We start from the raw sequence: 232,324 nt of genomic DNA, 5'->3' as shown, positions 1-232,324 counted from the left end.
TGTATCTAGACAATAATATAGTCTATATACATTCAGGACCGGAAGGAGTATAATATACGGGGAACAAGTTGTTCTTGATGAAAAAATTATTAACTATTATATACAAAGAACAAGTTATATTCTTGATGAAATTTTTTAATTAACCACTATATACGCGGAACAAGTTATTATTGGTAATATATGAGTATTTTTCATTTTAAATGTAGTAGCACTGTATGATTCAATTAAATTTTTATTTAAACTACAAAGAACATGTCCTTTATACTATAGTAAAATGGAAGGGACGTGCATTGGGCAGTGCAATGGCTGAAAAATTCGTGGATACACTCCACATCCACATGTTCATGCATGGGCTAAGGCTAGCTATCTATACTAAAGTATGGATATTGTATTATTTTATTTCTAATATATTGCAAAGACAGAAACAATATACAATGGGTATTTGGACAAAATATTCTAACACATGGGAAAAATTATAATAATGTATTATTGTTTTTTATAAAATTTTTAAAAAATTCAAAATATCATATATACCGATAACAATCTCAAAATAATTATCATATATACTAAATAAATCATACATATGAGACAAATTATGTCACTGATTCATGAAACTCATTTGTACTAAAATCTTTGTATTAACCATGATTTGTGTCTATGTTGTAATTGGTATTGAATGTTAAATTACTATTAATGTTAATCATTTTTGTAATAATCATACTACTTAATATATTAATGAATATATAATTTGATTATTTTTGGAATGTGAACTTAGCAAAGTGTAACTTAAAAAAAAAATACACGTAATGTTACGACGCGTGCGATAGCACGGGTATATTGCTAGTTAAACAAAAAAAATAAATAATACTACATTGAAAAAGTAAGAAAATAACAAACGTTGAAACTTTAGAACCAAGCTAAAACTATAAAGATAATATAAGACACCAAAAATATATTTTATCCCAAATATATTATCATACTACCTTCATTTCAGTAGACGTTTTAAAGATGAACAAACTTTTGTATTAAGTAATTATCATGCTTTTTTTTTTACTTTTTTCTTCTTCTAATTTTACCTTAAAAAGTAGTATTGTGCATTGTTCTTAAGATGACATACAAATTTTGATCTTACCTGATTAGAAAGTATTGGTTGGACTTAGACTCGGTTCATAATAGATTAAATTTTATAATTGACGTTTGATCTTACATGACTAGTACAGTTGTGGCCGGTGGAACGTCTCTTCAATACAGTTGTGGTGAAAGGGGTTGTACCTGCAGATATATGTGATCCGACGCTTAAGTCAGTATTTGCATGAAGTTGAAGGTTTAGAGAGTAAAATATAGATTACTTTACTTGCCTTTTCTACATGAGAAATATATATATAGTCCCCAACAGAAAGTCAATATCATCAATGTGATGGCCAATATTGCATTCTCACATTGATGTCAATCATTCTGAAATAACGACTGAAAATCCGTAATTAATAATAAATGTCAATCATTCTGATGTTAACCGCTACATAAGTGTCAATTTTCTATGGTCGTTAAGTAGAGATGCAGTGGCGGAGCTAGCCCAAAAAGTTGGGGCGGGCCGCTACGAATATAAATCGAATATGCAAAAAAAAATTACTAAAAAAAAATATATCATATTGAGGGCGTGTCTAATATAAATATCTCAAAAAGAGTCAATAGGTGAACCATTACCATTTTCAATAAATAAATTTAAAATTTTTTAACAAAAGATTGATAAAACATGAATTTTTATACACAAACTCTATTTTAAATAAAAATTTGAGTCATTTTTTCTCCAAAAAAATATACTTGAATACTTTCACAAAATAAATTACACATTCTAAAATTTTTATAAATATTAAACAATAAAACATTAGAAGGGATGCTTAAAAAAAATAAATTAAGAAGGATATTTGAATTAATAATTTATAAGGGAGAATTCTGGATCGTCCAAATAGAGGGGGTTTGAAACCCCCACAAATTGGAAACCTGTGAAAGAATTCTGGTGGTCCAAATTGGTGATTTAAACCCCCGCAAACTGAGAATTAACAAACTAAACAGACTATTTAGTGGGGGTTTAAAACCGCCGCTAAATAATATACCTATAAAAAAAAAATGAAAATCTTGGGGCGGGCCATGGCCCTGTCCAGCCCATGAGGGGCTCCGCCCCTGTAGAGATGTGTGGCCTTGAGTCAGCACACTAATATCGAGCCAAATTCGACATCTAAGCAGACTGAGCTCGACGCTTAGTTGGGTTGACAAAAAGTTCAAAAGGTTGTTAAAATTTGGAAAATAAGAGAATAAACATTCATCATAAAACAAGTAGATTTGAGTCATAAAATCCAGTAAATTTTGTTGTGGAACGAGTTATTATTACTCTTTCGCGCATGCAATAGAGGCGAGGGTAATTTGGTAAACTTGAGAGACATTCATTTCTGAATCAAGTGTGAGATGAGATGGGTACTACTACTACGTAAACGCGCTACATGTATGTGGTATGATATACTATGTGATGTGATATGATGTGTGGTCCCCACTGTCCCTCCCGTAACGGTTCACATGTTAATCCAAAACACAATCTTAACACACACAGTCACACACACTCTGCCGTCAGTTTAGGGTGGTGCTGTTTCAATTCTTGTTCATCTTTATGCCTCTGCGCAACAACTTCTTCATGCATTGTCAGATTTGATTTTGGATACGGAATTCATATTATATAACCATGATATTTGTATAAATAAAAGGCTTGATTGAAATTTTAATCATAAGTATGGTGGTTGTATAATTTTCTCTCCACAAATTTTTGAGTGATTTTGGTCTTTTATCTTTTCTGCATTTGTGAATCTCTCCAAGTTTTTCTAAATTTAGGCTGAGGTGCTATTTTTTTTTTAGGTTTTAAAGAGATCTCGGCAAAATTCGTATACACTAATAAGAGAATTAATTGTAAGTTCGAACTTGTATGTTAACAGGTCAAACAACTATGCGCAACCTTTTTTTGATAGTTTAATTACTATAAATTTCACTATTAAAATGGACAAGTCGTGTCTGAGATTTAAACTCCAACCTCTATACATATAAAATGAGGTGTCCTTACCAATTATTCAAACTTCTTTCATATATAAAGTGTATTCATGGATAATGGATGTGATAGTAATATGTATTGCTAACGAGGCCCGGGGCATTCTTTAAGTATTTCATTTAAAAATATATATATTATTCAAAAAATTAAACATTATAATTTTCAATGAGTTGACTTTATTCATTTCCATAAAAATTCTATAAATAACTTACTACTAACTCTCATCCTTAATATAAGCAAAAATAAACTTTTTAGATTCTGGAACGATTGATGTATTTGGACTAAAAAATAGACCAAATACATTCAACATTCTATGAATCTAGAAACCAAACTCTCTCTTATATTAAGGACTATATGGAGTACTTGTTAGCAATTGCCTTATTTTTATATATTAATTAAAAATTACGAACAAAGTAAATTATATGAATAGTACGCATGATTCTCAAACGACGCTTAAAAATGAACGGATACACTATATTATTTTTTAATATTCTTACTCCAATATGTAGACAAAAATGGAATTGTGATTATGTGGTTTCTTCATTTAAATCAGTTTTTTTTATACATGAAAAAATCATTTTTTTTTTAGAAATCATTTAAGTCAGAATTCAAAGAATATTTATTGCAACATGTTTCTAAACATTTTTTTTAATAATCAAAACTTGTTAATTAACAAAACTAAAATTAAAATTCTTAATTTTTGTTTTCTTAAAAAAATCTCGATTTTACAAATATTTACTATTCCCTCATCACCTGTTTATTCATAGGAGCTTTGACACTCTTTTTACATATGTTAATTAATGTCTATACTTTGTGTATAATTAAATATCATTTCATTATTTCACATATCTTATTCGTTGTGTAGGTAAGACATATGACTTCGTTTTGGTGAAATTTTGTCCCTTGTATCTCAGATTTATTTAACCAAAATAGTTAAAGATTATTGACTATTGTTTTTGTTGACTTTTTTAAGAATTTTTATCCCATTGAATTTTTTTGATAAATTTTTTACCAAAATAATTGTTGTTTATGACATTGATTGTCAATCTTCAATTTTTGCTAGGCATGACAACAGGACGGGGACGTGTTGTACCACCCACGCACCCGTCCACGCCCCCAAATGCTGTTGGGGGTAATAATTGACCATGGGCGGAGCCACTTGAGGGCTGGGTAGGGACATGCTCTCGCCCCAAATTTTAAATTTTTTACTTTTTATAGGTGTATATACATATTTTCAGTTTGAACTTATATTATATATATTAGTAATTGCAATTTGTTAAATATAATTTGATGTGCTGCAATGGTTAATTAGCGCGCCCACATGCATAGGTGTGCTAGTTTGAATCCAAAAACTCTGTTTTTAACAAACACAAACGACATATGATTTTAACAAATTTTTATAGAATCGAAAAAGGAGGTATGGTTTGAATTATGGATAGAAAAAGTTTTGGTTTGTGAAGTTGATTTGGGAATTTTGGATAATATAATTTTTTGTTGATAATATAATTTTAATTTATTGATAAAATTATTAATGTTATTTGGAATATTTTGTCTACGTGATATCTAATATGTTACAATTAACCTCGTCATGTTATTAAAATTGACCCTAAAATGGGGTAGTAATTAAAAGTTAAAAAATTATATATATTTTATTTTATCAAACATGGCCCTCCCAAAAAAATATGTTAGCTCCACCATTGTAATTGACCACTGCCCCTAGTGGTGAACGGGTCCCCATCCCGCCCTCACCCGTAGAAACTATCATCTGAAAAAAAGAGTTTTTTTATTTTGAAAAAATCCCGTTTCAAAAGCTTTTTTTTTAAAAAAAAATGTGAAAAAAATCATGTTTCAAAGCTCACTTCATTTTATGTATATTTAACTATAAGAATGATGAGTAGGGAAAATGTTGTTAAATACAAGGCCAATATGATAATTTTAAGTAGGACAGGGCGAGGGTGGGGGCGGAGCGGGTGTAAGAACACCCCGTCCCCACACACGCCTCCTTATTTAAAATTCGGGTTTTTTCCGCACTCATCCCACACCCAGTTAGATCAGCTTTTCCCTGCTAAATTCGAGGCGAGTTCGGGTGGGTATGGATCCATTTTCCATGCCTAATTTTGGCCTAGTCCTCCGTTATTCGTAATTTTTTTTCTTTTCACTTTTGATTCAGTAAAAGAAGAGGCATCACTTTTTTTTTCTTTTTTGAAACAGATAAAAAGAAGCATCACTTTCGTCCGGAATGCCTTGAAAAAGGCATCATTACCTTTTATTTTAAAAATGAAAACGTCTATTTGGTTGCGCCGTGGTTTTCACGCTCATATTAAAATCACGACAAATTCTCACGTCAGCACAAAATCGGATTTATAACTTTAGCATTTATTACGTAAAAAAGAAAAAACTCTATAATATTCACGATAATCTTGCATTAAAACGTGGTTTTACAATTGTCGTGATTTTGAAACGCATATTCAAACACGTGCTTATCGAGCCCATTGATATATATATATAAGCAACATGCTTCATCTAAAATGAACATAGTCCATATCCATACCAACATACAGATAGGTACAACTTTCTCTATTTGCGCGTCATGCCTAATTTTGGCTTAGTAATTTCTTTCCTTTTTCTCTTTAAGGTGATTAATATGTAAGATAATTACACTTGAATGAAATGTAAACAAACAATAAGTTGTGCCGCTAACCCTTTTTTTATGACAGAACCAATCCTCTTAAATACTACATCTAGAGACGTTGGAGACACTACATTGTACGACTCTTTGAATTATTTTCAAAATATTCACAACATGCTGTGCTAGAAAATCAAAAGTGTCAAATGCAAATGTTATCAACACATGTTGATTTTCGGAACCAGGGGCGGATCCAGACATGGATTACCGGTGTGGCTAAATTTTTTAGGCATTACTGGAAAAAATTCATCATTATCTTAATAATTCAGTTAAACAACGAACAACATATGAAATTATTATTAATACACATGTGTATGTAATAAAAAAACACCAACAATTCCGAAAATTTCTATTTCAAAAAAAGAAATTAACAAACTAACGAACTATATTCAGAAAACTACAAAATTTCTATTTGAAAAAAAAAAGACTATAACTTATTGAACATATGTGAAATCATACATATTACTATTGTTTGATACATCACAAGATTCTATCTTGGACCAAAATACATAGAACCCAAAATTTTATTAGCTTATAGTTTATTTTGATAAACTAATTCAATTAACTTATAACTTATTAATTTTTATTCCAAATTTACCCGTATCTTCTTCCTTGAAAAAAAATTAAACCTATTGTTTTATGTCATTTCATATTTATATGTCACAATCGTTAAAGTTGATTATTATACAATTAAATTATATAACTTAAAATAATACACTTTGTATAACCAAAGAGTTGAATACTATAAACTAATTTGCACTAATATTTAAACTAATATGTATCAAGAGACTTACGGTCATTAATAATAAACTATAAACTAATATTTACATTAATATTTGTACAAATATGTATACAGAATAATTTAAAATTATTTATAAAATTATTATTATTATTTTTAAAAAATATTTTGGCTGGGCTGGTGTGGTTATATAGCCACACCAAGCCTCACACAGGTCCGCCCCTGGTCGGAATACACTCTCTCATGTTTGACCATTTTACTTGAAACAGCTTTGAGGGTCACCAATCCTACCGTAAAATCTTCAATCTCACAAATGGAAAAACTTCAATCAAGTCCATACACACATGTTTTCACTTTTGATTAAATAAAAGAAGTGGCATCACATTTTTTTCCGAATCGGATAAAAAGAGGTATCACTACCTTTTATTTTTAAAAACAAAACGTCTATTTGGTGGCGCCGTGGTTTTCACGCTCACATTAAAATAACGACAAATTCTTACGTCAACACAAAAAAGAAAAAAACTTTATAATTTTAACGATAAACACGCATTAAAATATTGCTTTACAATTGTCGTGATTTTGAAACGCAGGTTCAAACACGCGCTTATTGAGCCAATTGATATATAAGCAACCAACTTCTTGTAAAATGAACATAACCCATATCCATATCCATATCCATATCCATATCCATATCCATATCAATATATAGATAGGCAAAACTTTCAAAACCAAATCGGAATTATAACTTTAACATTTATTGAGTAAAAAAGAAAAAAAACTTTATAATTTTAACGATAAGCATGCATTAAAACATTACTTTACAATTGTCGTGATTTTGAAACGCAGATTCGAACACACGCTTATTGAGCCCATTGATATATAAATAAGCAACCAAGTTCATGTAAAATCACCACATCCCATATCCACATCCATATCCATATCCATATCAACAAATAGATATGCAAACCTTTCAAAACCAAAAACGTGATTTGTGTGAGCAAGTGCTTGAAATGGCAAATCTAGATTTGTAGATCAAACCCTCAAAAAACTTATCTAATGGCTGAAAATCTCTGAAACTCAAACATAACAATAACATGAATCAATTCACGCAGTAGGATCTCCTCGTCCCCTCTCTCTCTCTCTCTCTCTCCCACACTCTCCTCCCTTCACTTTAGTATGATTGGAATCTTCATCGCCACGTGTCACTCCATATTTTCACGCGCCATACGCGCGTGGTATTATTATACCTTATGAATCGTAAACCCTCTCTTTAATTTTCTCTCTTCAAATAATAAATACATAAAATAAAAAATAATTTTTTATTATTTTTTCTTTCTCTATATATGAACAAGAGGCAAGATAAAAGAGAACGACTTGGGTATTGTTTTTAGTTTTCATTTTTCATTTTTTTTTTCTCTCGTAAATTTGTTTTTGTTCTTTCTCATTCTCTTTGCCTCCGTCGACCCTTCACCAACAACACAGTGTTCTGTTCTTCAATTCAACCATGAAACTTCTTTCTTCTTAACGCAACAAGGTAACTCTCTCTTTATATATATTCATTCACAACAACTCACTCTGTGTGCGCGTGTGCGCGTGTATATATATTATATACTTGTATCTGTTTTCATATATATATAAGTGCTTTCTTCACGTTTTCTTTATTTTCAATCCGCAACTTGCGAATCGGTGTATAACTAACACGACCCATTTTTGCAGCTTCATCTGGGTCTCTCTCGCTTCTTCTTCTGCTTCTGCTTCCGCTTCCATGGAGGTAACTAACTAATATAACACTATAAAATATAAATCTTTTTTTTTTTGTTATTTTTATTTTCGTGCTTTACTTGTCGTACAATTTTAATGTACTTAAATATATGATATCGTAGTAAATAACACGAATTTTCGTGGATCATATTATTCAAGTTCTTACTCTCAAAACCCGTTCTTTGTGTTTCGGTGTTTTTATTATTTATTATATTATGTTTGTTGTCTCATGTTATTTTTTTTTCGTTGTTTTGAGCTTTGACAAAATTGCGCCGCTTTTTGTAAATGAGAGTAATGTGCTTGGTGGGTTTTCATGCATTTGTGTAAAGTTTTCATCTTTGAATTCTGGGTTGCTCTTGTTTCGAGAGAAAATGGATCTGGTTTATTCATTTCTTCTTAGTTTGTATATGCTGCTCTGCTTCCATTTTCCTTGGTTGCTTTGTTCCACAGATAAATATATATATATATATATATTTTATCTCTTATGATTCTGAGTATTATGATTTTTCATTGTTGTTTTTGATGATGCTCTTGTTAGTTGATTTTGTTGCTTGAGTTTGGCTTTTTTTATTTTTATTCCGAAATGTTGTTGTTTAATTTGGGATTTTTGTACATATGCCAGTATAGTTTATTTATTTAGTTTTTTAAGTGATAATTAAATAATATTTATTTATATCCATCATATATATACAAGTGGTTAATGAGTTTCAATTGAGGAGAACCCGATATCAAATTCTGGTTAGAATAATTTTTTACCATACTTTACTTATCTCTGGGTCGTATTGCTGGTTACGTCCTTCTCCTAAGAATCGGAGGGTTAGGACCGAATAAAAACTATCCCTCATAAAAAAAAATTCTTTTTTTAAATAAAAAAAAAACCTAATTTTTTTAAAATTTTTTCTCATTTGTTTTATCCTTTTTTGCTGATTGGAACCATTTATTATTAGAATTGGGAATATTTATAATATATAAATCTTATCACAATGTTATTTGATGTAGGGTTCTGAAACTTTTTGGTTAATCACACACCACTAAAAACGCTGGCAAATCTCAGTTGTGAATTTGTAGAATATGTTTGACCATAGGTTAATTTATGCAAATGTGATTGGTTCTAGCTGACTCCTAGATGAAGGTTGAGTGAAAAAAATAAATCAATACAATTAAAGCACTGTGGTTATGGACTTATGGTTTAATTAATTGATTAGCATTTACTTGAAAATAATCAAAGAAATGATCATTGATGTCTCCTTGCCATATGCTGTATCTGTTCCTGCTTGTTTGTTCCTGTTGTCACTTCATTACAAAAACATCATCAAGTTGAAAATCTTAAATCTGCATAATATAGAGTGAGTGAAGTTAAAAGAGAAAAGCAAACTTAATTAGCCTTAAAACACAACTTAGTGTATATGTTATTTCTTTTTTATGTTATCTTTAAATATGTTTAAATTTTTTAACAGGTGAATGCGCCTCAAGTTAATAATGAGCTAGTGAATGGTATCGATGAGCGAGGAGATGAAAAACCAGAATGGTGCATTGCTTATGATGTTTTTGGTGATTCGGAAATATCTCCTCGGGAGGGTGAGGAGTACCAGGTTGAACTTCCTCCTTTAATTTCAAAATCTGAGTATTGTTTGTCAAGGAACACCGACGAGGAAGAAAGTACACTCCATAACTTTCAAGTAGGATTACCTATTCCAATCATTTGGATAAAGGACGGAGCAGAAAAAAACAACGACGATCCACTGAAAGACGAATGGAAGTCAACACCAGAAGTAGAACGCATTCAGAAATGTTTGGACCGTGAGAAGTTGAATCCTAAACTTGAGGCTATGGACAGTACATTGTTCAATAGAAAGAATTCTGATATGAAGCAAGAAACAAAGATTGTGATGCAAGAGGAACATAGACATAAAGGCCAGATTCCGGTTCCAGGTTCTCCAAGTGACACTTGGACTGAAGCTGAAGAGGACGGTTTCGTCCTTGGCTTGTATATATTTGGGAAGAACCTCGTTCAAGTGAAAAGATTTATTGGCAATAAGAAGATGGAGGATATACTGTCATTCTATTATGGGAAATTTTATAAGTCTGACAAGTATCTCAGATGGGCTGGTTGTAGGAAAATGAAAACCAGGAAATGCATTTTCGGGCAAAGAATTTTCACTGGAGCACGGCAACATGAGCTTTTGTCTCGTCTACTGCAGAATGTATCGGTGAAATGTGAAAATAAACTACGCGAGGTACTGAATTTAACAATTTCAAAGTTTTTGTCATTTTAATATCATTGTTTCTCTACTGTCATGGTATTTACTATGAACTTATTATAACTTTATTGAATTCAATTGTTTGGCAGGTGTCGAAGACATTTTTAGACGGGAAAATGCTTTTAGAAGATTATGTTTTAACTCTAAAAGCTTCAGTTGGGATCAAAGCACTTGTCGAGGCAGTAGCAGTTGGTAAAGGGAAACAAGATCTTACAGGTCTATCTGTTGACTCTGTAAAGTCCACTCAGACCATTCCAGTTCGCCCAGAAATACCAGTTGGTAAAGCCTGTTCAAAGCTTACAGCTTCGGAAATAATAAGCTTTCTAACAGGTGATTTCAGATTAAGTAAAGCTCGAGCTAGTGATCTCTTTTGGGAAGCTGTTTGGCCTCGTCTACTTGAGAGAGGTTGGCACTCGGAGCAGCCGAGAAGTTATAATTATGCTGCTGCTTCTAAGGCTACTTTGGTATTCCTTGTCCCTGGAGTTAAAAAGTTTTCCAGGAAGCTAGTTAAGGGGAATCATTATTTTGATTCTTTATCTGATGTACTTGGTAAAGTTGCGTCCGATCCTGAGCTAATTGATCTCGAGACAAATGCAGATAATGATTGCACAAACAATGAAGGAAATGGATGGACAAAAGATACAAAACTGGACCGTGAAAATTCCCCTGCTGATGAGCCGCGTCATTGCTATCTCAAGATGAAAACTCCAAACCGCAGTACAGATGTAATAAAATTTACTGTTGTAGATACAAGTCTTGCGAGTGAAAAGACGAATAATGTGAGAGAACTGAGAAGCTTACCATTTGGAGTTTTAACAGCTTCTACCTTGGACACTGATTCTGATGACGAAAGCACTTCAGAGGAAGAGGAAACAAATGAATCTGAGTCTGCAAATGGCACATGCTTTGATAGTGGGAAGGATCATATTAGTAAAGCCGGTAAACTTAACATTGTTAAGGGTGAATCTTCAGATATGAATGGTTTAGAAATTAAGCCTTCAAAAGAGGAGCTTCCAATAAGCAGCATGGTCTCGACTAGTTTATCAGCTGCCTTGATAGACCAGAAGACATACGTCTTGGAAAACAAACGGAGAAGAGACAGTGTGAAGTGTCAATCACTCCAGAAAATAGTATCTGATAACCTAATTGATCATGTCCCTATTACAAAAAAAAGAAGGAGATTATCTGCATGTAGCCGTGCAAAGAAAAATGGAAACATAACTAATTTCTTTGTGGTTCCTCCGAGAGTTAAACAAGAGGAGGTCAGTTTCAGTTTGGATCAAGCCAACTCAAATTACAGCGAGAATGTAACTGCTGATTCTGTAGCTCCCAGCGTAAAACAAGAGAAGGCCAGTTACTTTGCTTACAATGCAAAATCTAGTGACAGTGTTCTTTCATCTGCAGAGAAGGTAACTCCACCTCAGGAGAATAACTCTTTAGTAGGTTTTCCAACTCAGGAGATAAAAAAATCAGCAGAGCCTCTGTCAGATCCCAGCTCACTCATCTGCAGAGAAGGTGTCTCTGATGCTAGTTCTTCCGGAACAAAGGAACAACATCAGGAACCTCGGCCAAGGACTATGATTGACCTTAACTTACCTGTTTCACCAGAAGCTGATGTTGATGAACCTTTTGTGAATGAAATGACTGAGATACAGAAAAGTGAAACAGGCAAGGAATCAGGTGAGGTCAGCGTCGAGAAAAACTTTGAACCGGTTGATCACTCAGACTTGCAGCACGACGTACAAGCTCGGAGGACAAGCACAAGAAACCGACCACCAACAACGAAAGTGCTGGAAGCTTTTGCCTTTGGATTTCTAGACAAAAAGGAGAAGCGCGGTAGAAGTAGAGACAGTTCGGTATCAAAACCTTCGCGGCGTGTGCGTCGTAAAGTGGAAGAATCTAGTAGTGCTGTTGCAGATTCTGAAAAGGAGGAAAGAGCAGATGTTTTTGGTAGCGCTGGCAGTAACAGTGATGTGTTATATACAGGTTTCAAACAATGATGTCTTATAATGAGAGATTGAATTTCATTGTATGTCTCAATACTTTGAGATAACAGCATTTGATCTTTCATTCATTGAACTAGTACAGTACATTATACATAATTTGATGTTAGATACAAACTTCGAACTCGAAGTTTTATTATAGCTTAAGGCCTTATAGTTTTTCCCAGAGAATGTACTGATCCATCTGGCCTCTGGTTGTTTTGTCAGCTGTGCACTCAACAGAATATGAAGTTGAAGTGATTTTCCCCTGTTTGGGTTTTGTAAGCATGCACATATGAATGTTTTTCATTCATAATTAATTGGTGGTTGCTTTGTAGTAAACTTTTCTTTGTCTTATTACTCTTTATAGTCTTATTTGTAAGAGATAAGTAGGCTATTTTTATTTTCTAAATTTAAGAAACATATTTTTCAAGTGTATATTATTGAAATTTCTTTTATTCCCCTATATTTTAAATTGAAATTCATTTTTCCTATTCAAGTAAATTTTATTAAATGTGTGCTAACTGCTAAGGGTTCTTCTGAAATTTAAAAAAAAAAAAGAAGTTAGCATTAACTTCTTTGAATGTTTATATTGAGGAAGGAAAAAAAAATTAGTAATCAAAGTGACACTAATGATCATTTTACAACTGGTCTCTGAGAGAATTTGATCTTAGAATTGGGTCTAACTCCACCATACAAAACCAGTTTGTAAAATTGAGGATTGTCTCCTACTTATAAATTCATGTTTAGGCCAACTCACTTCCGAATATAGGGGTCAAAAACCCCCTTTAAATGGATGATCTGATGTGAGACTTCTTAACACATTCTGTCACGCTCAATACTATTGGGCTTGGTGTGTGGATATAAATGGTGGGTGTCCCAACGGATCTTGGAGAGACTCTGATACTATTTTAGAATTGAGAGTTGAACTTAACTCAACCCTACAAAACTGACTAGTAAAGTGATTGCCTCTTATAAACTCATATTCAAGTTAACTGAAATCCGATTAGACTTTATAACATTTGAACTCGGTCGGCATCTTAAAGTTACATTACAAGACTAAAATTTTAACATTGAGACATCACCTCAAGTGTATTAACATCTTTGAGTATACTATACTATACTTGCTTAGTCTTTTGTTGTTTATAAATAGGACTAGAGGGATTAACTTATTTCCCAGACAAGTAGTGAGTTAGTCTAGGGCCATTCAAATTTAATGCTTAAGCTGACTACTTTATTTGATTAGAACCACAACAAAACCAACTTGTTCAAAACAACTCTCTTAACACTCATTGCAAATCTGTAAGTAACATGGCAACTGTACTATTTGTTTAAAATGTTTTGAAAATTTAGTTTTTTTGTTTGGAATTTCAACTTGTTGACTTTTACCTCTGCAATTGGTATTTGACAACGACCAGGTGTTCTATTTTGTGACACAAAAACTTCTGCCTAATTATGCTTTTTTACAATGTGTTGAGCTTTCTAACTTAAGATTCTAAGAAAATTTACAGAGTAACTTATATACGATCTTTACTAATGAAGTCTTCACATTGGCAATAAGATTATGGCTCTTATTTTTCCTGTAATATGAACTAAATTCTTGCCAATTGGACTAATAGTTATTGGGACATGAACTCTCTCTCTCTCTCTTTCTCTCTCTCAGAGATTTAAACTCAACACTTCTAACATAGACGATCCCAATAACCAAGCTACTACGTTGGCAACTAACTTTCGGTTTTGGGTGAAGTGACATAAATTGTATCGCAGCCAAATTAAGTTGTCTATACTTTCTTAATTAAATGACATGCTCCCACAGTCCCACCAATTATTATGCCATACGTGCTCAAACTAGCGACGTGGCATCCTATATTACTACTACTGTTTGAGCATACCAACCAAACACACATAAGTGGGTGTGCGCATCATACTTCCTCCGTGATAATATATAAACAAAAATTATATTTTTAGGTTTATTATATAATTAATATATATGACCTATAAATTATAATATAGACCAGATAGATTGAATATGCAATGAACCTAAAAAAATTAATTTTTACTTATATATTGTCATGGAGGGAGTATATTTAAGAGCATGAATCTGTATCTTATTTTTCATTTTTATTACAGATTTTGACATGACAATATGGTTTTCAAAGAATTGGGCGAGGAACTTTAAATAAGCTACTGAAACAAGTCATTTATTTTCTTTTAATACATATAAAAAGGAGAACTACAATATTTCATACCATAAATAGTGTAGATTATTTAAGAGTGTGGTATTATGCCATACGTCTCTTTTTACTATTAGGTCACAATATGCATAGTTGCATAAGTATAACATGATGTGTGGACACCAACTAATGATAGTGTTATGAAGATGTCGTTTTGCATCTCTTTTTCTCTCATCTCTTAAGTTCTAACCCTAGCCGTCACCTTTTTTCTTCTTCTTGGTTTATCAAAGAGGGGTGATTTCAGGTCAAATCTTGACCTAAAATCACCCCTCCAAATTATTTTTTCTTTCTCGTTATTAAATAAGTGTGATTTTTCACATATTTGTTTGGTTTTGTGTTATTTGTTATCTCGTCCTTGTGCGGTGTATTCTGTCGTGCCGTCTCTGTGCGGTGTATTTTGTTTTCCCGTCTTTGTGCGGTGTTCATTTGTTTCAGGTTGAAGGATTAGATCCGATCAAGTACAAATCTATCCAATGTTGACTTTTGTGTCATCAACGCTGCAGATCTGGGGACATGGACATTCCAGACACTTCAATATAGTCATATATGTAGGCTTATGTAATTTGCCGTTTTATGCTATTAACATGGATGTTGTGAGTTTGTTTGCAGATTCATCCTTTTTGTTTTTAGCAAATTTGAATTTGTATTACATCGATGTATTCTATCAGTTTGAATGAATGAATATCCTTTATTTTTAGTCAAAAAAAAAAAACTAATGATAGTGTTAAATCCAAAATGAGTTTCTTAAAGAATTTTCTATTAAAAATGAATCTCTGAATTCCCTTTAGACAAAATAAATAGTTGGCTTCCTGTGAGCTTTGGTCGTTGAAAATTAAAATTTTGATAAGGTGTTTCACACGATTCTAAATAAAAACTAAAATTTCCCACTATCCTATATACAGTAAAATTTTAAAATTGTTTATTGCTTTGTTAAATATCTATGACCCACGGTCTATAAAATCAAGTTTAATTTAATTGATGAAAGTCAATATTGTTAGGTTAAACATCTTTATTTAAATTTAAAGTTAAAATCTTTAAGTAAATAAAATTTGAATTAATAACTAACATCTACTATATAAGAAAAGAACGTACATATGAAGTTCCTAATTTGCCCCTTTTTCATTTTTTGACACATAAGCAATTCAGGGTTATTTTGTGTCTTTATTAAAAAAAGTTAGTAGAAAAATGCTAAAAAATTTCTTAGTAGGAATCGAACCCTTAACCTTTTAATTACACTTCTTATTAGATTTACCACTAAGCCATATGAATTAATTTGTTATATTTTTGGAACCAACATATAATCAACATGAGTTAAGTTAAAAGAAGAAAGGAGAAGTGTTTATTTATTTATTCTTTTTTATAATAAGAGAGTAAAATTCATGTACAAATAAAAGGAGAGATTCAATGAAATTCTTTATTTCAACGTCATAAATGCATTATACCAAATAAGACAACAAATATATGGTTTTTTTTTACAATATAGAGGTACATGGTGTTGTTTCCATTTATTTATGATATTTTATTTGAGTTCAACCCTTTCTTTAGTGTAATTTTATCATTTATTGTTTATGTTTCGTTATTTTAGATTCACTCAACTTGATTTATGGACTTCGATCCAATATTTAATTAAGTTAATTTTCAATTTGTAGTTCAACTCAATAAATTTAATTAATTTAATACAAGAATATGGTGGGAGAAAAACTGAAAAACTCCCGTAAAAAAATGGTGAGACAAAAACAATAAAAATTGTTAGTTACCTCAAGAGGATTATTCTCTACAGTTGCGCGTGAATGATACATTTAGTTTAAAAAAAAAACAGTAAAAATTAAATACAAAGTTTAAAATAGTTGAAAAATAAATGACATTTTTTAGAAGTTTTTTTTTTTAAAGATTTTTTGTTTTTGATATAAGGACTAATATTTTTTTTAACAAACCAAAATGAGATATATTAACATAGAAAACCTCCCCAACACAAGACGTACCGAGGTAGACTACAAAAGTTTACAAAGAGTCAGAGAAACAAAACTATAAACAAATCACACAAGAAAGATATAATAAGAAAGATATGACTTTCGTTCTTATGAGATTTTTCTATGCGGAAGAAAATTATTGGAGAAAAAAAAGGACTAAAATATTATGTTGCCTATTTTTTTTAATAATTTTACGGGTTATATTCAAATTAATACGGGAACCTATTTTTTTGGATATATCTACAGGTCTTATATTTTTACTCATATATTAGTAAAGTTGTTTTTTTTTTTATAATTTTACGAGTTATAGTCATATATTAATATGGGGACATAATCTTTCGTGTGAATTCTACGGACCTATGTTTTTCTTTTTTTTTTAGACTAACAACAAACAATATTCATTTATTCAAGTAAGTAGAGTACGTGTGAATCTGCACTGAATCTGAATCGGAGCAAATCTGCAAATCTGAACAAAACAAACATTGTACTACAACGGAATTAAACCGGACACCGTACCAAGACGCAAACTCAAGACAAAAAAACTCTGCACTAAGACGGGATTAAAACAACATCAGACAAGAACAACAAAAGAAAACTCAAATGAAACATAAGAATGTGTGAAAAATCACTTATTTAAATAAAAAAAAAATATAAAACAATCAAAAAGGGGTGATTTTAGATCAAAATTGATCCAAAATCACCCCTCTTTGAAAGATGAACAAGAATAAAAAACAAAAAGTAGAGTTTACTATGTTGTTGTTGTGGGGCGGCTATGAAAAAGCAAAAAGTGGTATATGTTTTTCCTCTTATTAATAAGATTTCATGTTCTTTAATAATTTATGTAGGACTATATATATTTATACTCATCAATTAATATGATAACTTTTTTTTTTATTTGTACGAGACTTATAATTTTAATCATATATTAATAAAGTTGTTTATTTTTTTATAATTTTACGGGTTATACTAGATCAAATATTAATACAAGGACCTAATTTTTTTGTACATTTTTACGAGCCATATATTTTTTTTATTAATATATTAACAAGGTTGCTCATTCTTGACATATATTTATACTCATGCATTAACAGAAGGATATAATCTTTTGTGTGATTTCTGCGGTGCCTGTGTTGTTTTTTAACAAACTAAAATGAATTTTATTATTTAATAATGAGTCCTGATTGGCACAAGGTGTGCCAAACAAAACAACAACAGTTTATATCATACACGTACGCAGGGCCTATGTTTTTACTCTTATTAATAAAATTTACAATTTTTAACTATTTTTTGTGAACTTGTATTTATACTCATATATTAATATACGATAACCTGATCTTCTGTGTGGTTTATACGGGACCTATGTTTTTTACTCATATTAATACGATTAATACGTTTGTCCGTTCTTTTATAACAAGTATGGAACCTATAAAATACTCATATATTAATATGGAAACTTTTTTTTTTTTTGTGATTTCTACGGGGCTTATACTTTTATTTATATATTAATCAAGTTGCCTATTTTGTTTTACAACTTTACGGGTTATACTCATATTTAATACGGTGACCTAATTATTTTGATAATTTTTGTGAGACCTATATTTTCACTAACATATTAACAAGGTTACCTATTTTTTAATAATTTTAAAATGATATATTTATACTCATATATTTAATACATGAACCTAATTTTTTGGTGGTTTTTACAAGGCCTATGTTTTTACTAATATATTAATAAGGTAACCTATTTTTCCATAATTTCTACATTATCATTTATATTCAAATATTAATACGGAGACATAAGGTTTTTTTGTGATAGTTTTACCATTGTTCTTTTTCTATTTTTTTACCAAATATTATATCTTTCTATTTTTTTAATCTTTTAATCTACTTCCCAATAAATTACTATTTTATGTTATCAAGTGAAGTTTTCAATTTTTTACTATTTTTTTTAGACCTATATTTATAATTATATATTAATACGAGATCCTAATCTTTTGTGTGATTTCTGGGGACCTATGTGTTTTTTTTTGGTACATGGGGACCTATGTGTTTTTTTTGGGTACATGGGGACCTATGTGTTTTACTCATATTAATAAGTTTGTCCATTCTTTTATAACATCTGCGGGACCTATATTTAAACTCATATATTAATATGGAAACTTTTTTGTTTGTGTGGTTTCTATGGGACTTATACTTTTAATTATATATTAATTAAGTTGTTTCAAACAAAAATAAAATAAAAATTAAGTTGACTATTTTTTTTTTTTACAATTTTTCTGGTTATACTCATATTTAATACGATGACCTAATTATTTTGATGACTGTTGCGAGACCTATCCTATATTTTCACTAACATTTTAATATGATTGCCTATTTTTTAATAATTTTTACGGGACTATATTTATACTCATATATTAATACATGGACATAAGTTTTTTTTGTGATTTTTCAACACCTATGTTTTTACTAATATATTAATAAGGTAGCCTATTTTTTTTCTTCATAATTTCTACATTATCTATATTTATATTCCTAAATTAATACGGAGACCTAAAGTTTTTTTGTGATGGTTTTACCATTGTTCTTTTTCTATTTTTTTTTATCAAATATTATATCATTTTATCTTACCAAGTGAGGAGCGGCAACGCCGCGACTCCCGTGCGGACGCACGGGTGTCCTGCTAGTTTTTATATTAAAAACAAATTAGTAGTCCGTCAACTTTACAACAAAGAGAAGGTCAACCATCATCCTATTCAAAATTTGTCCAAGGTCAGACAGAGTTCATAAGCTTGGTCAAATAAAGAACCAAGAGATTCAAAGTTCAAAGGTATAATTAGTCCATGTTTAAGACCCTTGCAACTAAAACAAAGTATCAAGGATATATCACTATTAGAAAATGTTATTTGTTGGTGACCTCAATACAACTGGTAAGGTAAAAACATCATATAAATTGGAAGAGATTAGTTATTTCATGTGCATTTAAATAAATAACTTAATTAATTAATTATTGTTTGTAAATAAAATAAAATTGATTGACCATCTCTCGATCTGACTATTGATTGGGTCTAGGTTGCTTTCAACACGACAAGATTCGTCTATTTTAATATCCGTATCATTCATTGATTTCAGACTATTCAACTTGAAAAAGCTATATCACTTGCTGCTTGTTGCAGGTACATGGACCGTTTTCTTGTTGACGGTCAGTTCATTCGCCTCAAATTTTAGGACTTCTATTTTGTCTTTTAGACTAGAAGTTGGTATATCTTTGTCCTACGCGCTTGCGTGGACTCACTAGGTTAGGTTTATGTCCCCCAATTTATGTGTTTATTTATTTTATTTTTTTAACAATAATATGAGCTATAGGTGGAGGACGGGGAAGAATAGGTATGCCAATATAGGATAGTCTATCCATACCTTGATATCTAGATGCTCTTCATTTATAAAAATAAATAAAATTGAACAACTATTTATCATATAAACATTTGTGTATAGCTATTTTTATTTTATAATTAAAAAGAAAATGTAGTTAAATTATCTGTATACAAACTTGTAAGGATGCAAAAAGAATCTGAACTTCAGAGACCCTAAAGCTCAATTAAAAATCTACCATGTGTTAGAATCAACACACAGATTGTTCCACAAAGTAGAAATACATGGGCTTTACAATATACATTTTTGGAAATTCAATATCACACTAAATGTAAAAATAAAAAATGAAAATAAAAAAACCCAAAAACAAGCAAAGTTACCATTCAAAATCCAGTAAGAAAAAGGTAAAACATGTTAATGTTAAATCTCAGCTTTCCTTTTGACCTTCTTCCATCTTAAGGAAGTACAGCCTTATGAATTACCATTAATCAAAAATAAAATTAGCATATTCCTCATGCTTTCTTCCTATCCTATGAAGGGATCAATTTCTATTTTAAAAAAGAATATGTAAAAAAATCATTAAAATGTGGGGGAGAAAATTAAGTCAAGGACTCTAGCCAATCTGATACCATTTCATATGCAACAAATGTCACAGCACCAGCAGGTGCAGCTTTAACAGTTGATGGAATTATCCCCTTGTATAGTCCAGCCCAACCTTCCGACCTAAATATCCGTTGCACGGCATCATACATATTACTATATGCTCGATGCTCAACTCGAGCTCCGTATCTGGGATGCCTTTGAAGACCTTCAATCTATATAGTAAAATAACAATGAACATACAATTTAATATTGATATGGACACAGTAGCTTTCTTTAATATCCTTGTTTTCGAGGACATAATAAATTCAAGTCTAAACATCGCCATTGTTTTACCTGAAATCTTTTCTTGACAACATCAAGAGGATGACAGACAAGTTTTGCACATGTTCCAGCCGCCAACCCACAAATGAAAAGCTGAAAGCTAGATAGACTATCGTCTCCAGTGATGTGGGAATATCTATTATGGTTCCAAGTCTACAATTTGAAACAATGCAAATTATATAAAAAGATCTCAAAGAATTGTACATTGCTAAGTCTAACTGAAACAAACATTCATCGTTTGTATGATGTGATCCAATTTCATCTTTCACATAAGGTAGAAACAGATTTCTGGTTCCAAAACAATTTTAATTTAAATTTTAATCAGAATGAAAAACTAACAATAGGTATGAGGCATGAGCATGAATAACTTTATTGAATTCAAAAAATTAACAAAGACTATTGTTTGGTTACATTGTTAATGCAAACTGAATAGCTAGTGCAAGCTTATCAATTGCCGTGTAAAGCCAAAATCTCATTATGTAGGAGTTGCATGATGCATTTTGAGAAAGTCAAATTCTTCTAGCATATTCCAAGATTTAAAATGATGACACATACAAAACAAAAGAAGCTAGAATATCTGATGGTGCAAAATCTTAAGACAATCTACAATACCAATTTACTAGAGCTGTAAAATGACCAAAGCACAACATCCATTGCATGCAGGACATAATTATGTCCACTCACAAAAACGAGATATTAAATATGGAGGCTGAAATTTTACCGAGGTCCAACGCTTAAATGTATCATAGGTTCCAAATTGTAGTCCTGCATAAGGTATAATCTCAACTAGAGTTGGAGACAATCCAGCATACATGCCTTGAAATCCACGAGTGTGAATGATATCCATGAATGCCGCTCTCATGTTTGGATATACCTAAATGATGGCAAAATATTTTGCAAAGCCTTGTTAGTTGATACAAACAAATTAGTTTGAAAAAGACAATTTCAGATATCAGTATTTCCACACAAGGCAAAACAGAAGGGTATAAATTATTAATAACAGCCTCATATTCTCCTATCAAACTCAAAAGACCACCATGATGTTTCTGCTCGGTAGTAGCAATCCTTACAGAGGCAACACAGGCTTGCCAGTAGCAAAAGACCAATTATTCAACAATACAAACCCACAAAGCACTAGTAATCGATTCTCCACCCAAACTTCAGTAGATCATAATTGTAATTAACCAAGATATTTAAGAATACCTGTCTATGAGCTGTGGTCTATTGTCATCACTGAATCTGTTAACCAGTGGTGGATATAAGTTATAGTTTGTGAGGGCAACTGCCACTACTCCTCTAGTGGATTTTTAATAGAAATGTATATAAATTGTTCTATTCCCTCATCAATAATCAACTGTTTCAAGTTTCCCGCGGTTACTCGTTAATTAACAATTTGTGCAAAAAAATTACGAAGGCAAAATTACTAGTTAACTACCAGTGATAACCCAAGGAACCAGAGGGGAGCACCCCCCGGAGAAAAGAATGACGTCGACATAAAACCTTGAAGCACAAAGATTGTGATGAATATGACCATAATAATGGCAAGAAAAAACCAAAAGCTGTATGAAAAACAAGCCATGAATTTGTTTCACTGACCTTCAGAACACTAATAAACATCGCAAATTCCCTTTGAAACTATATTACAGCGCTAAATTTATTAATGTGTATACCTTTGGCTCGCCTTGAGAAGCTAATATGGTTCGGAGAAGATCAAAAGGATATGAACCAACAGTAGCTGCACACCCAGCTGCCGCGCCGCTGACATAGGATAGATATGGGCTCAAATTAGTGTGATTCTCTGCAGAAACAAAAAGCAACCCCTGAACCAACATAAATCTAGAATAACAGAAGATAAAGCTAATTTCCTGGTATGTAATTATATTTCTAGAGCATGTTGTGTGCATGTACAAAGATTTTGGCTTGCAAATAGTGTATGTAAACCAATCCAATAAACTTCAGAGAACACCCTCACCCTCAGTCACAAAATGCCGTATACAAACTAAATTGGTATCAGGGTATGTTTGGATTGACTTACGTGGGCCTATTACTGGCATAAAAACTTGTGATACTCTTTGGGAGAGCTTATGAATGAAAACAGCTTATAACATGTCCATGAGTTGTTTTCAGCTTATTTCTATAAGTTGTCCCTGATAAACTTACAAAAACATCTTATGCAACCTAAATCTGATATGCACTTATGCTATAAGCGCATAATTAAGTTGACTACCCAAACATGACCACAGAGTGAATTTAAAGAGCTTATGGACCTAGCTTCTACAACTTAGGATTAATACCTAGCTAATAAAGCAGATACATTGGAATGGAACAGTGAATAACAAAACAGAATACCTGTCTTGGAAGATCCGGATGCAATAGTCTTTAACTTGTGTAAAACTGTAAATTGAATGGCTGTATATGGCATAACCATGAGCAACGCCGGTACATTCCCCCGCCAAAATCCCTATAAAGTATGCCATAAATAATCCGTCTTTAATCGACTTAAAAAATCATGATAAGTAAACATGAAAGATAGAAAAACAATAATGGCTTTATTAGCACTACCTTTAAGCCTTCTTCTCTAAGAATATCTCTGCTGGCCTGAAACATACCAGTATATTTTGACGGGGCAGTTACAACTAAATCTTTGCGTAGTAAAGCCCATGAAGTTGTTGGTTCAAGTTGAACCTATAATTATGAATGTTAACAACATTAACATATGAAAAAAACAACAATGAACAATAATGATACTAAAAAAAATAAAAAATAAAAAACCTGAAATCTAATCTTAATAACATCAAGAGGTGATGTTACAGTACGAGAAATTCCACCAGAAATTGCTCCAGCAGAAGAATCAATGATGGCACGTTTCAGTTGGCTAGGTTCCTCCATTGCCACAAACACCCTCTTATTCCCTTTTCAGACTATAATTATATATAACCTGTAACATGAAATCAAACTTTTATTATTAATTAATTAATAATCCTATGATTAATATATAAATAATATAAAAGAAAGAAAGAATAAAGATGGAGTGTGTGATTAATATTAGGGTTTGCAAATTAATGAAAAAGGTATAAAGAAGGAGATGAAAAGATGAAATCTTTTGGGTGGCAACGTACCTGTAAAGGAAGATGTAAGAGGCAATGGAGAAGAGAAAGAAGAGAAGAGAGGTAATTGAAGAAGAAGAAGAAGAAGAAGAAGAAAACAAAAGGACCAAATTATGAAAGAAAGAAAGGGTCTTTTGTTTGGTCTTATGTCGTAAACAAAAGGACCAAAATTGTTTGTTCAGATTTGCTAGGATATTTTTCCTTTTTTTTTTGACAATTTTGCTAGGAATTTAAACTTAGCGTAAACAGATTTTTTTTCTATATTCCTTTATTTATTTATTTATTAAATACAGATTTTCCTTTTTGTTTTTATGGCAGACTGAAGTGGTAAGTTAGATTCAGACTCAAGTACAAAATTCACAATTTTTGTACGAAGAGTTTCACAAGCATCAATTTTATGTACGAAATCTTTGAGCCGGTATTCCAAAGAAGATTAACACAACAAGCACAATTTTTATTTTCTTTGCAAACTTCAATACAATTCAGTTTAAGAGACCGGAATAGATTTTATCCATTTTCGGAAAGTGATCAAAGAACCGGCACTACCGGACTTTGGTCGTCTCCGCTAAGCAAGGCTCACACAAGAGGTTTTGTAGGGAATTCTCGTCCGTGCAGGTACGAGGATTGTCGAGGGCCCTAACACCCCGTCCTAACCAATTATCAGGGTGAAGACCTGTCATGACCTAACAGATATCCACCTTGACTTCAAATATGTCTCACCAGAACGCTTCCAACTAATGAAAATTGTTTCAGTGTATTGAGAATCAGTTTGAAAATGATTGTGAGTAAATCTTCGATAATTCTAATAAACTTTTTGATGACACAAGTGGAGTTAACCGGTCTTTCAAACTGCATCTTAAAGATTGTTTTGTTCAGCCAATCTATATATATAAATCCTAAATAGTTCTCCTACCACTAATCCTAACCCTAATTGTATCAATCAATCATAACCTTTAGATCATTTCTTTTTGTGGATAAATCAAGAGTTAGATAATAAGTGAAACAATCTCTTTTAATGTATTTTTAGTGCCAAACCTTTTGATTGACATTCCCACTATAATAAAAACGGTTTTGTGAATTAATTATTTTATAATATATATGTCTTATATTCCTCCTCATACATATATGGAGATGTGAAATTTCTATTTGGAAATGTTATTAGTGTTGTAGAAGAATGATATGTTTATGAAATTTTATGATTTTATTGTATTTTTCTTTTTCTTTGTATTTAACGAGTGAGACTATATTGTTGATTTTGCAAGTATATATAAATTTTGATGCTCTTTATTCTATTTTAACACTTTATCATAGTCATTGTATAACCCTTCTACCCAACCCTCTTTCTCATCCTTATTTCTTCATTTCTTTCCCTTTTAATATTCAATATTTATTTTTTTTCTTAGCATTCTTATTGTCTAATTTGTGATATTTCTGTAGTGGGACTTTGCATGATATTTACGAAACACTACAAATAAATTGTTTGAAATGCAATTACAAATATAATTCATATTGTTAATATTTTTAATTAAGTTTTATTGCTAATATTATTTTGATAACATCTATTGTTTCAATTATTAATTTACTATTTATACAAATAATTTTTTGATGCTTTCATTATAAAACAACGCATAATGTCCGTGCATCGCACACTACTACATTTACCAAGATCGATGTTCCACACATTCCATTGAACCATTTTTACTTTATGCCATTCCAAGATATTTTGAATTCAACTGAAGAAGAAAAAATAGTTGCTAATGGATATTAGCTTTCGTTTTAATTTAAATCTCATATATTGATTGATATTTTAATCTAAATAATATGTCTATATTTTAATTGTTTTAAATGTTTTTGCATATGTAATTGAAAGAAGTGAATTCAATATTATTATAATATAAAATACCGCATAACACCCGTGCATCGCACGGGTGTGGGACTAGTTATAAAAATCAGCGGATAGCCATGAAAGTTGTATTCCACGTAGAGTTGGGATATTCTTTCGATTGCCTATTGAGGTTAATAAAAGCCTACTATTTTGCAATGAAAGAAAATCTATTACTATCTTTGGTCCTTAATATAAGAGACACTTTGCTTTTTAAATTCATTGCAAATCTAATGTATCTAGTCAATAATATGAACTAGATACATTAAATTCTCAATGAATCTAAAAAATAAAATTTCTTTCATATTAAGGACCGGGGAGAGTATTCAGTCTTTGAATTTGAACACATGAAGATTAGTCGCATTGCATCCCATCCTCCATCCCACAACAAGGGCCAGTAGGATCTATGCCCACACCTCCACCCGCAACATGAATAATTAGTTTAAATACAAATATTCGAGAGCAGATCCTCTTCAGTTTGTTTTTCACTGAAGGGAGTAAATTTTTAATGTTGGCCATTGATTCATATTTTAATTAAATAGTTATTTTTCAATAGTACAAAACATGTGGTTGAGATTAAACATGAGTAAATTTATAACGGAAAGAATCAGCTCTCCAAATATACAATGTCAGTGTTTTGAATAAAAGGACTTGGTAAGAAAGGAATAAAAATGGCGGGAACGAGATAAAGTGACGGTTAGCAAAGATAACGGAGGCTGTAATTAACTTTCGAGATCTTGAAGGCTTCAATTTAGCCATATTGAGTAAGCAAAGATGGAAGTTCATTACAAACTTTTTCTCTCTTTTTACTAGAATTCTCAAAGCTAACTATTTCCCCATAAGCGATTTTTTGGAAACCAATATTGGGCACAATCCAAGTTATACATGGAGATTGGAGGGGTATACATAGCACTCTCTTTTTTCTTTCACTTGGCTATAGATGGAAGATAGGTGACAGATCGATCCTTGGATTCGTTCTCGAACTAATATGCGCCCTACAACTACCCCCATGGGAACTATGTTGGTTTGCGTGTCTCTCACCTCTTTGATTATGTCCATACTACTCCCTTCGGTCATTTTCATAAGAAACAGTCAATTTTTTTTGGTTAATTGAATAACTAGGGCCCGTTTGGATTGAATTATTTTTGAGTTTATACGAAACAACTTATGCAAATAATTAAACTTTTATGTATTAATATAAGTTTTTCAAGGTAGTTTATGAGAAAACATCGTATAAAGATACAATTTTTGTTAGTGAAACTTATAAATTAACATCAAAGTTTATTTTGTTGCATAAGCTATTTTCGTAAGCTTAAAAATAAGTCAAATCAAAACGGACCCCTAATATATTTGATCCATAATATAAATCAAACACATTAATTATTCAACGAATATGAAAAGTCAAAAGTTTCTTATAAATTTATGATTTATCATATTTCGATCTTAAGCAATTTAATTTTTAAACAAATAAATAGTAAAATGGTTTATATTATTTCTTTTTCCTAAAATTTTAAAGTATTGGTTTATCAGTTATTTGTGTTATGAATATTAAGTTAGTGGATGTACATTTTGGTCTTTCATGTACCTTAACTATATTAAGTTAGTTGACCTTAATTATCTTTGACCATTCATAGGATTCATATATTTTAGTGTAAAGACACACATTTGAAGTGAATAATAATATACATAGTTTCATTCTCCCTATCTCTATATTCTCTAACTCTTGAAATTTATTTCAAACAATCTGTATATTTGGGGATGGAGGAAGGATTTAAGATCAAAATTTCAATTTTTTATTACAAACAAAAAACAACGATATTTATTCACTCAAATTGGTAGATATTACTGTTGGTGTTTTGATTGGCTACATTTTGCAAAAGCCAACCAGCCAGATGCTGGACTGAGATGCTGTAGCATTATAGTACAGCATACTGAAGCTCTGTTTTCGTGCAGAATTTTTATTTCAAATCTGAGTCAAGATTTGCTTCAATTATATATTCAGGCACGTACGTCTAGGCAAAACGAGCCTTACTCAGCAAGTTTTATTGAAGTCGGTCAAAGGAAAGTTATTTAAAACAAAAATATAATTATATTATATTTTTGGCGTTTTTTTTTGTTTGGTACAACATGAATTATATTTCTGGAAATAATTTAGGGTTGGCCACAATTCCTACAGCTGTACATGTCTGAAGACCTAACTTGGACATCAAGACAATTGAAGACTATAAATATGTGAAGCCTCAAACTTTTACAACTCATGTATTATAAACCGTGTTTTTTACAAAGTGTGAGTTTTTAAGGTTTAGAGTTTGTGTCTTTTGTCAGCCTTTCTTGTGTCACTTTGATGCAAGTTTAGGACTGTGTTTTATTGTTAATTGTAAGCTACTCCTAAGCTTTTAAGCACGGAGTTAGTGTGTGTGATTCACTCATAAGCTTTTAAGCAAGAGTGTGGTCTAGTTTCTAGGAGAGTGTCTCCATCCTGATTATTATTATTGACAGCAACATAGTACGTGTTGTTAGAAGGAATTTGGGACGGGGTCTCATTATCTAAGAGGTTCTTAGGTAGGATTGCACGGGTAGTGTCTAGGTGATAAGTCAAGTATCGGGTGTTGGTCGAGGGCTTTGAACTAGAGCTATTATAGTGGATTCATTCCTGGATTGGTATCCCCCAGAGTAGGTGACGTTGCACTGAACTGGGTTAACAATTACCTGTCTTATTTATTGTTCTGCAATTTATTTATTTATTTACTGTGTTCTGCGACTGTCTTGCTGCAACGTGTGCTATAGCATCTTGTGCAGCATTGTGTTCACTGCGTGCCAGATTTCAATTACATTAATCAAAATCATTACACATTCAAAATCGCTAAAAACTAAAAAGGACAAATCTGCGAACAAGCTCACAACATCCGAGTTAATAGCATGAAATGACTTTATCTTTAAGCCTACAATTGATATGACGAAATACAAGTGTCCGGAATAGTCATGCCTCCGGATCTGCAACGTTGAAGACGCTAGAGTCATTGAATCTGTATTGGATCTGGATTGAAGCAAATATGCAAATCTGAACAAAACAAACACCGCAGAAAAATGAGACTCAAAACAAACACCGTACAAAGACGGGACATCAAACACCACCGGACAAATAAATCACAAAGATGAAAAACACAAACGAACTCAAGAATATGTGAAAATCACTTATTTAAATAAAAATGTAATTGAAAAAGGATCAAGAGGGATGATTTTAGATCAAAATTGATCGTAAATCACCCCTCTCTAATGGATGAACAAGAAGAAGAAACAAGAAAATTAGTTTTTTTTTTCTCTCTTTGGTACTCATTAACATTTTCTTTAAAATATTAAGTTTATCTTAACATTTAAAAATTCCAAAATTTCATCTCTTTAAACCATGATAATAACATAATCTACAAAAACATATAAGTTTTATTTAAAAATCTAAACTTTTAAAATGAAACTTTGATCCTAAAAGTTTAGATTTTTAAATAAAACTTATATGTTTTTGTAGATTATGTTATTATCATGGTTTAAAGAGATGAAATTTTGGAATTTTTAAATGTTAAGATAAACTTAATATTTTAAAGAAAATGTTAATGAATAACCTGATGTGTTCTTTAAGCATTTTAAATAATAATTTTTTGTGAAATTTTATGAAAATTTTAAGTAGAAACGTTTAAAAAATTAGTAGAATGTGAAATTTTCAGAGTTTTAAAAAAAAAAATTATGAAATGAATTAATTAAAATTGGAAATCAAATTATATTAATTGAAAAATAAAACTAAATTGTTTGAGAGAATTGAGTTATAAAATGCGTAAAAAGATTTCTTAAAACCTATGACCTTATGCATACTACTCAAATTACTCACCATTAGACCAAACCTAATGGTTTAAATAAAATGATTTAGGGTCTGTTTGGTTCAACATAGGGGGAGGGGAGGGGAGGTATTTTAATGAAGGGGAAGGGAGGTGAGGGGAGGGGAGGTGAAATTTATACTTATACATATGTTTGGTTCAAAAGAAGGAAGGGGAGGGGAGGTGAGAGATTTTAATTAGATATATGTTTGGTTCAAGAGGGGGAGGAGGGAGATTTTAAAACTAATTTACTTTTTTATCCTTATAATTTTCATGTAGTCCGACAATTTTATAGCTACTTGGTGCGAATTAACTTATATATTCACAATATTTTCTCAATTTTTATGATTGATCTAACCCAAAAATAATATTTATAAGTTTAAATTACCTATAAATATATTTAAAAGAATTTTTTGATAATTATTAACAAAAAAAAACCTTGTACTGATACTAATATTGTACAAGAAAAGTAATATTTATTTATAAGTATAAAGATCTTGTACTAATACTAATATTGTAAAAAAAAAAAAAAAAACTCTTGTATTATAAGTTATAACATAACAAACTTAATGATATTTTAAAAAATATAATAGTGCATTTAAATACTAATATGATGCGGGTACAAAGTAAGTAACAACGTTGATTTTCTATAAAAAAAAAAAAATAACAACGTTGATTCAAAAAATTATATGAACTTTACAAGATAACAATGTAATATAAAAAAAATTAGCACAACAGTTTATGAATATAAAAAGACATGTCTAACAATCAAAAAAAGTTTGAAAAAAAAAATATTAGAATTAAAAAATGGATAATTTTGGCATTTTAAAATAATTATGAGGACAATTATGTCAAAATAATTAAAATGGTAATGATATATTTCTCCTTCCCTCCCCTCCCCTCCAAATCCCCCCAATTTGGGGGGAAGCAAAAATTGAGATTTGGAGGTATTTTGCTCACCTCCTCTCACCTCCCCTCCCCTCCTAAAAATTGAACCAAACACAATTAATTTAAAATATCCCCTCACCTCCCCTCCCCTCCCCTCCAAAACCCCCGAACCAAACAGAGATTTCATTAAAAATGTACACGAGTATAGTGCTTCAAAAAAAAAAATGTACACTAGTCTAATATAAAGTTTCAATCAGGAGATTTTGCAAAATTTGTATTCACTAAAATGTTACTACTCCGACCTTTTTTGTAAGTAAAATTTCCTTTTTGCACACTTATTAAAGAGTATCCTTTTTATCTTAATTTTATGTGATATTTCTATTGAAATTCCTAAAATGACCTTCCAATATATTAAATATGTATCGAGACTCTACAACCATGTTAAAAAGTAGAACAATTATTAATGGTACTTTTGGAAGAACAACATTAAAAGAAGTTGATTTTGGTAACTTTTGTTTATATTTAAGATCAAAATATTTTGTTGACTTTTGCTTATAAATAAGGTCGGAGGGAGTATGAATTGGTGTACTATTATTCAAATATTAAAAATATCATTTAATTTCTACAAAAAATTAATAAAATCATGATCGGTTGGACTAATTAATCAATTGACTAATTTTATTTTAATTAACAGATTCTACTAAACAATTGGTGTAGGTTTTTTTTTTTTTTTTTTTGGTCGAAAACAATTGGTGTAGATAAATGTAAGAAAAAACAGTAGCATTGACCCAACAAATATTTCCAATTTCTTACAGCTAGTGAAGTCACTCCAAAACTCATCTTGCTTCTACTATTGAATCTGTGATAACATTCACAGAAAATTTTTCTTCTATGCTTTTAGGTAGTCTTGTATTTTCAACAATACCTCTCACATTTTGAAATGCTGGTGGCTTTGGACTTGGAAGGGATGTAGTGTCATTACCAATCATTGATACAACATCAGACATAGTTGGCCTATCTTGTGGACTTTGTTGAACACATAGAAGTCCTATATTCACATATCTTGCTACTAAATGCTTGTTAGAGATATCATTCAATTCTGAATCAATCAGCTCCATTCCGGAATCATTGGCCCATAGATCCCAAGCCTAATAAAATATTCAACAAGAACCCAAAATTATCACATAGAAAGATAGTATTTTTATTTGACTTTATAATATACTTTAGATTGGGTCTTGGTTAATGCATAATCAATATCTTGAAAACTTAATGACAATGAGTCAATGACATTAACTTTAGGAACTTACATATCCAAGAAGATTGAAAGAGTTTGTTTGATAAAAACCAGTATTCTTCTTGCCACTTATAATCTCTAACAGAAGGACCCCAAAGCTAAACACATCAGATTTAACTGAGAAAAGACCTTCCATAGCATATTCAGGGGACATGTAGCCACTAAAAATCAACAATGAAGAGTTATTAGTTGTTGATTGATCACTTATAAAATTTTGAAGTACATTTTCACTGCATAAGACAATAATATTAATTTATTGTACTTACTAAGTTCCAACTATCCGATTTGTATTTGCTTGAAGTTCATTGTCACTAAATATCCTAGCCATTCCAAAATCTGATATTTTAGGATTCATGTTGGTGTCTAACAATATGTTGCTAGCTTTTAAATCTCGGTGAATGATCCGGAACCTGGAATGTTGATGAAGATAAAGGAGTCCTTGGGCGATCCCTTCAATTATTCGAACACGTGTTTCCCAATCTAACGTCCTTCTTTTCGCTGTATCTGTTTTGAAACAAAAGATGTCACCACTAGAGTTTGGGTTAAAAAGATTGGAAGACATTTAAGAGTATTTTGTTTGTGTCTGAAAAGTACAAACCGAAGAGAAAACAATCCAAGCTTTTATTCGGCATGAATTCATAAATAAGCATCTTTTCATCTTGCTCAATGCAACAGCCGAGAAGTCTAACAAGATTATTATGTTGGAGTTTTGCAATCAACAATGCTTCATTTCTTAACTCCTCCCATCCTTGACCCGATCTTCGGGATAGCCTTTTTACAGCAACCTCACCGCCATTCGATAATATACCCTGAAAATGAAAATTTGTAGGTAAGTAATTATAATAGAATAAAGTGCAAATAGTTTGTTAAATTTTAAAAAAAAAAAAAAAAAAAAAAAAGAACTTTAGAACATGCCTTATAAACAGGTCCAAAACCACCTTCGCCAAGTTTATTTGTATCAGAGAAGTTATTAGTTGCCGTTGATACGCTTACCAAACTGAATAATGGCAACTTGACTTCTTTCTTCTTAATTTTAACACCCTTGTCAGCTATGTTAGAGTCTTTATTAACTTTCATGCTCATGCCTACTTCAAAGTTTAGCAAATCCTCCCCTAAGAAGAGTTGGGTTGATGTGATAAGTTAGCTAATATTGATTCTTAATAGCACACATTAATGACTTATTATGACCCTTCAGTTAATTAGTTGCAATATTGTGAAATAGTTTGCTTCTTACCTTTACTCCTTTGCTTTCTAGTTCTGTAAACAAACATGCCAAGTAGTAAAAGAAATAGTAGAAATGAGATCAAAATAAGAATTGGAATTAGATTCCTCTTCCTGTTTCCATATTGTCTTCCAATTGCATTCTTTACATTAGAATCTGAAGAGGAGAATTATATATATATTCGTTCAAATGATGTCATTGATCATGTAGGAAAAAAAATAAAGGAAAGATAACTTGATAAAGGGGAAAGTAGATTCCTTCAACCTGATTGAGCAAGTCTGAGAAAAAAGTTTAGTTTATTTTTATCATCTTGAATATCAAATGAGGTATTCCTTAGAGTTGGTACTTGATCATTCCAGAACATGCATGAACCGTTTAGATAATAAGCATAAGCAACACAAGAACAGTCAGTGAAGCAATCAGACTCACATTGTGGTACTGCATACACCTCCCGATACACATAATATGATGGAGGATATTCCACCGCCGAAATATTCGAGAATCTATCTTTACTGTTATTGCTGCTGCAGGACAAGGCTTTTATCCTGACACATCCAGCTGATCTGTAACCTTGGTTCCAAGAATCAGCATCTAACGGTGTAAAACCATCGAGACATTTACACGGGTCAATAGCTTCCCTATTACAAATGGAGAAAATTCCACACGAGTTGTCTATGGAACACTTGGATGAAGATTGAAAAACCCAACGGTTAGATTCCTCGGACAAGGCTTCGTATTTAAGATCCCCAGACACTTCCAATACCAACCGATAATTGCTATCAATTGTAAAGTAGTTGTTGTAACTTTGTGTCACATTGGGATTCAAAACATTCGGTCCATCTCTTGGTCCTTGTTGTACACGATAAAAAACATTCTGAATCGAAATATTTGAATTACCATCAATCAGCAAACCCTTAGAACCTTTATTCACCGATAGACTCAATAAGCCAAAATTATATAGGAGTGTATATGGTCCTGGAGAAGGGTCAACTGTACTCTTCCATGATCTCAATGACCAAGTGTATCCTTTGTTAATATCGTGTCCTAGGTTCATTCCTGGCAAAAGGGTATCCGTGGGGTAATTAAAACTCTGCCATAAAACTGCTTTGTTAAAGGTGTTCACCAGTACCAAGTTTCCTTTGTCCAAGAGGGTTACGTAGGTACTAATACTTTCGTTGATATTTAAAACATCGGTCACCCCATATGTCATCCGTCCATCTCTGATCACAATGTTACCATCAGGCTGAATGGTAAGAAATGCTGACGATGTTTCAAATGCGTAATCTCTGTTGGCAACCCAAACAATCCTGTCATTTGGTACCTTTTTAAACCGTATACCTACGTAGTACTTGGTCGAGTTCTCTCTGTTTCTAGTGAAAAATGCCAGTTCGTAGTTCCCACCTTTTGAAACAAGTGTGTCTGAATTTCTTATTTTCTGCCCCATTGGTAGCACTTCTCGGTAGGATGTTGCATTTACGCAAAACAAACTGAGGCAATAAAAAAATACTAATAATTTTAGCAAGGAAACAATTGTAGAATCCAGTGCCATGATAGTTCACAATTGCAATTCAAAACTCTTGGAATGATATATTTTGGTATTGATTCGTTAATTAATTTGTTTGAGGAGACTTTGAATAGTAAGTCTCCCATTTCAGCATCAGGGTGGTCCATGCAGATTACATCATTATACTAAAATTCAACATAGCAACATTTTGAATGGAAAATTATTAGTACTTGACAAGTCCATGTTAGAATTAAATCACTAAATTAGGATTAAACACATATACATGCTTAGACATATACTTTAGTGCGGAAAAATAATAGTCATAGAAGCATGTATAAAATTATAGGATCGACAAGATGATCTTTAGGAATACCTAGATCTATGATGAAAAGTTCTTTTGCAGTGATCCTGAACCACAAAGAGATGGTGGCTAGATTGGTTCTTCCTCAACCGGTAGTCTGATGTCTTGATTCTCTTCAGATTGGGAGAAGAGAGTGTTTGCTTTCGTACGGTGTATTGGGGACCATAGCCTTATATAGGGTGATGACCCATTAGGGTTCCTATTATCCCGAAATGGGTCATCCTGACATCCACCCATTTGAGCTCATATCTAACTAATTAAATAATTACATCATTATACTAAAATTCAATATAGCAACATTTTGAATGGAAAATTATTAGTACTTGACAAGTCCATTCCCCTCACATTTCTCTTAAACAATCTGAACCTCAAATACTTTCCACATTTTAGAAAATCATAAATTTCCAATTTATCAATCAGAATAGAAGTTTGATCATTTACTGTTGCGAAGGAATGTCGTGTGTGGTGAAGAGTGTGTTGGTGAATTTTACCGATGCAAAAGAGACTAATATATAATCTTTGTTTGTGTTGTGAATTCGAATAAATAGATAGATTATAAAATATCATATCGTTTTAATATAATTAATTTTTTTAAAAGATTTTAATGTTGACTCATGAAAATTATAAACAAAAAATTTACCAATCTCATGTTAAAGTTCATTTTTTTATTGACATATTCACATTGTGTTTGTATTATATTATAAATAAACATTTTTATTAAAAATGTGTAATAGTTTAATATGTGTTGTATTTTTCTAAAATTCATATACATATGTTATTATATAAAAAAATATAAAATAAATATATGTATATTATGTGGGTATGGGGTGGGGTGGGTACTAAGGTACCCGTACCCACACCCATACTAGTTCATTTTTTCGGGTAATTACATATATCCGTGTCCGTACCCAAAATGCAGATTTTTACCCTACCCGTTATGTGTATTTTTTGCGGGTGTCCACTAGGTATGAGTCAAATTGCCATCCATATTTCAGTACAAAGAAATTGCAAAAGGAATTACAAAAATTAGCAATCGATCCTAAATATATCATTTTCCACAATCTCTACATGTGACTAGAGTTGGGGGTATGCAGACTGACCCATCCCATTTAACCCGTATGAACTCGCACGTTAAATGGGACGGACAAGTCCGTCCGCAAATAAAAATAAGTTATGTAATGTTGGCCCGGGTCCAGTCTGCATTATAGTTCATGGGTTAAATGGCTAGCTCACGGATTATCAAAAAAAAAAAAAAAGGCTAACTCACGCACTATTACAAAACAAAATAAACAATCACTTGTTTAAAAAAAGAAACTAAGAAAAATTGGAATTATAAAAAATATTCATTTATTAAAAGCTAAAAAAATGATTACTTTTAATAATTTTATGCTATAAATTTTTTTTTTGGTTTACTAGGTTATAACAAATAAGTTGTAGGTAACAATAAAATAATAACTTGTGGCATTTTCATGAATTTATCTATCTTCTCTATGCAATCAACACTGTGAGTTAATTTTTAAAAAGAAAAACAAAAGATACTTAATTAAACAAAAAAAAACACAAATAATACTTTTATCGTCATTCGTCCTTCACACACCTCAAATTCATAAAAATAAAAAACACAAATAAGAGGGTGGAGTTACAAGGTGATGTGATGCGCTTTATCTCGGAGTTTCACCGAAATGGCAAGTTGATTAAAGGCCTATATTCTACTTTCATCGCCTTGATCCCGAAGGACCTTAGTAAGGTGGATACCCCCCAACGACTGAATGATTTTCGATCATATTATCACCAGTAATCTTACCATACTCTATACCAATCATTCACCAAACAAGGATCATTGTAATGACGAATAATTTTATAACCGAACTAATTTCGTATTATGCAATACTCATACTACAATAAAAGATATTGCGACAACGCCGCGACCCGTGCATATGCACAAGTATTATGCTAGTAGAAAAGTGAAACCATACACCCAGGGGTGGATCCAGTGTTATGCGAGGGTGTGCACCACCTGCACTCACTGAACTTTTAAAAATTCCACATAGTATCTTATTTATTTAAATTTTGCACCCTCTGAAATTTTATTTTTGCACCAAGCACGCCAATTTCTTCTTATCTGATGGTGCATCATGGGGACGCGTAGTAGTGCATCATGGGGACGTGCACTATTTAATTTGTCATTACGACTCCAACTTGTTGGAAAGACTGCCATAGTTTTTCATTTCGTTTTATTTCATTATTTATTTATTATTTAATTTGTTTATTATCTCTTCAACTTTTTCCATTAATTCATAGATAAACTGCAAAAATGTGGCCAGCGGGAATCGATCACAGCTTATGGAGTCCCCAAATTTGAAATTTGCCACTGACAGGGGTGGATCCAGTCATAAATTTCTAGTGGGGCTAGAAAATTTAGGAATTACAATTTTTTTCATCTCGATAATATTTCAGTTAAACAACAAACAATATGTAAAATTACTACCAATACAACATGTATATCCAAAAAAAAAGAACAACAAACCGAAAAATATTTATTCAAAAAAATAAACCAACAAACTATATCTGAAAAACCACAAAATTTCTATTCGGAAAAAAAAAACTACAAATTTATTGAATATATGTTAAATCATGTATATCACTTGTTTAATTCAATCAGCTTATATCTTATTAATTTTTATTCCAATTTTACTCGTATTTAATTTTTATTCCAATTTTACTGTATTATCTTACTTGAAAAAATTAAATATTAATTAAATTTTTTTTTATGTCCTGACATATTTAAATGCTAGTTCAATTGCTAATTTTACTCAATTCTATAAATTCAATTAGTGGTCCACTATATTTTGACAAAAAAATCAAAGTTGATGATTATAAAATTAAACTATATAACTTAAAATAATAATTCATGTATAACCAAAAACTTGAAATTAACTATGAACTAATATTTGCACTAATACTTAAACTAATATGTATACGAGAGACTTACAGTTATCAATAATAATCTCTAAATTAATATTTACATTAATATTTGTATGAATATGTATAAAAAAAGACTTAAAATTTATTATAAAATTTTTATTTTTTATTTTTAGAAAAATTTGGACTGGGCTGGTGTCTTGAACAGGTCATTTGCATATTAAATACATATTATGTAATAATTCAATAAATATAATTATTAATTTAATAGAATAAATATTATAGTAATAATATTTAAATGAAGAAAAAAAAAATCGCACCTCCTGACCTAGGGTCCTGGATCCGCCACTGCATACACCTCTAGAAGATTAAACAAGATTGGTTCATTCAATCTCTTAGAAAAAGATTAAACCAATAAAAAAGATTAAACAACGAACTTGTAAAAAGAATGTAAAAATAGTGAAATTATTCAATCTTTTACTCCTATCTAGAATCTAGAATTGGTCAACTCGATTGGTTCATTTATAGTGCGCTTGTAACCTGTCCCACTTCACTTGTGCATGTAAATGCATGATAACGCTTTTATCTATTTTGTATTTTGGTAACGCTTTTAATCAGTCCTCAGTCCTTTTTTTAAGTTTATAGTATTTTGTAATTTTAGCTCTTAAATAAATTTATGATTTTAGCTCTTTTTCTTTTTTAAATAGATAATTTCTTGTATATCCTTATTAAATTGTATAAAATGCAATTTATTCCAATGTTATGCATTAATTACACAGATATTTTCCCAAAGTTAATTTTAGAATAACACATGCATTTTAAAATTTTTAATAAAAAAATAAGTCTATTTGATATGTGTGTTTTTCTCAACAGCGGTGCTATATGCACCGAAATTCTTTTACCGAATTTCTACCGAAAGCATGCGTGGTGATGCGATAACTCTGCAAGTGCACAGGTATATCGTGTAGTTATAAAAGATTATCGATCCCACAGGGACTAATATTTCGCTTATGTTTTTAATATATCGTAAGGTTAAGGCTAGATATTAATTAAAGAAGGCGTTTTAGATAATTAATTAAACTGTATTGAATAAAATATTATTAAACTAACCGGAATGTAAATTAAGTTGCTTCAATGGATTCGGTAATTAAACTGTGTTTTGAAATAATGTTACCTTTTTAATAAACTGAAATTGATTAAAAAATACGCGTCTCACACTCTCGCGCTATTGAGTAATATCGTATAGATATAAAATAAATGTTTCACTTTCGCTCTCGCACTTACTTATAAAAATACTTTTTGAAAATCAATTCGATTTAATTAAAAAGATCTAGTTTTCTCAAAACAACATTAGTTTAAAAATATAGTCTCACGCCGTCGCGCTATTGAACTAATACTATATTATATAAATGAATGCTTCACTCTCGCTCTCACATTTATTTATAAAATACTTTTTGAAAACTAATATAGTTTAATTAATTTTAAAGAGCTGTCGCGGTGTTTAAAATTAATGTTCAGTTTTTACTATCCGGTACAAATCTCACACTGTCGCGCTATTAATTTATACCTTAGTTAATTTTCACTCTCGTGCAAAATCTTTAATTTAATTATTAAAAACTGAACAGAAAACTAGATTAAAAACGTAAGTCACAGATTAATTACCAAATCCAGATTAGCTTCCTAATTCACATTCCAGTTAAATAGATTTAGCTACGCATGATTTTATTTGACAAGATACTGATTAAATAATTCTTAGTTAAACGAAACATTTAAACAGAGTAATCCATAAATCAAACAGAGCATATGAATAAGACGACACGAATATCAAACTGGAATATAATAAAATTAAACTTGAATTGGCAATTATATTAAAGCAAAAATCTAAATATTGGAACTGAATAAAATAAAAGTACTGTTATTAAAACTTACAAATACTAGTGAAACTAGTACAGGTACACAGGAACGAAGGAAATCAAAGACAAACTGAAACTGGAACTGGAAGTGTAAGCAGCAACACCACACCTTTTTGCTCGTAAACTAAAACTACTTAACAACTGAATTTTAAACTGAATTTTTCTCTTAAGTCTGCGTAGAATAATGTGTGAAAAACACTGACTAGTGTTCTCTATTTATAGTCTTTATGAGATACAAATATCTCCTTTGAATCCGTTGTTCCGTTATAAGAAACGTGCATATCGTAGCTACTTCCACCGAAATCTGAGGAGCGCCGAAATCTGAGGAGCAGTTGAGGATAAAGCCGTGTGAAACGTGCCCGTGAAAGTAGGAAGGAAACACTACGTGGCGGGTGCCATAAAGCACATGGCGGGCGCCATGTGTGCAAAGCCTGTGGCGGGTGCCACAAGGCACATGGCCGGCGCCATGGCTTATAGGTGTGGCGAGTGCCACAAGCATGGCCAACGCCATGTGTTGTTGTGTGGACCACATGTGCCTGGCACATGCCAAGTGCATGTGGGCTTGGCTTGTTCGTCCAACTTCTTTTGGGTTTCTCTTTCATCTGATCCAATGTCTTTTTTATCCACTTTGACATTAATTTTGTGACCTTTTTTATTTCGAGAAGTTCCGGAAATACCTGTAATACACAATAAAAAATGATAATAATACTACTAAAATGCAAATAAAATAATAAAATATTAAACTAATATTATAAAATAAATACTATATTTTTCAGTGTTATCAAATTCCCCTAAACTTGAACAATTGCTTGTCCTCAAGCAAAAAGATATATCATTAGTGATAGAGGAAACAAAACATAAAACGTCCCTTGGGTCCCCTATTTAATCTTGACCAAATAAAACAAGTCAGTTCATTTTATCACACTAAAGATATCATAGAAACACAAATCACACGTGATCATGAATTTCTTCCTTATATAGACCGTTTCGAATTATTTTGCCATTCCCGAACTTAACTTTCATCTCATCTTTCTTCATCCTTTTTAAACCTCTGGTAATCACATTAAGCCCGTTATCTATTCACACACACATGGCAGTGAGTCTGTTAGTGATTATGACCCGATTTTGTTTCTCATTATTTATTTCGCTTATTAACATAAGACAGATTTATATCTTAGAGGTGTTTCGCAGTTGGGCTAAATGACCGGATGAGGGTCACCTGACTTAGAATGCGTAGTCCCTTTTCAGATTTATACTACCTTTGTTATTATTTATCATCATTTTTCGAAGTCATTCACTTATATTTGTTGACTCTACCGCTTAGATAGTGATCGTAGATGGTGCCGACTACCTATAGGTTTACTCAAGGATTAGTAAAGTTCAAGAAATTTAAGCTCGGGTGAAGGCACATATCCAAATTGATCTACATAATTAAGAAATTTATGGTGTTAAAATGATATAGCTAGTATGAAAACGTACTTACAAGTAAATTCGGTCATAATTACGTCAGTGACTTTTTGGAACATCGAAATTGTATTGTTTCTCAAAAAGAAAAAAAAAAAAAAATTTTGTTATGGCTCAAGATTTTGGAAAAATTGAAAATAACCTGAAAAATTTATTTGCATAATAAATAAGCTAAAAAATAAAAAGATAAGTAAAAGCAGTAAAGTCCTCCCCTAAACTTAAATTCAACATTGTCCCCAATGTTGTGACTTAAATAAAGGAAAGGAACGTGTAACCTGAAAAATGGTGAATCATGGAGGAGGCTGCGGGTATCTCTGAAAGTTGTCAAATTGCAATCTCAAATCGTTTATGTCATAAATGACGCGATCGAGTTGCTGCTGTTGTCGTGTATGGGCAGCCTCCAACTGGTGTTGATTGTGGAGAATAAGAGTTTGTTGTGTTTGCATTGAGTTCATTTGTTCCATCATCCCCTCTTGTTGTTGGTGAATTGCATAAAAGAGGCCATCGCGCTCTTCATTCAAAGCATTTTGGGCGCGCAACTCATTAAGCACATCATCGATGGTGCTCTGGCGAGATGAGGAAGAAGGACCTGCAAAAGGGTTAGAAAGAGGCGTGTCGTGTGCAGGTGGAACAAAAGTGTGGCCCATATCAGCAGCAACATTATCAGAATTGTTCGTGGGGGTTTCATCTTCAGGTGGAAAATACAAAAAATTATTGAAACCACGAACGTCAGTTCTTTCCAGGTTAGGAAAAACAAATTCACAGAAAACACTATTATTAATCATTAAATATAAATGTCCATCCTTTGCTTCCTTTACTAATTTCATGCTCTTCACCATATCAAAGTCAATTGAGCTTATAGGCAGTGAAGGAAGATTTCTGAGTCGGTGTTCTAATCCTATGGCTTTAGCAATTGTGGTGATCAATCCACCAAAAGTGATAGTTCCGCGTTGAGAAGTAACGATTGAGCGCATATGATTAAACATAAAGGGAACAAAATTAATTTTTATTTTCTTAACAAAAGCAAACAAATAATAAAGCTCTTTTGAATTTACTTTGTTAGAATTTGCCCGACCAAAAATAGTGCCAGCTAGTAACTGGCGAAAATATTGTACGGCCGGATTATGGATTGCCGAAGCGCGGTTACCTTCAAAGCTAGTAGTATTCTTACCGGTGAGAGCTTTCCACATATAAACAAAAGTTTTTGACCATAACTCATCATCAGTGACTTCACATACCACATGTGTATGAGGAAAATGTAAAAGATCAGCCATATCGTGGAAACTAAAAGCATAATCGTGATTAAACATTCTAAAATTGATAGTCCCACTAGTACTGTTTGAATCAGGGACAGTGGAAATTTTAAGTGAACTTAGGAATTCAAGTGTCAATTGAACATAAACTGGGTTAGCTTGTGATAGGAAATAATTGAGATGGAGAGAATCAAGCATAAAATTGACACTATCATACAAACCTAACAATTTTAAACAAGATTCATCACAATATCTGGTTGATACAATTTCTCTAGTGCTTAACTCTTGATAAAGACTAGCTTGCTTCTCATTTATGCCTTTCCTAAAGATGACTTCATAGTCTGGTTGAGCCATTATAATTGTATTTTTCTTTGTAAGCTTCGTGCAAGTGTGTACTTGTGAGGACTATATTTGAACAAAAGTGTTGCAAAAGAGATGATACTAGAAGGCCGAGTGAATTAATTAGGAGAAGTATTGAATGAAATTTAAGGAAAGCTTGGTATGTTGTATGGCGCACGCCACATGCTTATTGGCATGTGTGTGTGGCGCCGGCCACATGTTGTGTTGCCTGACACAATTTTTGCTTTTGTCTTTATATTGGGTGGTTTATAGTGTTATTGGGTATGTGACTCAAATGGTATTAAATTATATAGGGGAATGCATGGCGTGTAGCAGTGAAACAATGAAGGAATCTCTATATAGCCTTGCAGGTCACATGAGTTTGCATGTTCATAATAATTATAAAAAGAGATGATACTTGTGCATGTGACTTGCAGAAAATTAAGTGTAGCTTGTTGCATATAGGGTCATGTGAGCTGATAAATTTTCTTGTTGTGCAGTGTGTAAGAAATGCTTTTGACTAGACTAAACAATTATGTGGATACTATAATTGGATATTGACCATAGTAGCAAAGGAGTACGAAAAATTTAACTAAGTTGAATAGTATATATATATATATATATATATATATATATATATATATATATATATATATATATATAGGGGAGGGATCAAATTACACCGGTGTAACATTTGAGTAATGTTACACCGCTCAATAACGCTTCAACGAATACAAATTTTACAAAATCCACCGTTGGATTGAAAGTTTATATCATATAGATCATTCATGTTTAATTCTATAAAAATCTAAAATCATTTGATATGTTATTGAGATTGATAAAGCTTAACGGTATTCAATAAAAACATATAAAGCGTTAATCTTGATCGGTCTCAATAACATATCAAACGATTTTAGATTTTTGTAAAATTGAACACGGATGATCTAAATGATATAAACTTTCAATCCAACGGTGGATTTTGTAAAATTTGAATTCGTTGAAGCGTTATTGAGCGGTGTAACATTACTCAAATGTTACATCGGTGTAACTTGATCTCTCCCCATATATATATATATATATATTTAGATACAATTATTTTATTTTGGTATTAATAAATTATGCACGTATTTTCATGTTAGATTTCCTTTTTCTGCATGTTTCATCTATATATATATATATATATATATATATATATAGATGAAACATGCAGAAAAAGGAAATCTAACATGAAAATACGTGCATAATTTATTAATACCAAAATAAAATAATTGTATCTAATTGAGAAATTTATGCAGGAAAATTAAATAGTTTGGATGCATAAAAAATAAAATACTGAAAGCGGGAAATAAATGTTTTCTTTCGCGCAAATTTATTCAAAGAGGTGTTTCGGCGCGAAAGAGGAAAAATGACAGATGTTTGTCGTCAGCCACTAGGTGGAGTATCTTCAGCCGCATCAGGAATAGGCTGGGCTTTACGAATGCTACGAATGTCTTTTGTATAGTGATCAAACTGGTCATTAACAATGTTCATGAATTTATGGAAATCGCAGCTGAGTGTAGAAAGATCTGTACGCAGCGTGACAATCTCATCTTGCAGGCTCGCGATTGCAGCTTCATATTTGTTCTGAAATGGAGTAACAGTGGAGGAGTTAGCCTAAGGGATGGGAGATGGAGGTCCCGGAGTGTAGTGGTAGAGGGGGGGGGGGGTTTCGGGGTCAGTCTCACCGTGTCCTTCTAAGTCATACAGCCAATTTTGTTTATTGTGCACGCTTGTTTTCTCAGTATTGGGTAAGGTAAATTGGTGCACAGACTCAAAATTAATCAATAATAGATACTCAACAGGTCCCAGGTTTCCTATTAGGTGTTGGTTAAAGCAGAAGATTATATCCATGGGTTGGATACTTGCAGAAGGAGTGATACAGGAGAGTTGGGCGTGTAGACCTAATGCCCTAGCAAAAAAAGTTACGAAGCCACCGATACTAATGCGGCTGGTTGGTTCCTTAATTATTTTAGCAATATTGTTTAGGAGAAAGACAGCAGCATTAACAGGTCTGTTTTGGGAAACACAAAACATTAGAAAAAGTTCTTCTTTGGTGACGGTCTGGATGTTTGTAGGTTTCCCGAAAAATGTATGAGCGATGATTTTGTGGAAGTATCTAATGGCTGGGTTGTGAATTTCGGTGTTATACCTAGCAGAAAGAGCGGTGTTAGGGTTTCCGGATATGCTTCCCCAATAATAATCGAGTTTGCTATCCATAAAGGAATCATCTTGGACTTTCGTAAAGGCATTGAGGCCACTAGGGACTCCTAAGATTTCAGCTATCTCATGGGTTGTCAGGTGATAAGTATGTCCAAGCATCCTAAAGGTTACTAGTCCTCCATGAAGATAAGTCCCTCGGTTGGGTTCATATTTGAACGAACTCAAGAATTTCAAAGTCAAGTTGCGAAAAGTGGATAGGTCGGAGAAAATAAAGTTATCCCACCCCAGCTGGTGGACAAGATACCTCACACTCTCAGATATTCCCAGGGCTATCATAGTGTTTCCATCAGGGCAAACATGGGGGGACATTTCTTTTTAGAAAAGAGATTCGTAGCGCTTTCGTTGTGTGTTACTTCTGAAGGATGTAGTCTGATTATCAGCCATTTTTTTAATCTAAATCTGTTATTTCACAAGTAATCACAAGGGTTAGTGCTGATCAAAAAATTTATCATATTTCCCACTTCCACATAATTCAAACATAATAAGAACAAAAGACTAAAATGAAAATAAAGAAATGAAAAACATAATAAGAACAAAAGACAAATCATGGGTTACCTCCCATGCAGTGCTTCATTTAACGTCGGTAGCTCGACTAGGTAAAAGTTGAAAAACTAAGTTGTCGGAGGGAGATCATCTAGCTTAAAGCTAGAGGAGTATTCTCCATCGCTTGGGATATAGTAATGCTTTAGACGCTGCCCATTAACAATAAATGTTTGTTTTGACTGACTTTTAATTTCTATAGCGCCGCTTTGGAAAACTCTATTGATTTCAAAAGGTCCCGACCATCGCGATCGGAGTTTTCCAGGGAACAATCGTAACCTAGAGTTAAAAAGGAGTACAAGTTCTCCCACTCTGAATTCTCTCTTATGTATATGCCTATCATGCCATTTTTTAGTTCGTTCTTTGTATATTTTGGCATTTTCATAGGCGTCTAACCTTAATTCCTCTAGTTCATGCAAATCTAATATCCTTTTTCTACCTGAAGCTTGATAATCCATGTTAAGGGTTTTAACTGCCCAATAGGCTTTATGTTCAAATTCTACCGGCAAGTGGCATGACTTTCCATATACGAGTTTGAATGGAGTGGTTCCTATGGGTGTTTTGTAAGCTGTTCTATAAGCCCATAAAGCATCGTCAAGCTTTGCGGCCCAATCCTTTCTAGAAGTGGAAACAGTTTTCTCTAGGATTGATTTGATTTCTCTATTAGAGACTTCAACTTGGCCGCTCGTTTGTGGATGGTAAGGTGTTGCAACTCGATGTTTCACTCCACATTTCTTTAGTAAACTTTCGAATTGCTTTGATATGAAGTGAGATCCGCCATCACTTATAACTATCCTAGGGATTCCAAACCTAGGGAAAATGGTTTTCTTGAACAACTTAATTACTACTCGCGTATCATTTGTAGGTGAAGTTATGGCTTCTATCCATTTGGACACATAGTCTAAGGCTACGAGTATGAATTTATTACCCATGGAGGATGGAAAAGGTCCCATGAAATCTACTCCCCAAACATCGAAGATTTCGACCTCTAAAATATTATTAAGCGGCATTTCATTTCTTTTGGAAATATTTCCAGTTCGCTGGCATTGGTCACACTTTGCAATGAAAGCGTGGGCATCTTTAAAAATGTTAGGCCAGTAGAGTCCTGCTTGGAGGACTTTATGGGCAGTTTTAGACGTGCTTGCATGTCCTCCATAAGGTGATGAGTGACAGTGGTTGAGAACGCTCTCTGTTTCTTCTTCAGGGATGCACTGACGAAAAATTCCATCAGCGCCTCTTTTAAATAAGAGAGGCTCATCCCAATAATATTGTTTGACGTCATGAAAGAACTTTTTCTTCTTTTGATAGGTTAGTTCAGGTGGTAAAACTTCGGCGGCTAAGTAATTGGCGAAATTAGCGTACCATGGAACAACGATTTGTGCAAATGCGGTTTCTGTGTATTCATGGCTAATTTCATTTTTGTTAGAAGGAAGGTCAGATTGGGCAATTAACCTATCACATGGGAAATCATCATTAATTGGGATTTTATCTTCTTTGATATCATCAAGTCTAGATAGATGATCCGCCACTGTATTTTCTATTCCTTTCTTATCTTTGATTTCTAGGTTGAACTCTTGTAGTAGCAGTATCCATCTCAGGAGTCTTGGTTTTGCATCCTTTTTGTTTAGGAGATAGCGGATTGCTGCGTGATCAGTATAAACGATGATTTTAGCTCCTACCAAATAAGAGCAGAATTTGTCGATGGCAAAAACTACCGCTAAGAGTTCTTTTTCTGTTGTGGCATAATTTAGTTGTGCCGCGTCTAAAGTTCTACTTGCATAATAAATAGCATGTAGCTTTTTGTCTTTTCTTTGGCCAAGAACGGCTCCTATAGCGTAATCGCTGGCATCACACATGATTTCAAAAGGTTTACCCCAATCAGGAGGTTGCATTATAGGTGCGGAAATCAAGGCTTGCTTAAGGAGCTGGAATGCTTCCATACATTTGTCATCGAAGATGAATTCAGCGTCCTTCATTAAAAGACCGGTTAAAGGCTTGGTTATTTTAGAGAAATCTTTAATGAATCGCCGATAAAAACCGGCATGTCCTAGAAAACTTCGTATTTCTCTAATTGTTTTGGGAGGTTGAAGGTTTTCAATTACTTCTATTTTAGCTTTGTCTACTTCTATCCCTCTATTGGATACTATGTGTCCTAGTACTAGTCCTTCTTGAACCATGAAATGACATTTTTCCCAATTAAGTACTAAGTTCACTTTTACACACCTTTGTAAAACCAACTCTAGATTGGTGAGACAACCTTCGAAACTTTCCCCATAAACTGAAAAGTCATCCATGAAGACTGAAGACTTCCATGATGTTGTTTATAAAGTCATCGAATATAGCCATCATACATCGTTGGAAAGTTGCAGGGGCGTTACATAATCCAAATGGCATTCGCCTATAGGCAAAGGTACCTACAGGACAGGTGAAGGTAGTTTTCTCTTGATCATCGGGGTGAATTGGGATTTGGAAAAATCCGGAATATCCATCTAAGTAACAGAAATATGAGTGTTTAGCTAGACGTTCAACCATTTGATCGATAAAAGGCAAAGGGAAATGATCTTTGCGAGTGGCTTTGTTTAACTTCCTATAGTCAATGCACATTCGCCAGCCAGATTCGATTCATTTTGAAACAGCTTCTCCCTTCTCATTTTTCACTACTGTAAGTCCTCCTTTCTTTGGCACCACATGAACAGGGCTGACCCATTTACTATCGGATATTTGGTATATGATGCCTGCATCAAGAAGTTTCAACACTTCCTTCTTCACCACTTCGCTTAAGATAGGATTTATTCTTCTTTGGTGTTCTCTAGAGGTTTTTGCGTCTTCTTCTAGTAAGATACGATGCATACACACAGAAGGGCTTATACCCTTTAGGTCGGAGATGTTGTATCCTAAGGCTGCAGGGTATTTTCTTAAGACGTCTAGTAATTTCTCGGTCTCTATAGGGTTTAGGTCAGCATTTACTATGACTGGACGATTCAGGTCATCATCTAAATATTCATATCTAAGGTTTTTAGGTAGCGGTTTGAGTTCTAGCGAAGAGTGTTTAGGTTCCGGCGTGAGATTGGGTTCGAATGGCGGTTCCTCTCTCAAGTTATCTTCTATACTAAGTTTTAGTGAAGCTTGGCCTTCCTCTATAGGAGGTTCTAGAATTTCCATTTCTTGAGGTAGTTCTTTCTCTATTTCCTTAACACACTCTTCTATTATATCGATGGCGTAACAAGTGTCTTCTATTACGGGTGTTTTCATGAATTTAGAAAGAATAAACTCAATTTTCTCTTCTCCTACTTCAAGAGTGAGTTTCCCTCGCTTCACGTCTATTATTGCGCCTGCAGTGGCTAGGAAAGGTCTTCCTAATAGAATAGGAATACAGGCATCTTCCGTGATGTCCATTACTGCGAAATCTGTAGGGATATATAGCTGGCCAATTCTTACTGGAATATTTTCTAAGATACCTACGGGGTGTTTGATCGAGCGATCAGCTAATTGAAGGGACATCCTAGTAGGTTTTAGATCATTCAAGTTTAACTTTTTGCTAATTGAGAGGGGCATAAGACTAACGCTGGCTCCTAAATCACAGAGTGCTTTATCTATTACAAAGTTGTCAATTACACAAGGAATTGAGAAACTTCCCGGATCTTTTAGCTTAGGTGGCATCTTGTTTTGAAATATGGCACTGCACTCTTCAGTAAGTGCAACGGTACTATCATCATCTAGTTTCCTCTTGTTTGATAGAATTTCCTTAAGAAACTTAGAATATGTTGGCATTTGCGCTATGGCTTCGGAAAAAGGTATAGTTATGTTAAGTTGTTTTAGAAGCTCCACAAACTTTTTAAACTGACTATCTGTTTTTGGCTTTGCGAGTCTGTGTGGAAAGGGGATAGGAGTTTTGTAGACAGGAAGTGGATCTTTTTCTTTTGTTTCTTCCTTGTCCTCTGGTTTAGCGCTATCAGACTCTCTTACGGTATCTTTCGAGGTTTCCTTTGCCTCATCGGTCTTTTCATTGTTTTCCGGTTTCTTAACAATACGAGCAACTGGGTCTTGTAATTCTTTCCCACTCCTAGTTGTTACAGCATGTAAGGCATTCGCGTGCCCTTTAGGATTTGGTTCTGGTTGGCCTGGAAAAGTGCCGGCTAGAGCGGCGAGAGCTGCTTGTTGTTGTGCCACTTGAGAAATTTGTGTTTCTAACATCTTGTTATGGGTGGCTAGTGCATCTACTTTGTTTGATAATTGTTTCACTAATTTATTCGTATGAATATTTTGGTTTAGGAATTTGTCCATCATCAGATCAAAGTTAGATTTTTTAGGTGGTTGGGTTGCAGCTTGTTGTCCCATTTGCTTTTGAAAACCTGGAGGTGTTTGACTAGGGGGAAATAAGGCATTGTTGTTTTTGTAAGAGAGATTAGGATGGTTCTTCCAACCAGGATTATAACTATTGGAGTAAGGGTTCCCTTGGGCATAGTTTACTTGGTCGAGTCCGGCAAGTAATTGACATTCGGAGGGTATGTGTCCGGGAACTCCACATAGTTCGCAGTTTGGCTGCACTGCAGCTACGGTAGCTGGTAGAGTTAAACTTTCCAATTTCTGAGAAAGGGCTTCTACTTTTGCATTGACTTGGTCTATGCCGCTTACTTCGTACATTCCACCCTTCGTTTGGGATTTCTCTATGGCAGCGCGTTCGCTTCCCCATTGATAATGGTTCTGGGCCATGTTTTCTATAAGCTGGGTGGCTTCTTGGTAAGGTTTATCCATTAGCGCGCCACCGGCGGCCGCATCTATGGTAAGTCTAGTGTTATATAACAGCCCATTATAGAAGGTATGGATTATAAGCCATTGTTCTAAACCGTGGTGTGGACAGAGTCTCATCATATCCTTGTATCTTTCCCAAGCTTCGAAGAGTGATTCTCCATCTTTTTGCCTAAATCCGTTGATTTGGGCTCTCAACATAGCTGTCTTGCTTGGCGGGAAATATCTGGCCAAGAATTGCTTCTTCAATTCGTTCCATGTAGTGATGGAGTTTGTAGGTAAAGCTTGAAGCCAAGCTCTAGCTCTATCTCTTAAAGAGAACGGGAAAAGACGAAGTCGTATTGCTTCGGGTTCGACACCATTGGCTTTTATCGTGTCTGCGTACTGCACAAACACCGAGAGGTGGAGGTTCGGATCCTCCGTGGGCGAACCAGAGAATTGGTTTTGTTGCACGATTTGCAACAACGCGGGTTTCAATTCGAAGTTTCTTGCTTCGATGTTAGGGGGCGCGATACTCGAATGAGGTTCCTCTTCGGAGGGAACGGCATAGTCCTTGAGAGGACGTTCACGTTGAGCCATCGGTATGAGGTTAAATTGTTTTTGAAGTTCGCGGATTCGGCGTTGTAAATGAATATAACGCTCTATTTCTGGGATAGGTTGTTCTAATGATTCCTCGGAGGTACGAGTACTGGGCATACAACCTAAGTAAAAGGGTTTGCCTTAATTGTTACAGATTAAAAACTAATTAGCGAAAATTGACTAAATTAGTCCCCGACAACGGCGCCAAAAACTTGATGCGATAACTCTGCAAGTGCACAGGTATATCGTGTAGTTATAAAAGATTATTGATCCCACAGGGACTAATATTTCGCTTATGTTTTTAATATATCGTAAGGTTAAGGCTAGATATTAATTAAAGAAGGCGTTTTAGATAATTAATTAAACTGTATTGAATAAAATATTATTAAACTAACCGGAATGTAAATTAAGTTGCTTCAATGGATTCGGTAATTAAACTGTGTTTTGAAATAATGTTACCTTTTTAATAAACTGAAATTGATTAAAAGATACGCGTCTCACACTCTCGCGCTATTTAGTAAAATCGTATAGATATAAAATAAATGTTTCACTTTCGCTCTCGCACTTACTTATAAAAATACTTTTTGAAAATCAATTCGATTTAATTAAAAAGATCTAGTTTTCTCAAAACAACATTAGTTTAAAAATATAGTCTCACGCCGTCGCGCTATTGAACTAATACTATATTATATAAATGAATGCTTCACTCTCGCTCTCACATTTATTTATAAAATACTTTTTGAAAACTAATATAGTTTAATTAATTTTAAAGAGCTGTCGCGGTGTTTAAAATTAATGTTCAGTTTTTACTATCCGGTACAAATCTCACACTGTCGCGCTATTAATTTATACCTTAGTTAATTTTCACTCTCGTGCAAAATCTTTAATTTAATTATTAAAAACTGAACAGAAAACTAGATTAAAAACGCAAGTCACAGATTAATTACCAAATCCAGATTAGCTTCCTAATTCACATTCCAGTTAAATAGATTTAGCTACGCATGATTTTATTTGACAAGATACTGATTAAATAATTCTTAGTTAAATGAAACATTTAAACAGAGTAATACGTAAATCAAACAGAGCATATGAATAAGACGGCACGAATATCAAACTGGAATATAATAAAATTAAACTTGAATTGGCAATTATATTAAAGCAAAAATCTAAATATTGGAACTGAATAAAATAAAAGTATTGTTATTAAAACTTACAAATACTAGTGAAACTAGTACAGGTACACAGGAACGAAGGAAATCAAAGACAAACTGAAACTGGAACTGGAAGTGTAAGCAGCAACACCACACCTTTTTGCTCCGTAAACTAAAACTACTTAACAACTGAATTTTAAACTGAATTTTTCTCTTAAGTCTGCGTAGAATAATGTGTGAAAAACACTGACTAGTGTTCTCTATTTATAGTCTTTATGAGATACAAATATCTCCTTCGAATCCGTTGTTCCGTTATAAGAAACGTGCATATCGTAGCTACTTCCACCGAAATCTGAGGAGCGCCGAAATCTGAGGAGCAGTTGAGGATAAAGCCGTGTGAAACGTGCCCGTGAAAGTATGAAGGAAACACTACGTGGCGGGTGCCATAAAGCACATGGTGGGCGCCATGTGTGCAAAGCCTGTGGCGGGTGCCACAAGGCACATGGCCGGCGCCATGGCTTATAGGTGTGGCGAGTGCCACAAGCATGGCCAACGCCATGTGTTGTTGTGTGGACCACATGTGCCTGGCACATGCCAAGTGCATGTGGGCTTGGCTTGTTCGTCCAACTTCTTTTGGGCTTCTCTTTCATCTGATCCAATGTCTTTTTTATCCACTTTGACATTAATTTTGTGACCTTTTTTATTTCGAGAAGTTCCGGAAATACCTGTAATACACAATAAAAAATGATAATAATACTACTAAAATGCAAAGAAAATAATAAAATATTAAACTAATATTATAAAATAAATACTATATTTTTCAGTGTTATCACGTGGCACACTGTTTCTCTTTTTATTTAGAACGTGGATGGAATATGTATTATGAGCATGGGCCCCAAAAGAATTGGTAAAAATAGCTGCGTCTGAAAGTGTTAAACTTACCTGTTAATATTTAACCTAAAGAAAAATCAGAGACCTGCCGACAGTTTACAAGCAGCAGTTATTCCTCTGTTTTTTTCATGCGTGTTGTTGTGATAGATAAGCAAGCAAAAACCTAACTCAAAGAGAGCTAACATTAGGTTTAGCAGAAAAATTTATCAAGTAAGTTTACTCCTCTAAATTAACCCATCACTCATGCACAATCATGGTTCATCCAACCGTCTTTAGGCAATGATTAAATCTATTTGAATACATTGATAGAAAGGATGAATGAATACCTTTTTGTGATGCAATTGAAATTAAATCAAATGTGATTTTGAACTTTTATATCAATTGGCCCAGATTTCTATTTAAAGTTTAATCCACTATTCTTCCCATATCACTTATATTTTTAGTAGACTAACATAAGTTTTTTCTCTTTTTAATTTATTGCGTTAGTGGAAGAAGTAGTTGTATCTTCCGATGGAGAGGAAATCAATGAAGAAAATAATACATGCGAGGATAGTTTAGAAGCAAATATTGTTCATGAAGGTGAAAAACCTCATGTTGGAATGATATTTAGCTCTATAGATGAACTTACAGAGTATTACAAAAGATATGGTCAGTCTATGGGTTTTGGAGTTACTAAACGTAGGATTCAAACGGGTAGAAAAGCTTGGTCTGAACTGAAGGACTAGGTTTCATCCCTCTTTCTCTGTTATCAATGTAATGACAATAAGTTTCATCCCTCTTTGAAGCATTTCATCAACAACTTCTCTGGTTAGTGGAGTAACTCCTCTATTCAATAGTAGGGGTGCTCACGGTTCGGTTTGGATCGGTTTTGAGGCAAAAACTCATCCGATCCAAAAATAAATTAATTTGCGGTTTGGTTCGGTTTTGGATGACAAATAAAAAAAATCCGATCCAATCCGATCTAATATTATGCGGTTTAATTTGGATCGGTTTTTGGATATCCAAATTATAAATTGTAATTTTTTTTAATAAATATAAATATTATAAAAAACGCTACAAAATAATAGTTTGATATTTTTGACAAAATAAATATTAAGTTTGATGTAAAATATAACATATAATATATTGAAAATTAATATTTTGGAATGACAATTACCAATTATATTCGAAACATATAAAAAATAAAAAAAAATAGATTAAATTAAACTAACATATAGTATTATCAAAATTTAAAATAGATTAAATTAAACTAACATATAGTATTAAAAAAATTTAAAATGAAAAAAAAGGTTAATGCAATATATATATTTATACTAATAAAAAGATAAATAAATATTAAAATATATGTATGCGGTTTGGTTCGGTTTGGATCGGTTTTAAGAAATCAATCCGAAATTCGATCCGATCCGGCGGTTTTCACAAAAGAACATTCAAACACATCCAAAAAACTTCGGTTTTTTTGGATCGGTTTTTATTTGGATTGGTTTGGATTTGAGCACCCCTATTCAATAGTTCCCATCATCACATGAGAGAAAGAATAATAAATAAGAAAACAGAGGAAAAAAAAACAACCATTTCTCTTCTCAATTGTTGTCTCGACAGATTACTCAGTTCTTCAACCATTTCTAAGAAAATAATCACATGAAGGGATGAAGGGAAAGAATGAAAAGGAAAAAAAATAACTTTGCGTAAGTTAGTTTGCTTTGCGGAGAGAGAGAGCGAAATTTGTGGGACACGTCATTCGGTACCTTTTCGTGAGTGAAATTTTCGGTACATATAGCATTTTCCTTTTCTCAATATGTTTCTTATATATAGAACCGGAGGGAGTATCATATTTCAATCTTAAGCAATTTAATTTTTAAACAATTAAATAGTAAAATGGATTATATTACTACTTTCGTCCCTAATTATAAGACTCCGTTTGATAAAAATGTACTATTCATTTACCTTGTTTTGACCGTATTTTTTTAATAATATATAAATGTAAATATTAGCATATAAGATTTTGTTCAATTTGTTTCGATGAGTATTTTCAAAATATTAATTTTTTATAATTTTTACTAATAAACAATTAAATATATTGGTGATAAAAATTGTGCATTGGCGTACGTGCGGTGGTCAGACATAGTCTTATAATTAGGGATGAAGGTAGTAAGTATTTCTTTTTCCTAAAATGTCGAAGTATTGGTTTATTAGTTATCTTGACATTTGGGGATGGAGGAAGGATTTAAGATCAACATTTCATTTAGATTTTTAAATAAAACTTGGGTCATGCTAAAGAAAGTTTCAAATTGAAAATAGCAATTTTTAAATTTTTGAGAAGATGATAGCACAAATTCCAATACGATATTACTATATTTAGAGCATCCACAATGGAGATACTCATTTTTGAGTACTTAATTAGACATCACGTGTACACATCACTCATTTATAATTTTTTAATAATAGTACATAATAAGTATTCAATCTCTCCAACCCAAATCTCTTAAAAAGTTCTAAATGAGTCACACCAATAACATATTCCATCAATAACTCTACATCACTATAAATGAGATTTACAAAAACAAAATAAGTATCACTTCTTATTGTTGAACAAGTACCTATTAGGTACACTTTGTCTTTTGCTCTAATGGGAGTACCTATTAGATACTAATCCTTAAAAAGATAAATACCCACCATTGAAGATGGTCTTACTTCCTTAAAACAGTACCCCTAGCATTTTCCATAAAACTTATGTGTTTTTGTAGATTATTGCTAACAAAACAGTTCGCATAGAGCATAAAGATGGAAATCGTCTTTTTCCTATGGTTCATCTTGATAGCAACGTATTTCTCAATATGTGTACACCATGGAAGGATGCTCTAGTTGTCACTCTTTTGCAGGGACGGATCCAGAAATTGATGAGACAGGGGGCCGAAAAATGTAATATTAAATAAGTAAAGTCTGAATTCAGTAGAAAGATGATTAAGTAAAGTCTGACAAAAAAAAAATTTCCTTCAAAAAATTGATAGTATAATTTTAAAAGTAGTGCATTCCATTTTCATTTCCTTAATCATTGTCCTAAAAACACTATTTAGCATGACCTTAAATATGACTAAGAAAGGAGGGAGTATAATCTTTTTATTCAACTAGAACTTTGACCCATGCGGTGCATGGGTCTAATTAGGTGTAATATGTAACAATAAAAAATAAAATACAAAAATTCTAAGAGCATTTTTAATAAGAGTAGTATAGGGAATTTCATGGACTAATTATTCTATATTTGTTTATGTGCTTATTTTATATTTTATATATTTTTTAAATAATTTTTGAACCCCATCGTTTTGTTTACTTATTAAAAAAAAATTGCTGATAACTAAAGGTTAAAAAATTGATGATAATTAAAGGTTAAAAAAAAATTAAAGACGTAATCAAGAACATAAACTTAAGTAGACATCCATAAATAAATAAAAATTGTGATTAATTCCGCCGTTCAAATTTATTGAAAACAGGATTAACATATTAGGATTCATAAATTCTTTCATAATTGAAGCACATGTTTTAGTGGTTGAAAGGTTTTATTGTAAGTAAGAGATGCAGGTTCGATGACAAATCTGTATATTTTTAATATAAAGCTGCAATAAAAAGAAAGAGAAAATGAGGGGAAAAAAATTTGGTTTAGGGTTAGCTTATGTTAGCAAGCTTATAATATAAGAGATTATTGGTTTTTAATTGTTTAAATTGTGCAATGAAAATTGATGGTGCTTAATTGTCGTATGAAATCTTTCGTATGAAAGTTGATGGAGCTTAACACTTTGTGGACATAATTTAAATCACAATTGGTCTGCTAGTGCATATTATATCAATTGATCATCGGTTAATATTAAATCTGCAATATTAAAAACAAAATAATGAATGTGATTAGTGACATGACTATGGTTGTGTTTGGTTGTATTGCAAAAAAAATTGATTTAGTGGAATTGAGTTTGATAATAACTTTCCAAATTACACGTGATAATAACTTTCCAAATCTCACATGATAATTATTCTCTAAATTTATGATCCGGTAGAAAAAAAAATATCGATCAGGAAAGTCATAAAAATATTTCGTGATGAATAATATAGTCAACAATAATTTTGATATGATATACTTTTAAAATTGATGCTGCTTATCAATTATTGCACATAATTTTAATCACAATTGATATACTTGCCATAATGGTTGGAAATATTGCCTTGCATTGAAGGGTTGTGGGTTCAAATCCGTCCCAAGCCCCTGCTTGCCCCTGCCCAAGTCCGTCCCTGCTCTTTTGGGAAAACGCATAGGCTACAAGTCTATGAAAGATCGTCTTCAAAAAATTTGGAAGCTTCAAGGCGGATTCGAAATAATGGATAACGATAATGGGTTTTACATGGTCAAATTCGACAGCTTTGCAGATAAAGAAAGAGTTATCTCTGGATGATCCTTGGATGATCCTTGACCACCTGCTGGCTGTTTCACATTGGTCTCCGGAGTTTGCGTCACCGGATACCAAAGTGGAAAGAACGGTTGTTTTGATTCGCTTCCCTGGTCTTAATTTGGTTTATTATGTTGAAAGCTTTCTACTGGCAATGGCTTCAGCCATCGGTCGTCCCATCAAAGTCGACAAAAACACTCTGAATGTCGAGAGGGGTCGATTATCACGAGTTTGAGTGGAGGTGGATCTCACCCTTCCGGTTGTGGGAAAAATTTGGCTCAATGGACATTGGTACAAAGTGCGGCTTCACATCTTATTCACCTCATGTGGTTGTTACATACATATGAGTAGAAACTGCGTGAAAAAGCCACAAACACCTTCGTCGCCGCCGTCTTCTTCATCTCAACAGAATACTAAAGCTCCAGCATCTGCCACAAGCTCCAGCAATGCAGCAACGTTAATTTCCCCCATTATTGCTCCAATAAATGTGGAAAACATTCCTAATAAAGAGCCAATAATTGAAGAAATTAATGAGGATATCAAGTTCCATGGAGAGTGGCTAACAGTCACAAGGAGGCGCAAAAATCAAGTACTAGGTGTCCTTTTTATAAAAAAACTTTGAAAAAATCACACACACTAAGGAACACATTGTTCATAGTTATTTCATTTAATACTTTTATAAATTAATTTTTTTTCATGTATACCCTTATTTAATTACTCTTAATTCAACTAATTTACTTATTTTTAGTATTCTCTTTCATAATAAATAAGGGTATAAGTGAAATTAAACATTTAAAATATTTGAAAATTGGTCAAAATTTCTTATAAAAAGACCAATTTTTTTTCCCAAAGTGTTCTTATAAAAAGGACCGGAAGGAGTACATGGAAATCAAGGTGTGAAGAATACAATTTCGAAAAATAACAAAAACATCAATAACCAGTTAGTTCTTTTAGAAATGAGTATTGGACTTAACTCATCCTTACAAAACCGGCTTGTAAGGTGAGGATTGGCTCTAGTATATAAACATTTATTCGGGTCATCTCGCAACAGATGTGAGACTTCTTAACACACCCCCTCACGCCTAGCACTATTGGGCTTGGTGCATGGATATAAACGGTAGGTGGTCTGATAGCGAAAACCTGATAACAGGTGGCCCAACGGATCGTGGAGAGGCTCTGATACCATTTTAGAAATGAGTATTTGGCCTAACTCATCCTTACAAAACTGGCTTGTAAGGTGAGAATTGCCTCTAGTATATAAACACTTGTTCAGGCCATTCGCAACCGATGCGAGACTTCTTAACACACCCTCTCACGCCTAGTACTATTGGGCTTGGTGCGTGGATATAAACGGTGGGTGCCCCGATAGCGAAAACCTGATAACAGGTGGCCCAACGGATCGCAACCGATGTGAGGCTTCTTAACAAGTTCTTCCTGTCCCTATCCTCAAACAACCGGTTAAAAAAAAACACCACCACTACTGGACCGGGCAATGAGCTAAGGGATAAATTAGTTAGGCCCAATAAGTCCAAAAGTAATAAAGCCCAATCAAAGTGATCCATGAAGACCCAGTAGGAGAGATGGCGAAACAACATGACGTGGCGAGATGAAGCAACGTGACGCCAACTGGTTTTGAACGTTGAATCACGCCCAAAATATCTTCTTCTCCCAAATGGTCAACTGCTTAACTTCACGTGGAAGAAATCATCACCCCCATAACCTCCATAGCTTGGGGACGAAGGAAAGGATAACCACCCCTATTCTTGCGCTGGTTCGCCGGAGAAGACGGTGGTGGCCGAAATTCTAGGAGATCAAACTTGGAGAAGAAGGAATTTGCAGCCTATAAATAGTTTCACATTTTCATTGTAAAAGAACAACACATATTTTTATCAGTCCATATTTGATAACTTATGTAATATTATTCTCATATATTTAATAATATAACCCCCTTTGAGTGTTCACCAGAACAACTACCGAAAATTTTGATGCACACATGACCAATTCAATGCAATTTACCCATACCCATAGCCTGCCTATTCAAAAAACCCACACCGAGTCAATTACCCAAAAAGCCAACGACTCGTCGCAGCTTGTGAAAAATCAACAAGATGATATGCTTCATATTACTACTCATTCCACCATTGATCATGACCACTATGATGCCGGAAAAGTTCCAGAGACTCTTGTTGTCAAGGAGGAACATATGGTCACTTAGTCTTTTTATTTTTAGACTTTCTCTTATCTTTCCATGTGTTTATGGAAGCTCTAGAAGATACTTCTATTTTCTCTTGGAATGTAAGAGGGGCATATGGAAGCTCTCCTGCGCCACAAAAATATGTCTTCATCCTCAGCTTGCCCGCACTGTGGCTATTTCCAGGAAAGTTTCTTGCATTGTGTTCATGATTGCCCTGCCTTCAAGAATCTTTGGTTCTCTATTGGTATTAGTGCTCCTCAATTCTATGATACCACTGACAATATCTCTTGGATAAAAGAAGAAACTTCTAGCATTTCACTCAACATTTTTGCCATTGGAGTTTGGTGGGCTTGGCGCAATAAAAACTCTATGTGTTTTACAAATGAAAACATCCCACAGTATTGTTTGATCATGGAAGCCAAATTAATGTCTCAATTATTTTCCTCTTGCTTCTCTACCAATTCTTCGGGTACATTGGTAGATCGTTTTGTCAAGTGGAATGCTTCTAAAATGACTTGTATCATTCTAAATGTTGATGGTGGCTGCCTAGGTACACCTTGTCGGGCTGATTTTGGAGGAGTTCTTCGAAATTCTAATAGAGCCTGGATCTCAGGCTTCTCTGGATTTATTGTTGGATCTACTGATATCCTTTATGCTGAGCTCTTAGCTATTTACCACGGTCTCTCTCTGGCTAAAGATTTAGGTCATGATCATGTTGGTTGCTGTTAAAGTCCAAAGAAAAAGTGGATGATGACATGGCTTGCAGCTCAAGTAACTAATTAAGTTGGTTACAACAAGCTTGTAACAACTTGTAACTAACTTGTTAGTGGTAGTTAGAACTGATTTTTCCTTTTTAGATTCTAGCTTAGCTCAACTCTTGTGTATATATAGGACCATTGTACTCAACAATAATCAATCTAATGAATCATTTCATCATTTTCAATATGAGTTTTCTTTCTCTTTTGATACTTCAACATGGTATCTAGAGCCTAACCGTTTCTTTAACCGTTTTTTCAAAGCTTCCGCAGTCATCAATGGTGACACGCAATGCTTCTTCTTCCTCTGGCCCCATGGATCCATCTCTCGATGCCTCCAGTCCTTACTTTGTTCATTCTTCTGATGGACCGAACTCTGTTTCGGTTAAACCGCTTCTCACAGGTTCAAACTACCATTCATGGGCTCGTTCAATGCGCAGAGCACTCGGCGGCAAGATGAAGTTTGAGTTCGTCGATGGAACGTTTCCAGTTGTCACTGATAAGTTTGATCCGTCGTATCGCGCATGGAATCGTTGCAATATGCTGGTACATTCATGGATCTTGAATTCGGTTTCAGATTCAATCGCTCAATCCCTTGTGTTCATGGAAAATGAAATTCTGGTATAGCAGAACCAGATGTTGTATAGAATGTCGAGACATCTGGTCTGACAAAAATAACACGGCAAGGCATATAACATTAAAACGGATACTGAGAAATAATGTTTTATCAGATGTTCCAACATTCAATTTAAAGAGAATGTCATACTTAATGTTGGAACATCTTACGAAACATAATAAAATCAACAAGTAAATAAACTGCACAGGAAATTGTTAACCCAGTTCAGCCAACCTGCCTACTCTGGGGGATACCAATCCAGGAAGGAAATCCACTAATAGCTCTAGTCACTAAGACCTCCAGCAAACCCTCGGTTTACGTCTTACACTAAGACCTCCAGCAAATCCTAGGTTTACGCCTTATGACCTCGACACTACTCATGTAACTTCTGCCTAGGAACTCCTAGACATGAGATCCCATCTCACTTCCACTCACTCAACACAACCTGTGTTGTTTATAAAATGTTGGGAAAGATGTGGCGACAACTTGCCAAGACAACACTTCACTTTTGCTTAAAAGCTTCAAGTGAATTACACATGGTAAACTCCGTACTTCAAAGCTTAGGAGTAACCTTAAACTAATAAACTTACTTCTTAGCTCGTGTTATAGAATCCACAAGCAAGAATTACAATCAAATACAAACATTATCTCCTTGCTTAAAAGCTTCAGAGATATTACAATACTCAACTCATTACCTAAAGGTTTCTGAGTGAGGACATAGTGACCATCTCACAACCCGAGTGGTTCACTTACACCAACTCTCCTAGAGAGTGGCTTAAAGACACGAAACCCTAAAGACTACATCTTTGATGAAACAATGGTTTCGGTTTATTAAAATCTTGGCCTTGAGTCTTCTTTATATAGACAGAGCTAGCACGCTCCTGATCTTCCAAGATAAGCTTCAGAACACAGCTGGTCTTTGAGTCACGTCCAGCTAAGCAAATCAGACCTTAATAAAAACTTTCCTAAAATAGTTGATCCTCTTTAGGAAATAAACAATGTGTTGAATCATTCCATTAAGTCTTGATAAGAACATATCTGCACTAATAACGTCTTGATCAGATCAAATCTTGATATACACGTTTGTAGAGTGGATTTCCATATATAGCAGATACGTGTAATAAATGCGCGAGATTTGGGCAATCTGACTGTCGTACCCAAACATGTTACAACATTTGGTCCAACATCTTTTGTACCTAACATGTTGAAACATTTGGTCCAACATCTTGCTTGTATATTTGTTTTAGCAAAATGAGGCCAACACACAAATATCCAACAATCTCCCCCTTTGGCAATTTTTGGCTAAAACAACTTCAGCCCATTAATAAGCACAGAGAGATTTAAAAAACCATACAATCCTTCAAGTCAACGTGAGCACACAAATATGAAGGAAGGTAGAACATCTTCTATGTTACTTCCAAAAGATTTCCTCAAATGAAAATAACGCACAGGGTAAAGAAATAAACTTTACCATAAACCATCAGAGGCATACACAACAGCGGAATCATAACCAACTTAGCTTCATCCTTCAGTAGAGAGAAGTAAACTCTCACAAGCACACTTGGGAAAAATAAATTCCCACATCAGCATCAAGATGTTTCAACAATTTGTAGCGCATCATAACATCCATACATTAAGCACACATAGGCAAAGAACTTGATATTGCATTACTCCCCCTTAATATCAGATCAGAGAAAAACATATTTTTGCTCCCCCTGAATACATCAGCTCATGCATCTCATCAGGCCATCAGAAAAAACTGGTTCTTACTCCCCCTGAATTCATGCATGTCACTGCACACACTACTACTTCTTCATAGACAGGCTAGACTAGCATGTCACAACATCAGATACATCATTATAAAGTAGCAGACAAACACAAACATACTACTCCCCCTTTTTAGCCACAAAATATGCCAAACAAAAAACTTCATGCATTAAGAGCAATAGTAATGAACATCACAGAAATCCATAGTGCAGAATATCAGAGCATAACAAATCCATAGTCTTGAAATAGCAGAAGCATTACATCACGTACCAACAAAAAATACAAATGTCCTCCACATTATGCTCCACATCATATAATCATCAGATACCATACATCACATACTGCTACCGCACACAAAACACATCACAGATCACAACTCCTTAAGCAAACCACAAAGTAGCAGTTGGGAAGAGTAAATTCTCACATAGCTGAGAAAAATAAGTTCTCATGCATCCAGGATGTTCCAACATATGGCAGGACATCATCCAGAGCATACAAATAGAGCTTTGCAAAACAGAATAGTATCCACTTACTGCATTATGCTACTTCCCCTCAAAATCAGAATCAGAGCAAAAATTAATTTTACTCCCTCCAAATACATTGACACATGCTTATCAGAATGATCATCAAAAAACAATTCTTACTCCCCTCAATTTTATCATCCATATCAGCACATAAGCATACAGCAGCACAGATTCAATACTACACCACTCAGGTTAGCAGATGTCTAAGCATCAGACACCACATCATATAGTAGAACACATCCAACCACTAAAAGAGCATGCATATGTTTCAACATCAGGTAGCACAACAGACATTAGCAGCAAAACCTATCATGCCTACCAACTACTAAACTACTTCCCTTTTTAGTCGGAAGTTTAGACAAAATAGGGTCTTCATGCATTAATCAAAGAGTACAATAGTATAGATATCCAGGAACATAGTGCACAAAGCTACTACAAACGAAGACAACACCATGGGATACATACCTCATCAGATATAAATCAGCAGTGGAGTCATCATCAAATAGCCTAAAACAGATCACACTTCATCAGCACAAAATTTTCAACATGATGGCCAAGATGTTTCACCATCTAGTACCACATCAGATAGCACAGGTTCCTCCGGTATGATATCAGAGCATTGATAACAAAGATGTTTCAACACATGTTAGCACAACACATAGCATATGTTAGAAAAGATGTTTCAACATATGGTAGCACAACTTCTAGCACAAGTTCTTCCAGCATGATATCAATGCACGTGGTCTCCCAATCAGGGCATGGAGCATCCATCTAGCAAAAACTCCTCCTGTACACATGATCCCATCTTTGTGCAAAGGAAGCACGATGAAAGGAAACATTGTCACAGGGAGCAACAAGCACATTCTGAGGGATCTTTTTCCCTCCAGACTTTTTCTTTGAGGCAGAGGGTGTGATGTCTGGTACATCCTCCTTAACATTATACTCAGAGTTACTTGAAGGTGCTTCCTTTCTGTTCAGACTCTATCTCTTCTTACTAGCAGGCACAATAACCTCATACATGTTCTTCAACCACTTCTTCATTAAGTGGCACAGTTTGATGCCTTTCTTTAGACTGAGAGACCCTTCTTCAACCTCAGTAGAATTCTCTTCATCAGACCCTGTCTCTTCATCAGATGAGTCAGATGGGTCAACAGATGTCCCAACATCTTTCACCACAGCAGTTTCTTGAACAGGTTTCTGGACAATAGTAACATCAGCCTTAGGTTGGTCCACAGATGTGTCAACGTCTGTCACAACATCCTTTTCAGGAACAGTTTGTTTTGATTTATCAACAACAGAACCAATAGCATCTTTTGTCTGAGATACATCAGCAACAAGAACATCTATAATTGTGTTTGTGGAATCAACAACATTCACACCAGCAGAGATAATAATGTCAGGAGCTAGTAATACTTCTCATAGCTTCTTTCTCCTTTAAAGCACAAAGGGAGAAATAAACTCCCATATACAGAGGAAAATGAATTCTCACACATCAGAGAAAAATAAATTCTCAAAAATCAGATCAGGATGTGTGGACATCATGAATGACATCATACCATAACATATTTCATGAGAACATAAAGCTAGAGGTTTCAGAAGCAGATTTGAAACTGTCACATATAATAGTAGTAATCACATTTAAGTATCACAAATCTGAGCATTATCACATCTGATCACAACACATCTGAACACATATAGTACTTCTCAACAGAGTGCACATCCACACAAACAATCATAGCATGACCAGTTCTCTTTCAGTCATACTTTGAGCAATAGCTTGGTCACGTGGAAGATCATCAAGATCAGTTTCTTCCACCACAGTCTAAACTTCAATACTCCAAACCACCATCAGGTTTAAAACTCTCAGAACTATATCAACATCAGTTTGGGAATTGTAGAACAGGTTTCAACAACACCAACAGGTTGATCCAAGATGTTTCGACATCTGATGTGACATCAGACTCAGGTGAGGTTTCTTTGGGGGACACAACCACAACTTTAGTGGGGAATAACAAAGTGACAGAATCAACAACTTTGAAAGATGACACATGAAAAAATTTCAAAAAAAAACGTCATCAACAACCACAACATTCATACTAGACTGACCTATGGTTTTAAGAGATCTTGGTTTATCTAAAATTACAATTTCAAAGACAGATCTCACAGATGTTTCAACACTACCCACAACATTTGAACTGACAAAAAAAACTTTTAACAGATGTAACAACATTTGACTCAACATAATGGGGTGACAACTGAATCAATGAGGTTATCAAAACGAGTTTGGTAGGTTTATTAACATCATCAACAAACATAGATAGGCTTTTCTAGGATCTTTTGAGAGATAAGATTAACCTGGATAATGGATTTAGAAATAGGTTTCCTAGATGATGCACATTTTGTTGACCAAGCAGAATAGAAGTAGATTCAGATGGATTCAAAGTATTCACAGACCTTTTATGCATTCCCTTCTGACACGAGGTTGATCACACTGTCCATTTCACTTCCTTGTTGATCTTACAGGAAACATGTCTCGAATAATGTTCTAACATTCAGTCAGACATTGTCGTCTTTTACTTGCATTTATCAACACATCTTCAAACATACTGTTTTCCACTTGATTCGAAGTGTTCTCCTTTCACTTAGACTTAGTGACACATACCAAGACATATGAATATCACATTTGTGACATCTCTCAATAATGAAGACTCTTGGAAAGTTCTTCCAAAAAAAATCTGTAGAGAAAAATAAATTCTCCCAGACTCAACCATTTAATCACTCGAGAGATATATAACTGATATAATTATTCAGCTTTACATGATTAGAATCAACCATGCCTTGTTAATAATTTCATAATGTCACAGCATGTTGTCTGACATCATATTCTCATATGAGGCATAAGATCTCCACAAGCTTGTTCAACACTCTAGGCAATATATATGTACCAATGCAATCCACAGATAAACACATGACTCTACCTATCATAGATAATCAGGGCTCCAGCTGAAGATGAAAACTCGAGCACTAAATGAAAACATGCGAAAGACTTCATGCTTTCATGTTGAAGGGCAACACCAACTCCCTCAGTAGAGTCGATTCTGAGTCAGATACTCTCACTTCTTGAGAATACATCCAAGCATTCTGACCTCTTCAGTTAACAAGGACACATCTGATCAATGTCATAGCAGAACCACACTATGTATCATGACCTTTTGAATAGGCAGGATGTCATGCATACAAGGTGTAAAGTCACGCACAAAGTCCAAAACATCTTAGTTTGCTTAAAAGCTTGACTAAGATCCTGATTATCAACCCTTTTCTAGAGTGACTTGCAACAGAAGAAAACCAAAGACAATTATCAAACCTCAGTATTTGACAATATTCTTCTGCCCTTACATTCACTAGTAGTTGTTGATACTAGTGGAATAAATAGTCATGCATTGCTAGAGCATACTATTAAAACAAGATCAGAACCTCCACATTCTGATTCACATAGTCAGAAACACGTCTTCTGACCACATAGCTTGAGCACTCCCATGCAAAGTCTCAGGCACCTTCCACAGAGCAACCATCAGTAAATATGATGTTACAACATCATTTGGGACATCAGCTTCTGATTTTGGAACCCAATTACATTGGTTCATAAATCATCATTCAAAAGGACTCATTGTGCATAGACATCCTTCAAGAAGCTCCCAATAGAGTACCATCAATGCAGATCATCCAGGTTTTTCAAAACACCTTCTCACACAAGGTAGGACATTAGATCTGACATCATTCTTCTGCACATATATGGCACCAACAGATAACATCCACTCATGACAATTATTCTTACAAAAAGTCATTCCAGATTAGGTCAGTTGCTTGACCTTGTACTCCACCCTGAGTAGAACCAGCTTCCTTGGCTGAAGAAGCAGATGTTGGAGAAGATGTTTCAACATTAATTCGGACATCAATCTCAATCCCATCGGTTTCATCCTGAACTATGGTCTGAAGATACCATAGTAGTCCATAACTCTTCCAAAGGGACACAGGAGAATCAACCATCAGTAGTTGATCAACCTTCAATATCAAATCATCTACACATGCAGGGACGTGCATATTTTACATCTCAAAAACTTCTTCTAATGTTCCAACCCCTTGTCTTACTTTGAGATGTTTGATGCCATTCTTCTGAACCTATAGAGGAGATTCCCTCTAACAGGTATCTGGAACACTTTGATCCAACATAATATCAGGTACTACAGATGTGACAGTACTTAGCACAACATCAGTCTTAGGTGCCAAAGATGTACCAACATTCGACGCAACATCATTTTCAGAGACAGATCAACAAACTCACTTGTGACCTTAGTGGAAGCATTAAATACATCAGATGGATTTCCCTTGATTAGTGTGCACCAGACAATGGAGAGAGGGATGCAACATATACTTCCTTTCTCTTCAACACAAACACATATCTTGAAGGGAAGTAAAAACTTCATCAATCTTAATTCAAAAGATATCTTTAACGCACAAGGTAAAGAATTAACTTCACCAAAAATACCAGAGAACCATAATCCTTTGGTCCCAAAAAAAATAAATCCTCCTTGTTTAATCATGCATTCATACAACTAGATATTATCACAAGAATATAACATGCATGGTTAAAACATCATATAGCACATCAACACTACACACAACTTCAACTACCACTTACTTGGATCAGACATGAACTAACCCAAGAGGTCAACCATATGTTGATTGTGTCCCAACAAATTTATCTAAGACATGTTTCTAGCGTAGAAACCATCTCAGACACAGATGCCTCCTCTTCCAGGTCAGGAGAAGGTTCCAAACATATGTAACCAACACACACATTTGTTTAGCACCCAAGCATCTGCCATGCCCTACTGTCATCCAACAAGATTCTGCAGAATCTGCTCGTCAGTTGTTCCGTCAGATGTTCCAACATCTGATAAGACATCAGTTCCCTTCTAACGGAACACACCAAGAAATCCTTTATCAAAGCCAATGGAGGTTAGCCTTTTAGAGTTGGAAGCAAAAATAAATTGCTCATAACTTCCTTCAAATTCCTTTTCAACAAACTCATACATGAGTGCCTTTATGAGTGGACTTAAGATCACCCCCAAGTATCTTTGGCATCTCTAACAAGTTAATCAAAAAACTCTCCTCGAGCATCACCACACCAGGGCTTACATCATAGAACGGAGTGGTGCATCCTCAACAAACAAAACCACCAGGAGTTTTCCATCAGATATGTATGCAGCGGAATTCAAACCACAAAACTCCTCAACAAACTTCAAGCACACTACAATAACACATGTTTGAAAATAAATCAAACCATACAACAACTCATCACAAGATCTACACGCCTGAACAACAAAAGATAGGTCTAATACACACCCTATCATGAATAGTCCATCCTCCACTTCTAGGGACCATTCAATCAATGTGAACTTCTCCAAGTTCAAACAAATTTTCAGTATTCCTTACTTGCCCATAACCAGAAAGTATCTTCCCTAGGATCTCATCCAGAAAACAGAACAGGATGCCTGCTCTGATACCAATTGAAATTCTGGTATAGCAGAACCAGATGTTGTATAGAATGTCGAGACATCTGGTCTGACAAAAATAACACGGCAAGGCATATAACATTAAAACGGATACTGAGAAATAATGTTTTATCAGATGTTCCAACATTCAATTTAAAGAGAATGTCATACTTAATGTTGGAACATCTTACGAAACATAATAAAATCAACAAGTAAATAAACTGCACAGGAAATTGTTAACCCAGTTCAGCCAACCTGCCTACTCTGGGGGATACCAATCCAGGAAGGAAATCCACTAATAGCTCTAGTCACTAAGACCTCCAGCAAACCCTCGGTTTACGTCTTACACTAAGACCTCCAGCAAATCCTAGGTTTACGCCTTATGACCTCGACACTACTCATGTAACTTCTGCCTAGGAACTCCTAGACATGAGATCCCATCTCACTTCCACTCACTCAACACAACCTGTGTTGTTTATAAAATGTTGGGAAAGATGTGGCGACAACTTGCCAAGACAACACTTCACTTTTGCTTAAAAGCTTCAAGTGAATTACACATGGTAAACTCCGTACTTCAAAGCTTAGGAGTAACCTTAAACTAATAAACTTACTTCTTAGCTCGTGTTATAGAATCCACAAGCAAGAATTACAATCAAATACAAACATTATCTCCTTGCTTAAAAGCTTCAGAGATATTACAATACTCAACTCATTACCTAAAGGTTTCTGAGTGAGGACATAGTGACCATCTCACAACCCGAGTGGTTCACTTACACCAACTCTCCTAGAGAGTGGCTTAAAGACACGAAACCCTAAAGACTACATCTTTGATGAAACAATGGTTTCGGTTTATTAAAATCTTGGCCTTGAGTCTTCTTTATATAGACAGAGCTAGCACGCTCCTGATCTTCCAAGATAAGCTTCAGAACACAGCTGGTCTTTGAGTCACGTCCAGCTAAGCAAATCAGACCTTAATAAAAACTTTCCTAAAATAGTTGATCCTCTTTAGGAAATAAACAATGTGTTGAATCATTCCATTAAGTCTTGATAAGAACATATCTGCACTAATAACGTCTTGATCAGATCAAATCTTGATATACACGTTTGTAGAGTGGATTTCCATATATAGCAGATACGTGTAATAAATGCGCGAGATTTGGGCAATCTGACTGTCGTACCCAAACATGTTACAACATTTGGTCCAACATCTTTTGTACCTAACATGTTGAAACATTTGGTCCAACATCTTGCTTGTATATTTGTTTTAGCAAAATGAGGCCAACACACAAATATCCAACAGAAAATGCTATAGATGTATGGAACGATCTTAAAGAACGCTTTTCACAAGGAGATTTGGTAAGAGTTTTTGAGCTTATGCAAGAAATTTATCGTCTGCAACAAGATTCAAAATCTGTAACTGATTTCTACTCTGAATTGAAGATCCTTTGGGAGGAATTAGAAATTTACATGCATGTTCCACAGTGTACATGCCGTTCTCAGTGTTCTTGCGAAGCTATGCGCAAAGCAAGACAAAATCATCACACTCTTTATGCTATCCGCTTCTTAACTGGCCTCAATGCTAATTTTGACATGGTTAGATCACAGATTTTACTCTTGGATCCTTTACCACCTATGAATCGTGTTTTCTCTATGGTTTTGCAATTTGAAAGGCAAGGCAATTTTGCTGCTATTGATGAATCCAAGGTCTTAATCAATTACTCTGATTCAAAACGTCCTCCAAACAAGAATTCTAAGGCATGTTCTTCTGCTCCAATCAAGAAGCATTGTACTTTCTGTGATAAACCTAATCACACTGTGGCTGATTGCTTCAAGAAGCATGGTTATCCACCTCATATGCAAAGAAACCATGGTGCTTACAATGCCTCCACTGAGGGAGGTGAAGCATCTAACACAGTTGAGGCTCCACCAGCTCAGCCAGCCTCCTCCCTATCCATCACTCAAGATCAATTTGATCAACTAATGCAGATACTTCAGTCTTCCAACATTAATCCATCTTCTGGTTCTACATCTTCACATCAGGTCAATTCTTCCCAATCATTTGGTCCTTCATCAAATGGTAGGCAAGGTAGTGTTTCTTTTTCTTCCTTTTGTTGTCACATTACTCAAGGTTCTTGGATTTTAGATTCAGGAGCTAGTGATCATATATGTGGCTCTCTACACTGGTTTGATTCATACAATCAAATCAATCCTATTAGTATTAGGTTACCTACAGGTCACACATCCATTGCACGTTATTCTGGAACCATTAAATTTTCAAATCATTTAGTTCTACATAATGTTTTGTTTGTTCCCAATTTTACTTTAAATTTGATTTCTGTTTCAAAGATGTGCAAAGCATTAGGCTGCACTATCTCATTTAATGGTTCACTATGTTTGATTCAGGAAAAGGAATCATTGAAGACGATTGGTTCAGCTAAACAGGTTGAAGATTTGTACTACTTACATCTTGCAAATGAAAGTGTGCAAGCTTCAAGTTTCTCTGCTACTTCCCTACCAAGCAGTGCTCTTTGGCATTTTAGATTAGGACACCTATCTAGTTCTAGCTTGTCATCTATGCACTTAGATTTCCCTTTCATTGATGTTGATAATAAGGCAACTTGTGATGTATGCCATTTAGCAAAACAAAAGAAATTGTCATTTCCTTCAAGTTTTAATAAAGCTTCTCAATGTTTTGAATTGATTCACTTTGATATTTGGGGTCCTATAAATGTTCCTTCTATTCATGGTCATTCTTATTTTTTAACTGCTGTAGATGATCATAGTAGATACACTTGGTTGATTTTGATGAAACACAAAAGTGAAGCACCATCACATGTGCAAAATCTCATCAAAATGATTGAAACTCAATTTAATGGAAAAACCAAATGCATTAGAACAGATAATGGACCAGAATTCCTTATGAAAGAATTTTTTGAAAAAACTGGAATTGTGCATCAAACTAGCTGTGTTGAAACACCTCAGCAGAATGCTAGGGTTGAACGCAAACACCAACATATTTTGAATGTGGCAAGAGCTCTACTCTTGCAGTCACATTTACCAAAACAGTTTTGGAACTATGCAGTACTTCATGCTGTTTTTCTTATAAATAGAATTTCAAGTCCTCTTTTGAACAATCATTCTCCTTATTTCATTATTCATAAGCAATTGCCTGATTTGTTAAATCTTAAAATTTTTGGTTCTTTGGCTTATGCCTCAACACTTGAAAATCATAGAACTAAACTTTCTTGCAGAGCAAGAAAATGTGCTTTTTTAGGATATAAACCTGGCATGAAAGGAGTTGTCCTTATTGACATCAGCAATAGGGAAATTCTAGACATGTCACACATCATGAACACATTTTCCCTTACAAACCTCAACATAATTCCATTTCATGGCTTTATTATCCCTCTAAACTGCCCTCATCTTCTACTGACATTGACCCTTCACCACCTGTCACCATTGATCCTCCTCCACCTCTCTCTCCAGATATATCTTCAAGTGATACTGACAATACCCCTCAACATACTCCAATATCTCCCCCACCTGCTCTTCATCATCCTTCAACTGTTTCACCTAGACCTCAGAGGCTTAAGCATGCACCTGGTTATTTGCAAGACTATGTATGCAACTCTTCCACTGTTTCTCATGAACCAATCTCTTCAGGTACTTCTTATCCTATATCACACTTTCACTCATTTCAAAATATCTCCCCTTCACATAAAGCTTTTTCTGTGTCTCTTTCTCTTACTACTGAGCCAAAGACCTATGCTGAAGCTTGTAAGTCACAAGATTGGATTAATGCCATGAAAACTGAATTGGATGCATTGGAAAGAAATCAAACTTGGTCTTTAGTTGATTTACCTCCTCACATCAAACCAATTGGGTGCAAATGGGTCTATAAGATCAAGCACAAGGCAGATGGTAGTATTGAACGATACAAAGCAAGACTTGTGGCAAAAGGTTACAATCAAATTGAAGGCATTGATTATTTTGACACTTTTTCTCCTATTGCTAAACTAACCACAGTCAGGGTTTTAATTGCTTTGGCTTCTGTCAATCATTGGCATCTCCATCAGCTTGATGTAAATAATGCCTTTCTCCATGGAGAATTGCAGGAAGATGTCTATATGCAGGTTCCAGAGGGGGTAACTTGTGACAGAAGCAATCAAGTCTGCAAGCTGAATAAAAGTCTATATGGTTTGAAACAAGCAAGCAGAAAGTGGTATGAAAAATTGTCCAATCTACTGGTAATTGAAGGCTACACTCAATCTAATTCTGATTATTCTTTGTTTACCAAAAAGATGCATAATGAGTTTATAGCTATATTAGTGTATGTGGATGATATCATTGTGGCTGGAACATCACTAACAGAAATAAATAGAATCAAACTCATTTTGGACAACAATTTCAAGATCAAGGATTTAGGCTTGCTCAAATATTTTCTAGGGTTAGAAGTAGCTCATTCAACTCAAGGTATAACTATTTCTCAAAGGAAATACTGTCTGGACTTGTTAGAAGACACAGGTTTATTGGCCTCAAAACCTGTTAGCACTCCACTTGATCCTTTTGTCAAACTCCACAAAGATAATGGGGAACCTCATATTGACATTACAGAGTACAGAAGATTAATTGGGAGATTGTTGTACTTGAACACTACAAGACCAGATATTACACTTGCTACTCAACAACTGAGCCAGTTTCTTAATGCACCCACTAAGACTCACTATAATGCTGCCTGCAGAGTATTGAGATACCTAAAATCCAACCCTGGTTTTGGTATTCTATTCCCTAGAGATTCAGAACTTCAAATACTAGGATATGCAGATGCTGATTGGGCAGGGTGTGTGGACACTAGACAATCAACTACTGGTTATTGTTTCTTTTTAGGATCATCATTAATATCATGGAAAGCTAAGAAACAACAAACTGTTGCAAGATCATCATCTGAAGCTGAATATCGAGCTTTATCATCAGCTACATGTGAACTTCAATGGCTCCTCTATTTGCTCAATGATCTCAACATCACTTGTACTAGACCACCTGTACTTTACTGTGACAGCCAGAGTGCTATCCACATTGCTTCAAACCCAGTATTCCATGAAAGAACAAAGCACCTCAAGATTGATTGCCACTTAATCAGAGAAAAACTACAAAAACGAATTCTGAAGCTTCTCCCAATATCTACAAATGAACAAGTTGCAGACTTCTTGACCAAACCATTGTCCTTGCCTAAGTTTGGTTATTTCATATCTAAGTTGAATATGATAAACATCTATCATAGTTCAACTTATGGGAGGGTGTTAAAGTCCAAAGAGAAAGTGGATGATGACATGGCTTGCAGCTCAAGTAACTAATTAAGTTGGTTACAACAAGCTTGTAACAACTTGTAACTAACTTGTTAGTGGTAGTTAGAACTGATTTTTCCTTTTTAGATTCTAGCTTAGCTCAACTCTTGTGTATATATAGGACCATTGTACTCAACAATAATCAATCTAATGAATCATTTCATCATTTTCAATATGAGTTTTCTTTCTCTTTTGATACTTCAACAGTTGCTACTCCAATTCTTTTTTTTTTTTTTTTTTCGGCTTTTCACCACCAGTTGAATCTGGTTCGGGGGTCAGTTCTGGCATCAAGTGGTTCCAGCCCCCTCCCGATCGCAGTTGTGGGGGATCGAACCGCGGTCCTCCCTACCAAGTTCAGCACCAATCACCACTGAACCAACTAACGATTGGTTGCTACTCCAATTCTTTGAATAGCTTAAGTCTCATTCAAAATTCAACTCCTAGGTTTCACATTTATTCCGTGTTGATCCAAAACATCAAAGATTTATTGCTCGATCTAATTAGGACTGTGACATTAATTCATTCTCTCCGAGAAAGTAACTCATGTGCGGATTTTATGGCCAAACTTGGATCTTCTTCTAATGTTGAGGTTCTCTTCCATTCGTCTCCTCCTTCGGGATCTTCGGGATTTTCTTTTTAGCTTTGTAAACAAAAATAAATAATATCATGGTTTAAAGAGATGAAATTTTGGAAATTTTAAATGTTAAGATAAACTTAATAATTTAAAGAAAAATGCTAATGAGTGTTTTGTGGCACTCTTTAAGCATCTTAAATAGGGAGTAGTAAGTTTTTTGTGAAATTTTATGAAAATTTTAAGTTGTGAATTTTAAATAAAAACATTTAAAATTGTAGTAGATTGTGAGAATTTAAGAGTTTTAAATAAATTTTATGAAATGGCTTAATTAAAATTGGAAATCAAAATATACTAACTGAAACATAAAACTAAAAAATTTCAGAGAATTGAGTTAAAAATGCGTAAAAATATTTCTAAGAATGTGTTTACATAAAATGATTTTAGTTTTCGTTAAAAATTTAGACGAGTATGATCTATATTATATAAACTTTTAATCTGTAGATTTTGTAAAATTTGTATTCTCTAAAATGTTATTAACTGGTATAATATTATTCAAATATTAAAAATATCATATAATTACTACAAAAAAATTAATATAAAATCGTGTCATATTTTTAGTTCAGTTGATGGATATTAACACCGGACACCCCAATTATTCTTCTTAATGATAAAATTTTTAGACACTTGACAAAAAATATTATTAGTGATCGGTTGATTTATTAAATAAATATGAATTACATCTCTATCCTTGTATTTCTAGTAGATTAACTCGTAAATTGTCAAATACCCCCTAAAATTTTAAAATTTGTCAAATACTCCATGAAATTTTAAAATAGGCAAATATCCTCTGAAATTATAAAACGTCAATCAAATTATCCTCTAACGTGGACTCTGATTGGTAGTGTCAGGGGCAATTTAATTGACTTTTTATAATTTCATAGGATATTTATCTATTTACAAATTTTGATGCGGTATTTGAAGAATTTTGAAATTTCATAGAGTATTTGATGGTTTACTATTGACAAAGATTAGGCATGACAATGGGGCGGGGCGAGGCGGGGACAGGTTTTGCCCTCCTCAAACCCATAAAGTTCGGGTTTCCCTAAACTCATCCCAAATTTGAGCGGGGATAAAAATGATAACCTCAAACCCATACCCAACGGGGATCGGGTATCCCTATCGGGTTTCGGGTATCCCCATTACGCCTCTTTTCACATGAATTTAGAATATATTTTAGTATTTTTTTAATAAAAAAATAATTAAATGTCCAAAATTATTTTCTCTCAACAATATTTCTTTAAATAAAAAAAAAAATGGTTTGTTTAATACTCAAATTAAAATAAAAAATAAATATATGAACGTAATTTAAGAGTTTGTTTAAGCGTTTCTAATTTAAAAGAGATTAAATCTAATTTTTAGTATAAGCGGGGCGGGTTCGGAGACGGGTATCAATGTACCCATTACCCGCCCCAAACTCATCTTTTGAAATCGGGAAAAACCCAAACCCGAACCTAAACCCAATCAACTCGAATTTTCTCCATCAAAACGGGTATGATTTGAGTGGGTAGTATGGGTTTTTTTGCCATGCCTAACAAAGATTCGAGAAGAAGAAGAGGAGGAGGAGTAAAAACAGAACGCGTAACGGGAAAGTTTCTGCGTGGATTATTTCTCCATCGCCTACCATCACTTCAGCTACTCTTTCCTATTAATTCACATACCGTTTACATTAACTAACTCATATTGTTTATAAAAAAAAACTAACTCATATACACTATTGCTTCTTAAACAAACACAATAACAAAAACACGCAACTCAATTCATCATATATAATATAATTATACTCTTCTCTTCTGCACCAATTATCATAACACAGTAATTAACGATTTAATTAACACCATAATGGAACACAAAACCTTACATCTCAACCTCAAATCAGCAAAAGATCTCAAAAACGTTAACCTCTTCGTCAAATCCGAAGTATACGCCGTCGTTTCAATCTCCGGTGATCCTCTCCACAACCAGAAAGCTAAAACACCTGTCGACAGAGAAGGTGGAACTAATCCTTCTTGGAATTTCTCCGTTGAACTCACTTTCAATCAATCTCTCGCTCGCCAGAATCGTTTGACTCTAGAAATTAAGCTCCGTTGTTTGCGAAACCTCGCTATCGATAAAGATATCGGAAGCGTTCAAATACCTCTCGGAGAGATTCTTAATGAAATTGGTGATGGAAAATCATTTCAACATGTTAGTTATCAAGTTAAGAAACCTTCTGGAAGACCAAAAGGTGCATTCAATTTTGCCTATAAATTCACTGCTCCGGTGAAATCAAAGGTGGAACTTGGTTATACTGCTCCGGCTGTGGGGTCTACTTCTGCGCCTAATTACCCGGCCGCGTATGTTGCTCCTCCTCAGCAAGAATATGCGGCCGGATATGGATATCCACAGGCGTACAGTGGATATCCACAAACTCAAGTGGGTTATGGATACCCGCTACAAAGTGGTTACGGGTATCCTCCACCGCAACAAAACGGATACGGTTACCCGCCACAACAGGCTATTCCGGTTCAGAAACCTGGAAAGAGTAATTTTGGAATGGGAATGGGAGCTGGATTAATTGGAGGAGCTTTGGGTGGACTTTTGATTGGAGATATGATATCTGATGATGTATTTGGGTTTTAATTTTTAATTTTATTGTCTTTTTTCCTTTGATTTTGGTGTAGTTTTCTTTTTCATTTCTGGATATATACATACACGTTTGCGTATATGTTTCTGCAAAGTTTAGAGGCTGTTACTAGTATTTTGGTTTGTGATTTATAGTTTAAAAAAACCAAAAGTTTCTTTTGTATGTATTTGTTCAAAGTTAAGTTAATTATGACAATGCAATGAAGATAAATACTTAGGTTAAATTGCACTTTTGGCCCCCTAAATTTCAGAAAGTTATGATTTTGGCCCCCTATGTTTCAAAATAACATTTTTGGCCCCTTATCTTTATCTCTTTTTGCAAAAGGTCAATTTTGACCAAGTCAACGCTGATGTGGCAAGTCACTTAAGTGACTCAGCTGCCACATCAGTTTTTTTTTGTCACTTATAATTTTAAAAACAAAAAAATATATCAAAAGGAAGAGTCACTTAAGTGACACACACATGCCAAAATCTGGACGAAGTATGTTTGAGAGGTTGGTAATTTTAGGATACAGAAGGCATATGGTTAATGTTCGGTACATAATGCATCCTTCGATTAGATTGTTCCTGTGCAAGAGTTCTATGATGAAAAGCTTTCTGATGCACTTGTCAGGAAAAAAAACTATAACAAGCTTTTCCTTGAAGGAAAAATGTATTCTTCTTATTCTTTTATTAACATAACTAAGGGTAAAGAGAAACTTGGAGATGGACAAAGTCTTAAAGAACATGGTTGAGGTTGGAGTTATTTCGGAGATAATCAAAAGCCTTAATAAAGGTCAAATTCTATTTTCTTTTAAACTTTTATGTTGTATTGCAATGAAGAAGAAATCTTCAGCCTTGGTATTAGTTATGCATTTATATGTGTAATAATGTATTTTTCGTTTTGTTCCGACAGTGTTCATGAGGAGGACAAAGAAGAAAGTTAATTAGAATAGGAATAGTATTGCCATATAATATAACACTCAAGTTTATGAAATCTAGGAGAAAGTTAAGCAGGACAATCTCAACGTGACTCTTCCTTTTGATTTTTTTTTTTAAAAAAAATAATTATAAGTGACAAAAAAAAAGCTGATGTGGCAGCTGAGTCACTTAAGTGACTTGCCATATCAGCGTTGACTTGGTCAAAATTGACCTTTTGCAAAAGGGGGTAAAGATAGGGGGCTAAAAATACTATTTTAAAATATAGGGGGCCAAAATCGCAACTTTTTAAAACTTAGGGGGCCAAAAGTGCAATTTAGCCAAATACTTAATAGTATATGCTTTATAATTCACAACTTTCCAAACATTATGTTCATCTCTGGTACAACAAAATCAAAATGAAATATATGAACTTCTAGTTCTAAAGGTAACATTTTCACCGTGTGGTTGAGCTTAAAACAAATGCAAAATGTCTCATTTATAATTTTCAATTTCCAAGCAATGAGTGCATATTTTTCACAATGCCAAAGACTTAATTTTTTATATATGCAACAAAGAAAGTAAGGAATTAGCAGGCAGAATAGCTGTGATGGCTTGCGTAATTTGGAACAATAGAAACAATTGGTTGTGGAATAATGGCGAGATTTATACTAGACAATTGGGAGTTCAAGCAACATGTGGGACAACCTAGGACTTACGCAGAAACTATTACAGCAACGCACGACTACAGCAGGTCCAGCAATGGCAGCCCGCTGCCACATAATAGGGGGTTGAAGTGCAACGTTGACACAGGTTTTTATGGTGAAGCAGGTCAGACTAGCAGTGACTGGTGTGTTCATGACTGCGACTGGTTCTATGTACAAGCAAATCAATTTTACTTGGACAATCACTTGCCTCATGATGGCAAATATTCTTCACATCCATATAACATTATTAGTGAAAGACACAATTAATGAAGTTTGTATTTGTTTCTCAATTCATGTTTCAATTGTAGACACAACTTAATTAAGTTTGTATTTGTTTCTACACTATGTCATTCTTATTTGTTTCACCTTTCTTTTATATTACCATAGTTCAATTTTTATATGTATTTAATCACCTCTTCTTTTTGTCTTTTTAAATACTTTCATCATGTGATTATATTCCGTTTTGAGATTGTGTTCTCATTGTTATTAATGTACCAATAATGAATATTATGTCTTTTTCATTAGTGAATTTTATATTTTTTCACAATTTGTCACCGTGTTACTTTTTCAAGTTTATAAACCAATCAATATTCACAATACAAAAAAAAAAATCTTTCAATTAAACTTCAACTTCATTTCTAAACATCAAATATCACACAATGACTTCAAGTAAATATGTCATTGGAGGTGAAATTGTAGGAGTTTTCTTAACTATACATATTCCAAATGAGGTTAGCAAATTTATAATTTATATTTTGTGAAATTGTAGGAGTTTTCTTAACTATACATGTTTCATTTTTAAATTTTGATATTGTTAAAACGGATGAAGTAACTAATTTTTTTTTTACTTATTTTATTGAATAGCGATATGGTGAAATCAATCCAGCTTTAAGAAACTTGACAACTCTGAATTTGAAGATATTCGAAAGTTAATAGATTAGCATGAAAAATTTCACCAACTTCTATTCTATGGAGACATTGTCATTCATTACTTACTAAGGGTTGAAATAAACTAAGAAAGTATTATTTCATGGAAGTGCCTACTGAAAGATTAATTTCCTACCATGGTAGAAATCTTTTTACAATTTAAAAATGTTCTCAAATTACATCTATCACACTTCTCATGTCAATTTTTTTTTCTTTGAAGATTTCTTTATTATTCAAAGAACTTTATTAAACACCTAAATCAGTCAAATCAAAATAGACAATATGAGAAGAGCATAACACTTAACAAAATTTTAAAAAAGATGGAAAAAAAACGGATCAAGATTGACCACAGTGGTTATTACACACATTTCTTATTGATTTTAATCTAAACCGTTAATAAAATTTGGACGCCTAAAATGTAAACTATGTCTTTTTATCTAAAACGATCTCGACCATTGGTTTATGGTCAAACGGTTAATATCGATTACTACAACGTCCTACTAAACTTTTTTTTTCTTTCTTTGAAGCAGTCCTACTAAACTTCTTATGATCAAACAACCACCAAACCAACGTAACATATAAAATTTCGTCACAATCATAAATATTAAAAGGAAAATGCTAACTAGTGCCCCGAGGCACTAGTTAAGGATACTAATTATAGTAAAATTACATTGAAACTTGTGTAGTCAATGTTTGTAAAGTATAAAAAGTGTCATTTCCAATACAAAAATTGCTTTTTTTGTATCCTTAACTAGTGTCCCGGGAGCACTAGTCAGCATGACCCATATTAAAAATGTACATTTCAAATGCATAGGAAAAAATCTAATAATCTTCTGACTAATCTCTTTCAAGTTTGAATTCACTTACCTGTAAGCAAGAATTAAATAATTTTTTTTGTCAATTAATTAATGTGGTCCATTATAATCGGCCCCACTCCTCATATTAGGCGTGTTTGTGTCGGACACGTGTCTGTTCGTGTCCGACACCGACACTTATGATTACACTAAATTATGTTATTTTTCTAAATTTTTATCGGTATCAACGTGTCAGTATCCGTGTCGTGTTCGGTGTCCGTATCTGTGTCCGTACATCATAGAAAAAAAAAAAAACCAAAAAGAAAAACCCCAATTGCAAACACAATCACTGTCATAAGATAAAACCCTAAAAAGCAAAATTTGCAGAGAGTAAACAACAAAGAAGACGAAAAAATGAGACCATTAGATGAAACAGAAACAAGCGTAGTCTTCGAAAAACTCTTCAAATTCGTAGGAAACAACCTAAAAAACCTCGTAGAAAATCCATCACACGAAGGACCCGAATCAAACCCAGGTCGCTATTGTTTCCGTCTCAACAAGAACAAAATCTACTACTGCAGTGAATCCCTCGTGAAACGAGCCACAAACATCGCAAGACCCAATCTTATATCACTCGGAACATGCATCGGAAAATATACTCACGGTGGTAAATTCCATCTCACGGTTCAAGCATTGAATCTTCTTGCTGCAAATGCAAAACATAAGGTGTGGCTTAAACCTCAATCTGAAATGTCGTTTTTGTATGGTAATCATGTTTTGAAGAGTGCGTTAGGTAGAATTACTGAAAATATTGGTGCTGGTGATGGGGTTGTTGTTTTTTCTATGTCTGATGTTCCTTTGGGTTTTGGGATAGCTGCTAAGTCTACTCAGGATTGTAGGAAGTTGGATCCTAATGGTATTGTTGTGTTGCATCAGGGTGATATAGGTGAGTATTTGAGAATGGAGGATGAACTTTGAATTTGAATTTGAAACTATATACCAATCATGATGTTTTTGGAATTTTGATTGTTGGGTTATTGTTGTATTTGTATAAGTTTGTGTAATGCAAATGTGTTTTTTGTTTGTGTTTTTAACCTGCATCACATCACTGTAATATTCTATGAAGCACAGATAGATGGACACGTGGACACTGATAATAATAATAATAATAATAATAATAATAATAATAATAATAATAATAATAATAATAATAATAATTTGAGAAAATAACATAATTCATGTAATCATAAGTGTCGGTGTTGTATCGGCCTCCGACACCAAAGCGTGCTCGACACTGGGACACGCCTAATCTGAGGAGTGTCTGTGCTTCATAGGTAATATTTGATTCTTGGTCATACTGGAATCTCATAGAATTTTGTTATGATTTGTAGTGAATAATGATTATATGGTTATGATTTGTATTGTATGTGATATTTTTGCCTTTGAGATTGCTTTGGATTATTAGCTTCTTTTTTGTGCTTGAATCTCATTTAGTGACTGTGAATTACTGTGTGATGTTATGGTTTTGTGGAGTTATTATTTCAAATGATAATTGTTTTGTGGAGGAGTCTGTTCAATCTCTCCTATTTTTTATTGTTTCGTTTCAAAATCTTGCTTAGAATACATAAAATTGGTTGTATGATATGGAGTTATGGACTATTACATTCATGATGCAAATAAGGTGTGCAGTGTTTGTTTGTGTAAGTTGTGAAGAGTTTTAGTTTCCTTCTGATTGAAGTTTTGTGAATGAAAAATAAAAAATAGGCACAAGGAGAATTTTTTCCAATGCGTCTGTGTCACTCGACTCAAGTTAGTTGGGTCCAATGTGGAATTTTGTTGTTTTTTCTTATTTTTTGGTAAAAGAATCCGAGTGATTCTGCAATACCAATAAAGGAGGTAAGTAACCTTATTCTAAGTTGTATTGTATACTGCTGGCTGTGATTTCATCCGATCACAAAATTATTGGTCTTTCAAGAGTTATATTCATTTGAGAATAAATAAATTTTGCATTTTTCTATCTGTGTGTAAACTGAATTTGCAAGGAAATGATGAGCATATAGTAAAAGGTTTGAGTGGGAAGAATGTACATTGGTAGTGACAGTCTTTTGAAGTTAAGGAAAAAGGAAGAGGGCCCCTGTCCTTTGCTGAGTTATTGCATTGTGACACTCGCAACTTCTTCTATATCAAAATAAAGGGGTTGTAAATAAAGGCGTTGGTTGCATTCTAGTATTGAATGGCAATCTGCTTCTCCCCACATTTTGTTGCTTTCCTTTTACTTCAATTACTGATTTGCTGCTAGTGACCTTCCTGTATTGATTATAACCTTCATTCTGATCCTGGCTTTGCTTCCTCTACGTTGGTGTGTTTAGCATTTTTTTTGTTGAGGGTTGCTTGATGGGTTTGGTTTCTGTACTGGTGAATCTAATATGTACAATAGAATAAGGTGTTACATAAATGCATGATTTTTCAACTAGCACTTCACAATCGAATTCATTGCATGTTTTGTCCGGTTACAAGTCAGCAAGAGTATAAGCTGGGATGTGTACTTCTTTTATTCTTGCAAAAATTTCAAGCTGGAATTTTTATATGTTTATGTTCATAAAAATCAAAACTTAATGCTTTGCAACCCATTTTTACTTTGTTGAATGTTATGATGGAATATATCTTTGCTTTATTTGTCTCTTTAAGGACTTGGTGTTTTTACTGTGCTATATTTATTTTTCATAGAATTTAGTTTGTATCCCGTGTCAACCACTTTAAACCACTAGAACCGGATTAAAACTGTAATGAGCTGTCAAAATACCTGAACCGCTGTTAACGGTTTGATTTTTAACCGTGTTCAGATTTTAAAACAACGCTTTTAAGCTCTTAGGTCCCAATCTAATTCATGTAAAATTATGTCTTCACCTATGATGTAGACTGTAGAGTAGAGTCTGTCTTTAACAGTTGAACTATGACCCTGAAAAATATCATCGAATCAACAAACTTTAGTAATTTCATGCTTTGAAGATATGTTGATGACATTTTCCACTGATACAGAAATATTGCTGCCAATACTTATGTTGCAAGTGAATCTTCTTAAACAAAGAGTATACAAATATAGCTTTTTCTAAGCCATTGTAATTTGTACCATATTATCAAGCTTAGCATCTTAAAATGATGAATCTCCTCACTGATTATAAGGATGGTTCTGTTGATGAAGCTCCTCACTGATTATATGTGACATGGATAATTATGTTTCTTGGATGCGCGGATACTAATTCTTTGAGATAATTGAGATTTATTTGAGGGACTGATATCTCTTAATAGGAATTGAACTCTGTACTAAATGGATGAAATCGAGTATTTACCATTTGTGCCACATGTTAACTATCGATTATATATTCTAATAAAAAAAGATTGATTTTTTTAAAAAAAACATGATGGTTGTAGAAGAATCTGTGAGCCTTGTTCATCAATTTTCCATGAACTTTCAAGAGAATTTATGTTCGTGCGTGCCCCCTGTATTTTCAACAATACTTTCATCACATTCTATAGTTTGAGCGCTATAAAAACCGTTCATACTGCATTGAGGAGAGACACACAATCCAACTCTTTTACTTGTCAGATAGTCTAGTGGTTAGAAATTCTACTCTTAGAGCCTGTTTGGTGCGCAGGATAGGATAGTGATAGGATAGGATATAAAACAGGATAAGGATAGAATATGATATCAGCAGGATAACAGTTATCCTCAGTTATCCTATCTTGTGTTTGGCGCACACAGGATAACAAACATGATAACTATTATATCATGTTTTTAATACATACTTGATCATAATAATATGATAAGATATATAAAATATTTAAATGACAAAATTACCCCTGTAAATCAATTGTTATTTTTTTAAAATTATTTTGTAATACTTTGAATTTTTTAAATAAAAAATATAAATAAGTAATAAAATAAATTTATATAGTTTTAAATAAAAAAATATGAGAAAATAAAAAATTTTAATTTTTTTTATGAATCATGATCAAATAAATAACTCAATGATATATACATGTTAGATAAGCTAAATAAATATATGATATATCTCATACGTAAATAATAAAAATACCATTACAAAATAATTATATTTAATTTCTTATAAAATTTAAATTAATATCCATATTTTACGATTTTTTTAATAATTAGTTTACTTTAAAATATTGTAATTTTAGTATAATTTTGATTTTTTTATATTATGTAAATTACAAAATTACCCTTGTGAGAAAATCACATGTATATTTAAAAATTAATTATTTTATTATTAATTTACTATCAAATTATTTTATTATTTATATTTTATTAATTTTCATTTTTTTTATTTTAAAATATATTTTATATAATAAATCAGTAAAAAAAATAATATTATCCTATCCTGCTGGTAACCCAGCTCAAATTCAGGATAAGAATTTTAACTAGAGAGACAGGATAGGATAAGCTACAGGATTAACTTATCATATCATGTTGTGTCACCAAATACTGGACTGAAACAGGATATGATACAGTTATCCTATCATGTCTCTTATCCTGTGCACCAAACGGGCCCTTAAGGTGGATAAGTGAGGTATCCAGAGTTTAAATTTCAGCCCCTATATATAAAATACGATGTTTCTTATCAATTGAGCTAAGTCCATAAAATCTACACACAACGTAACTTGTCTTTTATACACTCCTTAGCATAAATCACATAACATTCATTATTTTAATAAAAAGGTTTAAATTTAGAGCACATAATAAATTGCTACATTCATCACCCCGTATAAAGGACACCAGATCCTCATCTATTGCTTTTGATACTTTAATCAGAGAACATTTTCTTTTGTCCTTTTTCATTTTGTTGTTTTTATAGGTAAAAGACAACATTCTTCTTCATTTTTTACAAAATGAAAAAAACTTTTTAAAATGACATTTATGGGAGAATTGATCCAACATTCCTTATGATCAATACTTTATTCTTAAGATCAATGCATATTCCCTTATTAAATAATTTCTAATCAAAGTTAAGATAAACCCAATACTTAATAAGCAAATAAACCATTTTTCTTTTTGTTTTCAATCTTATTCCATTCTCTATCGATAAATTCTACCATGCATTTTCTTGTTGAAAAATTCTCTTTTGTATCTTAATTAAATGCATTTCAATACTATATAACTTGCAATGTAGTTTCACTTGTTTGCAGGGACGGATCCAGAAATTAATCACACGGGGGGCCGAATTTCTTTTTTTAATAATAAATAATAGAGTTAAACATATTTTTTGTCCTTATAAAATAACGAGTTTTTATGTTTAGTCCTATTAAATTTTAACTGAAAATATCCTCTAAAATCTTGTAGTTTGGTAAGAATAGTCTCTATTTTTAAATATTTTTACAAAAAATTGATACTTTTAGTCATCAAAATAATTGCGATAAAATACAAATATGGACTAAAAGTAAATTTTTTGAAGGACAAAACTTAAAAACTCTTAATTTTATAAAGACAAAAAATATATTTAACTCAAAATTATAAGATAAAATCACAATAATTTATTTAGAAGCACCTAAAACAAGAGTCGGTAAATTAAAAGGTGTCATTAACAACTAATATACATTAATAGTTATACATATTAAACATATATGCATGGGGGAGGGGGGGAGGGGGGGTTGGAGCCCCTGCTTGCCCCCCCTTGGGTCCGTCCCTGCTTGTTTGAATTAAGAGTTGGAGGAGTTAAACAAATCGGAGTTTCACATCTTCCCTTTATGTTATAACTTTAGAGTATCTAAACTTCAAATTCATAAATTGAAATCTAACGATAAATTGTCCAAATTAGTCGAGCAGATATAAAATCCCCCTTTTTATTTTTTTTGGACGCAATCCCCCTTTTTATTAGGAATGAATAATTTGCATGGGAAGAGTAGCAAATAAAACCAAAAGAAATGCTTAATTGGATTTATAGCCTCCTCCCATACATACACTTGTACATGTTATGTGTAATGTAATGCAAATCACCAATATTATTTTCACGCTTATAAAAAAAAAATCAATACTTTTTATTTTGACATAAACCTTATCATAGGTACATAATTGTGTAGAGTGTAGACTAATTTCTCGAGCCTTTTGAGACTCAAATAGGCAACATACTTTTTTTATGAGTTTTATCGCTACTGTATATTTAAATCATGGATTGTATCCAAAACCTTAGTTAAATTAAAAGAGATTCGTGCCATAAATGAAAAATCAATATTATTTCCACAATTAATTTGAAAACCATTCCTTTCATATTTAATTAATTGGTCGCCACCCCCACTATGCGCATCCATCCTCCTTTCTATTTATAAGAAAGAAATTTATAGAAAGAAATTTTTATTTTTCTTAAAACTGGCCTAAGAATCCATTGATATGAGAAATATCAAATCGACAATTCACTAGCAAAGATTCAATATTTGAAGCTAAAAGTTTTGTTCTCTATAATATACTAATTGTACAAGTTAAAAGAAAAATATAAATTTATTCCATAATAACCATTCATGTGGTAAATTTCTCCCTTCTTCTTCAATCTCCACTATTCTTATATTCCTTTATGACATAATCTAATTGAAGTTAAAAGTAATTACTCCTCCAATTAAATTCGTTTTTGGCCAATTAAATTCTTTTACGTGATACTCTTTGTAAGATGTTGTCATGCACACACAACTAGAGCTGTCAAAACAGGCGGCCCGGACAATTTCGGGCCGGCCCGACATCGGGCTTCGTCGGGCCGGGCTAAAAAGCCCGGATGAAAAAACGGGCTACCAAAATTAGTGTCCGAGCCCGGCCCGGTACGGGTAGTCGGGCTTTCGGGCCGGCCCGGTTTTATGTATTTATTTATTTTTGGGTAAATGATCATTTACCCCCCTGCAAAATAAGGAAATTTTCGTTTACCCCCGGCACAGATTTTTTTTTCTGTTTACCCCCTGCAAAAAATAGATTCTCTTATTTCGCCCCCTGGGTGTACAACAGGACAAGTGACTGTGCAAATTTGCCGACGTGGCTTGTACACATGGAAAAAAATCATTTATATTTATTTTTAAATTCCACGTCAAATAATATTTTTTTAAAAAAATTAAAATTAAAATTATTTTTCCTACAAAATTTAGAAAACGAATTTTTTTTTTCAAAATTTTAAAAAACATTTCCTAGAAATAATTTTTTTTTTCATACAAAATTATTGAGTATTTTTTTCCTAAAATAAAATAAAAAACGAATTTTCTTATTTTACTCCAAAAATAAAGATTTATTTTCAAATCTTTTTGAATTAAAAAAAACATAATCTTCGCCGTAATCGTTTGCTTCCACCGTCATGATTGTATTCGTCGTCGTCTTCTTCAGTCGCCGAAATCATCTTCTACTTCATTATTGTCTTCTGCTTCTTTATATTTTTCTAGTTTTAGGGCAAATGATTTTGATAGAAGAAGAAAACACCAATAAAACTTGTTTTTCTATTTTATATTTTTTTGCAAAATCTTTTTCTATTTTTTTTAATTCAAAGAGAATAACAAAAAATAAAGATTATGTTTTTTTTAATTCAAAAAGTTTGAAAATAAATCTTTAAAATTTTTATTTCAGAAATAAACTTTATTTCGGAGTAAATCTTTATTTTGGGAGCAAAATAAGAAAATTCTTTTTTTATTTTTTTATTTTGGGAGGAAATTTTTTTTTTTGCTGGAAAATTTTTTAAAATCATTTGTATGAAAAAAAAATTAATTTTTTTTGTAGGAATTTTTTAAAAAAATTTTGGGGAAACAAAACAGAATTTTTTTTTCTTTTGTAGGAAAAATATATTTTTTATTTTTTTAAAAAATATTATCTGACGTGGAATTTAAAAAATAAATATAAATGATTTTTTCCACATGTACAAGCCACGTCAACAGGTTTGCATAGTCACTTGTCCTGCTGTACACCCAGGGGGCGAAATGAGGGAATCTATTTTTTGCAAGGGGGTAAACAGAAAAAAAATCTGTGCAGGGGGTAAACGAAAATTTGCTTATTTTGCAGGGGGTAAATGATCATTTACCCTTTATTTTTTTTACTTCTAGTGCTCAAACTCAACCAAGTAAATACCATTAATAATTCTCGCGCGTCCTATTTTTTACTCATCCGCTATATATATATATATATATATATATATATATATATATATATATATATATATATATATATATATATATATATATATATATATATAATAATTCTCGCGCGCCGTATTTTTACTCATCCCCTATCTACGAGTTTCTCGCGCGCCCTACTTTTACTCATCCACTACCTACGAGTTTTTCGCGCGTCATATTTTTACTTATCCACTACCTACGAGTTTCTCGCACGCCCTATTTTTACTCATCCGCTACGTACGAGTTTCTCGCGCGCCCTATTTTTATTTATCCACTACGTACGAGTTTCTCGCCCGCTCTATTTTTACTCATCCACTACCTACGAGTTTCTCGCGCCCTATTTTTACGCATCCGCTACTTACGATTTTCTCGTGCGTCATATTTTTACTCATCCGCTACCTACGACTTTCTCGCACGCCCTATTTTTACTCATACGTTACGTACGAGTTTCTCGCGCGCCCTATTTTTATTCATCCACTACGTACGAGTTTCTCGCGCGTCCTATTTTTACTCATCTGCTACCTACGAGTTTCTTGGGTGCCCAATTTTTACTCATCTGCTACTTAAGTAGCGGACGGTGTTTTATAATTTATATTACAAACTAATTTCAAATCATTCAAAACAAACTATTTATATTTATATTTTATTTTATTTTTTTAATTTTAATTTTTTTGGGCTTGCGGGCCGCCCGCGGCCCATTCGGGCTAGCCCATATTTTAATCGGGCTTTATCGGGCCGGGCTAAAAGCCCGGAAATAACCCGGGCTAAGATTTTCAAAGCCCGAGCCCGGGAAAAAATCGGGCTTGGCCGGTCGGCCCATTCGGGCTAGCCCATTTTGACAGCTCTACACACAACTATATAAGTTGACAAATTTATCTCTATCATTTCCTCTACTTTTTCATCTTATTATACTTTACATATACTTCAAAAATATACATACATTTGACATCATATTATACGTACGCATAAATAACATTTGACATCATATTTTGCATCATATTTTTCTGCCAAACTAAAGAGTTTATTTGGAGTAGCAGATTCCCTCAATTAGACATGATAATTAATATTATATGGATGAACATCCCCTTCCCCAAACACACCCTGTCCGTCCGCAAAATGAATCTTAATTTAGGTTTTATTTCCTTGGTGGGTCCCGCATTAGCTGTACTCACATAAAAACATTCTAGAATATAATCTCCCATTCTTCACCTTAATTTAGCTGTAACCTTAATGCGGTATGAATCTGGATCCACTGATGTAACTGCTTCACGAAGTAAAAAGGAATTTGACCGCCAAATTTTGTTTTGGACAACTATTGTATAAACAATTAGATTCTATCTTATTTAATCATAATCATCAATTTTAATCGGGCGGTCAGAAACAATTACTGGATGATGCACTAACTATATTAAATTCAAACCCATGCAAGCATATAATGATGAGGAATAACATTTAGTATTTATAAAATATTTTCCTATATCAATATCAAAAAAAAAAAAAATATTTTCCTATATATGGGGAAAATGTGACCGTATTTTATCCGATCGATTTCTATAATATGTAGTATATTATATAAAATATTTCAATTCTTAACGATATCTCATCTTCACACCTCCATCATTATATATATTCCAAACTGGCTAGCTAGAACACAAACACACGTACACACACTTTTCTCTTCTTGATCATCATATATTGTTTTTGTGCATAAATTAAAAAACAATTATATATATATAATTGATCATGTCTGGGGTTTGGGTATTTAAGAACGGGGTGGTGAGGCTAGTAGAGAATCCTCATAGGGAGGGAGGTGAGGGATCGAATAGTGGGGGTGGAAGGAGTAGAAAGGTGCTTGTTTATACACCAACAAATGAAGTTATCACTTCTTATTCTTTGCTAGAACGCAAGCTATATTCTCTTGGTTGGGAACGGTACTATGATGATCCTGATCATCTACTTCAGTTCCATAAACGCTCTACCGTGTATCTCATTTCTCTTCCAAAGGATTTCAATAAGCTCAAACCCATGCATATGTATGACATTGTTGTCAAGAACAAGAACTTTTTCCATGTTATGGACATGTAGACGTTGATCATATATCATGTATATATGTAATAATTAATTAATAAGGTAGGGTCTTTTATTTGTGTGAATTGGTTGGTGAGTTAATGTCGTCTTTTACTTGCTGTGATGTTGTAATTTTTTTGTCACTCTTGTATAATAATCAAATTAAAATTTGTCTATCTTTATAATTTTATTCTTTCGTGTTTGTGTGTTAATATTCACATTACGCGTTTGTAATTTTCAAATTAAATTAAAACCCGGACATTTTCGTTCCTACTCCAAAGCTGAACTAGGCCAAAAGCTAGTTGGACCTTTGTCATTCGTCGATGGGCGTGGATTTAACTAGTGAAGTTCTTACTCCCTAACGTTCTTGTGTGCTCCAAAATTGAAATTTTTATCAATTTTAATGCTTTTACATTTATTTATTTTTTATAATAATGCTTTTACATTTTAAAATTTGCATGCAAAACAATTGTATATATTTGAATTTTAGAATCGAAACATACCTTATGTATAACTTGAAACTTTTTTTTTTTTTAACTGAAGAGGGCTAAAGCCAATAATTTTCTTGCAGCAAAATGCAATTTTAGGATTTTTTTAAATTGAATTTTAAAATTTTGAATGTTGTAAAATGTATAAGCATTTCATGTGTAAGTGCTTTAAAAATGCCATTTTACACATTTGAATTTTAAATTTCGATGTGTATCAAATTTATGTCTGAATTACATTTAGATTTTAAAATTTAGATGTGTAAAAATTTGGACTCTATAATTAACAAAAAAAAAAAAAAAAACTTGTTTGAATTTTAAAAGCCGGACATTTTATAAATAAGTATTTTCAGATTTTCGGGGACGCGAGAATGTTGGGATGGAAAAAAAATATAGTAATATATATTATATGCATATATGAAATATAGAATAAAAACTCTCTATTTGTCAAAAAATAAAATAATATTAACATGTATTCTTACTTTAAAGCCCTTGTTTTTTTTTTAATAAAGGAATATTTATAGCATTTCATTCATTTAAAGCACTTGTTATTGTATTATAAATATAAATTTTATACGGTGAAAACAAAACAAAGAAAGCAATTTTAGAGATATAAAAAATAAGTATAAATTTTATATTAAAAATTATAGTACATTTTATTTATTTAAAAATATAATTTTTTGTCAAGTAATTTAATGCCTATTTCACTCATAAGATAGATATAAGTTGGATGACTAGAAATGGAATCTCAATTTATATTATACCAATCGAATTAAACTCACGAATTAAAATAAAAATTATTCTATTCAACACAGAATCATTATTTAAAACATCGTTAACATCTCTGATAAGGTTTCATAACTGATTACATTATTCTTTTTACAACATCATAACTAATTACTTTTTTTTACAAAATCACAACTAATTGCTTTTTTGTTTTACATAATCATACCTAATTGTTTGATGGCAAGTAAAAACAAGTAAACAATACTAATATTAGAAAGAAAGAAAAGAAAAAAAGCAAACAATTTAACAATGGCAGTGGGAATGAGCTCACACACGACGCCGTTTTAGGAGTCAGTTACAACCGACAAATCCTGTATGGTCATAAATCGAGGCCCCTTCATTTAATAGATCTCGTAAGTAATCATTTCAGTCAATCTTCCATATTTATCGCTCCTCTTCGAGAATTAGCGTTAGTTAATTAAACTCAAACTTTCTTAATTTCCATTATGGTAACAAAACCCATCCATTAATAATTAACATAAACCAAAAAACACCAAACAAAAAAATCAACACAAAAGCTTCAAACACCATTTTCACATCTTCATCTTCCTTAATCTCCAATGGCATCATCAAAACAAAACATCTTCATCTCCATCATCATCACTCTCTTCCTCCTCTTCAATCCAACCACATCTCAAGATACCGACAATCTAGAATCATCATCATCAACAACAACAACAACAACACAAAACAACTGCGAAAAACGTTGGATCCATATAAGAAAACTCCCACCACAATTCAACCTAGATCTACTCGCAAATTGTTCTGAATACACATTTCTCGATGATTTATGTCCTTACTTAGCAAACCACGGTTTAGGCCAAAAAACCCATAACCGTTCTCATAGTTGGTACCGAACCGATCCATCCATGCTTGAACTCATTTTCCATCGGCGCATGTTAGAATATCCATGTTTAACGGAAGATCCAACTATTGCTAACGCCGTTTATCTTCCTTACTACGCTGGCTTTGACTCTCTCCGTTATCTTTACGGACCTGAATATAATTCAAGTGAAGAACACGGTGTTCAACTTTTTAATTTTCTACAAAATGAAAACCCGAGTATATGGAACCGTCATTCGGGTCATGATCATTTTCTTGTTATGGCCCGACCCGCTTGGGATTTTTCCCAGCCGTTGGATAATGATCGTCATCTTTGGGGAACTTCGTTTTTGGAATTGCCGCAATTTTTCAATGTAACTGCTTTAACAATTGAAGCTCGTGCTTGGCCTTGGCAGGAACATGCTGTTCCTTATCCGACGTCGTTTCATCCACCGAATCTCGCTTTGTTAGATTCGTGGATTCAACGCGTTCGTCGTAGCAAGCGATCCTCGCTTGCTCTTTTCGCCGGTGGTGGTGGTTTATCTTCTGCTCCGAATATTCGACGGAGTATAAGAATTGAATGTGATAATAGCAGTAGTAGTGTTGGGAATGGGAATTATGAAAAGCTTTGTGATACTGTTGATTGTTCGAATGGTGTTTGTGAGCATGATCCAATTAGGTTTATGAAACCGATGTTAGGTGCAAATTTCTGTTTGCAACCACCGGGGGATACTCCTACACGTAAATCGACTTTTGATGCGATTCTTGCTGGATGTATACCTGTTTTTTTCGAGGATTTGTCTGCGAAATCGCAGTATTCGTGGCATTTGCCGGAGAATGAATTTGAGAGTTTTTCGGTTACTATACCTAAGGAGGATGTTGTGTTTAGGGGATTGAAGATTCTTGATGTGTTGCAAAGAATACCTAGAGCTAGGGTTAGGAGAATGAGGGAGAAAGTTTTGGAGTTGATTCCTAGGGTTGTGTATAGGAAGCATAATAGTTCTCCTGGTTTGAGAACTAAGAAGGATGCATTTGATTTAACGATTGATGGTACATTGGATAAGATTCGAACAAGGCTTCAGGAACTTGATTTTGTTTTGTAATTACAGTATTTCCTCTTGTTGTTTTAGGTTTAGATTTAAGCAATAGCCAATTAGCCAATAGCATTTGTACTTTCCTTTTTTAAGTTTTGTTTTTGGCAATAATATCAATAGATCTTGACTCGAAAGGCAAGTTTCCGTGTGCTTTTAATTGTTTTCCTGAGCAATTGTATAAGGACATAGTTAGCTATATTTGGATGGTCTGATTCAATTTCAAGCTCGGTGTTTTTTATTTAAAGTAAAACCGACATTGAAATCTAGACCGTATGATTTTAATCGGACAGTTATGATGTGTTTGCACATAATCTGAATCCTTGCATTAGACTCTTTTCCCTTCTGCCAATGTTTTCTGGGACAAACCAGAATAACTGCAGGCTCATATTGTATAATACATTATCTTTAAATTTCTTTCTGATTGTCATCATATACATTAGCTACTTGTTGATTGCTCAATTGATATTCTAGGTTCAATCTACCAATCCAGTATCGCAGGTTTCGTCTTACGTGAATGCTAGAATGGAACAAAGCACCAAATTATGACAAACATTTGGTTCTGTTATTGGAGTTCAATACTTCATAACAGGTTAACTTTATACTGATAATATTCTGCAAATGCAATCCTTGTCTACATACATATATATATATATATATATATGATACTATATGGAATGAGTGTTTCTGACTCTTGGCTAGTAAGCTTGTCTGAATGAGCTGGAATGAATGAATTTTCCACAAGGCATTCATACTACATTGCTTGGTCGTTACAGGGGATTAGTAGTAACTAATTCCTGTTTATTGTCGTTCTTTAAATTCTTAACAGAAAATTCATTTTATAGGACAAAGTTGAAACGAAGATAAGGCATGTTCTTGGTGTATTTTAAATGTTGAACCTTAAGCTAGTGGACACAATCACACAAATTCAGCTTTGGGAATTTGGACTAGGCCAATTTCCTGAAGGTGGTGTGAACTCAATTTATAGGCTAGGTGCTTGTTTACTAATACTTGTATTAATATGTTCCATCTGCTAGGTTCTGTGCTATTGAAGTACAGTATTTGCTCTAGTCTTGATCTGTTGTTTTGTTTATTATCTCCAAGTCTCTCTAAACTAGTTATTACATGCAAATGCTCAAGTATCTTAATCTGTCTAGTTGCTGAATGCTGATGATATCTCTTATTCATCTCCATGTCTCTATAAACTAGTTATTACATGCAAAGTGAAAATGTAGCTTTTCATGTTCAAGGAACAAGAAAATTACAAAAGTTAGCTTTAATCTTTTATCCATTTTGTTTGTGATATGTAATATTGTAATTCACAAAATTGATCAAGTGCCACTATTCTGGCATTCTGGGGCCTTTTCACTCAATTGGTAATTTTGGATTGAAGCTGGCAAAATTACATGCGATTAAATTTCATACAACAAAATTAAGTTTGTAAGTTTGAAATGAGTTTGTCCTAATGTGGTTTATGATTGGATAATGTTTCTCAGACATGTCTAACAAAATGGCTTCTGTTTTTTTAAAATGAAATATAAACAAAAGTTGATTATTTCTCTAAAACAATACTATCATTCATGTTAGTTTGACCCGTAAATTTAATTATTTTTTCCCCAATGCCCCAACTTACTTTACACATTACGCATTTTCCTTTTTTTATTACTTAAGATTGTTTTCTAAATTAAATTTGAACAACAAATAATTATTTTGGAATGGCGGGAATATAAGACAACTATTTTAATTTTTTTTTTGGTACAAACTATTTTAAATGTTACTGGTACTACAGTACTGGAAATTAAAAATACTACTACGATATGGAAAGTAAACATTTAATATGGAATTAATGTTGATGAGTGATTTGCCTTGTGAGTGACGTCTAGGTGGTGGTAGTTCTAGTAGAGGTCATTAATAACCCATGAGATACTGCTAATTCATTTAACAAGTGAGTCATGACTCATGACCTAATAAGTTCTTTCACCATTTATTGAATATTGCTGATGCCCAAGTTTGCTTTGTCAGTAGGGTGAGCAAACTTCAATTTACAACAAGTTATTCAACTATGGCTTTGCTTTCTCATATTTCCGGTTGCACTTTAGCCACTTAGCTGGAGAAATCTTGATGGCTAGGTAGTTTATTTAGTTGACCTACAACATAGTACCACTACCATCCTATATTTTACGGTTAACACATTTAAAAAGTGCAATTCTTATCGAGGCAGAAGTAAGAACCTTTCAATCGCAATTGCAGGATCAAACTGTGCTCCTCCCTATCAAGTCTAGCGTCAATCATCACTGGATCAACTAACGATTTTTAACACAAATAAATATTAACTATTAAATTAAAAAACAATAATCATAGCAATAAACGAATAGTTAATGTTTACAAACTTAAGAGCCAAATTTGCAATTTTTTAAATTTAAAATTGCCGGATTGTGAAATTTGAGAGAGAGAAAAAAATACTATTTTTAAACTTCGGAAGTTCACTTTGTAATTGGAAACAAAATTAAGAGTCAAAAATATTATTTTCAAATTTGGGAACAAAAGTCCTCGAATTATAAAATTTGGAGATGAAAAGTGTTTTTATATTTTCCTTTTCAAGGGACTATGTTGAATTTGGTGATCTTGTATTATAGCTGAGATGAATTTCCGATTGGATATAAGATATTTTCCACACTAGATTGTCCTGCACTCACTTCCCTTTTGTAAATAGTATAAATCAATAGACCCAACTCAAGTAGATTAGTCTTTTCTTTACTGGACAGTAAATAATCTGAAGTGGGTAAAATGATGTGATTTTTTTCATCCAAACTGGAAATATTTAAGACACTCTTTTCCTCAATTTTGGCTCTTTTACCTTGTCGTATATTATTTCTTGGTTCCATTTTGCTTTATAGAAAAGAAAGAAAAAAAAGCTATGTTCATAAATTCTTATTTATCAAATTAAAAAAAAAATCAAGTAGTACTATTTCAAAGTCTATGCTCAAAATACACCACTCAAAATAACATCATTGCATTTACTCGGTAGAAATGATCACGGTTCGATCCCCGTAATTATGATCAAAAGAGGGTTGAAACCACTTGATGTCAAAACTGACTCCGAATCATATTAAGCAGTCCGGTAAAATTTGTTTATATTTGTTTGTTCATGCATAATCCTTGTACTGGTAACTTTTTGCGTGCTTTCTCAAGGTGAAGTGGGAAAACACAGCTATCTTCCCCGTGTGACATGCATATTAAGTCCATAATAAAAAATTGAAATCAAGAACCAAAAAGTTACTGTTATCAATGTGTCTGAATGAATTTAATATTTAGATTGCTACAGTACATAGTAATTAATTTTGCTTCTAATAGTAAAAAACAAAAGCTTAGAACATCTACAAGGGACAAAAAATTAAGATAGAAGATTTAATATAAAGACAAGAAATGCAAGCAAATTTTAATGTAGACCATGGTCTACTGTGGACATGATATCAAAATGTTCAAATTAATTCGGAGGTAAAATCATTTCTACACGAAAACAATTAAACATGTCAAAATAAAATGTCAAAATAAATGTATTTACGATATTATTAAGAATGAAATGAGATAATTATGGAGGCACTAAATGTGGAGCGAAATATAGACATAGATATTGTATGTTGTCTATTATAAGTAGAGGTTAACCGCTAACGATCCTTATTGTGAGTTTTTATTTTTGAAAAGTATCGTCTATCATCATTAGAATTTCTAATAAATTTCAAATATTAATCTATGGCTATGTAGCACGGATGCAAACATGAACACCAAACATAATACTGATACATTGACATTGATAAAAATTTGAGAAAGTAACATGATATTCAGTATAATTATATGTGTTGGTGTCCGACACTGACACATGTACGATACCATATCACACTTAATTTAAGAAGTGTTTGTGGTTCACATAGTGAATCATTAACCAAGGATGTACAAAACTCACAAAGAGATGCATAATATCATGATATCATGTATAATGTGTGAGCGTGTGAGTAGTAGCTACATTGTAAAGAAAAGAATAAAAAAATAAAAATTACCCGTTTTACACAAAGGAAAAGTAAAAATAAAAAAAGTGAATTGGATGAATGAATGATATCGGAGGGCAGAGGAAAGCAGAAGCAGTGTTACTTCTTCTGTCATTGTCACATTATACTTCAACCAAACCCATCCATCTTGGCCTGCTTCATTTTCTTCTTCTCACTTTCATTTTCATTTCAACTTTTCAAAACCACCACCACTTCTCTCTAATGGATGCTACTTCACAACCATTGAAGTATCAGGTAAGTGTAACTATTCAACAAACAGACCCTATTGTCAAAATCTTTTCTTTTTTTGTTTTATAAGCTCAAATTTGTTTCTTTTATATGTTTCTCAGACATGGTTCTTGAAAGTCTCTATCCACTGTGAAGGTTGTAAGAGAAAAGTAAAGAAAGTTCTTCAAAGCATTGAAGGTACTAATTAAGCTTAAACACATTCCAATTTTCATTCTTTCATGAAATTTACTTCAATTTTCAACTATTCATTTCTTTCTCTTTTCATGCATGGAAAAATTACTAGGCTAAAAGTTTACTGTGCTAAACCCAAAATCACTGTCATTTCCCTTTACTTTTTGTTACCACTAAATTAACAGCTGTATGGTTTGGTGCTCTAGTATGTACAATGTAGCATAGACACTTCAAATCAAAGTCTGGTGTCAAGTGTCCAACTCTGGCGAATGTCGGAGTTGGACATGACACTGATACATCTGATTACATTTAATTAATTTTTGTTTGCTTAAATTACTGTTGTTGTCAATTTGTCAACAACGTAAGTGTTAGTGTTGTGTCTGATGCTGGTGTTTTTGTTGGTGATTTAAATTCAAATGTAATGTTTATGTGGTGACAATGAATTTAGGGTGTTCTATAACATTTGCATTGCAGGAGTTTTTACTACAACAATAGATCCACAACAGCAAAAAGTAACGGTCACCGGAAATGTTGCTGTCGAGACTCTGATTAGGAAACTGGCTAAAGCCGGAAAACATGCCGAGGTTTTGCCGGAGAATCTTCCCGGGAAAGGAAAGGATTCAAACAAAGCTAAGAACAATAAGAAGAATGAACAAAAAAACCAAGAAGCTCAGCAAAAGCAAAACCACTCTTCTGCAAATAGTACTGAATCTAAGTCTAACCATAGCTCTGTCAAAAACAGAGGAACTGAAAATGCTGAAAAATGCAAAGGTGAAAACAATAGTAGTAGCAACACAAAAACTAAGGGGTTGCCGGAGAAGTCTCCGGCAGGCGGTAAGGGACCGGAAGCAGAAAACAAAGGTGGTCAAACTGGTGGAGGTGATTCTGGTAAGAAGAAGATGAAGAAAGTTCAGAGTGGTGGTGGAACTGGAACAGGAACAGGAAACAATGGGTTGAGTTCAGCATCTACTGGTGCACCAGCACATACAGGATCAGAATTTCAGTATCCAGGTCAGGTTGTGGGACAAGTGAATCTCAGCCCTACACGTCAGCAACCGTACATGTTTTATCCAGAAACATGTTATCCTCCTTTGGTACATTATGCAACTTACAACAGATTATGTCCCATTGGAACAATGGCTTGTCCTTCTTACTATGTTCCACCATTACCCTACATGTGTTCAGGCCTTGACCGTGACCCTTATCATCAGTTTCAATCTACACCTTTGATTCCCTTTGAGTTCTTCAGTGATGAAAATGCAAATGGGTGTTCTATTATGTAATGTTGCACTTTTTTAACTGGTTTTGTTTCTTCTATTATAGGATAGTTTTGTTATGGTACTTTTGTAATTGAGGGAAGTTTAGCTTATAGCATATGTTTTATGTCCTTGGTTTTGTAGGAGCTGATTAGAAGATCTTAGTCTCAACACTGAAAATGTTCAGCTCACAACTTTAACTTATTTTGATTCTGGACCAAACTGTAAATTATGTTCTGATAGGGAGCCTTTACTGTTAGATAATCATGTTTTATGTATTTAGTGTGTTTTTGTGGTGTATTATATTTTTAATGTGTTTTAGAAGGAAGAATGGCGGGGAACGTAAAATCTTACTCGAGGTGGACCTTGAGTGGTGGCCAGAGCGTATGGACTGTAGTGTTGGATGGCGGCAAGAGATTTCCGACATGAGTGATGCACCTGTAAGCACACTGAAGCTCAAGTAGGTTGATTGGTGTGTAACCAATGTTGGCTAGATTGTTGTAGAGGACCCCGGGAGAGTTTTTTTTTACATGAGTGATGTACTTGCAAGCATTCCGGGTCTCAAATTAGTGGTTAGCCGCACAAGGTGGATCACCGTGATAGAATCAAAATTACCGTAATTCTATTTAAACATCAGAGACTAAATGTGAATATCTCTCACAACCGAGATAGGAATTCGTCACATTGGGTAAGTTTAACATCTACCAGAAAATCTAACTCTAGTTGAAACTCTCATTCCTCTCTTATTTGGGTGTCAGGGTTTTATAATTGTCAACATAATTTATTCAAAGGGGTTATTGCATTTACTACTATACTATTACTACTCCGAGGATATGGACACTTTTACTTCTAATGTAGTAGTACTAGCTTTTGACTGTGCCGTGATCAGTGCCGTGTTTGATTGCTGCTTTTCGGGGCATATATATTTACAAGTTTTCTAACCGCCTCGTTTTGAAGAATTAAATTAAATAAATCTTTTTTTATAATCACATAATAAAATTAACATTAAAATATCATATTATTTAGTACTTTACTAGTACACAACAAAACTTTACACAACAAAACACACATTTCTTCAGAATTATAGTTGTTCTATTGGTTTATTTAGGTAAACTTAATACTATAAATGTTATGACAACAAAATTTGGTAGCCATGGTTTAGTATCTCATGCTATGAAGAACGGACAGAGTCACCGGACACTGACACAGACACCAGATGCTAACACGTTGATACCGGTAATATTTGAGAAAATGATATAATTCAGTATAACCATAAGTGTCGGTGTTGTGTTGGTGTCCGCCACCGACATGTGTCCGATACCAGAACACGTCTAATATGAAGAGTTTCGGTGTTTGATGATCTCATTCCTTAAGGATTTATCCTTTGTTGATATTTTGCATTTAGGTGAAAATAGAATGACATGTACCACAAAAATCTAATTATTTAGTTCTAATGTAACATCAGTACATTTTTTTGTTTTGTTGTTTTCTGGTTCTGATAATGATTCCTGAACTCAACTTGTTTGTTTTGAATAAAGCAACTAGCCCTTGAATCAATGTTTGTAGTTGCTGGTTGATATACGAATTCATCATTTTATAATGAAATGGTGAGACCACAATTAATGTCCTCTGCATTTTTTTATGTTGTTAAGACCCATGTGAGTGATTCAGCTTGTGGACCTAAACCATTGTGAACATCAATGAAATAAAGTGAAAACAAAAGTATTAAAGGAAGAAGCATGTGTCAAGTGTAGTCCATTATCATAAGCTTGAAGCCCGAGAAGATAAAAAGGTAATGCTAAGGTGAAACAAACAAACTACCACTATTGCATTGAATTGAAGTGAAGTAGGGCAAACAAAATACACTGCACAATAGGACAATGCCTTTAAAATCATCATTGATTAATCAAGAACCAACCCTTTTTTTTAAAGTGAGAAGAAAATAAATACTAGTACATGCATTTGCTTAAAATCACTTAAATGTTTTTAATTTTAAGTTGATTTTAATAGCTAACATTTAAAGAGAAGTCCACATCATGTCCTCTCAGAGCTAGGGTATTAGCACAAAAGTTTGCTTCGAGATATATATGACTCGCCTAAATGGTCCAAACTGGGAGGCGGATAAGAGAGAGGACCTTATTAAGAAGAGGTCGGATATAGTACATGGCAGTGTAACCATTCTAAATCATGTGAACTCCATGCTTCTGGACATTTACTTACAGTTTGATTACTAATTAAAAGGTAAACAATGGTGATTTCGATCACAAATCATAAGGCGACTATGAAATAAAAAAAATAGATTCACACAAATATGAATATATTTTACATATAAAGGACCCAATTGTTCTTGTAAAATAGAATATGTACACTTTCAATACCACAAATTTATCCTACCAAATGCGACTAGGCAAAGTGCATCCATCGAAAAGCTACTTACATATACAAGTAATCTTTGTGCGGTCTTAGATACAAGTTGAAGCTTTTGAAGTTCTCTGATTCGTTCCAAGCCTGATCACCATTACAGTAACATCATCATGGTACTTTCTTCTCCTCCCGGCTGGAACATTCATCAACTCTTCCATGCTGAAACCTGCAAGAACTTTATTCATTAACACAACACATAACATTCTATATTGATGCATGTGAAATAAATTTAGCATAAGATATAGAAATATTGACCTGCGGAATCAGCTGCTCTAGCTACAAGCTGCTCTATGAGAAACTTTGCAGGATCACCAAAAGGATTGCTTAAGATATAAGACTCTACAAGATTCACTGCCTCTTCATTGCTGAAGAAGTCAAATAAACCATCACTCCCTACTATAACAAATTGATCAGAATTTGAGATTTTATGCACATTCATTGATGGTTGAGTGGAAACATATGGTGGGCTCGTAAGATCGTGAACTCTAAGGATTCCCATCAAAGCATCATTCAGATTTTTCTGCAAGAGAATAATAATATCATATGACATATTCAATATATAATCTGTTCATAATATAATAGCCAACGAAAAATATGTGAACAAAATTTATCCGCATCTCCTCTTTGATTAAAAAAAGAGTTTATACATAGACGTTTATATGATATAAACTTATTCAATGAACATTTAATCAAACTGTTTATTCAAATACACTCTAAAGTGTGAGAGAATACATACCTTTTTCAAGTAGCCAACTCCAAATGCACGAGTAACCTTCAACTTACCTTTCACTTTTCCTGCTATGACGACCTTAGGGTCATCGGGATGATCAGCCACGAGTCTAGTCCTTTCAGCTTCATTATCAACAGTGTGACTATCTGTAAGCTGTATAGCCTCAAGTCTCTCACTCTTATTCATTCTGTCACCGCTACTGCACGTCGCTAGTACTGCTCTACTGTCGCCAAGATTCAGTGTATACAAATCATTACCATGAAGAAGCAAAAGCAAAACACAAGATCCAATAGAAACTAAATCCGGACGTTCTCCCATTTCTTGCTCAACCATGTACAAGAAGTCATTCTCAGCCTGACTAAGAGCACGGTCAAGGCTGTCAAGTACCCCGCGCGAAAAAGACTCCCGTGATGATCTTGACAGAGAATGATCCTCATGACAATGAAGACTATCATCCAACTTATATCGAAGTAATTCACCCAAATCCACATGGTCGGAAGTTGTGATGGAACCCGGCTCCAATTCCCAAATTAACTTATCTAGGTAAGATATGATGGTTTCGTAGAGGGTACCGGCCAGAAAATCAGCTGCATCTCTTCCATTAAATCCATCATAAATTGCACAAAAGAGCCAACCATTTTCTTCAGAACAAACTGCTTGAACTCTATCTTCACCAGCAGCTCCTCCTGCAACTTGAACTTCTGTAGCAATAAGAAAACCGTCGGTACTGGGACGATCACTCGTGTATTCAAGGCTATCACTGGTAGTGGAAGGACTGGAACTTAGATAAGAGAGACTATTTGGGAGCGAAGACGATAGTCTTTCGAACCGTGAAAGACTTGGCGAAGAAGGCACTCTACGAAATGAATTAGGAGAATCCCAACTTGGAAGGATTTCAACACCTATCTTACCATTGCATATGTTTGTGTTGGCTAGTGTAGCATTTGCACTTATGGCTGCACCTGACAAACAAGAGAAACTACTTGCTCTACGGACTATGGGAAGATTTTTGTAGCCATCGGCGATCTCGCTAGGGATACCTCTATCACTATTGCATTTGTAGCCAAAACTTATTTTAATTTCTCCTTCAGGACTAAGCATGTTCCTCTCCTGTATTCAGAAATCCATTTTCAACACTATCAACATCACTATAGTCTATACACTTCGAGAGAAAAAAATACAGCAAACTATAAAATGTAACCAGACCATATCAAAATAATTCCATTACACACACACACACACGCACACTGTGATCTGCTACAAAGTAGCCACCTTATCATGTACTCGCCTCTGTCCCATTTTAAATAACCTATTTTTACCAGATGCACTATTCATGTATCTAATAATATATAAATATTAGCATATAAGATCTTGTTTGATTTGTCACGATGAACATTTTCAAAATATCAACTTCTTATAATATTACTAATAGACAATTAAAGATATTAGTGATCAAAATTTTGCATTGGCATGCATGCAATTGTTGTCATTTATTTTGGAAGGAGAGATTAGAAAATATGAATGAAAGACTTCTCAAATTATGTAAGGGTCTCAAATTATAGATGAATGAAGGCTCATAACAATACAAAAGGGACAATAATAGATTAATAGTCTAAATCATGGTAATAGCACAAGTTATTTTTAAATTCTCAAAAAAAAAAAGCATCCAATTGAAGCTAAATTTTCAAACAAAAATGCATTATGAAAAGTGTCTGCAATTCCCCTGAATATATCCATGAAAGACACTCCCTTTAAACACCTTAAAGATGCCAATCAAACATTTCTTGCTACAATAGCTAAAAAGTGAAACTTGATTTGAAATGAAGCAACACCCAAAAGCAGTTTTCATATCAAGTACCATTCAGTAATAATCTCTCAGTCTCACTACATAATAAAGCCATAAAGAGAGAAAAACAGAACAGAAAAACCTATGCATGTTAAAACGAAAAAGAACAAAGCAAGCACTTACCTGAGTTATCACCAATAGATGAGATGATGAAGAATGTGATTAACTATACAGAAGAAGAGAAGAGTGGTTACAAGTTTATATAGAGAGACACAGAAGAAAAGAAAGAACAGTAGGAGTGTGACTTAGCAAATCACAAAGGAAAAATATTTTGGTCGCGTTGTGTGAACCAACAAGTGGAGAATCTGTGTCAACATCGAAAAAACAAGATTTGGTAATGGTTCTGTGTTTTGTCCTATTTGAGTCCCATTTCTACACGTAAGTTACCTCTTTTTTAACTATCTTTTTCTCTTTTCTACCTCACCGCCCATTTCTTCTCTTGTGTTGTTTCTATGTACTCTCCTGTTATGTTATGTATCTCTTTTTCTTTTTCTTGTTTATACCATATAATATACTCACTTACCACTTGAATCAAACCATTTTTGGTTATTATCTATCTCTTTCTATTTTACCAATTTTTTGCTAATAATGTTGCTTCATCTTTATTCTCTTTTTCTTTTTCATTACTTATTTTGATAGCACAAAAATATCTTTTCCTAATTAAAAAAAAGTTTAGTAAAAACATAATCATATTATTTGAACATCAATATATAGTATATATCACCACAAAATATTGTATATATTTATAACTTTTACAAACTTGCAATTTTTACTCATAATTTTCATAATAACACTTTTAGCCTCCTAATTTTAGATCTTTTTAAAAAGACCGACCCTCACTGATTTTGACCAAGTCAACGCACATGCAAACAATGACTTATATGTCACGCCAGCATATCTAACAAGACACGCTAACATCGTATGTGAGTCACTCAGGTGAATTTCACGTTTGAAATAACTCAATTTTACAAAATTAGTTTATAGGATACAAATTATTTTTACTTATAAACACATTATCCGGTCATATTTCATCATCCTATGTCTCTTAAAAGAGATAACATTGTTGTTCTTAATTTTTTTTTTTTTTTTTTATACACATAGTTTTATAATTAAAAAAAATCAGACAAGTTTTTCCACCCTTCTAGTCTGTCTATAATTTCTTAAGTTATTTGTTTTTAATGATGAAAATAACAAAATTGGGTGAAAAATTATGTTACTTTATGTTATGGAATAGGATAGGATGCCCATTATGTTGAATTATTGCCTAACATATGTTATATATAGATGCTACCCGAAAATTGAATGGCTGAGAGTTGTTTATTGGGTTACTTTTGTACCTAGCTATTTATTTAGTTAAAGAGTTTTTCACTCAAAATACAATAAACAACACCAACCAAGTACGAATATGCAGATTTACATGCATGGACCAAATTGTTGCCTAAGTTTCTCCACATTTTTATGTAGACAAAACAAAAGAAAAGATTTAGAGGACAAGGTGCCAAATTCATCACTACCATCCATTAAGAGGAGAGAGAGTTCAACACATTCAATTCAAAGAAGGGAGACACAAAGATCAAAATCATTGTGATCATGACGTGAGTGAAGTCTTGAGGGAAGAGTACATAACTAAATATATGCTTAGTTTGAAATTCTTTTAAGACTTAGTAGGTTATAAATTGGTCAATATGCATGCGTGAGTTTGAAGCAAAAGGAAAGGGTGGTTATTGAGTTTTATTCCAAATCCAAAGGAGAAAGTGAAACCATGATTTGGAATGAATGAGGATTGAGGAGTATAATAATGTGACGCCAAGACTCAACATGTAAAGAATATCTCTATATATATGCTGTATATATTTATGTGTCACTATCATCACACACTAAAGCTATTGCAATATTGTTCTTTTCAAACTCATCAAACCATACAAACCTTATAGCAGCCACTGTTTTGTGGTGGTATGAAAACCATAATTTGTTCATAAGTGACTAACATGATTCAAATTTAGCTTGTCAGTTGTCACTAGCGAAATAGCTTATCCAAGAGTAGTCACGACTCACGACAGTTACTTGACACAAGAGTAGTCACGACTCATGACAGTTATTTGACAGCAGACTCGTCCATTTAACTAAGTTTCAACATTGTAAAATACTTTTGTCATTCCCTTTTTCGACCGAATTTGAGAAACCTGATCAAATACACAGGTAACTATTATACATAACTGTTGCATAGATTAGCAACAAAAGGTGAATAGACAAAAAAAAAATTATAGACCAAATCATAAATCTCTAAACTAAAGTAAAAAATTATCAAATCAACCTTCTTGTTTAGGACTGTAAGTAGTAAATTGATTACACACCTTAATTTTTGTGATGTCTGAAATATCTAAAACATGTGTACCACCGCAGGGACAGCCCGGATTATCCCCTATCCTCACAATGCGAGGTGTGCTTTCCTGTTTGAGTTGATGAATTAATATCAGACATACTAAACAGCTAGGACAGACAGTAGCTTTGGTAATGGTAGACATCTGACATCCTAAAAATGCTTGCCACTACCAGTTTCGTAGTTTATAATTAAGAACTGCAAATAAATACATTGATTGACATGAGTGACACATGATTAATCGTACATATACCGAGTTCTTTACTTCTTTAAAGGACTGGTCCAATGTAAGATGAAGCCTGAAGCCATGTAAGGCCCTATATTAAACAAACCATGGGAGAAGCCTAATATGAGCAAATTTTGTTAAATGGAAGTGGACCTCAAAATTAGTGGGAACAAATTATTAGAAGATGCCTCATATGTGATATTTTTGTTAGACATCAAAATAATAGAGGAGGAGCCTCATGTGAGTAACTTTTGTTAGGTATATTTAAGTAGAGGTGGAATATGAATTAGTGGGCTTGTGTACAAGACTTCTTGGAGTGGAGGCCTAAACCAAGAGCTGGTTCTTCTTTTTCTAGAAGAGCATAGATGAGAGAAAAAACATAACATAGTTACTTCAAATTGATACTACTGGATTGGTTCTACCCTAGTAAATACATGGACACAAAGAAACCAATCAGACAGAGATACTACCGAAGAGTACTGATTGACATAAGAAAACAAACAGAATACCAGGAAAGCATAAAGAGAAAACAAATTGTTCCTTTATTAATAATGATATTTGGCTTAAATTGATTTTATCACAACAGCTGGTATATGAGAGTTTCCATCTTCATTAAAAACAATCGTAGTTATGATGACTTGTACACAGTGGTTAAAACTTAAAATACTATAGGCATTAATCTTCTTTTCCCCAGAGAAAAAAAGTATGAGAATTAAGAAGCCAATGGAAGAAACCATATGAGCTGGAATATTCCTAACACTGAACTCAGGGATGCTAAGGCCTAATACTGTAATGTTGTCTGCCGGTCTTTGACAGTGAATCTAATGTGAGTGTACTTATTTAACCAAACGAAAACAAACAGAAAATCCAGAAAGAATCTTGTAAGATGACAAACTCGCAGGCACCATGGTTATAAATTATAATAACAAACCCAGCAACTAGTTCATGATAAATAACACATGAATAGTAAAGTAAATATATACACTAGTATATTTATAGACTGACCTTGGAAACATAATCGGGAAGAATACCGCCACAAAGCTTAGCAGCTTCATCATACATAAATATATCCACAGAAACCTAAATGGCAAGGTAAAGGTTTTCAGAACAAGGTGTCGCTGCCACATATTAAAGGCAAATTATAAACACTTTTAACTTACTTTTCCTCCTACGGAAATTAAAGCATTAGCCTCTAGCTCTAACTCCTTTTGCTTATTCTGCATTTCACTTTGTGGAATTACACCTTTATATTCAACCCAGGGCCTGGAAACAATACAATAGCAAGCGCAAAGCAAAAAGTTTATAACTTACAAACACAATCTTGAACAGAAGTCTCGTGGGAGTACATACAACAGGAGATTAGTCAAGTTTATGGTTTCATCATATTAGCTGTCTAAAATGTTTCCATATTCATTCTTACAGAATACTAAAGCATTAAGACAAAAAGACGAATTCGGCAATGGTTGCATGTCTTTGAGGGACTAAATTTGGTGAGAAAAATCTTTGGAGCGCTAACGAGGTAACATTCTAATTGGAGGACCAATGTAGATTTCCAATAAGGCAATAACTAAATATGTTATCCTGGATTAGCATTTAACAATGATTTGACAGATTCAACATTGACACATTTTAGTATCAAGTATTCATAGCTGGTAAATTAAGTACTCATAAAAGGAATAAAATCTTGTAAATGATATACCCATCAGAAAAATGGTAAGCTTTGCCAGGCTCTAAATGGCCCAATCCAATTTTGGGCAGACAAATATCAAGCAAATGCCCTGCAGAATGCAGCCTAAACAAAATAACAAGCAAATATGAGATTACTAGTAACAGAATTACAAATTTTTAGATAAGCAGTGTAGTACTAGTAACCATATACATTCACACGAGAGTTTCTAAAAAACTGTGTAATAATGGAAATAAAATCAAGGGTACAGTGTTACTCCTAAGAAACCATAAATTAAAAAATACTCCATAGGTTATTTATTTCATATGATCAAGTATCAGCAAGGGAAAAGCAGGGTATTAATCAAGTACAGAAGATAAAGCTTCTCAGTTGCTAAGTGAACAAAAGAAATAGTGTCCCTCACAATAATTAATTAATCAATACTTTAACAAAACGAATTCAGATTCGTTGCTCATATTATATACTCTATGAAGTTCACACTGAACACGAGCACTGACAGATTGATGCCGATAATAATTTGAAAAATGACATCATTAAATGTAATTATATCTCTCTATATCGTTTTCGTGCAAAAACTGACATGTGTCTGTGCAGTCAATTGCAAAATTGTGTACCTAGAATTTATTGTTCTCCTATGCTCATCAACAAATAGTGAAACCTCCTTCCCTCCTTTCTGGAGTATGTCCTCAAAGTCCCCTTCCAAACCCTCAAAAACACCATAGTGTAAAACCTACACAAAAATAAAATAACAAATAAGTAACAAACCCCAAACACAGAATTTAACAACAAAAACCATAATAATTTAAGAAAAAGAAAACATACAATTCCATCTTTGGATCGAACATCATGAACAACAAACTTGATATTGAAGTCATCAATAGTAATATGTATGAAACCAGTGTCTGCCGGCTGACCACCACCTTGTGGATAGAAAATAGTCCGGTCCAATATCAAAACATTTCTTCCATCATCACCCTTTACAACATTTTTTCAAAGTTATAAATCAAAAAATTAAAAATTAAAAATGAATAAAATAAAGTTATTATTACTAGTACTAGTAGTACCTTGAAATGAGAAACAAGTGTGGCAGTAGAATGAAGCTTCCACATGTCATCATAGTAATCTAACTTTGTGGGACTCTTATCCATCGCCGCCACCGTACCCAATTACAGAACCGGTTGCTACCGTAGTAGTGGGTTTAGCAAAACACAAAGGAAAGGAAAACGAAAAACGCCATTTGAACACGTGGACGGCCAAAATAACACGTCAGCTAGTTACTTTTCTGTTACCTAATCATTGACTTAGTCCAAGTCAAACCGCCATTAACCCCACAACATTAACATAATATATCTGTTCCTCACGGGACCCACATTCTGTTTTTATATGACTCAAAGTCTCAAACAAAAAAAATTGAATTTTTAGTTTTTTACCTTATTAAGATAGAGTTAGTTACCATATCCTTTTAAAAACAATTGTTTTTTGATTTTTATTTTACCACCAGTTTAAGCAAGTTCGGGTCAGTTCTGACATCAAATGGTTTCAGCCCTCTCGATTGTACTTGTGGGAATCGAATTGTGATCCTCTCTATCAAGTTCAACTTCAATCATCACTGAACCAATTAAGTTTTTTGACGTTATTTTAAGATAATTTTTTTTTAATAGTTCTAACAAAGCCTCTATCTTTTTTTTTTTTTGTTTATTGTTAAAACGAGATAAGTATATCGTATAACTTTAAAGAAAAAATTATATCACTAAAAATCTCTATATCTTTTTAAGATATGTTTAAATTAATTTTTCATCTTTTTTTTTTTTGAAACAAATTAATTTTTCATCTTAATCTTTTTAAAAACAATAAAATCAGCAAGTTTGTTATCATATATATATATGAAAAGATTTGATTTTTTTTAATGATAACTTGCACTCCAAACTATCTCTTTACCCAAACACCAAAAAAAAGTCTCTTTACACGTTCTCTCGTTAATATCATGGCTTCTTTAAGAGTAAAGAAAAAAATCAACAAGCTGCATGGAAACAATTCCTCCATAAGCATAGTAGAAGCTCTTCCAAATGATTTATTGGTGCAGATTGTTGGAAGAGTTGCTTCTCGTTCAATGGCCGACCTTTACAAAGTAAAACTCAGCTGCAAAGAGTTTCTCAATGCTTCAGAAGATGGTTATGTTTATCAACGTGCATCAATGGATAACTTTGCTTTGGTTCCGCTTCCATGGTTCAAACGTGAAAAAGAAATTTTGTTTTTGAGGCGTTGTAGAGAACGTGGAAATTTGGAGATTTTTTATCGTGAAGGAATGGTACAGTATTTCAAAACTTTGATGCTGAACTTGGGTTTGGAGAATTTGAAAAAGGCTGCATTAGAGGGTCATCATGAAGCCAAATATGTTTATTCAATGATTTTGATGGCGAATCGTGAAGATGAAGAAGAAAGAAAACTTGGGTTTGATCTCTTTGCTGAATTGAAAAATTCTGTTGCAAGTTGTAGAAAGAGGGTGAAGAGTTTTGTTCAAAGTATGTGGGTGAAAAATCGTGTGATAGTTCCAAATCAAGGATTGGATTTATGTCATTCAAGCTCATGTCAGAGGAATGGAACAGAGAAGAAGAAGAAGAAGAAGAAATATTCAACATGGTATGCTGCTGCCTATAAAATTGATGATGAAGATGATTGTACTTTATGCAAATATTGTGCTGGAAATTACGAATTAGGTTTGTTTTGTAACATGTTTCCTGTCTAGGGAAACTGTTAACTTCTCTTGAAGAAATAAAATTTATTAGTTTGAGTCCAGTTATTATTCTTGTTTGGAGTTTTCTTTTTACTCTTTATTTATTTGATATTGATTAGCCATGTGAGTTTAGCTATTATTCTTGTGCGGCGCACAACTGTAGAGACTAATTTCCTCGAGGTAACTGAGATCCATATGCACCGGCCGGAGATCGAACACATGACCAAATAGTTAGCAGGCCTAAGTATATATATCACTTGTGTCACACTATGTTGATGAAGTTGTTTGTTTTTATTTCTCTGTTTTAGAACTTTTATATTAATCCTTTGTTTTAGATTTAATATTAATATTAATACTTTAGGTGATATCATACATAATACATTGTACAATGAGGTTAATTATTAGCTCTGTTCTTTTTACAAATTATTTGTAGTTTTGATAATTTAAGGTTATATTTTATCAATTATATTCTCATGTAAATTTCAAATATTTTAATTTTTTTTTTGGTATATACTAACATATTATTATTTTTTTAGTACATAATATATTAAATTATTTTGAAAAGAAAAAGTGTGTGCAAAAAAAAATATATTTATTGGTGAATTAAAATAAGAGTATAATAAAAAAAGTGCAAAAATACATTTTTTTAATTTATTGTATTTTTCTAAAACGACAAATAAAAAGGAACAAATGGAGTAAATTATATGAAAAGTTTTTTGGGTAAATAGGGTTTTACCCCCCTGCAAAATGGGTGAATTTTGCATTACCCCCTGCAAAAAAATTTTTTGTGATTACCCCCTGTAATATAAAGATTCATTCAATTACCCCCTAATTCGCCAACTAGACATGGAATCTTTTTTTTTTATGATGTGGCATGCATATGTGGATTTTCTTTGAATTTTTATTATTTTTATTATTATAATTATTCCAAATCATTGTTATTTAAAATATAAAAAATAAAAAAATCTTCATCTCAAATCCCACAATTTTTTTTTCCCAAAAAACAACCTTCATATCAAATCTCAGGAAGCAACTTTCATCTCAAATCCCTAAATCGAAAAAAAAAAATCATCATCTCCACAATTCCTCCAATTCAAACTCTTCCTCCACCTCCTCCATAACCACCACCACCAACAACAACCCTAACATAATCAACCCCTTCATCCCTCTCCTTCCTGGTCTCTACCTCTCACGTGTTCATTCCTTTGATTTTGGTGAAAGATATGGGTTGGGTTAGCAATTACAAGTTCAAGAAAAATAACAACAACACATGTTCTCCAAACATCATTAATCCTGATTTAATTTTAATTTTTTGGAAAATCAACAAACAACAAAATTGAGAGTGATGCTGCAAGGAAGAGAGATGCAATTGGTGGGAAAGAGAGATGGACGACGACGGTGGTGGTGGCTGGTGGTGGAGAATGAACCGTGAGATTTTATATTTTGAGAAACTTATGAGTTTTTTATGGTTTTGGATTTATGGGTTTGAGATTGAATTGATGAGATGAAATTTAAGATTGAAGATGAAGTTTGGTGTTGTTGTTTGTTCTTCTCATGAGAGTGGTGGAGATTGTTGATGTTTCTTGCTATTTGTTTTTCCCCTTTTTTGTTTTTTATTTTTTATTTTTTTTAAATGACATAGCTCAATATGTGGCAAAATAAAAATTAAATAAATAAAAACAGTAAAAAAAAACCATGTGTAAAAAAAAAGCCACGTATGGTTGTCATGTCAGCAAAATTAAGATTCCAAATCCATGTTGTCAATTCAGGGGGGTAAAACAAAGAATCTTAATATTACGAGGGGGGAATCACAACTTTTTATTTTACAGGGGGTAATGCAAAATTCTCCTATTTTGCAGGGGGGTAAAACCCTATTTACCCAAGTTTTTTTTTTCTATATGAAAAGATATTTGTAGAAATACTTTTGGAATTAACTTAAAAAGTGACATCATTGAATTATTTGATTGAATGCATGAGTAAAAAAAACCACATTTTTAATGTATACTGATTAAATCCTAACTAAATAGTTTTACATTGATCTATACAAATTAAATCTTATCTAAATCCTTATCTTTCTAATATTGCATATGTAAGTTCAATAAACAAAGGTTTCACTTATCAATGGTGTATTGGTGCGACTTCTACATACCTGATTGAACACATATATATGATATTGGTTACACACATTTGGAATACCAAAAACCAGTAGGGTTATTTTGTTGAAATTGGTAGAATATGTCAAAATTCAAATCTTTGTTTGATCTACTAGTGTTTTTTCACCCGTGCAATGCACGGTTTTTTTTAAAAAAAAAAAAAAAAAATTTTTTTTTTTTTTTTTTTTTTAAAAAAATTTCCATTAAGCAAGATCCTATGCTTAGCGTGTTTTTGATTTTTTCATTCCGTAACCCTAACTGAAGCAAAAGCTCTTCATTTTTTCTTTCTTCATACGATGTTGTTTTCCCCAACATTCGACGTAAGATTCTCCTATCTTGACCAACAAAACATCATTTTAACTATTTTTCTTATTGATTAAAACTATTTTTCTTGTTTTGTCAAAAAGAATAACTTGTAGACTTATAAAGGGGAGACAGTTCAAGTAAAAAACGTGTATTATTATTTTGGTGCGAGATTCACATATAGGGGGTGAAAAGAATGAGTTGATGTAGACTTGTAAATAGGACACGGTTCAAGTAATAATCTCCTCAAAGGATGACTTTACGAAAAAATTTGAATTGAAAAAACGAAGAAGAAAAAAATTGTATTATGAGAGACAATGTTGATATGTAAATTAATGTGCAATCCTTCGAGAATTTATATAGAAAGGAATTGAATATAAAAATATAACATTAGTCAATAAAAATTTACATATAAATTGGCATGAGTACACTGCACTTTAAAATTACAATTTAAAACAACAACACAAACATGTTTAACAATACAATAATATTTGTCAACAAAAAAAAATACAATAATAAAAATCTAAGAAATTGGATGGTCATCTACAAATTCTTTGAAAAACTTCAGGATAAACAACATTAAGGGTACTTGTTTTGGCTAGACCATCATCACCGACTATAAGAATCTTCAAACCTGCTCTAGTTTTAACACGAGAAACAGCAACATATAACTGACCATGAGTAAAAACTGGTCTCGGAAGATATAAACCAACGTGAGACAATGTTTGTCCTTGACTCTTGTTAATTGTCATGGCAAAACAAACACAGAAGGGGAATTGGCGCCGTCTAAAACTTATTGAAACATTGGCATCTGATGGTACCAAACTCATTCGGGAGATATAAACAATATCACCAATATTAGTTCCTGTTACGATTTTAGCACCAATGACAATGTTCCCCATGTAGAAAACAATAAGACGTGTGCCGTTACATAGCCCAGACGAAACATCAATATTCCTTAAAAGCATAATGACAGCTCCAACTTTGATAATGAGTTTATGATTTGGCATTCCAGAACACTTAATTTCATTCAAAAACTCAGTTGTAATCCATCTAAGATCCACACCAACATCATCATCACCTTTTGAGATTGAGTCACAACTGAGATACTCTTTCGCATCACCGGGCATGAGAGCAAGTACATAATCATTTATTTCTTCAACAACATCCAATGTTGGAGCAAGAATAGCCCTATCTTGAAAGAAATCTGGAACATATATATTTTCAAGCAAATTTGGATAAATTGCCTCAACAATATCACCTATTGGGTTCAGAGAACTTTTAACTAAAATATCTTGAGGAATTTCAACAATTGACTCACCATCTTCAGTAATACCTATCTTACCATCTCCAATATCAAGTATCCAGCTGGCAAACTCTCGTAATTGCTCATTTTCAACTGAATTGGATGAAAATTGTAAGCGCATATTTTTTGTTAATCTCAAAACTTTGCATTTGCGCCAAAGGTATGATGAATTAATTGTTGCATGAACAATGTCAGCGCGAGATCCTTTAGGAATAACAGGCAAAATTTGCCTAAAGTCTCCACCAAAAACGACAGTTTTCCCCCCGAATGGCAGAGATTTATTCTTAACATCAACTTCACTCATTATATCCCGAAGAGTTCTTTCAAAAGCTTCAAAAGCCCACTTATTAATCATAGGAGCCTCATCCCAAATAATTAAGCTAGTCATAATCAGCAACTGTGCCTTTTTACTACCTTTATCAATTTGGCAACAAGATTCTTTGGTAAGAACTAAAGGAATTCCAAACTGTGAATGGGCAGTTTTACCACCAGGAAGTAGGATAGAAGCTATACCACTAGATGCAACATTTACTACTATTTTTCCCTCCGAACGAAGTCTGTAAGAAAGAGTTTTCCACAAGAACGTCTTCCCAGTCCCACCGTATCCATCAACAAAAAACATAGATCCAAGTCCATTATCAACAGCCTTATAAATATCTTCATATGCAAACAATTGCTCTGAATTTAAGTTACCAACATGTTCATTGTGAAGAATCCTCATATCATCATAGTCATAATTAAATTCATTCTCAAGCAAAATGTTATTGAAAATACCATTATTTTGTTCTTTTAACTTCGGCATGCATTCATAGTCCTCCAGAGATTTTCCATTTGCCCGCAAATAATTGTCAATCTCAATGAGACATGATTCTTTTAAATCCTCGTGGGACATAACAAAATCTGAAGAAAAAAACTATTAAATAAAATATAAATCAAAACAACATAAATAAACTGTTAAGAGATAGAAGTTCACCTGGCAAATTCAACTCACGACGCTTTTGATACAATATTCCATCGGCCAGAATTTCCCATAACTGTTCCCAAACATTAAAAGGGTCACTCATTGAGTTAGACATCAAAAAACAGGAAAACATCTTTCGAATAGAATATCCAGATCCAATATTTGCAACTTCAACAATAGCATTGATAAAATCTTGATCATCTTCCAATAACCTTAAATCAGCACAAGCTTCCCTAAATGAATCATGGACATGACCATTTACAGTACGAAGATCCTCAAAACTGGTGCATCCAACTTGGGCGGTCAACAACAATCTTAAATAAAAAAGCTCACGGGAACCATGTGGAATGTAGGTCAAGCGACCCACCGAACCACCACTTTTCCTCGGTTTCCAGAACCGACCATCAGAATCATAAGTGAATAAGGTTGGAAATTGAGCATATGTTAGGTGACGACCTTGAGGATATTGGCTGTTTGCAGCCATCCAAGCTAAAAACATGGTACCCTTTTCACTATTGGACTTTAGAACCTTCTCTAGATTAGAACTATCATTGAAGACCACTCTCTGGTTACCTTGGGTATGGAAAGTTAATCTAGTGACTGGAGGCCACCTAAAATGAATCTTATAAGCAAAGATCCTCCAAATAGATTCTGATGGAGACAAAAACCGGCAGTCATAGTACTGCTGTATCTCATCAACACATTCATCATCACTTTTATGTAAAGTAGCAGTCACTCTATCAACTCCTTTGTTAATATACTTAAACAAATATTTAATGCAATTTGATGTGTTACAATATTCTATATTAACATGCGCTTGATATTTCATCATGAGTTTCGGATTGTACGGAACAACACTTCGATTATCTAGAATGGCTTCCTTTTTAATCACAGTGTGCCCAGAGTCTCTGCGCCTATAAATAGGATATCCACTTGGATCAAAAGAGGTATGCGACACAAATTTTTTTGGATAAAATTTAGAACAACGATGATGATCTTTCATGCACGGAGATTCGGTAAAACCATTCCCACATGGTCCATGAATCATGAAATTTGTTACAGTTGAATAAAGTTTAGGGAACAACTTTTTATCAGGTAATTCAGCACAAATCACCGAGTCAATTGCAGCCGCTGTAGTCAATTTATCTTGAGGATCTAACCACAATAAAATGTGTGCATGAGGCAATCCTCTCTTTTGAAATTCAATAGTATACATACCTTGTAAAAGTTGATCAATGATGAATATTAAGAAGCAGTTTTAACAATAGAACAATAAAAAGACAAAAAAATACTAAGGCAAAACATAATAAATAACTTCAGAATAAAATAGAGAAGATTACTTACTTGCAACAACCCTACCGAAAAATTGACCCTTTCGAAAATCTGCCATCATTAGATTTAATTTCATTTGAAATACACGACAGGTAATATCAGGTCTGTATACTGAATAGTTACCAGATTTAGCCATGTGGCGTTGTATTTCCGGCCATTTTGGGTTGCAGGTGAAAGTAAGAAATAAATCAGGATAACCGAATTTTTTGCAAATGGCCATAGCATCTTGACAATTATTGAACATGTAGCGCCTCCCACCAGTAAAAGAAGACGGTAGAACGATTCGAGACCCAATGGAAGATGCAACAAAATCACCACGACTAACAGCTTCTTCTATTCCCGCAAGAAAATCAGATCGAATTTCCTCTTGATTAGACCTTACCCAGGATAACCTTTGAGATTCAATCATCGAATAAAGGTCAACTACAAACTGCTGGAATAATCTTCTACTCCTAAGAATAAAAGAATCTTCGTTCATTCTCTCTTGAAGACGAAAAGCTATAAACGCACGCATTGGAACACGAATTCTTTTTTTTTTACTTGTTGACGCTGTCAAACGGTTAAGTGGGATTTTCTCTTGGTACTGATCTTCACCAAAAGGAAACAACAACGGGTATTGCAACGGAATATACTTTGCATGAGTTTCATGAATTCTCTTCAAATATCCATTTTTTTTGCGTACGACGATATCTCTTCCATCCTCATCGTCTCCAATATCACCAACAACCAATGCAGCCACTTCATCAAGCTGAGGTACATTATAAACTCGGGGATCTCTTTGTCGATCACGAAATAAACGTAAACTTACAGAGACACTTTGATCAGCATCAAGGTAATCCCTAACCATACGAAAACATTTCACCAACAAATTGTGTTCATCCATGACAGCCAAAATATCTGCCACCAACAATGGATCAAGTGCTTTCTTAGAATCCAGCGAACTACGAAAGAACACAAATCACATGTTATATGTCACCAAAATTAAATTATCTATTTTACAATTTATCAATGAAAACAATAAGATAATTGAAATATATTGAATCGAATAAATAATTACCTGAAATGGGATAATCGATTTGAAACCTCATTTTGAGTATCATATATATATAACTGAGCAAATTTTGGAGATTCACCATGTTTAGGAAGTAAGCTACCAATTCGGTGGTAATTTTGCCCAGCAATAACAAAATGAGGAGGACCATGTCCCTCATTAGATGCAGTATCAACTCTTCCTCCGAGTGAAGTAAAAGAAAACATGTTATTGTAAGATCTTATATTTCCAAAAAAATGAGAACTTTTTGGGTGAAATCCATTGAAAAGAGATCTTATTAGAGGTGGTGGTTCCTCCAAATATGGAATCAAGATTTTGCCCTTTTTACAACAGAAAGAAACTCTAACCGCATTGCTCCCAGGATCCTTTTTAGCTCTCTCGTAATACCAAATCATTGCGCCACAATCCGGACACACAATATCCATATCACCAATATCCATATACTCTGTAATTTGACAATTACATTATAAAAACTAAAATTACAACCATTAATTAAATGCAAAATATACAATAAGAATCTATTAATTAGTTTGTAATCGTACCTACTACTTCACTTGATCGAAATTTCCTAATGTTTGTAAAATCAGGCTGTAGAGCATTTTCATCCTCGTATGAACAACCAGCACGACCTGTGTAAAAAATTCAATGAAATTACAAAAAATTCCGAGGATAATCACCGGAAGAACAAATTCCATTGCCAATCAGAACTCACTTAACAAACCAAACACGAATAACAATCTTCAGGTGCAATTCGAACCAAATATTGGATGAACAACATACAAACTTCTCTTTCCCCTTTGTAGATTTGAATTAATCAAGCATAAAAACCAACTGATCTCCATAAAGGTATAATGTTCTTTTTTTCAGTAAAAACCAGAAGGATTTCGCCCCAAAAATTGAAGATTTTCAACACCAACAAATAAGAACAATCTTATGGTTTTTTTTTTTTTCAACTGGAAGGTGATAGTTACTTTCAGTTTCACTAAAGGGATGAAATTTCTGGGCTTTTTTTTGTTTTAAGTCTTTAGTGTTGATTTCGATTTGCATTTTTTTTATTACTAATGGGTTGCCTTTTTATTTTTATTTTTTCATATATTTTTAAATGTGTGAGTTGTTTTTTTATTTTTTAATTTTAATTAAAACCAACTTAATTTTAGGTAAATGATCATGAATCAATTGTTAAAAAAAAAAAAAAAAAATACTCAATTTTAGGAAGTCCCAGGTGTAAATAGTGAAAATGATTCACAAAAATTGCTTCAAAACTACAATATTTAGGATTTACTGAGGGTTTTTTTTTTAACAAAGAGGACTTGCTAAAACTTACTTTATGAATAATAAAAATAAAAAAATTTCATATATTTTACTCCTCTTACAAATTAACTGAAAATAAAAAATCTATAAAAATATATAAAAGGATATGAGAGTTTGGACAAATTTTTTTTTTGTCACAAATATTATACGAAAATCAAATATCTATAAGAAACCCACAATAACACAAGACATATCTATCTATTTATCTATCTATCTATCTATATATATATATATATTTGGTTGTGCTCTAAGTAATATTAAGTATTATTACATGATGAAGAATAATTGTTAGAAGAATTTGAAATTTGTTGCTCCAACAAAAGCATTCCAGCCCTTGACCAACACACTGGTAAAAATAATATGAAAATTGTTACACAAAAAGAAAAAAACTTCGTACCATATTAAATAACTACTAAGCAAAGTTAAAAAATTATAGAGAATAAACTTACATCCACGTCTAATACTAATTTTTTTAATAACTCGAGTTCCTTGCAGACGTTTAAGTTTCATTTTTTCTATACGAATGCGTCGCATCAACCTGCTTAAATTACAAAGCCCTGTTGAATTAACCATCATTATCTAATTTATGAACAAACTTGTAAAATAATTGTGCAATACTAAAATGAACTAAAGAGCTTGTATGTTCTCAAATTACAATGAAATGAGACAAACACAATTAAGCATTTATAAGAAAAAAAAGGATAAATGAAACAACATAAAGGACAAATTGGGAATTTAGAGATCCAATAATTGAACCACAAAAAAGACAAAATACATTATTTAACATCAATATAAATAATAATATATAAAATAGCCTAGCTTAAGCTAAATTTAACTATGGCTGAAGACAAATAGGCTATAAATAAATACTCAATAGGTCACTTAATATAATTTTTTTTTTTCAATTTGTCAAGTTAATTAAATAAGTTAATATTCCCTCCGGTCCTTATCATAAGAAACAATTTGAAAAAAGCAAACATACCAAGAAACCTTATCTTTCTTAATAAAAATTTTAAAATTTTACAATCTATTCCAAAAATAACCTTGGTGTATTAATTTATCCTTAGAGAATATATCACTCTAATTAATGCATAACTTTGGAATGGATACAATTTAATAAGGATAAAAATGGAATTGTAAGAATAAATTTAATGATTGTTTCTTATAAAAATGGCCAGAATTTTTTTCCAAATTGTTCCTTATAAAAAGGACTGGAGAGAGTATTATGATATATGTGTATTTTTTGAGAATTACAATTAGGATATTGTCATTTAAAATAATGCTTATAATAAGAGACGGAATAGTAGCTGATTGCTTAGCGTGTGTTTGGTTATGCGGCGGAGAGAATTGATTTTGGCAGAATTGATTTTGTAAAATTGATTATGGCCAAAATTGATTTTAAGGTGAAGTGGTTTGTGTTTGGATATATTCATGAAAAAGTGAGTTGAACAAAAAATTTGAGTGTAAAAATCAATTTTAGAATCAAAAGCTACGATTTATAGCTTCAAGTAGAATCAATTCTGGAGGCAGAATAAATTCTACTTTTGAGAAACCAAACAACTGAGAATCAATTATACACGTCCAAAATCAAAATCAATTATGAATGCTCCAGAATTAAAACCAAACATACACTTAGCGTGTGTTTGGTTCTGCGGCGGAGATAATTGATTTTGGCAGAATTGATTCTGTAAAATTGATTCTGGCCAAAATTGATTTTAAGCTGAAGTGGTTTATGTTTGGATATCCTCATAAAAAAGTGAGTTGAACAAAAAATTTGAGTGTAAAAATCAATTCTAGAATCAGAAGCTACGATTTATGGGATCAAGTAGAATCAATTCTGGAGGCAGAATCAATTCTACTTTTGAGAAACCAAACAAGTCAGAATCAATTCTACACGTCCAGAATCAATTCTGGATGCTCCAGAATTGAAACCAAACATACACCTAATCAATTGAAACTAATTCAATAATGCATCTTTCCTAGAGCTAGTCTATAGTCTCACTCAATAATGCATATTAGCTGTAGCTATGGCATATAGATAACAGAGGGAATAGTAAGCTAGTGAATGACTAACAAAAACAAAGCGTGACAACTTGATATCAAAGGAAAAAAAATCAAAATACATTTGAATATATAAATTTTAATAAGGAGCACTTCATCAAATAGTTTACGATAAATCAGTTATGAATAAAATTATGGCGAATACAAATTAAACAAAATCCACCGTCGATGAGTCTTGATAACCCATCAAATAATTTTCAAAAAAAATTTAATCAATAATTTATACGATATAAATTTTTAATCAAATAATTTATTCTATAAAATTCTTATTCGATACATTACTCATCTATGGTGGTGAAGACTAAATAATTAGCCATAAAATAATTATCCTTGTTAATCCTAATATAATATCCTAATTTAATTTAAAAATTTACCAAATATCCATTAACCGACATAAACCATCTCACAAGATAAATTAAGATTAAATTTTATTTATAATATTTATTTATTTACGATAAACCAGTTATGAATAAAATTATGGCGAATACAAATTAAACAAAATCCAACATCGATGAGTCTTGATAACCCATCAAATAATTTTCAAAAAAAAATTTAATCAATAATTTATACAATATAAATTATTAATCAAATAATGTATTTTATAAAATTCTTATTCGATACATTACTCATCTATGGTGGTGAAGACTACATAATTAGCCATCAAATAATTATCCTTGTTAATCCTCATATAATATGAAAAAATACAACACATTAATCAATTGTCTATTCATAACCAAAAGAGAAACCAGTGAATAATTTTACCTACTAAATAACTATACTCTACTTTGGGAAGACATAGATTCTTAATTAAAAACACACAAACTAAGTCAATACAATTATATTTTTAATCATAGTCCAAGAGAAATAAAAACACCATTAGTTAAAAACTCTGATACAACACAACCACAAGAGCCCAAGAAATAAATCAAAACGAATAACACTAAATTCATTACACCCATAAGAAAATCAACATATAAACTAACGTGAACGACGGCGACGACGCAGGATCTGGACTTCGATAACATTATCACCGGTGGTGGCATTGAAGATAACCTTATCTCTGAACTTCAACTTGTTCTCAGTCACAAATTGCTTCCAACAAGAGTAAACAAATTTGTTTTCTTTATTTTGACCTGAAGTAAAAATCTTTGAATTGTAAACTCTTCCAGATGCAACATCAATAAGATAGATCTTCCTATCAGAGTTCATTAAACAATTTCTGGTGTATTCCCTGGGAAAATTCTACAACCAAAAATAACAAAACACAATATTAGAACATCACAGCAAAGCCAGAAAAGATAGATGTTAAGTAATAAGCTTAACAACGAAAACAAATCAATTAAAAACTATACCAGGACATTTCTACCCCTAGAGATTGAGGAAGTAACGACCAATTCCCACTTGTATGAGGATCGAAGTTGCATTCTTATGGAACCGCTGCACATAGTTTTGGGATCGATTAAGATAGTGGAAGGCACAGATTATCTAAACATCAACGAAACAGAAAATTGAAATAAAAAATATAAATATCAAAACACAAAAATGCAAAGAACCACTATAGATCAAAAAACCTGACGGAAGGAAATTCCAATGGATTTTTCATTGAAAATTTTCTTTTGCGGAATAGAAAATAGATCTAATAATGAAGAGGCAAAAAGTATTTGTGTACCATGACAGATTCTTGCAATACAACTGCTATGAGCAGTGTCTTGCATCTTTAAATGCACACAGGTGAATAAAAAATACATATAAGAAAACCTATTAAATAAAATATCCATTGGGCAAAACCCAACTCAGTCAGCTCCATGGGCCAGGCACAAAAAATGGAAGCACGCCAAAAAAACAAGTGGCCCACTATTACAAAAACACCAAACAACCCATAATTGGAAAAAAATTTGAATTGAGACTAATACATAAGATACAGAGATAAGTAACATAAGCAAATTTTACTCAAAGGAAACAATCCAAATTTCATAAACACCAGACAAAACATAAACTCCAAAGATTGCCAAAGTTCATAATATCAATACACAATTACAACATCATTCCTAAACATTAAAGAACAAACACTAAACCTGGATATATTATCAATGGAATACTCCATTGTAATGTGAAAACCTTCATATTCATTCAAACTATCCAGAACAAATAAACTACTACTACATTGCCTAACCTGAGAAGCAGAAATGTTCATCATATTTCAAAACAAAAGTCTACAAATTTCGACAAATACGACAACTAATTACTTAATGATCATACACCACCAACATAGTTAATTAAGCCTAGGACGAACCAATCTAGATTTCCCAGCAGCAGCAGAAGAACTCTCTGCATCGTCGCATGGCGGATTCCTGCGATAAACCGGTCCTAGATACTCGTCAAGCAAACGTTCGGTAGAGGTAACAGGAGGACGATACACCTTTTTTTTCATCAGATTGCATTCTGGATCAATCAAATTTGGAACAACCTGCAAATTAAAAAAAAAAACCAGTAAACTACAAATTTAAACATCAAATTCATAAATTATGCAGACCATTAAATTGCAATACAATTTTAAATTGGCATAGTCTAACAAACCTTCGAAGGAATCCTGCAAAGACCAATGCTAGCATAAAAATTCATCACCTGAGGATCATCGGACACACAACGAACCTCATATACTGGATCAAGAAATTTATCAATGTGAACTGTCTTGTGCAGGATCAAAACTATACTTTTGCCCATTACCGAGTCAAATGCACGGGGAAAAAAAGCCTCAGGCAATATCTGCAAAAAAAATTGATTCAACAATGATAAAGATATAAATGACAGATACAATACATTGATTCAACGAAATTAAAGGAGCACCAACCGGATTATTAGGGTCAACCAATGAAATAGGAAGCATAACATGATCATAGGCCTCAATAAAACAGGCACCAGTTTCATCTTCTAACACCATTTTAAATCTATACCTAGCATGATTATACAAAAATACATCATATAATACTAAAGTATAAAGTTTAACCTACACAAAACATAATTCAAGCAAATTAGATAACTTAAATTCTATGCATACTTTGGAACAGCAGAAAATTCTGTTGCGTGGCAGTTCTCGCAAAAATAGGCACCGAGGTAGCTCTCAACAATGATATCACAACGACACACCGGATACCACCACGGGTTCAGTTCAATCATATCAACTATGCGAGCATTGACAATAAAAATACCAGTTTGGGGGTCATCCATTAGCTCAGAAATTGTCTTGAATTGGTAACTGACATCAAACCTAAAGCCCACCGATTTATCCGTCGGACAATTACCAAGAAGTCTTCTGGTCTGGTTCAGTGCCAGAATCAATCTACATTCACAAAAATGTCATCAAAACTAAGTCTTAAAATAATAAACTTGCCACATAAAAAATTTAACCTAATAACTTAAAAAGATATCCTCTCTTGAATTGTATTGATTCAGGAATGACTGGATTAACATAGAGCCTTGTGACATGGTCAACACTTTGAACAACAATGGAACCTATTAGTACATCACATAATTCAGTTAAGAACAGAAGTAGAGACAAAGCACAAAAAAATATATTAAGCCAAGAATAAAACTAATTTTGAAAAACCACAAACCTTGTTGCATAGTTATTTTAGCAAACTGGAGGACAACAATGGGCAACCCTAGGGGTTGGTTCTCCATCAATACACGAAAAAGATCAACATAGTCACCACACAGCTCACAATCATACGAATTTCTACAGTCAAACAATCACTTAGACATTACTAAAATAAAAGACATAACTAAAGAGAGTAATTAAATGTTATAAGCACAGACAAATAGCCAAATAAGTTATCTTAAAATCTACATCAACAGATAATAAGCAACCTATGATCCGTAAGCTTGAAAGAAACTGTCGTGGATATGGTGCCGTCATCGAAATAGTTTTTGTTGTGTCTGATGAAAGTTATCACACCAATTACATCTGCAATTTTTCAAATAAACCATTATCACATTATTTCACCAACAGACCAAAATGAACTCAAAACAATCTTTGTATATAACTCACCAACTAAATACTTGAATCTTTCGGAAAGCTGGAGAACATTATCGGATCCGATGAGGGACATCCCATAATGTGCAATAGAAGAACTCGAAGAAAGATTCACCTTAGTGTTAACATTAAACACAAGCATATACCTATTATAACTTCCTAGAATCTCATGCAAGTTGTAAGTCACAGATAAATTAGACAAAACATAAACGTTACCCTCATCTATTAGGTTATCGAAAAGACACAACAAAAGATTAGGAATAGTGGCTTGGATTTTATGACCCTGTTTAACACAATAAACAAAAATCAATTTAGACCTTTTTCATAAGTTTCCACTCAAAAAGATCAATACTTAGAAACACAATAGATTGTAAAGAACAGTAATCGACATAGAAACTTACATTCCTGTCGATCATCACCATATCAACCGATTCAACATTTCCAGGAAAAACACTATTAAAAACATACCACTTTCTTAAAACCCTCAACTGATACTCACCAGCAGCATTTCCACCCTTGATAAACATGATATCATCATAAAGTTTTGGTATTTGAACTTCGTTGGAAGACATTGAAGCCAAGAATTGAGAAGGAAAATGGCGAAATCACTTTTTCAGACAGGACAGGACTGTAGCAAGCGTACATCAGTTGCAAAAGTAACTCTGTGATATGGTATCTCCAAAATCAAATAGCAGAGGGAGTTAATATATAAAATACACGCCTAAGACATTGTGAGATATCTTACTCAGTAAAAAATCAACAGAGTAATAATACATCTCCTAATTATTAGAGTTTCTCTTTTAAGTAGGAACACAAACCGAGGACACGAGACACGACACGGACACTAACATGTCGATACCGATAATTATTTTGAAAAATTACTTAATTTAGTTTAATTATAAATATCGGCGTCGGATAGGGTCTCCGACACGTGTGCTAAACTGACACAATTAATTTGAGGAGTGTCAATCCTTCGTAAGGCTTTAAAATCTTTAATATAATAAAATTATTTTTTAACCACGATGAGTATGTGATGTATCTAAACAATATTAGAGACTAAATAAATTAGATTTTCAATAAAACAAAAAAAGTGAAATTTATTTATATTTAGGACCGAAGGGAATATTAGAAACGATAGATAATAATATTTGTGCTACAATTATAAATAAAAATTATATCTTGTGGGTACCAAAAAAGAATTTGCTCAATGAATACAAAACACAAATTTAAAAATATATAATTTCAATAAAAAAAATTTATTAAGAAGTACACCCCTAGATTCGAAGGAAATACCACTGATGAACCCAATTGAGTTTAATTTTTTACTAATAAAGAACAAAATTAATACACCTTCGGACTTTACTCATAAACAAAAGTTAACTCTTTAGACTTTTTAGGTACGATTAACTTATGTAAAAAAACGCGAATTTAGATTATATTTATACTCAGGAACAAATTTTACGTCCCAAATGATATTTATAACTACGAATAAAAGAGAAATAATCGATTATATAAAAGTTACATCTATTTATAAATAGAAGAAAAAAATCAAATTTATTATAAATTTGACCGAATAAAGTAGAATAGCATTTGAAATATAAATTATAGATTGTCTAAGGACCACACATCATTTAATTATTACACACAAACTTTACCCCAATTATTAAGATTAAGATACTTAACATGGATAGCTTAGATATTTCAGTACCAACTTATAAGTTGTCTCCATTATTTCCCTATATCATACAACTTTCACATTATCATTCTTGGAATGCTTCTCTACATTTTCTTTCCCAGCATTAGCAAAAGCTACATGAGTCTTGCGCTTTCCAAGTCTAGATCCAAGGAACATGGCACCACTAAGATTTTCAGTGTGATCAACACCAAGGCCATTACCACTCAAACACAATTTCTGAAAAAATACACAAATAAAATGTAAATAAATTTCCAATTAACATCTTTTAAATGGAAAATACATAAATCAAACATAAGAACAGAGTAAAACCATTAAAATTGCAGTTTAATGAAAACAAACTAACCAATTTGGAATGGCTTGAATCAACATGATTATCAACAGCAGTGGAAACATCAGGAACACAACCATGGCCGTGGAATTGAACAGAAAAATCCAAATAATTTGATACTTCAGAAGAATCATCAGAAAAAGTTGAAGCAGAGCTCAATTTCTGCACAAAGAAACACCTAAGATGAATAAGAGTTTCCAATTTTTCACTGTAAAAAATTACTAAAATGATAGGAGCAGAGTAAAATCATACAGGGGAAATATCCAGGACAGAAGTGATATATTGATCAATGAACTCATTGACAACCACTACTTCGTTGCAAATAGAAATTACTTTAAATTGAGGCAACCCAAGATCCTTCTCCGACTCAAATTTCTCAACCTTATACAAAACACCATCTCCATACATACAATCCATCTCAAATGGGAAGAGTGAACAGGACTCTCCCTGCAAAACTCCGAAGAAAATTGTAAGAAACAGGTAGTAAGAAAACAAATAATCCATGAGCTAAAAGAAAATACCATTGCAGCCAACAATGGACAGGTCTCAATTGCCAAATACTCAACCTCTTCATCGAACAAACAGAACACAGCAAATTTCTCACCATCCTTAACCATCACCTTCATTCTGAACCTATAGTCAAATATAAAAAAAAAAACACTTTGTTATACATAAAATGAAACCACAAAAATATTCTGTTTTATTGTAACCTGCAAAAATTTATGATACACCACAAGTTCTAACAAAATAGCATTAACACCTTGGTTTATCTTTCACTGAACTATCAGGATACCAGACATCAATTCCTTCAACAACGGACTCAAACCAAGCAACAACAACAAAAGTACCATTTTCTTTACAAATTAATAAATCTTGCAAATTCTTAATTTTCAAATCACCAATGAAATTTTTCAACTTATCTGATGGATTACTTTCAGTTCTATTCATATTGAAATTAATAATTTTATTCTCTAAATTAAGTTCAAAACATTAGGTACCGAATAGAAGAGAGCAAAATCCTATAAATAGAAGTTGAGAGATGATATTAAACTATTTCGAAATGTTGAATAGGAGGGAAATTTTAGAGAGGAGGGAACACGAAAAAAGACAAACAGAAGAAAATTTCATTCAACTCTAACAATCTATAATTAACAAAATAGAATAAGCAACAAATCCACATCAATAATTAAGCATGAGATAAATTAGTTCTGAGAAAAAAATGATAAGTTACTCAAACAGAGTATTTTCCATAATAAATAAAAAACATAACAATCTACATTACATTAAAATTAAACAAATAAATAAAAATAATTATTAACCTTAATCAAACATTGATTATAAAATATACCAATAATTTATTGACAAAGAAATTCAAAATTATAGAATGTGAATAAATTATAAAGAAAAAAGAATAACACATCTTTGTATTTTTATTAAAAAAAAATTGAATTACCTAAATTAGCGTAATAAATTGGCACCAGAAAGGGTAGGGTAAAAATCCACATTTTTGGTACAGACACGAGTATAAGTAATTACCCAATAAAATAAACGGGTATGGTGTAGGTAGGGGTACCTTATAACAACCCCACCGTATACACACATAATATATTTATTTATGTTACATATGTTTTTATATAATAAGATATGTATATTAATATAAAAAATACAACAAAAATTAAATTATTGGACATTTTTATTTTATTATATGTAGTTTGTAAAATAATTTTGTTATATAAAAAAGTAAAAAAAAAACATTTTATGAATTATTTTTTAAAAACTTTGTAAACTTTTTTTAAATAAAAATAATTATTAAACTATTTATTAAAAAAACAATTTTTAATACATTTTTATAAAAGCAAATATTATTATTTTTTAATTAAAACATATTTTTAACTTTTTTAAAATGTCACATAAGAAATTTATAGTAAAAAAAGTTAACGGGGAGCTAACAAATGTAAAATGGGGTAAACTTGGAGGGCCAAAATCGAGCAATTGAAACTTACAGGGCTAAAATCAAGCAATTGTGAAACTTAGAGGGTTAAAATTAAGCAATTGAAATGTGGGGGGCTAAAATCAAGCAATTGTGAATCTTGAGGGGTCAAAACTGCATTTAAGCCTAATATAATACAAACATAATGTGACAAGGAAATAAACTTTAAGATGAAATTGGTAAATTTTTTGTTTATAATTTTTCCGAGTAAACATTAAAATCTTTATAAAAAATAATTATATTAAAATGATATGATTTTCTATAATCGATCAATTTATTTTATAAAAAAGACGAGTAACGGGTACGGGTATAGGTACATAGGTACCCATATAGTATAGGGACGACAACAAATAACGTTAACCACATAGGTATGGGGATGGGTACGGGTATTTTAAAAAAAATGCGGGTATGAGATGGGTAGGATAGTAGCCAACCCATATTCTACCCATTGTTATCACTATATATCCTTAATAATGATTGAAATAAATTAATAATATGTTAAAATTTATATTAAGAAATTAATTAATAATATACCAAAAAAGTGAGGTTCAATTATTATATATTAAACTTAGGAAAACATAAGTAGGCAAAAAAAATAGAAGTGGCCTTTTTAAATAAAGATGTTGTAAAGGTATCTTATAAAATGCTTGTGATAGTGACATTTTACAATTGAAAGTCAACCCACCTATTTTTTTTTTCACACTAAAATCCAGTTCACAACTTTTATGGATATAATTCAACTCACCAATAAGGCAAAATGGTCCACACCAATCACCATTGAAAGCAATTTTTTGCAGGAGAATAATATGGAATTAAAGGACAAAAAATTTCAAGCTTTGTATACTTCCAGAAAAAGACATCACATGCAATAAACAACTTAAACTATTCAACCCAACCCAACATCCCCCAACAATAAAGCAACAGTATCCATTATTAATAATTTAAAAAATAAAAATCAATTGAAACAGGAGCAGCAAAGGGAACAACACGTGAGAAATGAACAGCAATTCACATTCACATATAAAACTTCCACCATTTAATGTACATAGATTCCAACATTCCAACATACAGCAATCCCACTTCTTCATTAAAATACAAGAGGCTACTATAGCACCAAAATAACATAGAAACTACATTGGGCAAATAAGATCTAACACTTATCAAAAGCCCTTGGAAAGAACACAACAAAAGACTAACAATATAATGGGATGAACACAAAACACATGGATTACAATGTCAATGATGGAGCAACAACAGATGAAATAAGATCAACATTCATTCATTCTCGATCTTGATCTTCCTTAGACGCTTCTTCTTTTCATCTGGTTGAACACTATCAAAAGAACTGGAGAGGCTCCTTTTCACAGTGTTCACCACAATGTCATTTTTCACTGGACTATAACCTAGACCAGGAGGTGTCACAGCAGTGTTTTTCAAGAGTGCAAGTGGCTGGGTTTCTTCAACAAAATCAACATCAGGAGATGCAGCATCAGAATCAAGATTAATGACTGGAGAAACATTCTGCAAAAAAACAAATAACATCTTTTAACAACTAAACTACAATGAAAAATTGCATCAGAAATACCTATAATTTTGATTATAACACTAACAGACATGGAACAAACTTAGATTACCCTAACAGGAGTGACATATGGTCCCTCAGCAGCAAAACTCCCAATAATCTTAGCATCCATACACACACGCTTCACTCTAAAAGTTCCATCATCAATCCTAGTAACCTTCATTCCCTTATCAATTATGAACAACATCTTCTTACCGACGAGAAGCTCAAACTCAGCAGGGTATGAACCATCATCAGGAGCAGCCTATGGAATTAATATAATCAAAATAACCAAGTAGAGATTCATTCCAATTAGAATAACTAAAAACCAAGAAACAAACCTTGGATCTTCCGACAAAATGAGCACAAGATTTCTCTAAAATGTAACTCATATCAGTATCAAATAGAACAAACACACAAGTAGAAGCACCATCAGACACAGCAATCTTCACCCTAAACCTAAATTTCAAAACTTAATATTGGTCAATAAATGATCACCACATAACCAAAGACAAGGTAAAACACATGAAATAAAACGAAATCCAACCAAAAAACTGCAAAACATTACTAAATTACACACCATACATTTCATTTATTTTACCTTGGAACAACTTGAAAAACATGCTTGTTGCATCCATTGCAAAAGTAAGCCCCAGAATCAGCAATAACAGACTTATGACACTTGCATGCAGGATACCACCAATCCTCCCCACGAACAATAGAACTAACCACCCCAAAAACAGCAAAAACCCCTTCCTCTTCCATTTCACTTAGTTCAGATACAGTTTTTTTTGGATACATCCTCAGAAATTCTTCATCCATAGCAGGTTTGGCACGAGGCCCAATCACAGAAACAGTGGCATCCAACATAATACCATGCACACCAATGCTGGATAAGAAAAAAAGTTTCACCATTGACATATAATACAAACAAACAATATGCAAAATAAATCACAATAAACTAAGCAAACCTATCCTTAAATGCATCAGCTTCAGGGATATCAGGATTCACAAAAATCTTTGTAGTGTTGATGACATTTTGAATGGATGCTTGGTCTACAAAAAAAATCAAAATAACTTCAAACTATATTCACAAATATAATTAACAAATTCCAAATTTGAACATTACCTCTAAATATCTTAACCTTTGCAAACTGAATTACGACCACAGGGAGACCACCAGATGTCTTGCCCAGTTTCTTGTTTAACTCATCAACATAATCCCCAAACAAAGCACATTCACATTTCCCACTATAAAAAACAAAACAATAAACAATACAGCTTAAACTCAAACAACAAATACAAAAAGAAATAAACAAACCAATGAAAGAGTATCAATAGACAAATTAAACAATACCTAGTATCAGTCAACTCCAACACAACCATCTTTGTAACATTTCCATCCCTAACATATTCCCTCTCAGCAGAAATTCCAGATAACAAACCCATAACATCTGGTAAAAATAAAATTTGTTTCTTACATCAAAACGACAAGCAGATTAACAATGAACCAACATAAACAATGAACAAAACTTTTAAAAAAACATAATGTAACACATACCAACTAAAAATTCATAATCATGGACATGACTACAAACTTCAGCAAAACTTGTCAATGTGAGACCATGATGAGATATATCAGAGCTCTTAACAGCAACAACCTTTGTCTTAATTTGGAATAATAGCTTGTATGGATGTAGAGTAGTTCTGTAGAAACCAGTCTGAGGAACAACAGAAAAATAGGACATCTGATACACTTGTCCTTCTTCAATTTTAGACTCAAACATATATAAAAACTGCTTCCTAATAGAGGCATGAATCTTTCCACCCTATTGTAAAAAATTAACATAAATTAATTTAATAAATCACAACAATACAAAATCCCAATTCAATTCTTAACAGAGTAAATTATCATCAACACAAAAATAGAATCGCTAGCACTAGCACTAACCTTTTCATCAACCAAAACCATCTCAATTGAATTGACTTCAGAAGGATTAAGGAACGAAGACGTCTTCCAGATACGAAGAACACGCACCTTGATTCGAACACAATCCTTGTTTGGTAAAATCTCAGAAACACTGTCAAACTTCTTACAAACTTTGGCCATAATGATTAAATCGGGTTGTATTTCAGGTGAGATAGAGATTTTGATGATTAGAGGTGTACACACAACACATATTTATACCCAAACAATGATTAGATTTGAAATTCAAAAACCCAGGAATTTTACGGATAAAGGGGGAAAATAATTGAACTCATCAATAATTGAATTGAAAAGATGAAACCCTAAAGGAGAATAACTAAGATTGGCGCCCACACTAAACGCAAATACGACAGAAAAACAAAAACCCTTTCCCAAATAAACCCTAACCTGAATAGAACCTGACAGCATGAGAGAATTTTTCGTCCACCTAGGCAAATGGGAAAAACGGCCAAAGGGATGGAAAAACGCGACCCACCAATTTTGGTGAATCTACAGTGGAAAATTTTAGACACTTATTGTCAAGATTATAGATTTATTTCTAAAATCTTTGGATGTCCAAAAGAGTTGAATCTACAAAAGACAAACTTCATCCATCTCAAATCTTTAGTCTTTTTAACTCTTTAATTTTGTTTCAAAACTTTAGTCCTTTTAAGAAACCAATCCACATTTAATAATATTTTACCATTTGTACCCTTATAAAAGTTAAAGGATTAATTAAATATATTTTCTCTTTCTTAATAAAGCAAAGGTAAAAATGACTTTACTTATCATTTCTTAATCTCCGTGTAAAATTCCATAAAGACTAGTTTTAGGACGGATGGAGTATATGATATATGCATATGGATAGAATCCAAACCCTTCTTAAACTATCATATATAATGTTTCAAAAACTCAATCAAGTTTCTAGTCTTAGGATTATTGCCCCCTTGGCCCATCATATCCTTAAAAATTGTTATCATAACTACTCTGCGTACAAGAAACCAACAAAGATAAATGGTTAAGGGGTAGCATTCTTAGTGTATACTACTTTATATTATTGAATTATCTGATTTAATGCATATGTAAAAAAAAAAAAAAAAATAGTCACATTCTAATTAGTGTATACTTTACATTGATCTATACAAATTAAATCTTATCTGAATCCTTATATTTCTATTGCATATAAGTGTATTTATGGTAGTGATTGATCGTTTAGGATCTTTCTTGGATTTAAGATGAGGAGTGAAGTATGGGCTCGGTTGCCCATTGATGATGACTTGGTATGAAACAGTTGAAACACATCTCATATGATTAATGCCACCAATCTAGGGGGGGTACGTAACTCAGAACCTTCTTTTTCATCCAATGGAAACATAACATGCCAATGAGACCATTTTCGGTGATTAGTCTCCCTTAGATGAAGGCACTTTGTTTAGGATCACATTACAACTAATTGGCCTATAGTCCTTAGGGGTCTTTGGGTTTTACCTTTAGGAATGAGGACAATAAAAGTCTTGTTGAACTCATCAACCTGAGCATTGTTGTTAGAGGACTTGCATGACTTGAATCTTTTGTCTACTATTTTATTTTTGTTGCTTATAACTATAACTAGTTCAATTTGCTTTCTTTTTGCACACTACATACAATCACGTTAAATTCTTAGACGGTTATCAATAACAACAAAAAAAAAAAGAAATCAAATTCGTAGACCAATTAGAACATAACACTAACTCACCATGGAAAAAGGAAAGATTATGGATTTGGATTCGCTGCAGTCACTATAGTGACTGCAGATAAATCTCAACCACTGATTTTATTTATGGCTTTTATTTATTTGACGAGTTTTGAATCTGGACCATTAAAATGAGATGACTGCATGACTGCATGATTTCCCTTATTGCAGGGAATCCAGGTCCAAAGATTATATAAACTTTATAACAGTAAACTTTACAAACTCAATATCGCAAGTTTAATAATATTTCACCAAATTTGCTTATTTAATTATAATAATGATGATTTTCAAAACAAAAACAAAAAACTGGTTTAATTCTTTGACTAAAAAGAAATTCTCTGTTATTTTTTTGGTTTTCCATTTTTCCTTCTTTGTTGTGGTGTGCCTTTTAGTATTACAATGAGTTTTTGTTTTAGTAGTTGAATGCCTTTTAGTATTACAATGAGTTTTTGTTTTAATAATATTTTAAAGGCTAAATTGCACTTTTGACCCCTAAGTTAAAAAAGATTTAATTTGTTTCATCATATTAAGAATATCCAAATAAATGGATAAAATATTTATTTTATTTCACCCATTCCACTTCATTCCATTTTATTTCATCCAACTCCATTTCATTCTACTCCATCAATCCAAACAGAGCATAAGGATTAAAGATGTGGTAGGTTTAGGGTTCAAATCCAAGGAAATGAGAAAAAATATTAATTTAACAACTAGTAATTTGGTCGTTAAAACTATATATATAATACACAATTTGACTCTTAGAGCTATAAAAATCAATCACCAAGAAGAACCTCTCATTCTCATCTCATGTGTTAAATATGACTCTTTGAGTCATACAAATCAATCACAAAGACACCACCAACTAATTACAACACCATCAATAAATTATATTACTGTTGTGAAGTCATGCATATCAATCACAAAAAAGACACTCTTAACCAACTACTACATTCATAACCAATATATTAGAACTCATTCTCATTAATTTTTCACACATAATGCTACTTGTATAGATATTTTTTGGATCTCTTCTTTCTCTTCATATTATTTTTTTTGTATTTTCTCTTTTCATCTTTTTGCACACATTCGTAAACACTACAAGAAAAACCTTATTTACCAACAAAATTTATTGGCGGTTTTAGCTCTCAGTAAGTTTTTTTTTTTTTTTTGAAGAAAGCTCTCAGTAAGTTCTTGGCGGCCTAAGCCACCAATAAATGAGAAAAACCCTCAAAACAATAAAAAAAAAATAATATTTTTAAAACTAACTTGTAATTTAATGACGGTCTAAACCGTCTTAAATTTATTGGCGGCCTAGATCGCCTAAAAGTTATGCGCATGTCACGTATTGACGGCCCAAACCGTCTAAAGCAACAAGGATTAAAAAAATAATTAAATGTTATTATTTTTTCTTGTGAGCTGTGATAGATGCATAGTATGTGAGTTGTGACTTGTAACTTGTAAGACCAAAAACATAATCTCATCTCTCTCTTCTCAACAACAAAACAGAACCGGGCAGTGTTTGGACCGGTTGCGATGTATTTTCGGCCGAGTTTGGGATTTGGGTGGGGTGTGTTGGGTTAGGTTGGGTTTGTGGCCTAGGAGATGAGGAAGTTTGGACTGGGCCGACTTGAGCATTTGTTTGTGAATTTGAGCCGGGTTGGTTGATAAGGTGGTTTATCAAGTAGGGAGATAATTCATTATCAAGAAATTGATAATGTTGGTTGTTAAGAGTTTGCAGCTTAGAAAAAGGAAATGTTGATTCATCAAATATGACATGGCGACAAATGATGATTTTATTTTGTGAAAGATCATAACATTTGTACCCACGATGATTGGAAGGATATCCTAAAAATACACATGGGGTGGAGCGAGATTGGAGTTTGTTTATAGTAGTTGATGGAAAAAGGGGATAACATAGGCAACCAAAAATTTTTAGGTGAGAATAGGAAGGATCCTTTTGAAAAAGAATTTTGAGAGGTGATTGATAATTCAACTTTTTGTTTGGTAAAATGTTCAATAAGTAAGTAGCCATTTGTAAAGCATGATGCCAAAAATGCGGCGGTAAAGAAGCATGAATTAGTAAAGTCCGAATCATATTATTAATAGAGCGGATTTTTCGTTCAGCTTTTCCATTTTGTGATGAAGTATGAGGACACGAGAAACGAAATGAAATTCCGTTTGCTTGACAAAGTTGTTGAAAATTATGGTTGACATATTCTTTACCATTATCACACTGAAGATTTTTAATTTCCCGATGAAATTGAGTTTTAATATACGCTCTTAAATTTTCAAAAGTTGAAAAGACTTGAGATTTGTGTGAAATTGGGAAAGTCCACAAAAAATTCGAATAGTCATCCAAGTATAGCACATAATATTTATGACCGGAAGTACTCAATACGGGAGATGTCCATACATCACTATGTAATATATCAAATGGCATAAAAGTAGAATTATGTGAATCAATAAATGGCATTTTAACATGTTTACCAAGAGGACAAGAATGACAAAATGTTGAATTTAATTTTGAACTTGAAATACAATCAATCAGTTTATTTTTCCTAAGAGAATCTAAAATAGATGCTCCTGGGTGGCCTAGACGGTCATGCCAAATAGAAGTAGATAAAGCTGCAAACTCGGAAGGAAATTTGTTTTTATTTTTGGTTGTGTTGGTGATGGGATATAGCTGGCCTTGACTCTCACATCTCATTAGAACCGTCCCCGTCTGAAAATCCTTCACAGAAAAACCAAACGGATCAAATTCGACAGAAACATGGTTATCGGTTGTAAATTTGCGAACAGAAATTAAATTTTTAATTAATTTCGGTGCATGAAGGACATTTGATAAAACTAGTGGATGGTGAGTTGAAGGTAAGCTAGCATTTCCAAAACCATGAATCGGAACTGAATGACCATTTCCTACGATAATACTATTATTTTTGCTCAAATTAAAATAAGATGAGAGATTACCTTGTGTAGATGTCATGTGAGATGTTGCTCCGGTGTCCATGTACCAAGATGGGTCAGACTGAGCAAGATGCAGAGTGTGAAGAGCAGCTTCAATATCTGTTGGGCTTGGCCCAGTTGCAGTAAAGGCAGCAGGTGGCTTAGGTCCAAGAATGCCATTTTGTTGAGATTTTTGATTAGTATTGGGCTTTGTCCAATAAGAGGGATAAGGACATGGAGGAGGAGCCCAATACGGATTCTGATACGCATTCTGTTGCCATTGCAGCCAAGGAGGAGGTTGCTGCCACTGGGAGTTTGGAGCACCACGTGCACCACCGCGTCCACCACTGCGTCCACCACCACCGCTTCGGTTAGAGCTCCGACCTTTCCCGCGATTTCCGTTTCTTCCTCTATTGTTACTGCTGTCGCGATTTCCATTGGTGTTGGTGAAATTGCGAGCGGAATTGTTATTGGGAGAGGCGGAGGACTCGTCGGAGTTTGGGGTTTTCACGAGCATAGCCGCCGGTGAAGAGATTGTGCTGGATTCGCGTGCAGTTCGTTGAACCATGGTCGATTCTTCCAATTCTAAGCGAGATTTCACCGTTTCAAATTGCGGCAAGGGATCGTGTTGCTGAATGTACGTGACAAATCCTGCATATGGATCTGTCAGTCCAGAAATCATCTTCAACACAAGACGAGTGTTGTTGACGGGAGAATCGACATTAGCAAGTTGATCGGCGAGTAATTTGAGGCGGTTGCAGTAAGCTTTGGTAGATGGGAAGTCTTCCAAATTTGTGTTGGCGAATTGATGTTCGAGATGGACTGCTCTCGAATGCTTGTTATCTCTGAACATAGCGGCAATTCGATTCCAACAGTTTTCAGCAGTGTCATTGATCACAAGGATGGAGCTGAGAATATCCTGAGTAACGGTGGCATACATCCACTGCAGAACAACCGCATCGAGACGATTCCAGAGGTTGGGATCATTGGTCTTTGTTTGTACAGCTTTTTGCTGTTCTGCTGCATCAGTGGGAGGGATGATATGATCAAGTACGTTATGGACACGTGCTTGAACCTGAAACAGCGCAGACCAAGAGAGATAGAGACTTGAATCGTTGTCCAACGTGATTGGAATAATGGTTTTCACGTTGGTGATTGCAAAGGCAGTATGAAATTTGGGTTGAGTAGGTGTTGTTTCATGGCTGGTGGTGGTTGATGAGGATTCAGTGTTTGAAGTCATGGTGGCGGAAGAATAAGGATTCAAGTGGCGGCTAGAATGAGGTATGGATCGAAACCCTAGCTGATACCATATAGGAAAATATCTCGATGTCTTTTATTGATCATGTGTCTGTATAATATACAAGAATTTCAAGATACATAATTGGAAGTTAATTATGTCTAATCAATTGCAAATATTTTCTCACTAATGAATTATAACTATACATGATATGTTCCTATTATATATCTATGTTCTGTCATTAACTTCCAATTATGTATCTTGAAATTCTTGTATATTATACAGACACATGATCAATAAAAGACATCGAGATATTTTCCTATACCTCTCATTTCTCTCCTCTCAAACCTTCCCCTTTCCAAATCCACACCGTCCACCACCATATACACATCACTCTAACCCGTACAAATCCACACCACCATCACCACTCCATCTTACTTACCCACTCTCTTTTCACCTTCTTCACCGTTAAATCATCTTATGGAGCAGTTTGCAGTTACCACAAGCTCAACCACGATTTGTGTTCTTAGATATTATTTTTTTTAGATCTGAGTACTATTTATATGATAAATCATCTTTTGGAACAGCTTTTTTATGATCTATTTGAGCTCACTCCATTTATCAAGCTTGTTTTCATTTTTTACTCTATTTTCTTTAGATCTCTGTTTCACTTCATCTTTTTCGTTCAAAGTATTTGGGATTGAGTGGTTGCAATGAAGATTTGAGGTTATTGAGTCTGTGAAAAAAACATGTGAAACAATTTGCCTTGCTAGAGAATGAAGAATATTTTTAGGGGCAGTGATGAAGAACATGTGCTATAATGAATGAAAAATTTGTCTTTATAGAGAAACAACATGTGGTGCTGAATTGAGAATTTTGGCTTTTAGATAATTTTGTGGTGCCGCCTGTATGTTAAAAGTTGACAGGTTATCATTTTGTGGGGTCTTAGACAGACCTCTTTAAGTAAATGAAGTTTTTGGATCCAACAAGGTGGAATAATATAATCACGCAAACAAAGAGTCGGCGTAGTCCAAACATCCCTCTTAGAGGGAAAAACATGATGTATCTGGAAAATTAAATTACGTCGACGGTGCATAATAATTAAACTCATTTTAAATTATCATAAAAAAAAAATTTAACTACTAAATCATTTTTAAAATTAAAAAAAAAAAAAACGAACGCAAGATCTTAACAACAAATTAATATTATAACGAATTTTCTCACCACAAAAAATATAACAATGTAACAAAAAAAGGTAGCAATGTAACAAATTTCTCAAATTTCCATCATATAATCAGAGTTTGTTATTTGACGTAAAATGAGAGTTTGTTTTTTTTTAAGGAGTAAAATGAGAGTTTGTTCTTTGATGATTATGAATGATTGATTTTGAACTTGCAACACATTGAATCATGCAAACTTGAATTGATTTAAATCTAAAGTTTTTGATTGATTGCAAAGCTTGAATGAATTGTGCACTAATGATGTTTGAACCATGTTTTGAGAGCTTATTTTGGACTTTTGTTCGAGGACAAACAAAGTTCTAAGTTGGGGAGAGTTGATAAGTTCCAAAAAGTAGTAATTTTACATATATAATTTATGTATTTATTGACTTATTTTGCAAGATTTGTGTATATAAGTCCCCAAGAACTTGTACATATATGTGTTGATCTAATTTTGGTTAGTTTATCTTTAATCCCAACCATTTTGACATGTTTTTGTAATTAAAGTTGAATTTTTTATGAAGAATTAATGTGTGAAGATGTTTGCAAACATTAGTAAAATTGTTCCAAAAATAACATCTTATGTGTAATAACATTGTTAAACTAGAAATTAATTAGATCATTATCAAATAATCATACAACGTCTTATAGGTCAGTTTTCCAAATCAACTTGATTAAGATAATTTACACACAAAACCAACCCAAACAAGCAAAACCAAACAACTTCAAAAAATGTAATAATCATGCAAGAATGGAGTTACGACACTTCAACTAATCTCTTCCATGTATCATTAACCAAAAATCAACAACGTTATACATATGCATTTAATCCTTAACCACAATTTAGGAGATTAATTATATCAATCCTATTCCAACTATGTGTCACTCCCATAATATTCCAAATGGCAAAACTTTGTTCCTATTAATAATAGAGGTCATGGAAGTCCAAAACTATAAATAAACGAGATTACGTATCTGAAAGGAATGAATATAAAAGGAATGAATGATCATCGAAGTGACATCAAAATACGTAGATTAAGATATGTCTAGGGGCATAGCATATTGAACCTACGCCCGTCATATTTCTGGCTATGATTTGCCTCCATGAGACATTTTTATTTAGTTGAACCCTATGAACAGTTTTCACACAATAATATAAAAGAATTGTTTTCTTAATAGTGGAAAAAATTTCATGTTCAAATTGCAATGAAGCAATTGAGGGAAAATGTTAAATATCATGAATTTTTATAGCATCCATTAGTTGTACTCGAAAACAGCTATTTCACTCCTACAAAACAAATTTAGCAACAAAATTTGGATAGTGGAGTAAAAATTACTTTTAGTGGGATTTTGTCTTTCACTAGAAGTTAAAATTATTATTATTTTCAACCCAGATTCGATTGTTTGTTTGGGACACTGTCATCATCAACATCATTCAATCGGATAGCCATGTATGGTATCAAAAATGATGGAATCACAAAGAGGAGTAAGCCAAACATAGAGCATAGGCAAACAACATCTCAGTTTCACATTCTTATTCTCCTCGTGCAAATACGTTAGAGTGCAGTAGGTGTCTGCTAGAAACCGCCAGTAAGAGTATGCAGCTGTCACTTGGCTTGTGGCGGTCCAGGCCGCCTGTCACACTACTTTTTTACGGTTTTGGCCGCCACAAACTTACCGACGTCCTATTTATTGGCATTTTGAGGCCTTCAGCTGGCCGCCAGTAAATGGTAAGTTATTGGCGATTTTTGTCACTTATAGAGGGTTTTTGGCCCCCAATAACTTATGTTTTCTTGTAGTGAAAAGACATTTGTGCAAACTCACGAAATATAATATTGCTACTACAAAATAAAAAATAAATATCCTCTTATATAATTGGTCAAAAAAAAAATATCCTCTTATATAATAGTATTGAAATTAAGTAATTTTATGTCCCTCTTCTAATGTTTATACATATTATAGGTATTACTAACAATATTTGGTACCCCTTTAGATATAGGGCCTAGGGCGATCACTCATCTCGACCGTGTTCAGGGTAGCTACCGTTTATGATACTTAATATATCAGTTTATTAATTTTTTTGCATGTATTGGTTAAATTATATATCTCGTGTTTAAGGTGAATTTTATCCATGGCCACAAATACCCTATTGTGCATATGGATTTTATTTTTATGAGAGTGTATCGATTTTTTGTTATCCCTAATCCATTGTTGAACCTTGTCACGCACGAAATGACAATCAATTTTAAGATGCTTGCTGCGCTCGTTAAAGACAGGATTCGATCCAATGTGTATAGCACTTTGATTGTCACGGTACAAGGCTGCAGGTCTCACACAAGTGACTTATAAATCCTTCAACAGGTATAGTAACCACTGCAACTCACAAGAAACAAAGGAGAGAGATCGATATTCAGCTTCTAAGGAACTCCTAGAAACTGTATTTTGTTTCTTAGCTCTCCATGAGATGAGTGAAGAACAAATGAAGAAGCAGTAGCCAGAAGTTGATCTTCTGGTATTGGTACAGTTTGCCCAATCGACATCAGTAAAACCAAGGATCTGTACAATATAACTGATAGGAAAAGACAACCCTCTACCTGGTGTATGCTTGAGGTAAAGAGGGTTTAGGCTTTTTATTCAAAACATGTGGATTAAAAATCGTATCATGATTCTAAATCACAAATGTCTTTGTATTATTGTTCTAACACAAGTAATAACATTGAACATTATTTTTGTTTGAAATTGTTTTTTCTTTCCCTATCTAGATTCAATATTGATTAGCCATATCTAATTCATCGTAAAAACTCATATTAGCCTATTCTATATTTTTTTTTTTTTGTAGAAATACGTTTGAATGGTTACACCCATGATGCAAAATAGTTTCAGAGGGGGAAATGACAAAGGCTAGTGCAGAAGCAAAATAGTGACCCCATAAGCAAAATCAATTAATAGATATTGCAAGTGCCAAGTAGTAATGAAATTCAATTATAGATATGCTGCTCATTAGATTGTAAAGTTTTTCAAATAGAAGCACTATAGTTACATAAAATTAGTGGTCACTCAATAAAAGAAAAGTAACATTCTTGCACATGAACGAGAAATTTATGGATAGAACGAGAGTAAACACTTAAAATAAGTAAGAAAATTAATTATAGATGATAATTATGACGTATGCAACTGGCAAGCTACTTCGAGTACAGAGTACAGGTAAAACAGAAACAACTGTATTATAAAAAAAAATGAAATAATTAACCACAATCATATACCTCTTGGAAATAAGAAAAAAATAATAATACTTTTATTTAGGTGTTTAAAAATTGAACCTAACTAGTCCACCGTCGTCTTTTTCTTTTTTTTTTGAACAACATATCACTCTCAGCCTGACTAAGAGCACGGTCGAGGCCATCAAGTACCCCGTGCGAAAAAGACTCCTGTGATGTTGTTGACAGAGAATGATCCTCGTGACAATGAAGTTGTGATGGAACCTGGCTCCAATTCCCAAATTAACTTCTCTAAGTAAGATATGATCGTCTTGTAGAGGGTACCGCCCAGAAAATCAGCTGCATCTCTTCCATTAAATACATCATAAATTGCACAAAAGAGCCAACCATTTCTTCAGAACAAACTCCTTGAACTCTATCTTCACCAGCAGCTCCTCCTGCTACTTGAACTTCTTTAGCAATAAGAAAACCGTCGGTATTGGGACAATCACTCACGCATTTCAACTGGCATGAGTCGTATTCAAGGCTATCACTGGTAGTGGATGGACTGCAACTTAGATAAGAGAGACTATTTGGGAGTGAAGACGATAGTCTGTCGAACCGTGAAAAACTTGGCGAAGAAAGTACTCTACGAAATGAATTAGGAGAATCCCAACTTGGAAGGATTTCAACACCTATCTTACCAGTGCAGGTGTTTGTGTTGGCTAGTGTAGCATTTGCACTTAAGGCTGAACCTGACAAGCAAGAGAAACTACTTGCTCAACGGACTATGGGAGGAATTTTGTAGCCGATGGCAATCTCGATAGGGATACCTCTATCACTATTGCATTTGTAGCCAAAACTTATTTTAATTTCTCCTTCAGGACTAAGCATGTTCCTCTCCTATATTCAGAAATCCATTTCAACACCATTAGTGTATACCTTTAGACAGGAAAAAATATACAGCAGATTATAAAATGGCACCGGACTATATTAAAATAATTTCATTGCACAGACTAAAATACACGCTGTGATCTACTAGAGTAGAAATTAGCCACTTTATTAGAAAACATGAATGAAAGATTTCTCAGATTATGTGAGGGTCTCAAATAATACATGAATGAAGTCTCATAGCAATATAAAGGGAACAATAATAGTCTAAATAATAGTAATAGCACAAATTATTTATAAATTCTCAAATTGAAACTAAATTTTCAAACAAAAATGCATTATGAAAAGTGTCTCCAATTCCCCTGAATATATTCATCAAACATTTCTTGCTACAATTCCTCGGAATATGTCCATCAAGCATTTCTTTTGCTACCATATATTTTTCTGAGTGAAAATTCAACCTAACGTAAGAGTCCAATAGCTAAAACGTGAAACATGATTTGAAATGAAACCACACCTAAAAGCACTTTTCATATCAGGTATCATTCAGAATTAATATCACTACATAAAGCCATAAAGAGACAGAACAGAAAAATCTATGCAAGGAAAAAACAACAAAACAAACGCATACCTCAGTTACTACCAATAGATGAGATGACCTCAGTTACTACCAATAGATGAGATGATGAAGAATGTGTTTGGTTAACTATACAGGAGAGAAGAGGGTTGAGAGAGAGAGAGAAAAGAGAGAGTGGGAGTGTGACTTTGCAAATCACAAAGAGGAAGAGAGCATAGAGGAAAAATATTTTGGTCGTGATGTGTGAACCAACAAGTGGACAATCTGTGTCAACGTCGAAAAATAGGGTGAAAATTGAAATTAGATTTGGTTAGTAATGCTTGTCTGTAAAAACAAACAACTGGGTAAAAACACGATGGGAGAGTGGTGCACCATTCAAACAAACAACTAAGCATATGCCACAACTCCGAGAAGGATCAGAATATAATAATCAAGGCTGTATTCCAACACAGATATAAGTGCAGACAAAAAACCAGAAACCCTACAAAATCTGTTCACTTGTTGATTGTATCACTATATCCTAAATACATCCAAACAAAAACGGAGGAAAAATCAAATGTTCCTAATCCTCAGCACCCTCTCTGCACATTCTACCTATAACACCCCATATTGATTTATCTAGAATATCAATACGAGCATACATAACTGAATCGGGAAACATTAAAATTGCGGAAATAAAACTAATCTTTTACACAAGTAGTCTGAAGGAAATACCAAATATACATGATTTAATTAAACTAAATAAGCTGTCTTGATGTAACCGTTAATAAGTTTACATCAGAACCATGATAACCGATAAATACATATACATATGGCATGATCCTATACAAAATCTTCCTTGAGATGATTGTTGGGTCATTGGAAAGGGGGTGAGAAATGAAGCAAGATATATGTTGGTGGTTTCATGGTCTGAAGCATTAATTTAGGACATGCAGAAGCTTGATTTGGTGGATGGAGAGTACAAAAATGGATATTGAGTTGTTGTGGGTGATGGCCAAACAAGAAGAGAAGAATGAGGGAGTATTCTGTGGGTACAGAGAGAGAGAAAGCAAAACGAATAATGTTTCATGACTCTTGCTATTTCTATATCTTTCTTCTTAATGCCAATGTACAATTATACCCCTTTTTCACCAATTCACAAGCATGTCTTTTCTAATAAAATAATCCACATACTACTCATTGGCTCTTGTCCTTATTTCTAAACGGGTCTCTAATTAACACTATTATCGTTAAGTAGAGCCGGGTTGTTACACTACCTCCCACCAAAGGAGCAGGATGGCCGCATAAACTCATAAGCAATTGAGTTTGATGTTGATTCTTTTCCTTCTTTTTTGAGTGAGAATAAGCAGTGGTTATCAACAATGTTTATGCAAAGCATGGCATCAGGTAGGGGTTGAACGCACGCCACACTCGAGGGTCATGCCCTTTAGCCCCTTAGCCTCGATTGAGGGGCTATTGTTTCGGTACACCAAAAAATCCCACATTGCTTGTGAATTGAGGTCAGGGGTAATTTATATACAACACCCACACTCCACAACCCAAAGAGGCGCTCACATAAGGCCCAAAGAGGACAATACCTCGGAAACACAGTGTTGTGGACTTGCGGTTGGAATATTTTACTAGGGAAGCATTTGTCAAATCATATTGACCAAGTATCCAACATTTTTGTTGGTTACAACAAATAATCGTCAAGAAAAGGAACGGACCAGAAAGCAAAAAAAATAGTGAAGCAAAATAACTACGCTCGAGGGAACCGCGTTCCCATAACATCAGCTCTGAGGGTAAGCCTCATGCAGTGGAGAAATGACCATCACTTAATTCAGTAATGCATTAAGAAAATAATCAAACATAATATATCGACACACACCTGTGTTGGGATGAAACCATGGAGGCCGAAAATGGAAAATTGACGAGTGTAGCACCATTCTTATCCACATCACCAAAGATGTTTTGACAGAGGTGTGTTCTTTTGCGGTTACCAGTCTCTTAGTGGCAGAGCTGCAACCAACTTAGACATCAGATCAATCTCACAAGATAACAACCAACCCGACAATTCAAAAGAAAAGAATAGAAAAAAACTTATAATTCATATACAGATATACCATTGTCTTGGAAACATATAGCTCTGTGAGTTTTCCCTCCTCGGCCTGCATCTTATAGTCAGTGTATAGGCCTCTTCTTCAAATATATGGAAACCTGAAAGTTGAAACAGAAAAGAACAGAATCAGCCCGCATCAGAAACAGAAAACTTCAGTTCAGGAAGCCACAAAATAAACGAGTTCAGAATCAAAATTTGAAATAATAAGACGACCCCAGAATTGATATTACATTAGAAAACCACAAAATAAACGAAATGGAATAAAGGAACCAAATAAAGAGTGTAGAGGTGAAAGAATTAGGAAAAAATAATTGTGACAAAGATAACACTTCACATGCAGCAGAAAAACCTTGCCTTGCTGGGTTTTGCCAATCGTACAAATAGACACTTAAATGAATTAAAACATAAGATGCCACACACGATTAAATTGTTATTGTTAGATTTAATCTTATATTATACTCCCTACGTTCCTTAATACATGTCGCTTTTGGACTTTCTACACAAACCAATACAACTAATAAATTTTATTACTTTTGATATAACTATTTCTATTTTTCCTATAATACTCTTAATCATTTATTTTTCTCTCTGCAATAAATAAGTGAAATTTGAAAGTGACAAGTAAATGGGAACAAAAACATTCTACAAAAGTGACAAGTAATAAGGAACGGTGGGAGTATTAGTCTATACAATTTAAAGAGTTTTTATCAAGACAATTCTGACTTTTGACCAGACCATACCGTTTTGGCTTTGCAATGACCCAATTGTAGAATTTGTTTCTTCGTGTTAGGTCTCTCATTCCCACTATATAGAGCATGTGTATCCTTGCTCTGCACTAGCTACCTCCATCATCTAGAGAGTAAGACAGAGATTAGAATTTATAAAGAACACCGCAGCATATTATATCCTCTCGTCGTTAGTTAATGAAAGGATAGCCTCCTCAAATAATAAAGAATCCACCATTATCAATCGGCTTCCGTACCAAAAATAGATCTCCTATTTTGATATCCTTAACCATGTACTTATATATGATATATTTGACTGCGAGGTGAACAAGAAAGAGGGCGGTGGGGGAAGAGGACTCGGAGACCAATAGAATTGGTTTGGAACGTGAAAAATACCTGATTTCAGGTCAATGTGTAAAGGATTTAGTTTACACAGCTTCCATAGACTAACTCATACAAAAAATTCCCATCTTTAAGATAATAAAATGCCGTTGGAAAATATATAGCATGCCCATGCTCCAGCAAGATATCCTAAAATTATGTTGTGAAGATCTCCTCTGAGAAATTTGACTTTGTACATAAATTGCTCTCCAAAGTTGTATACCAGAAAAACAAACATCCTCGCTATATTGATCAAATCAATTGTTGATGAGTTGACGCATTCCATAGCTGCAATTTAAACCAAGCATCTTCTTTTGGTATGCATTCTATACTACATTTTAGAAACAGTAGCTACTAACATCTCATCAGATTTCAGATGATTGATTAGCATAGGCTCGGGCATGGCTGTTTGATCAAGAAAGGGTATCAATATGACCCTCAAGATAGGTTTGATTGGTAAGGATGTTTAATAGAACATTGATATCCTCACTTTGAGGATGGCTGTTATCTCCAACTAAAAATTTATGACTCTTGCCATCCACCCTTATAAGGCTAGAACCTGGAGCCTTGGATATTCCTTTCTCCTTCATCAATCTCCTAACACTCCTTACTTCTGCCCATTTTTTATTAGTTGCATACAGATTAGACAGAAGCACATATACGCCACTCTCTTGGCATTCAAAATTCGGAAGTGATTTTAACATTTCTGTGGTTAATCTGACATTTCCATATGTATTGGAGGCGCTCAAAAGAGCTCCTAGGATCTGCACATCAGGTGGCATAGGCATTTTCTTTATCAACTCCATAGCTTCCCCCGCCAATTCAGCCCTGCACAGCAAATCAACCATACATCCATAGTGTTCTATCCATGGAGAAAGGTTGTAGGGAGGGCTTGTCATCTGATTGAAATAGCTACGGCCTTCATCAACCAAACCAGAATGGCAGCAAGCTGTAAAAACAGCTAGAAACGTAACCTCATTAGGCCTTATACCGGATTCAACCAAATATCCAAACTGTTTCAATGCTTCTTGCCCGTGTCCATTTATTGCTAGACCACCTATATAGGCATTCCAAGTACGGATATTCTTAGAAGGCAATGAATTGAAGACATACTGCGCCATATCTATACAACCGCATTTTGCATACATGTCAACCAATGAAGTTCCCATATAAACATCCCATTTGATACGATTATGATCAATGTATTCATGAACCCATCTTCCATAATCAAGAAGCCCAAGACTGGCACAAGCAGAAAGCACACTGGTCAGTATAACACCATCAGGCTCAAAACCTGAACCCAGCATTTTACAGAACAAATCAATTGATTCTTGTGGACACTCGCATTGCACTAATCCACTTATCATACTAGTCCAAGAAATGATGTCCTTTTCAGGGATCTCATCAAACAATTGCTTTGCATCAGTCACAGACTCACACTTCATATACATATCCATCACAGTATTATTCACCACCAACTCCTTTCCATGGGGATATTTAGAAACCAACCCATGAATCCCCTTCCCCAAATTTAAATAACCCAATTTCCCACATGCCCCAAGAATGCTAACAAACGTTGCTACATTAGGAGCCACGTCCATTCTCAAAAACAATGCAACAGCATCATTGAACAACCCTGCCTTGACATACCCAGATATCAAACCAGTCCAAGAGACGACATCTCTCACAAGCATAACGTCAAACACCTTACCAGCCTCTACAGTGTCACCACAAATGCTATAAACATGAACAAGAGAATTTTGCACAAAGATGTCACACCACAGGCCAGTCTTAACAGATAACGTATGAAATTGTCTAACCTCTGCAATACCAGAAAACTTAGCACATGATTTCAAAACTGCTGGGACAGTGTACACATCAGGCACAAACCCATGACTGACAACCCATCTATAAATCAGGGTTGCAGACCAAGGTAAGTGGCCAGCACCATAGCCAGAAATTATCAAATTGCAAGGGAAAGAGCTCAAGCTCCAATCGAAATGCTTCAAGAAATTGCAAGGGTAATGAATATCAGTTACATGTTTACCAAAAAAGTTTGCAACTTTGGGGACAACCAAGTCATTGGCAACAAGGGTAGAAGTCAATAGTTGTGTGTGGATTTGCTTGAAGGTTCTCAAATTATTGCACCTCTCAATTAAATCCAATAGAACCCATTTCAGAGAATCCTTGCCCTTATTCATGCCAGTCGCCAAATTTTCAAAATTCAACTGAGTGTGTGTGTGTGTGTCAAATATATACCATCAACTGCATTTCAAAGTAACAAAACTCGTCAGAAGAATGATGAAATCAGGAAGAAAAAATTGGCAAAAAAATTTCAAATAAAAATACAACTAAATAGAAGGGGGGAAAAATAGAGAAAAGGAAACAGCTAGTAACAATCAGATATGTCAAACATACATCATGATTCATGACAATATCCTGAAGTGTTTTCTCTCGCATTTCACAGTGTCTAAGTAAGGGGAGTGATTCGTGAACTATTTAACTTCAATTAATAATTATAATCATGTATATAAGTTATAACTATTATGTTTCTCACAATAACATTAATAGATGAAAGTTATCTCACAAGTTAAGTAGAATTTTGGATTAATTAAAAAATTATGATGATTTTATTTTGATTCACTTGGTATAATGTGTATGGAAAACAAAATAATGCTCGGTTTAATCTTCCTAAAGGCAGAATGAATCATCCCAACAACTATTTTGGTCAAAATTTCAAAAACAATGAACCAATTTTATACAATCATAGTCTCAGTTGCATAATCAATCAACTAATTTAATACAATGAGAGTTATGTAAACAAATCCTAAAATCAAGCTTTAAAAATGTAGAGAAATTGAGTTGTGTGAGAATCTAAGGATACCTAAATGAAGAATAAAGAATTTCTAACGGAAACCTGTAAGAGTACGACGGTGCTGCGGTGGAGGAGTCAAGGGCGGTGTGGCGGAGGAAGGTGCTGCAGCGATGAAACTTTGTGAGGATATGAATCTCAACAGTGATTCTTAGGTGGCGCTTTTGGACGTCGTATTGAACGAGAGAAGAGAACTAAGACTACATGCAATGGTTTCAACACCCACTTTTTCACTCCACGTCATTTTCTCTTTCTTTCACCTAATTATTCAACACACATTCAACTTTTACTCTCTCCAATAGTTTTTATATTCAACACCATACCCCACCACTTTCTTTACCCCACCACTTTCTATTTCATATTCTTATTTAAATTTTAATTTTTGTTTTTATGATTAAATAACATTATAATTATCGATTAAAATTAAATTAAAATAATACACTTAACAAAATTTATTTAAATATTTTTTTTATTTTCTTAATTTAAAATGCAATACATCACACAAATAACGTAATTAGTACGATACAAATTAACTTTAAATGCAATACAACACACAAGTTACGTAATTAATACGATGCAAACTAACTTAAAATACGAAACAACACACAAATACGAAACAAATCATCTTTAATCCTGAAACATTGTCAAAACATCATTCTCGGACCAACCACTTCCTTGGAGACGCTTAGCGCCATCATAAGCGCCAATCCATTTACCCAGTATTTTGTTCATATAATTAAAACGGTTTCGGCATGCAACTCCATCACGCGGAGGATCGAATGAGCAATGCTCATTACAATAGTCAGCAATTTGACCCCAATATGTTTCACCTTTCTGGTTTTTCCCGACAACACTGCTTGTTCCAAATTTGATCCACCCACTAATTAGCACCAAATTTTGTTCAGTGTTCCATGATGGTTGATGGTTTTTCTTGCTCATAGGAGTTGAATCTTCATTAGCAATAGTTATTTGTGTTGAAAATTCGGGAAAGTTAGTTGTACCACCACTCGAAAAAATTTCATTAACCATCGGCATGTAACCATTAAACGGGGGTGTTTGAGATGGATTTCTCAGCATAGTTCCATAATATGAATGAAAGTTTGGAACAAAGGATGATTGGTTGAAATTTGGTGTTAAACCAAAATTAGGTGTGTTTTGAGGATGTTGATTGAAAAATTGATTTGAATTTTGATAATTGTTGGGATTTTGATAATTGTTGGGGTTTTGATAATTGTTGGGATTTTGAGAATTGTTGGGATTTTGAGAATTGTTGGGATAATTAGAAGAATTGTTGGGATCCATTTCACTAAAAAAAAGATTAAAACTTCAAAAGAAAGACTAATTAGAAAGTTAATAATAGATTAAGATAGTGAAAAATTTAGTTTTTTTTTCTGTGTCCAAATGAAATGAACCAAGTCTCTATTTGTAGAGAAATAAAAATCACGAATTTTGGTATAAAAATTAAAAATTAAAAAATTAATTTTCAATGAAATAATTGAGTTCAAAGTTTTGATAAGATAAAAATCGAAGCAACCAATCACAATCTGCCACTTGTCCCATTCATCCTTATCTCTCTGCGTGATTCAATGGCAATTCTCACCTGTCGGCGCGTGTGATGCACGCGCTACGCTGGACCAACCGCAAGCCTGCACGTGTCCCTCCTGCGTCAGATTTTTTCAGGCTTCAACATGTTGAACTTGTTCAACATCTCTTTCTTCCACATAGGTTTCAACAAGGCACATGCAATGGTTTAAACACTTGTTTTGCTGTTGAATCTCATATTCAACACCCCATTGTATGTAGTCTAAGACGGAACGAAAGGAGCATCTACTAGTAATCTAAGAAAGTAATATCATCTATAAAAACCCTTTTTGCCCTTAACTTTAATTTTTTTTCGTTTTTGTTTGCTCCTTCATTTGGGGGTAAAATGACAATATTTTGATGAAAGTTCTCTCATTGATCTAAGCCAAATTTTCGCGCGAATGACAATTTCGCCCTTTTGTATTGCAAATACGATTTCAATCTATAAGGGCAACACCCTCACCAATTTGGTAATTTCCGGAAATTGTTTCACATTCTCCAACCAAAATTTGAACCACAAAGTCAAGGTGTTAAATCATAACAGATTGTGAACCAAAAGAACACTCATTCTCCCTCCACTTTCTGAACCGAAAAAAAGTTGGAACTGATTCTTCATCCAAAAGCTCAAAAAACCCATTTTTCTTTCGTTCTTTGTAAAGCTGTTCCGATGGAGGGGATTAAAAAGGTAAACGATATGTTGAACTCATTCATTCTATTTATTCTGTTGGTTTTGGATTGAGTCATGATGAAAAACAACTAATCATTTTTTGTTTGCTTTTATAGAAATCAAAGCTTGGATCTAGTAATTTGGAGGTAGGAAAAAAGGTTAAGATCTTTTATTCTCCTTTGTTGTACTTGCTGCTTTAACTTTTTTAAGGTTTCGATGGATAGTGTGAATTTTTTGGAAGCTGGTTGTTGTTAAATATCTTTATATGTTTGTTAAGCTTATATTTTGTGCAGTAGTTTTGTTCAGTATGTGTTATTTGTTCAATCTGCTTCATCTGTTTTTGTTAAATTAAGTGTTATTCGTTAAATATTTAACTTTATTGTATTTATGATCAATATTTGTATAAATCTGATGTAGAAAACTCATGTTTCTAAGGTAAACATCTATTTTGGATGACAATCTTATTATTTTTACATGTGGTCTTTATACAAATTTGTCTACTTTATTCTATGTATGCTCAAAATATGTTTTGATTATACTGCAGAAATCTCATGTTTCTCAGATTGACGGAGGATCTAAGGTACACATGTATTTTGGATGCATGACATATGGATTTTTTATGTGGTTTTGTTCAAAATTGTCTACTTTGTGTTTTTCTTCAATGAAGTCGGGCTATCAATAAACCATTGGTAAACTAATTTTACAAATTATTTCTAACTATTGTTCTAATACAATATATTATTTCTAACTATTTATAAATTTTTTTTCCTGTTCCAGACAATTCCTAATGATTTTGCCAACTACATACTAAAGGCAAAGAAGAAATATATTTACTTGTGCGGTCCACTGAACATCAAAATTCCATGCAGATTACAAATAAGTCCCGACACCGAACCAAAGCTGATGATTGGACGTGGCTGGGAAAGCTATTGCGCTGCAAATAATATAATGAATGGAGATGTGCTTACATTTCATTGTCCTTATAATATGATTACCAATTGTATTATCGTCCGTAAATTGATATAATCTCAATATTATTAAAACTATATCGTCCGTAAATATATTATTGAGGGAGTAGAGTACAAAAGAAGCCAATAATGTGGTGTTCACGTGAAGAATATATAGCCTAAGATTCTCTAAAGCAACAATCAGCTTTATCAATTAGCCATTACTTTACTTGCACTCAATTTTCAAGTACTGATGAGTTTCAATCAATCTTACTATTATATCTGCTGCTTTTGATTTATTTTCTGCCATTACCTCATTTTCTTCACAACATGATAATCTAGCAGTTCCAATAATTCAAGATCTAATGTATTTAATTCAAAATATATCTCCAATATATTAATTTATCAATCAAATTCAAATATGAAGAGCTTCATCGAATATTTCATGATGAACCAGTCATGAATAACATTATAACAAATAGAAATTTTATCAAATTCTTCATTATATTGTAAATTTATTAAATATAGATCATCCATATAAATAATAACAAAAATTGAAAATCATTTGATATGTACTTTAGACACGTAAAAACAATAAAAATTACAAATTTTAGTTTAAAATTGAATTTCGTAAAATTCATATTCAGTAGATAATTTGTCAAAACTATACCACTTGTGAAAGGGATTCATCGTCGCATTAGCATAATTCCTCTCTCAAAATAAAGAACCAATATTACATTATGTTTAGGATCATGCAGTTCTTTAAACAAGTCATTTTTTATTAATCTATAATATCTTTGCATGTCTTTACTAAAGATCATGCAGTATGATTTTTTTCTCATCCACAAGTTTTTTCACTTCATGATTTGTACTTTCTTAAGTGAAAGAATCTACCTTTTGAATACATCACAATGGCTTTGAATCAACTTACATGTCTCACTTGAGTTGTACTTTCTTTTGCAAACTAACAAATATTTAAATACAAATTATTATAAATCTATAACTTCTATTTTGCATCTATATGTATATATACATGTGTGTGGCTGTGTCTATTACTTATGTTTAACACTTATAATTATTAACAAAATGAGTATTGCTGAAATGCTACAATCAAAACCAATTACAACTTGCAGAGTTGTAAGACTTTCTAATCTGGTAATAATTTTTACTTTTTTAATTAATTAATTTTTGTTTACTTTGTTTTGGTAATCTTTTTTACTAATAAATACATTTTATTTGTGTTTTATAGGGTTACGGAGAAATAGATCCAACTTTCATTATCGAACATTTTAATAAGTTAGACAATATGTGGTTCGTATGCAATTCAGACAATGGTTGGACCGTACTTAAGTACAATAAAAGCTATGATAATCCTATAATCTTTAATGGTTGGAAAGAATTAATAGAATTTCATGGATTGCCAAATAACATTGAACTTGAACTAGACTATTATGGTGGAAGCTGCTTTGGAATCAAATCTTTTAAGGAACCTATTGTTGAAACTGATATTTTGCCATTTCAAAGTCGTAGTCTAATACCACATCAAACCGTGTGTTTTGACATTCTCCTGACTACCGAAAGTGTGAAGAACAAAAATTTGGTATTGTCAATTAAATTACATTTTTTATTGTTTTCATATTTCGTATCAATTTCCTTTTTATATATTTATTTCATACTTAATAAGTTTATTTATAAAATATATTAACTCTTTTCCTTATTTGTGTTCAAGATTTTACCTATGAACTTTGCAAGTTTCTTGATGGATAAAAAGTTAAATTTTATTACTATCTGCGACAATTATCCCCACAAAGAACAATTGAAGGTTGTTCATTCTACCAATCCTCTCACAACAAAATTGGGAAATACCTGGAAAGACCTATGTCAAGAATTTTCTTTCAAAACTGGTGATACAATTCGTTTTAAATTTGCGATCAATGATCCACATGATCGATGCCACATCTGGAAGCTACCAGAATTTACCAATGCCTGATCTTTGTTATTTGCTATGTTCTATTGGTTCTCTTTATTAGTTAAAAGCACTACTTATTTGCCAATTTTTCGTTGAATTTGGCAATCAAATAATGTGTGTATTTTTTTTTCTTTCCTTTTTTTTATTATGGTGTTTTGTATTGTCATTATTAATTAATGGAATTATTATCTATCAAGTATTTTACGTTAAATTTGTATTTCTCTATGATATATTACCTTGGTACATCGCACATGTTGGTTCTATATTTTATATTTCCTTATTTATTAATAATTTTAATAAATTTTTTTCCTTTTTCTTTTAATATTAACTTTATTATCAATCTTAAGCGTTCAGATAGTATCAATATATTTTTTATAGAGCCTATAAATCACTCTAAGATTATTTAGGAGAAATATAATAATTATTGCATTAAATAATACCCAAAAAGAGCCTATAAATTAAGCTCACATTACATTATTTTGCCAAAGAATATGATTATTAAATTCGATGAAATATTATATTATTACAAAATAAATTAATAATATCTAAAAGTTAATTACAAGTAGTACAAAAAAAGCTTCTTTTATAAAATACTCATTATTTTTTATCTATAAATACATGCATTTAACAAAGCTTTACTTACTTTTGTTACTTCATTATCAATGGCATCAAAATGTCTCCTATAATTCGTGGAAGTCCTTTGGCAATGTTTGAAGCAGTCAATCTTCCTAATGAGGTTTGAAAAAATACTTTTCTTGCTTTTTGAATATTGCATACTATATAACTTAACATTAGTCAATCACTTGCAGACTTTTGGAGAATTAGATCCTTTTTTTAATAGAAAATATTCTAAGCAACTGAGTACTCAATGGAAATTGTATGATGGAAATGGAATTCCTCACCAGGTAGAGTTCAATATGTCAACTACCAAACCACTAATAACATTTGGTTGGCCAAGAATTAGAAATTATTATAAATGGAATGGAAATCAAAGTCTTACATTTCACTACTATGGTCAAGATACTTTTCTAATGATCGTTTGTGAATTTGAACAAAATGAGTCTCCATCTTCTTTTCCTCAATATCATAGTTTGAGTACAAATCTTGATGATTATCGTCCTTTCCTATTTGAGATAAAGGAATCCCATCTGAATTCCTCTAAATTGGTTAGTTCATAAATTTTATCCTTTTAAGTTCTTTTTCATTTAATAACCATGGTTTGTCAGTACATATATACTAACAATTCAATTTTGTCAATCTTTAGGTTCTACCTCATGATTTTGGAAACCACCTATCACTATCAAATTTTTCGGAATTCATCCTATGCGGTGCTCATCATGAAAATGTCACATGCAAATTCACAAAAAATGGTGAAAATGGTATTGAGTTTACCTTTACAAAAAATGGACGGAAAGGACTATTATGGGTAACGGTGATATCAATAAGGGACCAATCTGAACCTTTTTTTTTCTTTAAGGGACCATTGTGAAACAAAAAATGTCTTTAAGGGACCAATTGACTAATTAAGCCTAAATAATTTAGATATTGGGAAGAAATAATATTTATATTATTAGGGGCCTTTTATTTGGATTGTTAAATGAGTTTTATCCCTCTAGGCTCATAAGGATTATTATACATATAGTGTTCTCGGTCTCGAACACTTCTTCTTCTTTTTTTACAAATAGTGTTCTCACACACTTAAGATCAATGAATGAAATCAAATGTTTATTTATCTTTATTTTACTTGTCTTTTATTTAAGTTTTTTTTATTATTATGTTTTCATAATTTCCTTAGGATAGTTCTAGGTGTCTATCATACTAACATTAACTACATAAATTTGAAAGTATTTTTAGTATATTGAGATTCCTTAACTAGTGCTCAGAAATATTAGTTAGCATTTTTCTATATTATATCAATCTATTTTCATTTTAAGCAATGTCTTAAAATTTTGTGTTTTGATCCACTTACTACATCTTGGAAAAGAAATAACATTATAAGTTAATAATCTATTTGAGTCATTAATAACAAATGAAAATGTCTCTACAAAAAAAATAATGTTACAACATGAAAATTGAGAAGAATAAAGTAAAAAATAAAAATGAAAAGGAATAAAGTAAAGTTAAAAACTTGTGACACAAAAAAATGAAAAGGAAAAGTTAAACTATTGGAGGGCACTTACACTGTTGCACGTATATATTTGATTCTTGTTACAATGGAATAATAATAAAGAAGAAGAAAAAAAACATTTGCAATTGTTTCAACTCTCTAGTCTAGCTTCTCTGTATTTTACTTATTACAACAACCACATTTCATTTTCAATTATGTAAACGAAAAATATTCCCTGTCACCACACTCCTATTAACAGCTGGAACAGCTTCATTAATCCTAAATAAAAAAAACAACAACATCATTAAATAATTCCACCTCATTCACAACCATAGCTGGACCACAAGGACATAATTGCGAATTCATATTTCCTTTAATCACTATACTATTTACTTATTTATTTATTGAGTTAGGAGAGGTGGAAATACAAAATTTAAAAAATGAAAACCGTTATATAAATAAATCTAAAAATATGATTAATGTGTGCGTGTGAAGCAATTACGAGTCACGTTAAAGTCAAGTGGCAACACTTGTAAATAACTAGAAACTCCAATGGCATTTTCGCATAAACCGTGGCTTATAACTCAGTGTTGTTGCCAACACAACAGAACTCTCAACTCAACTAAACATGGGAACGAGAAACACCTTCTATGTTTTCTTTCTTCTATTCGCAATCTTAACCGTCCACGTGTCCTTTACATCATCATCCACCCTTGATTTCACCGACAACCAGCTCAGCAACTTCTTCCTCCCGTTGAACTCCGGCTGCCGTGGATCCATCGCAGAGTGTAGTCTCCTCGCCGGAGATGAAGATGATACTGAGTTTCTGATGGATTCAGAGAGCAACAGGCGCATTTTAGCAGGAAGAAGGTATATTAGCTATGGTGCGCTGAGGAGGAACACTGTACCTTGTTCAAGACGTGGTGCTTCTTATTATAATTGTCGGCCTGGTGCTCAGGCTAATCCTTACCGCCGTGGATGCAGTGCCATCACACGATGCAGGCGTTGAGATTCTTCTTTTTCTTATTTACTCTAATTTATTTTATTTTTTATTTGGAATTTTTTTATATATATTTTTGTAATTGATGATAATAGATCGATCTTGTTATTATGTACTACGAGTAATAGTATGCTACTATTATACGAGTAGATAAATTGAAGTAGTAGATTTGAATAAAATGAAATGAAATGAAATCTTCATTGCTGTTTGTATTTGTGATTTATTTAAATTTAATTTAATTTTAGGTACACATATTATTATTTGGTTGAGATTTGAAAAAATTACTACAATATGATATATGATAAATATTATTTATATTATTCTGGTTGATTCAATGTGGTTTTTGCTTGTATGATGTTGTGGGTGTTGTAGGAAAGGTAATGTGAAATGAAATTATGAATGCTTTTTAGGATATGATGATAATGGGAATGGACAACGGGACCTAAAAATATGCCTCTTTTTGGGTTTTTGGCTTTTTGATGTGTGGCTTGTGAGAGAAGGGGTGGCATCTGCTTTGTGCATCTCCTTGCTACCTTTTCTCTTTTCCATTGTTGAAATTGAGGAAAATCTACTACACAATCATCACATTATGGTTAACAACTGTGTTTTGATTCTTCATACAAATTGATTTTTGAACACATATAAAGTAGATTGAATCATAAGTTTAAGGTTAGAAATCAATTTTAGAATCATACTAAGTTCAAGTTAAAACTAATTTTAGAAATAAAATCAATTATATATAAGTCAAAATTACTCATTTATGAAATAGAACTTAGATTCATTCGAAGAGAGAATAAGAGAATATAAGAGTCTGTTCGATCCTTAGCTTCATTGTAAACAAAAAAAAGAATAAGAACCCGTTAAGTTCACCAAAAGGCGGATAGTTCGGAAGAATCCGAGTTCGATTTATGAGTAAAACTATTTTTTGTAAAATTTTACTTAGTTCACAGCCGAACTTCGGATTATTAGGCTCATTTTCTTAGAAACCTCAGTGTTAATAAATACAAAAAAAAAAAAAAAAAAAAAAACTGTTTAAATATTGACTTATTTCAATTTATCTAGTAAAAAATTAAACATTTGTAAACTGTGATACTGGGAGAAGTCTTGAAAGCAACTTAACATGTTATAAGTGATTTTAAGCTTATTTGAGTAAGTTCTCCATAATAACTTACAAAAAAAAACTTATAAATTATATTTCCGCTGTGTTATAGAAATAATTTATTCATAAAATGCTTATCCTAAAGAACTTAATAAAAAAATTACCATTTGCTTATAGCAAAACATCCAACTTATTTTAAAAATGATTTTGCAGATAGAGATACAATGTTATGACGGCAAACGTCTCCTTATACTCCCGGCCTCCCCGCCGCATGTAGCGCACCTATCTATATTTTCAATGGCTTTTCTATGACTAGTTTGACTTGCCACAAATAAAGCATTAGTATTAGTATTACTGTCTACAATTTTTTTAAAGGATGTTAAAAAAAAATTATCTATCTAATAGCAATCATTTTTCCGGTATGAAATACTATACTATAGTTGATGTTTACCTAAAACACGATTACAAATATTTTTTTCTAACTTAATCAATCTCTCGGGTTTAAATATGTATTTGGCTGTACAATAACATTAAAACTTTTGGGACAAGTGTGTCGCCTAATTTAATTTCACAATACTTGACAAATTAATATTTAAGGTTGCATGCGGAGAATATTCGGTCTATGTTATCTCTTACGTGCAATTCAGTTGGTAAGACTCGGAGTTTTTACATTAGCAAATAATTTTTTATTAACCATCTGTTTACTGAATTAATCTTCATCTAAATTTACGGCTTTCATTTGCTTTCCATTCCGGAGAGAAATGAATGGTATTCTTATTTTGGATTGAAACCAAACCAGCCTCACATGCATTACTATGTATAATCTATCTATCCACATCAATTGAAATCAATGAACGCGATCCTATGACGATCATTAGTAGCATGCATCTTACCTTTGTCTGTGACAACTAAAATACACCTCACAAATCTTTGTCTCATTATCTTTCTGTCCAAATCTGAACCACTAACTTGAAAATAAATCCCTAACCCGAAAGGCAATAGACTCTTCTATATCTTTTTTTCGACCGGACTCGTGTATATCTTATCTACATTAATCAGACACACTTGCAGTTATTACTTACATTTAATGGCCATCATATGATATCTGAAGAACGTGATTTTTCCTATACAGCACCAGATAGCTTAAGGAACTCTTTACTAAGCTATCACAATGTTGATGCATCCATAATTAACTAGTAAATAATGTGGTTTGGTGCAGTTACGCAATCAACCAGTTCTGTTTCTATGATTTTAGTGGCCTATGGACCAATTTATAATTTGGGTTTAACTACTAATAGTAGTATAAAAAATTCAAATTCCTAAAAAATATTGAATTTTTTATTTAATATTAAAATATTCGTACAAAATAATTCATACAAGTATTTTTAGATGTTTCCAATCATTCACTCCATCATTTGCTAAAATAAACCATATGAGTGCTATTTTGAGAAGTGAACAATTTATAACAGAAGCAATATTTTTATCCACATGTTTAGAGTAAACCAACGATTTTCTTTCAAAAGTCTCTTCATTACTCAACGTTCGAGAAAAACAAGAATATGAAAAATGCCTAGAAATATTGTCTTTGAAAAATGCGAGTTTCAATTCCTTTGTAGGTCCATTTTAAATTAAAATATTCCTGAATTTAGCATCAGGAATACCCCAATTTGTAGGATCATAGATATATAATGGAGGGATGAAGTGGTCATCAATGGTTGCATCAACATTTGACGCATCAAGAACATTATAATAATATACCCCTAAAAAAATATTTTGGGCTCTAATTTTTAGGACCTAGGACGATCATCCTCTTCGCATCGCCTCAGATACAGCTGACTGCTGTCAATTAAATAATTATATAGCATGGAGCAGGTAGTTTAAATGATTTGAGCAGATGGATTAAACAAGTCAGAGATTCTGAGTTCAAACTAAAGAGAGAAAAAAATATTAGCTTAATTAGTAAAATGGTCCCTTGAAGACATTTTTTGTTTCACATTGGTCTCTTAAAGAAAAAAAAGTCTGAATATGTCCCTTAAAGAAGAAAAAATGTCTGAATAGGTCCCTTAAAGACATATCCGTTAATTAGTTTGGTCCTATTCGGATATTTTTTAGGGACTAAACTGATTAACAAAGATGTCTTTAAGGGACATATTCCGATCTTGTTTTTTTCTTTAAGGGGTTTATTCAGACATTTTTTTCCTTTAAAGGATCAATTTGAAACCAAAAATGTCTTTAAGGGAGCCAAAATATTACTAATTTAATAACTAATTTTTAAGATTGTCCGTTTTTTAAAAAAATAATATTGAATACTTATAGTTATATAATGCTTTTTAGAGACTATATTTTTGATATCATCATGTGCCTAATTTCGTGTATCATCAAGCACTACGCCACTACATCTCAATCGCTAACATGAATGATGTGGAGTGAACAGGCTTTGGAATAGTTTTCCCCAACTAGGTGTGTGTGTGAGGCAATTTGATTTCATTTCTCCAAATCGATCTATTTTAAGTATTGAAATGCTTTTCCTTTTAACTGGCTTGTATGGTAGAACAGAATCTATGGTCCCCTATCCAACTATGGATGGGGGCCAAAACTTACTTAGAATTTGCAGATGCTATCAACCTTTTTGTGGAAGCTTCGTTCTAGGGATCAAGTTGATCAGGGCATTCAAACTATTTTGGAGGTTTTCTTGCACAAGCTAGGTTCCAAAAGTGAGCCAAGATAATAATTAACCTTACTTTCTTCTATAGGAAGGATATATAATTAAGCATCAAACTCGAGTATATTTATAACTTAAGTCAAAGCACCAATGACTAAGGTGTGATTATTTGGTGGTTTTCTTTTCTGTGTGATACTTATAATCTGTTTGGTAAAATTAAGTTATAAGTTAATTGGTGGCCGAAAAATTAACTACATAAATCAACATATTGATTTTATACTACGTAAAAGTTTCTTATATTAATCGGCTGTTCTCGTTCACTATCATTATGAGTTTTATTGTACTTCTTGATATAATTAACATTCTCACCGTGTATTCAATTTGTATATTGTTTTTTATACTTTTCTCTTTTTTTTTAAACAAAAAGAGGAGAAGCAAAGAACTACCTCCTCAAAACATAAAATATAGAAGAAGCAAAAAGAGATTACAAAAAAAAAAGGAGGGGGACTGGACCAAAACCTCCCTAAATATGCACCACCCTAAAGAAGGGTTTTTTATACTTTTCTCTTATTTATGGCTACTTGAGAAGAAAATATCATTGAAACTTTATTGGTTACAAGTTTATCATCATGGAATATGACTTAGGGTCAACTTTGAATCTACTTGTGGATATTAAGTAGAATCACTTTCATCTGTACGCAATTTTGTTTTCTCCCATTAGCAAGCTCTTTCTATGTGTTGGGTGGTATTTTTTTCATAATACTTTTTTTTTTTTTACTAATACTTCACAACATGTGTATTGACTTGTTGGCTAAATTTGTTACTATTAATGTGGATTCCTTCCTTAGATGTGGATTTTTCTCCTCCGCAATTAGGGAAAATACTTACTTAAACACAACCACATATAAAAGATATTAAGCACACACATAAACAACAAAAAAATAAACAAAAAGTGATTAACATTATATTAATCAATGTGACTATTTTATTTTTTCTTTTACTTTTTTGATTGATGTGTGTGTTTAAGTCTTGTGCCTATATCTTTTTGCATAGATAAGAATGCATCCGTAATTAGATGTTATGGTGTTTGTGGACACCTCAGGGTTGTTAAGACAAACCATTTTTTAGTTTTCCTTTATTTATTTTATTTTTTGTATTAACCCCTTGTTAGTAGAAGAATTGATCAAATACTACCTCTGTCTCATTTTATAAGACCTCATTTGACTAAATGCACTATTCACATGTCTTGTTTTGACCGTATTTTTCTAAAAGTATATAAATATAAATATTATCATATAAGATTTTGTTTGATTTGTTTCGACGAGTATTTTCAAAATTTCAAATTTTTATAATTTTAACTAATCGTCAATTAAAGATATTCGTAATCAAAATTATGCATTGATGTACGTGCAGTGGTCAACTGATTCTTATATTTTGGGACGGGGAGAGTAATTTAGAACTCGACCGCAACGTAAGTAAAATTTGGTCAGGAATTGTTCTCACGAGTAATCGAACTCGAGTTCTCCTAAACAATCTATCCTATAGATAACTCGTTATCCACTTTAGTCAAATGTCTCGATTTATTGTCCTTTATTTTTCCATTTAGTAAAAAAAAAATTACTTTATTGTTGTGTATTGACCGTTGAGCCTTCTGTTTATAGAAAAATAAATCCTGAGAATTCAACATTCGACCGAATATCTGATTAATAATTGTTTTTTACTATAAATCAGAGCTACAACAAGTAAAAAAAATGTTTAGTTCCATTTTATTTATAGAAGGACAAAATCTTGCATAAAAAAAATTTCTAATAACATGTTACATGTTTTTCTTTTCCTAAAAGGAGAACTCTGTCAACAAAATAAAATAGTAAAAATTAAACATTCAAAATGGAAACAAACAGCAATAAATAGAATTAAAATATCCTACATGATACGAAATATTTTATCTAGAGTTAAAAATGTTAAGAATTTCATATAAAAATTTACAACTTTAGTCAATTTTCGATAAAAAAAAAAAAAAAAAATTTCCCCCAATCTAAACGGTACATATATATTTTTTGACTAATTTAAGCCGCTACAATTCCTTTTTGACTAATTTAACCAGCACATAAGATTTGAAAATAAAATAAAATAAAAACGCGTAAAAATAAGAAATTAGACATAGACAGAGAGATAATAGTGGGAAAAGATTCTGAGTTTATTCATTCCATTAACTCTTCACACTTCTTACACTGCATCTCATCGATCTCATTTTGTGGATCTTTCTTTCTTCTCCACCGACACAAGCTCCTTCAAACAAAAACACTTTTTATTTTACCATTATACCCTCACATTCTTCATCTCTTACCACCGAAACCATCCATTGGCTTCAATTCTCTGCATCGCACCTCGCAAAACAATGCTGGAGCGGTGCCTCGGATCTCGCCGTCTCCGTCAGATGCAACGCGCCTGCCGCCGCGGCTCCCTCACCTTCCTCTGTCTTTTCCTCACCGTCATCGTCCTCCGTGGCACTATCGGTGCCGGTAAATTCGGTACTCCGGAACAAGACCTCAACGAGATCCGTCAACAATTCTACTCGCGTGGCCGGCGCGTTGAACCTCACCGTGTTCTCGAAGAAGTTCAATCCACCGAAACCAACAACAACAACAATAATAATTACGCTACTTTCGATATTTCGAAGATCCTCAAAGATGAAGAAGGTGGAGATGATGAAAAACGCGATCCAAATATACCTTATACTCTTGGACCGAAAATCTCCGATTGGGATGAACAACGATCAGAGTGGTTGAAGAATAACCCTGATTACCCTAATTTTATTAGACCTAATAAACCACGTGTTCTTTTAGTTACTGGTTCTTCGCCTAAACCGTGTGAGAATCCAGTTGGCGATCATTATTTGTTGAAATCGATTAAAAATAAGATTGATTATTGTCGGCTTCATGGAATTGAGATTTTCTATAATATGGCTTTACTTGATGCTGAAATGGCTGGTTTTTGGGCCAAATTACCTTTGATTAGGAAACTTTTGTTGTCACATCCTGAAGTTGAGTTTCTTTGGTGGATGGATAGTGATGCTATGTTTACTGATATGGCTTTTGAGGTTCCGTGGGAGCGTTATAAGGATCATAATTTTGTTATGCATGGTTGGAATGAGATGATTTATGATGAGAAGAATTGGATTGGTTTGAATACTGGTAGTTTTTTGTTGAGGAATTGTCAATGGTCACTTGATATTCTTGATGCTTGGGCACCAATGGGACCTAAAGGGAAGATTAGAGATGAAGCTGGGAAAGTTCTTACTAGGGAGTTGAAGAATCGACCGGTTTTCGAAGCTGATGATCAGTCTGCTATGGTTTATTTGTTGGCAACTGGGAAGGAACAATGGGGTGGGAAAGTTTATCTTGAGAATCATTATTATTTGCATGGTTATTGGGGGATTTTGGTTGATAGATATGAAGAAATGATTGAGAATTATCATCCTGGTTTTGGTGATCATAGATGGCCACTTGTTACTCATTTTGTCGGGTGTAAACCTTGTGGGAAGTTCGGTGATTACCCGGTTGAAAGATGTTTGAAACAAATGGATCGTGCTTATAATTTTGGCGATAATCAGATATTGCAGATGTATGGTTTTACTCATAAATCACTTGCTAGTAGAAGAGTGAAGAGAGTTAGGAATGAGAGTAGTAATCCTCTTGATGTTAAGGATGAACTTGGATTGCTTCATCCTGCTTTTAAAGCTATCAAGTTGCCAACTTCTTGATTATTTTGTTTTGTTTTGTTCTGTTTTGTTTTTTCAACAGGTTATGATTAGCTTCTTCAAGATTGAGCTATTGTTTCCATTTCACATGATTGCATCCCCCACTATACTATGCTCTCATTGCAATCATGTATAATACATGTCAACTCTGTAATTGTATTTGTTGTTATTCATCTCTTTATTTAATTATCAAATTTGTTATCTTTTATTTATTTTTGATTTACCTAATTGTTTGTATTAGTATTGGGTAATGCTGTTATTGGTTCTTGAATCATGGCATAATAGATAAATCTTGTGAAGGAGGCATTGAATCTGAATCTGTTTCTCACTTTTTTCTTAATCAATCACTTGCATTTTGTTTGAAGCTATGAAGATATCTAGTAAATACTATTGCTTTTGGTGGCAAATGGCAATCTAATTAATGGATGCAATGCAGCACTAAATTACAATAGCTGATCATTGCTCCAAAATTCCAATAGCGAAATATTGAGGGGGAAATCAGAAAGTTGCATCTGATTGAAAGTTTGATTACTTAGACAATGTTGATCTAAAATGATTTTTTAAGTTGTTCAATCACTATAAATTTACCTTGACGTGAATAAATGGAGAATTTGGAGTTCGAATTCCGACCTGCATACCAACTGGAATATGCTCACGATGACATAATGAAATTAATTTTAGTTAACAAATAAGTATGTTTTTTTGGAAAAAAAATAAGTATGTTAGTTTATTTAAAATGCACTATTTTCTTAATTTATTGTTATAAAATAATTTCATTTTGGATAATTTTTTCTCTAATTTTTCTCTCAAATCCTATATTAAGAGCAACACTTACATGAGCACAAATATAAATAAAAAGGATTTGAGAGCGCACACATACATGATAAATATTAAAAGAGAAATAAATTAGTCACATCATTCAATTATTTTACATTTAAATATTTTTGATTGATGAATTTTTTTGAGCAAATATTTTTATTAATGTATGTGTGCCTAAATATTTTTATTTGGGTTAGTGCTCAACTAAGTATTTCTCCTATATTACATTATTATGTTTTATACACGGGTGTCAGAAATTGAATGCATGACCATTTTGTTTAAGAGATTCTAATTTTTTACTATTTAAATTTAAATCAGTTTATTGTTGATATAACAACTCATTTTCTAATGCAATATTTTCTGCATTATGTAGATCACACATAAATTTTGTTAAACTCATTTAAATGCCAACCAATCTGATAAATATTGAAAGAGAAAAAATGTTACAGAATGTGTTGCTAGCATAATTCTTCCAAGTATAAGATGCAGTCATTTTTTTGAGTTTTGTTATACGTACAGAGTCTCAACCGCTGTTAATATGTAACTAAACTCCCTTAAAGAACATATGAGATGCACTTTAAGTTCTCTATTTTTAATCAAACTTCTTTTATACGTAAGAGTCAGTGATCAAACTCTTATTTATCCAAGCGATCCAAGTTTCTTAACACTTAATTCATTCTTGGTAGAAGGTAGTATAACAAAAACTTTGACGTGTCAACATAAGAAATATACTACTACCGATAAAATACAAGGAAGTCGGTTCATAAATCTTAGTTCAACCAACAAAATTGCCAAAATTATTAACTTAGACGTCGTGACCGAAGTTTAAGTTTTAACTACACAAATGTATGTATGAGTTTTCAATGACTTTGTCATTCTATTTATAAAAAAACAAAGAGACCAACCAAGCGGACGATGCACCAAATCACATGACATTTGTTTCCGTTATGAACATAACCATAAAACAATGTAAGAGTATCTTTAATTGTAAACTATACTCCAAGTTGTTTTATGGATTTCATTAGAGTCACATGGTGCGTTTGATTTGCTAAAAATAAGAGATTGGACTGGACAACTTTTGTTGTACTATGTTTGATTTGAAACTGGTTATGGAACTGAACAAATTAAGTAGCAAAAGACAAGACAAAAACAAGATTTTTTGTCCCTCGCTGAACTACATGGCAACTTTTTTTCCACAGTACAACTATAAAAAATACGAAAATACCAATTTTATTTTCGAATATAAAAATATTATTGTCTTATATCTCTCCGGTATAGTTTTGTTCTGTCCTGTGTTATATTGTTCTGTCCAGTCCTTTCTATTTTACGAATTAAACGCACCCACATTATCTTAAAACAACTCATTCGTTATTTTTTGGACCATCACTCATTTTTCACTTCAATGGTAAAATTACAGTGATTTTAACAAAAAGTATTTGATAAAGTGACATTTATTTTGGATTAGAGAAAATATTTTGTACCTTAATTTGGATTCCAAAGTCTCGAAAGGCATATCACATGCTAAAATGAATTTGGGTCGTATTATTTGAACATCTAAATATTGACACTATATGTGACATCGTATATGTTTGTCTCTGTCTCTCTCACACTTTTTATCTTATACACTTTACTTGTTAATGTTAGTTTGTTTTTCACCAGAACTTAAATCCTGAACCTTTACTCCTTAATTCTTCTTATCGTTAATTCAAATCAGTTAAGCTATTCACCCCATCACAATCGTCTTACAATGATCACGGCAATTTCAACCCGGTCTGAATGCAAACAAAATTAACCCTTGCCACTTTGGAGAAATCACTAAAAAACAAAGATTTTCTTTCTGGCAAGAGTTGTTCTGTCTGTGTAACGAATGGTGTTATTATTTTTGGATTTAACCCATTTTTAGAATGGTAACAGTCTCATCCTATAACTAAATTGATGAATCAAAGTGTGTAAACTAAAATCTAAGTATCTAACGCAATGCTCCTTTTGTTGTTGTTGGTAAGTTGCAGTAAAGCTTTTGTTTACTTTTCACCCACCTCATTGACGCGGTTATTAATGAATGCAATGCATGCATAGCTTCCACTCCGACCCCCAAATCCATCAAACTCAACTGAACCAAATCTAAGCACTGTTCTGCTACTAATAGTAATAGGGAAATGAATTTCATGCAGTCAGTTTTTGACCGCAGGTTAATTTTAGCCATCCAAATTTATTAAAATATATTATTTATTTGATCAAAATTAAATCTAAGGACTCCTATGCAGTGACTGCATGACTGCAACATGCTTTGACTGCATGGGATCCAGGTCCATACTAGAACTAGAATAAATAAATAATAATAAAATAATTAAAAAAGTACTAGTAGATTAAATAAATTAATTAAATTAAGAAGAAAAAAAAACCAAAAGCTTAACACAGTGTCAGTGAGTGAAGTGAAACTTAACTATCTCCCGCTTTCAAAGGGCTCTCTTTCACACACACACACACACACACACACACACACACTCTCTCTCTTTGGCGGCTCTCAAACTTTCCAAACCCTAGTTCCATTTAAAATAACTATATACACTTTCTTATATATATACTTTTTTTTTTTTAATTTAATTTCTCTATCAGATGAATTATATTTTCTGAAAACTACAAATAATTAATTAAGCAACAAAGAGCTTGGTTCTGTTGTGAGCATGGCGGATTCATTAGGGCAAAATTGGAAGAATCGAGACTTCACTCTCTCATCAATTTCCGACCTCTCTTCCGATGATGCTTCATCGCCGGGAATTGCTCGCTTCACTTCCGATGCTCTTCAAATTCATCCCGAATCTCCACAGATTCCTCTCAATTTCGATCTTCGAACTGCTCAGGTTCCTTTTTTACTTTTCACTTTTTCCTTCGTTTCTGATGCTGAGTTTACTGACACTAATTTCTCTGTTTATTATCTGCATAAGGGTATCTTAAAGATTGTTTTTTTTGTGGTTTAATTTGACAGATATTGAAATTGGGCCCTGTTCAATCGCTTTGTACTATGGAAGGTTCTGATGACGGTAAATCGGTAAGGACAAGAGTTTTTATAATTCTTTAGCTAAGATTTATTAATAAAGATCTAATGATGTAGTTAATTTTAATGCATTCTACATTTTATAAGCTATTTATGCTGATGCTTATGCTTATGCTCCTATGACTATGAGATTTTCATAGTACTTTCGGTATTATTGTCGTCGAGTAATTCATTGGTATGTTGCCAGCATTTTAACAGTGCTATTTTTAAACCAGGGATCTTATTCGACGGGAGTTAGTATCAAGTTTAAAAACGAGGAGGATTGTGCAGCCTTCCATTCTGCTGTCCAACAATGGATAAAGGAAAACAATGTTCAAGGTGATGCTTCGTATAAATGTGTAGACTTTATTGTAGAATGGATTTTGATGTGCAGCATTTTTCTTTAGTATATTCTCATTGCTTAAAAACCTTTGTCCTTTGACATGTCAGTTGGTTTAGCAAATTTCCGTCTTTGCCGCACTGATTAAAAATTGGATTTGGATGTATGACCCAAGCCACTGGCAAGCTAGCAAATTTGTCGGGCTATTGTAAATTAGGCTTAAGTACTAGTGAATTCTTATTTGCTGTCAACCCTCTTTGCTTGAAAAAGAAACTTGTGAATTTTTTTTCCTTCTAATTGCAGCATTTCTCACTCATGTTAAACATCGTTGTGAGTACATTTCAGTATTCTTGTAGTTTAGTTATATATTGAATTGAATTTTTTAATCCTGCAGGAAACTTGCCGAATGGAACTTTAACAACTTCTAAAAGCAAATTTGATGAAAAGATAGAGTCATCTTCTGCAAAAATGTATTTTCATTATTATGGACAACTTCTTCATCAACAAAACATGTTGCAGGACTACGTGCGGACAGGTTATACCTTGTTGTATTCTACTGGTCCTCATTTATTTTTGAATTGTGCATATTTATTTTACTCTTACCTGATGAATTCATTCATGATATTGTTTTAGGAACTTATTATGCTGCGGTTATTGAGAACCGTGCTGATTTTACTGGTCGTGTAGTAGTTGATGTGGGTGCTGGTAGCGGTATTTTGTCATTGTTTGCTGCTCAGGTAGCTAGCTCAACACTTTAATTGGGTGTAAACTTAGTTGTAGCATATGAAATTGTCAATGCCTCTAACTAAATGAAAATTTTTGGTGTCTTAGGCCGGTGCCAAACATGTTTATGCTGTGGAAGCCTCTGAAATGGCAGAATATGCACGTAAACTCATAGCTGGGAACCCAAAACTGGCTCAACGAATTACAGTGAGATCTGTTTCCTAGTTTTATTGCTATAATAATAATTTTTCAGCAACTGTCTTATTATTCAGGGAACTATTTTACTTATTAATTATTTTATTATTCTATTTAGGTGATTAAAGGCAGAGTTGAGGATGTTGAGTTGCCAGAGAAAGCAGATATTCTAATCTCGGAGCCCATGGGTAAGCTGATATTCAATTTATAATATATAATTTATATACAAATCCATATGGTCTTGTCAAATAGTTTTTTTTTTTTGCTGCTTTGTAGTATAGAATGGCAGGTTAAGTTGCTGCATACAATTTTGAAATGATAGTGTTTTATAAGCTAGAAAATCCCTTTGTTGTTATGCAGGCACTTTGTTAGTTAATGAGAGGATGCTGGAGTCTTATGTCATTGCCAGAGATAGGTTTCTCACTCCTACTGGGAAAATGTTTCCTGGTGTGGGAAGGTAAATTTAGCTCCCTTTCAATGTTTCTTAGAGCTTGCACGTGGGTGTAGCAATACTAACATGATTATGACAAATATAATTCTACTAAGGGAGGTCATTGCTGCCAGATAACCATATGCCTTTTCAAATAGACATACTTCCATTTGAATTTGATTTTTTTCTTCAAATGGCTTTGACAATTCAACAATTTTATGGATTTTAACATCTTTTGCAATTTCAGTGGTCATTCACAATAATATCTAAAATCATGTTTTGAACACTGTCGTTTATTTCTTATGCCCACATTTTGTTTCATTTCTTTAGCCAAGTGTGATTTTGCACGGACTAGATCCTTGTTCTAAATGATATATTGTTTGATATTGGTATAGGTTTTGGTCTGGATAACCTTAAAAAAGGCATATCTATTATGTAGCCTTTAATTTATTTACTTTCATGTAAAATATATTATTGCTGCTCCTCAGAAATCACTAAAATTGCGTTTTTAATTATCGTCAAGATTTTAAACTGTTTTTTAAATTAGAAGTGTTTTTTTGCTTCAAAAAAAGTAGAAACACCCAAGCTTTTGAAATTATGCTGTTTTCCTCCGTAATGTTTGTAATCATCTAATTATTAATCGTCTTCTGCTAACCTTGACTTTATTACTGGTGTAGGATTCACATGGCACCTTTCACCGATGAATATTTGTTTATTGAAATTGCTAATAAGGTGTGTAGCGTGTTTGTGTTTATATTTGCGTGTATGTGTGCTTATTTAGTGATGAATATTTGTTTGTTGAAAATGCTACTGTAGTGCATAATTGTATGCCTATGTATACAGAGACACCACACTTGTATTTCTATCATTGTCTAGTACATCTTTAAATTAAAAGGATTGTTTTGCTGCCTCGAGTTCGCGGCAATTTAAAATGAAAAGGGCTTATATTAATTGAAGATATTTCAGGATAGCAAAAAAGCCAACCTAAAGCGTCTTTTACTGAGATTTGATTCAATTGTCTATTCAAATGGATTTCAATGATATTATGATACTATTGTTCAAAATGATATTATGATACTAAACTTATTTCTTCCCCTCAATGGGTGTCAAACAGAAGTACCAAAACAATTTTGCTTTGTAAAATGTTGATTTCATAGTTCATGTTTTAGAATTGCACCACAGATGTCACTCCTTTACAGATCTATTAATCTTGCTGCTTTTTTGAGTATTCTGTTTTCTGTAATTCTTATTTTTCTCGCTATTTTAAACCAATTGCTATTGTTCAGGCCCTATTCTGGCAGCAGCAAAATTATTATGGTGTTGATTTGACACCCTTACACGGGACTGCATTTCAAGGATATTTTTCTCAGGTATTAGACTAGCTTGTTTTTTGTGATATATTTTTATATTCTATCATACATGTATCAAATTTAAATGTATCATCAATTTTTATTTTCCAAAAATGCCTGTGGCTATTGTAAGACAATAAGATTTCAATTATTTATTGAGATGATAGTGGTGTTGATAGCAATTACTAACGAAATAATTGACAATTGTCATTCAAAAATAAAAACAATGGTGTTGACATAGAAATGCACTCGAGGTTCAAGTTGGTATTCAGAAATTGAGAAATTGATAACTAACATTAAGTTGCTAATGCACTCTTAACATTTTGTAACTAACATTTCTTCTCTCCATTTTTCTCTCCACAAAGCCTGTGGTTGATGCTTTTGATCCAAGATTGTTAATAGCTCCCCCAATGTTCCATGTATTAGACTTCGGCAAAATGAAGGTAAGAATCAACTTCTAAGATGGTTTTATTCATTTATTTTCTGGAGGTTATTTTGGCAGTTCACACCAATAAATTTCACCTTTTTATCAAACAAGCCGATTTGTTTTTATTGCATTCATTTTTCTATCTATTAGATTTATTTTAATAAACTTTCTTATGGTAACTTTTATTTTTTAAGTTAGGCCCTGTGTTCTGATGATCATTGTATTTTTTTCCTTGCTATGTATCATTTTTTTTTTGTATAAATAAATGGTCTACTGTTTGTTGTTGACTGTATTTATTCATTATGTTCCATTATATTCTTTCAAATACTAGAAGTGAAGTTGCCAATGAATTTTGATCAGATCACTCTTTGTTATGTAGGAAGAAGAATTATATGAAATTGACATTCCTCTGAGATTCATTGCCTCTGTGGGCACCAGAGTACATGGGCTGGCATGTTGGTTTGATGTACTGTTCAATGGAAGGTAAACATTCCTCTTTATTAGTAATAATAAAGTCTAACCAGATTTTATTCATCTTGGTCGGATTATTGCTCCTATATAATTCTCCTATCTGTTGGTTTGACTCAATTATTACAAATTTACAGTACTGTACAAAGGTGGCTTACCACTGCTCCTGGTTCACCCACAACCCATTGGTACCAGCTACGTTGTGTTCTCTCTCAGCCAATTTATGTCATGGCAGGGCAAGAAATTACCGGCAGGCTTCATTTGATTGCACACAATGCACAAAGTTATACAATATATTTAACATTGTCTGGTTGGTATTTATATCTTTTCCTTTTCTTTTATTTCTATACTAGCATGAGTTGAATCAGGATGCTAACGAGAAAAATGTAAATTTGCATTAGCTAAAATGTGGGGTCCTGGTGCTGAACAAGGAGGGATTCTTCAAACATCTTCTTGTAAGCTTGATCTCAAAGAACCCTACTATAGAATGTCCCAACCACAAGCTTATCCGGTAGCCCAAGATCAGCAACCTCAACCACTTGTACAAACACAGGTATTGGATTTATTGTATTGTCTTTCCTTTTCCATGCTTGCTGGGTGAAATGAAATTCAAAAGCAGAACTTGAATCTTAGCGAAAGTTTGGAAGTCGAAATTTAGGAGGGAAAGAGAGAGGGGGGTGGGGGGTAACAACGGTGATGTGAGTATTTGTAACAAGATAAATTGGTTGTGATTGGTTAGTTGGTCCCTTCCGGTGGTGTCAATCTCGGCAAGCCAAAAATCCACTATAATCATGGTGAATGGCATAACGGCAAATGGTGGAAGCATAGCACGTAAATTAGAAAACTTATTATGCTCGCTCGCCCGCACACACACACACACACACTTGCTTTTTACATAATTCATATATGGTCTTCACGCGAGAATTAATCAAAATTGGGAATAGTTGTCACTCCTTTTTAAATAATGTTATTGATTAACTAAAACCGGCACTGTATATTTTAGGACGATAGTTTTTTCCATTATTGCACTTTTGCTTGTAAAAAAAAACTAGACAGTCTCAGCTGCTGCTCCCATCTCCATTCTCCAGTCTGTTGGATAAATTGTAGAGTTTGAATGGCAATCAATCCACTTCCCGAAGTACAGGGGTTTAATTGTTCAGGTTTATAGTTTTTTTCTGCACTCCTGTTGTCAGTGACACTTTCTTTAACAGGATATACATATCCAATCTCAGGAATTTGAAGAACCAGAAATAATGCAACAGCTTTCGCCTAATTCTTGTGCTCAGATTGATTCGCTGATGCAGAAGATTTAACTCAATAACTCCTAACACGAGCGCTTCTGTTTGTATCATGAATATGCCATGCCACAGCAAGTTGGGGGACCCTGTCTTTATTTGGACACCTCCTAGCCTGTAAATTCATCAACATTATGTTCTATCCACTGTGATGGTTGGTTATGCTGCAGATCCTGTACTCATTTGCTTAATTTATTTAACCAAGAATGTATTGAATCCTTATGCCTGGAAGATTAGGAGTTTAATGTATTGGTTGATCTGTATGATTAGATGGGGATAATATTATGGTAAACTTGTACTGCTTACACTAGCGGAAACGCAAACTTGCATGGTTGCTAATGTATTATTAATTGATTGATTGATCCAATGGTGGGTTTCAAATAGAAATTTATTAAGGAGATTTTCTGTTTGAAAATTTTATAGTGTCTTGGCAGGGTTTTGTGCAAAAACACTGGTGCACCTGAACCATTTTTAAAAACCTAGTGCACGTATTCAAAAGCCTAAATTACTTTGCTAAAAAACAGACCTGATCTGTTTACTTTGTAAAAACAAAAACTGGTGCCCACTTGAAGTCAAATTTTATTGAACATAAAAAGTAAGGTTAATTTTGAGAAACTCAGCCAGTGCCAAATTGGTTTTGTGGTTAATTTGTGAGCTTGTTTAAAAAATGAGACAAAATTACACTGTAGAATCATTGCAACAACAGTAGAACGTTTCCTCTCCTTTCAAGAAAAAACGATTTTTAAAACCAAACTGGAGTGAAGATATTGTTTTAGTGAAAAAATGTTTTGAAGGTTCTGAACGTTATTACAAGTGTGAACTAATTTTTTGATATAATGGTGTCTGGTTTATTAAACCTGAACCAGAAAGTGAATTGGTTGCTGTTCTGGGAGTGCATAGCATACTATGACAAAAAAACATCAATGATGACTAGACGAGGACTTTGCGGTGTGATTGTTAAATCCGTATTCCCTAACATATACAAAATATGTTGGTTCGGTTCATACAAGTGTATACTATGCCAACTCAAGTCATTTTGTGTTATTAATCTATTTGTTCCGTGCTCCTAAAGACACTAAATTTGTGTAATTCATCAAATGTAGTTTTCTACTAAATATGCATGTGGTTATTGGAAACATAACAGTATTTGAGAAGTTTAAAAGATAATTATAACATTGTTAGTGGAGTAGCATTTCAGGCTCTTTTACAAACAAGGCAGAGGAATATTTAGTACAATTTCGTTATCTTAAATCAGCATTAAAGTTATACCTACAATGTACCAATGTTTTTGCAGAGTTGACAATCTGGCAATAAAGATTATTGTCCCAGTCATGGCAACCGAGAATTGGCATCGCCATAAGCCGGGACTTGAAGTAAACAGAAACACTAACACTTCTCCTTTGGACTCTCCGTAAGACTAATGTTTTTGATGTGCCAGAATCATCTTACCTCCTCTTCTCAAGACTTTCTTTTTAGGGGCCTTCGACAACCATTTAGGATATTTCTATATTCATTAAAAACAGTTGCCAGATGAATAGCCAAGTCAATTCCAATTGGAAGTGAATTTTAGATGATGAGCAGGAGACTGCAACAAACAAGAACATAGATGGCACAGAGGCTGTGAATGATCCTGTAAGAAAAACTGCTTCCAATTATCAAACAGAGTACAAGGTATTGAAACAGAAGACACTTGGGATAGGCTCTTCAGAGTGAAACACAAAGCTAATAACTGGCTTCTCCATCTAAGTCCATTGGGAAGCACACTCTCCCCAGATATATTTTTTCCATAGAATGGATGGTTCTCGACAAGAGACACTGGACACATGAAACTTGAGCTCAATTGACACTGATCACCAACTGCTTTGATGATTGATTGTTGAAAAAGATAGGATTTTTGAGCAACGAATACTTCATAACTCAGAGGGGATCCCGATGGACCGTCCAAAGAAGTAGAAGCAGCATGAGTGAGAGTAAGGATTGTATGTTGCCATATTGATGGACCAAGAGTGCTTGTGATTGACCTTAATATTGGTAAATCATTAAGATCTGTGGTCTGGATATCTACTCTATCAACATAGAGAATGACATCCAGAGGAAACTTTTTCATATACCTTTTTACCGATGACAGTATCTTTCTGTTGAAAGCTTGCTCCTTCATAGGGGACCTGAGACCTGGTGTGTCAAGGATTCTGATCTTGATTCCATCTATAGTTCCAGAAACCTCTTTTATAGATGTTGTGGCGGGTTCAAATGCATCTGTAGTGACCATTGTATCACCAAAAATAGAATTAATGGTTGCACTCTTTCCCACACCACTTTTGCCAAGAACCAGAATGTTCAAAGAAAAGTCTAAATCATCCTCCGAATCTTCTTCGAGCTTCTTTGCTAATGTTTTTGCTGAACTAATGACAGTTTCTTGGTTTGAGCGCCTTCCAATATCTGCAACCAACCTGCATAAAACTTTTGAGACCAAGGAATCTTCAAGAGAAAAATTCACTCGCTGGATAAGCCTCAAGAATTTCACACATATCGTCTGTATATTGTGTATCTTCTCCTTCTCTGCTTCACTTATGTTGTGTTGGAACCCATCTCGAGTGTCACCACCTGATAAGGAACTGAAACTATCTGGACCTTTGAGAAAAAGAACATTGGATTGATCAGCAAAAGTAACTGTAACTGAGTTGCAATCTGATTCACCATCACTGTCAAAATAAATTAATTGACTTCTCCCGCCATTCTTTGGTAAGTTCCTTCTTCCATGTGGACTAATGAATGTCCGTTCTTCATTAGAGTTCTTTCCAGAACCTATTGAACCCAAAAGAATCGAGAGTGCTGAAATTTGTTCCCTAAACTGCTCAAGGCGAACTGACATCAATTTTTCCACATCTTCATCCAAAGCAAAACCATCTCCTTTTGCCTCTTGTCTTACTATGTTTAGCCCCACAGGAGCCTCTATGTTTACAGCGTCTTCCAAGTTAAATGTTTCTGCATTTTCATGCAAACGTTTATCACAAAACAGCTCATCTTCTTGAACAACACCCAAAACAGTTTCAGACAAACTATTTTCCAAATATGTACATTCTTCTTGAAAGAGTGCCGCATCAGAAAGTTCTGAATACTCAACACCCTGAATTTCGTTACCTTCACAAGCATCACCATTGGATTCAAAACCAACAGATGAATCATGCAACGTATCTTTTGAGTCGACGACAGATTTAGTTATGCTTACCATATTATCACTCTCACTTTCTTGATGACAAGCAACAACACCTTGACTTCCATTAGCCACAGTGCTTTGAGTTTTTGTACTACTAGATTCAATATTTTCAGCAAAAGCATCAGATAGCGATTCACCTGTTTCGGGGTTCTGTTCTGCTAAATTATCAACACTTGTATTCTGCTCCAGCATCATAATACTGTTGACAAAATCCTCAGCATTGGATTCTAATAAACCGCCGCTGGCATTGGGAGTTTCGTCCACCATATCAGTTATCACAGTGTCTTCCATCTCCAACTTACTTTCCATTAGAACATCAGCCTCAATTAAATCAATCAGAACCCTAATTTCATCATTTGTATCTAAACCATATAATTTTATATCATCATTTTCAAATTCATTTAATGCAACTCTTACCTTCCTAAATTGGTCATTCTCCAAACTGCCTCGCGAACACTGCAACAAATCATCCAAATCAGTTGGAGTAGCAGTAGAAAGTTCGTCCACAACCATTTCCTGATCAAATTCATTACCATTGGGAATCTCATTTTCAGCTTCAATGGATACATCGAAACCTGTATCTTCAGAAAATGTTTTCTCCGGCACTCTCTCAGCACTCAAAATTTCACCACCATCACCATCATCATCACCATCTTCTTCTTCTTCGTTTTCCTCATCGTCGTAGTTAGACAAATGAGCGAAAGGAGTAACACGTAAAGGTACTTGGACGAGAGGAGAAAGTTCTTCGTCAGTTTCAAAACACTGTTCGTCATCATCATCTTCTTCTTCTTCTTCTTCTTCTTTTTGAGAGGTATAATGTGGTTCATGTTCTAGGTCAGAATGCGAGGCGGTTTCGGAAAGAGAGGCGTCAGTTGAAAGATCAAAATCAGAATCTGAATCATCAATGGTAAGAGGAGCTCTGATAGGAACGGAACCTGAGAGATTCATTTGTTGAGGGAACTCGCCGTCGCCGGTGGTGGCAATTACAGATGTCTTTGAATTTGACGCCATGAATGAAGGTTTGTTTGTTAGAGATAGAGTGTAGCCTAGCCAGTAGCCAATCTCAACAAAAGTGGCTAACCGTCGAGCCGAAGAGACTTTAATTCAAATTTGAATTTGGGCCCTTTCATCCCTATGAAGCGCTTTTTGGAAATTTATTTACTTTTCACCCCTTCAGTTAATCCATGCACCTCAATTCATTTTTTTAATCCTTGCACCCCAACAAATATAATACAGTACTACATTTGATTCTTATTATAAAATTATAAACTGTCCGAAAAATTTCATGAGTATTAAAAATTAGTAATTTTATTTGAATTTCTAAACTTTTACACCGCATTTTGATATCATATAAAAATATACATTTCTAACTATTAATGTGATTTGAAGAAAGAGAATAATCTAACTAAAAAAATGAACTTATATATACGCATACCATGCCCGACACAAAAATGGTGTTAAAATAATATTTGTCATTATAAAATTAGTAAAATATTCACGCATTCACAATGGTACATGGATTTTTCCTTCATAGTTTAAGTCGATATTAAAATAAGGTAGAAAATCTAAAATAAAATATTCATAAATTTGTTATAATTTTTTTTTTTTTTGACAATGTTATGAAATATATTAAGATATAAGTAAAGTTATTATGGGTATACGTATAAAACTTATTGACTCGTAAATTGATTTTATTGACACTATTGTTACGTGTATGTTTTTATAATAAATTATAATCAATATATTATACTCATATTATTTATTTTTTTACAGGAATTATACTCATATTCTCATTCTTATTTAGAAGATATAAAAAAAAATAGTGTAAACCAAAAATTATATAATGTTTTTTTATTTGCTAATAACAACTATTTGTCCGTATTTTTTATTACTTTTTATAAATTAAGAGCATTTAAATATTAAGGTAAATGTATACGTCACAAGTCCCAACTATGTTGGCACTCCTATTTTTTCTCGTCTTCTACCTATATCTCATATTAAATTAAAAATAAGAGAAAAAAAAAAGACAATTATAAGAGGACTAGGCCTTATCCCAAAGATAGAAAAAGAGTATAAAAATTAAGTAATACGGTATTGAGGATGTCCTAGCTTGTCTCGAAGAAAATCATCACGAAGCATTGATGACAAGGATTCCCACCATCTCATTTGTGTGTATGCACGACCAATGTTTGCAATTTTATCCGCGCACACATTGCCCTCTCTACAACTACATATATCATATATGAGACCAAAATGCTAAACAATTTGACCGAATCCGCAAATCCCATCGCATTATATTAATATTATCAAAAGCATTCAAATATGTCACAAAATCACTTTCAAGCCAAAGAAATTTCCAAGTATTGCTATGCGCTATCTCCATCGCTATAATCAAAGCCATGAGCTCCGAGTGCAGCACCAAAAAACCATTAATCTTCTGCGCAAAACCGCCACAAAAGGCATATAATCCCGAAAACAGTCCACCCGAAGGAGTAGATGACTGAGTCACAAACCCGTCCGTGATCGCTTTCATCCAACCAAAACTCGGGGACTTCCAAAGAATAAGTTTCGCTGTGACAGCAGGTGCGTCAAAATCTTCATTTATGCAGCATGTTTAGTAACCTCAACATTGTTGAATCTTTATGCCATTTCGAGCCAACCAAATGGATTATAAGACATGAATGACAACAACTGTAGCGATCTTAGAAAGAAAAGAACTCCAATTTGCATCCCCTAATTATTTCCATGTTGCATTAACAAATATTTATCTCATATTTTTCGTATTAAAGTAAAAGAAAATAGAGTAAAAAGATATTACCTCGAAAATAAATATGGTTCGGAAAATAGCTTCAAACCTAGCTTCCAAGACAAAAACAAAAATTTAGGGAATTTAGGAGAAATGTGGGGCTAAAGAGAAGCTTTAAAAAAAAGAATTATTTTGCCGTTCTATTGGTTACTCAAACACTGTCCGTAGTAGACAACTTTTTTTCCCAAATTTTTTTATTTTTACACATCCGTTACTTAGTGTAAAAATATGGCGCGTAAGTACCTCCAAAAAAATGTACTTACAAAATTTTATTGGGCCACAATTAAACTGAATCGGCCCACCAAGAATTAAGTAGAACGAAACATGCTCGTCTTCTCAAACTTCCCAATGTTTGCACTTCGCACTGCAAATCCGCAATAGCCATGGAAATGGAAACTAACCTAACCGTACCATAACCGTGCCGAACCAATTTCCGCATCAATGACAACTGTACATTGCTCTGTATTATCCTTTCACGCATCTTCCATTACTCGACGAAAACCTCTGATTATAGTCTCTTCAAAAACTCCTCGTAGGAAAAACTATCTCCGACCAAAAATTCTCAAAACCCTAACCAAATCATCTCCAATCATCCCTCCTAATCTTCCACAATCACAACCTATTATCTCCCCTCATCAAGAACATGAATTCTGTGTTGATGTTCCTGCCGACGATTCGCAGTTCGAAGATATCATCGGTGCTGTTGGAGAAACTGGTGAATTGGAAGAATTGCAAGTTTCTGTGGATACACCCAAAGGCAATGGTATTTTTGGCAATGTTTCTGCTAAAGTTATATTCAAATACGGTGCTATGTATATAATCGGGGCTTTTGTGTATCAAACTGTTTGTTACTTTTTGAAGTTGAGAAATCAACCTTCCAATGGGAATTTGGATGTAATTGAAAGGGAGAAGAGGAACATTTTGTTTGGTGAGAATTGGAAAACTGGGGAGGATCAAATAGTGGAAAAGAAAATTGAGGAAATTAAGTTAATGGCGAGAGAAGCTCGGAGAATCGAGTTAGAAAAGAAAGGGAAAGTGAAAGAGGATGAGGATCTTGAAATTGATGATGATGAAAGTGTGGTTTCTAGTGCTAAACTTGGTATTGAGAAAGAGATTGTTGAACGATTATTGAAGCTGAAGAATAGGATAAATAGTAAAAAGGATGGTTCAGCAGCGATGCGATTAAATGTCGTGGAAATTCTGCCGGGGGTGGCGGTATGAATGTGAATCAGGGGAAAGATGGATTAGCCTCTAAGAAAAAGTCTAAATTTAAAAGCCCTTTGACTAAGGCTACGAAAACTCCCAAGGGATTTTCCGGGACCCAAGGTCGCAGGGTATCTAATGTAGAACCTCAGGATCAAGAGCCAGTTAATCAACAAGATGTGACACACAAGAATGCTTCTGGTGTTCCATTGGAAGAAAGAGGAAAATCCGTTGATGACGAGTCAGGAGAAATTCAAAATGATGGGAAGAGTTTGGAAGAAAAGATGGAAACGCCAAATACGAAAACAAATGATGGATTTAAGACCAAGAGCATAAATAATGGTAATGTGTTCAATGCATAACTTCTAAATGGCTTTCCATTTCTATTGTTATTTATAATTAGTTAAACATTTTGAATTGCCTTTTTGTTTTCCTGTTATGCTGTTTATTTTTGCACCATTGTTCAAATTTCGTTATATATCAAAGTTTTAAAGTTAGGGTAGTAAAACTTTATTTACATTTGGAGTTTCAACCTTCAATTGAAGTAAAAAGAGCAATAAATTACCGACGCTTTCAGTGGATTTTGTATAAGAATTAACCAGTGAATATAATGGGATTGCTTGGGAGAAATTTAGCACAATTTGAGTTATTTTTTTACATGTTTAGGTGGTTTCCCGGAGACTAGTGTTGAGATGTCTTCACCTGAAGTAAAAGAATTGAGGACACAAGACTCCAAGGGTTTTGAAAAGGATAATGTGGACAGTATAAATGGCAGTTCTGGTCGTGGATTTGCTAAAAAAAATTCAGCACTTAAACAAGCAAACACTAGGACTGATGTGTGGTGGCGGAACCTACGTTATGTTCTTGTACGTGCAAGATAATTCGTTTTGTTTACTTATTTTTCAGTAGCATAGGCATAAAGTGACGTACTACACCATTGTTCATCCTTTCTTAAAGCTGTGTTGTGTGACCCTGTGAAATCGCTAGTTGTATCCTAGGTTTGTAGGACCTTTTCTTGAAATATAGTACTTGAGAATTCTTTTGGTTGCATTGGATTCATGGGAAATAGACATTTTTGGTGCATTAATAATATTAGTTTCTATGTGTGCTCTATGTGTATCCATTTGCATCTGACCAGGAAGTCATATCTCTTTGTGAAGGTTATTGTCATGCAAAGAGGCTCCAACGAAGAAGATCCTAAAGGTCTCTATAGCTTAAACTTCACCTCTAAGCAACAGGAGCATAGTGATGATTCCTATACTGTTGCTTTTGAGGATCAAGCTGATGCCAACAACTTCTGTTTTCTACTTGAATCCTTTTTTGAAGATTTGGGTGACGACGATTTTAGTGCCAAAGCAGTTCCCATGTCGATACAAGTAAGAATATCAGCTTGCACAGCAAATAAAAACTTATATGCACTAACATATCAACTAAAATGTCTCATTGTTCTTGTTGAACCATGCACACGTTAATTGAAGTAATTTTGTATAGATTTAGTTAGCTAGCTGTTTTTTTTGTATAATTGTGTTTGTTATATGCCATGTTTAAAGGTGTACACATATTGTTTTGTAGGAATTGAATGAAGAAATTTCAGATGGCGAGAAAGTAGTTGTTGTAAAAAAGAGGCAGCTTCAACTCTATGCCGGACAACTACTTACTGATGTTGAAATGGCATTGTGCTCTATAATAGAACAAGATCAAAATGTGCCATAATTTGTGACAGTGTGATGAATGGTACTTGATCAAGTCACCAAAGAATGTCCATAGTGAAGAAATCGCCGTTCCAACTTCCAACCACAATTGGTGGATAGTGAAAATAAAATACAGTGCATCACTTCCATCAAAATCAAAAGTTGGAGTTGATGGAGCAGCACTACTGAAACTTGGGGGCAGGTTTCTCTTTATAAATTTTTCCTATTTTTAAAAGTTTATATGTTCATGTAAGTTGCAACATATCCCACCATGGAACATATCTGAGCAGGAGTCATTAGTTACATGATCTTATACAAGTTCTAGGGATTAGTCAGAGTACGTAACATGTGGGGAAAATTGGCACTTTATGTGCAGTGTAAAATTTTGGAAGTTCATTCAAATTGCAATAAAACGATATATTTTTTTTTAGTTTAGCATTAGTTTCTGGAACAAACACATGCAAAATGAAATGCGTGCGGTTCATCTTAACTTCATAAAAATTATGGCAACTATATATATAAATGGAATGTACTGTAGCAAACTGGACCAGAGTTTTATTCTGATGGTTGGTGTTTTACCTTTGAGCTTCAATCTACAGTAACAGTAGTGCTACACCACTACTTGAAGGAAACAAAATCCCAGATTGGAGCAAGTCGAGATAAACATCATGCAAAAGAGATAAAAGAATGTAGCATTACTAGTTACCAGCGTAGGAATTCTGGTTTGACCATACACTTTTTTGAAGTGCAATAGGAAGATCAAGCTCAATACACAAAGCTAGAAGGGTTGGAGCAATTGAATTTGGAGGAGAATCTTTCTGTCACTAGACATTGGTGATAAAGGGGTATGTGACCGACGTTCATGAAATAAGTGTCTAAGTGGCTTTAATAACATGCCTATTTTACATAAAGGGGTATATTTGACAATCTCTTTTTGTTCAAGGATATATGGTTGGATGAAGATTGAAGATTAATATTAGAAGTCATAAAATTTTGAAATTCAATCGAAAAATACTCAGGAGAAGTTAGTTAGAAATACTCTTTTTTCAACACTCTCAACACTTACTCTTTAATTGATTGAAATCAATATAAAATCACTTTGTAGAGTGTGAACAACATTATACTCTTGTCTCTAACTTTGGTCATTTAACATTTTATTTTTGCTCCATTTTTTTTTTTTTAAAGAAATCGCAATATAATGATGTTTTTCCTTTTATACCCTTACAAAAGTCAAATATACATACCTAAAAACTCAAATATTTCTTAGCATGTGTACCCAAACCTAAAAAAATCAAATATCAAGGGAGTATTGAATTTTACTTTCTTAAAACAAAAAAAAAATAGTTATTAAAAATGAGTTTAATTGTAATGCATTGACCATGTAAATTATTAGTGTGACGAACACTCAACAAATAAACTGTTTTTATTTTAAATAATTACTACATACTTTCTTTGGAAAAAAATTACTACATACTTAATTTTTATTAGACATCAATGTAAAATATTAAATGTGAATATCTCTCTCAATCAGAATTCTACGTTGTGAGTGTCTAGTCCAGCTATTAGATTCAACTAATGCCGATCCATTACTTCTTTTATTTTTTACTAAAAAGTTCATAATTTTATGTTAACTTTCCGTTTTTGGGTCATATTAAACAGTGTTGTGGGACACTTGTTAAACAAATACTTAAAAAGAAAATTAAAGATCAAATTAATGTTAAAAACATAATTTTTCATATTTTTAAGATATTAAATAAACATGTTTCAAGATAAAATTTATTTATTAGTATTTTTAACCAGTGTGTGTTTAAGATTTTCCTTTTTCTAATGTGAACAATGGATGGGTCAAAGCAGGGGCGGAGCCCTTCATGGGCTGGACAGGGCCATGGCCCGCCCCAGAATTTTTATTTTTATTTTCATAGGTATACTATTTAGCGGCGGTTGTAAAACCCCGCTAAATAGTCTGTGTAGTTTGTTATATTTTGTTTTGCGGGGGTTTCAAACCATACGATCCAGTATTCTTAAACAGGTTTGCAGTTTGCGGGGGTTTCAAACTCCCGCTATTTCTACGTCCCAGAATTCAAATAATTCAAATATACTTTTTAATTTATTTTTTTAAGCATCCCTTCTAATGTTTTATTGTTTAATAATTTATAGATGTCTTAAAATGTGTACTCCCTCCGGTCCTTTTTATAAGGAACACTTAGGGCAAAAAATTTGGTCCTTTTTATAAGAAACTTTGACCAATTTTCAAATGTTTTAATGTTCAATTTCACTTATGCCCTTATTATTATGAGAGAGAATTTAAAAATAAGTAAGTTAGTTGAATAAAGAGTAATTAAATAAGGGTATACATGGAATAAATTTAAATTTATAAGAGTATTAAATGAAAATAACTATGTTAAATGTGCTTCATTGGTCTGTGTGATTTTTTCAAAGTGTTCCTTATAAAAAGGACCGGAGGGAGTAATTTATTTTGTCGAAGTATTCAAGTATATTTTTTTGGAGAAAAAAGTACTCCAATTTTTATTTAAAATAGAGTTCGTGCATAAAAATTCATGTTTGATCAATCTTTTGTTAAAAAAATTTAAATTTTTGTTAGAGAGATGCATATAATATTATAAACATAAATACAAAAACTAATTAAAAAGTATGAAGTTTACACATTTGACATAAAATATATTTCATAATATATTTTTAAAATTTATTTAATAAACATGTTAATGGTCCACCTTTTGACTACTTTTGAGATATCCATACTAGACAGACTCTCAATATGATATGTCTTTTTTTTAGTAATTTCTTTTGCATATTCAATTTATATTTGTAGCGGCCCGCCCCAATTTTTCGGGCTAGCTCCGCCACTGGGTCAAAGAGCATCCATCTATAGAATTTTCCCTTAAATATACCTAAAAATTCATACTTTTTCTTCTCAAAAAAGAAATTAATATTTACCGTACTATTTTATTTTTCTACCAAAGGAAATTCATAATTTTTTTCTTCCTAAAAAAGAAATTAATAATTACCGTACTATTTTATTTTTCTATCAAAGGAAATTCATAATTTTTAAAAAATCTATTAGCGATCCCCCACCCCCTGACAAGGTATAGATTAAAACGCAGCGTTTCTTGTAACTTTCCCGTGAATAGACAGACAACAACGGCAAGTGAATGAATTATACAAAAAAACTTTCCCGAAGAAATGGTGCGACTGCGTTATCATCATCAATCATTATATAATTGAATGAAAAATGATTTGATTGATAGAATAACACACTATCCATTTGATCTTCTACGCTACGCTACAGTGACGATCATGGAGAACCCTCAGTATCCAAACAACAACCCTCCTTCTCCTCCTTCACCCTATCAACACCAACGCGACGTTTCCATTCCCAAACCACAATCGCATCATTCCGATAATAATGATCCAACCACCGCTGAGTTACGTGCTCTCGATTGTAATCTCGCTTCTCTCTGCGAACATGTTCAAATTGAAGGTTTCAATTCCGGTTCATTTTCCGATATCGTTGTTAATGCAATGGGTTCTACTTATCATCTTCATCGTCTCATCCTCTCCCGCAGTTCATATTTCAGGTCAGTCAATACAGTTACTATTCTTCTTTCATTTTCTCACTATAATTCCTAAATAATTGGTTCTAATTCGGTTTAATTCATCATCAACTTTACCACTCTTGCATTTCCCTCATTAATTTAATCGGTATTTTTACACTCATGAGTGTAATTTTGGTCAAATTTGAGGGGAATTTTTAAACTAGGGTAAAAGATCATGGCTGATAGGTTTCTGTAGTGGCTCTAAGAGCATGAAGAAAGACTACATTTGATTACTAGTGTTCGATATTACTCTTTATTCCACAATAACCGTCGCATTTATTTATTTATTTCACACAAATTAAGAAATGTAGTAGTCATCATTGTATGAATTAGAATGAACCCTGTCCCCGCGAGCTTATCTTAGTTGGTAGGGACATCGCATCATACATGCAGGAGCCGGGGTTTGAAAAATTATTATATAAATTACTTTATTTGATGCATGTGATTCAGGAACATGCTTCATGGTCCATGGAAAGAAGCCAGTGCTGCTATTGTGACCCTGCTAATTGATGATAGCAATGTTAATGATGAAGCTATTGCAATTGCTTTGGCATATCTATATGGAAACCACCCTAAACTTAATGATAATAATGCATTTCGTGTTCTTGCTGCCGCTTCCTTTCTCGACCTTCAGGTATGTTGTTGTTTACATTGATGACTTGAAACTGACAAAAATGTGAAGTTATTTTTTATGTTGTAGAGTTGTGATCACTAATATGTTTTATTCGTTTAGTGTGATTTTCAGATTTTGCACTTATAACTTGATTTTCAGATTTTATAATGTTTTTTATTTGGTGTATCAATACATCTGTGTAGGATTTATGTGCTATATGTACAGATTTCATCATATCTGAGCTGTGGACTTCAAACTTCTTGGCTTATCAGGTTCAAAAATCCAGAGTCTTGCTTGTATAGCCTTATTTGTGAAATTTAAATTATACTGTATAAATATTTTGGTCACTTATTGGTCGTGTGTGATTACAAGCTAGGTGTTTGCGGAGAACCAAGATTACGGCATTCATGGGGAGCGTGTTAGAACTGCTTGTTGGGGCTACCTTTGTCAAAGTGGGGGCATGGAATTGAGAGAGGTAATGGAGGAAACAAAGTGCATGCTTGCATATGGTGGTTTTGGTTCTTGATTATGTGTTTCTTTTCAATACAAAGATTATATTGTGCAACATTTGCTTGTTGCAGGTGCTTCCTAAACTTTCATCTCATACGTTACATGCATTACTAACCTCTAATGATCTGTGGATATCCTGTGAAGAGAAGCGGTAAGTGGCTCATAGGCCTTTATTTGGGTTTTTTGGTTAACAGAATGAATTTTGCAATCTGAATAACACTTTTCTAATGCTTCATGAAAAGGTTTGAATTGGCTTTTCTCACATTCCTGGCAAAAAGTGCTCACTGCAAGAATGAACATCCTGCACATGGAATTCCTGATTCTGAGTCTGCAACTGGCATTCATTCTGATTCTGATAACACCAAGGGTAAAGGTATCATTGATAGCTGCACAAACGAGAGGTTGGAAACTGACTTGGGGAAAATGAGTCTTAAAAGTGATCTAAAGGACCCTAGCATGCCTAATCTTTTAGTTGAGCTTGCAAACTCAGCATTAGACTTCAACAATGGCGTTTCTGATTCTAATCAACGGGTTCAACTTGCTTCATATGCCAGTTCACCAAACTTGAATCCAAGATATCCTTGTGACATGGAAGGGACTTCATTGGGTAATTCATTGTCTGATACAGATGGGGCGAGAACATCTTGTTATGTTGAGGTGCCTCTTGGTGCTGGAACAATTACTGGAATGGGTATTGAAGGGCCATCTGAGGGAGGATCTTGCTACCATTCGGATAACAACAATAGGTTGGTCAGGGATCAATCAAGACATTGTTTTTCATCGAGTTCTTCTAATGGGCCCACATCCAGTGACTGGGGAAGATATGGAACACCTTTGCTTTCGTGGGGTGGCCATGTTGGCAGAAGACAGGTCAAAGCTCATCCCAGAGGAAACTATGTAGATGAAGACGATGTATTTCTTAATATATTTGAAGGGGGCTCACTTTTATATTGCAATATGTCATTTGATGCACTTTTAAATGTCAGAAAGCAGCTTGAAGAAATAGGATTCCCGTGCAAAGCTGTAAATGATGGTCTGTGGCTGCAGGTTGGACGGACATTAATTTGACTTTTGAAATTAGTTTTGTATTTGGCATCTTAAAAAAAAATGCTTATAAATTTAAAAATGCTTACTATTTTTTTTGTGAATTGTTCTTGACATTATTTTGGTGTTTCAACTTTTTACTTTTTCAGATGCTTCTTAGTCAGAGGGTACAAGAGATTGCTGCTGATACATGCAGAGTTTGTTCACTTATGACTATGTCTTGTACTTGCCAAAAGCAGTTTGCATTTTTACACGGATCTACTACCACTGGATCTTACATGCAAGAACATAATCATAACAATATGCCTGGGGGTGGAGGAAATATATATGTTGCTGAATCTTCGACAGGAGAAAGAAATGGCTCTTTTAGACCTGTACGAGTACATGTTAGAGGTGCTATTGATGGGCTTGCCGGGATTGGCCGTGGAACAACATTTGTTCCTGCAGCGGCTTCTCCTCCTACACGATTTGTCTTTTCTCGTGTACCATTTGGCGTTGGCAACAGAAACTACCCTCAATCTGCCGCCAATGATGATTCAGAGGCCCGTGCTGATCACAATGGAGACCTGTCTGGAGATGGATTGACAGCTTTAGTTGGGCTAAGCCAGGGAGGGAATTATGGAACAAATGTAAATACAGAACTAACACAAAGGGGACATGAAATGGGCATGCAAAGTACTGCTGGTGGTGCAAGTTCTGGTGGCATTCCCGTACAGATGTTAGAGACACCAGAACACACCGTTGGTATAGAATGGGAGAATGACAACAGTTCTTCTATATCATTGGATTTGAAAACACCTCTGAGCCATTTCCCCCCTTTTCGCTTTGGGTAGGTCAACCACTTTGCTACTATTAATAATTGTTAAAGTAATATGGTATATATTGATGATAGTTGTCTTGTGGGCCGGTTTTATTCCCCAACTCACACATTCACCACACTTCAAGCTTGATGTGGGTCAATTAGATTTGGTAATCCTCCTTAGTTGCAATGTTAGTATTCACAATATTGGTATCTTTAATATTCAAAGATCAAACTTCTTTTCATTCCATTTCTATTTTTCTTTTATGACCAATGCTATTGCTTGAATGCATGGAACACAAATCTTACAATTTAGGTGGTATTCGTCTTGCAATTTCTGTTACCATTTCTTGTGTTTCTGTTTCAGTTGTTTAATCAATTAACTTATATATACGTTTTTCTTGCTTTATATTTCTTTATAAGCTTCATCAGTTTATTTAAAGGTTACGGAAATTTCTGTTGATTTTGCAGTGTAAGTTTTGAGGAAGTGCACAGGCTTGGTGATGGCCAGGTCAAGCATTCGCCAGAAGTTTTCTATGCTGGTTCTTTATGGAAGGTAACATGGATATCAATTACTCATTATATTCATCTAAGATGATCTTGAGTATCTTGGTTTGAAAAGATTTTATATTTTTGAATCTTCAGGTCAGTATTCAGGCTTTTAATGATGAAGACCCCCAGGGACGGCGTACCCTTGGTAATGTTTTATTATGTCAAAATTCTCATCTTTGGGATGTGAATGAATATCATTAGTAGTGGCAGTAGTAAATAGATTTTTTTTTTGTCTATCTGGCTACTTATTTTTAATGCTAATGCAGGGTTGTTTCTTCACCGTCGGAAGGCAGAGATAACTGATGTACACAGGAAGGTTAGAAGGACTGCTTTTCGTATATTTAAATAATTTGGGCCCAAGATAGTTGGAAGTTATATTTATATTTCAAGTTTAGTTTATTTTAGTATTAGTAAAATAGTAACGACCTTACTACCACATAAAGGACATTCTTATCCTTCTTATAAATAATTTTAATAATAATTGATTACATGGCCTGACATGTATACTGGCTAGCTGATTGCTAATGACTTTCACTGTAAATCTTAAATTAGATGTCCTTACATTATGGTATATCATTGAAATTTACTATCAGGTACATATGTATGTTGACTCGCGTGAAAAGGTCACTGCACGGTATCAGGTAATAACCGTAATGAATTACTGCTTCAATAATTTGGATGTTTCATAATATTCTATCATTTTGGTTAATGACTCTGGTTGCTCTGCCTTGCACATTCAGTTGACTTGCCCATCCAAGAGGGAAATGTTGGTGTTTGGAAGCTTTAAACAAACGGGCACTCTTCTACCCAAAGCTCCTAAAGGATGGGGTTGGCGAACTGCTCTGCTATTTGATGAACTTGCTGATCTTCTCCAAAATGGTGCCCTAAGGGTTATTGCTGTAGTGCAGCTTGTTTGAATTAAACAGGTAAAATATCAAGTTCATTGCATGCCATAGCTGAAAATATAAACCTTAGCAACACACTCACTATTCACTACCATACTATTTATTATTGATTAAAATTTATGTACGGCCATTAAAAAATGAGATCTACAATAACTGGATCAGAGAAACAAAAGAAAAAAAAGATATGTTTGGATCACTCTCTCCGCTAGCATTGGAAGTTTCCTATCAACTTCCTATTGGATAGGAGCCACTCCCTATCCCTCATAAATTTCAGCGGTAATAAATGGTGTTGTGCAGAGACCGGTTATTATTAATAATATTTTGCCGTTTCAAAAAATAAATAAATAAATAAATGGTGTTGCTTTTTTTTGGATAAACCTCAAAGAATTGGTGTTCCTCGACGTGTAAATGCCAATGATTTATGAAAGAATAGTAACTACTCCGTATTATTTTGTTTCTGAAAGATACAATTTCTTTATTTTGCCCAATCTTGTAGGAGATGAACGGTGGTTAAGGCCTTCATTGTACAGTATAAGAATTGTGAAGCTGCATACATTATTTTGTGAACTATATGTGATCTGTATACTACACACAGTGTAGACCATTTTGCTTTGCGGCCCCTTTCATATACCTGTAAGATCGGATGCACAATATTAGAAGTTAATTATTTTTAATATTTTTGTTTTGAGATTAACTACGTCTACTGTGACCCGCGATGATGCATGCAATTTCTAAGATTACATGTTTAATCGTAATTTTGCTGTGTTTATTTTGGAACTGACTTGTTTACGTTTTTATCAACGTGGATAGATTAGTTTTCAAATTTTCATGATATTCTTCCAAGAAAAGTGTGTTTGTGTGTATTTTTGAGAAGTGTGTAAAGTGTTGAACATAAAAAGTAAGAGATGAACATATACATATTCTCTCTGTCAATTGATGTTCAAATACACAATTGTTCGTCCAAAATGGGTTATTTGGACCTGAAGTGAACGACCGTAGTAGTTGTTTGTGAATTGATTAATATGTAAATCACTTTGTAGTTGTTTGTCGAATTGATTAATATGTAAATCACTTTACTAAATTGTTATCATCAAGCTCAACATTACACAAGTAACCGCCCTTTCCATTGCTATAAAGGGTCGAAGAAGACACTCAACCATATGCTAAATCTAGATTTGAAAAGGATACTCACCAGAAAGATCTATACAAATACTCATGCCAATATATCCTAATAACCAAAAAGGGCGCACCACACCTAAGGCAATATATGCCCGTAATCAAGGAAAGTAATAAGGGAGCTCTCAATAATAATGTATTAAAACTATAATTAACCTATGACCCATTTATAAAAAGTATTCATCTCATTCATTAATAAATTTTACAGAAATGCCAGTTTGCTCCCCAAAAAAAAAAATCAGCACTTGGTGTGTGCACCATTCTCTCAACCGTATATTTAAACCATTGGATATATCAAAGAGACGAGAGAAAATAAAAAATTGGAAAGAGTATCATCAGCGACCTTAGCCTCTCAACAATATATAGTACTCTCTTGTTGGACTCATGACAATTTGCGAGTGTCGTTTCCATTTTTTACACTAAAAAAAATGGATGTTTTCTCTTCCCACCCCCCTTGAATCTTTTATCCCCCTTGAATTTTCAATTTTGTCCTTAAAAACAAATTTCGATTTCTAAAAACCGAAATTTACTCTGAATTTGCACTAGAAAAAATTCGGTTTATGCAAACCGAATTTTCTGCAAGGGCAAAATTGGAATATTGAGGGATATAAAAGATCCATGAGAGGTGGGAAGAGAAAACATCAAAAAAAATGTACCAAGAAATATATTTATATTGCTGGAAGATATCTCACAATAGATATAGATATTGGGGGTGGTTTATGGCTCGGGCTACATTATCAATCTTAAAAATATTTTGTACTCTCTTGAGGGACTCACCAAATATGATCCATTCTACACGCGAATGAATTGTCTTCGATGACGATCACACCGTAGAGAATAAAGTGTCTATTATTATCTTTCATTTTATTTAACTTTTAATCAATAAATTACATAAAAATGGAGAGTTGAGATTTCATGTGAAAAAAATTTATGCTGGACACAGTTTCTATCACTCAGAAAAATTTCACCACAAACATAAAACATTAGTTGAATTTTTAGGTTTATTGAATAATCGATGTATCTTATCTATATTATAGATAAAATATATCAGTTATTTAATAAATCTAAAAAGTAATATTATTTTTTTGGTACAAATAAATTCTTTCTTATTAAAGGACCAAAATGTGGCTTCAAATTTAGTTCAAATTTGATTCTTGTACGTCTTCAATGGTCAAACCCAAGTAGTGTTCACTCTTACAAGTTACAAGTACAACCAACCGTCCATATGTATATGACGAAACCAAAAGCGTAATCAGAAACTGTAAGCGGAACTGAGCTTAAGCAACGGTAACAGTACACAATCATATATAGCATCACAGCACCAACTGGATTCGTTTAAATTTCACTTCTCAATCACCCTTTCATCTTCTTCCAGGTATCTACTTCTTCTTCAAATCGCTATCTAGGGTTTTCTTTTGCCAATTTTCCCAATTCTTCTTTAATGGACGCTTCATTTTCCATAATACCTCAATGGCTATCATAACAACTCTCACCGGAAAACGCCCTCACCGCTGGCTCTACGGTAATCACAACCATCAATCCCCCAATTCTTCACGATTCAAAAGACAGAAACTTTCAACCATGTCCAACAACACACCATCACCATTTTCCTCCACCAATGCCACTCTTTCCAGAATTTCCCGTTACCCTGAAACTAAACCACCTTTGCGTAGAGAGGTTCACGCTCCATGTAGCAGACCGCGCAAATTTGATTTGTCGATTAATTCGAAATCAGAATCGTCGAATTTGATGGTTAGTGGCATTAGCAGTGCGTTAATAGAAAAATACCAGCAGACGAAATATTCTGCATTAGCTACAATTGAGTTACGGGCAAAGGGAAAAGAAAAAGATAATTATAAGGAAGTTGTTTCGGAAGATTCAAGTGTTGAACATGAATTGCGCTATGCGGCGAAAGACTGCAAGCTGAAGGAGAGTGATTTGGTTCATTTGGATAATGAGGTTGGTGTTCAGAAACAGTCAACTTCATCTGTGGTTTCTGAGTTGAGTGGTGGTAAATTGAATGAGTTTGATGCTGCAAAGATGGTGGGTACTTTGTCTTTGAGTCCAGAGAATGATCTTTCGGGTGTTCGTGCTTACAAGAAGTTGCTTGAGGCTGTTGATAAGAGATCGGATACGATTGGTAGATTGAAATTCGAAATTCAGCTTAATGAGAAGCGCAGATCCGCATTTGATTTGTTGCGCCCAAAGAAGGAATTAGTAGAGGTAAAAACTTATTAACTTGCCCACACACATAGATACTGCATATATGTATATGTATGTGTCTGTGTATAAGAAGCATTATAAATGTTAGTGTAACTGACAAAGATTTGCTGTGGCTTTCAGGAAGTGCCGTGGGAACCTTTTGTTCCTCTTACAAAAGAGGAAAAAGTTGAGGTTGCACGAGCCTTTTCTGCCGACCGGTATGCTTTGAAAATTTGGTGTTATTTAGGAAAGTTTAAGCTGTACCTTATCTGATTGAGGGTTTATTTATACAGGAAGAAGGTCTTGGTTGCTCATGAGAAATCCAATATTGAAATATCCGGCGAAAAGTTTCAGTGTCTTAGGCCAAGTGGATGGTTAAACGATGAGGTGATGTGCTGATCTTGTTTGCTTATTGTTTGTTTAACTTTCGTTGAATTTCTGTGGTAGAATTTTTTGGGGTATTTAATGATATCATGACTTGAAATTGTTGCACTGCGAAACTCAGTAATCCTGTGCTTTAATTTTACAGGTGATAAATTTGTACCTCGAGTTGTTGAAAGAGAGGGAGAGAAGAGACCCGCAGAAGTATTTGAACTGTCATTTTTTCAATACCTTTTTCTATAAGAAGGTAGTGTCTTCTGATTACCCTTATAAATGGGCAGTGCTTTCATTTTTTTTATGTAAAGTAACATATTGTTGGTAAATATTTCTTGAAAATATGCCTTAAAATGTTTTGCAATGAAAATTGAAATTATTTCCTTAGAAAGGTACTACTTATCATGATTATTTACTATAGATTTTTGTCAAAAGAAATAATTTCTACATTCAGATAGCTTATCCTTTCAGAAGTGGGAGCTGGTTACTTTACTCCTTGTGAAGCTTTTGTTTCTGTTGACTTTTGTTTTGAACAGGATATTCTTATATTGTTAATTGACTGATGTTCCCAAATTCACTATATATACAAAGTACACATACTTGCATATATATATATATATGAAATGTTAGACTTTGTGCCCTTTACTTTCTCTGAACTTATTTTTCTCTTGCAAGGCATCGAAATGAAGGGGAGACTTAGTCCACTGCTTCATGAAGTTCTCACTAGTCTATAATTGTATTTGTATATGCTATATAGTACAAAAATAACTAGAAGCGAAGTATTTTTTTTTTGACCAAGAGAAAATAAAGGAAACACCATGCATGTTATGTGCTTTATCAATATTTTCTCTGTGATTTAGTCATGTTGTCCTGTCATTGAAGTTTGTAATTTTGAATGTTTTGCCAATAAGCCAGTTAATAAGTGGCAAGAACGGTTATGATTACAAATCTGTGAGGAGATGGACTACTCAAAAGAAATTGGGATACGGCCTACATGAATGTGATAAAGTAATTATTCTGAACACATTTTCAATTTTGTTTTTCTTATGACCAATTAACTTGTGCTAATTTTTTACCTGATTTCTTGCCAATTTCGTACCCAGATATTTGTACCTATTCATCAGCAGATCCATTGGTGCTTAGCTGTTATCAATAAGAAGGAAAAGAAACTCCAGTACCTTGATTCACTGAAAGGAATTGATACCCAAGTGCTGGGAGTGCTGGTAATTATTTTTGGTCTTGTAATTTACTCCCTCGGTCCATATTAAGTGTCATGTTCAGAAGTCAGAACATGTGCTTGTCTGTCTTGTCATTTTAGAGTACCAAATGACCAATGAAGCATTAATTACATATTTCCACTAATATCCCAATTTATTGTGTCTCGGTCAATCTAACTACAATACTATCTACTTGCTTAATAAGGATATTTAGTCAATGAAACTTATTTTATTATAGAAATTAGTACAATTGATGATTTTTTTAAGAAGTGTTCACAACCTTAAACGACTAATATGAGACATTGAGAGTAACTGTAAATTTCATATTTCAATCTGCAAGGCATTTCGGTTTTAATCATCAATATTTTCCATGACAAGTCACTTCATTTTAAATCTTATGTTTTCATTTTTTGCACCGTTGGGTGACTTTTAGGTAGAGTAATGGGGTTAAAACAGTCTGTTTTATCTCCTTTACTATCTCCAATACATTTTGATTTATGTCTGGTTAGAATAGTGGATTAATGGTTATTCTTTAGGGTTTAGGGTTTAGGGTTCTATCATAAATCACGGTTAGCTTCCTCATCCACCTAGCTCAACTGACAATGCTAAAATTGCTAGTCTGGGCCTTCACCCGGGTTCGAACCCGGGACCTTGCAGTTGTGTCTATGATTTTGGTGCTTGGTACTTCGTCTATAGACACAAAAAAATAAAATGAATAACAATAATGGGTAATGGTTATTCTTTTGAATTTCAAAAGAACCAAATCAAACCTGGGTTTATACAAGATATTGTTGCAGAAAATGTTGATCTGACACCGGTAACAATGAGAGTAATTTCTGGCAGCCAACTGAGAAACAGTATAAATAGAAGAAAAAAATTGAATTAGAAAGCAAATTGAAGTGAATGAGAAATAGGTAAAATTAAGCAAAGAATTTGTACTGAAATCAACTTAAAATAAATGTAAATCTAATTAACAGATAAATCAAGAAAGAATTATGGAATATGAGAACCACCTAATTAGGAAATAAATTACTTATGATTGTTTCTTGAACTTCTGTGTAAGAAAGTTCACTGTAACTGTAGTATTTGAATTTGAACATTTGACACTTACATGATTCACTTGGACACTTCTTGTAATTGTATATGGAATTTACTACTGTTTTGGATAACATGATGTTGAATTACTTGTGGCATGAAAAATGTGCTTTGTTTTTACTTTTACCACTGTTTTTAATTGCTCTTTGGTTTTCACATTTTTCACAAACCAAACAAAATATGATTTGCTTTGGACCATTTGGTCCAGGTCTTTGTGTATCAATTAGAGCCTAAGTGTGCCTCTGAAGGTTGTCACCTGATATTTCCTACCGGACTTAGGGTCCGTTTGGATTGGCTTATTTTTTAGCTTATGCGAAACCGTTTATGCAAATTAATAAGCTTTTATTTTTCAAGGTAGTTTATGAGAAAACAACTTATAAATATACAATTTTTGTTAGTGAAAACTTATGAATTAACATAAAAGTATATTTAATTGCATAAACTATTTCCATAAGCTCAAAATAAGCCAAATCCAAACGGTCCCTTAATTAGATCGGAAACTCATGAAAGATATATATGAATTTTTTTGCTGTTGCAGTATGTAATGTTTATTTTTAATGTTTTCCAGGCAAGATATTTTGTAGATGAAGTCAAGGACAAGACTGGAGAAGATATTGACATTAGTTGTTGGGAAAAAGAATTTGTTGAAGATCTTCCTGAACAAAAGAATGGGTTTGTAATTTAATCTTTTGTGAATCACTTTATAAGATTATTATTTATTTGGTTAATTTTCCTGATCTTTAAAATGGATAAAAAACTTCAGACATAAAAATCAAGCAGGCATATATTTCCATTCCCCACAAGTTTTATCATATCAACTCAAAATGCTTCCCATATATATTCTTCAAATAAATTTAATATTTTAATCCCTCAAATATTTGCTATTGTGCGGATTTGGTCCCCACTTTCTTTAGCCATTTGGATCCTCAAAGTTTTCCCCTTGTTCCCTCTATTTTGATGTGGAACCCTCTAATGCCAACAAAGTAAATTTGATGTGGAAAATTATAAAAAATAAAAAATAAAAAAATAAAAAACTAAGCTCCCTTTTGTGACAAGATGTGAAGCAATGGTATGTCCATGGGAATGGGGGTTAGGGTTTACAAGAAGATGAAAAATAGGGAAGAAAGGAGCAATGTGCAGATAATGTAAAAGACAGGGATTTCTTATTTACATGCCATGTAACAATTGCCTTGGTGAAATAGAGGGCTCCATGTCAGAATAAAATTTCTTAGTATTTAGCCGTGGTATTAGTATTTAGTAATTGTTATTGTTACTATTAGTGCATACAATTTTTTATCACCAGAACTTTGATTGTAGGCCAATTGTTCAAGAGAATTTTTCTCCAAGAGCAATTGGTTATTATCAGAAACCAATGCTTGTGGCTCTGAACAGTGTTTACAGAAGTTTGCCAGTGAATGCTTTTCTAATGTAATTTTATACTTGAGCAGGTATGATTGTGGGATGTATATGGTCAAATATACTGATTTTTATAGCAGAAACTTGAGGCTGTGTTTCAACCAGGTAAACAGAGCTTTCCATTAATATGAAGAGAATCATGCCTTTGTTTTATGTTTATATGTTTATTTTATACATTAGAAATATTTTCCTTTTTGTCAAGTCATGAGTTTGGTAAGCCACTCACATAAGGAACGCTTTCTAGTCAATATAGATTTTATTGCCAATAACCTTTGATGGGCAGCAAATTATTTTTTTCCTGTACATCGTGTGACCAAACTTTAACACAAATTTCCTTGCTGGAACGTTTTAACAAGATCCGCGGACTCAAATTTTATGCCTCGTCCAATTGCTTAAGAAGCTTCATATTTATGACTAGTTTTTAATATGGTTTCAGAATTGAATTTTCCTTTTCACAATTTCATTTGTAGAGTCATATGCCTTACTTCCGGCTTAAAACGGCTAAGGAAATCTTGAGATTGAAAGCTGACTAAGCAAGGGAAGAACACATGCGAATTTGGGGAAATATAACATTATTGTTAAATTAACAGGGAATATTTTGGTGGAGGATCCTTCGCTTATGTCGCTAACTTGACAATAACCATTCAAGAAGAGTTCTGGCATTTGTTGTATTGATTGGACTACCTATACATATCCCGATTCACAGGTATAACAAGTTGGTAGTGTAGAATGCAGTAGATTCATAGGTTGTACATGTTACACAGATGTGAATGCAGTAGATTCATGAGGCATTCATTTTGAAGTTGAGCTGTTAAATTATGTATCAATAAATGTGCTTGCTTGCTTTTTTTGGTATCCACCACATTTCTACTGGAGGTTGTAGTTGTTTCCTGTCTGAGCTCATGTTAAGCAAATTGAGAGCAATGTAACATTGACAATTCCTTTAATACTTTGGTCAATTATGCCGTGCTCTGAATCTATTTTGCAGCTCCTTATACTTTATCTATCTATCTATGTTTTGAATTACTACTTTTAGGAAATTTGCTTATGTTGTGTATTTGGAAATTTCTTCAACTTTGATTGAATTTTAGCGCATTAATTAGTTGGGTCATGCTAACCGGTGCCCCCGGGGCACTGGTTAAGGAAACCAAAATTAGAAAGTTTTGAAAAGAAAATAACACTTTTTAAACTTTCGAGAAGTTGACTGCACAAATTTCAATGCCAAATTACTATTTTTGCATCCTTAACTAGTGTCTCGGGGGCACTGTTTAGCATTTTCCTAATTAGTTTTATATGCCCAACACATATTTAACATGTGACCGCAAAGGCACACAACCTAGTTGTAACCGGAAAAAGGGTGCACTTATCATAAAATGGGATAAAGATAATAATGCAATCAAAATTTGACAAATACCAAAAGGCTTGCCCATAATGAGTAAGTATGTGTTTGGTTTTGCAGTGACTTGAGTTTGGGAGAATTGAGTTTGACTGTAGCTTGCATTACATGGTCCTTAAGGAGAAATGACAAATACCAACAAGACATTGAAAATGCATATTGAAAATGCATATAAAGTTGAGGAAAATATGGCCTATTATATATCTTAATGTCTAAGCTTAATTCAAAATAGGCCTAATATTAGATACTAATCAAGCTAATTATAAGTTTATAACCGTGCTTGTTAGCTAATTTTCATAAAGCAAGTTGATTATGAATAAACTGATATACACAGAAAAATATAATAATAATAATAATAAATTTAAAAGTGATATTCTACCAAAAAAAAATAATTTAAAAGTGATATATATGATATTATTTTCAATTTTTGTGATAAAATTAGTCATTAAAAATATAGTTTTTTTATTAATTTCATACTTCCCACCTAAATGTTTTAATTTTTTTTTTGAAAATATAGATTTTTTTTAAAAAAATTATACATTACTTCCTGCGTTCCTTTTTATCAAATTAACAAATTGTATTTTTGCATCTTTAACTTCCTATTATACCCTCATTTTAATCCACCAATAGATTTCCTTTTTTTTTTCACACACTTTGTCTTTTCTATAAATTTAATATATTATGTTAAAAAAAATTAATATGCAACAAATATTTTATTTTTAAAAAAAAAAACTTTAGTTTTCCGAATATATAGCATTAATTAGTTTTATTGAAAAAGATAAGAGTAATTGACAAATAATATGATATAATTAACAAATCGTACTCTTGAAATACCAAAATGACAGTTAAATAGGAACGTTAAATCTAACGTCAAAAAACACTTAAATTGAAACGATGTAATACTATTATAGTGTAAAATAATTTTTTTTTACAAATATTATAAAATAGTAAAATAGTCTAATACTATTAAAATATCATCCAAATTGAATAAGTGAAAAATTTAAATTCCGTCCTACATATGAGTTTTTTTTTGTTTACCGTCCTACATATGAGTTAGGAATAGGATTTATACTAAACGATTAACATTATACGGAGTATATGTACCAAATAAAAAACATTATAAGTATTTTTTTTTCTTCAACGAATCTATTCGGAGTATAAAAAAAAATCTATACGGAGTATTTTTTATTTGTTTTTGTTGTACATTACATTTTTTTGTACATAGAGTATGTTTTTAGAAACAAAAAAGTATCGGCTATGTAAAATAATTTTACACTATCAACTAATAATAATCATGTATTCCGTCACATCGCCCCACTTCAGTTCATTTTTTCATATAACATGAAAGATTTTTGATTTTTTATTAAATGATCATATAAAATTATTTTTTCACTGTCAGTGTATATTCATTAAATTTTTTTTTTTTTTATTGGTTGATTACTTATTGGAGTATTTATCTAAAAATTACGTCCATTTCCAGAGTCATTCGCAATATATCGACGCATACTTCCCTTTCTCTTTGCTGTTGCTGTTGCTTCTCTCTAATCTTCTCTTTCTTTCTTCCATCATCATCGTTTTCTTCACTCACAAGCACACAACAAAATACTATTACAAACGAAAACAGATATTCCAAGCAACGCTTACTTTCCCCATCGTTTCGTGGTTTTACTTTTTACTTTTCAAAAACCACTTTCAGATCTGAAATTCACAATTCATCATCATTTCACACCATCGCCGATCTTCAATTCTCTATTCCATCCTTCAATTCTTCATTCTTCCACCACTCTACTTCAATTCAATTCCACTTTTCGCTCAATTTTCGATTCTACTCATTTTCATGTTCTTCTTCGGATTCCAATTCTCCCCTCATCGTGAGTATCATATCATTTTCATTCTTTTTCGTTATTTCATTTTTTGTTGTTTATATTATTAATTCTTATTATTGTATTTTGTGTGAAAGCGTGTGTAAACAGATCTTGAAAATTGGCGCCCCAACGACGGTCGCAGCGCCACATGGGCGGCCAGATGCATCAGAGCAATGCTGCCGCGGCTGCTCTGTATGACCATGCCGGCACCGCTGTACCTTTACACGGTGCAGCTCCAGGGACTGCTACTGATGCCGGCGATGCCGTTATGGCTCGTTGGTTGCAATCCGCCGGCTTACAGCATCTGGCCTCTCCATTGGCTTCCACTGCAATTGATCAACGGCTTCTCCCCAACCTTCTCATGCAGGTATTCCAACCGTCTCTTCCATTCATAATAACAACAACTCGTTTTGAAGAATTGTCAAATTGTTCACTTGAAGTTCTGTTTGAGATATTGGGATAGTTGATGAGATGATTACTTAGGTACCCGTACCTTCATTGTAGAAGTTTTAATTTTTATGCTAAAGTGATTATTGTATGAATGCCTTGTATTGTGTTTGTTGGATAAAGGATGCTAGTTTTGTGTGTATTGTAATGCATTTAATATTTAGGATGAGTTTGCCTAATTTGAAACCTTGCAACGATCTGAAGTTTAAGCAGTCCTGTATGTTGAGGGATACAAATGTGTATTCTAGTGTATGGTAAATAAGAAGCTTTCGTTGAATGTGGTATTAGTTTGGTGGAACATGCCAAATGTTGTTTATTTTTCCCAGTAATTGTTTATGATATGATGGTAGTTACTAGTTAATGACTTAGATGAACATGATATTGTCGTAGGGTTATGGAGCACAGTCCGCGGAAGAAAAACAGAGGCTTTTTAAGTTAATGAGAAGTCTCAATTTTAATGGAGAATCTGGTTCAGAACCATATACGCCAACTTCTCAAACTTTAGGTGGAGCTGCTGTATCTGATGGGTTTTATTCTCCAGACTTTAGGGGGGATTTTGGAGCTGGTCTTTTGGATCTTCATGCTATGGATGATACGGAGCTTTTGTCTGAGGTATGGTCACTATATGGTGATTGGCCTGTTTGTTCAAATAAAGCAGTACTGTGGTTCAATTTCTTTTTTCATTTTATATAAATATCATGCACTACATATACAATTTCCTTCTGTATATCACAGGAGATTTCTCCTAGTATCATCAATAGTTGTCACAGAAAGTTTACCAATTTTTTTATAGCATCTCGTGCAACCGTGTCTGTATTTTTTTGGGGGGGTTGGTGATAATGTGCCAGCTATTTAGACAATATTTTCAGTTATATAAGCCACTATTTAAACAATAATCTTGGTTTGAATGACTGGACCTTTAACATACAGCAGTTCTGCTTCAAACTTTCAATCTGTTGTCTTTTCATTGTGCATGATTAATCTTATCCATCCCTTATGTTGCTTCTTTTTCCTTAACTTCCTTGCATAAATTTGTTCAAGTATCTTTGTTTCATTTGTCTCTTATCTATTTACTCTTTTCAGCAAGTTATCTCAGAACCCTTTGAGCCATCACCCTTTATTCCCGGAGGTACCAGAGAATTTGAAGACGACTTCAACTCAGTCAGCTTCAAGCAGGGAGGAGGAGAAGCAATCGCTGATGCATCACATTTTTTACCTGTGAATGAAAAAGAGAATAATACAAGAGAAAATAATGTTGCTAAGATAAAAGTTGTGGTATGTTGATGTTTTATTTATATAAGTATAGCCTACAATAAATTCATATTTTGATGTCAAAACTTGTAGTAGAAAGATATAATTTTGCAGCACTATTGTACATATACTTGGTTTTTGAATTATATACCACCACGCCACCTTTTCTTTCCCAAACTAGAACAAGAATTGCAATAAAACAATCATCATTTGGAAAATAAAAAGAATTGAGTGCATTATTGATTCCTACATTTTTAATGCACTGAAGCATTTTAACCTTGTTGTTCCTTGATTAACACACACTTTGAGATTCATTAGCATTTTGGGAGTATATATAATTACTCCAAGAAAAAAATTATTTATTTTCTCTTAATGCATTTTTTAGGTACGCAAAAGACCTTTAAATAAAAAGGAGCTTGCTAAGAAGGAGGACGATATTGTAACTGTATATGACAATGCATATTTGACCGTTCATGAACCTAAAGTGAAGGTTTGTTGATGTTGCAGTCGAGCACTATGTTTACCATTTATTTATAACGATATTAATTCAATGGTCGAATTACCTATGACTCAATATTGGGTTCTATTTTATTTTGCAATTCTTATAATTTTTTTTGCTTTTCAAATATCAAATATCTAATTATTTGTCTTATGATGAAAAGGTTGATTTGACAGCTTATGTGGAGAAGCATGAGTTTTGTTTTGATGCTGTTATTGATGAGAATGTTACCAATGATGAAGTAAGGCAGATCCTTTAAAAAATTCAATTTTTAACCTTCTTTCTTTTGTAGTCATGATTTAGTTTGTCTGTTGTTCTTTATAGAAGTGATTGTTTGCCTCTCTTTATCGTTGTTGCTAATCTAAGGTATGCTTGCTTTGCAATAATAGGTATATCGAGTTACGGTAGAACCTATTATTCCTACAATTTTCGAGAGGACCAAAGCTACCTGTTTTGCTTATGGTCAGACAGGTGAGAAGATCAAAGCTACCTGTTTTGTTTATATTATACTTGGTACTAAATGATAAGCATCACCCAGTTATACACTCCAAACCTTTTAACCTTACAAAATTCTCTATGTTTTCATTTTTTAATTTATTTTTACTGGTTGTGTATATATTTAAGTAGTTGAGAGGATTACGGATACTGTTAATGGCTGAAGCTGAACAAATTGGTAGAGCCCAACTGAAGAAATAAATGATATAGATTAAGCTCTTGACATTTTCTTACATGTTTAGTGTTGTTCCTGGGTATTTTGTGAAATATGGGCTATGCATCATTTAAACATTTCAAAATTATCATAACATATTCATTTTATAGTGACTGGCTAGAATTTGGAGATTAATAATGGCCTTGGACTATACATAGTTATTTCCAGTGGTAGATGCAGTCATACAAGTCATTGAAATTAAAGGTTGAATACAAATCAAACTGTTTTAGTCTGGACATACTGCCCCTTCAGTGTAGTAAAATTTATTGGCGCCACATTAAGTTGTCCATTCATGGTCCATCGCTGCTGCTATATCCTTGTATACCCAGCCATCACCTGTATTCATTACTGTGATGCTAATAGTGTTTGACTTTCAGGAAGTGGCAAAACATTCACAATGCAACCATTACCACTCAGAGCTGCAAATGACCTTGTTAGACAGTTGCACCGGCCTGTTTACCGAAATCAGAAATTTAAATTGTGGCTTAGCTACTTTGAGATATACGGTGGAAAACTGTTTGATCTTCTTGGTGACAGGAAGTAGGTATTTCTTTCCTATATAATATAGCCTGTTGTGTGCGTGACATTGTATATTAGTTTAAATCCATGAGTTTGGTGTTACAATTTTATACGTCCTTCAGGCACTAAGTTTTCATTTGGCTAATATCTTTCGTATTTTTTATCTGGGCCATAACTGGAAGTTTGGGTTTTTAATGTTTGCATCAATCAGAGTGAGAAATTCATACAAGAGTGTTACACTCAGTTAACTTTAAATGACCCATGGACAGGCCACCAATACATTCCTCTGAATTTCTCAAGCAGTCTAACTTCATCCTTTATCTAGATGATTTTTATGGGTTCTTATGATTTTTACACATCCATCTGTCCAAATTATCATCCATTTACAGTGCTTACCAAGTGTGCATTAATCTGCATATTGTATTTGGCAATAGATTGTTGAGTGGGTTATGTTACTTTGAATAGGAAACTCTTGATGAGAGAAGACGGACGACAGCAAGTTTGTATTGTTGGACTGCAAGAATTTGAAGTTTCTGATGTACAGATTGTCAAAGAATTCATTGAAAAGGGGAATGCAGCAAGAAGTACAGGATCCACTGGTGCGAATGAGGAGTCCTCCAGGTCACATGCTATCTTACAATTGGTTGTAAAGAGGCACAATGAGGTAATAAAAGAGACCAGGCGAAATAATGATGGAAATGAGACAAAAAGTGGGAAGGTTGTGGGGAAGATTTCTTTCATTGATCTTGCTGGAAGTGAAAGAGGTGCTGACACTACCGACAATGACCGTCAGACAAGGTACTTTTTCATTTGTATCATCTGCTCTGCAGAAACTAACTGCTATGCATGTTAAGAGTTTTATTGATAACCTTATTGTACCAATTCCTTTAGGGTTGCTTTTAACATACTAGCACAATATTATGTTTGGTCGTTATTGTAATTGGAAATATACATCATTTTAGTTAACAAAGGTAAATGAAACAAGGATATTTGTTCTGGTTTGTTGTGCTAAATGGTTGAATTTTTAACTTGCATGCTTTTTTCTGTAGCTACTGTATTTTTTTGCAGTATTTTGAGCATGTCATAAAATTGAAATTTTAATTATCTATATTTGCATCTTAGCTTTTTGTCGTAGCTTTTGGTTATGATTTTTGTTGTACTTCGAAGTCGAAATTAGATTTAACGTAATAAACCGAGGGATACTTCGTTGAACACATTATTTGTTGTCTAAGTTTTAGAATGATATTTTCATATAGCTGCTGTGAACATGGTTCGATTAATCAATGCTTGCTAGAGTTCCTTCCATCCCTTTCCTGTGGCAATTTTCTTGTCCAGATCACAAACCTTATCATATAGTAAAATTCACTTTCTTGCTACTTTGTGTATAATTATTATAGGATTGAAGGAGCTGAAATCAACAAGAGTCTTTTGGCTTTGAAGGAGTGCATTCGAGCTTTGGACAACGACCAGATCCATATTCCTTTTCGCGGAAGTAAACTTACAGAAGTGCTTCGCGACTCTTTTGTTGGAAATTCAAAGACAGTCATGATCTCTTGTATATCTCCAAATGCGGGATCCTGTGAACACACACTTAATACCTTGAGATATGCTGATCGGTATGTGTTACCTTATTCTGAGATTGACATTATGTTCATAACTGGGTGTCCCTTTCTCTGTTCACATGCATGCTTGTAGACTAGTTCCAGTGCCCGTGCTAACGCACGGGAAACACCGTCTTGTAGTAATTTCGTACAATAAATATACGTATTGTCAAAATGTTATAGTAAATAAATATATCATTCAATATAGAACTCGTCGGGCAATTAAGATTTCAGTATCCGTGAAATTTGCCTTAATATTACACAATTCAAAAAGATATGCATTATTTCTATGTAAAACCAAAATATAATGCATAATTGTTTTCGCCCTTCAAAGAAGAAATGATATTAATTGTTTTCATCATAATGTGAACAGAGTTAAGAGTCTGTCCAAAAGTGGCAATCCTAGAAAGGACCAGGCCCCAAATCCAGTACCACAGTCAGATAAAGATGTTTTATCCACATCATCCCTTCCAGATAGTACTTATGCCGAGGATTTTTATGATCAACGCCAAGAGGTGAAAACAGTGGATATGGGCAGGAAAGTAAATGAGAAGGAAAAATCATTGTACAGCTCTGGTGCTGATGTTGACAAGCAGCCATCGAGTTTTTCTTCTTCCAGTTTTTTATACAACGGACGAGAGGAGAAAGGTTTGCCTTCTGTCTCAATGGACAGGCACAGGTTTGAAGTGAAGAATTCGACTAGTCAAAGGATTAACCCTTATTCCCAAAATGATACAGACGATAAAGTGCAAAAGGTGTCTCCTCCACGCAGAAAAGGGGCCAAGGAGGAGAGGTCTGAAAGGTCTTTGAATTGGTCAAAAAGGGATCCCAATGGTTATGATCATTTCACCACTAGTTCCAAGCAAAGCACAGGGAATTATAACACAGTTGCCACTGGATCCAGGCAGCCTGAAACAGAATCCTCACCTGATGTGAATATCAGCGCCGTTCTTGAGGTTTGGAAAAATATTTAGAACTGCTCTTTATACCTGTTTTCAGTTGAATGTAAAACTCTTTTGCAGTATCAACTAAACTTCTTTGTAATGCATCTGCAGGAGGAAGAAGCATTAATTGCTGCTCATAGGAAAGAAATTGAGGACACAATGGAGATTGTCCGTGAAGTGAGTTATTACAAGTTTTTCTTTAGCATCAAATTAACGAACTATATAATTTAGTTTCTATTTACATTTCTCTGCAACAAATAAAGTAAAATCAATAATGTATAAAAAAAAGTAAAATCAATAAAATATTTTTATGATTAGAAATAAATACAGACAATATTTTCATAAAATCAAACAGCTACAATATTGTCAACAAAAAAAAACAGATAAAAACTTTCAACTGCATCTATTGACTATGTAGCTTTTGAGTTTTGATATAACTGCTTGCTCAGATTCTACTTAAGTTTAGTGAGATGATGATATAAATATAAAACTTCCTACTTATAGACTGGTTTGGTGTTCATCTTGTATTGCTTTTTGTTTTCAGGAAATGAAACTATTAGCAGAAGTGGACCAGCCAGGAAGTCTTATTGACAACTATGTAACCCAGTTAAGTTCTGTGCTTGCGCGTAAAGCAGCTAGTCTTGCAAGTCTCCAGGCTCGCCTTACAAGATTCCAACATCGACTAAAAGAACAGGAGATACTAAGCAGAAAAAGAGTACCCCGTTGAGTGATTTGGTTTCTCTTTTTCAATGTTGATGATGTGTATGTAATTCTTTTCTCTTGTGGTTGTTAGCAGTATAGTTTGAAGGCTTTTGTTCATTTTACTCAACAAATCTTGTGGGATATTCAAATTAAATTTACTCAAATGTATATTCGTTCTTTGTGTAATATGTCACATTACCTTCATGTCATTGCAAAATGGATTTAGTTATATAGCATTGTTAGCATCAAATATTATTTATACTATTATCTATACTTTTAATTGACATTATTAAAAAGCCTAACTTTCATAAATACTCCATTCAATTTATTTTTTATCATCCCATTCATGTGGTTATTATATAGGGTTTGCTACTCTTTCAGTAGCTATTGCATTGAATCAATTAAAATTTGGAGGATAATAGAGTAAACCAACCAAGGTTTTATTTTGAGATGAGTAACAGTTGCTGCTACAGGTAATTGCCTACTAAGATGGGAATGTTTTTCAATATTCTACACTTGGGAAATCTTTTGATCATAGCGAGAATTTTATATCAATCAATGTATAAATATATCGGTTAACTCAATGATCCAATGTAGGCGGATTCTAGCGTGGGTTAGCATGGCATGTCTCTCACCAGTGAGAGAGTGACTCTTACCGGGTATGAGAGGTTTCTTAGATTTTTTTTTTTTATTTTTAGTAATTAGTAATTATTAATATACACATAATAATAATTAAGAAAAATACTTTTCCAACTAACAAAGCAAATCAAATGAACAAAGCAGCCATCTGTGAAAACAATTGGTTTGGGTCGATCGAGAAGGAGAGCAAAGTGAAGACAACAGGATGTAGATCAAGAAGGTTCTCAGGAAAACAAAAGATCTGGAAAACTAAAGAGAGAATGAATATGAAGATAATACTTTTGAATGAATATTATCTATTTTCTAAATAGATAATACTAATATGCTAAGAGAGAATGAATATGAAAATCTAATTATTTAATCTGAAAATTAATAAAATAAATCACGATATAGAGTTTAAAGGACCGTTCATGGTGATGATTATCAATCACTCGTAGTCGTAGATCTTGTCCAACTCTTCCATTTCTTTCATAAGTTGGTTATTTCTCCTTTGATTCCTTCCGTTTTAACATGTAGATCTTGTCATCTCTCTACTCTGTACCTATGAATTTGTTTGCATTTTGGATGTATTTTATTTTCAGTGCCAAACACCATAATTTAAATGTTGGGACGCCTCCTTCAGAGGTTGTACCCTCATAGATTGCTCAAGGAAAATGAATACTAGATCCTTGCTCTCCATCATGAGATCTCTCCATTGGTATACTTCTTTTTGCATTTGTCAAAGAAAGAGACAGAGATGAAGAGATGAACACTATTTTTTATTTGTCAAAAATTTACGACAGTAAAGTCAAATTCCAAAAAATAATTATTAACTTACCAATACACTGTAGTAACAATTTTCCAGTAATTCATCCACAGCGTTCATTGTTTTTTTAACAGATCTAATGGTGGAAAAGTACTTTTCACTGGTGAGAGACATGTCATGCTAACCCACGCTAAAATCCGCCAATGTATAACAACAATTCTAATGCCGCTAATTACGTACTTTACAGCGTCATTGGTTACTATAACCACCATCAAACACTTCTTACACATGACACGTGGTGATTAAGATCAGACAGAGACCATTTGGCAGCGTCTTTATTGGATCTTTGTGGGAACAAGATTCACTCTTAGTTTAATCAATAATGTTTTTTTGCGTAAAAAATAAATCAATGATGTTATTTAAGCACATTCTAGCCACCCTTCAACGTAGTTAACCCATTTTCTTTCCATTTTTTTCTTCTTCTAACTTTATTAATTTTATTTTTCGATAATTATAAAGACATTTTTATAATACAAATACGAGTTTATTTCATTAACCACTAAAATATGTTACTCTCTGTAAATAAGAATGAGTTCACTCAGACTATTTTTTTAAAAAAAAATCAGTATTCGGCCTAAGGACCGACTAGTTTGAGAGGACCAATCTTACCATCCATTTGTAGGGGGGGCAGTTTAAAGTCGGAGTATTTGTTACTTTGTATAGACTAACCCACCGAAATTAACACGAAAATTGAACTTAAAACCTTAAGAGAAGCAAAGTTCAAGGTCCCGATCCAAGTCCAACCCAAGTGGGTTAGTTCACTCAGACTATTAAAAATTGTATTTTACTCGTAGTTCATCTGTTTGAAAATGATTCTAGCAATATTTTTTGAATGAATAGTAGTATCATTTAAATTAATTTTACAATGTAATATTAATTGTTCCTTGGGAGCTTCTAGGGTGAAGTCACAAAAGTAACTTCTTTGATGAAGTTTGGTCAACTGTCCAATAGAATGTTAGCTGATTCCACATCAGCATTAGTGTATAATAAAGGTCTATGATAAGTCTTTTAATGAAAATTTTACTTATTGCATATTAGTCCTTCTTTTGATTAAAATTATTGTAATAATTAAAACTTATTTTATTTAGATTTAAATCATATCACTAATATTCAACTCTTAATTTATTTTTTAAAGTCTAAATTCTCTCATTATCTTTGTTCTCCATTCTTCATGTGTTCATCCTTCACCACTCAAATCCTCCATTTTCATTCAACAACAACCTTAACTTAACATTAAATTTTCTAGAAATTACTACCTGTGTTCTACATCTCCGCTTTTCCCCAAATGCGGATTGATGCTCAAACGCCATTTTTTTTTTTAATATGCAAATTTTATTGAATAAAACCCAGAAGAACAAGAAGTGCTCGATGTGTTACAGGTACAGGAACATCGATATAAGTACAACAGAAATTCCTATAAGGCAGCAATAAAATAGCAAAAGAAAAGCAACGAATACATATGAAGGGGTACACAGCAGAAAACGCAGAACACACTGAAGCATGAGTACCCAATAGCTAGGGAGGCACACCCCTTCACAAAACTCAAACGCCATTTAAACCCATTCCTTTGATGTGTGAATAATTGCAAAAGCAAATCCCGAATCTGTAGCCCCAAACGCGAGTGAACTCATAGCTATTTAGTTTCAAGTTTGACGGTCTCAAACACGTTATCCTTCTGCAGCCGTGAAAAGTAAAAAATATCTTATGTTTAGATTTGTCATCCAAGTGTAACTAAAAAAAATTTGTCATCCAAAATCGATTCTAGAGATTCAAAATCTAATTGAAGTGATAATTTTGAGCTTCTGCGTTTACTGGAATTGAAGCAGGTACCGCGGGTCTGAAACGGGTCGGAGTGACCCGGCTGAAGGTTGAAGATGATGATTAATTTAATATATTGAAGTTACGTTTATAAATATTACTTGATGCAATTGCAATCATAACATATTCCTATGTCGTAGTGGTTGGCAATGTTTTCTGTCTCACAACATGTCATCGGTTCGACTCCTGCCGTAAACTTTTTGTGAATTATATATTATTTTTTTTAACAGCTAAAAATACAGCGAAAAAATAAATGACAAATGCGGCACAAGCAAAATTAGAACAGGAAACCTTTCCTTATTAATTAAAGACAATTAACAACTTGGCTATTTATAATTCTTGTTTAAGTTATGCACTCCATACATATATATTTCTGTTTAATTGTTTTGTAATCATATTGAAATTAAATATTTTTTTTGGTTACATCATATGAAAATTAATTGATTATGAAGTAGTTGTGGCATCTTTAATTAAATAAAATTATACTACTTGTCTTTAAAAATAATACTTCTTTAAGAAAATTGCGAAGACTAAGAAAATGGATTGTAGTATCAAATTTGCTGAGAATTAAATATTGTGTTACAATCTATCCTAGATAATGGGTTAATATATTTTTAGAGTTTTTATTAAATATTGTAGGAAAATATGCACTATAATTAGGGGTTTGTTTGGGGAAAAAAATTAATTATCTTGGAAATTTTAAAAATGACAAAGAAAAATCTTAAGAAGATCATATATTTAGGGACGGGTCTGGATCTTCTCCCGTGAGAATTTCACTGGAGGGATTCCAGTGTTAATCTACACCATATAATTTATTTTATTGTTCTGACTAGTCTGTCAAAAAAGATAATCAATGGTCCAAATTTAACAGGAGATAATTTTGACCGGAGAGATCCTTTTCCATTTAGGGACACGTGTAGTATTTTAAAAGTTTAAAATCATGTTTGTGATATTATTAGTAATTTATTATATTGAACATAGTGATTTTACTTAGGTACAAGAGGTGGGAACATGTCACGCCGGCCTACTAGGCCTTAAGGCCTAGCCTACGCTGGCTCGGGCCAGACCAACCTATTTCTTTAAATAGAGTAGGCCAAAACTTTTTTATAAGTCTATTTAGCTAAGCAGGCTAGGCCGCAGACCATTAAAAAAGTTTTTTAGCCTACTAGGCTGACCTATTTAAGTTAATATGAATAATATTTTTACTATTATTATTATTATTTATATATTACAAATTGTATTTTGATTAAATTATAAATTTATTAACTTTTTCGGTAGTTTAAGTTTATTAATCGACATTAGTTTTTCACATATATAAATGTATTATTATTGTTAACTAGAATTGAAATATAATGACGTATATAATCAAAGTCTCTAAAATATCATGTTACATTATCAAAAGGACATTGTTTTATTAATTCATAAGTATATTTAAAAATAAATTTAATTATTTATTTAAATATGTTCATGTGAAATAGGCTTTTAAACAAACTAAACAGGCCACATTAGGCTTTCAAAAGATCAGGCTCAGGCCTAAAATATAAGCCTATGATAGGCCACAGGCCAGGCTCAGACCTTCAAATTTTTGACAGATCAGGCTCAGGCTTGACAAAGCCTAGCTCGGCCTAGCCTATTCCCACCTCTAGGTACAACCGAAGCACTATTAACCCTATTCTTTGACCGATGATTATACTCTGATTCAGCTGAAGCACTATTAACCCTAGTCTTGGACTGAGGATTATACTCTGATTGAAGTTAATGGATTAAAAATTATAAAAATAAAGTTTAAAAATAAAGTAAGATTATATTTTAATTCAACTAAAGCACTGTTAACCCTATACTTAAGCACTATTAACCCTAGTCATTGACCGAGAATTACACTCTAATTCAATTGAAGCACTATTAACTATAGTCTTTGACTGAGGGTTATACTCCAATTAAAGTTAATGACTTGAAAACTAAATAAATAAAGTATAATTTAAAAATATAATGTATATTTTGACTTAACATTATACTCCGATTCAACTGAAGCACTATAATTAACCCTATAGACTTTGACTGAAGATTATACTTCAGTTCAACTTAAACACTAGTTATCGTGATCTTTGACTGAGGGTTATACTTCAGTACAACTGAAGCATTATTAACTCTAGTCTCTGACTAGGGAGTATATTATGGTTCAACGGAATAACCATTAATCATTGTCTTTGATTGAGGGTAAAATCAGATTTATGACCATTAAACTTTAAAAATATATTTTGGACTATTAAATTATTTTTTGACCGACCGATACTTATAATCCGACTGAAGTTAATGAATTAAAAGTTTTGGAAGTAAAGTAAAATTTAATAAAATTACATTTTTTACTATTAAACTTTAAAAATTTATTTTGGACTATTAAATTATATTTTGACTTAAATTTATAATATGAATCAACTGAAATATCGTTAACCCTAAATTTTTCAATATTAAACTTTTATTTATATTTATATATTAAGACTTCGATCAAAAAGTTTATATTTTTATATCATAAGACACAAAACAAGTTGGCGCCTAAACTTTTGCATTAGTCCGCCTAATCACTTTGGCACCCAAAGTTCCAAACTTTTTAGTTTTTTTTTTGTCTAAAAAATAATTAGTGTACACTATTTACGTAATCTACTTTGACTATAAGTTTTTATTAATATATAAAACCAAATGTTAGTAAATAAGATATTGTTCAATTTATCTCGACGAATATTTTCAAAATATAAAATTTTGAATTTTTTTTATAATAGATGATTAAAATTATTAAAGTGATCAAAATTATGCATTGACATGTAAAAAGGAACAGACCGAGTACTATTTTCTTATTCATATTTCCACTACTTAATTACTTTATCCGTACCACAATATAAGTAAGTCACTTTGTCACTTTTATATATATTAAGAAATGTAATTAATGTTGCATAAAAAATAAAAATTATGAGCTGATTTACAAAATCATCTTTTAATTACAGAATAAGTAATAATTAATGATATCATTTCTTTTATCCAAAAAATTTAATGATGCACTTCATCCTACGAAAAACTTTTCATTTTCCAAAGTAGTACTTTCTCCTTGGTCATTTAAAATTGTTTCACATAATTTAAGAAACAGTACTTTGGCAAACATGTTTAAGCGCCTAACATTGCCGCCACTATCTTCCAACCTTTCGGTTTCCATCTATCAAAATTTTAGTATATTATTATTATTATTTAATTCAAAATTTCTATGATAAATTCTTATGCACCCAATTTATTTTGTTAGGCATCAGTATCCTCTGAGCAAAATTCATTTGAAAAATAAACTTTTAAATATAAATTAATATGAAAATATAACATGACATTTAAAATATAACATTTAGTGGTGATTTTCGATTTTAATTGTCCAGATTTCATTTTTTAAATAAATAAATTCAAATTATTGTAAAAAAAATAAAAATAAAAAATTCAAATTAATTGGTTAATGAATTCACATATCCCCAAATACTAATGTCCACTAACTTTGTGGGTTCGTAACGTTTTTACACATCCCAAAGGTTATTGTCAACTATGAAGAAACCAAATGTCTCCTTCCTTCTTTTCAGTTTTACTAAACTCAAAGGTCTCATTTCTCATTCAATCAAATTAATTACTCCATTGGTCCTAAAATATAAGACCTATTTGACTACTACACGTATGACAATGCACATTTTTTATTGATAATATTTTAATTCTCTATTTGTAAAAATTATAAACACTTGATATTTTGAAAATATTTATCGAAACAAATCAAACAAGATCTTATATGCTAATATTTACATCTATATATTATTAAAAAAATATGGTCAAAGCAAGATAAATGAATAGTACATTTTGTCAAAATAGTTCTTATAAAATGGGACGGAGGGAGTATATTTTATTTTAATTTTTTAATTTTTATAATTTTTATAATTTTTAAGTCATTAACTTCAACCCGAGTATAACTCTCACTCAAAGTCTAGGATTAATAGTGCTCCAGTTGCTCTTCAAAAAAATATAGTACTTCAGTTGAATTGGAGTATAGTCTTAAGTCAAATTGTATTTTATTTTAAAAATTTTCTTTATTTATATAATTTTCAAGTCATTAATTTCAATCGGAGTATAACCCTCGATCAAAGACTAGGGTTAATGGTGCTTAAGTGGAACCGGCTTATAATTATCAGCAAAAGACTATGGTTAATAATGCTTCAGTTGAACCGAAATATAATCTTCATTTAAATTATAGTTTATTTCTAAATTTCAATCTTTTTTAAATATAAATTTTAAGTAATTAACTTTAATCAAAGTGTAACCCCCATTCAAAGACCAGCGTTAATAGTACTTCAGTTAAATCGAAGAATAATCTTCGGTCAAATAATAGGGTTAATAGTGCTTTAGTTGAATTGGAATATAGTGACCAATCAAAGATTATGGGTAATAGTGTTTCCGTTAAACCGAAGTATACCCCTCGGTTCAATACAAATTAACGGTATTCAATAAAAACCCATAAACCGTTAATTTTGATGAGTCTCAATAATATATCAAATGATTTTTAAAAAAATACAAAATTTTTATAGATGATTTATATGATATAAACTTTCAATCCAACGATAGATTTTGTAAAATTCGTATTCGTTATAATATAAATAGCTACTTGTACATCATGCACAACTTGATGGACTTGTTAATGTTAGACAAAGCCTTGTCTTAATATATACTTCATCCGGTCATTATTATAAATAAAAACCACTTTTTATTTCATTGATAAAGTAATGTACCTGATCTATATTATTGACTAGATACATTACTTTCTGAATGAATTTAAAAAGTGATTTTTTACTTAAAATAGTGACTGAATGGAGTAAAGGATAAATGATTTTTTTTTTTTATTATCTACTTTTTACCACTTTAATTCACTTGTTAATTCATTCACTTTAATAATTAAAAGAATTTAACATATAACATAGAATTTAACATAATTTCAATTCTCAATCGTTTGTCAGTCAAATTGGGTGATTTTGAACAGTTAGATTGATAAAATTCAAAATCTGTTGTAAATATCGGTAGTTTTAGTCAAAATTCACGACCCTTTCATAGAAACTAGGTTTCCGTTGACACTCGTATTACAATTTGTCTATGCATTAGGAGTCCGATCGTAAAATTCTGATTCTCAATCGTTTGTCAGTACAATTAGGTGATATTGAACGATCGGATTGATAAAATTTGAAATCTGCAATCAATCTCGATAGTTTTAGTCAAACTTCACGGCTCTTGCATAGAAACTAGGTTTCCGTCGACACTCATATTACAATCTATCTATGCATTCGGAGTCCGGTCGTAAAAATTCCAATTCTCAATCGTTTTTCAGTCTAATTATGTGATATTGAACGGTCGAATTGATAAAATTTGAAATTCGCAGTTAATATCGGTAGTTTTAGTCAAATTCACGGCCCTTTCACATAAACTAAATTTCTATCGAAAATCTTATTACAATATGTCTATGCATTCGGAGTCCGATCGTAAAAATTTTATTTCTCAATAGTTTGTCAGTCCAATTAGGTGATTTTGAACGGTCAGATTAATAAAATTCAAAATATGCAGTAAATTTGGGTAGTTTTAGTCAAACTCGACGACTCTTTCATAGAAACTAGGTTTCCGTTGACACTCGTATTACAATCTGTCTATGCATTGGGAGTTCGATCGTAAAAATTCCGAATCTCAATAATTAGTCAATACAAATTATGTGATATTGAACGGTCGGATTGATAAAATTTGAAATGCGCTGTTAATGTCGGTAGTTTTGGTCAAACTTCACGGTCCTTTCATTGAAACTAGGTTTCTGTCGACACTCTTATTACAATCTATTTATGCATTCAGATTGATAAAATAATTTGTCAGTCCAATTAGGTAACATTAAACGGTCGGATTGATAAAATTCAAAATTTGCAGTATATGTCAGTAGATTTTATTCAAACTTCACGGTCTTTTCATAGAAAATAGGTTTTCGATGACTTTCTAATTAATTAAATTTATATAAATAATATTGACATTTAATTCAGAATAATTAAATTGCATAAACAATAAGCAATTAATTTTAATGCATACATTACATGATTAAAATTGAAAAATATTATATATTAATTCTAACTGCACATAGAAATAGAAATATATATATATATATATATATATATATATATATATATATATATATATATATATATATATATATATATATATACAGAGAGTGGATATGCTTATCAAATACTACTCATAGCCAAGTGGTTTACTCATTATCCTAATTTCTGCATGTTGTGTGTTCGAACCTTGTATATGCCAAAATCCTGAGTTTTTGTTTTAATTTTCATATGTGGCTGTTTTTAAAAAAATTAATTCACAAAACGTGTGTAATGGGAATTGATCCCACAACCTTGGGACTAACAGTTAAGCACAAGAACCATTGTGGCACACAAACAAGTCATGTTGGTTCCTGCATTACTTGATATTTATAAAAGCAGCGTTTATTAAAATATATTAAATTAATCTTCATCTTCAACCTTCAGCCGGGTCACTTCAACCCGGTTTCAGACCCGCGAATCCAGCATAAAACCCGACGGTTTCAAGCCATTTAAACGTAAAAAAATAACAATTAATTATCAGAAACATCACAGATCTATTATCAGACGATGATTTCATACCAAAATCTATTATTTTTCATACTATTTAAATGATTTCATACGAAAATATATTATCGGAAATCACAGATCTATTACCATTTAAATGATTTCATACCAAAACATCACGGATCTATTATCGGACAATTAATTACCCATTTAAAGTTTCATCCTTTTGTGATGATGAACTCAGATCTATTATTTTTGTAAAAAAAAATTATGTTCTTTTTTTTTGTTTTTGGTAAATCCATAATTTGTTTTGTTGTTGATGATGTTGAAGATAAAGAGGAGGATGAAGAAATGTTTTATTTTTACTTTTATTTGTGAACCCAGATTCGCTGGATTATAATGGAAGAAGAAGAGATGTTATTTTTTTTAATAGGAATGAAAGAAGAAGAAATTTGTTTCTTTGTTTATTATAACAATTATAATTATAAAATTATAAGTTAAAAGACAATATAAATTTGGGATAATTTTGTAAGTTTAAATTTTTTAGACCATCTCCAATGGTGAGTACTTATTTTTTAAGTACTAGTACCTAATAGGTACCACCATTGAAGCAAAACATAAATGAGTACTTATTAGGTACTAGTTCTACAATAAGAAGTAGTACTTATATAATTTTTGTGGGACCCATTTATAATTATGTAAAGTTATTGGAGAAATTTGTTATTTGTGGGACCAATTTAGAACTTTTTAAGATGTGTTGGGTTGGAGGGATTGAGTACCTATTAGGTACTATTAATAAAAAATTATAAATAAGTGATGTGTACATGTGGGGCCCAGTTAAGTACTCAAAGATGAGTTGCTCCATTGTGAATGCTCTTAGGGACTTAATTGTAAGGAGATGTATGGTAAGCCTTCTATACCATATAATCTTATGTGGCAGTTGACCAATTCAACTGTTTGATTAATTGGCCACAGTGGCAACTTCTTTCAAGAAGTGAGTTTTTTGACTTCTTCCTAGAATTTTCCTTGTTCCTTTTCAATTATACATCTAGTACTACTACCTAGAAGAAGAGACACACTGTATGGGGAAATTAAACAAATGACACATCGACACGCGTTGGTCTACATTTCTAGAAAAGAAGAGTAGAGTCATAACTGCACAGGCCGCGTTCAACGCACAAAAGCAAGAGAAACAAAGTAACACCAAAATAATCAACTTATAATGTAATGTAACACCAAAATACTAAACAAATTCCATTCTCATACGTATTTCAATTTTTTCTTTTACACAAAAAAAAAAAAAACTGATAATAATAAATTAATAATAATAACATGTACAAAATAGCGCGGTTTTTTTTATTAGAAAAGCAAATAAAAGCGAAATTGAGATCTAGAAAAAACAAATGTAGAGTTTCAATCATCTGAATCATCACCACCGAAGATAGAAACCTTGTTATACAAAAGTACAAGAATGAGAATAAGGAAGAGAGCAACGCCGAAGGGTGAACCACTAACACGGTGGATTGAATCAGGTTCTCCGGTGGAGAAAATAGCTGAGATGAAAGATCCACGTTCAGATGACAGAAACTGAATCGTGAGTAGAAGGATGATTGGTAAAAGAAGAAGACCAAATGGACTTAGTAGCTCAGATATAGCTTCAGTCACGGCTTCTCCTTGATCTCCGAGAAGGAAAGGAACGATTACTACTATAGCTACCACCACTGCTAGAAGAATACCGTGTGGTGGTGCTCCTCCTCCACCACCACCAGCAGCACCTTGTTGTGGAAACATGTTTTTATTGTTTAGGTTAGTAGTAGAAGCAATAACAACAGCAAGAGTTGAATTTTGTGTATTGTGTGTGTTTGTGTGTTGTTGTCTATTTTGGAGTATTGTGGTCTTTAAATTAAAATAAGGGAGTGCTTTGCTTTGGGGTTGTTGATGACGCGTACATATACAATAAATAAAGTACATTTTTTCAATTTGTGCGGGGAAATGTGAGTAAATTAGCATAGCATTAGCATGTCATCATGTGCATAGGGAAAAAGGAAAGGAAGGTGGGGAAACAATAAATAAAAGTAGGAAAAAATGGAAGGGCTTGTGTTACTTTGCTTGTGTCATTGTGGTTGTGGGGACCTCACTTAAGTGACTTTGTTCTCTATGGAGTTTTTAAAATGTTGGGCTTCGGTATAAAAAACATATGTCGGGCTTGGGCCTAAAGTGTCAAGGATTGTGATAGCTTCTCTTCCGGTCTCATGTTTCTTTTATACCTTCAAAAAATTTATTGTCTTTGAAAAAAATTCAGAAGGCAGAAATCGAAGTTTTTTCGAAATTTTCTTAGTGCAAATTCAGAAAAAACTCGGATTTCAAGGCAAAATAAATTTGGTAAATAGAAACATAAATTTTTATTGAAGGGCAGAAAAAGAAATCCGGGGAGGGGGAGGGGGGGGAAGAAACATGGAGCCCCCGAAGAGTAGCTTTCAGGATTTGTGGAGTAGAATTACAGAATGTGGGTTTCTTCCTCCCGCACCACAACTCTAACGCCTAAGAATTTCTTTTGGCAAACTTTTTCGCACTTTCTGCTAAATTTCTTTTGGAAAACTCATTTTATTTTTTGTACTTTCTATTTCACAATATATTGGTTGGGATTATTATGTTTTTGTATGGTTAAGAATTAGTACTGCATTGGTGACCGATGGACTTACTTTTATATAATGTAATTGTTTTAGACAAGATTTTTGAGCTTGACCAAGTTCAATGTCAAATCCTTCGGCCTAATGTCACATTCATTAAGGCTTATATATACAATCATTCACCACCTCCTAATGTAAGTCTTACTGTAACCTTTATCTCCACCTCAAGCTTATACTAACTTGGGTGTCAGAGCGTTTTCTGCAGATACCCCCCGTTTTCCATCGTTGGGTCGTCCCCAATGCTCGAATTATCGACCTCTAACTCAGAGCATTTCTTTCGTTGGTCCACAAAGTGAGTTCTCTACCCTCTTTTTTATCTCTTCAAATAAACGTGAGTTCTATTACTAATAGTAATGTTATTGTACGGGATTCATTATCTTTAGTTGTATGATTGTGGTATATTTTGTGCCCCTTTTAATTAATAAATTCTTCTTTGGCCTTAAAAAAAAGGGTTAAAATATGTTTTCGGTCCCTACTTTTATATTGAGTTTTGGTTTTCGTCCCTATACTTTAAAAATCACTCTTTTTAGTCCTAAATTAATTTTCAGTTTTGATTTTAGTCCCAAATATTAAGTCAACTAACAGATGACTTACGAAAGTCCACGTGGCGTCAACACGTTGGATTCCATTGACATATGGCATCATATGTGGACTGCCACGTCATTTTTTAATATTTTTAAACAAATTAAAAAAAAAATTAAAAAATTAATAATTTTTTTGCCAATAATAAAAATCGTTTCTTTTATTTAAAATAAAAAATGGAATTATTTAATCAATATTGTTACTATTATTTTTGTTTGTCTTTGATGAACATGTATGATCAAGTTAATGGAGTTTATAATTTTATTATGTTTAATGTGAGTTTTGTTTTGCTTCACCAACGTGGATTTAAGCAATAACATGTACACAATATTCCAAAATAAGATCTTTGTACGAGTGAGAAAAAGCGATGGATAATAGAAAGGGGTTAGGGTTCTTTTGTTTTAATCTTTTTTTATTAAATTTATTTTTTTTTAGAAAAAAAATAAGCAATTAATGTTCGTTTTAAATCTTTAATTTTTTTTGAAAAAACTAATGTACAGTCCACACAAGATGCCACGTGTCAACAAAATCCAACGCGGCAACGCCACGTAGATTTTCGTTAGTCAACTGTAAGTTGACTTAACATTTGAGACTACAATCAAAACTGAAAATTAATTAAGGACTAAAAAAGGTGATTTTAAAGTATAGGGACGAAAATCAAAACTCAATATAAACAGAGGCGGCCTACACACATGTGCGGCATTTGCGATGGCATCGGGCCTCAAAATTTTGAGGTCCTATAATATTAGTTATATATTATTTATACCTACAAAATATCAGATGTATATTAATTGATTAATTTTTAGGCCCTAAAGTAATAGCTATATATTGTTAATGTTCATAAAATATCATATGAGTATCAAAAGATTAGTTATCTATACTCGTAAATATAGTTCTAGTCCATTTTAATTTTTGCATAAAATTTAATCTTAGATTATGATGTTCCTTTTTGACGTTATATACAAAGATAATTGTTTTGTATTCTTTGTCCCATTTGATTTAATATTGATAATTTATATTTTTACAAGAATAAGAGTGTTTTTTTTTTGTATTATATACAAAAAAGGTGTTTGTCCAAACAAAAGATGGCAGAGTTCAGCAGGACAAAACAAATGAAATTATCAATGTGGAAAAGAAGTTATCAATGTTGAAGCATCCCAACAAAAAACCAATGAACAGGAGCTGTTACTTGAGAAAGACAAGGAGCAGGAGTTTAGAGAACAAGACAAGGAGCTGGAGAATGAGTTAAATGCCGATATAGGCCATGAAACTAGTAATGAGAAAACTGCTTCAAGTAAGGCAAATGCTAGCTCAGCAGGATCCTTTATTGATGCTACTCAAAAACAACCAGCTAGTGGTGTTGGTTTACCTGAAACTCCAACCTCCCAGTTAGCCGGCACATCCGAAAGAGTGAAAAGAGACATGCATTTTCTTAGAGAGTCTTGGGACAACATGACAGAAGAAGCAAAAAAAGAAGATTGTGTAGTTGAGGAAACAGAAAAACAACAAACTCAAATTGATGATGGATTCCAAATAATTCTATCCAAAAATCAAAAGAAAGCTCAAAAGAAGGTGAATCAATCAAGTAAAGAATCTTATGCAACCAGGTCAAAGGTTAATCAAAAACCTTTCAAATGAAGTGCATCTATTGGAATACAAGGGGTTTGGCTAACTCCCCAACAAGATTAGCTTTGAAGAGGTTAATTTCACAACACAAACCTGACATCATCTTATTAGCAGAACCATGGATGAATGTTGTAGACTTGCCTAGAAAATGGTTAGCTAATTTACAATTTAAGCTTTTTGCTATGAATAGTAGACGTAATTTACTTCCTAACTTATGGTGCATATGTAAATTAAGTATGGATCCTGTTTTAATTGCTTCTGATGATCAACAAGTATCTTTCACAGTTATTGAGAATAACACAACTCTAGCTTTTTCTGCAATTTATGCCAGCACTAATTATTTATCTAGAAGAAATCTTTGGAACACGTTGAATACTCTGCAAACACAGCATTCAATTCCATGGTGTTTTATAGGGGATTTTAATGTGATTTTGGGAGCTCATGAGCACAGAGGAAGCTTTAGTCCAGCTAGATTACCCATGGAAGATTTTCAGCATTGGACTGATTCATTTAATTTAGTTCACTTGCCTACCAGGGGGGCTGAGTTTACCTGGGCCAATGGTAGACGTGGTAGTAGATACACTGAAAAAAGGCTTGATAGAGCCATATGCAATCAATCTTGGTTAGATATTTGTTGTTCTTTATCTATTTCAACCCTTACCAAACACAAATCCGACCATTATCCTCTCTTGTTGGATGTTCAATTATCTAATATATCTTTTACTTCTCAGTTTAAGTTTTTGAGGATGTGGACTCTTCATGATGATTGCAAAAACATTGTTCAAGATAGTTGGAACACTAATGTACTAGGCTGTCCTATGTTTGTTCTGAGTAAGAAGTTAAAAATGCTCAAAGACAGGTTGAAAGTATGGAATAAGGAATGTTTTGGTAATGTTCATGATTACGTGAAAGTGTCTGAGCAACATCTTCAGCAAGTTCAAGATCAAATCCAAAATAATGGTCACTCAGATGCACTTCTAGAGGAAGAGAAAGAAGCTCATAGATTGTATGAAGATGCTCTTACTAGACAAGAAGTCTTCTGGCAAGAAAAAGCAAGGTTGAATTGGCATTTGGAGGGAGATAGAAATACCAAGTATTTTTATAGAATGGCCAAAATTAAAACATCTTCAAAATTAATCACCTCTCTGCAAGTTGGAGAGAATGTCCTCACTGATCAATCTCAAATTGCTGAACATATTGTTAACTATTATAAATCTCTTTTTTGTACTAACACTGTTTTGCAAGAACAATTACTTGCACAGGAGGTCATTCTAAATTTGATAACTGATGACATTAATGCTGTTCTCACATTGCTTCCCTCTCATCAAGAAGTTAAAGCTGCAGCCTTTGCTCTTAATAAAGATAATGCTCCTGGACCTGATGGTTTTGGGCCTTTTTTCTTCCAACATTTTTGGGATATTGTCAAGACTGATGTTACAAATGCAGTTCTAGATTTCTTCATCACTAGTTGGATTTTGCCAGGTTTCAACTCAAACATCATTGCTCTTTTGCCCAAAACTCCAGAGGCAACTTCTATTGACCAATATAGGCCAATTGCAATGGCTAATTTCAAATTCAAGATCATATCAAAGATAATTGCTGATAGACTTGCTTCAATCATGCCTTCTATTATTTCAGAAGAACAAAGGGGTTTCATACATGACAGAAACATCAAAGATTGTTTGTGCATTGCTTCTGAAGCTGCTAATCTCTTGCACAACAAGTCTTGTGGTGGAAATTTGGCTTTAAAAATTGATATTTCTAAAGCATTTGACACTTTAGAATGGTCTTTCATTCTGAAAGTGTTAAAGTGTTTTGGATTTAATAATGTCTTCTGCAACTGGATTCATGTGATTCTGCAATCTGCTTTCTTATCGGTTTCAGTTAATGGAAGATCTCATGATTACTTCAATTGTACTAGAGGAGTCAGCAAGGGAGACCCTCTCTCTCCACTTCTCTTTTGTTTGGCAGAGGATGTGTTAAGTAGAAGTATCTCCAAGCTGGTAGCTGATGGAAAGCTTGATCTTATCAAGACAACTAGGAATGTCAATGTTCCGTCTCATACTTTCTATGCAGATGATTTGATGATTTTTTGCAAAGGTAAAATATCTGGTCTTACTTTTCTTAAAAATTTATTTGACAGATATGCTTCAGAATCTGGTTAGATAATCAACACATGTAAGTCCACTATTATTTCTGGGTCTATCACTCAAGGCAGGTTAGCTATTATTGTTCAGCTGCTTAACTTCAAAATTGGTACTCTTCCCTTCTATTATCTTGGAGTTCCAATTTTCAAAGGGAAGCCAAAAGTTTGTCATTTACAACTAATTGCAGACAAGATTAAAATGAAGCTATCAGCTTGGAAGGCCTCTCTTCTATCTATGGCTGGAAGGGTGCAATTGGTTAGGTCAGTGATACAAAGCATGATGATGTATAGTATATCCCTCTATTCTTGGCCTGTTTCTTTGATCAAAGAAGTGGAGAGATGTATCCGGAATTTTTTGTGGAGTGGAGATATTGAAATGAAAAAACTTGTAACTGTTTCATGGAAGAAAGTTTGCAGGCCTCTTTCTCAAGGGGGTTTGAATTTAAGATCTCTCTCAAGCTTGAATAAAGCAACAAATTTGAAACTCTGTTGGAACCTTATCAATTCTCAAAATTCATGGGCAAATCTACTAAAAGATAGAGTCATCAGGAAAAGGAATATTATCCATCATCATATCTCTTCTTCCATCTGGAGTAGTATAAAAGAAGAGTTTTCAGTAATCACAGATAATACAATTTGGCTTCTTGGCAATGGTGAAGAAATCAATTTTTGGAATGATAACTGGTGTGGTACAATTCTTGCTGAGCAATTTAATGTTCCAGTTCACATCAGACAGTCTCTTACCTCCACTGTTAGTGATTACATCCTCAATGGCCAATGGATTTTCCCCCCTCAGATGCATCAACATTTCAGCAATCTTGTCTGCATTGTTCAGCAAGAGACTATTCCTTCGGAGACTTCTCAAGATAAGCTTATATGGAAACATTCAGATACAGGTGACTTACAACTACAAGAAGCTTATAATTTTAAGCTGCAGCAGCTTCAAGACCTTGATTGGGCCAAAGCTATTTGGAACTCGGATATTCCACCATCTAAATCCCTTTTAGTTTGGAGGCTCATGCACAACAAAATTCCAACAGATGAGAATTTAAAGGTAAGAGGTTGTTTTTATCCCCTCTATGTGCAATTTGTGCAGTTGTCATGAAGAATCCACTTTCCATATCTTTTTTGAATGTGATTATGCAATCAAAATTTGGTCATGGTTTGGTAGTTGTCTTAATTTAGTGCCGCAATTCACTTCTATGGACGATATGTGGAAAATTTGTGATTTGAATTGATCTCCACAATGTAAGATTGCAGTCACTGCTGCACTGATCAAATTACTCAATATTTTATGGTTTGTTAGAAACCAGGCCAGGTTTAACAACAAATTTATTAGTTGGCGTTCTGCTATCTCAATGTTAATTGCTAGTACTTCTTTGTCTGACAACAATACTAGCAAAGTATCTTCCAATTCCGTTAGAGACTTTACTATACTTAAGCATTTTAAAGTCACAATTCATCATCCTAGAATACCCGTGATCAAAGAAATTTTATGGAACCCCCCTCTGCCTACATGGATCAAATGCAATATTGATGGAGCTTCCAAAGGTAATCCTGGTCTTTCCTCTTGTGGTGGCATATTCAGAACCAATGCCGAACCTTTAGGAATTTCTACTTCCTATCAAGCTGAATTATGTGGTGCTATTAGACCTATAGAAATTGCCCATCAGTTCAATTGGCATAATCTGTGGCTAGAGTCAGACTCTGCATCAGTGGTCTCGGCTGTTAGTAATGTTGCTGATACTATACCTTGGTCATTAAAAAATAGATGGGACAATGCAATGGTTCTCTTCAGGCAAATGAACTGTATTGTCACTCATATATTCCGAGAAGGAAACCAAGTTGCTGATACACTTGCTAATCAAGGTCTTACTTTACATTCTATTACTTACTGACATGAAGCACCTATGTTTATTAGGGATAGTTATGTAAAAAACAAGTTTGGCGTACCTGTTTTCAGGTTTTGTGTTTCTTAAATGGAGTCTTGGTCTAGTCCCCTCCATTTATATCTACTTGTTATTATATATTTATATATTTTGGGATGCCTAGCACTTAGCTAGCATCTTTTTGGTTTAAAAAAAAATTATCTAAAAAAAAAAATCGACAATTTTATTTATTTTTTAAAAAAATTATTAAAAGGCCACTTTTATATTTTGCACAGAGCCCCTAAAACTCGGAGACGCCACTGAATATAAAAGTATGGACTAAAAATATATTTTACCCAAAAAAAAGTGGGGTTTATATTCTTTTTCAAGAGAGACGATACTGAGTTGCTATACAATCTAAGAAATAAATATGAGAGAAAGAATATCATAATAGTGTAGAATAGAAAGCGAATGAATATTGTTCATTTCACTTTTTTTTTTTTTGTCAAGTAGCCTAGTGGCTAGACTCTCACACATTTAAATGTGGAGAAGTGTGAAATCCGGGGTTCGAACCCCGGCCACTCCAATAATGTCCCTGATAGCTACTATTTGAGCTACACTTATGGGACATTGTTCATTTCACTCTACCTTGTAATACAATTAAACATATCATGCAAAAATTATTTCAATTTTATCGTAAATTTTTAAAACAAATTACTTAAACAATATTTTAAAATAAACACATTAAAAACAATAATCTCGCATGACGATGACTAATATACCAGTATATCCATTGATCTTGTACCCTCCCCCATTAGAGATTATCATTTGTTAGTCAAACACTTTCTTTAATAGAGATTTGCCCTCTGCCAAACTCTCCCAACCCACCCCTAATGGCTAAAAAAAATTATTTAAATTAATTAATGAATAGGACGTATCCCAAATAGTAGGGTTTCCCGGGTATGTACTCTCCCAAACTTCCCCAACCCATAAATGCTAAAATCTCAAAAAATAATGGAAAAAAAAATGTACACGAATTTATTAGTATATAAATATTAATAAATAGCTAGCTAGCTCGGGAGAGGATCTTTCCATTGGAAAATGGATCCAGTGAAATCCTGACCACATATTTTATTTATTTTTTTGCAAGTTGACTATAGCGTAAAAAAAAAGAATGGAAGGCTAAGATCTAGACATTAATTCCTCCGGTGAAAACCACACTAGAGAGGATCCATTCCCAGCTAGCTCCAACTTATTTCGATCTTTTTTAATAGAGAATATTTGCATTGATATTTTTTTTATAATGCAATATTTATATTGATCTATTTACATGTACTCACGATTTGATTATAAATATAATGTTATGAGTATCTTTTTACAAGATTATTTTTTTAAAAAAAAGAGTTAAAAATAAATGTGATAAAAAAAGGTAAAATCATAATGAAGTGGTATCCCACTGAAATTAAACTTATATATAATTGTGAGATTTCAGGTTCGAATTTGGGTCACGACGTCCGGCCTAATAATTTCGGCATTTTTGCCGGTTGAACTAGGACTTATGGGACATCTCATAATTGCTCTCTAATATCGGCATTTTTGTCTGTTGAACTAATAGTCGTAATTGCTCTCTAATATTGGTCAACACATGCCAAACGGTTTTTCAATTCCATTGCTGCATCTTGAAAAAAGCGTACTATAGGACTAGATATTTTTATATATATAGAGAGAGAGATCCATCTATTATAGACATTTTTTTTGCACACAAAAAATATAAGTATAGTTAGCGAGACATGAGAATGAGAATGTGACACCCTTGCATCTCGATTTTTTTCCCAAAATATACCCCTCTCCCTCTCTTATTTCCCGTAATACCCTCCTCTCAAATTTTTTTCCCGTAATGCACCTCTGACACAAGACAAACTTGATAGCACCATTTGAAATGGCTACATGTACATGTGATAGCGCCATTTAGAATGGCTACATTGACTGGAATCTGCTTTTTACTGTGTCTCCTGTACCAGATGTCTCCTTGTCACATGTAGCCATTTGAAATGGCACCATTGACCAAGCATGTAGCCATTCAGAATGGCGCCATCTCCTTGTTGTTTTTTCAATCTCCTGCGCGTGGCTTGCATGCATGGGAGGAGGAGATTTGAAATTTTTTGTGTTTGAAATTATTTTAATTTTTTCTACTATCTCATTCTATAAATACCACATCT

The 232,324-nt window shown here is 33.1% G+C and overlaps 28 protein-coding genes and 1 non-coding gene across 36 annotated transcripts; 16 read left to right on the top strand and 13 right to left on the bottom strand.

The window, feature by feature from the left end:
* Window positions 1-7,830: 7,830 nt before the first annotated feature.
* Window positions 7,831-12,880, top strand: LOC123923639. Its single transcript, XM_045976332.1, has 4 exons — window positions 7,831-8,050; window positions 8,233-8,287; window positions 9,735-10,514; window positions 10,628-12,880. Exons 2-4 carry the CDS (start codon window positions 8,282-8,284, stop codon window positions 12,536-12,538), a joined length of 2,697 nt encoding a protein of 898 aa, XP_045832288.1. The 5' UTR covers window positions 7,831-8,050; window positions 8,233-8,281; the 3' UTR covers window positions 12,539-12,880.
* A 7,413-nt stretch (window positions 12,881-20,293) lies between these two features.
* LOC123924546 (mitochondrial thiamine diphosphate carrier 2-like) lies at window positions 20,294-24,318 on the bottom strand. Of its 2 annotated transcripts, XM_045977488.1 has the most exons (8): window positions 24,137-24,318; window positions 23,790-23,955; window positions 23,580-23,702; window positions 23,367-23,478; window positions 22,688-22,815; window positions 21,739-21,891; window positions 21,030-21,170; window positions 20,294-20,908 (listed from the first exon to the last, which is right to left on the bottom strand). In XM_045977488.1, the coding sequence occupies exons 2-8, from the start codon at window positions 23,904-23,906 to the stop codon at window positions 20,693-20,695; spliced, it is 990 nt and encodes a 329-aa protein (XP_045833444.1). In that variant the 5' UTR covers window positions 23,907-23,955; window positions 24,137-24,318; the 3' UTR covers window positions 20,294-20,692. The 2 variants fall into 2 exon arrangements, with proteins under 2 accessions (XP_045833444.1, XP_045833445.1); XM_045977489.1 differs by lacking the exon at window positions 24,137-24,318 and having other exon boundaries at window positions 23,846-23,961.
* Window positions 24,319-31,331: 7,013 nt separating this feature from the next.
* LOC123924379 (G-type lectin S-receptor-like serine/threonine-protein kinase At1g11300) lies at window positions 31,332-34,878 on the bottom strand. Its single transcript, XM_045977248.1, has 7 exons — window positions 33,541-34,878; window positions 33,289-33,432; window positions 32,970-33,166; window positions 32,653-32,863; window positions 32,321-32,558; window positions 32,068-32,215; window positions 31,332-31,908 (listed from the first exon to the last, which is right to left on the bottom strand). The coding sequence occupies exons 1-7, from the start codon at window positions 34,823-34,825 to the stop codon at window positions 31,597-31,599; spliced, it is 2,535 nt and encodes an 844-aa protein (XP_045833204.1). The 5' UTR covers window positions 34,826-34,878; the 3' UTR covers window positions 31,332-31,596.
* Window positions 34,879-50,674: 15,796 nt separating this feature from the next.
* Window positions 50,675-50,781, top strand: LOC123882511. Its single transcript, XR_006799841.1, has one exon. It is a non-coding gene; the product is annotated as a small nucleolar RNA R71 (small nucleolar RNA).
* Window positions 50,782-76,627: 25,846 nt separating this feature from the next.
* On the top strand, window positions 76,628-77,868 carry LOC123921724 (protein SRC2-like). Its single transcript, XM_045974378.1, has one exon. The coding sequence runs from the start codon at window positions 76,867-76,869 to the stop codon at window positions 77,644-77,646; it is 780 nt and encodes a 259-aa protein (XP_045830334.1). The 5' UTR covers window positions 76,628-76,866; the 3' UTR covers window positions 77,647-77,868.
* Window positions 77,869-81,321: 3,453 nt separating this feature from the next.
* Window positions 81,322-82,060, top strand: LOC123923182 (60S ribosome subunit biogenesis protein NIP7 homolog). Its single transcript, XM_045975852.1, has one exon. The coding sequence runs from the start codon at window positions 81,389-81,391 to the stop codon at window positions 81,950-81,952; it is 564 nt and encodes a 187-aa protein (XP_045831808.1). The 5' UTR covers window positions 81,322-81,388; the 3' UTR covers window positions 81,953-82,060.
* An 8,703-nt stretch (window positions 82,061-90,763) lies between these two features.
* Window positions 90,764-91,376, top strand: LOC123923702 (flowering-promoting factor 1-like). The gene has a single exon (XM_045976420.1). The coding sequence runs from the start codon at window positions 90,869-90,871 to the stop codon at window positions 91,208-91,210; it is 342 nt and encodes a 113-aa protein (XP_045832376.1). The 5' UTR covers window positions 90,764-90,868; the 3' UTR covers window positions 91,211-91,376.
* A 1,269-nt stretch (window positions 91,377-92,645) lies between these two features.
* LOC123882123 (probable xyloglucan galactosyltransferase GT19) lies at window positions 92,646-94,602 on the top strand. Its single transcript, XM_045930927.1, has one exon. It carries the CDS (start codon window positions 93,024-93,026, stop codon window positions 94,386-94,388), a length of 1,365 nt encoding a protein of 454 aa, XP_045786883.1. The 5' UTR covers window positions 92,646-93,023; the 3' UTR covers window positions 94,389-94,602.
* A 3,758-nt stretch (window positions 94,603-98,360) lies between these two features.
* On the top strand, window positions 98,361-100,398 carry LOC123882121 (heavy metal-associated isoprenylated plant protein 35-like). Its single transcript, XM_045930925.1, has 3 exons — window positions 98,361-98,677; window positions 98,773-98,848; window positions 99,317-100,398. Exons 1-3 carry the CDS (start codon window positions 98,483-98,485, stop codon window positions 100,123-100,125), a joined length of 1,080 nt encoding a protein of 359 aa, XP_045786881.1. The 5' UTR covers window positions 98,361-98,482; the 3' UTR covers window positions 100,126-100,398.
* An 862-nt stretch (window positions 100,399-101,260) lies between these two features.
* On the bottom strand, window positions 101,261-105,780 carry LOC123882120 (probable protein phosphatase 2C 40). Of its 3 annotated transcripts, XM_045930924.1 has the most exons (5): window positions 105,222-105,780; window positions 103,259-104,362; window positions 102,778-103,042; window positions 102,536-102,688; window positions 101,261-101,778 (listed from the first exon to the last, which is right to left on the bottom strand). In XM_045930924.1, exons 2-4 carry the CDS (start codon window positions 104,351-104,353, stop codon window positions 102,561-102,563), a joined length of 1,488 nt encoding a protein of 495 aa, XP_045786880.1. In that variant the 5' UTR covers window positions 104,354-104,362; window positions 105,222-105,780; the 3' UTR covers window positions 101,261-101,778; window positions 102,536-102,560. The 3 variants fall into 3 exon arrangements, with proteins under 3 accessions (XP_045786880.1, XP_045786878.1, XP_045786879.1); XM_045930922.1 differs by lacking the exon at window positions 101,261-101,778 and having other exon boundaries at window positions 102,381-102,688; window positions 105,222-105,779; XM_045930923.1 differs by lacking the exons at window positions 101,261-101,778; window positions 105,222-105,780 and having other exon boundaries at window positions 102,381-102,688; window positions 103,259-105,175.
* Window positions 105,781-106,919: 1,139 nt separating this feature from the next.
* LOC123882122 (alanine--tRNA ligase) lies at window positions 106,920-110,642 on the bottom strand. The gene is made up of 8 exons (XM_045930926.1): window positions 110,456-110,642; window positions 110,214-110,366; window positions 110,006-110,121; window positions 109,404-109,496; window positions 108,865-108,967; window positions 108,710-108,784; window positions 107,453-107,548; window positions 106,920-107,281 (listed from the first exon to the last, which is right to left on the bottom strand). The coding sequence occupies exons 1-8, from the start codon at window positions 110,537-110,539 to the stop codon at window positions 107,222-107,224; spliced, it is 780 nt and encodes a 259-aa protein (XP_045786882.1). The 5' UTR covers window positions 110,540-110,642; the 3' UTR covers window positions 106,920-107,221.
* Window positions 110,643-111,356: 714 nt separating this feature from the next.
* LOC123882119 (F-box protein At2g35280-like) lies at window positions 111,357-112,137 on the top strand. The gene has a single exon (XM_045930921.1). It carries the CDS (start codon window positions 111,376-111,378, stop codon window positions 112,135-112,137), a length of 762 nt encoding a protein of 253 aa, XP_045786877.1. The 5' UTR covers window positions 111,357-111,375.
* A 2,983-nt stretch (window positions 112,138-115,120) lies between these two features.
* Window positions 115,121-121,052, bottom strand: LOC123922260. Its single transcript, XM_045974994.1, has 7 exons — window positions 120,992-121,052; window positions 120,814-120,888; window positions 119,774-119,860; window positions 119,238-119,676; window positions 118,193-119,121; window positions 116,861-118,066; window positions 115,121-116,787 (listed from the first exon to the last, which is right to left on the bottom strand). The coding sequence occupies exons 1-7, from the start codon at window positions 121,050-121,052 to the stop codon at window positions 115,121-115,123; spliced, it is 4,464 nt and encodes a 1,487-aa protein (XP_045830950.1).
* A 2,514-nt stretch (window positions 121,053-123,566) lies between these two features.
* On the bottom strand, window positions 123,567-124,221 carry LOC123882118. The gene is made up of 3 exons (XM_045930920.1): window positions 124,175-124,221; window positions 123,956-124,040; window positions 123,567-123,845 (listed from the first exon to the last, which is right to left on the bottom strand). The coding sequence occupies exons 1-3, from the start codon at window positions 124,204-124,206 to the stop codon at window positions 123,582-123,584; spliced, it is 381 nt and encodes a 126-aa protein (XP_045786876.1). The 5' UTR covers window positions 124,207-124,221; the 3' UTR covers window positions 123,567-123,581.
* Window positions 124,222-124,626: 405 nt separating this feature from the next.
* LOC123922259 lies at window positions 124,627-127,208 on the bottom strand. Its single transcript, XM_045974993.1, has 10 exons — window positions 127,038-127,208; window positions 126,652-126,919; window positions 126,471-126,567; window positions 126,218-126,339; window positions 126,020-126,116; window positions 125,662-125,943; window positions 125,455-125,557; window positions 125,181-125,369; window positions 124,897-125,070; window positions 124,627-124,776 (listed from the first exon to the last, which is right to left on the bottom strand). Exons 1-10 carry the CDS (start codon window positions 127,206-127,208, stop codon window positions 124,627-124,629), a joined length of 1,653 nt encoding a protein of 550 aa, XP_045830949.1.
* A 1,169-nt stretch (window positions 127,209-128,377) lies between these two features.
* On the bottom strand, window positions 128,378-129,608 carry LOC123922258. Its single transcript, XM_045974992.1, has 5 exons — window positions 129,421-129,608; window positions 129,182-129,293; window positions 128,913-129,107; window positions 128,676-128,822; window positions 128,378-128,548 (listed from the first exon to the last, which is right to left on the bottom strand). Exons 1-5 carry the CDS (start codon window positions 129,606-129,608, stop codon window positions 128,378-128,380), a joined length of 813 nt encoding a protein of 270 aa, XP_045830948.1.
* Window positions 129,609-131,647: 2,039 nt separating this feature from the next.
* LOC123882117 (replication protein A 70 kDa DNA-binding subunit-like) lies at window positions 131,648-134,722 on the bottom strand. The gene is made up of 9 exons (XM_045930918.1): window positions 134,163-134,722; window positions 133,773-134,040; window positions 133,569-133,665; window positions 133,341-133,462; window positions 133,183-133,267; window positions 132,813-133,100; window positions 132,553-132,670; window positions 132,285-132,476; window positions 131,648-132,171 (listed from the first exon to the last, which is right to left on the bottom strand). The coding sequence occupies exons 1-9, from the start codon at window positions 134,319-134,321 to the stop codon at window positions 131,926-131,928; spliced, it is 1,575 nt and encodes a 524-aa protein (XP_045786874.1). The 5' UTR covers window positions 134,322-134,722; the 3' UTR covers window positions 131,648-131,925.
* A 13,119-nt stretch (window positions 134,723-147,841) lies between these two features.
* LOC123882115 (pentatricopeptide repeat-containing protein At4g38010-like) lies at window positions 147,842-152,252 on the bottom strand. Of its 4 annotated transcripts, none has more exons than XM_045930914.1 (5): window positions 152,063-152,251; window positions 149,194-151,443; window positions 148,813-148,924; window positions 148,077-148,170; window positions 147,842-147,972 (listed from the first exon to the last, which is right to left on the bottom strand). In XM_045930914.1, the coding sequence occupies exon 2, from the start codon at window positions 151,377-151,379 to the stop codon at window positions 149,592-149,594; it is 1,788 nt and encodes a 595-aa protein (XP_045786870.1). In that variant the 5' UTR covers window positions 151,380-151,443; window positions 152,063-152,251; the 3' UTR covers window positions 147,842-147,972; window positions 148,077-148,170; window positions 148,813-148,924; window positions 149,194-149,591. The 4 variants fall into 4 exon arrangements, with proteins under 4 accessions (XP_045786870.1, XP_045786871.1, XP_045786872.1 ...); XM_045930915.1 differs by having other exon boundaries at window positions 152,096-152,251; XM_045930916.1 differs by having other exon boundaries at window positions 148,813-151,443; window positions 152,063-152,252.
* Window positions 152,253-152,677: 425 nt separating this feature from the next.
* LOC123922257 lies at window positions 152,678-153,127 on the bottom strand. Its single transcript, XM_045974991.1, has one exon. It carries the CDS (start codon window positions 153,125-153,127, stop codon window positions 152,678-152,680), a length of 450 nt encoding a protein of 149 aa, XP_045830947.1.
* Window positions 153,128-159,915: 6,788 nt separating this feature from the next.
* LOC123882114 (protein RALF-like 33) lies at window positions 159,916-160,533 on the top strand. Its single transcript, XM_045930913.1, has one exon. It carries the CDS (start codon window positions 159,950-159,952, stop codon window positions 160,328-160,330), a length of 381 nt encoding a protein of 126 aa, XP_045786869.1. The 5' UTR covers window positions 159,916-159,949; the 3' UTR covers window positions 160,331-160,533.
* A 5,443-nt stretch (window positions 160,534-165,976) lies between these two features.
* Window positions 165,977-168,050, top strand: LOC123882113 (xyloglucan 6-xylosyltransferase 2-like). Its single transcript, XM_045930912.1, has one exon. The coding sequence runs from the start codon at window positions 166,481-166,483 to the stop codon at window positions 167,843-167,845; it is 1,365 nt and encodes a 454-aa protein (XP_045786868.1). The 5' UTR covers window positions 165,977-166,480; the 3' UTR covers window positions 167,846-168,050.
* A 3,032-nt stretch (window positions 168,051-171,082) lies between these two features.
* LOC123882112 (probable histone-arginine methyltransferase 1.3) lies at window positions 171,083-177,289 on the top strand. 2 transcript variants are annotated; one of them, XM_045930911.1, is made up of 15 exons: window positions 171,083-171,522; window positions 171,648-171,710; window positions 171,932-172,034; window positions 172,430-172,570; window positions 172,669-172,772; window positions 172,867-172,965; window positions 173,072-173,141; window positions 173,314-173,410; window positions 174,061-174,115; window positions 174,670-174,753; window positions 175,098-175,175; window positions 175,539-175,642; window positions 175,765-175,937; window positions 176,029-176,180; window positions 176,860-177,289. In XM_045930911.1, the coding sequence occupies exons 1-15, from the start codon at window positions 171,346-171,348 to the stop codon at window positions 176,938-176,940; spliced, it is 1,581 nt and encodes a 526-aa protein (XP_045786867.1). In that variant the 5' UTR covers window positions 171,083-171,345; the 3' UTR covers window positions 176,941-177,289. The 2 variants fall into 2 exon arrangements, with proteins under 2 accessions (XP_045786867.1, XP_045786866.1); XM_045930910.1 differs by having other exon boundaries at window positions 176,839-177,289.
* Window positions 177,290-178,086: 797 nt separating this feature from the next.
* Window positions 178,087-181,239, bottom strand: LOC123882111 (translocase of chloroplast 159, chloroplastic). The gene has a single exon (XM_045930909.1). It carries the CDS (start codon window positions 181,148-181,150, stop codon window positions 178,466-178,468), a length of 2,685 nt encoding a protein of 894 aa, XP_045786865.1. The 5' UTR covers window positions 181,151-181,239; the 3' UTR covers window positions 178,087-178,465.
* A 2,039-nt stretch (window positions 181,240-183,278) lies between these two features.
* On the top strand, window positions 183,279-186,274 carry LOC123882110. The gene is given in 5 exon segments (XM_045930908.1): window positions 183,279-184,167; window positions 184,170-184,490; window positions 184,815-185,014; window positions 185,309-185,524; window positions 185,721-186,274. Coding segments are annotated over 5 exon segments (1,659 nt in total). The 5' UTR covers window positions 183,279-183,386; the 3' UTR covers window positions 185,862-186,274.
* Window positions 186,275-188,900: 2,626 nt separating this feature from the next.
* Window positions 188,901-194,570, top strand: LOC123882109. The gene is made up of 13 exons (XM_045930906.1): window positions 188,901-189,435; window positions 189,904-190,087; window positions 190,270-190,338; window positions 190,443-190,541; window positions 190,648-190,727; window positions 190,819-191,623; window positions 191,770-192,449; window positions 192,891-192,975; window positions 193,065-193,116; window positions 193,238-193,287; window positions 193,565-193,612; window positions 193,712-193,897; window positions 194,373-194,570. The coding sequence occupies exons 1-12, from the start codon at window positions 189,083-189,085 to the stop codon at window positions 193,886-193,888; spliced, it is 2,682 nt and encodes an 893-aa protein (XP_045786862.1). The 5' UTR covers window positions 188,901-189,082; the 3' UTR covers window positions 193,889-193,897; window positions 194,373-194,570.
* Window positions 194,571-196,185: 1,615 nt separating this feature from the next.
* On the top strand, window positions 196,186-202,359 carry LOC123882108 (ubiquitin-like-specific protease ESD4). The gene is made up of 9 exons (XM_045930905.1): window positions 196,186-197,275; window positions 197,396-197,472; window positions 197,548-197,641; window positions 197,784-197,882; window positions 198,545-198,637; window positions 198,733-198,852; window positions 200,510-200,613; window positions 201,390-201,462; window positions 201,828-202,359. The coding sequence occupies exons 1-9, from the start codon at window positions 196,523-196,525 to the stop codon at window positions 201,888-201,890; spliced, it is 1,476 nt and encodes a 491-aa protein (XP_045786861.1). The 5' UTR covers window positions 196,186-196,522; the 3' UTR covers window positions 201,891-202,359.
* A 1,817-nt stretch (window positions 202,360-204,176) lies between these two features.
* On the top strand, window positions 204,177-211,523 carry LOC123882107 (kinesin-like protein KIN-13A). Its single transcript, XM_045930904.1, has 13 exons — window positions 204,177-204,624; window positions 204,714-204,985; window positions 205,456-205,677; window positions 206,149-206,340; window positions 206,702-206,806; window positions 206,979-207,056; window positions 207,205-207,286; window positions 207,902-208,064; window positions 208,509-208,841; window positions 209,441-209,659; window positions 210,018-210,600; window positions 210,700-210,765; window positions 211,133-211,523. The coding sequence occupies exons 2-13, from the start codon at window positions 204,767-204,769 to the stop codon at window positions 211,313-211,315; spliced, it is 2,445 nt and encodes an 814-aa protein (XP_045786860.1). The 5' UTR covers window positions 204,177-204,624; window positions 204,714-204,766; the 3' UTR covers window positions 211,316-211,523.
* An 11,003-nt stretch (window positions 211,524-222,526) lies between these two features.
* Window positions 222,527-223,161, bottom strand: LOC123882105. Its single transcript, XM_045930903.1, has one exon. The coding sequence runs from the start codon at window positions 222,982-222,984 to the stop codon at window positions 222,607-222,609; it is 378 nt and encodes a 125-aa protein (XP_045786859.1). The 5' UTR covers window positions 222,985-223,161; the 3' UTR covers window positions 222,527-222,606.
* Window positions 223,162-226,099: 2,938 nt separating this feature from the next.
* On the top strand, window positions 226,100-230,135 carry LOC123922256. The gene is made up of 3 exons (XM_045974990.1): window positions 226,100-228,136; window positions 228,257-229,291; window positions 229,491-230,135. Exons 1-3 carry the CDS (start codon window positions 226,100-226,102, stop codon window positions 230,133-230,135), a joined length of 3,717 nt encoding a protein of 1,238 aa, XP_045830946.1.
* Window positions 230,136-232,324: the final 2,189 nt, after the last annotated feature.

This window comes from Trifolium pratense, linkage group LG4 (assembly GCF_020283565.1).
Source record: "Trifolium pratense cultivar HEN17-A07 linkage group LG4, ARS_RC_1.1, whole genome shotgun sequence".
In the NCBI taxonomy this organism is placed as follows: Eukaryota; Viridiplantae; Streptophyta; class Magnoliopsida; order Fabales; family Fabaceae; genus Trifolium; species Trifolium pratense.
The sequence above is the reverse complement of the archived record's forward strand: the minus strand, read 5'-3'. Positions and strand labels throughout refer to the sequence as shown.

Bases quoted from the DNA above. Each gene is read 5' to 3' on its own strand.
- LOC123882119 (XM_045930921.1), top strand. From the start codon at position 111,376: ATGGCTTCTTTAAGAGTAAAGAAAAAAATCAACAAGCTGCATGGAAAC.
- LOC123922260 (XM_045974994.1), bottom strand. From the start codon at position 121,052: ATGAAACTTAAACGTCTGCAAGGAACTCGAGTTATTAAAAAAATTAGT. The intron at 119,122-119,237 runs GTAATTATTTAT...GTTCTTTCGTAG, and splicing joins AATCGATTATCCCATTTCAG to TTCGCTGGATTCTAAGAAAG. The intron at 116,788-116,860 runs GTGAACTTCTAT...TTTTTTCTTCAG, and splicing joins TCGTGAGTTGAATTTGCCAG to ATTTTGTTATGTCCCACGAG.
- LOC123923182 (XM_045975852.1), top strand. From the start codon at position 81,389: ATGAGACCATTAGATGAAACAGAAACAAGCGTAGTCTTCGAAAAACTC.
- LOC123923639 (XM_045976332.1), top strand. The intron at 10,515-10,627 runs GTACTGAATTTA...ATTGTTTGGCAG, and splicing joins GTGAAAATAAACTACGCGAG to GTGTCGAAGACATTTTTAGA.
- LOC123882114 (XM_045930913.1), top strand. From the start codon at position 159,950: ATGGGAACGAGAAACACCTTCTATGTTTTCTTTCTTCTATTCGCAATC.
- LOC123922257 (XM_045974991.1), bottom strand. From the start codon at position 153,127: ATGCTGAGAAATCCATCTCAAACACCCCCGTTTAATGGTTACATGCCG.
- LOC123882121 (XM_045930925.1), top strand. From the start codon at position 98,483: ATGAATGATATCGGAGGGCAGAGGAAAGCAGAAGCAGTGTTACTTCTT. The intron at 98,678-98,772 runs GTAAGTGTAACT...TATGTTTCTCAG, and splicing joins CACAACCATTGAAGTATCAG to ACATGGTTCTTGAAAGTCTC. The intron at 98,849-99,316 runs GTACTAATTAAG...TTTGCATTGCAG, and splicing joins AGTTCTTCAAAGCATTGAAG to GAGTTTTTACTACAACAATA.
- LOC123882111 (XM_045930909.1), bottom strand. From the start codon at position 181,150: ATGGCGTCAAATTCAAAGACATCTGTAATTGCCACCACCGGCGACGGC.
- LOC123882123 (XM_045930927.1), top strand. From the start codon at position 93,024: ATGGCATCATCAAAACAAAACATCTTCATCTCCATCATCATCACTCTC.
- LOC123882108 (XM_045930905.1), top strand. From the start codon at position 196,523: ATGGCTATCATAACAACTCTCACCGGAAAACGCCCTCACCGCTGGCTC. The intron at 197,883-198,544 runs GTAGTGTCTTCT...CCAATAAGCCAG, and splicing joins ATACCTTTTTCTATAAGAAG to TTAATAAGTGGCAAGAACGG. The intron at 198,638-198,732 runs GTAATTATTCTG...TTTCGTACCCAG, and splicing joins GCCTACATGAATGTGATAAA to ATATTTGTACCTATTCATCA.
- LOC123882109 (XM_045930906.1), top strand. From the start codon at position 189,083: ATGAAAAATGATTTGATTGATAGAATAACACACTATCCATTTGATCTT. The intron at 190,542-190,647 runs GTAATGGAGGAA...TGCTTGTTGCAG, and splicing joins GGGGCATGGAATTGAGAGAG to GTGCTTCCTAAACTTTCATC. The intron at 190,728-190,818 runs GTAAGTGGCTCA...CTTCATGAAAAG, and splicing joins ATATCCTGTGAAGAGAAGCG to GTTTGAATTGGCTTTTCTCA.
- LOC123922258 (XM_045974992.1), bottom strand. From the start codon at position 129,608: ATGAATAGAACTGAAAGTAATCCATCAGATAAGTTGAAAAATTTCATT. The intron at 128,823-128,912 runs GTATGATTTTAC...TTCTTTGTGCAG, and splicing joins CTGTCCTGGATATTTCCCCT to AAATTGAGCTCTGCTTCAAC. The intron at 128,549-128,675 runs GTTAGTTTGTTT...GTATTTTTTCAG, and splicing joins ATTCAAGCCATTCCAAATTG to AAATTGTGTTTGAGTGGTAA.
- LOC123923702 (XM_045976420.1), top strand. From the start codon at position 90,869: ATGTCTGGGGTTTGGGTATTTAAGAACGGGGTGGTGAGGCTAGTAGAG.
- LOC123922259 (XM_045974993.1), bottom strand. From the start codon at position 127,208: ATGTCTTCCAACGAAGTTCAAATACCAAAACTTTATGATGATATCATG. The intron at 126,117-126,217 runs GTTTGTGGTTTT...ATGTACTAATAG, and splicing joins TAAAATAACTATGCAACAAG to GTTCCATTGTTGTTCAAAGT. The intron at 125,370-125,454 runs GTTGGTGCTCCT...TTTTTTTTGCAG, and splicing joins TGGTTGACCCTAATAATCCG to ATATTGCCTGAGGCTTTTTT.
- LOC123882118 (XM_045930920.1), bottom strand. From the start codon at position 124,206: ATGAAAAATCCATTGGAATTTCCTTCCGTCAG. The intron at 124,041-124,174 runs GTTTTTTGATCT...AACTATGTGCAG, and splicing joins TTGGAATTTCCTTCCGTCAG to CGGTTCCATAAGAATGCAAC. The intron at 123,846-123,955 runs GTATAGTTTTTA...TTTTGGTTGTAG, and splicing joins CTAGGGGTAGAAATGTCCTG to AATTTTCCCAGGGAATACAC.
- LOC123882105 (XM_045930903.1), bottom strand. From the start codon at position 222,984: ATGTTTCCACAACAAGGTGCTGCTGGTGGTGGTGGAGGAGGAGCACCA.
- LOC123924379 (XM_045977248.1), bottom strand. From the start codon at position 34,825: ATGGCACTGGATTCTACAATTGTTTCCTTGCTAAAATTATTAGTATTT. The intron at 32,559-32,652 runs GTTTGTACTTTT...GTTTCAAAACAG, and splicing joins CTTGGATTGTTTTCTCTTCG to ATACAGCGAAAAGAAGGACG. The intron at 31,909-32,067 runs GTAAGTTCCTAA...ATATTTTATTAG, and splicing joins CTTTCAATCTTCTTGGATAT to GCTTGGGATCTATGGGCCAA.
- LOC123882113 (XM_045930912.1), top strand. From the start codon at position 166,481: ATGCTGGAGCGGTGCCTCGGATCTCGCCGTCTCCGTCAGATGCAACGC.
- LOC123882112 (XM_045930910.1), top strand. From the start codon at position 171,346: ATGGCGGATTCATTAGGGCAAAATTGGAAGAATCGAGACTTCACTCTC. The intron at 172,773-172,866 runs GTAGCTAGCTCA...TTGGTGTCTTAG, and splicing joins TGTCATTGTTTGCTGCTCAG to GCCGGTGCCAAACATGTTTA. The intron at 175,938-176,028 runs GTTGGTATTTAT...AATTTGCATTAG, and splicing joins AATATATTTAACATTGTCTG to CTAAAATGTGGGGTCCTGGT.
- LOC123882122 (XM_045930926.1), bottom strand. From the start codon at position 110,539: ATGGATAAGAGTCCCACAAAGTTAGATTACTATGATGACATGTGGAAG. The intron at 108,785-108,864 runs GTAAGTTAAAAG...CTTGCCATTTAG, and splicing joins TAATTTCCGTAGGAGGAAAA to GTTTCTGTGGATATATTTAT. The intron at 107,282-107,452 runs GTGTGTAATCAA...GTATTTGATCAG, and splicing joins CAGACATCACAAAAATTAAG to GTTTCTCAAATTCGGTCGAA.
- LOC123921724 (XM_045974378.1), top strand. From the start codon at position 76,867: ATGGAACACAAAACCTTACATCTCAACCTCAAATCAGCAAAAGATCTC.
- LOC123882107 (XM_045930904.1), top strand. From the start codon at position 204,767: ATGGGCGGCCAGATGCATCAGAGCAATGCTGCCGCGGCTGCTCTGTAT. The intron at 206,341-206,701 runs GTATGTTGATGT...TGCATTTTTTAG, and splicing joins TTGCTAAGATAAAAGTTGTG to GTACGCAAAAGACCTTTAAA. The intron at 207,057-207,204 runs GTAAGGCAGATC...TTGCAATAATAG, and splicing joins AGAATGTTACCAATGATGAA to GTATATCGAGTTACGGTAGA.
- LOC123882117 (XM_045930918.1), bottom strand. From the start codon at position 134,321: ATGGCCAAAGTTTGTAAGAAGTTTGACAGTGTTTCTGAGATTTTACCA. The intron at 134,041-134,162 runs GTTAGTGCTAGT...TTTTTACAATAG, and splicing joins TGGTTTTGGTTGATGAAAAG to GGTGGAAAGATTCATGCCTC. The intron at 133,101-133,182 runs GTTTGCTTAGTT...TTTCTTATCCAG, and splicing joins GCTGATGCATTTAAGGATAG to CATTGGTGTGCATGGTATTA.
- LOC123924546 (XM_045977488.1), bottom strand. From the start codon at position 23,906: ATGGAGGAACCTAGCCAACTGAAACGTGCCATCATTGATTCTTCTGCT. The intron at 23,703-23,789 runs GTTTTTTATTTT...TCATAATTATAG, and splicing joins TTATTAAGATTAGATTTCAG to GTTCAACTTGAACCAACAAC. The intron at 21,892-22,687 runs GTATACACATTA...GCCATCATTTAG, and splicing joins CTTCTCAAGGCGAGCCAAAG to GTATATCCAAACATGAGAGC.
- LOC123882120 (XM_045930924.1), bottom strand. From the start codon at position 104,353: ATGCTTAGTCCTGAAGGAGAAATTAAAATAAGTTTTGGCTACAAATGC. The intron at 103,043-103,258 runs GTATGTATTCTC...ATTCTCTTGCAG, and splicing joins GAGTTGGCTACTTGAAAAAG to AAAAATCTGAATGATGCTTT. The intron at 102,689-102,777 runs GTCAATATTTCT...AAGTTCTTGCAG, and splicing joins TAGAGCAGCTGATTCCGCAG to GTTTCAGCATGGAAGAGTTG.
- LOC123882115 (XM_045930916.1), bottom strand. From the start codon at position 151,379: ATGAATAAGGGCAAGGATTCTCTGAAATGGGTTCTATTGGATTTAATT.
- LOC123922256 (XM_045974990.1), top strand. From the start codon at position 226,100: ATGAAGTGCATCTATTGGAATACAAGGGGTTTGGCTAACTCCCCAACA. The intron at 228,137-228,256 runs GTCAATGTTCCG...GAATCTGGTTAG, and splicing joins TTATCAAGACAACTAGGAAT to ATAATCAACACATGTAAGTC. The intron at 229,292-229,490 runs GTAAGAGGTTGT...CCACAATGTAAG, and splicing joins CAACAGATGAGAATTTAAAG to ATTGCAGTCACTGCTGCACT.